The sequence below is a fragment of the Rutilus rutilus genome (genome assembly GCF_951802725.1).
Source record: "Rutilus rutilus genome assembly, chromosome: 18".
NCBI classification, from domain to species: Eukaryota; Metazoa; Chordata; class Actinopteri; order Cypriniformes; family Leuciscidae; genus Rutilus; species Rutilus rutilus.
This window is the reverse complement of record NC_140231.1, coordinates 14,833,570-15,083,162: the sequence shown is the minus strand read 5'-3', so window position 1 is coordinate 15,083,162 and position 249,593 is coordinate 14,833,570. Positions and strand designations below refer to the sequence as shown.

The following is a 249,593-nucleotide window of genomic DNA, read 5'->3' as shown; positions in this document are numbered from 1 at the left end:
TGATTTTTTTTCTTCCTGTATGTAACGCTGTGTCTGTCTTTATAGCGTAACCGGCCTATAAAACGTGTACTATCCAAAACGTAACACACAAGAAAGTAACTATCAATTATAATTGGTCGGTCTCATACAATATTGTTTTGAATAATTATGTTTACATCTTGGTAAGTGGTGTTACATATCTGCTGTGATCTGCATTTTCTTGATTATTGTTCCTTAGTCATGTGTATTTTTTACTTCACTCAAAATTAGACTTGTTGTTCTTCCTTCTTACCCCTTAGTACACAATCTGATTTCAATTGCTGACCATTGTGTGTTGGGTGCTCATTTTATACTTTTTTCATAGCATGTTTCATTAGAATCAATTGGTATAGTACTATTAAATATATCAGTAAAGATAGGCAGTATAACAAAATCTTGGGTTAAACGATTAAAGTTAATTCAAAATAATAAAAATGTAAATAGTTGTTTCCGCCCGGTTTCGAACCGGGGACCTTTCGCGTGTGAGGCGAACGTGATAACCACTACACTACGGAAACCATATGTGTAGAAAAAAATGCGTATTTGTTGATATTTTTATCTGAGCAGCCTAGCAGGTAAAAAATAATTTGCTAATTGTGTTTTTGATTTGGAGTAAACCATTTATTTAACTGCATTAGCATTTTCTGCATTGGTGTAAAGTCCATACTGGAAATTTGTAGGTTTAGGTTACTTAAAGTTAAGTTACTTAAACTTAAGTTAACTAACTTAAAGGTTTAGTTCACCCAAAAATTTCAATTATTACATAATTGACTCACCCTAAAGCCATCCTAGGTGTATATTATTGTAAGCTCACGCTCGATCGGCCCAAAGTCCGGCATCCGACCTGCGCGGAAGGTCTTTACGTGTTACTGTCTTTTTCTCGAGGCAAAGTATTTTTTGATTAAATGCAATACATTTTCTTATGTATTTTCTCTCATCTGACTCCGTAAATGAAAAGGTTTTAATGATATCTGTGCATCATTAAATGTGAGTGAATGTTTGACTATTATTTTTAACTCCTTAAAGGAACACTCCACCGTTTTTTGAAATAGGGCTTATTCACCTTCTTTCCTACATTTAGATAGGTGGGCAAATGCATTTTTGTCTCAGTGCATGCATTGTTTTAGTTTGACAGGGTCAGCGCTAGCTTAGCTTAGCATAATGAATGGAATCCTTTGTTGCCAGCTAGCATGTCCTGAGTAAAAGTGATATAAAAAAAATAAAACACCTAATTACTTCTTGTGGCCTGCGTATTCACAACAAGTACAAATAGTTAACACTAGGTGATTTCCTAGGCAGATATTGACTTCTATATTAAGGACTATATTAGGGGGAAGCACAGGCGAAGCACTGCTACTTGGGCGTGATATCTCTGAGCCCAAGTAGCAGTGCTTCGCCTGTGCTTCCCCCTAATATAGTCCCATGTCAATATCTGCATAGGAAATCGCCTAATCGTGTTAATCTGCATCACTATTTGTACTCGTTGTGAATACACAGGCCACAAGAAGTAATTAGGTGTTTTTTAAATTTGTTTTTTTTATATTACTTTTACTCAGGACATGCTAGCTGGCAACAAAGGATTCCATTCATTATGCTAAGCTAAGCTAGCGCCGACCCTGTCAAACTAAAACAATGCATGCACTGAGACAAAAATGCATTTGCCCACCTATCTAAATGTAGGAAAGAAGGTGAATAAGCCCTATTTCAAAAAACGGTGGAGTGTTCCTTTAATGAAAATAACGTCAAAGTCAGTTAGAATAATCAAATGTAACAATTTATTATGTCAGGTCATGCCAATTACATAATCATTTCAAAGATAATCAATACAAAACATCAAAAGCTCTGGGTTAAAGAGAAGAGATGCGAATCCGACATTTAAGAAATACATGAGGCTGAGATCTCGGCCGCTCTCAGCCTCACAGGCTAATCTGAGGTACAGAAAAGGCGCCGATCTTCTCGTTGCATTTCATTATATAGACAGAACCTTTTTCACATGGTTATCAATGGGAATTTGCATTCAGAGGTTACACCTTTTGGGGGTGTGAGACCATTTGTCTTGAGAGACCACCTTCCTTTGTGTGCCAGTTATCTCTAAACTCTTAAAAACCGTATTACCTTTTGTTTTACTTATTTGGAAATGAGACATTTGTACCAGTCGCACTGAGACATTTCAAATTATACTAAACGTGTAATACTGTATGATAATTGTTAACATTTAAACCATATAGATTTTGTGTAAATCTCAGGTGATCTCAGCATGTGAGAAAGACCCTTAGTAATTCTGAAAATATTACTATAAATGACAGCAACACCTCCCCCTTTGTCTTTCAGACGAGGATCATGTTTATAACCGTAATCTTGGGGGGTGGACTCATTTAAAGTCATGTAATCGTTTGGTTGACATAGCACATCTAGGTTATAGTCTGTAATCATATCATTAACTATAAGTGCTTTTGAAGTAAGGGATCGAATATTCAGCAACCCAAGCTTTATCATTTGCTCATTTGTATTATCTGTTTTTTATGTGTTGAACATCAATTCAATTTTTACCCTCAGATGGGTTTGGAAGTTTTTTGTATGGCAAAACCTTGTTATCTTCTTAGTACTTGGAAGCAGAGGTCTCACTATGACGACTCTCTTAATCGAGAGGAAACCTAACAACGCTTCCCTAATTGTGGTTCCACCAGGGAGGCTTACAGAGAGCCATAGAATCCAGCATAGCCGCCCAAACCAAGCTTAAAGAATGGAGCCCTCAGCAAGACAGACTCTCTGAAATGACAGGAGACCTAACTACATTCTACGCTAAGGACTGCTTACCAAGGAGGCTCAAGGAGACTGACAACTTAATACTGCTATCCAGGCGGAGCTCTGGGGCAGAAGCCTCAGCAGGACGACTCTCTGAAGCGAGAGGAGACCTAGCAATGCCCACCTTGAAGACAGTTAACCAGGGAGGCTCAAAAAGAGCCTACAGCCCTGGCTACTGGCACCGCGGAGCTCTCAGAGCAGAGGCTTCACCATAACGACCCTCTATAGTGAGAGGAAGCCTAGCTACGCTCTACGCTAAAAGACCACTTCGCCAAGGAGGCTCACAGAGGGCCATACAACTTGGACATGTTATCTTATGCATAGCTTTGGGGAGCGGAGGTGTCAGCATGACGACTCCAAGTGCCTCAGCTTCGAGGGGCTGATCCGGCTTTTTCTTTCTGTTAATATCTGCCCTGTTTTTGGAGAAGATTCTTTCTCAAGGTACTAATGCACAGTCTCCCTGACATCACCTTCACAAGTCATGGTTAAACTGAAGCCTTGGTCTCCCTGCAGCTCTTTGGACAAAGGGCTCCTCGATAGGATCTCACTTCCAGTATAGCATCTGCAGTGGGATTTCTTCATACAAGGGCTCCTGTTGTTGTTCAGTAAGCCTATTCTTTATAAGGAAAGGAATGTTTTTCACTAATGCATATGGACCAAGGATGTATACACTAAAGGACAGTTTTCTTTATATGGAAAGTGAATTGTGAGCTTGAAATATGCGTTCCATTTTAAACATATAACCAACATATTTTTCTACCTTCCAAGGAATTTGTATGTTCCTCAGTGGTGTATATAAACTCAAATCCTTAGTACCACCCCAGAGAAACACATAGCCTACAGCATGAGTGAAGGGAGAGCAAGGAGAGGGGAAGAGAGGAAAGAGAGGGGGAAAGAGGACATAGAGTGGAACAGAAATCTGGAATGAAGACCACCTCTCCTGTAACATTCCTCTTCTATGCCTGTTTCTCTCATATGCCTGACATGTAATAAAATAATAAATAAGAGATCTCTTGGCAAAATAACTGTTGTTGCCTCCATGATTCAACCATAATGGGGAAAAGCTTCATTTTCAAGTCTACAGTATCCGTTCAACCGCAAGTAAATGCGAAAGATGAATCAATTTGGTGTTCAAGCGCTGTCTGAAACGCATCTCTCTCTCTCTTTGTCTGTGTGCACGTGCTTCGGGTGTGCAAGGCTGTGCGCACAGATAACAGCACACGAGTCCCGATTTCCACCTCTTCTTCCGCGTTTAAAATCGTTTGAATGTGTAAATTAAGACAAAACATGTCCAAACACATCCTAAACTTTCACTCTATGATGGTTAAACTTAGCAGTTAATCCGCTAATCACATGTGTGCCGAACTGAGATCCGTTGCATCCCTAATAATTAATTAGTGGTTAACCAATATTTGTTTTTTGATGGCCGGTTGAGCAGGGTGGCTGAAAATTCCATACCGGTTGTGTCTGTTGCTGGAATGGCTGAGAAGTGTGTGCTGTCATTACACAGTATGAGAGCGCTGAGAAGAGACTGCTGGCATTATTCAGAGTGAGAGCGGCCTCTAGAGGCCAAATAAAAACCATCACTGGCAACTTGAATTGTTTACTGTAACAAGTGAGACTGCATGCAGCACAGAGAGAGCTGACACTTCAGATGTGCACTTAAAACACTGACAGCGAAATGGTATGAATACAGAACACTACAGTCCATGTTGCCATATCATTATAAAGTAATTGATTTGTTGACTAGATGCTGCATTAGCAGAGAAAGTACAGAAGTATGTTTGCCGTCGAGGCTGTGAGGACTCTTAACATTAGTACCTCAAGCGAGTTGTATGCATTCATTAGCCAGGGAAGTTGCATATTTAAAGCTAAGTGATGTGATTGCTTTCTCAACATTGATGGGCCAGTTCAAAGGTAAACTGATCGGATTTTGGTTATCGGATTGGATCAAATCTTCAAAACGGGTTGTTCAAAAGGGAAAGAAGGAATCTGAAATCAGATTAGATCACGGAATCCAATCCTAGTTTTAATCTGGATCAAACCTTCAGTTTGTGTTGTTCAAAACTTGTCAGTAGGATTTGGATAACTTTGATCCAAAAAAACAGGATCATCCTGATCCCAACTGTAGGATTTACGTTTACGTTTATTCATTTAGCTGACGCTTTTATCCAAAGCGACTTACAATTGCTATATATGTCAGAGGTCGCACGCCTCTGGAGCAACTAGGGCAGTAGCAGTTTTAACATTAAGTGACATGGCATCTGACGCACAGAAGCCAATGGCACATGTCACTATGCGCATTGGCACATCCGGTGGCACATCCGGTCTTCATTGGCATGTGCCAGTGGATAGTGGCATGTGTCACTGACATTATTGGCATGTGCCACTGACATCGCGACACTGACACTGACATGACACCTCACTGACACCGAGTCGCGGAACATGTCACCGTGTTGCGACACCTCCAGTAGTGACTGACAGTAGCCTACTGACGTAATTGTGCCACAAAATCCTAAATAAATAGCCTAATTTTGTGATATTTAAAATATCAATTAAACGAATTAAAGTGCATTAATATTTTAATAAACGTGTTATTTGTGTCACGTCTGTATTTGATTGGTATGTGTCACTGAATGTTTTGTACCAGTGCTACTTTATGTTGTTTATCTCGCAAAGTCACAAACTGCCCATTCTAGGAAAGACACGAAATAAATCTATCATGGGTCACTATGAATAACGTATGAACAGTCGCGCCCGTTACTGTAAACCTTTATATTTGCGTGATGCTGCACAGACGCACGCCAGTAGGTGTCAGAATAAGTGAGTGTAACACTGGCCAGCGCAAGATTCTCATCTGTGGCTTAAATATTTCAAAATAATTGTATCGAATTATGTATGTTGTAGGCTACACATTATGCATATGACGCAATCCATTGGCACATCTCACGTTTTAGTGACACATGCCAATATCCACTGGTATGCCAGTTGGCCTGTGTCACTAAAACTGACATGTCTTTTTATGTTGTGGCACCTCCAGTAGTGACACCTGCAGCTGTCTGCCGGAGTATAAGGTAGATTAGCCTATGTAACATATGCACATAGTTAATTTGTACAACAAAAATGTATTTTATTTATTGAATAATTCCATAAAATTATTTTTGAAATATTAAAGGTAGCCTACTGAGGAAGGTCCTGAGCACTTTTTTGCACTTGTATAAATAAAGAATATTGCTAGTAGCTCGGTATACTCCTTTTCAGATACATAGCCTAACAAACATATGATTTTTAATAATTAATTCTTTTTACACTTTTTGGAAGGACTTGAAATATTAAAGCCACAGATGAGAATCTTGCGCTGGCCAGTGTTACACCACACTCTTATTCTGACACCTACTGGCGTGCGTCTGTGCAGCATCACGCAAAAATAAAGGTTTACAGTAACGGGCGCGACTGTTCATACGTTATTCATAGTGACCCATGATAGATTTATTTCGTGTCTTTCCTAGAATGGGCAGTTTGTGACTTTGCGAGATAAACAACATAAAGTAGCACTGGTATTACAAAACATTCAGTGACACATACCAATCAAATACAGACGTGACACAAATACCACGTTTATTAAAATATTAATGCACTTTAATTTGTTTAATTGATATTTTAAATATCACAAAATTAGGCTATTTATTTAGGATTTTGTGGCACAATTACGTCAGTAGGCTACTGTCAGTCACTACTGGAGGTGTCGCAACACGGTGACATGTTCCGCGACTCGGTGTCAGTCAGGTGTCATGTCAGTGTCAGTGTCAGTGTCGCATGCCAATAATGTCAGTGACACTATGCCAATGAAGACCGGATGTGCCACCGGATGTGCCAATGCGCATAGTGACATGTGCCATTGGCTTCTGTGCGTCAGATGCCATGTCACTTAATGTTAATACCGCCTCTCAACTAGGGGTTAAGTGTCTTGCTCAGGGACACATTGGTATCTCACAGTGGATTCGAACCCGGGTCTCTCACACCAAAGGCATGTGTCTTATCCATTGTGCCACCACCACCCCTGAGGATTTCAATGTGGATTCCAGGAAGAAAATGTAGTAAAACTTTAAAATTGGTCAAATAATACATTTGTATCATTTAGTGTATATACTTTTATTTATATTTTGCACTTGACTTGTGTAACCGTTTTAACAGTGATAAAGTAGATAAAGTAGACATAGGCTACCAATTAATATATTCAGTATAGTATAGTATAGTATAGTATAGTATAGTATAGTATAGTATAGTATAGTATAGAAAAGTAAAAATAAAATAAAAATGATCTTGTCCCCATGAAATAATCCCCCAATCAGATTTCAATAACAAACAAAAATAATATATTCCATTTTTCTGTCATTCATCACCGTGTTTTGTCTCAAAATAAGAAACACTTACAGTGACACCCCATGTTTGCTCTTCTACCTGTTCTTTACATAGCTGGTAGCCCACATTGTGATATGTTGTCCCATTTAGAGCACTAGTAATCCGGATTTGGTAATCTTGAAAACTGTGTATCTGGATCAGGGTCATCCAGTCCAATGTTGCTTTGAAAAACCGGCATAAAAGTAAGACGGATTACCTGATCCTGAATAGGAAAAAATGGGATTTCCAAATCCGGATCATTTTTGATCCAGATTAAATGTTTTGAACAACTGGCCCGATATGTTCATGTAGCCGACAGAAACAAACGAATCAGAAACGCATTCAATTAAATAATTTTTTAGCACTGCAATACATATTATTATTTTGATTAGATAATCATCAAGTGTTCTAATATAGAAGCAAATAAAGTGAGAAACTATACATTTAATATACATTTATGCAATTTTAATGCTCTGGCCTTTGCAGATATTTAAAGATGGCCATCTTTAAGCATAGCCTCTTTAAGACTCTTTGGATTTATATGAAATGGTAACACTTTACAACGAGATTAAATTTGTAGCATTAACTAAGGTTAATAAATGTTGTAGTATTGTCCATTGTTAGTTTGTTAATGTCAACATTTACTAATACATTTTAAACTGACTTTTAATTGGATCTGTTAACCTTAGTTAATGTACTAGGAACTAACATGCATGATCAAGGTACAATTGTCTTGCTCAAATATTAATACATGCTGTAATAATAATAAAAAAAAAAAGTATAATGCTTATAGTTTATGAAAGCTAGCTAATACATCCTTGTTAACAAATGGGACTTGAAAAATGTTACCTATGAAATTTACCTATGTTTATAGGTTATAGCTAGAGAAACCTGTAATATTTGAAAGTCCCTGTGAACCGGAAGTTGCAAACGACTTTTCTCCAGTGTTGTGACGTATTTCCAAGCGAGCAGGGTTTTACTTTAGCGCTCCCCCTCTCCATCTCTGCTCATAGCCATAGACAGTAAAAGAAATGGACACAGCGACCCCATTGGATTCAACAGAGAAAAGTAAAGTCAATTAGAAGCACTCACTTCCTGATGGCTGAGCATACTGCGCACACTCAAACTGAGCTTGACGACGTAGATGTGACGTGAGCAACCTGTCTGTCTTCTAGTAGCTGTGCCAAGAGAAATCTGAATCATTCCCTTCCGAAACTTGCAGAGACGGAGAGCGTGAGTAGGAGGTGTCCATGAGCTAGGAGCAGGAGAAACTTTTGCTAAGTATTCTGATGAATTATTTTGTCATTTTGCCTCCACGTCCCCCCGATTGCCCGCGAGCTTCTCCTCCTGTCCATACGGTAATTTCTCTACTGTGCGACAGAGAGTCGCGTGGTTATGATGCAATCGTTAGCCTATTTTTACGAAACTGCTTCTACGGGGCCATAACGTAAGATTACAAGGTAATGGAGCCTTTTATACATTTTCGTGTTTCTTTAGAAATAAATAATGGGCGTTTTCAACCCAAGCCGTCAAACTGACATCAGAAAACGAACGCCATTCCAGACCGGAAGTAGCCTAACTTCAGGTTAAAAAAATTTTTTCTGTGTATTAACTTGCACGGATTAATTGTTCACCACAAGACTAGTAATATGCGATAACAAAGTAAATAGGGTCAATTTTGATTTCATGTCGACTTTAATGTTTGAATTATTTTCTGTAGAATTAGTTCTGTAGAATTCATTTTAAGATATTTATATATATTTCTTTCATCTAGCACATTACAGTTCAGCACTGTTTTACTTGGATTGGTATGTTTTTTTTTTTGTTTTTTGTTTATCCAGCATCCATTTAAAAAATATCGTTTGATTAATTGGTTATCGGCATGTACGGTCAAACCTAAATATCGGTATCGGTAAAATCCACTATCGGTCGGCCTCTAGTGTTATGCATATCTTCCATCTCATCTCACGTTACGCCAATCATCGTGGAGAATGACTCTTGTCTCTCACAAGCACAAGTTAAAGGAATAGTTAACTTAAAAATGAAAATTCTGTCAGCATTTACTCACTTAAACACCCTCAAATCTGTATGAATTTCTTTCTTCTGCTGAAAACAATATATTTTGAAGAATGTCAGTAACCATACAGTTGATGGACCCCATTGACTTCCATAGTATTTTTTTTTTACTACATCAACTGTCTGGTTACCCGTTAAATTGTTTGGCATTTGCCATGTAACCTTGTACAGATTCTGCAGAAAGAGTAAGATGTTAGAAGAGAACTTCTGAATGTAGGCTACCACAGTGAAAATAAGGTCTCCAATGATGAACAAGAGGAAAAACGTACAGAATATCTGATGAGGACAGCTGAGGCATTTTATGGACTGTGTCAACGTGAGGTAAGTAGGATAAACAGTATTAAAGATAAGTATCAATTTATGGTGCCAGTGTAAAACATATGAATAGAAATGTAAAAAAAAATTACAACCATCCCTGGTTTCGACCTTATTTCCTTTTAATTTCCCCCTCAAATAAGAAAAATTCTCCCTTAAAAGAGTCACCTAAGCCTAAGGGGTTGGCCTCCTAAAACAGGGAAAAACAAGGAAAAACGATAACAAAACGGTGCACAGTAAAAAGTTATTCACACAATAAGTCATACTAGCCTTTAAATGTAAAAATTATCCATTTTATTTACACAAACTTTATATAATGCTCATTGAGGATGCAAACATCCCCTCACAAAAACAATGAATAAAAGACTAATAGTTATATTCAGTGAGGCTTCTTATAAACAGACAAGACTTTTACATGATATCAGTTATTATACTTTTTTCCCCCACCAGTCCACTGATGTATTTTAGTGAGCAATGGAACAAAAGATAGTATGCAGTTTCCTATTGACCAAGTGAAAAGAGTTTCCTGAGTACAGATTTGTCCATAGGTACACCAGTACAAATCCAGTGCAATATCCACATCACGTTCCTCCCTGTAGTACAGACGAGCCCTTCAGTTGAACTTTGGCAAAGCATTCTCACTCCATTTAGCCCATTCAGTGTCCTTTAGGCCTTAGACGATTGTTTGTCCTTGCCAACCTGCCCTGATTCTGAAGCCTCTTCCTTTCAAGCAAATATTTAATGAAGAATGCATGGGGTTGGTTCAAATGGCACCCAGAAAAGTAAGACAGCCAGTGAAAAACATCATTTGAAGTCATGTAAGTAGATGCATTGGTCAGTCTGTTAGAAAGTTCAGGGTTATATTGGTTTAAGACCCATTCTCTCCTTAAGGACATCAGCAGCATTCTCTTGGCATCCACAAGCATTGAGTTCATGTCTCTTCTCAATATCAGTACAGTCTCAGCACCTATAATACTCTCTTCGTTGCTTTTCTACACTTGTTATTGTGGCAGTGGAGACCCCCTCTTTTGTTAATGCAGCGATACAGACATTATTTTTGCAGGGGCTCCTGTATGAAAACCCAATTTATTAAAAAAAGAGATTACTGAAAAAAAAAAAAAAAAAATTGGGAGAAAAAAAGCAAACGTTACTTGCAAAATATATATCAATATGTACAAATTCCATGCTCCAGGTTAGTCATTACTGCAAGAAAGCAATAGGAGAAAACGGTTAGGAGACACACACAAGAAGCAGTCATAATGCAATGTGCTTATTTTTATGACAAGGATGTTGGGAAAACTAGCAGGACTCATAGTTTCCCCGGATGACATATATAATTATACCTTATGCCAGCATCCTGGTATGGGCAGTCCATCTCGCCCCTGTCAATAAAGAAGAGAAGGAACTCAATGATTTGTTTCAAAGTTCTTACTGATGGGGCAGGAAGGAATGGCGAATCACATATGAAGCCTGCCACCAATGATTATGTGAGACTAAAGGAAGCACACTACCCCACAGAGGAACACCTTTGGCAGTAAATCTGAAAGTGGAACGAAGCACACATCATGCTCACATCATCACTACAGCTCAGATGGACAAAATCATAAACCCAGGTGGGTGCAATTATTTATCTCTTTTTACAAGGTTTGATATGAACACTTACAATGGAGTTAGAATTAGGGATCAGATAGGATGGTCAACTAGTTGTCCATGAACCAACTAGTCTGTAATTAGTGAGGTTGTTAAATCCAATTCATCTTTAATATATATATATATATATATATATATATTTTAGCTTCATTTTTCATATTTTGTGAAAATACATTGGTGAAAGTAAGGTAATTTGATTGTGTCCATTTTTTGAGAACAGAAGTTTTGCATGTCCCTAATTAGAATTGTATTCTGTATATGGGGCAAAACTTTGCTTTGCAAATTGAGAGACTATAAGATAACTTGTGCAAAAGTAGTTCAGAAGCTCTGGTCTATGCCAAGCCACCTGAATCAGATCTCATGGTTGTGGACAGGGGAACCCACAGCACCAGGATGAAACATCAAATGATGCGAGCACAAACACAAGATTAAAAATACTGTACCAAAGGGCAGGGGGCATCTGATGGAACCCTTGCCTCCCCACCATGTTCTCAAACCCCATTGGTCCTGTCAGTAAAACCCATTCATGTCAAATCCTAGCTGTTGTAAACTCATTCACACAGATCTGAATTTGCCATTCACATGAATAAAAGGGACAGAAAAGAGCATTGTATTTATTTTTTTCCAAAAAACATACACATGGTTTAATTACATACCACAGGACAAGGCTGATCAAGCCCTGGAGGTCCCTGCTCTCCCTTCTGTCCTTTCAGACCTTTCTTTCCCATTGAGCCTCTCTCACCCTGCATGGAGACATTAAGAATTGTTTGCTTTGTCGGATTGTACTTGAACAGCATAAACTAGACTTGAGATTTGATTTTATAACAATATACCATACATACAGTATTACCCACATACAAACAGTAATTATTGAAAATAAAATATTTGTTTCTCTAACCTTCTCTCCCCTGTCTCCTCTCTCCCCCTTTTCTCCTTGAAGCCCTGGGAAACCCTGTCACAAGAGAGCCATGTTCAGTAAGTAATTACTTGATATACTCAAGTGTGTAACCAATAGCACAATAATCACTTACATCTAATCCTGGTTCACCTTGTTTTCCCTTGAAAACAAACCACAATGAGAGAAGAATTAGCGTTACATGTAGGCCTAGTTCTGTCATGACAACTCTCAAAGTGTTTGTCATGGTAATGGGTATGACAATGTTGATGTGTTTGGTCTTGGCGGAATAGATCTGCTACGCTGCTGCTGCTGCTTCTGGTTTTATTGCTGCTGCTGTAGGTTATTGCTGCTACTGGAGAGCAAGTACAGGACATGTTTATGCTGTGAGCAAGTAAGACATGCTGCTGCTGCTGCTGTACAATATAGATTACATGAATTTAACCATAGCAGATTTATACAGGTGTACATGCTACCCAAGTATTTGAAGGTTGAGCACGCAAGCTCATTGGCTACTGATACAGCAGGAACCAATCAGCTGTGCCCTATAAATAATGATGTGATTACGAGCAATTTGAGTTAAGGACCTATTGGGCTGCACCATCTAGAGTTTCATGACAGAACTTTGTGTTGTTTTCAGACTTTTTGTCTTGTCTTTTTAAGGTGTACAAAACACTGACCTTTTCACCTTTTGCACCTGGCAGGCCTACTAAGCCATTAGACCCTGGAAAGCCTTGAGAACCCTGTGCACAACAAGCAGAATTGTATCTGTCCAGGCTTTTCACATCTATACAAGTCTTAGAATGGTTTCTGCATATTGGTTTTGTAACTAAATGTACCCGTTGCCCAGATGGACCTTTCTCTCCAGCATCTCCCTTTTCTCCTTTGACTGCCTCACCAGGCTCTCCCTGTGTTACATTTAAATTCATTTTAAACATTGTATTTGCCATGACCACAAAATGCACCAGAATGCACCTCATTACTTTAGAACAATACTTCTCAGTCTCACCTTGGTTCCAGGCAATCCATGATATCCCTGGAAGAAAAAATGGTTAGTCTTCTTAGCTTTCTTTAACAAAAAGCTTCTGAACTAGTAGTAAACTGTATTCCTTACGGCATGCCCAGGGGGTCCAGGAGGCCCTGGTGGGCCAGGCAAAGAGATAATCTGGGCCTACAAGAGAGTTATCAAGATCAGTAAGATACATCTGGATCAGGTTCTTCATATTTTAATATGTAGAGTATGCATTAAACTCACCAAATTGTCCTCAAGCCTAGAGTCTCCTTTATCTCCTTTTAGCCCTGCTGCTCCCTAAAACACCATGATACAATAACATAATCCTTGCAGTAAACCTCAGTAAACATCACATGCTATATGTTGTAAATACTCACTGAAGGCCCTGTTAGCCCAATATCCCCCTTTTCCCCTTTTGCTCCTGCTGCTCCAGGCTCTCCTGCATCACCTCTCTCTCCCTTATGGCCCTGGATGAGACATCACACTATATAATGCAGTATACTTGCACGACTAAAGCCAGGTTTGCACTGTACGATTTTGGCCAGGATTTGGCCATCTTTTGAACCCCAAAAGATTCTAGACCCCAAAAAATCTGAAGTCTTTGATCGTTAGTTTGACATGTTCGGCAACGGCTGATTAATGACCATTGCAATCAAATTTGACCTCAGGCGAAATTCTGGCAGTGTCAGAAGATTTGACATACAGTCCCGTAGTGTGACTTCTCCTACCACAACCGTCAAATCAACAACCAATAAGAGCGCAAAACCTGATGATGCAATTGACCTATCGGTAAGCAAATCCCCTCGAACGCAGATGAGCCAATGGCAGTTGAGTATCAGTTGCACGGGACTGGAACTCGGACATCTTTAGGTTTCAGCGCCGTAGAGAAACATTGGAAGATCCAAAGCTCTCATCGGTTTTATGGTGTTTATGCTACAAAAATGGTAAAATGATGTGCCTGGGGTACTTGTACCACTGATTCCAGGTATCATGAGAGAATGGGCATGGGTATTTATGTATTGAATCACCGTACTGTGTGCACATTAACTAGCACGTTTCAAAAGTGTGATAAGATTTGCGCGAACGGACCAATTATCTGCACAATACAACTGAAGCCCGGTTAATTTATTATATCAATGATGTGAGTGCAGTAACCTGGTTCCCTAAGGATTCAACGCCAATCCCAATGAAGGCGAAAACGTAAATTTTCTGGTTAGCATACTCTCATTAAGTTACAATTAAAGTTAGTGAGTCCATGCTAACGTACAAACCTAAATAGCTAACTGTTCTCACGTCATGTACAGTAGGTCAAAAACAGCCATCTGTCATCGTGACAACCTTAACATGAGGCTTCTCCCACTTGCATAGTGATCTGTAAATCCTCCAATAGGTTAATTAGTGAGGCAACAACAAACCACCTCTTGCTCCACACAAACGTCTTAGTTTTTCCCAGTTTTCTTTTCAAGATCAAATTTAAACGAAGAGATTGTTTTTGTTTGCTAGCCACCATTCCTATCCAGGGCCGGCGCCACGAGGCATTGCCCCCTCAGTTTCAATTTGTCCCCCCTCCACCATCGAACGTTATTGATTTTAATTAACGATACTTCAGCAAAAACGAATACTAGGTTCATTAAAGGGGTCATATGATGCGTTTTCATGTTTCCTTTTTCTTTAGTGTGTTATGTAGTCGTTTGCACATGTATAAGATCTGCAAAGTTACAAAGCTCAAAGTCTCCTACTAAAAGATTTATTCTATTTGAAAAGAGAAGGCTGATCCAGACCTAGGTAAAACGTCACTCAGTGGAAATATCACACATTTCTGCCCAAATGCATACGCAAAGAAAGAAGGCGTGGCAGTAGTGTTGTTGCCACCATGTCGTGGAGACGCTGTGGGTTTCTATGCGAAAGCAAATGCAGCACTTTATTTGCCCTTCCGAAAGTGGACACAATATAGGAATCAGTGGTTAAGATTTATTTAGAACACTGTTCCAGAACAGTACAACCCAAATGTCCGTGTCTGTGCAGCATATTTTACGAAGGACAGTTTCCTGATGTGAACCTTGGAGAGAACCAAGGCCAACTGTGCACAAAGTATATAAAAAAAAATGGGATAATTCCAACTTTGCTGTATTTGCAGTTCAATGCAGTTTTGTGCAGTAGGAGGCTGCCTAGGGCCGCCTAACAGCATCTCTTTTGCATCTTAATGGGCTTTTAATAACAATTTTGTTTAATATCAAGCATGTCTTGGCAACAATAGACTTACATCACTCACTTATTCGGCTGATTTGGATGTTAAGATTGGCTTAGGGAGGAACGAAAGTTTACTCTATTCTTCTCCCAGTTCACTTTTATATTTCAGGAGAAATTGATGAATTTACTTGATGTAAATCCGACAGATCTGATTCTCTGTTAAAGATCAACTAACATGATCATTATAAAGGCGACAAAACACATTCACTTCCACATATTTGACAATCGTAGTATATCATATAGTTCATGATATAATTAACAAATAAAAATAAAATAAAATTCACGGTGGGAACTCAGCTAGAATATAGAGACCCTAGAATATATAATATAGATCTCTCTTCCCACCAAAAAAATTACTTGGCCCATTCAAGAATTATGAATACCCCTCGAGTTCGTGTGTCTTGGGCTGGCGCCAGCTCTGTTTCTATCCCGCATGTAAATGCAGCACAGTCACCAAATGTCAAGGATTGATCGAGACGGCTTGAATATAATCAGATTATTTAGGAACCAACCTGCTTTCCTTCAGGTCCTTGCGCTCCATGTAATCCCATTTCTCCCTGTTACAAATACATATTTGAAATGAATGTAGTAATATTCCTGCAATGGAAACTGCTGAATGTCAATGCAATTCAGTGAAAATATATCACTCACTTTTGGCCCTTGCTCTCCAGGAGGGCCTGGAGGCCCCTATTGATACAAAGCAAATATTAATACAAAAAGGTAATAGGTAATTGAGGGATCTTCACACAGGATTTGACTTTTTTTTCTGACTAAAATGTACCTGCAGTGCTTTGAGTCTAGCAGCCAGATCAGCATTTTCTGTGAAGCCAGTAGCTCCTTTCTCTCCAGGCAAACCCTGAGGGAGAGACAGTTGGAAATGACTGTCAATAATCTGAGATGTTCAAAGAGAACAGATATGTAATGGGGGAAAAGACTTCAATAAACACTCACCTGGGGTCCTGGATCCCCAACATCTCCCTTTTCACCCAAAGGAAGAGGATCATGATTACTGTATTATCTTAGTATCTGCATTTACCCAGTAAACTGACCTGAATGCAACTATGGGCCCTATTTTAACGATCTGAAACGCAAGTATCAAGTGCGAAACGCAAGTAACTTTGTGGGTGGGTCTTGGGCGCTGTTGCTATTATACCGGCGGGATAAATGACTCTTACGCCCGACGCAAATCTAAAATGGGTTGGTCTGAAGTAGCTTCATTATTCATAGGTGTGGTTTGGGCGTAACGTGAAATAAACCAATCAGAGCGACATCTCACATTCCCTTTAAGAGCAGGCGTGCTTGTTCCATGGAGGATTGCTATTATAACGGCGGATTTGCCAGGCGCACGCCAGGAGTGGTTCACAGCCGAGGAGACCGACGTTCTCGTTAGGGCCGTAAAAAAAATAAATAAGTGACATTGTATAGGGATGGGAGAAACCCACCCAAATTTGCTTCGGTTAAACAGGCGTATAATAATTTGGGTAAATATGTAAGCTAGATTTATGCCTATTTTTTCACATCTTCATGGACACAACAATGATTTCCCTCGTGTGTTAATATTGTTCCTTGTAATAATGTATGGTTTTCTAAAAATGGCAACTGCTGCGTCTGTGTGTAGATGAGATAAGCAAAGTGCATGCGCGTTGTGCACACGCTACATTGATTATGGCCAAGCATGCGCCCTTAAAATAGCATATGAATAACATGGGCAACGCGCCACTGACTTTAAACTAGGTTTTTCCTGGTTAGTGGCGGAATTGTTTTCTAAACCTGCAAAATTGCACCAGGAAACGTTTGTGCCGGAACATGCCTCCTCTTTGCGCTGAACCGCCCGCGGGAGCGCAAATTCATTTCCTAATTTACCGACGTGCGTCTGTGGAGGGAAAAGTCCGCTGTGCACGGGTGCAAAATAGGTATGATACATGCGTCTGATAATTGCGCTGGGTGCAAGATAGGGCCCTATATCTCATAAACACAACACAACTGCATCTACTTTTACAATTACCATCTTCTCAACAGACATCTCACCTTCAAGCCAGGGGATCCATCAATCCCCTTTTTCCCCTCAGTACCTGGAGCACCCTGATCCCCCTATATGCAAAAACAATGCCTGCATGAAATGATGGTTGTCTTTGTGTTTATGAGAAAGAAAAAAAAATGTTGGAGAGGGTAAAACAATCTAACCTTCGGCCCTAAAGGGCCCTGTGGTCCAGGCATGCCGTTGACACCATTTGTACCCTTAATGAGAAAACAATTGATATTGTAACCAAATATTGTGTCAAATATTCTTATATTTGAATAGTATATTTATCAATTTACATTTAAGCAGTTAAGCATGTTCTGCTTTTAAGCGTGTAATTGTGCTGTATTTCTTCAAAATAAATGCCATTTGGTGCTTGCAACATAAATTTTTAATTGTGGCTGAAGTGTCCAAATACTTTAGGGACCACTGTATGTGATTAACATATGCAGACACACAGGCATATTACCTGCATGCCAGGTGGCCCTCTTGGTCCCTGTAGGAAAAAATATATAATTTATATTACAGAAGCCAGTATGTAAAGTCACCCTCATTTATGCATCATCACTTTGAATTCCATGAAGTTGTACATTAAAGATTCAAAATATGAGTATATTTAAGTAAACAAAAATACATATATAAAGTTATACCTCATTTCCATCTTTTCCAGGAGGACCCTGTTATTTAGAAAGCAAACACAAGGAATGAGTCATATTTAAAGAAACCGGCATAGGCTTGCTCTGTTGACTGTCCACTAGATGTAAGGCCTCTTTAGATCTATTATGTTTAACATAGTATAACTACTTCAATCTTTTATTTTCAAACATATCATGTGAACAAAAAAGTTAAGATGATCCAAAAGCATATAAATTATACAGACAGCAGCTCTGAAGTGTGGCAGGGCTATTCTGCCAATAGGTGTAATTTTGGAACACACCAAAACAACAGTCACAGCGGGAGACAACAGTCAGACATTTCTGGCAGACATCCAGTAAGCTTCCAAGGACATATTCAAGCCAGCTAGGGATTCAAAATTGAAGAAATATTGCACACCACCTGCTGAAAATCTGATTAATTTGTAAGACATGTATCCCTACAGGCACTCGATAAGTGCCGCAGCGCAATGTCTGTCATGCTCCACGGCACTTCTGAGAAGGACAAAGGCATGGCATCAGGACTAATGAGGTGGTTTCACTGAAGCATATATAAACACAATTTGAGACACAATAACAGGAAATGGCCTTTGAGCTTCTTGACCCAAGAACATCTGCTCCCAATATGAGGCAGAGTGCAGGGTGAGAATTTTTGCCCTTCACCACTGCACTATTCTTTGTTTGGTTTAGATTGTAGTCTGAAAAGGAAACAAAGTGCATAACATGTTGGGATAAACTGGCTGAGGAAAACAGGGCATTTACTACAAATGCAGAAACCATCAGAGTTACATACTCCAGAGCTGCACATCAATAGCCAAGTATCCTGCATCACAGAATGTTATATAATGCATTACTGAAAACAGCATGTTGAGGCTTCATACAGGGGCGCGGGAAGTGGTGGTACTGTGTTTTTACAGGATTGTAAATGCAATTGAAATGCAATTGAAATTGTTCTGCCTTTTATGTTTAAACTGAAGTCAGACAATGATGGAGAGACTCAACAAGAAGTGACAATATGTAGAATGCAACAGGACGTTTCTGAATGGTTGGATGATGAATTTATGTTGCTGATGTGGAGTTAACTATCTTCAATTAGCATATTCTGTCATGATAATCTATACATTTCTCGAGTGGGAACTGTTGTAAGATGCTTACAGAGTGACATGCTATTGCATTTGTGTTACGTACTGTATTGCATGTAAAAAGACGGATGCGACAGCTTGAGCAGACTCACAAATGTGCTGTACTACAACAACTCTTCTTCTTCTTAACATGGACCCATGGGCAGGGTTTATGTGAATGTTAGGGTTGGTGATGTCACTAACCCTGGAGGAATGTCGATTAGTCCCTACCAGCCTTTGTAGTCCTTAAAAAACAATTTCTTTAAAAGCAAATATCTTCCTTTGAACTTTGAGCATTGTAACTTTGAGATGTTGTTTATGCTCAAACAGCAACATTACACACTAACTAAAGTTAGAAAAGTGAAATCATAATCAAATACCCCATTAGGTTTTTTAAAGCATACGCGGAGAGTGTGATGTCATGTTGTGACCATAGCAGTGCGCGTAGAAAGAACTAATCCGCTCTTCTCCTGAGCGCAAGTCCACCTTTGGTGTTTTGTAAGCAGGCAGGCTTTTTGTTCATTTTTTATTCCCTGTTGCTGTGCAGGCTGTTTTATTGTATGTGACAGTGTAAACAGTTTAATAACCCTTTTACTTAAAGGCTTATGTCCCGTAGAACGGTCTTTTGCATTACGATTGCGAGTAGTATCAATATTGTCAAAAATGTGATATGCAGTCAAATGTCCCAGTGTGTATGCTGTTTAAATGAGTGTTCTAACGATACAATACAGCCCTGCCCCGCCCCACCCCGCCCCTGATGATTTATGAAGATGGAACGTAAAACAACTGAGATTCTGTATTCTAAAAACAAGCACCACTATTAATATTGCTCAAATTTATTGTAAAATATTTTAATAAACCCCTGGTCCTGTCCTATACAATTTGTGCATATTTTAAACCAAGTCACTTTGATTTGGGAGCATCTGCCAAGAACTCAAGTGTAGAAGGAAATGCAGTGTGTCTGAACCCAACACTGAGCACAGGGTTCAGCTCAGTGAGAAGCTGCACCTGGTCTGACTCATATATGAGACACAACAGCTGTAGAATGAGTGAGCTCAGTAAAGACACAGGCACAAGAGACCATGTGAGATAGAAAGCAAGTGTCTCACCGGCTCTCCTGGGTGGCCCTGTGGCCCATCTTTGCCTGTGTTTCCTGGAGGCCCTCTGGGACCAGGTGTTCCTGGAGGTCCGGGGGGACCAGCCTGACCTTGATCACCCTGCAGAAAGAGAGACAGAACAAGTATTTTTGAATATTATCTTTGAAAAGAATTTCATTGTTGCTTCTGATCTCCGTAGTCTTGAGGTTACTCAAATAGGTCATTTACTTTGCCTGCAGACTAATTATGCTTCATGTTTCATACCAAAAGATTGGATTCGGTATTCAGATGCAGCATGTAAAATGCTTCTGGGGCCAACGCTTCAAAGAGCTATCTATAAAGAAATGTCTTTTGTTCCTCACAAAAATTGTCTCGTTTAACATACTAAAATAATGCAAGACACTACTGCTAAAAAAAAAATCCAAAAAGCTATTTTGGCTTGATTATTTGCTGTGGTCTGGCAAACATGTTTTCGTCACTATTGTCAATAAACACAACAATTACCCTCTGTTTGAAATTCAAAGCAGGAATGCAACACAACATTGTAAACTGCCATATTTGCTAATTGAGGACAAGGACACAGAAGAAATGGAGAAAATGAGAAAAGCAGCAAGGCATGCACAAGTCTGGCTCTACCTTTAGAAGGTGCCTGTGAAAAGTGTGATGGTCAGCCGTAGCCAAGAGAAAGCCATGCTCATAGCGATGGAAGACCATCTGACAGCAGAGGACGGATAATGAGAAAGATGGACAGAGTGCATAAGAAACAAAGCAGGGATGCCAGTAATCACAGCTGGAGAAACAGACATTCAGCCTGCGCAGTCTTCTCTCAGCATAAGGGTTTGTGGGAACAAAGGAGAAGTGGAAAAAAAATTGTGAAATAGAGTAAGGTATGAAGGCACAGATGTTTGTGAACAAGGATGGCCACATGTGTCAGGAGATGCAGGGATGATAGGCTGAGAGGGACAAACCTTAACCGTGAGAATCTGATTACTGAGCAGGCCTGCAGATGCAGCGTAGGCCGGTGGTCCCTGGGAGGTCAGAGGTCATATAGAAGAAAACGGAGGCAGGAAATGACGTAAAGGGGAAAGAGGAGATGATTCGGAGAATGACACTGTTAGGATACATATAATGGAGGGTGATGACATCTCACATTGTAATTCTGAGCTTCAACTTGAAATTGAATCCTGTGAAAGTTATTCTGGCTATTCTTCTGTTTTAAGAAACCAAGCCCATACACCTTCTGGATATGATTAACTTTCAGTGGGTGCACATGGTGATGAGGTTTATGTTTAGAGTTGCGGTTAGATAGGTCTGCAATGCATTCATGAAGAAAGGCTACTTTTTCCCTGGAGAAACTTCTTTCGAAAAAACGATTTTCCTTTCTCACAGATTGTCAAGGTACGTACTCTGCAAGAACTGTACTGAAATAGTGTCGAGAACAACCACAGCATGCCTAGATTTCTGCACTGTAAGCAGAAAACAGGTACTTGCCCGTGCACAACTTGCCGCCATGATGCTAAGTTGATTTTCATGGTTTCTGAGATATTACTATGCAGTTTCTAAGTAGTTTATAGTTTGTTGCTTGGGTGTTCTGAGCTTTTTCTATGTTGTCTTTAGAGATTTTCTGGGTGGCAAGTCTATGCTATGATCTCAATATATCAGTAAGGCCTTGACTATAAGCTTTCAAACTTCAAGACTTCTCAGACTTTTCCCCAGAACTTTTAAATACGTCTTTGTCAAGTCAACATTCAAAGTTTCTCAGTTTCTTCTTTTCTAATTAAAATGTGTTATGTGAATTTCTTTAAATTTCAATTCATTGCAATTCTGAATCCTGCAATCTCAATTCAAATTCAGGAACTGAATTGGAATTTAAACAGTATTCACAGTTCACAACCCTACACAGGCGCAGGACATTCTTCTCAGCTACCTCCGATGACACAAAGACTACTTTGTGAGTCTGATCTACTTCTTCTGTGTCTGGGCATAGGGCAAAAGTCATAAGTCAAGAGTAAGCATAAGGTCAACTATCCACCTGCACTACAAACCCTAGTCCTGCCATCTGGAAGGAAACACGGCTTTAATCGACTTCCAGGTCAAGGGGCCATCGTCCCATGAGAGCTTTAATGGATTCCAAGGGGTAATACTCCTCCTGCTTAACTGGAGTTGAAAAAGCGCTAATTTGACTCTTATATCCACACAAAAAGAGGAACACAGCCCATGGGAGATGCTGTTTTCCTTTTCCTGACTGCTCACGTCGCCACTTCAAATGATTTGGTTCATTTTTTTACTGTCAGACTGTGATGGCGTAAAGCAAAAACAATGTAGTGCATACAACACATGTTCTTAACATAAAGAAAGAGAGCAGCCAAAGCACATGTTTCTAATTGTGCTGAATGGTCATGAGGTATGGTGGAAAAGAAGTACGGGGAGCCAAATGATTTAAATGATAGCTTGAGTAGATATAGATAGAGAAGTGGTACGATCTTCACTGACGGATTCCTGATTTGTCAAGGCTCACGTTTTCTCCCTGTGGATGAGGCGAAAACAGGCTTGGTGGAGGCATACAGACAGTGATTGGTACCATATTGAGGTTGTAATATGAATTAGTTCAACAGATTAAGATCTAACTTCTATCAACATCAGAATGTAAGACTGATAGCAACCAAGCCCTGCCATCTGAAAGGAAACGGCTTAAAGTGACTTCCAGGTCAAGAGGCATCCTTAGATCAGAGCAACCACTGTAAACTCAGACTTCTGAAGAACAGCAAAAAAATGAGACGTGACACTCACCCTGGGTCCCATGTCTCCCTGGTCACCCTGTGGAGAGAGCAACCCTTAGCACTTACTTATGAGTTTCTTTGTATCTCATTGGGTAGCAGGCTCAAAATGCTTCAGTTAGAGCAATATTATCATTGTTATGCTTTGATGGCTCCAATAAATTGTACATTTATCATGCTGGAATGTGTTGTGGGGTGAGAATACCTTATCTCCTTTTGGTCCCGGCATTCCCTGGCAAAAGAAGAGAAAGATTCAAAGTGACAGATTAGAAATTGTTCTCAACAACGCAGGATATTTCCATTGCAAACCACAAGTCACCACTTACACCTTCAAAAATGACTGGCAGATGTTTTAGAGGTTGAATCTGAGTGTTTGAATGAAAAACAATAATTTATCACAAAGTATGAAGAGAGGGATTTAGAAGAGTGAAGATAAAACAATGTGATGACATTCCATTCTTGATGACAGCAAATATTTCTGCATATCATTTTACATAAGAGCTTTTATTTCATGAGTGGGCGGCTGGTTTGAGGGAATGGATGATATTATTCTGGTTTTATTCTGCTCAGCGGTCCATGCAGGAAACCTTGCTTAAGACCACAAAAACAACAAGACACATTCTGATTAGCACATTTTCATCATCCTCTGTGGTGTCATGATCACTATGGCTTTTCAAGCGCTGTAATTTTGTGTGCTGTTTCATAAGAGCTTATTCTCAGAAGTCAGTGTAGTGTTGTCTTGGTATTGTTCAAAGTATGTTAAAAATGAGATTCTTGTCCTAAGTGCACTTAAAGTTAACTTGAGCTCAAAACATGAATTTGTGGACAGTTAAAAATGGTACAGCAGGAATCTTGGGAGAGTTTTTGCCACCTTTGATCTTTTTAAAGCGGACTGGAGTTTTATCATTATATGCCAGGATATGCTGTAAAATATGGACTGGATTGGAGGTTGTTAATGTTGGACCCAAAAATAATGGCACTTAATAATTCACTTGATTTCATCCTCTGATGCTATGATTGTGATGGAGAAGCTACATTAGATGATTCTGACTTCATACATGGAGAAAATTTAGATAAGGTTGAGATGTTGTACATTTCTCCTGTTACGTAAAGTGGTTTATGCAGAGACCCTCTTCTTCATGTGTGCCCAGTCAAAAACGCGCCCCTCTTTTCTTTAATCTTTAATGGTCTTTCAAGTAAACACTCGACTAAAGTGCCCTTCTGCTTTTAGCAAGAAAACATCCATCCTCTTGAGTGTGATTTTTAAACCAGTGACTCTAAACTTGGACGTAATAGGTGAAAGCTGTTGGTGTTTCACTGATGTGCTTCACCCAACTTGTGTGCAGTTCTGAGCAATTAATTGCTCCAATGTTTACCCGTCGAATGGGTTTTAAAAGAGGCCTTTGGCCATTTCATTTCTCCCACAAAAGTGACACTGAGGCCCTACCTGGCCTCCCCCATGTAAACACATATATGAGAATAAGAGGAGGACGAGAGAACTGGGTATGATTGCACTAGCCATTCAATTAAATTTTTTAAGTAAAGACCACCAGTGGGTTCTTTGTAACCACTAGTTAGTTTGTAACTAGCTTGTACCAAGCCAGAAAGACAGTAGGTAAGTCCTCTGTAATGTGTAGTCACAAAATATGACCTTTACTGTCCCTGATTAAAGCACCCACTAGCCTTCAAATTTGTAAAGAGAAGTAGTGTTAAAAAGCTATGCATTTCAGTTTATCTCGTTTTGGCTGGTGTTTTTAGTAATGGTAATAAATTGCATCTTTGAAATACAATATATAATCATGAAATGCAATAATTAGTGTGTTTAAATATGTAATTAAATTAATTTGTATTAGAAATTAGGCCTAATAAGAAACATTGACCTATATGTCAGCTAACTCTCATTAGAGTATTAGTTGATTAATAAAATTTTAGGGATAGGGTTACGGTTAGTAGAATAAGAGGTGAGGGTTTGTTAAATAAATTGACATGTACCTACAAAGTTACTTACAGTTAGGATGGGGGACCTTCACAATAAAGTGTTAGCAGATATTAAGCAGACTGTTTACTAATATAATACATGAGAGTTAGTTGACATGTAGGTGCAACGTTACTTATAGTCAACAGAATGTCTAAAGGGGACCATCAAAATGAAGTGTTAACTTAATTTTAAGAACTCTTTCCAAAAAAGAGTAATAAATACTAATACAACAAACCTGATAATGAAAATTGAAATCTTTCATTAGGCTTTCATAAATGATTTTATAAGTGGGTTTACATTTCTAAGTTTAATATTCAGTAGTGCATAAAATAAAGTTTTACCTTACCAGTTGGTGCAACTGGCCCCTGGAGTAACAGAGGAATGAGATCTGAATGATGCTTTCCAATATCACACTCTTATGAATGAGGTGATGGGCTGAAGTTTACTGTGATGTACAAACCAGGAAGTGTGACTGGTTTATACCAGATTCTGCTGTGTTAGGAATCTAATAGGGAATCGGTATTGGGCCCAATACTGAGTTCATGTACTCGTACTCGTAAAAATGCTCATATACCAACAACCGAGCACTTTTGTTGAATGCTCTTGATTGCTGATCGTTCACTCAGCACGTGTTATTTGGATTAAAACTAAATCATATATGTAAGTAAAACATGAACTGTTACCTGATTTATGTATAATGAGTGATTCCCTACATTATTACAGGAAGTGTGCAAGTCAAGAAGTTCCATGAACGCAAACATCCAAAGCGCACGCCCCGAAAACCAGCGTCTCAGCGCGCGAATACTGAATTGAATTGTCTTTCACGTCTCTTGCAGCAGTCTTATAAACCTGCTGCTGTGTTTTAAAGGGATAGTTCGGCCAAAAATGATATTTAACCCATGATTTACTCACCCTCAAGCCGTTCAAGATGCATATGTCAATCTTTTTTCAGACGAACACAGTTTCAGTTATTTTAGAAAATGTCTTAGATCTTTCAGTGGTTATAATGTGAAGCAATGGGGTCCACCTCCTTCAAGTCCCAAAATGTGCATGCATCCTTCACAAAAGGTAGCGGTCGACGCGCGTTCACGGAGATGGATGTACCTGTACGCTGTCACGTTCGTTCTACGTCACGACGCTTCCTACACTACGTCCTACGTCAGCATCCATCTCCGTGAACGCGACAAAACCGCACGGATTACCCTCAGAAGGCTTTCGTTTATCCCCCTGGAGCCGGATGGATTACTTTTGTGAAGGATGCATGCACATTTTGGGACTTGAAGGAGGTAGACCCCATAGCTTCACACTATAACCACTGAATGTGTTCGTCTGAAAAAAGATTGACATATACATCTCGAACGGCTTGAGGGTGAGTAAATCATGGGTTAAATATAATTTTTGGCCGAACTATCCCTTTAATGTTAATCAAACAAAGGACAAATAAATTACTCACTGCTCTTGACTAAATAGGCTACCTTTTGTAACCTAACTCTGAGGCTCATTCATTTCACATTTGGTGTGAAAGGGTATTTCCATTTGCCAAAAATAGATTTTTTTATTAAAAAAATAGAGGTCCCTATAAGGAGAGAGAAGTTAATTTTCTGCAGTATAATGAGCAGTGTATGCAATACAGCAAAAAAATATACACCCCTACAAACAGTATTAGTGGAATTAAACCAATGATGTTAAAAACTGATCTGATGCAATATGATCTGGTTTAAAAAACTGTACCCTGAGAGAAGATAGTACTTACAGGCTTGCCATCCATACCCAATGGACCCTTAAAAAGACAGAGAGAGAAAAGGACATTGAGTTATTACAGTTATTTCATGGCAATTAGATTGTGCATTAGATTTTAATTTTCTCTTTCGTTTATTTCTTCCATATTGTGATGTATATCCGAGTGAAATTAATGATCAAAAGGGGGCGGGGGGAGGTCTAGGGCAGGGACTTTGTTTACACAAATCTGTTGTTGATTGGATGGAGGCAGATCTTAATGTGAGCCTGCAGTTGACTGTAAAGAAAGGGGCGGAGTTTAAGCTGACTCAAAGTCCAGCATACATCACTGGAAGATTGAGTTTTGACATTTTTATTAAAAATTATTAAATAAGTATTAAAAACTTATGCATGGATGAATCGTTTAGAATACGTTCAGCGACATGCATTTAAAAAATAGCTCGGGTGAATTTTTATTTCATGCTAACTTTAATTAACATTTTAATGTGGAAAGGACAATGAAATAATTAGCAAAAATATGGCTTCTTAACTTTATCTTTGGTGGAGTCTTAACTAAATATTATATAATAATTATTTGACCCCTGTTATAATTGAGTAGAGCAAGGAAAAGTTTAGTCCATCATCACTGGCTTCAGTAAACTCAGACTAGAGGACGGGAGGTCGCTGTCCACGGCACTGAAGGTGCTGAAAGGGGTCTGTGCACAGAGCTCTTTGACCTGTGAAACATACTTAACTAAACGAATTATGAACACTTTCTGATTGAAGACCTTTAAAGCATAATGTCATGATAAATGTAAAACAAGCTTGGTAGCTCTAAATGCAATAGCTATTAAAAGAATGTGTCAACATAACGTTGTATACACAATGTAAAATTAGACCAAACAAACAAAAAAACTAAACAAAATATAATGATAAACAGATTTCTGACCATTCTCTCCCTGTGTGTCTTTATTCAGACCAACACAGCCAGAAACCACAGACAATAGAGCTGTCTGTCTTGGTCTAATAGTGTGTGCTTGTGCTTTCAGAACGGACAAGTGACAAGAGAGCATGCAGTCGGTCTATTCGGCATGAGCAAAAAGAAACAGATGACTTGTGTGCTGATGGTTCTGAGTGCAGTTGGAAATCCGGTAAGGGCCACATGTGGTGCAGTCCAGCACACGGTTCAGTTTGGAGCAGCTCTCTTGTTATGCTTGGAGAGACTTCACACAGGGCCATATTTCCCAGTTGATCTTTATGCGGAGCGGAGGCTGCCAACGCATGCAACTGATCGCATCTGGATTGCGATGGCCTGTCAGGGAGGCTTCACGCAACTAATGCCTCTTTTAAAAGCAAAACTATTGGAAAGAACAATAGTTCTCTGTACTGTAAGATTTGTGTAGGCGTAGAGGTTGATAACTGCATTTGAGAATAACCATTGTTATATAATAATAACTTCATTCAAATCAGATTTGATGTGATTAAATTAGCTTATTTGATATTACTAAGTAAAATTCAATTGAACTAATCTTTCTGAAGTTTGAGGTTCATGTTTAATAGGTAGGTTATGCATATAGATGAATAGTAATACATTGTATATGCATACAATTCTATAGGTCCCATTTTATATACCATATGAAAACCTTTGTGAAAAAAAAGATATCTTGATGTATTTTGCCCCATCTAACCCCAACAAACCTGTTTTACTCAAAATGTAAGCCAAGGACAAGCTTCTTGGCAATCAAAGAAATAAGAGATCTTATCAGAAATTTTAAACCCAACCCAAATGGCATCAACAGGTTTATGCATGCGATAAATCAGATGTTTAACTTCATTTGATGAATGTTATTGACCTTTAAACTAAAAAAACCTTGTTTGGATTTTTTTTGCAATTTCTAATATGTCCAGCAGGTGGTGCACTACGACACTTAACACTGCCTGTAAGCTGAGGTCTGAAGGAGTCCTCAAGTACTGTGTGTGCCTGTGGTTAGAGCAGATGTGATCAGTGTATAACCAGAGTGACAATTACCGGGTAGCCATCTCGTCCTGGAGTGCCCTGTTAGGATTTATTGAAGAAAAAACATTACAATTAAACCATTAAAAAAATCTGAATGAATAAAAAAATTCATTAAAAAAATTGTTCACATCCCAACCCCCCAAATATGCTACAAGTAAAAAGTGCTCCATACTGCATTGTTGTCTTTAACAGTGTGTTTGCAATACATAAACACTACTTATGTGACAAATAGCTCATAAAAAATGGAACGTGTTTGGGGCAACCATGCATGTTTACTCTCTCTTCTCCTTTATTACTGTGGCTTTCTGCTCATGTTGAGAAATATGATGCAACCAAAACAATAAAAGATTGTTGTGCTGCTACAGTGTTAGTATGACAGGGAGGATTGCACACATGCACACTTGAACATGTACTAGTGTTTACTATGCATTCTGTGCGAAGGCACGAATAGATTTGTATCAGCTGTTGGATTTTTAAAGGCACGTCTACTTATTAGGATACAGGCGGTCAGGATGGATGCCAGACAGTGAAAAATGGAGTGGGATCAATTCAGAAACTGTCTCCTGGAGCATATATCCTCCCTTCCCTCTTATCTCACCTCATTTTGCAGTCTATATCAAGGTTGCAAAGCCAACATGGATCATGCCATGCTGTGTCTGCCCAACTCCAGACCAACTCACATTTGTTCTGAATTAAAGCCTCAGTGATAACGGGGTACTTACTGGAGTTCCTGAAACAGAGAAAGACAAACAGTTGTATGTAAGTCACAACTATTTGTTGCGCTGAAGAGTAAGCGTCATGCAATACTGTGTGCAGGACATTAATCCTATAGTAAAAAATTATACAATGATTAATATGTTGTCTCATTTCTGTCGACATGAAGAAGTAAAACTAAGTCAATGTTAGTTGCATATCTCTTTAGATGCCAGAGTCAATGAGGTCAGTGCGTACAAACACATTTATACTGTATATCTGCACACACAGAAACCTGGTTCTGGCTCATAGCATTTAACAATCAAAGGATGGCAGCACAGATATAAATAGACCCTTGTTTCTTTTCCACTTTTGAGCAACTCCAGATTTGGCAAAAGTCTGTGTGTGATTAAAAAAAAAGTGAATGGGTGGACAGCTCTGAGCACTGCCTATAGGAAAGAAAAATTATTAGAAGTGCAGGGCTCAACATAAAATATTTGAATGGGCTAGCAGTTAAGATTTTTACTTGTCCTTTATTAGTGCATATTATTATTTTATTATTAACTTAAAAAAAAAACATTAAAAAAAATGTTTGAATGAATATACAGTACTGTGCAAAAGTCTTAGATACATTAGTATTTTCACAAAAAAAAATTGTTTTAATTAATATATTTAATGTGCTTTTTTTAATGATAGTTTTTACTATATATATATATATATATACACTCACCTAAAGGATTATTAGGAACACCATACTAATACTGTGTTTGACCCCCTTTCGCCTTCAGAACTGCCTTAATTCTACGTGGCATTGATTCAACAAGGTGCTGAAAGCATTCTTTAGAAATGTTGGCCCATATTGATAGGATAGCATCTTGCAGTTGATGGAGATTTGTGGGATGCACATCCAGGGCACGAAGCTCCCGTTCCACCACATCCCAAAGATGCTCTATTGGGTTGAGATCTGGTGACTGTGGGGGCCATTTTAGTACAGTGAACTCATTGTCATGTTCAAGAAACCAATTTGAAATGATTCGAGCTTTGTGACATGGTGCATTATCCTGCTGGAAGTAGCCATCAGAGGATGGGTACATGGTGGTCATAAAGGGATGGACATGGTCAGAAACAATGCTCAGGTAGGCCGTGGCATTTAAACGATGCCCAATTGGCACTAAGGGGCCTAAAGTGTGCCAAGAAAACATCCCCCACACCGTTACACCACCACCACCAGCCTGCACAGTGGTAACAAGGCATGATGGATCCATGTTGTCATTCTATTTACGCCAAATTCTGACTCTACAATCTGAATGTCTCAACAGAAATCGAGACTCATCAGACCAGGCAACATTTTTCCAGTCTTCAACTGTCCAATTTTGGTGAGCTCGTGCAAATTGTAGCCTCTTTTTCCTATTTGTAGTGGAGATTAGTGGTACCCGGTGGGGTCTTCTGCTGTTGTAGCCCATCCGCCTCAAGGTTGTGCGTGTTGTGGCTTCACAAATGCTTTGCTGCATACCTCAGTGTAACGAGTGGTTATTTCAGTCAAAGTTGCTCTTCTATCAGCTTGAATCAGTCGGCCCATTCTCCTCTGACCTCTAGCATCAACAAAGCATTTTCGCCCACAGGACTGCCGCATACTGGATGTTTTTCCCTTTTCACACCATTCTTTGTAAACCATTCTTTGAAATGGTTGTGCGTGAAAATCCCAGTAACTGAGCAGATTGTGAAATACTCAGACCGGCCCGTCTGGCACCAACAACCATGCCACGCTCAAAATTGCTTAAATCACCTTTCTTTCCCATTCTGACATTCAGTTTGGAGTTCAGGAGATTGTCTTGACCAGGACCACACCCCTAAATGCATTGAAGCAACTGCCATGTGATTGGTTGATTAGATAATTGCATTAATGAGAAATTAAACAGGTGTTCCTAATAATCCTTTAGGTGAGTGTATATATATATATATATATATATATATATATATATATTATAACTATGAAACAAACAGTATGAAAACATAGCTAAAAATGGTTTATAGTGAAAAACATATTGTTGATGCTTCTAAGACCTCCAAGTCATTCTCAAAATTTTGACAAAATGTCATCTATGTTAGCTTGGTAGAGAACTTTACCTCGGTGGCACATTTAAAGGGATAGTTCACCCAAATTTTTTAATTCTGTCATAATATACTCACCCTCAAGTTGTACCAACCTATATGAGTTTATTTTTTCTGCTTCAAACAAATATTTTGTATTCAGCAGAAGAATGAAAATCATACAGGTTTGGAACAACTTGAGGGTGAGTAAATGTAGACCGAATTTTCATATTTGGGGTGAACTATCCATTTAAATTAGTCAAATTCAAAACAATAACGTTCAATACTTCATCTCAGAGAGTCTTTAGTTTCATAAGAGGTATAAACAATGTCTTAAATCATGCCCAGGTTTGCAAAATACCAAAGTCTGCGATATAAAGACTTCGTTTTCAATATTAACTCAAGCTTTATTCAATAAATTCTTCTAAGATCCAATTTTCAGAGCAGCTCATTTTATAGCTCTGTACTCCTGCCGTATGTGAACAGTTGTCTCATTTGTGTCAAGCTTTATTTTTGCAAGGGAATTTTATGAGAAACATCTAAGACAAAGTTGACACTAAAATGAAACATAGCCGAGAAGTCCATTAAGTCTTCTGAGCTGTAAAAGAATAACTGCACATAGTGGGAGGCTCCGCGTTACCAGATATTTTGCACTTAGAAGGCCAAAATGTCTACAGAAATACATGTTTAATGGCGCTCATTCGGTGCAAGCTTTCAACAGTCTGTGAATCTGGAGAATCCTTAATGATTTCAGGCAAGAAAGAAATGTCCAAAACATTCCAGTAGTGTGGGAATGATCCTGGTGTCCAAAAAAACATTCTTGTGTAATAAGAAGTTCACATTTATGTTCACATCTATGATTTTGATTTAATGGCGAATTATTTCAGCAATGCAAAATCATGCGGTATACCAGTGAAAGCTGATTCATGCTCTCAATGGAAAATGTGCAGGGGTTCGTGAATAGGTCAAGCTCCTGCAGTAACCCTTTATGAAGTGTCAAAAGCATCATAAGTAGACATCTGGGTTGCTATTTCCTCCGCTGCACATCTTTCCTCACTTTTGGTCAGCACAATGAACATAATGCACAAGACAGTCATTGGCATGTCTCTGCTCTGATGCCTGAGGGATGTGATAGGGAGTGGAATGTGACACCGAATAGATCCGGAGACACAAACGGTGCTGGGAGGATCCAGATCTGCCCCGGATCAGAGAGCCAAGTAAACAAGCGATAACTCCTACAAATGGCTGTGGTGATAAGAGTGCTTTCAGTCACATGGCCATGTGGGAGATTTGACCCGTCTCTGTCATGGTGAACAGAGGAAAGGAGATTCCCACTGTGTCAAGTTTAGGTCACCCAGAGTCCTGCGGCAAGAAAAGAACCTTTTTATGGACACCAGGCTGTGTGTTTTGGAGGTTGTTAGTCCTCCCATCAGCCGCCAAAGTCATCACACTCAGAACAAAGACACAGTTAGCGCATCATCTCTGCTTTGAGATCACTTCCAGGGTCTGCATGCTGAGCATGATGTGAGGAATTTGGTCCATTAGCACTCATCTTGCATGATAATTTACTGTACAAGAACACGACAATAAAACTGAAGACGAACATATTGAGCCTGCCACCGAATGTACTGGACCACCAGAGCAGCAGCCCCACGGCAGAGAAAAACATCTCCCTTATTTACTGCCACCACCCACCCAAGAATTAATCCGAAATGGGCCGTTGCATTACGCATAAGGTTTCCAGATACAGAACAATTCACTTTATATCGCATACAAGGGACTATAAAAGCCATTTAATTGACCAGAGCTGTCAGTAAACAGAGCTGCACAATACATTTTGCAAGTGTAAAGGAGTGTTCAAGCCAGGTTTGCAAGACAATTACATGTCCTGAATTCGATTATATGTTCATAACTCCAGGTAGGAGCAGAAAAGGACCTCCCAGAAGGAAAGAACTTCAGGAAGCCGTTTTTTCTTGGATGGCAATTTATACTTGGCTACTTCATAAAACAAGGCTGATTATTTATCTGTCATAAATAAGCCCAACATAAATTCACCAAGCTAGTTGTTTAGCTTACCAAGCAGCATGATATAATAACAATAATAATAATGAAAATAATAGACCAAAAATAGATTTGATTAACATGATACCATGTTATTTTAACCGGCCACTTGATGAGGTACACCTGTTCAACTGCTTGTTAAATATCTAATCAGTCAATCACATGGCAACTTGGTCAAAACAATCTGCTGAAGTTCAAACTGAGCATCAGAATGGGCAAGAAAGGTGATTTAAGTGACTTTGAGGGCCCTATTTTAATGATCTGAAATGCAAGTATCAAGCGCAAAACGCAAGTAACTTTGTTGCTTTATATAAATAAGTAACTGTTGCTTTTATACCGGTGGGATAAATGACTCTTGCGCCCGACGCAAACCTAAAATGGGTTGATCTGAAGTAGCTTCATTATTCATAGGTGTGGTTTGGACGTAACATGAAATAAACCAATCAGAGCGACATCTCACATTCCCTTTAAGAGCAGGCGCGCTTGTTCCATGGCGGTTTGCTATTATAATGGCGGATTTGCCAGGCGCTCGCCAGGAGCGGTTCACAGCCGAGGAGACCGACGTTCTCGTCAGGGTCGTAAAACACTGAGAAGTGACATTGTATGGGGATGGGAGAAACCCACCCAAATTTGCTTCGTTTAAACAGGCGTATAAAAATTTGGGTAAATGTGTAAGCTAGATTTATGGCTATTTTTTCACATCTTCATGGACACAACAATGATTTCCCTCGTGTGTTAATATTTTTCCTTGTAATAATGTATAGAACCTAAAAATAAGAACTGCTGCATCTGTGTGTAGATGAGATAAGCAAAGTGCATGCGCGTTGTGCACACGCTACATTGATTATGGCCAAGCATGCGCCCTTAAAATAGCATATGAATAACATGCGCAACGCGCCACTGACTTTAGACTAGGTTTTTCCTGGTCAGTGGCGGAATTGTTTTCTAAACCTGCAAAATAGCACCAGGGAACGTTTGCGCCGGAACACGCCTCCTCTTTGCGCTGAACCACCCCCAGGAGCGCAAATTCATTTCCTAATTTACCGACGTGCATCTGTGGAGGGAAAAGTCTGCTGTGCGCGGGTGCAAAATTGGAATGATACATGTGTCGTGTACAAAGTCAATTGCGCTGGGTGCAAGATAGGGCCCTGAATGTGACATGGTTGTTGGTGCCAGATGAGCTGCTGGGATTTTCTCTAGGGTTTACAGAGAATGGTTAGAAAATGAGAAAATCTCCAGTGAGCGGCAGATCTGTGGGCAAAAATGCCTTGTTGATGCCAGAGGTCAGAGGAGAATGGCCAGACTGGTTCGAGCTGATAGAAATGCAACAGTAATTTAAATAACCACACGTTACAACCAAGGTCTGCAGAAGAGAATCTTTGAACACACAACATGTCGAACCTTGAAGTAGATGGGCTACAGCAGCAGAAGACACACCGGGAACCACTCCTGCCAGATAAGAACAGAAAACTGAGGCTACAATTCACACGGGCTCACCAAAATTGGACAATATAAGACTGAAAAAAAAGTTGCCTGTTCTGATGAGTCTTGACTTCTGCTGTGACATTCAGAAGGTAGGGTCAGAATTTGGCATAAACAACATGAAAGCGTGAATCTATCCTGTCTTGTATCAAGGCTGCTGCTGTAATGTGTGGGGTGTTTTTTTTTTGGCACTTTGGGCATCTTTGTAACAATTGAGCATCGTTTAAACACCACAGCCAACTTGAGTATTGTTGCTGACCATGTCCATCCCTTTATAACCACAGTTTACCCATCTTCTGATGGCTCCTTCAGCAGGATAACGTGCCATGTCACAAAGCTCAAATAATCTCAAACTGGTTTCTTGAACATGACAATGAGTTCAATTTACTCAAACGGCCTCCACAGTCACCAGATCTAAACCCAATAGAGTATAATTGGGATGTGGTGGAACGAGAGATTCACATCACTGATTTGCAGCCGACAAATCTGCCGCAACTGTATGATGCACTCATATCAATATGGACCAAAATCTTTGAAGTGTTTCAAGCACTTTGTTGAATCTATGCGGTGAAGAATTAGGGCAGTTCTGAAGGCAAAAGGAGGTCCAACCCGGTACTAGCAAGGTGTACCTAATAAAGTGGCCAGTGAGAGTATATGTGTCACTAGATGTATATTGAGTGCAGGGCTGCTCCTAAGTAGATTTACTTGATTAGTATTTTATGGCTCTATTATCATGGGAAGGATATTTATACTTCCACAGTACAGAAAGCTACACAAAGAGCTGCACTGAAAAATTTACTAGACCACAATTCATTTTCTATGGCAGGTCGAAAACCATATATTAAATGTCTATTAACAAAATACATCAGGGTCCATGGCCACTGCAAATGTGGGTAATCTCTGTACAAGTACAGGGATTATTTAAAATACTTTAGTGATTTTTTTTCTTCTTCTGGGGAGTCTGGTAGAGAGTACACGGCCTTGACTACTAATACCAAATTGGGCTGCAGGCTGACTGAAAGGCATTGATTTCTGTTGGGGTTAAGCACTACATATGCAGCTACATCATAATTATAATCATTTTTGCCTGCTGGAACATGGTGTTATCAACTTCAAAGCACTCTCAGGTTTCTGAGGTTAAGAGATCAGCAGTAAAACAAACAGCATGCTGGGAAAATGACTGATGATGAGGAGAACGTCTCTCTTCGACCCCCACTGATCAATATGATAGAAACGTCACCTAGACTACCAAAGAAAAAATATCTTTTTCAAACCGCATAATATTTACGGGCATTTACATCTGTTCAATGGTTCCTTAAAGAAACACAAATCAAACATGACATGAAGAAAGAAAGGTCTGGAACACATGAGAGGATCCTGATCCTTTCTCCTGGAGAACAGCTGAAAATCGCTTAACATTTGTTTTGCTGTAATTTTAGGTTAGGTTCAGGTCGTTTTTAAACCATGAGATGTGCGCAAATGTGTGTGTAATGTACAGGTACTCACCAGGGTTTCCTTTTCTTCCCCGTTTTCCTGGAGGACCTGTGAACAGAGGGTAACAAAGGGTGAAATGTGGCACTGACTGAAATGTGGCACCCAATCAAATGAAACACAAATCCTGCATACATGACAATAATCACTCAAATACATGAACATAAGAACTACTTGCATGTGTAAACGTAAAAAATAAGTAAGAAGTAATATGATCCTAGTGGATGAGCGCTGATCTTCCAGTTGTGCGCTACTATTCTTTGGTGAATGGTAAACACAAGAACTGTCAATCTGAGTGATCAATCCATATCAAGCGTGCCTCCGCTGTAAAACAGTCCCTGATTTGTTGACCCTTTCTGACGGTGTCAAATGACGTTACAAAACGCTGCATCATCAGATCCTGGATGTCGTACAACTTTAGCAAAGCAGCATGTAATGCCTCTTTATAGGATAATCTCAAGATCTATGCGTCGTGTTACGATATAGTACTAATTATTATTACACAGCTCTCTGGAATACTTTCTGATACTTATTGGTCAGAGACCTCTAACAAGTGTGTTTATATTACTGAAATTTCAGTGAATTTGTGCATGGAAAAAAATTCCATTGTCCAATGTCAATAGTGTGGCGATGTATGAAGTACAGCTCACACAGAAGTCTGACTGGATTTTGCCCGCAAAATTTACATTTACATTTACATTTAGTCATTCAGCAGACGCTTTTGTCCAAAGCGACTAACAATTTAGGACTAAATTAAGCGAGTCATCGTGAAGAGGCAAAACCAACGCAAGAAGTGCTCAAAATACGAAGTTCAGACATTGTTCAGAGTAGCATAAGCCCGATAAGGGAGGATTAAAGGTGCCATGTGTAAGAATTGAGGTAAAAATATCCAACAAATGAGCTACACGCATCAAAAGAATGAGAAGAAATAAGGGCGATGATGTCATTAAAAAAATGACAAGTTATAGTGCTGCAGAGATATCAACCTGAATTAGCATGCTAAATTACTAGCCATAGCCCGACAGGTGTCATAATACCAGTTTCGGCCATGGGAGGCGGTATGCGGGCAACATAACCACCAGCCAAACTGCAATACACGAATAACTCGCACGGCTTGTGGGCGTACTTGAAGGAAAAGGACGGAAATTCTTTTTTTTTTTTTTTTTTAAATGAGGTTAAGTGCTCATGGAAGAGATGAGTTTTCAGTTGTCTTTTGAATGTTGTCAGGGATTCTGCATTCCGGATGAGGGTGGGGAGAGCATTCCACCGGCATGGAACCGTGAATGAGAATGTTCAGGAAAGTGATTTTGTGGCTCTCTGTGATGGTACCACGAGACGTCGCTCATTGACCGATCGTAGGCTTCTGGTAGGGATGTAGACTCGTAGGAGCGAGTGAAAGTGGGAGGGAGCTGACCCTGTGATAGATCTGTAAGCAAGCGTCAATGCCTTGAACTTGATGCGAGCAGCGAGTGGTAGCCAGTGCAGAGAGATGAACAGAGGAGTGACGTGGGGCCTTTTGGGCTCGTTGAAGACAAGACGGGCTGCAGCATTCTGAATCATTTGTAGAGGTTTAGTTGCACATGATGGAAGTCCAGCCAGAAGAGCATTGCCGTAATCAAGCCTAGAAATGGCCAGGGCCTGGACGAGAAGTTGTGTTGCATGCTCAGTTAGGAAAGGCCTGATCTTCCTGATGTTGTGCAGTGCAAACCTGCATGATCGAACTGTCTTTGTAATTTGGTCTGTGAAGGTCAGCTGGTCATCCAATATTACTCCAAGATTTCTGACCGACCTTGATAGGGTGATTGATGCTGAATCTAGCTGGATGGTGAAGTCGTGTTGTAGAGACGGATTGGCATGGAGGACGAGAAGCTCAGTCTTTGCCAGGTTGAGCTGCAGGTGATGTTCCTTCATCCATGCTGAGATGTCCGCCAGACAGCTTGAGATCCGTGGAGAAATTTCACAGAGCAACGGAAAATGTGACTGCACCTTAAGCTGTATATGTGATGTAAACTCGTGTTCTTAACAACAGCCTGTGCAGATATCACTGATCCCCTCCCCAATGTGAGAGGAACACATCCGTTTCCACAAGCTGGGGTGATAATTTTGGTGGAAACTTCCCCAGGAGTGTCCACCCCCCAGATAAGAGAGGTGGGAAAAGTAGCTTTGCGACAGACAAGGAAAGAAAATCTTTGCAGTCCCCTTCTGCAGCACAATCGCTGCCAAAAATGACTTCACATGGATCCAGTCAAACAAACACAATGACTTCTCACAAAGTAGACTAACAGAAATATACAAGAGAAGAGGAGGAAGGTTGAAGTTGGCAGAAGAAGCTTGAAGTTTCTAAAGTACAACTAAACAAGCTCTAGACAATATAAATTCATAATTTAAGATACCACCACTAGAACACAATGATTAGATAATTTGCTTTGATTAATTTCGCTTTTGGAATTTGTTTTTGATTAATTTGAGATAATTTAATAATGATCTCATTGAAAAAGGTTTTTCAACGCTATTGAAAAAGTAAGTTTGTGCAGTACATATTGTATCACAGCTGTGAATCATGATCTCCTAAATTCAAAAACCAGCATAGAGTCCATATTTTTGGTCATTTTAGTTCTATTGCACAATTTTAGTTCAATTCCACATCTGCTGAAAAAACACATTTGCATTACCTAATTCTGGCATGAAACTCTAGATGGTGCAGGCTGATAGGTATTTAACTCATTTGGTAGCAATCGTATCATCATTTACATAGCTGATTGGTTGCTGTTGCATCAGCGGCCAATGAGCTGCGGCTCAACATTCAAACAATTACCGGTAGTTGATGTTAGCAACCTGCAACGCGCTTCCAGAAACCCTACTCCTTCCACAGCTCCACCTGTATAGATCTGCTAAGAGGAGTTATTTCATGCATGTTACGTGCAGAAGCAGTAACATGTCTTGCATGCTCACAACAATGTCTGTACTTGCTCTGCTGCAGCAGCAGCGTAGCAGATGTATTCTGCAAATACCAAATAGTTTAACATTTCCATATCCATTCCCATGCCAATCTGTCCGAGAGCTGTCATGACGGAACTAAAGTAAGTAAAAAAACTTAAATCATGCTGAAAATTAAAGAATCAGTAGACATCAAGATGAAACATAGTGGATCAAAATTCACCTGTGTCCATTATCCAGCTGTGTGTGTGTGTGTGTGTGTGTGTGTGTGTGTGTGTGTGTGTGTTATTTCTGGCCTTTTCATAGATGCGATGTGTCTCATTTACATGCGCAGGGCTCTTCTGGGACCTTCTGGTTTCATTTTCTCCACTGGCATGTTATGCATCAAATTGATCAAGTTAGTGTTCGGCATTTCTCGATTTGCCAAACAACTGGGTGCAATAAACATGTTGTCCCCTAGACGATACTGTACACATTGTTCCTTTACTAAAATTACATTATTCTAATGCACACAAGCTTTTATTTATAAGAAAAAGACATACTTCCACCCCAAACTCTGAGGAAACTTCTACAACAGGCCCTGTGTTAAAAGTTGAGGCATATGAGATTAATTTATAATTTATTACTTGCATAAAACTTGATTGTATTACTCTATTAAAGTCTGAAAGTTTGCAACCATGTTGCAACCATGCAAACTCGTGCTAGTTATTATTTGAGGGGCTCACACAAAAATGAAAATGGTGGTTCGTGTGAAAGTTTTCATGAGCTGAATGATTGACATAATGTCTGGTTTAGAATATGTGGATATCATATGGAAGACATTTTGCACACTCTGCTCTACGATCTGTAGTAATCTATACCAACACCCTTATAATGTCTTGCATAAACATCGGCTCCCCTCCACAGGGCATGAGACGGGTGTGGGAGATTTATCACAGGGAAAAGCTGGGTCGGCACTTTTAAGCTTATGAATCTTTAACTGTTGAAATTACCCTGGCCAGATATGTTTGGAGGTAGAGTTTACTTCCTGTTCTCCTAATTGAAACCACCATAATGCCTATCAACTGCATTAGCAAAACAAAGTAAAAATTTAAACATCTCAGAATAAACAATTATAGCTTACAAATTCCAATTCAATGCTGTTGAGGTAAATCATTTTCAGTATGCTCTTATCTAAAGAAGTGTGATAAAATACTCGAGAGTCAGTAAAAATCCCGAAAAGCCTCCTCACGCTTCTGTCACATATATAGGCAAGCTCGTGACAGGCCTGTGATCGCATGTTAATGCCAAGTGTAAACGCAGCCTATGCTGCCTCAAAAATATCGATGAGAGATCATCGATCATTGGATTCAGGCGGGCCTTGTTGCCTTCCTACCTCCGTATGCTGTTTTTCAGGTTTCGGATGCAGCCAAATTTGTTTAATTTCTAAATTAATCAATGTTTTTAAACATATCATCGACTGAACTTTTGGCCACCTACAGGTGTAATGATGTAAAACTGACCACCTAACACACAGTTGTTTCATTAAGTGAAATGATAACAATGAACCTGAATTGGATCTTTAGTGTTAATATTTGACTTTGGATCTCATCACACACACAAATCAATAGGGTCATTCACATATCCTTCAGCGACAACTAGTAATTTTAAAAGCAGCAAGTTAATGAAATCCGGAACGTTCATGGAAGACATTTCCTTTGAGAATGCTTTTAGACCAACATGAATGTACATAAAAAGGAATGAGCCCTTGATAACATTTACACCTAGCTTTCAAAAAGACCTAACGTTAATTAATTCCTTAACACTTAGATTGCAAAGTATTGTCAGGTGCTTGGATAAGGGCTCCGGTCCTCCATCAGTGTTGTATTAGGAGCGGCCTGAGAGTGTGTAATTATTGGGGTCTTTTATTCTGAATTCCTTTGGCATTAATTGAACAGGTGTTATATGTTAAAACTTTAATTTTTAACACCAGAGAACAGGCTAATTTGGCAGAAAGGGTGTGAAAAGAGGGAGGAAAAGCCGTTAATTGCCCCCTCGTTACTCACCCACCCACCTGAGATCAAATTCAGACCAGACTGAGATGAAGACGGCTGATCCACATCTTAGGATATCAAGGCTCTGCTTCAGACCCTGCCGCCAACACCAACCAAGAGTCTCAATCGCTACAGCATATGTTTGTTCTTTCCTTGAACTATAGATGTGCTTTTAACACTTAAATATTAAACTATTTTTGTAGTTACATTAGTAAAACAAACAAACAAACAAACAGAAAATGTACATACTTTGAACACTATCCAAGTCCTACTATATATTGAAACATTTGTGAGAATAGTACTGTACGCTTTTCCAAACATGCTATTCGTGGCCTACTAGGAATAAAGATCCCAGCAACTGATTCAAAAGCATATTTCTCAAAAAATAAAGTTAAACAAAGATCAAAGACTGGGATGAAAACCGTGACTAAATTAACCGTTAGGCCTATCTGCAAAGAATAGAAGACTTAAGATTTATACAACAGCAATGGCAGATGTTCAAAGCACCTACCTAGCAGAAATAATATACTGTATATCCCTTTCATAAGATCAGCCTATGGAATATCTAGGGTGTATCTCTCCATCTATAACTATTATGATGTCTTTAAAAGCTTTATAACATATGAAATAGTGAGCATGATTTGGCTGTCAATTGGAAATATTCAAGATGTGATGTTTTCTTCGGACAACCAACCAATGACTCAGGAATCTTTGTCATTTGTTTGCTAACTGTGTCCCCATGATTTATTACTGATATAGGATACTGAATTTAGTCAGATTATTTGACAATCAAAAATATTTAATTTTAAAATAAAAATTATATTTTTACATTTCATTTTATATTTATAATGATATTTTTTGTAATGTTTTGCATTATGTAATGAATATCACTCAATGTGCATGCCCCGTTCGTCACCACTATTTCATCTTAAAACATCCTGCTTTCAATGTAACTTTTAATAAGAGAAAATTTTGCATTTGTCAAACTCGACATTTCCCCTTTAAAAATAGTGTTCTATAAAAAAAATTATTTTATTTGACCAGATTATTCAATCATAAAGTCTTTATCAGTATGTCGTTATTTTGCACTTATAATGGCCTTATCTCAGTATGTTATGGGGAAAAAAATACGGACTGTGGTGTGGTGCATTGGTATTTGTTAGGTTTTTATGATGAATTTCTGAATTGATCTTCAAGCCTTTAACCCCATGTTGAACCCCCATAACCCAGAGATCTGCTGTATCTCTGCAGTATGGAAAAACTTTAGTGCAGATATCTGTCTCCACAGCCCTCTCTTCCTGCTACTGTCTACAGGGCAGCCATCTCTCAAGATGAAAGACAATAAATCAAGTCTCTGCCTAGACTCTTATTTATGGAGGTTATAAATGGATATCAAATGCTCAGACGTTTTGCATGGACCACGTCCTAGGGAAAAACCAGTATAACAAAACAGGCATGGTCCTGACTTTGATTTAATATGATCTATATAAGCTATTCAGCTGTAGTTACACATGGTTAAAGAGCTGAAACAATGAGTCAGTCAAGTGATTATAGTGTGCAGTCTTTCCTGAGCTCCTCTAAGAAATTATAAAAAAACAAACCACAGAACTGATGCTTTTAAACAACTCTGAGCAAATCTAATCAAGCACAATTAGGTTCACAATTAAGATTTTTGCATGTTATGAAGAAAATGTCAGTTGCATTCGCCTGTGAAAAACTCACGCCATTGCTTCAGGACAGTGTTATGCGGTCTTCTGAGTGTTTTTAGCACAATTGTGGTTGTTTTTTTTGTCAAAAAAGCCCAAAAATATTGCCTTGGTTTTGCCTGGTGAAAATTGCATGCTGAATTCTAGAACACAGTCTACAGTCTTGACCAACTCATGTAAAACACATGAAAACAATACTTCAAATCAATTTGCCTTCCAAAAATGGCATCATTCCTCTTGAAGCAGTGTATTATTGAAAAACTAGATGCAGATCAACTGAAATGGCCACCTTATCCTTCACAGCTGTCTCTAACAAGTATTTAAACCCAGAAACAAGAGAGATTGATGGGCAGAATATCCAACTACAGAAAAACACACTGCTGTTCTCTCTCTTTCCTGATTGGCTTTGAATAACAGCACGCTGTATTTTCTGCTCGTTTTTTCAAATAACCGACGTGGTTGGAAGGAGTCCGGGCTGTTATAATCTTATCATAATCGTTAGCGTATGGCCCCGAGAGGTGAGCGGCAAACGGCTTTACAACCTGATCTTTCGAGTCACGCTTGGCTAGTAAATTCTAATGACAGACTGGAACACACAACCCGACTTATTCTGTATGAGAAGATGTTTGCATGGCTAAACTTGCACGCAGAATATGAAGTTTAATATAAAGTAATGATCCACAGACATGATCATACCACAAAATCTGCTTCATTATTTACAAGTATGGTCTTACTTTACTAATAATAACGTAACCTGAGTGTCAAAATATGTAGTAATCCGAACGGCATGCGCTGAAATGTGTCGGTTTCTGGCACAAAGTCTATTTATAATATGTTGCCAAAATACCACAATGGTATCTGTATTACAGAATACATTATGTTTGGCTTAAATAACTGATTTGGACCGAGGTTGGATTCAAATTAAGCTTTATGGCATTGGATTGGAATAAACAGCTCATTTGAGCTGATGAGCAACAGGATTTGATTTTGACACCCCGGTGTTTCACTTCAAAGAGCCCCTACAAAGGTTGAGCAGGAAGTTATGAGCGTCTCTGGGTTTACAGTAAATGCTCTTGATTTAGTGATCATAAAGCTCTGATGGGGTGAAAACTTCATTATGAAACTCACACATAATAATTCAAGAGAGAACTACAACATAAGGCTGAGATCAACAGGTGAACTTCTGTACGAATGTAATCAAATACATTGCATTGGAAAGAGGTTTAATTTTGTTATTTAGATTCAAACCAAAGGAGGTAATAATAAAACTTCTGAGAAAAGCATGACCTAGTTCTTTCAGAAAATTATATTTAATATCCCTTTATTAAAACAATCCATGGCAGCATAGTTATCCTTTGAGATTATTTAAATCAAAGGCATATTTATTAGGACATTTAGGGCATGTGCGTGTTTTCAGACGTTTAGGGCTGGTCTAGGTGTACACACAGCTGTAGGGTTTACAATTAGGGAATAAGATAATTTTCTGTTTATTATGGTCACGTTTACTGGAATTTCCAATAAGTATGATAAGTCATTATGCATCAAATTATATTTCATAAGTTCATTAATGAAGCTCCAAATCTTTTTTGGCTGAAGCTGAAGGTAGCTGAAGGCATCAAAACAAGTTGTCAAATAAAATGAGAGAGATGGAGGTGGAGGAGGAATAGACTGATCTCTTTCTCCCCTATTTCTTTAGTGAGACAGAGGATCATAGCCTCAAATAAATTACGAATGGCACCTCTTTGGCAGAGGAGAACACAAACTTTTGTTGAGCTTGATATCATGAAAAGCACACCTATGATGAATGAGCTGAGCTTGGCCAAATGTTCTCATAAATTTATACAGACACACATACAGGAGGAAAATCCATTTATGTTATATATGGAGTGATAATATTTACCTCTGGCCTCTCCTGTCACTAATGAGTTCATTAATGAGGGAATCGATGAATGTCAACACACCTTAAAGGGTTAGTTCACCCAAAAATGAAGATTCTGTCAGTGATTACTCACCCTCATGTCGTTCCAAACCCATAAGACCTTCGTTCATCTTCAGAACACAAATTATGATATTTCTTTATGAAATTCGATGGCTCAGGAGGGGCTCCATTGACAGCTATTTAATTAACACTTTGAAGGCCCAGAAGGGTAGGAAAAACATCATTAAAATAGTCCATGTGACTACAGTGGTTAATTTTATGAAGCGACGATGTTAACATGCAACTTAAATTGAATTCAAATGGAATTTATTCTACAGGAATAAATCAAAAATACAGATATAACATGTCATACACTAAATGCCCCGATATTCTCAAATCAAAGATGTTTTTCATTCTTCACTTGGGGTAAAACGAAGTTAAAAATATGTGACTAGCGATATACTGTTAGCGAACATCTGACGCTGCCCACACTGCTGAGAGCAGCGTTTAGATGAATATATAAATATGTGCTGTGCGCTTTCCTCTCAATAAAAAAATAAACACAACAAAACTGAGAAAACAGCAAGCATTTTTAAGCTTAAGAAAAGCATCTGATCATAGCAAGTCGCGTCACGTTTATTTATATAGCACTTTATACAATAGATTGTTTAAAATCAAGCAGCTTCTTCTATTACGTAATCACCACGGATCAATGGTAGTACAAAGGTGTTTACCAGGCGGAGAGAACTTTTATGGGAAGTAAAACTTTTGTTTCGAACTCCCAAAATGAACACCAAACAAACTTAGTTTCGGCCTGATTTTGTTCGAAATGAAGGATACCAGGGTCTTAAAGAAAAGAAGAATGAAACTTTAAAGTTGTATTATGAGAGCAGCTTAAAACTTTCTACTTAGGAAAAATAATAGCATATGGGTTTGGAAAGAGGGTGAGTAAATGATGACATAATTTGATCCCTTTAAGAATGAGATGCAATTTTTCAAGAGGCCAACAGCAGTCGGCACATAAAGATGGCTATTCTCTGATATCAGTGGCAACAGCATGCTGGTACCTCAGACTCCCACCTGATTTATCTATTCATTATCATAAGGACCCCCTTTTCTTTGACTACCCTGTAAATCTCCCATAGCTCTCTGCTTTTTCTTAACAATTCAGCCCCCTGCAGCATGACACAGTAAAGACATTGAACATGATATCATATTGCTTATATCTTACCAATCTTTTCCGGTACTCTATAAAGGCTGCATTCTTTCTGAAAACCAACTTTAATGGCGGAGCCGAGGAAATGCAGGGACAGCGTTTGTATTTACTAATGTGGTTCGTGAGTTCCTTAGAGGCAGCTTGTTTTTCTGAAAATAATGCTGTTGTATATAAGAAAGCCTCTAGTGAGGGTAAATGCACACCAGTTGTGAAAACATTCCCTCTGTTCATTATGCTGGCCACTGGCCGACAGACTTTCCTGCAACCCTGCGCTCCAGGCATGAAGAGAAAGAGAGAAGGGATGACAGCAGGCCTCACCAGTCCCAACCAGGGGTTATAGCAGGTACTTGCTGATAATTAGAATTTGCTTTGTTAACCAATATTATATTGGTTATCAGCCCATACTGATTGTAACTATATTTACATTAAGCTAAATAATTATTATAAAAAAAATGCCCTTTTCTAATGCCCACTTTTAGTTAATCTTTCAAACTATAATTTAGCAGCACTTATCCCTTATTATGACTTAATTGTATTTCTGTCATGACAATTCTCTGATTTTTTGGCATGGTAACGGATATGACAATGTTGATATGTATGGTCTTGTCGAAATATATATGCTGCTGCTGTTATTGCTGCTGCAGAGAAAGTACGGGACTTGCTACTGCCAATACACAACACAGTGCTGTGAGCAAGTAAGACATGCTGCTGCTGCTGCTGTACAATATAATATACATGAATTACCTGTAGCAGATCTATACAGGTGGAGCTCACTGACTGCTGATGCAGCCGGAAACCAATCAGCTGTGCTCTATAGAGAATTATGTGATTTTAAGCAGATTGAGTTAAGAACCTATCAGCCAGCACCATCTAGAGTTTCATGAGGGCATTTTGTACTTTATTAATACATAGATTAGCTGTTAAGCCTTTCTTGAGAAACAGAGTGGTGCAGGAATGACATCACTTTGTAGACCAAAACGCGGAAACGATTTACCATTTTAGCACTTCCGGTTCCATCGTCCCGAAGTCAATGGGTTTTTTGAATGGTATTTTGGTTAAATGGCTGAAATAAGGTCTGTAGTGAACACAAGCTCAAGACACTTTCACGTTTTATTCTACGACATAAAATACCTCAGTATTACCCCACTCGTGATTTTTTTAAGCTGTTACGTGTCTTGAAAAAAATAGGTAAACTCAGTTCGCTTTTACAGCCTTGTTATGCTTATAATTGTGCTCTTATAAATTATTCTAAGAAAAAAGTCTTTAGGTAAAAACTGAAAGAGTTGTCGGAAGCTTAGTGATGGTGACGTTGAAGCCGTGGGACTGTGGTGTAGTTCATACCTTTAGCTTTTACTTCGGGTGACTGCATTTAGGCTTCAAAATTCATATATATTGTGTTCATCTGTGAAAATTATCTTGATGGACAAAACGGGCAAATATCTTAAACTTTTGTTGATCACAGAGCTTGTTTTCATTGTATGGACAAAAAACAAACAAACAAAAAAACACTGAATATCTTATTTTGTGAGAAACATGAAATGATGACAGAATTTAATTTGTGGATGAACTACTCCTTTAAGGCTAGCTGTGAGGGCTGTGTGGGGGTACATAAGACAAAAAAAAGGTTGGGGAACAACTGTAAGGTCTGCATGTATCCTCTTGACCTCTAGAGAAGACAGACGCTGTGCATATGTAGACAGACTGGGGGAGATCTCCAGGTTGGGAAGTTCCAGATGGCTCCAGATGTGGCGACCTGGTGTTTTCACAGGCTGTAAACAGCACTCCCATTGGACGGCCCCAGAGTCTGAGACATTTCTGTCACCCAGCTGAACAGACACAGCTAACGCTGATATGAAAGCTGCCCACAGGAGATCTCAGCAGGGAGGGTGTCATTGTTTAGAAGAGCAGAGACGGTGGAGAATGAGTCGGTGAAGACAGATCTCTGGCCCACAGAGGAAAATGAACGCTGCATATCCTGTTTCTGTGGTCTTCTGCTTTAGCACCCCTGGAGTTCTAGACAATATCGAGACTTCAGACAATACACGTAATGTAAATACTCCTTCTTTTGTGGACTGTTTCAAGTGGACACATGTAGATATCTAGCACAGAAGAAGGTTATAGTATACGGCTTGTTGTGTATTTGATGCATGCAGGGAAGTGAACGTGCACACATAAATATTGTATGTAATGTGTGCATATGTTTTGTGTTCTCATAGACTGTCCTTAAGAGGTCAAAAGAACCCAAGTGCTCATAACTTTGAGAATAATACCCGCTGACAGCTCAATAATTCTTCCCCGTCCATTAGGAATGAAAGATTGTTATTGTTATACCACTATAAAGACGGTTAATATATGACAACGTCATAAATCTTCAAATGAAGATGATATTAAGCAACACGAGGATGAAAGGCTATAAAGGAGACCTAAACATTTGAGCAACACATTAATAGAGAAGTCCGCAGAAGTAGATCATTATTAACTAACCCTGTATTACTCTTTTTTTCTTATTTATTATTACATTAAGCTAAATTATTATAATATTAATTATTTAAAAATATAATAATTATTTTAAATAAATAATTGAATGTGTTTTTGCAATTAGTTTAGCTTTGATGTCATCTAACACTCACCTAAATGTAATACTTAAAAACGAATTAATAATATATATAATAAGTTAAACATAATCTTAAGCAAAACTCAATATAAATATCCCTTTTAGAAACTGTACATTTTAATGTTTTTATGTCTAAATTCACTTGTAGCATTTAAAATAACTGATTTTGTTATTCTGATATATGATAATTATTCAGACGAAATTGTAATATATGCCATGTATTACGGCTTATTTTCGGCCTTATAATATTGTAGCACACCTAATTATGACAACTGTATTTAATTGTATTGTAGATGTTTATTTAGGAATATTGAAATATTTTTACTTGAAAAAGGACAAAATAAAATGCTGTCTTAAGCCTAAAACCAAGGCACATCATTAATGTTGCTCTGTTTTTAATAAGACCCTGTTTATGATTCATTTCTGTGAGTGGCTGTTTTAAGAACATTTTGTTCAAGCACTTCAGCCATGCGAGAGCAACTCAAACAGTAAGTGAGCGCACCCTTCTATTAGTCAACAGCAAAATAGCCACTTTCAGTAGAAGTGCTCTGATTCTCTTCTCCTGTGCTTGGTCATATACCACAACATGTTTACTTTGGCACCAAAGAGCACAGTTAAGTTTGGAAGTGCATCATTATAGTATTAGTGAAAAATTTGATCTGTATGAGTTACTCGGTTAAGAAAGGCATGGGGTGTTGGCATCTTTCCTGGCATTTCATATCTGTATACTTAAAAATAATTCTAAGATTGATATTGAACTCCAGATTCAATCTGGAAAGAAAAAGAGAATTATTTAAAGAGAAGTTCAGGCCAGAAAAAAGTTTTGGATCGACAAGATTGTTTTTGAAAGATGTCTCTCAGCAAGGGTGCATACATTTGATAAAAAATACAGTAAAAACAGTAATATAGTGAAATAGTATTGCAACATAAAATAATGCTGCCTGTCTAGAATGTGCAGAGATAAGCAGAGTGATACAAACGGTGAACAGTCGTCTCACCAGTGCTGCTGATACTGGTGAGACATCAGCACTCCAGCTTTGAGGACCTGAAGTAACTGGTGTATATATAATAAATAATATAATTTTTGTACTATAACCTTTTCCCGATGATCATCTATATTTCACACATCAGATCAATCTAAAAGAGTATTATGTGCCATTTATGCACATCTTGATTTAGCCGAGTTAGATTTGTTCCTAGGTCAACATATTTTGATGATCCTGAAACAACATTCCAGTCTGAAAATGTAGTCCTAACCCTATCCCTACCCATAAGCTATCCCTAAAATCAGAGGGAAATGATAAGTGAATAACACTGATGTTGAAGCACCTATCCCTGGTTGTAAGCTTAAACTTGACATAAACTGTAAACTTGTCCCTCAAATCGAATTGGTTAATTGGAATTTTGCTCCACATGAAACATGTTTTACTTTGGTGAAATCAGGTTCGGCTGCCAAAAGGGGGCAAATTATTGTGGGCAGTTATCTTCATCTTGCTGATGTCAGATTAAATAAATGTTTACATTTTTCACTCAGGAGTACTGAAAAGTATGGCTTTCATTGTACATTGAATTATTGTATCTAAAAGGAATCAAGGACAACTGTATGTATGACCTGTAGCTTTTGTGCTATCAAAAATACATGGAGGCAGGATTGCAGTGTCAGAACAACGACAGTTGTGTTTTTTATTGAACTAATGCGTCAGAAAGACGCGCATGAACCCCAACCCCCAAAATCTCATGAACGCCTTCTTAAAGGGGACATGTCCAATATGCATGCGTGACGGGGATGTGTGAATTATGTCAGTAGATCAGTGATGTGTGAGCTTGTATCTGCCCCTACAGACCCCTTCCCTTTATCTGAAGTCATTAGGATGGATGTAAAATCTACAAATCTACTGACATAACGTGGGAAACTGTGAAGAGGCCTTTGTCTTTTTTGAGACAGAGAGTTGAAATAAAAAGACGGAAACATATCAGGATTCACACAAGCAGCCAAGACACATCAAAATGCACCATCAAGTCTTGTGGAGAAAATGACGACATATAGTAAATAGTGTGATGTTTTCTGTAAAGCGGTAGTACTACACAGGAAATTTGCTCTATACCACAACAATGTTGTCTTTGGAATAGCTAGTACCTCTTTTCTTCTCCTGCTCAATCTCTTCCTTGTGTGTGCACAAACACTAATACAGCAGTGGAAAAATATGTCTGACCATATGCAAACTAGATAAGTGATCGCATCAAACTGTTGGTCTCTGGAGAAATGATGGGCTGTAAAGTCGACTCCTTCATCTGACTTAAGGGGGGGGAGATATTCACATGCATATCAAAAGAAGACGCTCCATGTGTATTGATGATGAGTGAGGCGGACGAATCCAGCCTGATTTTGTAACTTTTTACCACATAACAGGCTCTGAACTGACTGTCGATGGCTGTGGCATCAACATATTTTAGCAAACAGTGTTGCTATGAAGAGGCCCCTGTTAAAGGGAAGTTATTCTGGACTCCAGATGGACCAACAAAATGTGTAATTCACACACTGAAGCAGAAATTACACACATTTGAGTTATGTTAACAGGATCTTAATGCTCCAGTTTGTGCTATCAATCTTACCGTGTGGTTTATTTTTAATTGCATAATTGCAGAACCTAAAATATACACCCTGAGAGCTCAGTGTGGTAGTTGTGTGTGTGAAATGATTCATCAACCTGTATGGTATACGAGTATCTGCGGTAGGTATGACAGAGCCGTGCAAAGAGAACAAACATCGGAGGACCACGGCGATTGGTATTGTGTATACAGTATGGGTTTCAAGCAGTGCTAGCAACAAATGTTATCATTTCACATTTTGTATTTGCATTGCATGAGAAAAAAGGAAAGGTGTGGGGATGGCTGTGATTTTTAATCATTCAACCAATCTCATGTTACTCTATTCTTGCCACACAACAATAGTTCATAGTGACCAGAGACTATCGAGTTTCAAAACAGATGAAAAAGCACCATAAAAGTTTCATAAAAAAAGTCCATAAGTCGTTTAAAGCAATATGATAGCTTTGAGTAAGAAACAAACTGAAATGTATTACCCTCTCCTGTACCCCACAAAATAATTTTTGGCGTCAATAATGTCAATGCATCTTTTTTCAACAGACAGAATTGAATTTCGGTATATTCCTCACAGAAGAAGATGCGAGAGATGAGGGAGGGTTGCATCCAAATGCAGAAGGCTAAACAGAACTAAAAGAACTAAACAGAAGTGCACCAACATACAGCTATAGAAAGACCTGATAAACAACATGGAAAACACAAGGGCTATATAAACAGACAAGATAACAAGGGGTACATCTCAATCAACTCCTTAGCTTACTAGGTCATGAATCAGTGTATCATGTACTGTACACAAATTCGGGCACTGGTAAACACAGTAAGGAGCCTGGCTCACAACATATTGGGACACTGATGATTATTTCCAGTGGCATGATAACGTCCTCATTGTACAACATCACTTGTAGTATTTATGAATGTTTTGCGCTTTAGAACTTCAGTTTAAGGGAACAGTGAGCATAGATGCTCCCTGGTTTTCACAGTGCATTGTAGGAACTTTTAGGGAGCGAACGTTTCAGTGGACTGGAAGGATTTTGCGATTGAGACAGCCCTTAAAATGGCTGACTTCCTGATCAGTGCTCTGACTACTGAACTAGGGAGCTGATTGAGACGCACCCCGAGTAACAAGACATACTGTACTGTACCTGTGGATACAATCAAGCAGAACCAATTAAACAAAAGGACTACAAAGGGACTACAGGAAACAGCAAACTAGAAATACAAAATAAAAGTGAAAAATGGGCCTCGAGTCTTTTCACGTAGTGTTTAAGCGTAGCGCGTCTGTGTTGCACGTCACCACGCAGGCTCACTATTGGGCGACGCTGGTCATGTGTGTGATACGTGGTGACGTGCAACACAGACACGCTACGCTTAAACACTACGTGAAAAGAGTCGAGGCCCAGAGAGAAGGAAATGAAAAGTGGAATAAAGTCGTTATTTTTGTTTGTTTTTGTGCACAAAAAGTATTCTCGTCGCTTTATAACCTTAAGATTGAGCCTCTGGAGTCACTTGGACTATATTACCGATGTCTTTAATACATTTTCTGGGCCAGCAAGTTATAGTGTCTTAGAAGCCTATGGAGGAGTGATCCAGCTCTCAGATTTCATCAAAAATATCTTAATTTGTGTTCCGAAGATGAACGGTCTTACGGGGTTGGAACAACATGAGGGTGAGTAATTACTGACAGAATTTTCATTTTTGGGTGAACTAACCCTTTAACACAGCAGGAGGGCTAAGACAAAATTCTCATGAAGTGAAGATGCATGGCTAATAGCGACTTGACAAAGGGAGTTTTTTTTTTTTTGAGTCTGTCTTATTTATGTCAGTGCTCTAAGTGTAGTTTTCACACCCAAGAAGACATTATTTCAGAAATCCAGAGATGTAAGTGCTGAGATAAGAGCTGGAAATAAGATAGTGAGCATAAAAAGAAAAATAAATAGCCTGACTAATGATTTGATATATTACACAACTGTATCTGTAATTCAAGATATTCTGACAATCAAAACATTTGAAGAATTTAAATTTTCGATTTCAGGAAAAACAACATACTTCACTAGAATAAAGTACTCCTTTCTGGCAAAACTTAAAGAGAACCGAGACCAAAACAACAGAGGCAGGGCAGAGAATGTCTAATATGGCGAGAAGTTTCACTCTCACTACACTTCCGGCTTCTGAACTGGTTGCAGTTCCACTCCGATTCCATATGAGGGCGCTCACAGGACGAGTGCAGAATGAATGGAGGTCAATGGCGGTATACCCCTCAAAATCCACTTTTCTCAGGATATAATTTTTTATCTAGTAATTTGAATGTTGTATTCGAAAGGAGATGCAAAGAAATTACACATTGCTGGGTGTTAGATTTTTTAGAGTCACTTATTTGCACAGAATGCTGACATCATTAGCAGAATGCTAGCGTGTTATGGGCAACAACAACTCAACCTGTAAGAAATCAAAACGACATAAGTACTCGTTCATTCAACTTTCGACCTAAAACCCATGTTGAACTTGCAAAATCTACAATCACATCTGAGATTTCTCAACGGCAATCGGGTGTAAGAGACAAATTTAGCCGTCTAGCCCCATTGACTCCCATTGATTCTGCACTCATGGCGAGCGCCCCCAGTGGAACTCTGGTGGTACTACAACCAAAATTCGGTACAATAGGGCTTAATAGGGAGTGGACAGGCTCTCCGTAGACGGGCTCTGGGCAGGGTGAGGACAAACAACATCCAGAATAAAAGTGAAACAAGCTTCTTATTTTTCATAGAGTACAAACATTGATTAGTCACAGTTATGAAGTAAACTGTGTTTGTTGAAAGTGTAACGTGCTCATTGTTGAAAGGTGCCCCACATCGAGCTTGTCAGGCTGACATATAATCCTAACCACAAAACTACTCCTAACTTTAACCATATTGAGCCTGTAAGGCTGATCAGAGGGGAAACTTGCGTATATTATGGCACAATGAATTGCTTCCAACATTACTATATCAACATGATATATTCAGGAAGATATTACAAATGAAACATATAGCCATTGTAAATGATTACTCCATAGAAGAATGAAACTCATTCCTCCTTGTTACTCTAAAATTGACCTGACAAAAAACCTTCTGACAAACCCCCCCCCAACACTGTGATTTTCCTGTGCATTAATTTAGGTACAAGTCAAAAAATCAGTTCAGAAGTTCTACCCTCATCCGGGCGCAAAGGAAAGTGGCCCCTAAAGAAAGAAAATGTGAAAACAGAATAACACAAGACTACTAATTAGATTTCCCAGGAGTCAAATTATAATCAGACATGCTGTAGCACAAAAAAAAAACTTAATACAGTCCAGACATACACTAAAATGTGGGTGCTGGGTGATGGTATGTGCAGACATGTTTATTATAAAATATAAGTCTATTACTGTTTAAAGCAATATTGTGGGTTTAATACAAGTTAAGCTCAACAGATTGTCTTAGCATCAGTGGCATGCTATTGACTACCACAGAAAATAATTTTCAACTAATTTTGTAAAGGCAAAAAAGTGTTCACATAATGGTTGTCTGTTTTCCTTATAGACTTCCATTGTAAGTGCACAACACATTTTGCTTCTTTGTACAAACTAACATCTAGTTTGGGTGAAATGAAGGAGAATTACTCATCACAGTTTATGATACCTGCGACCCTAGAGAGGATAAGCAGTTTGGAGAATGGATGAATGGATATTGATGATAAATGTCTTTGTTAATGATAAATTAGAAGAAAAAAACAAGAAATATAATATATATATTTTTTTTTTTTTTTGGTCAAATTTAGGGATATACTGTATTCCAGGGATATTCAGCTCCAGTCCTCGAAGGCTGCTGTCCTGTTGAGTTTAGCTCCAGCCATAATCAAACACACCTATATCAACTAAAGACTTTAGGATTACTTGAAAATTGCAGTCAGGTGTGTAAAACAACAAAACTTTGCAGTTGAACAGCCCAGCTGTTTACTGTTACCCAGTATAAAAATCATGCATTCTCCAGATGAAGTTGGAGGTGGAAATTAGAGTCCCAGCTAACAGTGAACATTCTCAGAACTTCCCTAAAATACTGGCAAGGTTCTCTCAATTATGAACAAACAATCTTCCAATGACGTTAATAGAATATTCGTTCATTAGGTCACAAGGTATTTGGTCTTTAATAACGTACCAAAAATGTCGGAAAACATTTGGTAATTTTTTTTTTTTTTTACAATGTCCTTGTTACATGTATCATGTAGTTACTATAGTAATTACTATAAATTGTGCATAAATACATGCAACTAACCATAAACCACATTCTAACCCTAACCCTATAGAGTAAATACATGTAGTTAATTATTATTACTCAGTACTTAAATACTTAAATATAATTACACTGTAACACGGACAACTTACAATAAAGTGTACCCAAAAATGTAGCTGGATGTTTGTCTAGCATTTTTAAATGAATGTTACTACTTGTTTCTGAATATTCAGAGAAGAATGAAAAGTAATAATCACATAATGTTTGCAAAATGGAATGTTCCTTTAACATTCACATAACCAAGAAACCATTATTGAAAGTTTTGAGTTGTGAACATTACGTGATCTAGGACCTTTATACAGCACATGCCTTTGTAAAGGTTGTAAAGTCCATCCCTCACAGCCTCTTTTTTATCTAAGTTAAAATCAATATGGCATCTAACCTAACTAAGGTCTATGCTTGTTAATCGCCACCATCTTTGAATAGACGTCAAGGTGTGCTTCTCGCTGATGTCTGGGGTGAATGTTTTGATCATACCGCTTCCATAAAAGATACAAGTCAAATACTTTCTGTGGTAAAACAACCCACAACATTCCTTTAAAACAACCCCTATTAACAGTATGTCACAATAGTGTAAGTCCAACTCTGATCATCGAGTCGCCTGATTTTGACAATTCTCACGAGGGTGGCCCAGGTTGACTCCCTCAGTGAGAGAGGGCACAGATTTATAATAAGTGCCTATCTTCTCCTGGCCATTGGCTAACAGCCGTCATCACCCTGGTCCACTGGGCCCCAAAGCATGGAGGAACTCTGCAAGGGGTTTGAGCCATAGGTCACCGCTGGAGTAACGAGGAACAGCATTTTGTGCTTATGGGGTCGATAATGATGTGGTCAGTTAAGTAGTTTACCAACTCACTTTGGGATTTGTGTGAATTAAGACAATCATACTATTCAAATCCAGTTGAAATGACTGACTAAAAGATGAAAAACATGTGTCTGATTATCCATTTGATGGGCTACATCTGAGAGGCTCTTTAATATGGAAATATCACAATGAAAACAACATGCATCCATTCCTCCGCTCACAAAATAGCTGTGAAGTGCTGAGCCAGTTCAACCACACAGGTCATGTGGGAATTTTCTCTCTGTGGTAAAGCTCTCTAGAGCCATGGCTGTATCCCTATGAGCGAAGCTATGTGAATGCTGCTATGATCCATGTGAAACTGCTCAAATCTGTGGCTGATTATGGAAAGATACTCCAGAGGACCCTTTAAAGGCGTAATGCTAGGAGAAACTTGCATTCCAAGCCCGTTGGTCTCAGCGCTTCCAAGTCTGGTGGTCCCAAGTCAGTGGTCTCAGTGCTTCTGAGTCCGGCTGTCGCGAGTCCGTTGGTCTCAGAGGTCCTTCCACCTTCAGCGGAGCTTCCTGTGATGGCTACCGCCATCTTGTGTGTTTGGGCTGCACACACTGCCCGCAGCAGCTCTTCCCGTCACCACCAGTGAGGTCGTTACTAACACCCTCGCATTGGCCAATGCCTCATTTTAGTTCCATGCTCCGCCTGCTCCACTTTGAGAGTCTCTTGCTCTGCCTTGAGTGTCTTGAGTCTCATTTACTCTGCTGTGGTGGTCTTCTAATTCACCTGCTCCGCCTTGGTGGTCTCCTGCTCCGCTGTGGATGTCTTCTGTCCCATCTGCTCTGCTGTGGTGGTCTTCTGCTCCGTCGTGGAGGTCTTCGCATCCGCCTGCTCCGCCTTGGGGGTCTTCTGCTCCACCCTGGACACTTGCTCTGCCGGCTCCGCCTTGTTTTCCTGCCCTGCCGGCTCCATCTTGGCTACCTGAACTGCCGGCTCTGCCTTGGTCTCTAGGCCCACTTTCACCACATGGGTCAGTCCTCCATCCCTAGCCCTTGTTAGTGTCCATGGTTACTAATGTCCAACACCTGTTCCTCATTATCCCTTTTGTTACTCAGTGTATTTCTACCCTTGTGTTTCAGTCTGTAGTTTTCAGTCATTGTCTTTACATCTGTTGTAAAGCTGTTGCATCTCCTGTGTTCCATGTTTGGATTATTGCCATCGGCTCTTGGTTTGGATTATCTTTGTGTTTATGTGTTAATGGAATAAAGACTGTTTGCTAAAGATCCTCGCCTCTCCTCATCCCTGCTACACCTGTGACATATACTTTCACAGTAAATTATTGTTCAAATTATGTTTTTTAAGTAAAAGTAAAAATAAATTTAAACAGGACATTTTTCACAGTGTAGGAAACAGAATATAATGAAGATTTCGAGCTGGGCTAGTTTCACCTGGACCAGTAAGCAACCCCTTAGTAAGTAAGCATTTGCGCAAAAGCCTCTGTTTATCTTTCTTCTTTGCTCGCAGTGGTAAGGCCTTACAACTCCATGGGACCTCTGCGCAGATGTGCCGTAGCACCAATGAACTGTATACATTCCAATCTACACTGATATAACACTGCTAACAGCATCGCAACTGAGTAACCAGCACCAGCTTGTGTAAATAAATCACCCGAAAACAGCTCTAATATCCCATTTATCCATCTTTAATCCAGGAAGACTTTACAAGTAGGTCAACCACATGAACGCTACGCCTGCAGCCCTACCACCCAACTGTATGTCAACAACATGTGCATTCAGCCCACTGCAGTCTGACCAAGTAAGTCATGATAGCTGTCTGTCTGCATCACACTTTCTTTAGCAGATATGTCAGGTTTAGAAACCTGAAAATGTTTAAAAATATGATATACATTCCACTGTCTGGACTTCATGGGTCTCTAAACGCAAACACTTTCATCTTTGCACACCTGGAGAGACAAGATACGCTTCACCTTGACCAAAGAGAGAGGAAGAGAGAGTGAGAAATAAAACACGATAAACATACACACACTAGAGAAACAAATGTTTCACTGTATTTTAACCTCTCAAATCTTATTATAAAAATCTATAGACTGTGTCATAACTGTAAGACTTCCAGAACTATAAAAAACAATAACATATCTAAGACTCCCAGAGCTATATATATATAGAGAGAGAGAGAGTACATGACTGTATCTTACCACACTTAAGTACACTTTACACTAAAAGTGCATTTTGTCAAATTAAGTTTTACATCAATATTATTTGTACATTTTACATAATTTGTTACATAACTTATCTTTTGTCATGCTGTAAAGTACACTTATTTTTGATGTGTTGTTTAAAATACTAAAACACAAGTAAAGCATTTAATTATAATTTGAACTATAGAGTGTTAATCGAAATTAAGTGAATATATTGTTAATGTACTGAATTGCAGCTTCATCCATACAAATATCTAATTACAAATATTTAAAAACATGACACAGAAGTTTCAATAGAAATGTCTTTAAAGTAGTTTACCATAAATGCTTGTCGGTATATTGAGCAATACACTCTAATGTTCAACTAAAGGCATTTATATAAAACTATAAATTTCAGTTAACATGCAAATAAGTGTCTGAAGACATTACATTCAGTTTGCACATAAGCATATTCTTTTAATGTATATTATTTCAATAATAACTACTCTTTTTACAAGTATGCTGAAGTGTAACCAAGCGGTGAATGCAAAATGCAGTGCAGAAAAAAAAAATAGATTGAAAAAAACTTGATTAAAGCAAAAAGAGATGCAATAAAATATTAATAATCTGACATTGCGTAATAAAACTCAGAAAATGAACATCACATTTCTTTGTAAACCAAAGATGTTGTGGTAGATGTTAGCAAGCTGAGAGGGGAGAGTTTTTGAAGCGTCTATTAAACTCTGGGCAGAGTAATTGAGCGCAGATTGTGTCAAAAACAGGACTCAGTGTAGCTGAAATCACCAGAGATTCCTCTGAGAATTAAAAACAATTATATACAAGTATCTAATTTTCACTGCGAGCCTTAGTGCTCGATGCTGATTTATTGCTCAGATCTGATTTTTTAGTGTAGCTGTTGACATTGTTGTTTTAAATGTGGCCAATACCAGATTCCAGTGAGAACAGATCATGGTCCGGGACTGACCCGCATGCATAATGTAAACATGGAGAACATTAAAGCAAGCGTTAACGTGATTAACGTGATCTGCTGCGGAAGCCAGTGTATTTATGAGCAAGCAATATAAAAAACAAAGACAATGATGCAAAAAAAAAAGAGACATTTATGCAACATTTATGATACGAGCCCTCGTGGTTTGCTTGTATGAGCTGTCACTGTCATAGGCTACTTATGAGTATGAGTACAATGATCCCGAAGAACTAATCAGGGAGCAAATGTGGGCAGCCATGTCTTCGTTTTCAAAAGTGTCCATTTTGGTCCGTCTACACTGAAACGCAATCCCGGAGCACATTTTATTTTTCAAACTAAAACAGGGTCTGCAGCATTTGCAAAAGTCTCCGTTTTCGAGGGTTGAAAATTCCGGAGCTAAAGCTATGCATTTTAAAAAACGAAAACGCACTAGTGTAAGTAGCATTAGTCACAAAAAAATCTGATTAGGCTGAACATAAGCATACAATGTGATTGTGGCTGAATGACACAAAAATATTCAAAATGATTTGTAATGTACTCTTTTGGAATCTGAACAATTAAAGAATCAACAAAGCCTCTGAATAACAATAAAATGACAGATCATCACAGTATGATATTGTGGACAGTGTGTCCTATTGATCATTACTTCATTTGGACTCTTGATGATATTTAGCTATCATCTATTGTGGCCTTTTTTACATAGGTCATATATCGTGTGTTGAACTACTATCTGAAGTCCGCCTCTAATTAGTCAATTCATTTCAGTTAATACACATCATGCTCTTCCTGTTTGTGTTTGTATGTGTCAGAGCTGTAAGGCCCTGGATACGTCTGTCAGTCATCGGCCCTGATATTCTCTCACCTCTGCTGACACAAAGACCGTCTCCCAGCACCCATTCCAGGCAGGGTCATGACCTCTGTACCTCCTGACCTGAGATCTGAGAGGTTGAATGACAGAGATGCTCCTTGGGAGAGCAAAAAGATCACCGGTGCTCCACTAACAAGCCATAGTGAATCACTCAAAGTAGTACCCACATCTGTTGGGTCTTATATATGTGCATATGTATTATAACTATTTTCTATTTTAATAGATTTTAAATGTAATTTTTCCTGTGATGTCAAAGCTGAATTTTCAGCATCATTACTCTCGTCTTGAGTGTCACATGATCCTTCAGAAATCATTCTAATGTTCTGATTTGCTGCTCAACAAACTTTTCTTATTATTATCATGTTGAAAACAGTTGCTCTGCAGTTGTGCAGAATAACAATTGTGACTATTTCTTGTGGACACCGAAATGCATTTTATACATTCTTTGATTAATAGAAAGTTTAAAAGAACAGCATTTATTTGAAAATGATTTTTTTGCAACAATGTAAAAGTCTTTACTGACACTTTTGATCAATTTAATGCATCCTTGCTGAATAAAAGGCCCAAACTTTTGATTGATGGTGTACATTATAATATTATGATGCTTAAATTAACTTAGAATATTATATAATTTTACTATCTACCATTTATCATTATTGTCCATAATAATTATCAGCATCAGCCAGAATTTTAATATCTAATATCCCTGGTTTTGCTCATAATGCAGAAATTTGTGTTATAACAAGTCACAAATATCAATCTTCACAGAATCGGCAAGTTTCCTTCCTCATAACTTTCTTAACCAGCTTGTAAACGCTCAGGTCAGAGGTGAGACCCAGGTCTGCCATCTTCAGTGACATTAAGTGTCCAGCAAGTGCAGGTGATTTATACGGCCAGAATTTAGTAGCAAAACGTTCAGCTGCACTGGTCTTTGTCAGGGTCATTCATGGCTGACCTCTGCTCTCTAGTTGTACCTTCACCCAAAAAACCCCACCACTGGCTTCACTCAGCACCCCGCCGGCCGGCCGGCCGGCCACACATGAGGCTCTGCAGGCTCAACAATGAGCATTAGCAGAAAGTGCAGCTTCACACACATTCCCCAGTCAGCCAGTCAGTGCTGGGCTCCAGCGGGGTATCAAACACGGGGAGAAAAATCAGCACATTCTGAAGTGGGGAATTCAAGATTAAAAATAGATGTGTTTGGTTTCTCAGAGCCCGTTGAATTGGAGATCACAACTAAAATGGTCTGTTCCCCAGATTGCTTATCATAACAGAAAGCAGGGCCCGTTTTTCTTTACAGCATATCATTATTACATAAGCACACGGTTAGACTATTAGAAGCGATGACTCTTGTGGTGCCTGTGGTCCGTGATGAATCCTGACAAGGCGACTCACTGGCAGAAAAACGTTGAAAATAATAAGTCTTTGTGACTAACAGCATATATTTATCTTCGAGTGTTCATCATTTGGGGTTGACTGCAGTGAGGAAGGGAAGCTATGAAGAGTTTGGCCAGGCAATAATAGATGCATTCTTCACTGCTATTTCTCATGTTGCATTCTGAAAAGGTCAATGTTTCTAAAAAGCCTAAGGCGTAGTACAAGTCACTCTAAGTAAGAGAAAGAGACCATATAATGAGTCTGATTTCAAACAGACAGTGTGGTGTGTGGTTTAAACTCAGAGATGGTAATGGATACGAAGAAGTGAGTCATGAACAGACCCCACATGGAGTCCGCGACTGCCGAAAGCTCAGCAAATTTCTCTAGAACTGTAACTCCTGTTAGCCATTGATTGATGAATACTTCATTCATCCCTTTTGGGAAATTCAAGCATCCAGTAGCTCATACAACACATAACAACTGACCGTTCGCAAAGAACCGCCCCCTTTAGTTACTTTTGCTGCAATGTCCGACAAGTCATGCCGCTCTCAAGCCACACCATGTTCTCACGCAGTGAAAAATACATCGCGGAGCAAAGAGGACACTGACAACGTGCTGACAGACAGGACAGAGCAGGTTACTTTTTATATGAAACAAAGTCTCAACTTTCAAATTTGGTAATTTTTTTAGGAAATTAAAACAATAAATACCGTTTTGTGGCTCTTTAATGTGTTGTGACAGATCGCTGTAACGCAGTTAAAGCTGCTCGTGAACTGATCATCTCTTCCTTCTAGTTAATTTATGAATGAACATCAGAAGGAATGTTGTTTCAAATGTGGAAAGACGTCAGTACACACCGTTTTTCAAGTTCAAATACACCGACGTTAATCTATTAACTCTCCTGACTGCTTTGTCGGACAAAAAGCGGATTATGATGTTACATTCAAACTCCCTGCGAAGGGTGAATAACAAACAGGAAAATCACACAAACACCCAATTCTAATAATAAATAAATCAGCCACAACAACCAAATTAGAAAGCTATACAGTAAGGAACATACATGTTTAAAAGGCACATAGTCCTAAGAATAATTAACTCAAATTACTATATAGACTAAAATATTGTGCATGGTCCCTAAAAATCCAATAATAAAAATGAATAGCTCAAAAAAATAAATACCAAAACAGACCAGACCATATGATCATACCGATCCTTTACCCTTGTTTATTAAATATTTGGCCTAATTTGGTTATGCATTCAATGACCAATATCAAGCTAACGTGTACAGTTTTCATTTTAAGCAAAAACATACATAAAATGCAAACGTATGGTCCAGTTCATGCACAAATTACTCTTACGAGACTGTTATTTTTGAGTGAATCAAAAACAAACAAAGTGACCAATGTGGCATCAGTTCTGAACCAAATGACTCTTATGAGTCGGTTCTTTTAATGACTAGTTCTCAAAGATAAGTTACGGTGAGGTCACATTTATCGCTGTCCAGCAAATGTTTGTGTGTGAAAACCAGTCATTTCAATAAAAATCCACACAACCTGGAATTTCACTTAAGGAAGAAAGATTTTGCAATGGGTTCAAGTTGATGAATCGGATTTGTCACGATGAGAAACAGATAACTATCTCTGTGTGAGCTGTGCTAGACCTTATTTGACAATAGACCTTTTTTGCCTGCAATATTTATAAAGTGTCACCAAACTGGCATTATAACTGAATTGTACGTCAACAAATTGAATCGAATCAAATCAAAATGGAACACAATCAAATCTTACTGTACTGAGAGTCAAATTGGAAAATCTGTATTGATTCCCAGATTTAGTGAGTTGCTAGGCCAATTCAAAACCATCACTGTTTTCTTTCTGTATTATTTAGCAGAGGATGAAAGAGTCTCCTAAATACTCCTCACTTATTCAAATGATCAAGGCTTCTTTAAATAGGTGTGCCGTAATTCATGCTCGTGTTATGACCCATGTTTTGCAGTTCGGTTGAGAGACCACAGGAACTCTGTGTTTGCTCTCAACTGCACTGCACTGAGTCACAAAAGGCGAAGAGGAGTCAGAAGTCAGGAAAACAAAGTTCTCCCCTCTTGATGGATGGCGGTGGACCAATAACTGTAAGCATCACCTCCTCATTCAACGGCTGCACCTCAGGAGATCAATTCATCTAGAAAACAGCTTGCGTATTTTCCTACAGCAATAACACTTGAGCTGTTTTAAGTAATGGCCGTGTAAATCCCATCTTCACTGGAATGAGATCTAATGGGAAAAAGTAACCCTTATCACTCATTCGGTCAGGAGGCATGCCAAATAACATCTCTCATCCTCGACATGCCGGGGAGAAGGGAGAGCCTCGCTCACTGGGTTGGACATGTAATAAAGGATTGTCTTTTTTTATTTTGGATTTCTTGATTTCCCACTGGACCGAGTCAATGTTGACAGAGAAAACAGCCAGGACTGATGCCACGAGGTCCGTAGAGGAAATTGCAGAGAATCCCTGGGAGATTAACTCGTGCTCAGTCCCCGGGAGTCCTGGAGAGGAGCTGTGTCACAGCCTTCCAGACGGAAAAAACACACTATATGAAAAATGGACATGACAGTGTATAAATGAAGCTTTCCACATCACTCAGCTCGGCTGACACAGGCTCCCCAGGTAACCTGTTTTCTCACGTAATGTGTCTTATCACGTAAACCGTGAGGATTGTCGGCGCTGACGTCTGATAATGTTTATGCTGCCTTCTTTCCCATTAAAACAGACTTTTACACCAAATACAACAGGACATAGCTATAAATCTAAAGGATTACATAGTGCTTGGCCCTAGTTTGTGACCTCTGATGTGTTTTTGCACTGTTCTAATCTGTCTTTCTCTCTCTCCTTTCTCCATTTACATCACAGCAGAGAACTGTGCATTGGGAAACTGTGAAGAGATAGAGTACGTATGGAGTCAGTTTCACAAGACCAAAGTTTAATGTCTTTATATACAACATAAAGTCCAAAAGCACACCATCAGCATTTCCTATTATAAAGTCATGCGCAAAACAAGGCACAACATTATATTGTAGTCCAGGGGTGCAAAACATACAGCCTGCAGGCGTACATTACAGCCCGCCTGGTCATTCCATGTGGCCTACCGGCTAGTAGATGAAATCGAATGCAGTTGCAGAATTACCCAAAAATGAAAATGAAAAAATGAAAATGATCCCATAATTTGGTCACCCTCAAGCCATCCTAGGTGTATATAACTTTCTTCTTTCAGCCAAACACAATTGGAGTTACATAAAAAAATATCCTGGCTCTTCAAAGCTTTATAATGGCAGTGAACAGAGCCTAAGATTTTGAAGCTCCAAAAAGCGCATACATCCATCATAAAAGTAATCCATACGACTCCAGGGGGTTAATAAAGACTGTTAAAGGCGTTCTGTCACAATCACGTTAGTTTGGACTTGTTGTGTTTGGTCTTAGGCTACGTTTACACTTGGCATTAACATGCGATCACCGTGATCCGCAGATCTCGCTTTCTCGAAAAAAAAAAAAAAAAAAGGATGGCTCCGGTGCAAAGTCAACCTGAAGTGGTGGGTTTTCTTTTAAAAACAGTTTTCACATTTTACAAATCTCGCAAAATGCTGCAAGTACTAATAATGTGGATAGATGCCATATTGGAAACGGTACAGAGAAACGTATGCGTCCGAGAACGTTGCCAACTGTGGTTGGAAAAAATTATTTACAGAAAATCAATGGTTCTGCAACTTTCTGATGCGAAGGCAAACATTTCAGTATATTTGCAATGAACTTCGTGCTCGACTGTATTGCAAACCAGCACAGCTACGTGCAGAAATTCCTGGAGTGAGGAGAAGGAATAATGACAATGGGCGGGGTTTTGTGTGACGTCCACCTGTGAATGCAGACAAGATGCGTTTACATTACACTGAGATCCGATCACAATGCGTCCTCGACTACCTCCAAACCTGGACACGCTGATCGGATAACATTCCCATCAGAAGCGCGTTTACACTTGTCTTTTCAATGTGTATGTGGACAACATCCGGATACAGGTCGCATGTTAATGACAAACACAGCCATAGTCTGACTTAATCATTCATTTCTAGTCACGGACACTAATTCTGTTCAGCTGTGCATTCAATAATCACCATCATTATCACCCGTATGCTCAGTTCTGTTTCAGTTCAGTGTCCGGTGTCATCTATTGAGGGTGTGTTGTATGTTGCTCTGTTCGTTTGAATTACCCGTTAGATTTATTAAATATGACCTAATTGCCTTCATCTTCATCTTCGTGTATGTTTATACAACCAGCCCTGTTACACAATTATAAAAAATAAACAATAATAAATACACACAATAAATACATAAAATATACTTTAAAAATTTCCTTTAAGAGTTTTAACAATCTGACTGCACAAGGAACAAATTAATATTTTTATCAGTTATTCTTAATCTTTGGTAGTCTATAAGGAAAACCAGAGGGCAAAACTGAGAGATCCGGATTCAAGAAGTGGTCTAGAAGCACAGACTGAGCTCGATTTAAGACATTTCTGTTAAACAAGATGGACAGGGTTCTTTGTTAATTTCCAATAATCTTCCCACTATACATGACAATTCTGTTTAATGCATTTTTATATTACACGTTAAGATTACCAAACCAGCAACTTATGGAAAAGGACAACACTGACTCTATGTAAGACTTGTAGAACAGATTAATCAAAGTCTAGTCTATTTTAAATTATCTTAATTTTCTTAGACAGTATAGGCGCTGATGTCCCTTTTTACACAAGGCTTCTTACACATTGTCCCCAGATATTAATACTCCTCCTCGCCCTTAATGAGCGTACGCTGGGAAGAATGAGCTTCTGTTCTAAAACCCATTATCATGCCTTTTGTCTTTAGCACCACATGTAAGGATATTGCCGATACATCTCCCTTTCTAATAATATCCAATTGCGCTACTGCAGCATTTTTTCATACACACTGAACTTCAAACTCATCAATGCCGTTTTGTTCTTTCTTGAATTGAACTTTTGGACTGCCATCCTGAACTTGAGCACACAAGTACAGGATAATGTGCTCAGTGTGTGATACCTGTGAGTTGTCTTCGATGCATTACGCCACTTCTGGTTCAGTGTGTGACCTATGAGATTAAATGCATACCGGCCTATACTGTACCTTGACCAAGTAATGGTTATGCGTAATAACTGTGTACTGTGAAAAGAAAAAGTATCTTTCAAAGGAATGGAAGGTGGATTCAGAATGCATATATTTCAAGAAAAATAAAATGGAGAGCAGAATACTTATTCTGGGAAATAAAACAAATCAATTAATTAAAAATGTATCCAAAAAAAATGTTTTATGCTCCCAGCAAGTTTTCTCCTGTGTCAATTCTATCATAAAAAAAATATATATATATATATATATATATATATATATATATAAAGACTTATTTAGACAAAATAGTTGAATTTTAATATCAGACATTTTAATCAGACATAACATGAAAATAATGATCAACAAAATTTTAATATTGTAGTATCCCTAACATCTTTTGTTATTGATTCTGGTACTGGCTTTGCTCACCACTTAATATCCAATGTAAAATCTGGCTAAAGCACAGCCAGGTTAATCTAAACCAAACTGTTTTCAAATTGTGGTGGAGCATTTGTAAACTTTAGGGTCAAACCACTAAGCTTCTTCAGAGCCATCAAACACACCACGGTCGATGTAGTACATGCATAATCATCTGGCTGTTCAGTGTGAGATTCCTTTCCAGTGTGTCTCAGCAACACACAACACACTCTTCTTCACTCTGTTTGGTGTATCATTTGTCATTTCTTATGAGCCGTTAGATAACCTAAGCACTGTTTAGACGTAGATTATCAACAATGGTCAAGTGTCAAATGCTGTGTTAATATAGGCTTTATGGAGATTTTCTCAAATAAATGTTTCTAACTAGGATGACCTTCATGTGTTTGTATTAGTCAAAATTTGTGCATGTGTTTGTGTGTACGTGAAAAACTGTAGCATGTACACTACCGTTCAAAAGTTTTGAAAAACTTTTCTTCTGCTAACCAAGGCTGCATTTATTTAAACAAACATATAGTTAAAACAGTAATACTGCGAAATATTATTACAATTTAAAATAAATTTTTCCTATTTTAATATATGTTAAAATTAAAATTATTTTATGATGACAAAGCTGAATTTTTACCATCATTACTCCAGTCTTCAGTGTCACATGATCCTTCAGAAATCATTCTAATTTGCTGATTTGCTGCTCAAGAAACATTTCTTATTATTATCATGTTGAAAACAGTTGTGCTGCTTAATATTTTTTAGGAAAAAAATGGTAAATGCCATTTTTTTGTTTTGTTTTTACTTGTCACTTTTGATCAATTTAATGCATTTTTGCTGAATAAAACTATTAATTACTAAGATAAAAATCGTACTGACTCCGCAGTTGGATGAACACTATATATAGATGGTTGCTATGTCCATGAAAACGTTATGTATATATGCACATTTTTACACATTATTACTGCATTTCACTGCATTACTGCATGGGAAAAAAATCAGCTGTGGCAGTGTGAGTGCATCATTTAGCTAGACAGTGTCACTAGACAGCTAAAATCCACAGTGACTGATTTCTAATTCATAAAACAAAACACTGAACAGCAAAAACATATGTTCATCCTTAAAAAAACATGATGTGTCAATTTACAAAAAACATTATTATGCTAAAATGAGTTATGGAGGGGGGTGTACACATTTAGGACATCCCACAACAATGTGCAATGTCAAGTACCGATTAATGCCTGATAAAAATGATTTTATCATCTGCTGTCAATCGGCAGGACTAGCTGACGCTAATGGAAGATAGTAAAAGCCTCTGGTGTGTCACGATGTTGGAATAGACCTCTTCTCAGCAGATACTTTCCCACAGTGTGCAGTGGCATCATTTCAAGAGGAACTTTTACAGCTGGAGCACTGCTCATTTTAGGTATGCCCTTGTTTAGCAACGAGAGCCAAGAAGCCATCTCCTAAATAAAAGTGTTGACTGACTCACTGACGCTGTGTGACAGGATGTGTGATTAATTAGAATAAGATCAAGGCCATGTTGTAACATCCCTGCCAAATTGTTTTCTTAACAGCAAATGAAATATGATCAGAATGACATGTTTGTGCTGACTATGACAACATTCTCCACGGGACGTTTAGTGTGTTGTGAATGTAGAGACACAAACGTACCGACTGATTTTCCGATTATTAACGTTCTGTTGAAGGTACATTTTTATCACAACTAGGAAAGCTGTCCATGTTTCTGCCTATAAAAACAATTAAAGGTTCTGTGCCACAAATGCCACTAAACAATTTTCTTCCAGAAGTAACAATTTTGTTTTATCCACAGTCAATAGTTTGTTTTGTTTTTAAATAAATTATTCCTTTTATTCTTCAAGGATGCATTACATTAATCAAAAGTGACAGGTTTCACACAAATATTAAGCAGCACAACTGTTTTCAACATTGATAATAATAAGAAATGTTTCTTGAGCAGCAAATCAGCATATTAGGATGATTTCTGAAGGATCATGTGACACTGAAGACTGGAGTAATGATGCTGAAAATTCAGCTTTGCTTTTACAGGAATAAATAACATTTAAAAAAGATATATTAAAATAGAAAACAGATATTTTCAATTGTAATAATAGTTTTTTAACTGTATTTTTTATCAAATAAATTCAGCCTTTGTTAGCATAATATTCGCTCAAGAAAATCAACTATATTTACGAGTATTAAAAAAGGAACCAAAACCATTAGACACTGATGCTGAATTTCTGAATCTACTTTTTTGATCTGTGAGATGTTTAAATTGTTAAAAAATTGACCAGTATGAATTGTTTAGCATCTGAAAGATAAAAAAATCAATTCAAACTAAACTATAGGCTAAATTAAAATATATATGGGATGGTGTGAAGGAATTTACTGAGAAGCACGGTTTCATTTTAAACAGTTTTGTTTAGAAATGTTAATAATGTATAGGCTCTTGACGCCAGACCTGACTGGTTAAATCCTTATTGAAAGCGCAACACAGGCTAATTGGAAAAACGTACCTGTGGCAACATGTTTGCAATACGCAAAATACGTACCAGTACGTACATCACTTCCGTTTCCAACAGAAATGAACACCAGTGGCAGTAAAACACTTTTAATCGTTTTATTGAAAATATTTCATATTTCACCATTATGATTACAGGGGCAGATTATGGCTTAATAAAGACGTGTTTAATAAAGACATAATGTTATGTTATGACCTCAGAACACTTTTTACCATAGTGCATGATTTGTAAACGAATACATTTTGGAGTTTGGATCACTTAAACCGCTCCATATGTTCGGCTTTTCCGACGTACTAAGCTTGCTCGGTAGCTCAGCTGGTACAGCATTGTATACTTGTGATGTGGAAAGCTCGAGTATGAATCCCGTGAAAGACGAGTCACGATAAAAGAGCTAAAAAACAAGCTAAAATGACATGGTTACAATTTCATTTTTATGTCACACTTGGTTTTCTTAACACTATCGGGTAGGTTTAGGGTTTAGAGTAGATGTATGTTATTTTAAAGGGGTGGTATAATTCCCTTTTCACAAGATGTAAAATAAGTCTCTGTTGTCCCCAGAGTGTGTATGTGAAGTTTTAGCTCAAAATAGCCCCACAGATATTTTTATATAGCAAGTTAAAATCGCAACTTTTTGAGGGTGAGGAAAAACCCACCATTTTTTGTGTCTGTCCCTTCAAATGAGCTGCTGCTCCCAGCACAGGGGGCGGAGCTACAACAGCTTGTGTCCTGAAAATGTCAAAAACTTTTAGCCTTTTATGTTCAAACCGGAGTCAAACAAAGATAAAGAGACTCAAGAAGAAGTGACAACATGTAGACAACATTTCTGAATGGTTAGTTGATGAATTTATGTAGCTTAGTTATCTTCTAGTCATCGATTAGCATATTCTGTCATGATAATCTATAAATCACGTTCCTGGGGGCGGGGTTTATGTAAATTTTAGGGTTGGTGATGTCACTAACCCAGGAGGAAAGTCATGTAGTCCCTACCAGCTGTTTGTTGCAGTCCTTAAAAAGCAATTTCTTTAAAAGCAAATATCTCCCTTTGCTTTGAACTTTGAGCGTTGTAACTTTGCATATGTTGTTTATGCTCAAACAGCAACATTACACACTAACTAAAGTTAGAAAAGTGAAATCATAATCAACCACCCATTTAAAACGCATTAAGCTTTTAGCGCCACTCACCAGGCATTTCAATTCAGAACTGCGGTGGTACGTACCAACACCAACGTATTAAAACGTTGCCATATTCACGTTCATCTGTTCTGGAAAAAACTAAACGTGCTTTTAGCGCCACTCACTGGACATATCACTTTTGAAATTGTTGCAGAACGTGGACGACGCAACAAATTCATGCGTTTTGCAAAAATGTTGCCACAGATACGTTTTTCCAATGAGCCTGGGCTTAAACCTCTCTGCTGACAAATCTCTGCTCATCTGGTGAATATTTTCACAGTTAAAGTTGCGGTCAAAAATGACTTTTGTTTTTGAAGGGTAGAAAGCAATCCTCTTTATGCTTTGATATTTACCCTCAAGTCTAAAACTAAAAACAATTTGCTGAGCTTCAAAGAAGATCTAAACCATGCTAATGGACCCTCCCCCAGCCTTTCCCAAGCAATCAATGCCTTGCTCATGATCTTTTATAAGTTTTGAATTATTATAGACAAGGACCCCTGGTGCATCATACCGCTTTGTTTCCTCTCACACTGATTCGTACCACATGTCTTCCAGCGGAAAGACAGAGATGGAGGATAAGAGTTAGCATCCACAGGACCTCCTGCCCTCCAACTTCTCATCTCGGACATCTCTTTTTGCCACGTCAAACGCAGATAAAAGTCTGGCCTCCTAGTGGGTTTAAAGCTGAAAAGATGAGTTATGTAGCTTCGGACAATTTGTTCGCAAATGAAACCTCTTCAGTGTAGCTTTGAATGCAGAGCTAATTAAAAAAATACCAAGAGTGTAGAATTTAAAAATGGGCTAAAATTAAAAGCACACTACAAAAGGTGCAATCATTTTTCAAATTACTCCTCAGATGACAACACCTAATTTCACCCTTTCCCCCTTCTGTGACCCGTCAAGAAAAGCGAAAGGTCAGAAGTTTTACAGACGTCTAACTACATCCATCTGGACTGACGCTGCCATACCCAATGATATATGAATGGACACCATAGACTTCACCTGAAGAGTATGGACAATTCAGCATCGCAGACACAGCGAGGGGCATTCCTGCCTGTCTGTCTGCATTTCTCTCTTTAGATTGTCTTGTCACCCTTCACACTCTTTCAAACGGTTTCTTCATGTTTGTGAATGAGTGATGCACCACAATGATTCTGAGATGCAATGTGCAAAATGTTCTTTAATCCAATCATACAGTAGAGCTAAGATCACACAACACAAAACACACTCAAATCATACCTGATTCGCCCTGAGGACAGATACACTGCTGACCTGTAAGAGAATAAATTAAAAACACATGCTCCACTGAGCATCCATGCAGGAAACAGGAGGCAAGTCAAATCTAATTCACACTACACTTGTTATAGGGTCAATGATGTGATGCTCATTTTAATTGATTCAAAAATACATAAAAAAATACATGACTTGAATACACATTTTTATGAGCATGTTTTTAATTTCTGTATTAAAATGATTTTTTGCATAAAGTAAAACATAGAGTGATGACTTTTAAGTATCTTCTGTTAAACAAAATAAGAAAAGTAAAATCTTCATCCTGTTTAAAAGTTTTCACCCCCCAGATCTTAATGCATTGTGTTTCCTTCTGCAGCATCAGTGAATGTTTGAACCTTTTTTAATAGTTGTGTTCGAGTCCCTCGATTGTCCTCAGTGTGAAAAGATGGATCTCAAAATCATACAGTCATTGCTGTAAAGAGTTCAAATATGCAAAAGATGCTGGAAGACAGCACTCAATAAACTTATTTTGTTAAAATAATTAATATTTTGCAGATTCTACAAGGTGTAAACTCTTGAACAAGGACTGTGCTTATCTATATACATATATCTTTGAGATGTTACATATATTCTTATATAAAACGTTATGATTACATTTTTACAATTAGATTCCATTTGTTAACATTAGATAACTACATATAGTTAAAGGGGTCATATAATGGTACATGCACTTTTACAAGTTGATTATACTGAAATGTGTGTTGGCAGTGCCTGTACACAACCATCATAAAATGATAAAAATCCATCCAGTGTTTTTTTTTTTAATCTCCTTATATGTTTTCCCCTCTCTCAAATCAAGCCGTTCGACCTAGTGACGTCACACGGTCGGACGCCCCTCCCACGATTGTTGATTGACAGCAGCATTTCAACACAGACCCGCCCTCGCTCGTGAGCGAGCTGTCAATCATCATAGTCCGCACGTCATTGCTGATGAGCAGAATGGCGTCTAAGCGATTGTGGTGTTCTGTTCTTGGGTGTTATAACGAACACATCAGTCATGTTGATGTTCCTAAATCCGAACCGCTGAAGACGCAGTGGCTGAGTGTGTTTTCGAAGGGAATATTCCCCACGATCAACTTCAATGCTTTCATGTTTGTGCGAATCATTTCACACACCAGACTGCTTTACAAACGAGGGTCAGTATAAAGCTGATTTTGCTAGCTCCTGAAAAAAGGATCGGTACCAACTATTCGTGTTCCTGCTGCACCTCCAGAAGAAGAAGTGAGGGTAACGTTTTATTAACCTTTATATTAATCTTTATATTAATCTTTGCAAATCACTAGCACGCTTCACGATGAATGCGGCTATTTTTACACTCAGGGTACATTACGGCATGTTTTCTATGTACGACGTTCTCAATATAATTCATAATCCCACGTTTATAATGAACAACGCGTTATGGTTATTGTGTTATTGTGTTTCAAACAGTGTACGCACAGAACAGAGGGGCGGGGTGAGCAAAGCTCATTATCATTTAAAGACACATGCACTTAAACGGCGTGCTGAAAACAGCTGTTTTTGACCAGGTAAAATTAGAGTTTTCTTACAATACTAATGAGAATTTTTAATTAAAGTATATTACAAACTTTTAATTTAGACCCTAAAGATTCATATTAGCTTGTACAAAAATGGCATTATATGACCCCTTTAACATAACCTAACAATGAAAAACAATTCTAAATATTTTAAATAACAAACTGAAGAAAAAGCCTCATTTACAGAATAATAAAAAAAAAATTTGGCATAATATTTTTATTATTATTGATTTTCTTTTTTTTAACACAACTACTTCACCTTTATTACTTTTTATATAATATACTATATTACATTTTAGTTATTAAATGAAAACTTTTCTTGAAAATGGTATAAAAGTTTATCAAAACCATATGAAACAAACTAAATTTCAAAGTGGTTTAAATAAGGTTTTTCTTCTTTATCATGGACACTATCCAATCACTCCAGTTCAGTCAGAAAGAAATTTCCTGCTTTTTCATAAAGTATGTGTTTTGGTTGTTTATTTAAGGATTGTGCTTTGTTTACACTCACCATCAATATCTTAGGGGTATGTTGGCTTCCATTGCGCAGTTAAACGTTTAACCTTCTCAGTGAGGGTTTATGGTGGATATGTGCGGGAAGGGCGCATATGGCGATAGTTATTTGTTTTCTTTCTTTCTCTCAATCCTCTGATGGGCAGAAAGCCACTGTGTTAATGTTTATTCTGCCTGAGTTCTCTTAACTAAGAAAACATTTGGGCTGTGGCTGCTGCGGGTGTGGATGTCTATAATGAGGGACAGACGCATGTAGGATAGCGAAGACTGAGGCTGTCCGGCAGGATTTGTTGTGTCTGTTGCTTTCTAATGCGTCCTAAACACAGAGTGAAAATCCATTACAGTGAAGGTCAGTTGCATATGCATGCACCATAAATCCTGAGCTACTGCTTTCCAAATCCTAAGCCCATCCCGCCCTCTCAAGAAAGACCAATCATCTGCAGTAGACCGCCTCTTTGGTTTAGGCCGAGCCCTGAGTGCCCAGTCAGACGTCCCTTTGGGGGCTGTGTTCGAAAACCACTGCCGTTTCACCAGTTCCAAACCTACGGTAATCCACAGCTATTAGAGACCCATTAGACACGGAGGAAATGCTTCCCATAATTGTGCTGTACTTCCCAGCCCGACTCCACCAGCCTCATTCCCCTCTGTAATCATAATGAATGAGCGCTAATTAATGAGTGCTAGCAGAGCGCGCAGCTGCTGAAAAGCCCACTCAGTAATGAAATTGTGTTTATTCCCCACCACAACTGTCTTATTTAGATCGTTTGCAACCAAAGACGGAAACTGGACACGTGTTGTGTATAAACAAATGTAAACTCAGTGGACATGGACCTTAAAGTCTTTGTGGAGTAATCAGCAGAGGTAATGATTCAAAGAGAGTGCTGCTAAATGCTTTGGTTTAACTGGGCATGCTGGACTTCTCTCTGTTCCCCAGGCTGTAGGAAGGCTGGGGTGAGAGGGTTCAGTGCCCTGATTTGAGGCAGGACAGGAGCCAAACCTTGACACACAAAGTGCCACTGATGCCACTAAAAACAATTCAGCTAAACCTAACTTAGGCACTTTAAATCTAGGAATGCAGTAGAAAAGAAATTATAGTTTGTCTCAGTATTTTTCCATAATAATAAATACTATTTTTTAAAGTTTATAACTTTACAAGGTTGGAAGCATTACTATTACTATTTGTAATGTTTTTGAAAGAAGTCTCTTATGCATTATATGCTCAAAAAAAAAAGTGTAATATTGTAAAATATTATTACAATTTCAAATAATAGTTTTCTATTTTAATATACTTTAAAATATAATTTATTTCTGTAATGCAAAGCTGTTTTTTTTTTTTATAACCTAGGAAACTATTTTCAGGATTCTTTGATGAATAAAAAATAATTAAATAAAATAACAGCATTTATTTCAAATAGAACTATTTTGTAACAACACACACTACAGTTCAAAAGTTTGGGGTCAGTACATTTTTTCTTTCTTTTTTTTTTTTTAAGAAATTAATACTTTTACTCAGCAAGGATGTGTTAAATTGATACAAAGTGATAGTAAAGATTTATATTGTTAAAAAATATTTCTATTTTGAATAAATGCTGTTCTTTTTAACCTTTCATTCTTCAATGAATCCTGAAAAAAGTATCACAGGTTCCAAAAAAAAATTAAACAGCACAACTGTTTCCAACATTGATAATTAACTGAATGTCAAATCATTATATCGGAATGATTGCTGAAGGATCATGTGACACTGAAGACTGGAGTAATGATGCTGAAAATTCAGCTTTGCATCACAGAAATAAATCAAATTTAATAATATTTCATAATATTACTTTTACATTTTTTATCAAATAAATGGAGGCTTTATGAGCATAAAATACTTTTGTTTAAAAATATTTAAAAAAATATTAAAAATAGTAATGTTTCCAAACTTTTGACTGGTACTGTATGTATGTATATAGCTAACAAATATATAGCTAGCATGTAGGTATCATTAGTTAACATAACCTAACAATGAAGAAGAAAAAAAAAGTCAACTCTCATTCCAACTTTTACTAATACATTATTAAAATCAAGAGTTAACATTGTTAATATTATTTCATGGAGCTGAGCTAACATGAACAATGATCAGTTGTAATGCATTAATTATATAGGCCTATTTCATACAGACATTCGTAATATTTTTATATGATAATAAATGTAATTAAATATATGACATATTTGAGTTTGGCTTAAAACCATGAAACTGAAAATCACTGTTCAACCAGAAAAAAAAGGCATCAGTCTATGTCCCAGCTGTACAGAATCACTATTTATGTGTCAGTATTATCCAGGAAGCACTGTGGTTAAAAGAAAAAAGATTCACAAAGACTCAAAAGCTTAAAGACCAAAGTGCCACAAAGCCTCAAAGAGAGAATTACGCAAGATGCGAATTAAACGTGGCCCTAAGAACGTTATGTAAACTGACATTCTCGAAAGGTTACATCTTCCAAGGCCATTGGGGGAGCAGAGCACAACAGATGGGCAATAGATCTGGTCAGATTCATAAAATGATGATCTGATTTTCACTCTTAAATAGAACAAGCAAAATTAGCACTGAATTCATATTCAATGCTACCAACATGCATTCAAAAACAGTTCACTGATGCTGCCTAATGGATAACAGGTGTTTCTCATTTAAAACATGTGCACTTTGGGGGGGAAATATCATGAATTAAATTTACTATCGGGAAATGAGAAACAAATAGCTTCTTAAAATGACTTAATGACATCATCATGTTTGAAGGTATTTTGGGACATTTAGAGTGATTAAAACTCTCCAATTATTTTTATTTGTGCAGTTAGGGTCATTTGTTTTGCTTGGAGATTTAGAGTGAGAATGTGAGAGAGAGAGAGAGAGAGAGAGAGAGAGAGAGAGAGAGAGAGAGAGAGAGAGAGAGAGAGAGAGAGAGAGAGAGAGAGAGAGATACTTTAATGGGTCGCCCCTAGCAATGCAGTGATGGTGCAGCAGGTGCTGTGCTGCAACTCCTGCAGTGAATAAACATCACGCTGGGCAGGGCGTTGATCTATTGGCCATGCCAGGACTTTATACCAGAGCTGGCCAGTTGCAGCTGTCCAAAGCAGCAAATGGCCCACATTCCAGACATACTGCGGTTGGTAGGTTTGTCTTTCGTCATGCAGGTGGAGGGCCACATTCCTCCTCAGTCTTCACTTCTTCGGGAAAGGTCAGGGCCATTTACTCCCTTCCGACAATCACTCTTCTGTGCCAACACACTCTCATGACAATGCGTCACTATTTAAATTTTTTGTGAATTGTTAGCTATTTCATGTGATATCGTAATATCCCATGCATACGTTTTCATACAATCGGCTTACATTTTTATATTCCGAATCCATATGAAATAGCCACATTATAAGATCGGATTAACACATTAACTCAAACTAAGAAGCCTTAAAGTCAGCATGAAATGGCAGGTTCCGAGTCTTTTCTTCCCTATTGTGATTTTTTCTTCCCTATTGTATATTCCAGTGAAATGGCTTCTTGAACAAGAAAAATGACTTGATTTTGTCCATTGGGAATTGATTGGATGGTTGTGGTTTGCTATTGGTCGAGCTTATGTGAGTGACAGGTTGTCCTGCCCTTGTGCTAGAAAACACGTCATCAGAGACGCGACCAGATGCAAATGCTCTCCGAAATGCATTTGAGGCTGATTTAAATCACTCAAACCACTTCAGGAGGTGGTTTGAGACATATTCCAGATGAAACTAGCCAAGTGTAAATTAATCTGGTTGTTGAAGCCACATTATGTAAATGTTACTCCTCCCAAAATGGTAAAAAAATATATATATATATTAACGTGTTATAGGCTACCAGCTCCCGATAGCCACAAATGACAGTGCTACTGCAACATGCATCGCCACAGATATGACCTGCCGCAGATGAGCAGCTTCTCAGCAAGCCGATGCGCAAACTGCCACAAAATAATCTAAAAGTTCACCATCCCATCCTGGTTTAACACACAATCAATTAAAGAACAGATTTATATTCGTTTTACAGAGACACATTTATGTGGTCAAGTGTAAATGGAAGAGATTTAACATAAAGATAGCTATCTGATCAGTAAAAACGCATGAAGTGACCAGAAGTAAACAGGCCCATAGAAGCTAAATGCAGCTCCAGGATATCGGACATGCATTCACCAAATAAATATGCGCTAAATAACTGTTGATTGGCCTGAACCAGCATAGTCCTTACAAAAAATGGTGACCTATGGGTTATGCATAATAACAGGAACATTTGAAGGGCGATTTGAAGTCTGACAGTAATTGTCTTGAAATTGATTGTTGAAGGCAGTGAATTTGTTACAAAAGTGGTGCTTTGATGGCTGTAGCGGCGGTGCTTTAAAGTGGATGAAATTAGAGACAACTTTCTGTAGAGGGATTTTAGGGTGCTGACAGTCTCACTTAGGGGTTTTCAAACTTTATTACTCCAAGGACCCTTAAATAAGATGATCCTGTTGCAAAGGATTCCCTTCTTAAATATAAAGACATACATGTTCATGTACAAAAGAAAATAATAAGCAGTTGGACTGTCAGCACAAATATCAGACTGTCAGCATAGACTGTCCCTCTGTTTCTACACTCATTCGCTTTAAAACACATTCATTTGAGATATTAATGTTAAAAAAAAATCAATGGTCAACCTCACTAACTGAACAGTCAACGGCCCACCCCTAATTCCTATCAAACAAAAATAGCTCTATCCTTTGTAAAATATAGAAATAAAAAGAAAGTTGCTCAAGCCCCTAACTCTACTGTTAAAATATGATTAGTTGATAAAATGTTGATCTAGGAAGTTAGGAACATGTGGTACTTGAGTAAATCATGCTAGGCATGTGAAGTGTATGAGGAGATCATCCCAAGATCACTAGCTTCTATAAAAATCACCAAACCTTCTCATGATCACACTGTCGAGCTGGACTATAATGCTATTTTCTTCTAGAATCAAAATGTTTTCCTGTTATCACAGTAAAGCTGCTTTGAAACAATCAGTATTGTAAAAATCACTATATAAATAAAGGTGACTTGACCTGACTCTTTGTGTATCCGGTCTATCTGATCTAAATCTGATCTAAATAATATGTTGTGTATCACAACTGTTCAGATCCGATTTGTGTGTCCCGTGGCACTTTCGTTTTCCGGAATATCTGCATTGGTTTCTATGGCAATGACGTTTATGTTGGTAGGCATATGCCAAAAACAACAACAGCAGCAACGTGGAGGGGTTTGCAAGACAGATGTTGTCTTATTTACATCATGACAATATATTAGCCACAGCGTTGGACTAGCCTACGTCTTCTGAGGCAGCAGCAGAAACATAGGAAGCTGGTATGCGTGGCTTTATTCTGTGCTGTCATCTCCGCCATTCTCAAAACATTTCTCCATTGTATTGTAATTTTCGGCTCAACCGGCTCAACAACACAACTTTGTGTTAACAGCAACTTTCAGCATGTGTACTATAAAAACATCTGACATGTACATTTTTTACATGGTGTGAGAAAAAGACATAAACCATACGAAATCCGATCAGTCAGGCTGAAACGGATTTCCATAAATGCGATTTGAATAGGATTTCAAACCACATATGACTGTAGCTCAAAACAGATTTGAATTTTTGGCAGTTCCCACTTGCTAAACATGATCAGATTCCAATCGGAAATATACAAATATCAGATTTGGACTGACAGTCTGAATGAGGCTCTAGTGACCCTCCATTCACCCTTACAGTCTTGACAGAGGATCAGCTAAAGAGAAGTCAATCAAACTCCAACCAAACCAGCTGTCACTGCCTCTAACTGGCAGCATAATGATGTGAAAGTCTGCTAAACCTCAAAAACTGAGACTGAAACATGTGAGAGCTTTCACACAGCTGTCACTGCTTGGACTTAATCACATTCACCCAAATGACAGATTGCGTAGGTGTTACAAGGCCGTGTTTGACTACTACATATTCAAAGCTAATTTAAGTGTCCTGTCTGCAGCCATGTTCCATAAGCCTGGACTGTCCCTGCATCTATCACAAATACTAGGTCTTTTTCCACATCAGTTTGACATACTCCTCACATCAGGGGTGCTGACACCGGACCGGCCTCTATCAGCGGGGTGGCGTAACCAGACCATTCATCTAAGCCATCACTCACAGGGTGACAATTCTTCTCTTCTACACTGCGTCTTTAACCCATGCATTTCTGGGCTCAGCTTACAGCCGCTTTTGCTCTTAAACTGGAATCAAATTATTTACCATGAAACCTAAAGTAGACACGTGCAAAAACTCCAGCAAGTCTATGTTGCAATGACTAACGAAACACTGAGTTCCTGTTTAGATGCGTAATGCAGCAGTATTAGTCTTTCTAAAATTGAATTGTCTTCGTTGGCTGCATTCAATAACAAAGTGCCACCAGTGTAGTCTGATTCATAAACAAATGACTGCCTGGTATGCGTCGGTCCTCTTCATCAATCAGCACAAATTGTCAAACTTTCACTGAATGAACCCACTGAATCTGTCAGATCAGTAACTGAATCAACATATTCAAGTTATCATGACATTCAGTGACAGAATATTTTAATAAAACACTTAAATACATTTCATACACTACGATTCAAATACTGTGAATTATTAATAAAGTTTTTTTTTCTATTTGAATATTCAGTAGTGGCCAAAAGTAATGCCCGGCCTTGGAAAATTGACATGCTTACCTTTTTTTCAAATACTATAAAAAATGTGTTACACATTTTGTTAGCATACTCTGTAGTTGTGCTTGGAGTCAATTTTTTATTTGTGATAAAGCATTGAAACATGCCAAATGGAGAGGACAATTTTTGGCAAGGCTGCCATTTAAGAAATTCTGAAGACATGCAAAAACAAGAGATAACCAACAAAATATTAATAACTGATTATGTTGTAGTCAATTTATGCTTTTCCATGTGAGCTTCTTGTCTGTTTTTTTTTTTTTTTTTTTTGCATATAAAATAAAACCTGTAGCTGTAGTTTGCCCCTTTTTTGAGATGGTCCTCACTGCAGAACATGAAATCCAGGGGGAGGAGCTCCCACCTTAAATATACCTAAACCTACCAATCTCAACCCCCTTAGATGTGGATCCAACTCCGCTCCCTGGATCTTGTGGACTGCATTGAGGTGCTACTGCCTTTTTTGCCAAATCATTTTGTCAGATAAAAACCTTAACCAAGTTTAGTGTTTCGATGGTTTAACCGAAAACAAACATCCACTCCGGACATCACTTCTGCCTACAACTGTTTTTAAAATGTCATTTATTCCTGTGATATCAAAGCTGAATTTTCAGCATCATTGCTCCAGTCTTCAGTGTCACATGATCCTTCAGAAATCATTCTAATATGCTGATTTGCTGCTCAAGAAACATTTCTTATAATTTTCAATGTTGAAAACAGTTGTTCTGCTTAATTTTTTGTGGAAGACGATTTTAAAATTTTAGAATTTAAAAATCTTTTGTAACATAATAAAGGCCTTTACTGTCACTTTTGATAAATTGAATGCTCCCCTTGCTAAATAAAGTATTTGGTTAATGAAGATTTGACAGATTACCTCATGGCTTGATTGAACTCTTGTCGCATGAAAAGTGACAAGATTTTTCAGTTGCAGGGATGTCGCCATCTTTGATATACTTTGGTCACTGCTGATATGGATACTGGTAAGAGAATATGGGATTGACTCCCATTGCACGTTTATACAGACAGAATTCGAGACAGAATTCGAGAATTTCGAGACTCACACCTGTAGGCTAAGTAAATGCGGTTGTCAATCCCAAAAACTGGCAGTGTGAACGTAGCCAAACTAAATAAAAAAGTAACCAAATCAAATCAAGAGTTTGTGAGTAATTGAATTAAATTGGGAAATCTAACAATACCCAGTCCTTCTGTACTTTCTTAAAGTCAGAATTGACCCTATTTCTTTTCTTAATATGTGTTCCTGGTCGTTTTGTGGATGATACATCTGTACATTTTTCATAAAAAGAATTAAAATAACAATCTTTCATAAACATAGCCTAATAACTTGTTCTGCCTGAAATCAATTTCCTTTTTAGCTGATGTCAACTTCCTGTAATATGGAGACCACTCCGTTCTAGAATCTGGTATGAACTGGTTCTGGTGTACAATGCCCACTTTTTTGTGTACAACCTTTAAATATGGCATTTACTCTAAAGGCTATAAATAATTATGTCAAATAACTTAATGTGAATCAGACTCAAAAAGTTACGAATCTCAGATAATTTGAGCTGAATTACATATTAAAGACAGAAGCCTTTAAAACATTCAAGTGATGTCAGTCCATCTTGTATGGGGTTCAGAGCAGGTGTGTATTGTAAAAAGAAACACATTGACAACGGATCAATGAGTGTCAATAACCCTGACCTGATCTTCAAAGGTGGACCAGATCTGCGAACAGAGAGTGATACCTGATGTTAACTGTCCAACAATAAATGCACAGGAAGGATTCGGTTCTACTGGGTTTACTTTTACAACCTGTACTCCCAGTCTTTCCTCATTAACTGAACGGAGTAACGACAATAACATATGTAGGCCAGAAGCCCTGTCAGTCTCCTGAGTTTCCTCCTGTATCTCTGCTCTGCACAGATCTCACACTCTTTCCATTAGAAGCGAAGGAGGGAAGACGCCACTCCAGAAAGCTTAAATCTCGATGCGTGGTAATGAGAAACACAGGTCTGAAGTCTGGACCATATTTCATCAGAAGTGCTGTGCTACTGGTGTACACCTGCACTGCCCATGATCTCTGAGGCTCTGGGAAAGCCGGGTGCTAAGTATCTGTTTAGATTAATAGTTAATACAAGCCTTCAAACATTTCACAGAGGTCGGTCATCTTAACAGGCTCTTAAAAACAAGAAGTAATAATAAAAAGACAGCGGAGCAACACTTACGGGGCTTCGCTCGGTTCTCATGCACCAAGCAAACACTGAGGATATGTATACTCAAAATCTCTTACGTCTGAACCAGGGGTCTTTGACCTTTTTCAGACTGTTAAGCCTGAAAAAAGTACTTGCCATATAAATGTATTTACATACTTTGTTGTGATGCTTACATTGCAAAGGCACTAAAATAATCATTAATAAGTCATCCATTTTACAATGTCTATGGCCCGAGGCGCTGGGATAAATAGCATCCCCGCAACCATTAAACATTTGGCTGAACTTTAGCTTTGTAACTTTAGGTAATGATAAAATGACCAAAATATTAAAGGGCTAGTTCACCCAAAATTGAAAATTCTGTCATCAATTACTCACCCTCACCCATAAGAGTTTATCTTAGGAATTACAAATGAAGATCTTTTTGATGAAATATGAGTGATTTCTATCCCTCCATAAACAGCCACACTATTACCACTTTGATGCATCAAAAAGTTCGTAAAGAGATCGTAAAATTAATCCATATCGAGCAGTTTAGTCTAAATTTTCTGAAGAGACTCGATTGATTTATATGATGAACAAATTGAATTTAGGCTTTTATTCACATATAAACATTCATCAACTCACACATCAGTTGTGGTAAACAGAACCGCATGTTCGCTTGACGTGCGAGAAACAATGAGGTTCATTCTGGTGTTACGCAGCACATTTAAGCTTCAACAAGAACCAACAAAGTTCATTCTCGTGTTACGCAGCACGTTTGAGCTTCAGCAAGAACCAACAAAGTTCATTCTCGTGTTATGCAGCACGTTTGAGCTTCAGCAAGAACCAATGAGGTTTGTCCTCAGGCGTCAAGCAAGTTCGGTTGAGCTTCTGTTTATCTTTATATACTGTATATAATATCTTTTTTTATATAATCGAAACTGTAATAATGTCAAAATCTTTATACATCTCCATTTTCATAACCTCTCACAGCTTACTGCTGAATTACATTCCTGCTGATATTCAGTACAATTGAACTCTTTTTGTGTGACATTGTTTAATTTTACAACTTTTCAATGCCATGAACTTCAGAGTTCCATGATATAAGTGATGCAGATCAGATACGGTTAACTGAACTTTAGCGTCCACAGTAGTGATATAAAACAAGGCTCAGTAAACTCAATGAAGATTCACTGGAATTACTATAATCACATTAGCAGATGGCTAAATTAAATGCTCCCGGTCTTGGATGAACATTAATAGAAATCCAAGCCAAACTGAGACAGATGCGCTGTATTACTAAGTGGAGGAGACAGAATAATCAAAAGTGAAAGAAGGTTCAGTAGGAATCATTTCCTGGGCAGTGGATTAACTGTAAACAGACAGTTTGTGTGTATAGTTGCAGATGAGTCACTATCTAGATTGTCTGGAAGAGTAATGTGTGATTGTGTGCATGCTGACAGGAACAGATGTGCTACTGAGTGAATGGCAAGAATTGATGTCAAACTGTGCAAAGCAGAAACACCTGAAGGCTCAATGAAACCGGGGCACATAAAGATAAAAACAACACTGTATTTTCATAACCATTCCTCTATTGCCTGTCAATAAACAGCATGATACCTGAGCCTGCTGAGCAAAGAAAAGCAGTAGACCAAGACTATTTGTAATATTTTTTACAGAATGATACAATGTTTGCATGTTACGCACATTGTAGATAAAGCATAATTCTTTAACCAACATACAGTACATTCTTTTTGTCATTTTTTTTATCACATCTTTATCATCATTTTACATTTTTATCATCTGGTGTTTTTAGGTTGCAAAACTGTTAATATTGTTAACATTTTTAATTGTTAAGATCTGGATAATATACTGTAATAATGTACAAAATATTTTAACTTAATTTAATACATTTCTAATAAAAAAAAGTATCATCTAATAATAAAATAAAATAAAATGTCTATTCTGAGAGCAGAAAGAACGTAATCGCACCCCAATGATGCATGTTGTTTAGATGACATCACATTTTTTTAGTTGTGGTCTGACCTTTAGTTGACTTTGTGTGGTCTGTGTCCAAGCTGACAGGGGAGCCGTCGGTCTAGATAACAGTCGAAGGTCTCACTAACTCGAGCTATCCTGGTTTAACACGTAGTAAACATTACTCCCTTCACATTGTTATACTTAATCTGTTGATTTCCATCACTCACTTAAAGTACTCATTCCAAGCCAAAGCACAAAACCAGACTCACATTGTTTAGGCAAACCTCTAATTCAGCCCAACACTTCAATGACCTCAAAGACACGGGATGTTCCTCTGTAAACCAGACTCAACATTTTTAGCGTTTAACAAAAGACATGCAAGAAAGGGAAAAACAAATAGAGGGTATTTATTCCAGCTCATTTCATTTTCCGTAACCTGTCTTGTTGTTCCACTATAGAACAGCATAAACAAACAGACTAAAACAATGACCAGCACTTACATTTTCTAAATAGGTGGGGGAAACAGACCCACCTCTGTTCTCTAACACATACTAACATTCTCACCACGGCATGAACGCTAGGGGGACGTCCGGAAGTTTGTTTTTCTCTGTGAAGGGTGAGAGGGATATGAAGGTCTGTGATGCGAGTCACCAAAATGTCTACATAGACACAAAAACGCACATGCACAACACTACCTGAAGAGACACCCTTAACAAGCACATTCTGCATTTGAATCTCTAAACACAATCAATACCAAGAGATCAAACTGAAAGCACAATGTCGGATCCGAATTGTGTCTCCCATATGCGTGGGGGAAATAAATAAATAAATAAATAAGAATAATCAATGCCAAGTTTAACTGAGGTAATACAGACATTTTTTTTGGCCAGTCTTTCAAATTCCCCCTTGCCTAGGAAATATGCATTCTAAAACTATACATATAGGTCACTATTGTTTTTTTTTTTTTTTTTTTTTGTGTTGTTGGTTGTTTTTAAAGAAATACTTTTATTTAGCAGGGCTGCATTTAATTGATAAAAAATATATATTTCAAATTGATGCTGTTATTTTGAACTTTCTATTCAAAGAATCCTGATAAAAATGATGACAAATGAACAGTTTCCACAAAAATATTAAGCAGCACAACTGTTTTTAACATAAATAATAAAAAGAAATGTTTCTTGAGCTGCAAATCAGCATATTAGAATGATTTCTGAAGGATCATGTGACACTGAAGACTGGAGTAATGATGCTGAAAATTCAGCTTTGCCAACACAGGAATAAATTCGATTTTAAAAGATGTTAAAATAGAAAACAGTGATTTTAAATTGTAACAATCCACAATATTGCCGTTTTGACTATTTTTGATCCAATTAATACAGCCCTGGTGAGCATAATAAGAGACTTCTTCCATTTTCATTTAAAACAAATGTAAAACCTTAAATGTTTAAACAGTACTGCTTATTGGATTTTTGTTCACACTTTAGATTAGGGTCCCATGCTCACTATTAACTAACTATTAACCACGACTTTTGCCTCAATAAACTCCTTATTACTGCTTATTAATAGTTAGTAAGGTAGTTGTTAAGTTCAGGTATTGGGTAGGATTAGAGATGTTGAATATGGTTATATAGAATAAGGCATTAATATGTGCTTTATAAGTACTAATAAACAGCCAATATCATAGAAATATGCATGCTAATAAACAACTAGTTAATTGTGAGAATTGGACTCTAAACTAAAGTGTTACTGAATTTTTATTAATTTATCTTGAAATGCCACAATGCAGTTTAACACTTAAACATGTTATTTGTCTAATAGAATGTTTGAAATGTACTTTACAACTGTGTGTAATCAACAGTTGCGGTCCAAAACAGGATCATGTTTATTTGACACAGCTGAAGCTCACTAGCAGCAGACAAAGTCTGACTTAGACTATCAGAGGGATGCCAGACGTTCAGTATACAACCCCCACCACCAAGTGCTAGAGGCCTACACATTCACTCAGACTCAAAAAACACAAACACAAACCGGCCTGCCAGAGCCAACACACACATATAAACAAGCTGTATACGCTTAATAGAAAATACAGGAAAAACTTTCACAACAAGAGTCTGTTTATCCTGGGAGAATTTATCATAAATTTCAACAGGTCAGCCCAGTACACTTATAAAATATAGAGTGTGTTTTTCCTCCAGTGAAGAAAAGTAAAAATATAAATGACATCTGTTGAATTGCTCTTCAATAGAGTCTGGTTGAAGGAGGAAGGCAAAGCATCTTATCTCTCAGTCAATCAAAACAGGCTACAATAACACACCCAATTAGGAGATTACCATCATCCCAAATCCAACAACTGCACGCAACTCAGACTTAGTCTGTAAAATAGTCTTCACACGGATTTGAATTCTTTCTCTGCAGATAACTGAATGCAGCTGCACTAAGGCCATGTCTCGCTGATGCTTGTTTATCAGACGTCCCAGAATGAATCAGTACAGCAGTGCACAGAACTGAGAGAGCATGGAGAGTGACTGGAGGTCCACGTGTAGTGTTATGAAGCAGCCTATTTCATTCAAACTCTACTACAGCAGCTTTTTAACCTTTTTGACTCACCATGGTATTTCTGTTGTCAAGTCAAGTCAAGTCAAGTCAAGTCAAGTCAAGTCAAGTCAAGTATATTTGTATAGCGCTTTTCACAAAACAGATTGTATCAAAGCAGCTTCACAGTATTAGATTAAAATAATACAACAAGGTTTGTTTCTAATGGAATTTATTGATTGATAAAATCAAATTAAATATCCCCATAATATCCCCAATATGTTGGGGATATGTTGTAATAATGGCAAAGCTGCTTGTTTAAAAAAAAAATTATAAACAGAAACTGGAATTGTGAATATTCTAAATGATTTAACCTCAATTCTGTTTGTGATTACAGAAATGTCAAAAACTGTTTGTTTGTTAATAAATTGAGTTGTTAAGGGGGAAATAATAAAAGGAATATTCAGTTCACATCTTGATTTTGTACTTTTTTGCATTTAATCAAGTTTAAATATTTCCCCTAGCCTGGCTCCGCCCTCCTACGTACTTCCGCTCAATTTTCATTTTCCTTCAGTACTCCATCTGGGTTTACGGTATATTCTTGGATCTTCTCCGGCCAATTTTTTGGCGGTCCAATCAAGGAAAAGAGGGAGTGGCTGAGAACGATGACGTTGAGGTGCGCTAGTTTGAGTTGTAGACATACGTCTCGACCAAACGTTAGCGATTGGTTATGGCAGATCCAGAGTGGCTCTGGGCAGATCAAATAGTTTTAAACTTCAACAGAGTACCCGCCTTCAAGGAAGTTAACGCTTGTCAATGGAGAGTGGCCAGACTCTCTGTACAAATGAAATGTACAAGAGTCTGGTAGGACCAGGCTATGTTTCCCCGGCATTGACAAAAAAAGTCCGCCTCTCCGTGTTTTCACAGTTATATGGTAGGGGGCGCTATTACACATCTTCTGAAAGAGTACTGAATCTCCTGATCAAAACACTTGCGAACATGAAGTCGTTTTTAGTCGTGCTTGCGGGTCAATGTGAACGGGGACCGTTTTGACAACGTTGTCCTCTGTACGAGAAACTTTTCAAAATGACAAAGGAAAAACGTTCCTTTTTTTGCTACATCATTGTCGTGTAAATGTAGGCTACCCTTATTTTACATTTGTAGTCATTTTCCTGCGACCCTTAGATCTTTGCTGAGTTTCCCTGGTTGAAAACCGTAAGCTGTGTGCTTGCTAAGGCTAGTACTATAGCTCACACAGCGTAAACATGTTTGTAATTTTGATGGTAAAAAATGGTAAAGTTGCTTGATTGATAACTGGGAATGATAAGGAACCATTACTGTCTTTTCATGGTTTTACATTAAACTAAGCAACATCTAAACTAAATAGTCCGCTTATTTTTCCTTTTTTTAATCACTCAAGACCAGTTTCCAGAAAACCCCGAGGTGAAAACGATGTAAAACAAACCTCACAGCTTGACAGTAAAAAACGTTTCAGGAAAATGGCAAGATCTCCCCATGGCACTGAAAAAAGTGCAACCCTGTTCAAAATCCCAGTCTAGGAAACAAGGCTCCACAGCTCCAAGTTTCTGCCGTGGACCATGCAACCCAAAAGTACAGTTAGGGGAGAAGTTTAAAATGTGAAAAGACATGGCACGCTGCCACACAGATGGGGGATACAACAGAGGGAGAAAATAAATTCTCTGGCTCGCTGGAGGCATTTGGGAGATTTGCAATTAAGATTAGGCCTGACGATGCTAGGACAAGGACCAGGCTCCTTTAGTACACACAATTATGCAAACAGACAGCATGATGTGCGGCATGTGTGACTAAACCGGCGACGGGACCCCATTGAAAGATCAAGAATAACTGGGAGGAAATGGGATATGTGAATGAGATAATAAAGAATGGTTCAGTAGAGAGACTAGAGTAAATAAAGATAAATTCTCTCTTCTGTCTCTCTGTGTCCAAAAATTTAACCCTAACCATTTCTCTGATTTGATTCAGAATCATTAAGGTACATTTCATTGTCCAGTTTGCTTTTATAATGATCCATCTGAAAGAAATTCTCTCTCTGCTAATGCTGTAAAATATACATGGCAGAATAAAAAAATTAAAATGAATAATCTTTCTATTTATTTTTAAAGAACCAGCTCAAAAGGGTTATTTATTTTGTGAATAGGACTACTCTGCTTTTGATTCACTAAAATAACCGGATCATAAGAGTAATTTGTTTATGAATCTGACAACACTTTTTAATCATATTCAAACCAGACTTCACTCTCACAATCACAACTCTAATAAAAACGATTGTATATGATATGACATGAAGATAAATGAATGATGATAGAATCCAGTAAGCTGTTATGAGAACACTGAATTTACTGGCTTACTTATATTTCAGAGAGCCTGAGAATTGGCTCTGTTCTGCCAACTGCAAGTGCTTAACGAGCATTTTAACACTTGTTTAACAAATTAGGAGACGAATTAAAACAGCAACAGCCCTGCCAACTCTTCTGTGCATGCAGACCGAAACAAACAAACAGCTGAGCCAAGATCTGACGAGTAAAAACTCTTAACCACTGAAAAAAAAAAAAAGGTCTTGACAGGCATGAAATTCAGGACTGCACCACAGAGAGAACACAGCGCTCTTATCGTTTCTAAATTGACATCATCTTTGAGATTAAACAGAAAAGATAAGGTTGATTACTTTTGACAAAGAGGAAAACCATTGAATGTGCTTTCATTGCAGTTATCGAATAGTTACAAAAGCACCCTGGTTTTATTTTACTGTAATTGGAGATTTTTTAAATCATGGATTGAGCAAGGAGGTATAAATATTCTCCAAATGTATAAAATCTTGTGAGGTGTGAGATGACGGGGAGAAAAAGCGAGAGTCTTCCATATGATCAACAAATCACCTATTTTTTCTTATTATCAGACCTAACATGCCATAATTGCTTCCATATCTCCTCTCATTTCAGTGGGCACATGGCCTCACATTTCATTCAAATGAAACTGGGAAATATTGCAGCCAAACAGGGAGGGAGTTTTTACAGTGATGTTGAGAGTATGGCAAAATGCCCTCCCACAAACTACAGACAGATGCTTTTAATAAGCCGAGAGTACAGAACCCATACCGCTATTGCCTTTATTTTCTATTTATTTAGCTAGATCCTGATGGAGATACATTCTGACTACCTATTTCGCAAAACCAAGCAGCTTCAGACTCATGTAAATAAAAAGTAAAAAGAAAGGTTTGTGCCACACATGTGCTCGTAGGCTGCACTTAAAGAATAGTTCATCATTTACCCACCCTTGTGTCGCTTCAAACCTGTATGGCTTTCTTTTTTCTGTGAAACATTAAAGAATATATTTTGAAGAATGTGGTAACCAAACTATTTGGTTACTATTGATTTCCATTATATTTTAGTTTGGTTTAAGTTTGGGTAAATTATGACAGAATTTTCATTTTTGGGCGAACTGTCCTTTCAAAATAGTTTCTGCATTATTATTTTGGAGTCACCTTGACAAAGCAATGCGATATGTGTGCTGGAGATTCAATTGCTAAAGTTGGCCAGTCGGTTCTGGCGAGAAATATTTATTAATTTTCCAGAGCATCTCCTCGTTTTCTCAGCAAAGTAACCTTCTAACACGGTGTGAAGAAACACATAAGCACCCAGGGTGCATCGAAAGGGCTAGATTTTCACGTTACCTCGCTTCATGCTTACTTTAATCAACGTGAAGGTATAGCATATGACTACACTTATGCACAGAGGGGAAAGCTTAATGTAGATCAGACATGAAAAAGCAAAACCAACACAGAGGCCAACAGATAATCTGTACCCCTCCATCTCACCCACAGCGAAACCCTTACAGCCCTAGACAGCTTTTGGAGGAAGCATTAAAGCTTACAGCCGTCTCAATGGGTAGGCCAATAAAACAAGGGCGGATTACATTCTTAAGAGGCACGTTTATCCAAGCACGTCGCGCTGTTTCCAGAACAACCTCCCAACCTGGGAGAGGAGACTAGGTGTCCGGATCCGTGACGGGTTAGGATCTACATTGCCCTCAGGTTCAGAGTATACGGTCACGCAGTTATGTGAAACATTCAGATCTTTCCTTCTGTAGCTTTTCACAGTCATGCTCGGATTTTGGCTTTAAAATAATGTGTTTGTCTGTAGCGACAATAACAGTGGATTTCAGAGCACTGGCCATATAGCTTCAGGCTTAATTGTGAAAAGAAAAAAAAACGTAGATGTGTTATTGAACTCAGACAATGAGACAATGAATGCAAACATCTGTATTCTGGTGATGTGGCTGTGTCACAACATGTAGAGTAGGGCACTTTAAAAATGACGATTTTTCGTCCTTAAGACAAAAGGACAAAAAACAAAACAGTAATAATAATTATGACAAGGTCACAAACGTTCACAGGAAATATGAAGAAAATTAATGTTGAATACTTTGAATGAATGCTTTCAGCTGTTAACCACAGAAAGAGGAGGGTTAAACCAAAAAGAGGAGGGTTTTAAAACTCATAAAAACAAATCAAAATGGTATTTTATAAGATATAGCCTAGTAAATAAAGAAAACTTTAAACCAAAAGTATCTAGAAGACATTATAATTTATTGTTAAAATGTTATAACATTGCTAAAGACCATACTGATGTATTATCTTAGAGTTTGTGAATTACTGGTAGCAGCACTGTAAAAAGTGATCAGTTGACTTAACTTAAAAAATGTGGCCTTAAAATAATTAAGTAAATAAACTTCATGCATAACTGGAAAAAAATAAGTTGTGGATTTATCGAGTTCGCAAAACTTAATTTTTTCAATTACGCATGAAGTTTACTTACTTAATAATGTTAAGGCAATGGGTTTCCTTACTTTTTTAAGTTAAGTCAACTGATCACTTTTTACAGTAGCCAGAATGAATTCAACTGTCTTTGGGAAGTGTCTGAGCGGCCAGTTGTTTCAATATCTCATTCATCTTTGAGCTCTGAGTGACCAGTGTCGTCATTTCAGGTTGAGAGGAAAGTCTGAGTGGATTCAGCTTTGACAAGGCCTGAGTCAATTAATTGCTTTGTTAAGCTCATTATGGTCCACAGGTAGTCCTTTTGTGTCTATAGTTCAAGTGTTTTTTCTGATGTTTGCCATGAAAGGAAGCCCATTAAAGGCAAAGAAAGGAACAGCAAATTGCACAGATGGATGACTCAGGTTTACCATTCAGCTCAAGAAAACATTTCGATTCACCAAAAGCACCTTTAGTCTTTAATTGGAGATAGGAAGTGCAACATAAGTGAGAAAGACAAAAGGTCTATTCACTGTAGAAAACCTATAAGAAACAAGACTTATTTCCTGGCCACTTCAATTGTATTCTTCATGCATGTTTGGTCCCCAACCATGAATAATAACAACTAAAGGGAATAATATTATATCACAGTAAATAACATGATTAAATGTCAATGTTATACTAGCAGTGGGCCTGTAAATTATAGACATCCTTATAACATTAACGTTAAACAAATGCCATCAACTATAGTTTGTGAGCCAATAAAAGCTCCCATGAGCATCATAAAAACGGGCTGAATTTTTTTAAATAGAATTGACTTCACTATTTTGGTGTGAACTGGTAAAGATGTACATAATCAAATCAAAACTATTAAACATAAGTATTTTTATATTAATGTCATTACATAATGTGATTTAAAACGTCACTCTGAAGGACAAACTATATTTTTATAATATACACTAAATATGACACTAAAGAAAAAGTGAGTGGTGTTTGTCTGTACAAAGCTGAAGGACTGGCTAAGGTGATGGCTAAATCTGAGTGGGTAATGGCACGTTGATACACGGTTGATAGTGATGGCCCACATTAAAAAGAGCCCACTATGATTCTGGCTAGTTGCAGCTCCTTTAGTGTAAGTATATGGATTTGTTTTCTGTTACATCTTTCTCACAATGATTGCTTAGAAAAGTAATAGAACATATCTTAGGTTTAACACTAGTGATGGTTGCCTTACCAAGCATTGCTTAAAAGACCATCACAGAAATATCAAGTGTCTGATGAATAATGTTATTGGGATCTACATGTATCAGAGGCCAGCTAGTAAGAGCTGTGAGAGTAAACCTCACTCCTCTGGCCTCAAGCGGCGCACTAGCGACTGACACTAGATGCTGTGGGCCTCCCATGCCGGTTCGAATCCCGCTCAGGGGTGCGTTTCCCGTACAACTATAGCTCGCTGCTTAACTACCATAGTACGATGCATCGTCGGAGAAATCAACTAGCTAGTCACGACAAAGTATCGTTCAACCACGTTGGTTTATGACGTCTCGCACGTGGTGGACTAATAACTTATTTTAATTAATCTGTTTGAATTAACGCTAGATTTTGTCATATAAGCTACAGACATGGCATCTGAAGACCATTTCTAATTTTTCTCAGTTATTTTGCTTTATTACCAGACTCAATATTTGGCTCGTTCTTATATAGTAGAGCACGTTTGCACATGCGCAGTCTTCAAAAACGGTGCTTTAAATCTCTTGACACACTAAAAGACGTAAATTACATTTGTATGTATTCTAAATAAATAACACGGGTTGTACTGAATGTCAGCTTGCTTATTTGGCTAAAGATAAGGATTTATTCAGTCTACATCTCATGTAAACTAGAAACTATGCTGTCGTTCCAACCACACAAGTTTGCGATGCTGTTTGCGAACGTTCGTTGGAACGATGGTTTCGGGAAACACCAAATCGTTGAACTATGCTGATAACGACGGAACTTGCGACCATAGTTGGCTAACGACGCTTTTGGGAAACGCACCCAAGAGCAGCGCGAGTACAGCCGGAGGGGTTCCATACACAAAACTTAACATGGAGAGATGGTTCCTCCAAAGATATCTTAAAACATATGTCTGCCATAGGCAATGTTGGGGGTAATGCATTACAAGTAACGCGAGTTCTGTAATCGTGTACTTTTCAAGTAACTAGTGAAGTAATGCATCGCTTTTAAATTTACAACAAAATTTCAGAGCTACATTTTCAAAAATGAAACGCAAGTTACTATGTTTTTTCCATTTGTAGACTGACACCTCTCCTGTCCTCATGTTGAGTGAAATCAGAGGCGTTGTGTGTGCTGTGTGAACATGATGGTTACTGTAGTTTACTCATCACATGAGCAAAAACAGATTCAGTATTCCTCAATATGAATCAAAACACTGAAATGCAAACTAGTGATATTAAAAAAAAAACAAGCAAGCCCAGCCCAGGTTAGAAAAGATAATTAGTAACTAATTAGCATAATTAGTTACTTTTTTTAGGGAGTAACGCAATATAACACACTGCTTGTAAAAGTAACTTTCCCCAACACTGTACATAGAAACTAAAACAAATCTCTTACAGACAATTGAAGATATGAGATACTGTCCTTTTTAAAGTTATCAGAGTTCACTGATCTTACAAGACGACTTTTGATGCATTTCCTGTTCCTTCTTCTTTTCTTAAGGCTTTTGTGCTCTTTGATATTTCAATATCAGGGATAAACTGAATTTATAAGATGCTCTTTGCTCATGGCAAAGTTAAGCATGGAAAGAGAACAGAGTGCATGATAAGGTTGTATGAATAGATATGAAACCAGTCCTTGGGAAAAGAATTCAGAGAAAAAAAAAGATAAAAGAGCTTTAAAGTTGAGTTGAGCTTAAATAAAAATGTAGTGTCCAATGGGACTAAAAGTTAAATTACACCCACATTTTAGCAACAACATCAGAGGGTATATGGGAGGCCCTCTTTTGGTACAGGCACCACTACCATGAAATCTTCATAGGTTAGTACATTTCTCCATGCATAATTCCACAATGCCCTGGGAGAGTACGTCTCTTTAACAGTGCTGGTGTAAACCTGTCATCTTTCAGGCAACAGTCAAATTTCCAATGACTAAAACATGAAAACAGAGCAAGAAATTCATGCAAGGTTAAGTATCCTCTGTCTATCCCCTACTTTGCACCGATAGCTGGTAATGAATTTTAATGTCTCGTAGCTGAGCTTACAAAATAAATCTGTGGCATCCACTGGCCTCTGTGGAAAGAGGAGCGCCACTCATCTTTATAACTTCCACATGTGAGTTATTTAATTCAGCATGAAGTATATAAGCTGTGGTTCTGCCTGTGGTCACACCGAAAAGTCAGAACACTGTCACTTATCCACGCTGTAAAATGTTTTTTTCATCATTACAACATCTCTGCATCCATCTATTTAACCTGCCACAATAATGTCTGTTACTCCGTCTCAATTATATTGAGGTTTCAGAGTTTGAACTTGATGTTCTTTTTCAGTAATTCAATTCATACTGCAGGTTATAATGCTGGCACCATTTAACTTTACAGCAGCAATTAAACTTAAGTTTAGAAAGAAATTTTAACAGTGTAGATTGCAATGGTGAGATGAAACCGTTCCATCATTCCAAGAGCTTGATTGAAACAATTCTTTCAAAATACAGAAATATATACAAAATGTTTTGGTGGGATAAAGTACAACTGAAGACAGATGTATAAGACAAGTCCCTATTGAGCTGAACACTCTTATCATGCTAGCAGGAAGTCACCTGCTGCATCATTTATTGAACCAATTAAAGGTATTGTTTAGATTTTGAGATACAAATAGAGTGAAGATGGCTCAGTAGTTTTAGAGAAAGAAAGAGAAAACAAAACTTAAAAGTATCTCTGGCACATGCAGCAGAACAAACCTGGAGGACACGAGCACTCTTGCGCTGCTTCTCGAGCTGTGCGAATTTTCGACACCCCCTCTTTGAGTCTCTGAGAAAACAGATGTGTATATGACATACATACATTTACATTAGTCATTTAAAATAACACTGCATGGGGGGGAAATCCATAGAAAAACAGAAAAAGTACACTGTAAAAATTATTTTCATGATTTATCAACAAAAAAAAACATTTTTATCAAATCAACTTAAGATGAGATAAGATCATTTATGTGGTTCAGATAACATAATATTTTGAGTTTCTGTTGATTAAACCAATCTCCTTCATTGTATTAACTAAATGTATTTTTTCATTTCAATTAACTTAAAATAAAGGCAACCAGGTTACTTAATAAATTAAAGTACTTTTTTAAAGTTAAACCAACAATATTTTTTTTTACAGTGTACAGGCTATTGATAATTTTCAGCCAGGACATGTTTTGTTAAATTTACAGATTTTATTTAATCTTAGAACACAAAGCAACGCGTAATTCAAAATAGCCTATGGGGAAAACACATGAGACAAATCAAAACGTAAGTTTATAGTATGAACAGCTATTCTCTAATTAATTTCACTTTTAGTCGCATAATAAATGTGTTCTAAACACGTAATGCAATATAAAACCAAATTGAAAGCCAGATAAATTGCCTCATTTTCATTCAATGTTCAGAAAAGTAGGCAAGAAATGTAAAAAAAAAAGAGCCTCACTCACCTCTTGCACAAGTTTCTCTATGGCATCCCAGAGAGTCGCGTGCGCATCCAGTGTCGCGTGCACAGGTTGAATCACAGACAGTCTCTCCATCTCCAGAAGCTCAACTTTACGCTCAAGATGAGAAGTTTTGACGTTCATAAACAGACAAACTGCCACCGAAGACGCCGACAGCATAAAACATACGAGGGTTGTCAAGCAATGAAATATCTGTGATGTGTGATGTCCATTGTCTTTTGATGTCTTTGACACATCTTTTGAATCCCCAGTTGAAACCATTTTTGGCATTATGGTTATCTGACAAAATAGTATCCTTGTTCTTGAATCCTTTTTTTGAAACACGAGTAGCTCTTTATTTCAGTAAAGTGGAGATTGTGGCTTCTGCGTGACTGCGGCTGACAGGAGACGCGACGATGTGACGCACACTGGAAGAGAGCGTGTACTACTGAAAGTCTGCTGCGCGAGACGAGCTGATGGTCGCGCGCTTCTCTCCGTCTCGAGCGCAGGTTAAGTTGTTTCCCTCTGAAGTGTCTCTCTCTAGTCAGCCCCTTCCTCGCTGCTCAACTAAACAAATCAATGTAAACGACAGTTGTGCGAATTGCGTGTGCGCGCAAGTGTCTTCTCCCCTCCCCGACCCAAAGGTCAAAAGTCAAAACAAAAGATTGACGGCGTTTTTCCAATAGTTTCAGTAACCACAAGATTAGGCTACAAGTCAGGTTGCGCGTTGATGGAAGTATAAGAACTAGGCTATAAATATTTATCAGTTTATTATTACCACACATCACAAATATAAACAAAAAAACAAACTATACTGTTTAAAAACAAGTCACCATGGAATTGAAATCGACTATTCTTATTTTTTTATGAAATGTTGCAGATTTTTTTTTTATTATTATTAATGAGCAAGTAGCCTACATCAAAAACCTTTAGTCTTTACGTCATGTCCTTAAATAAAGGACAACAATTTTCTTTATATTTACATCGTCATCCTCCAACATTGGGAAAATGTATAACCAAATACATGACGTAGATTTTTCTTTTTCTTCATTTTTTCCTGTTATTTATTTGTTTGTGATGTCATGAAAGCTCAAGTAGGCACTAAACCATCGTTCTTCCTCAAGTAACTTGTACGTTTATGCTTCAACCACTAGAGGTCCAAAAGATGTTATCTCACTATGTACAAAACACAATTTGGCTTGTGCAAAACGTACTTCAAAAGGAAACAGCCGATAAAGATGAAATGTACTTATGATGCGTTGTCCAGGACTCGGTCTATGGAACGCAAGGGTCAAAGAAAGACATCAAGAACCTTTTTTTTTGTGCATACAATACATGACCCTGTAAATGTCCAATTAAGAGTGGTTTATTGCACAAAGTATTGTTTTTATCCGTCTGTAATAAAGAACACATATTAGAGTTCCAGCCAATATAATTTGCTTGACATATTGCGAAATCTCGAGATTTTCCCCACATGATGTCCATATGCTGTCCAACATTACAGCAAACATTAACAAAAAGACTGCAGAACTAGAAGAGCTTATGGTGCCATCTGCAGGAGAGACATTATATTACCGGTCCGTTTTCCTGTTGCCCAATGATGGATGAATTTAAAAATAAAAATGCCTAATGCACTCCAATACACTGTAATTGCTCACTATTATCAATAAGAATGACAAAATAAATAGACAACAATGGTGTGCATTCAAATCATTCAAGTTTAATTTGTCAAAAGTACAGAGGAATTTGGCCCCTATATTCAAACTGACAATAAATACGGATAGAGGTAATGAAGCAGGCAGTCTTAAAGCAGACTGATACAGTCAGCAGGAGTCTCCCTGGGAGCAGTAATGTTCATTCGATGTCGCCTTCGAGTCACATTCTCTCTTTTCTTAACGGATTGAAAAAGGGATGTCCGATGGCCTGCTCCAGGGTGATTCGTTTGGATGAATCGTACTCCATCATCTTCTGCAGCAGGTCAAAAAGCAGCTCGTGCTCCGTGGTTTTAGAGGACATGTATTGCTGCGTACGGAGCAAAGATTCAACAACATTATTTTCGTCTAGGCAACTCAAACAGTAGTATGTCTCAGTTACATACTGGCATCAATGCATCTTCAAAAGTAGTAATCCACAAGATTTTAAGTGTTAAACATGCAGAGCAATCAACAGAAAACAACCATCAATTCAGAGAAAAACATGCAGTATTTTCATTCCAAAAACCTCTAACATTTTGTACTTGTGCATATAAATATAACAATTCGATCAAAAACAACTCTGAGGCAATAGAAATTATACTAAATGGTTTACAGGAAGAAAAAAAATAAAATTATTAGCATAGCAGCATAATATAGGGCTGCCCCGACTAAAGATTTTTCTAGCCGACTAGTTGTCGTTCATTTCTGCCATTAGCCGACTAATACGCCCATGTGACGCGCTGCAGTTCAGGGAGACATCCTGTTCGTTTTCTTTATTTTACAAACGCACAACGTTTCGTTGTTATTGCGAGTTTACACAATGAACAAACACAACAGATTATTTTCAGTTCTTTCCGCTGTCAGGAAAAAACGCAAACGATCGCGCCGGCGCCTCCATGTCTATATTTTAGCTTCCACGCTCCACACAAACACTTGGATATGCACCTAATAATAGCACACATTTATCTAGGTTAACGTTAGAGTTATGTAAAGTTGCTACTACTTAAATGTTTCAAATGATGAGCCATATTTGAGGTCGATGGATGATAGGCGAACGTTTGGATTTCCTGCCCGACATCCTGTAATTTCCACAAGGACCCGCCGTTAATGATCTGTCCCTCACGGACTGCGTGATTTCACCACATCCTATTGATGTTTTTTTTTCTATGACTAACTAATAAAATTGATTAACTAAGCCTCATCTAGTCGACTATTATGGGGCAGCCCTAGCATAATATAATCAAGATTTTGGGATTTGAGAATTTAGTAGTGTTCAGTAGTCAATGATCTTTACCTTTAGAGGTTTACAGTGTTTCCTCACGTATCTCCCTGCTGAGCTGTGCTCGTCCCAGTCCAGTTTGTCGTGATGCACATAGCGCCGCTTCCTGACAATGAAGCGCAGTCAGAGTCAAAGAGAGATTGCATAAATCCCAAAACATCTCATATCTTCAAATCACATGATGAACTTGCAACTAGAAACAAGCAACGTAAGCTAGTCTCATGTTACAATACTGCACCTAGTTTTCTGGAGTAGGTGTGTAGGTATGGGGCCTAGAACCTTCTCCATCATGGCCAGATGCTCCTTACTGTCATGAGTCTGAAAAGAGCAAGTTTCTGTAAGTACGCTGCATTTAAAATCATGCTACGCGGCATTTGGTAACGCTTGTATGTAAAATGTCATACCTGAAATAATGTTAATCCCAGATAGAACTCAATCAGGATGCAGCCCAAACTCCACACGTCACATGCCTGGTTCCAGCCCAGTTCTGCCAGAAGAGATCAACATTTAGCAATTTACAAAATCATGCACACATTTTTTTTGTTTTGTGGATTAACCACCAACGTAAACGCCTGGTTTCACAGACAGGGTTTAGATTAAGCCAGGATTAGGCCTTAGTTCAATTAGGACATTTAAGTAGGTTTTTATAAACGTGCCTTTGAAAAAAACATTACTGGTGTGCAACTTGAGACAAAACAATGACACTGACATATTTTAAGGTATGTCAGAGCAAGTTGCTTTCAGTTAAAACAGCTCAAACATGTATTTTAGTCTGGGACTAGGCTTACGCCTTGTCTGTGAAACTGGTGGATGGAATAGTACAAATAGTTCACCCAAAATAACTTCCGGAGCTCTGTAGTGGCGGGTTGACACCAAAGAGGTGTGATGCTCATGGTCATAGGTGGCATTGCCAAAGTCCACCACTTTCACATCCAACCTCTTCAAGGTCCTCTCATCTCGCTTCTGTAACAATGAACATTACGGTCAGCATCCCCTTCTCACTATAAATCAACACTTATCTTCTAAACAGACATAACACTACTGTTCAAAAGTTCAGGGTTGGTAAGAATTTGTAATGTTTTTCAAGAAGTCTCTAAAACTGCATTTATTTGACCAAAAAATACAGGGGAATATGTAACATTTATATGTTATTACATTTCATACATACAAATTGTATTTTTAATTTATTCCTGTAATGGCAAAGCTCAAATTTTCAGCATCAATACTCACATGATCCTTCAGAAATCATTCTAATATGCTGATAGATAATCATTTCTTACTATTATCAATATTGAAAACAGTCGTGCTGCTTAATATTCTTGAGAAAACGTGATACATTTTTTCTTTCGTGATACAAGATTCTTTAATATATATATAACCTTCAAAAGACCAGCATTTAATTGAAATAGAAATCTTTAACATTATAAATGCATTTACTTCCACTGTTCATCAATTTAATACATCCTTGCTGAATCAGTGAAAGTATTAATTACTTTCAAAACCATATAAAAATCTTACTGACCCCAAACTTTTATCTGTACTGACATTTTATCATGTACTTTTACTCACCATCTTGAAGTTATATTTAATGTCATAGTTGGAGTCCACAAAGAGAATGTTTTCAGGCTTAAGGTCAGTGTGCGTCAACTTATTTCGATGCAGAACTGATGGAAACAAGGTGTATAATGAAGTGATGTATCACTATTATGAAATAGATTTTGTGATTTTCTATGAAATGGTGCTTAACAAGGATCTGTATCAGTGATGCTTTCATATATATATATACTCACAGTGCACGGCTCTAAAGATCTGATCTGCCATGAGTCTGATCTGGTTCAGTGAGAAAGGCATGAACCCATTCTCCTTCAGGAAGTCGTATGTGCTCAGTCCCAGCAGCTCAAACACTATGCAGATGTGGCCATGATGATCGAACCAGTCTAGCATCCGGACACAAGCACTGCAAAGACACAGAGGTAAGTTATTACACTGCTCCATCCGAAAACTTCTGTCTATTTCCAAAGTATTTCTACCTTGGAGTCAAATACTCACAATCTTTTTTCGCCATCAAGCGAATTTATCCGCTCAAGCACATCAACTTCTGACATGGCTGCCTCACGGTAGCGCTCAATATTTTTGATGATCTTCAACGCTACTCGTGCACTACCTCTGCAAACAAAAGAAACTAGGTATGCTTACATGCATTTTTGTTCATCCGAATCACTCCAAAGTTCTCTTTATATGAAGCCTATACTTTGCATTTACGTTTACATGTGCATTTAAGCATTTCGAACAAACTTCCGCACATGCACAGATCCCAAGCCACTACATTCAGAGCTGGGGAAAGCCACCGTGAGTATAACTAACATTTTTGTCTCGATGACATACCTAAAAGGAAAGCTGATTAATATATCAGACGTAGGGCTGTGCGATATGGACAGAAATCACTATCACAATTGTGTTATCAATATTGCAATTTTGATTTTAATCACGATTTTGAAACGATACTTCCTTGCACACATCTGTATAATTTTTTGGAAGCCGGCTTTATTGACGATATTTGCTGCAACCATATCTTTGCATAAATGAAACGGTTATTTCTTTATGCCTTTTTGAACTCTTTTCGTACGTTGTGCAGTTTGCAAATGCTTGTATTTTTGTTCACCTGGTTTGAAATGTGCCATTGCTTCTATGTAAAAGCACTAGATGATTGTCTAACCAATTGTGCTTTATCTCTAGGCCTGCGTCTCATGTTTTTAACCGCAAACACATGTCCTCTGTGAATGACTCCTACTCTGTTTTGCCGCAGCAATAGTTTGACAGGTCTTGCAAATTACCTGGCTCTGTGATAGATCATCTCTCCTGTATTCAAAATATTCCAAACCATGAATGTTGAAGTCCTTATCCTGTCCTCAATTCACCTTCCCTTTTTCTGTACTTTCTTCCATGTTTCTGTACTTTCTTCCATGTCGTAACAATAAACTTGCCCTGTTCTGTTCTCATGCTCGATTTAATTTGGGCTCACACCTTACGTTTTTAGGCGTTTTTTTTTCTGTTTTCGGCTGTCCGAGACCATTTTTGGGAATGCTAAAAGATTCAAAGAAAAAGCCATGATCAAAATTAATGCTAGAGATTGTTTTTGTTTGCTAGCCACCATTTCTATCCCACATGCATGCTCACGTCACTGACCATGACACGGATTTATGATGTAAAACTCTGGACGAGTCTTCTTGCGTGCATCTGTTTTTAATGCGTCTTGACTGCCATACAGTCTGTATGACTGAGCTCCTACAGTGCATGGCTTGACATTAACGCTGGTCAGGGACAAGTGGATTTTTTAAAAGATTTTTGAAGAGAAAGAATTTTACTTTCCCGACCGGACAAGTAGCCTGATCAAAATGTCAGTAAAAAAAAACAAAAAATACTAGGCAATCACAAAAAATGCAAGATTTATTCTGATTTTGACATTTAGTCTAAGTGGCGATTGATAGTAGATAATAATGTATAATTGTACTGGTAGTCAAAGTTAGTCTTATATTACATATGCGTGTCAGGTTGCGCTGTTGAGGCTCACGCAGCCTCGAGGAGAAATCGAAACAAATGAGTGCAGCACACACAAAGAAACTCATTTACCATACTGCCTTTTTTATATTAGGCTATAGCATATGATACAGTTAAGCAACATAACACGACCAAGAGTGCAGTCTTCCTGAATATCATCACGATTGAAAATGTGACAGATATCATATAACAGTTCAATTAAAAAGTAGTTAATAATGTCACAGCAGAACCATAGCAGAAACTGTGCATGCTCACATCATGATTTTATTATAATTTCGATTAATCGAACAGCCCTAGTCAGAAGAGCTTTTTTTAAGCAAATATTTAGTAAATGTTCAGTCTCCTCCACTGGCTAGTTTGTAAGACGTAAATAAACACGTTTTACTTTTTACAAATGTGCATATGTAAACAGATATTATTATAAAAAGACTCAGGTAAACATACGCGTTCAAGGAATTTTTCTTGAAGGAAGGAAGTAATTACATACCTTCCAAATTATTTTGGTGCATGTAAACATAGCAAATGTTAAAAGAAAAAAATATGTATGACAAAGAAGTCACAGAATCTGGCTTACTTTGAGTGATCGAGGCACTGCACCACTTTTCCAAAGGCTCCTTCGCCCAGAGTCCCTACAATCTCATCTATAAACAGGGTAAATAAGCAATCATAAGTAAGGCTTTGTGACTGGATGATGCAACATACAAAAGCATAGATTTTACATTACTAACAGGTACTTAAACGGATAGTTCACTCAAAAATGAAAATTCTATCATTAATTAGCCTGTTGTCATTCCAAACCCGTAAGACTTTCATTTATCTTCGGAACACATATTAAGTCTCTTCAGAAAATGTGGACTAAACCGCTCAATTCATAGGGATTCGTTCTGCGATCTCTTTATGACCTGAGGTGTCAAAGTTGTAGTTGCGTAGCTGTCAACAGAGGGACAAAAAGCTCTCAGATTTCATCAAAGATCTTCATTTGTGTTTCGAAGATGAACGGAAGTCTTACAAGTTTAGAACAACATGAGGGTGAGTAATTAATGACAGAATTTTCATTTTTGGGTGAACTATCCCTTAAACAAGCTCATTAAATCATAATCATTGAGTAGCCTATAAAATTCTGTGCCAAATTAAAGTTTCACACATGAAAGTTAAATTCTAAGTGGTTAATATTAGAAGTCTTCAAAGGTCCCCTTATAACCCCCAAGTGTAGGCTGAATTGTCCCACTAATAGACACAGAACAGACAGTTATATAGAGAAAGGTTTGTGTTCTATACATCTTGCTCTTAGCATGTCTCCATTGTGATAGACCAGGTGACCCTCCTCATCATCCTCAATACTCTTGGTTCTTTTCCTGCGATGACTTCTCTGGGGTACATCATCACCACCATCAAACACCAGTCAGAATCAGGCCCGTACGCATCATTCATTCATTCAGCGAGGGGGGGTTGGATGAAGGGGAGGGAGTGATTCGGACCCCCACGCCAGGCCACGGCGGCAGCAGCAAATTCAAATTCATCGCCAAGCAACGGCACAGGGCCACCATAGTGTGTGTTACAGAAGAAAGACATGGCAACACATTTTCAGACAAGAAACAACTTTCTTTGAAGTGCAGCTAATTCTGTTCATGACCCTCAACCAATCAACAAATAGCCATTTCTGCAACCAATGAGTGTAGATCAAGTGAAAATCAACTGATTCCTTGACCACCTTACTGCAAGTATACAGCGGATGGTTACTACGGTAAATCTGGATTTTAGAAACATTAACAAATGCATCAGCTAAGTAAAAATAATGACAAATGGTTTACCGAGTTTGAGGAGGGACTGGGGTGGCGTGAACGTTGGTGCTCTCTGCTGCTGCGTCGACTGCGCCCGCTGCGTGCGGACGACTGGCTGTAATGCTTGCCGTCTTTCTCCCTCTCCGTCTCGCTGACCGGGTCTACCTGACCCTTATAATCGCCATGCTCCGGACTGGCCTCTCTGGCCCTGCGCTCTCGGCACTCCAGCCTCTTGGAGCTAACGTGACACCTAACAAAAACAAACATCAGTGAGGAAGATGACACAGCTCTACATCTAATGACAATGAGCTTTTGACAGCTAAATTTATAAGTGGCTTTCACTTTGCTGCAATTTATCAACCCTTTCAGCAGGGAGTAAGGAATGCTGAATCGTGATCTGCTGGGTGCTGAAAGCATCAAGTGTCTTCTCGAAAGAGTTCAAGAACAAGCTATACTTAGAAAGAGCCACAGAAACTAACTCCGAGAGAGCAGTTATGAGTGAAAGCGATGCTTTAACCTGTCAATGTCGAAGCAGTAAATCTGATCGGATGCCTGAGTGTTGTGTTTGATTTAAACAACTTGTGATCCAAGTCACAGCTGTCAGCCTGCAGCATAGTAGAGTAGCAGAACGTTCTGTGACAACTTGAAGCCTTCCTGACCAGTGACATTTTTTATTTGGGTTAGTTCACCCAAAAATGAGACTTCTGTCATTAATTACTCACCCTCATGTTGTTCCAAACCCGTAAGACTTTCGTTCATCTTCGGAACACAAATTAAGATCTTTTTGATGAATATCCTATTGATGCTTTATATGATGAACAGATCGAATTTAGGCTTTTATTCACATCTAAACATTCATCGACTCACACATCAGTTGTGGTAAACGGAAGCTCATCTTGATTTTGTCGCTGTCGGGCGGAAAACCTCGTACGTCCAAATTTTGTCAATTTTGTATTTTTTCACAAATCGATGCAATTGGTCAGTCCCCACGTGGTTCTGTTATTTTTACAAATTATTAAATCAATCGAGTCTCTTCAGAAAATTTGGACTAAACCGCTCGATTAATATGGATTAGTGTTACGATCTCTTTATGAAGCATCAAATTGGTAGTTGCGTAGCTGTCTATGGAGGGACAGAACTCTCTCAGAGTTCATCAAAAAGATCTTTATTTGTGTTCTGAAGATGAATGAAAGTCTTACTGGTTTTGAAAGACATGTGGGTGAGTAATTAATGACAGAATTTTCATTTTTGGGTGAATATCCCTTTAACAGACCATAACATCCTTTTTTTTAAAGAATACCAGATGAAGTCTGCATATTTTGTGCATTAGAAAAACAAGTGCAGATTTAAGGCCCGTTCACAACAAGGACGAGGATTATAATGCTAACGATAACTATAAAGTTTTAGCAATTATTCTAATTCTTTGAGGATAAATGCATCCACACACCACAGCTAGAAAAATAACGACAGGAAAAATATGTCTGGAATAGCTTTCAGAACTATTTTTTCCCACCTGAAAACACTGACAGCCAAATTAGAATCTAGCTCGAGCTTTTAAAGTCAGGATGAAACGAAAGTAGCGACAAACACTTTCTTCCGTATTTTGATGTATATCTGAGTGAAAGGCTTACCAAAAAATATATAGATATATGTAACGCAGGCACTTGGTTCAATGCATTGGTTGTTGACTGGATTTTACCACAGATGAACGCAAACTTGCAGGGGCATGATTTAAGTGGACTAAATGATTAGAGAAGTCCAAGATACGTCACCAGAGGAGTCATTTTCACTAGAAGATCCAGGTATGACATTTTGACCCAATTAAACAAACACATTCGTTCACAGTAAGATAGCCTACATAACATGCATTTAACATTTAATGTATTTCATGCCAACTTTTAAGTGTTGGACGACATAACACAGAGAAATTTACAGAATGCGTCACTGGTGTGGTGCTAATATAGTTATTCTTGGAGTTAACAAGCCTTTACAAGCTCTCAGTTTGCACTTCAAATTGCCTGGGTGGGTCAAAAGAAAGCTAATGAAATGGCTTTTAACTTCCTACCGTATAAAAAAAATCCACAAAAAAACAAAAACATTTCTGGGTAGGGGTGGGCGATCGGACGATTTTATATCGTGAACGATCTTGAAGACATCCACGATCTACTTTAAGCGAATTGTAGAGATTGTGATCTTTTATTTCCTCGTAATAATGTTAAAATACAGCAATGACTGCCTACTAGATGGCTGTGCTGACTGGCCAAATTATCGTGTGTCTCTATCATGTGTCTTTAAGGCATGTTGACGCATTTGTGCAATGAATAACATTTTAGTTCAGGTTTCAATTTTGCCTTCCAACGATTATGAAAATGTGATAATCAAGATAAAATAATCATTCACATGCAGTTTCTTCTCTTTAAAGGGTTGTGCTTTCGCCTCTCCTTAAAAGCCTAAACTTAAAAGTCTAAATCAGTCAGTAGTAGACATGAAAGAGTTAATGTTTTTGATTGTCACGTGATCATGGTGGGAGGTCACGGGATTACGTAGGAATGTGAATATTAGTCACCTGTTCACTGATTGAGATAGGGAGAGGGGGTGAGCAGGGACGATGTATTCTTTGTTGGCCACTTTATCAGTCTGTGCAATAAAGAAAAGCTAGTAAAAGTTCTTTCTTCACCCGATGTTTTATTTGTGCATCACAAGTGCATAAAGTCCTTATCTTAGTCTCTCAGCGGTTTTATCATTGGATTGAGTAGCCGCTCAAATCATGTAACGTGACTGTCGTAAAACGCAGTCTACTGCAGGACATGCTTTATTTGAAAGAGTTATTAAAAGCGCATTAAACTGTGAAAGAGACTGATCCCCACGTGCTTTGTGCGCGCAGCGAGACGGAGCAGAACACGGTAGGGCAAAATATAATTGAGGTTTCAGGGGCGCGCAATGCTCAAATATATACAAAAATATATCAAAATACATTTACATTATTTACAGTATTTATATAAAGACAGTCAGTTATGTCTTCAGTGAATAAACAGTTGGAAGATAAATTGGATGCGTGTCATATTAGATCCATGCATTCGGTCTTAAAGCAAATACCTTCTGCTGTCGGTGTCAGTAATGTTAAAGGACAAAGACAATCAGTCAAGAAAACTGATTCTGACAATCATCAGAAAAGTTATTCACTCACTGCTCTTGACTGAATAACTTTAGTAGTTTTAATAAGAATCATGAAGTTTTAATTCATACAGTGAAGACTATGCAGTGTTTTAAAGTTCAAAAGAGGGTTTAATTACCATTTTGACAACTGACTGTTTAATGCAATACTGTGTTTTAAGTCCAGTCTGGATATTCTCGAAATTGGGAAGATCGCGATATAGATCGTGATGTGAAATTTTGGGAAGATCACCCTCCCATATTTCTGGGTTACTGTAGTTGTTTTGACTTGTTAAAAGTTGAGCTGAACCGAATATCACATCACTTTTTTAGTTACAAGCAATGAAACATCAATTAGCTTTAGTGGCAGCACTATGGACAGACATTGAAACCTTCATAATCTCACAACATAAATTTTGTAACAAGTCCCACTTACAGTCTTAATGACAGAAGGATTTTACATCATCAGGATTCTCTGAATTGCGAGCACAGATCAGGAGCCTCTGACAGGCCCGATTACAGCACTTGTCACCCTGACAGTTTGTCTTTGAATACAAGAACACTACACTACATCTTGTAAGGCACTGCAAACATGCAGGATAAGACAACAACAACAAATAATCTATCAAATAAAGGCCATTCTAACTGAAAGAAAATGAAATAGCACAGTGTCATTTTATTCATATCTCTACAGTGAATGAGTCAGTCTTACCTCTCGTATGTTTTATAGTGATGTGTTCGCCCGGGCTGCCGGTCTCGTTCCCCGCTGGGCGAGCTGCGCTTCGGTCTCTTGTGCACCTCCACTCTCTCCTCCCAGCTGTACTCCGCGATCCAGCCATCCGGAGACCGCATCCGCTTAGATCGCCGCATCTCAACACACCAGAATAGAAAAAAAAGGGCCAAGTCATAAAAATAATGACAGGGAAACACTATCCCAGGACATTCCCTACACCCCGCTAGGTTGTAAAATTCAAGACAGCCGAGGTGATGCCAGCAGCTCTCCGCTCCAGATCGAGTTATTGAATTTCATGTTGCCGCGTTGTTGCAGTTGTTTTGACTTGTTAAAAATTGAGCCGAGCAGTTTACCATGTAGTAAATCCAGATATTACTTAACTTATTTACAAGAGATTAAACATCGATTAGTTACTCTAAATTAAGGTTCAACACTTATCCCGGTACACTGAACGCCATGTCCCGCAGTAAATGCAGAAATATATTTGATCACGACGTCTATAAGATCAAACGGTTGTTTGTTTACAGTCGCAGTGTAACTTTCTTTTTTTTTTTTTTGGTTGCCTGGTCACAAAGAGCTAATGTCACTCGAGCTTTAGCCGCCACCGCCCTTCTGCCTCTAGTATAAACAAACCTACTCACGATACAATGCCAGGCGACTGTGCACTAACTGGATTATGTAATTATTAAAGTTAGTGACCAGAACGCAGAATTTTTTTATTATTCATCAAAAACAAGGCTTCAAGTCTGAGTGTTTTTCTTGGGTGGCTTAGCCAGTTAGCATCCATGCTGAGGCAAGACACTTAACGTTACACTAGTCACCACCGCAGCCTCGAGGTAATTAATTAACTTGTAAAAGACAGTTTTATATTACATATTTGAACTTAAAATGCACTCACCTTTCACCTGTTATTTTCAAATCGTGAAATAAGACACTTTGCTTTCCAGAATGAACTCCGTAGCCGTTATGGTATGACTTCCGCTTTACATTCAAGAACCGCTTCCGGTGGCGAGGATTTCTGGGTAAACACTCAACAAAGCACAAGTCTTCTTGAGTGAGTTTGACACTAGAATTTTACAGATTTCCCCCTGGTTTCACAGCCTTGTCACAGACTAAAATGCATGTTTGAGTTGTCTTAACTGAAAGCAACAATATCTTAAAATATGTCTCTGCCATTGTTTTGTCTCAAGATGCACAACAGTAGTGTTTTTTTTTTTTTTTCTAAGGCACGTTTAAGAAAGCTACTTAAATGCCTTAATTGATCTAAGGCCTAACCCTGGCTTAATCTAAGCCCTGTCTGTGAAACCAGGCCTTTCTTTATTCTTGTCGGAGAAGTTGTCTCAAATAAATAAATCAAAGTTTAAAGATGATTATGAAACTGTTAGCCTATATAAAACAATCCCAGAGCAGAGTAGCCTGTCGCCTCCTCTGCAAACTCTTCTACATCTTTAAATTTATACACAAAACAAGATTGATGGATACAACTTTTTATTCTAATTATTATTATTAAGACATCTTAATACTTATTCTGTATTCACCAGTGAAATTACATAATCATATGTATCAGTTAAATGTTTTATAATTATATTGTTACTCTTCACTAGTGACAGAAACACTAATGAACACAATATTGTAAATATTCATCGTATATGAATGACAAAGTCAAGGTTTTCCAATTTCAGGATTCTGGATTTCAGGATTCTGTAGACCTCTAGGGGTCAATAAAGGAACTGCAGTGTGTCTGATGAGAAGATATTCCAAGTAGGCAAAAAAACAAACAAAAAAAACCCACTGATTTTGCTTCAAAAATTGTAATGACATTTCCAAATCATCTTGTATTCGACACATAATGTTATTTAATGTATATAATTGAAGTGTTAAATTTACCTTTTTGTAGTGTGTCCCTGGGATGACTGAGAGTCTGGGTCTTTTATCCCTTTAATTGTGAAGTTCCACCTTTCCTGTTCACAGTCACCTTGACTGAACAATAAAAAAAGAACAAACACTTTCCACTATCATAAACAATTTTCCCCCTCAAATATCTAGTTGACATTTTACTGCAGTATTTACTTATTTACATTATTTACAGTAATACTTAACCGCCTGACTTTTAACCTCAAGCTGCTCCAGATGGATCGTCTCTGATTGTATGGCAGGGTAAGATGCCTAATTTTTTTCTCATGATTAAGTCACAAAATCTTATCTCAACACTTTAATGAATGGTTATGTACTTATTTAGTAATTTCATCTGAATATCAACATTTGGGTCTCTGGAAAATATTGATCTGTGACGTATTATGTTGAATTATGTATCAAAGGTTTTTGTGTCTATTTGCTAATCAGGGATTTATGGATCCAAATGATTGTTTTTAGGCTAAGTGAGTAAAATCATTCAAATCAAATTCATAGTGTTACTATTATGAAATATCCTCAATTAAGATGTTGGCAATTAAATATGTATTCATGTAAGTTACACTTACTGGATTTCTATTTTCTGGATATCTGTTTTCAGTTTTATTAACATGCCTAAGACTTTTGCACAGTACTGTATATACACTCACCTAAAGGATTATTAGGAACACCTGTTCAATTTCTCATTAATGCAATTATCTAATCAACCAATCACATGACAGTTGCTTCAATACATTTAGGGGTGTGGTCCTGGTCAAGACAATCTCCTGAACTCCAAACTGAATGTCAGAATGGGAAAGAAAGGTGATTTAAGCCATTTTGAACGTGGCATGGTTGTTGGTGCCAGACGGGCCGGTCTGAATATTTCACAATCTGCTCAGTTACTGGGATTTTCACGCACAACCATTTCTAGGGTTTACAAAGAATGGTGTGAAAAGGGAAAAACATCCAGTATGCGGCAGTCCTGTGGGCGAAAATGCCATGTTGATGCTAGAGGTCAGAGGAGAATGGGCCGACTGATTCAAGCTGATAGAAGAGCAACTTTGACTGAAATAACATACCTCGTTACAACCGAGGTATGCAGCAAAGCATTTGTGAAGCCACAACACGCACAACCTTGAGGCGGATGGGCCTCATTTCCACTACAAATAGGAAAAAGAGGCTACAATTTGCACGAGCTCACCAAAATTGGACAGTTGAAGACTGGAAAAATGTTGCCTGGTCTGATGAGTCTCGATTTCTGTTGAGACATTCAGATGGTAGAGTCAGAATTTGGCGTAAACAGAATGAGAACATGGATCCATCATGCCTTGTTACCACTGTGCAGGCTGGTGGTGGTGGTGTAATGCTGTGGGGGATGTTTTCTTGGCACACTTTAGGCCCCTTAGTGCCAATTGGGCATCGTTTAAATGCCACGGCCTACCTGAGCATTGTTTCTGACCATGTCCATCCCTTTATGACCACCATGTACCCATCCTCTGATGGCTACTTCCGGCAGGATAATGCACCATGTCACAAAGCTCGAATCATTTCAAATTGGTTTCTTGAACATGACAATGAGTTCACTGTACTAAAATGGTCTCCACAGTCACCAGATCTCAACCCAATAGAGCATCTTTGGGATGTGGTGGAACGGGAGCTTCGTGCCCTGGATGTGCATCCCACAAATCTCCATCAACTGCAAGATGCTATCCTATCAATATGGGCCAACATTTCTAAAGAATGCTTTCAGCACCTTGTTGAATCAATGCCACGTAGAATTAAGGCAGTTCTGAAGGCGAAAGGGGGTCAAACACAGTATTAGTATGGTGTTCCTAATAATCCTTTAGGTGAGTGTATATATATATATAAATGCGCATTGTTATGTCATTTCATTCTTAAGATTGTAGAAAGCAGTTTTGTTTTCTGAGAAATATAATAAACTGGGTTAAGAAATCTAGGATGTGTACATTACATGCAAAACATAAATAGATACATTTGTTATAATAACTTGATTTACCTGATTTAGCACAGTTTCAGGTTGCATTTTGTTCTCTTGTGTCAGATGAAGTGATTGACAGATTTACGTTTGTATCTTCAATCTATGATTATTTAAGTAAAGCAAAAGCTTCTATGTAGATTAAAAACGAGGGCTGTTCCATTCTCACAATTCAAGTTTCCTACTGCCTTCCATTTCAATTCCAGTAAAAAGATGAACCTGTCATGAGATGAATTGTATCATATGCACGCGAAGGAGTCCTAGTGTGTAACTTGTGTGTCTGACAAGTTTCATTTTCAGAAGAGCCTTTGCTCAGCACAAAACCGTGTATCGTGCATATTGACAAAAGAGGAGCGAAAAGCTCTTAGTGATAATTGGAACTGCCCTGCCACTGTGCAGCAGGGGTCAGAGCGGAGAAACCAGAGGGCCGAATTCAAAATGTGTGTGCCTTCACACATTCCAGTAGGTTTGCAGCAGGCAGAATGTCATTTCTAACAAGACTCATTCATGGTGAATAGAGTGCTGCAGGAATGAGTCCTAAAACCTGGAATGAAGTTAGCATTTTTGCACTTCTCATTCCATATTCCCAAAGTTAGTGGGGTTTTTGAATGAGGTTTTAGTTAAATGCCTAAAATAAACTCTGGTTAACAAAATCTCAAGATATTTTCATGTTTTATTCTACAGCACAAAATACATCAGTAATACCCCCTTGAGATTGAAAAAATATATATTTATATATACAGAGGTTGACATTAAACGCCATCACTGCAAACATCTACTCACTAGTCCGCTTTTACAGCCTTGTGTTCATAATCGCGCTCTTGCAAACTATTCTAACTCAAACTTTCCAACTTGTAGATTTTAAATAAAGACTGAAAGAGTTGTTGGAAGCCTGATGGTGGTGATGTTGAAGTCATACAACCATGGTGTAGTTCGTTTATCGCCTACGTTTAGCTTTTTACTCCTGGTGATTGTATTTATGGCTTCAAAATCCAGTTGTGTTCTTTTGTGAAGTTTTTCTTGATGAACAAAACATTTAAGAATCATGAACTTTTTTTGGTGACAGAGCTTATTTACCACAATAATCCAAAAGCCAATGGAAAAATCCAATTTTGTCAAGGGAACCGGGGTGATGCTATCTTCCGGGCTGGCCTACAAAAATACGCCATCACTCTATAGGGGACCAAAGGTTGTAACAACACCAAGAGCACTGGCATTAACAGTGGTCCATATTTCAAACAATGTCCACTGAATAGGATCTGCAGAACATGTACACTTGGCGAACTTACCAAATAGCCACATTTTGAAGAAATCATTTAGTGAAGGTACAAAGGTACATCACTGGATTGTGTATTCTCTGTGCCTGAGAATTCATGACAAGTCAGTGGCCACGTCAGTACAGCTCCGACTCCTACACTTGATGGGATGTGTAAAGTCTACTGAAAAGACCCATTCCTCTTGCCAAATGAAGTGAACCTCTTTCATCAGGATCAATATATGCCTGAGATTCTGCCAGGCCGGGAATCATAAATCTGGCTTGCAGTGAGAAGGAAAGCGAGCGAGAAGGAGAGAGAGAGGGTAGATGGGGAAGGGAGGATGAGAGAGACGACGGCTCCTCTTAGTCTAATGGAGGACGGTTCAAAAGTTTAACGTGCCGGCCACCCGCTCGCGTCTTTATAACCTCTTTGAGTCATTGTGTGCGGGTGAGGGCCGATCACATCGATGGCCATTAAACCAAATGCGGGGCTGGTCTGGGGGTGGGTGGGTGGGTGGGGGGTAGTGGATGCATTAGGGAAATTGGTCCTGGCTGCCTGAGACGGCATATACTGTACTGAAGTAATTACAGTTGCTGGAGGGATGCTGAGGCCAGATAGTGTGTGTGTGTATTTGTGTGTGTGTGTTTGTATGCATGCGTGTCCAGAATAGTCTGCCGCAGAGGGTCCATGCCCCGCCCTTCCGTCTCCCCCAGCAAAGCGGCTGCCAACGGGATAGGGCTGGGGCTTTATTGATGAGATGGATGAGAAGGGAGATAGGGGTAGAGAGACAGATGGGGCTTGTGTCCAGGCCATGGCAGTGCTGGGGAGCCTGCGCTCAGGGATGCCGCCAGCGTGGCCAGCCTCCACCGATCAGGAGCCGCAAGAGCCCCAGCGCTGATGATGATGATGATGATGCGCACCCATAGAGGATCTGAGCTCGGCTGAGGCATCTCAAGAGACACCCACCTGCAGGATGGGACTCACCTGCTTCAAGTCCTGGAAGTACAACAGTGCTGCACAGAAAGGTGAGCGAGTGCTTTTCTGCTTCCCACTGGTGTGTCAGTCTTTCTGGCTTGCCATATGTGATGACCTGAGTGTGTGAACTTGACGTAGATGTAGCATGCACTAATATAAGACATGACCTGCTGATCTGGATTCAACATTACATTAGTATGTAATCGGATAGAGAGATGTATTATTCACACTTCGCAGTATGTTTAAAACAAGCAGTTCAACCTCAAAGACATAGTTTATTGGAGTTTCTGGGTCAGGCGATTATTTCAAGTGTTGGAAGGGAAGCAGAACATGAAGGACGGACCCCATGCCGTGTTGACCGAGATTTCACTTACGAATACATTAAAAGCAAGAAGCGACAGGTATATAGCCAGTTTGGCTTTATGTGTGGGAGGGGCACTAAAATAATTTAAATAATGAGCTTGAAAAGACTCAGATGAGACAAGCAAGCAGAGTGACTGAGAATGTTTGGGACGGACTCTGAATCGATGTAATTTGCAGAGAAACTAAGGAGACAAAGGATAGAGAACCTCCCTTTAAATACTGGGTTTAAAACCTTTGGACGAGGAACAGCTCTGCTACTTTGTTTACCTGTTGCATGATATACTATAGGTACAAGTATTTACTGCCACTTAGAAGAATGCAAATTATTAGATTTGTTTGTCTATTAAGTTTTTATCGCCATGTTAGCATCAGGGCTATTTACATGGCAAACACAAGGTCAATATCACAATCCATAAAATTTGCATTATTATTTAAAACATTTCAACGACATAAGATCGAAAATTTAAAATACATTCGGTTTATGCATTCTAAAATATTTCACTTAAACGTTTCTGAATCAACAGAATGTTTAACAGTCAAAGGAACTTGACACACGAGACATAAAAGAGGAACTTTGTCAATCATTAGAAACCCATGTGTAAGTCTTGAGTGCAAACTATTAGGTAAGTCATGACCATGAGTGAAAAATGTCCGTCAAATTCATGAAAACACGGAGAAAGACTATGCTGTTGTTTTCTGCCGTATAACCACTTAAGGAGGCACTTACCATTCTTTCAATTACTGAGTTGTCAAAACAGAGTACCAAACCCCACTGCCGCTCTTACAACATTCCTGTAAGTAATGTCAGTGAACCAACTACTTCTTATACTTCTCTCCAAGTAAACACAAAAAGAAAATTCTTTAATATTTACTCTCACTCTCTACTTCTCTCCTTTCATGGAACACAAAAGGAGATGTCAATCAGAATGTTAATGCAGCTCTTTTCCATATGCTCACAGGGAATGGGATAGGACGCTGCTCAACTCAAAAAGCACAATATAATACAACTTTGCACTATATCCCAGGTCTTCTAAAGACGTATGGTTGCTTTGCATGAGAAACAGACAAAACATTAAGTTATTAATCACTGAAAATTGTCCCCACCATCTGAGATATAAGAGCTGTAAAATTACAGTCTTCAGATAAGGTTTAGAAGACGAGACATATAGCACACTGCTTTTATGGTACTTTTAAGGTGCTTTATTGTCATTTCTGGAGCTTGAAAAAGTTCTTCACTTTTGTCATACTGAAGAGAAAAATGGGAACATCTATCTCCCTTTGTGTTCCATGGAAAAAAAGAGAGTGTCATATAAGACATGATATGATTGAACCAACCCTTTAACTGTGGCGGTCACTGCTCTGAATCTGTGAAATGCTCTTTTATGGCATTTCAATGCTCTCCTTTTAATATCATTATTGCTCAGGCCAGATTCGACGAGCGCTCAGTATTGATAAACCACTTAGCTGGATTTTTACAGCTCTTTCTCGTTACAGAAAGTGTCCTCTTTGGAATTAATTACTGCACTCTACCGGCAAATGTGAGTGGGATCTAGGGCATACTTTAATTGTGACTGAGACCCATCCTGTGATTAATACGGTCTTTAAGAAATACATGAAGGAGAAAAAATGGCAAGAGTTTTTAATTAAATTATGAAAATCAATGCGCTCCTTTCCCCCGTTGAACTCTTGCAGTGCTTAAAGATAAGAAATGGTCATCTGATTCATCTTGGGCTGTCTTCCAGTTATAGCTCACAGATGGAAGCTTGAAGGACACAGTGACCATTAAGGACAGAGAGAGATTTTTCAGTAAAGAGCAATACGTACCACTTAACATTAGCCATACTGCATTCAGAAAACAAGTTTTTATTTATTTATTGTAATCATTAAAAGCACTTTAAAGGGTTAGTTCACCCAAAAATGAAAATTCTGTCATTAATTACTCACCCTCATATCGTTCCAAACCCGTAAGACCTTCTTTCATCTTTGGAAAGCAAATGAGCTTCAGCAAGAACCAATGAGGTTCATTCTTGTGTTACGCAGCACGTTTGAGCTTCAGTAAGAACCAATGAGGTTCGTTCTCAGGCGTCAATGCAGGTTCGGTTGAGCTTCTGTATAATATGTTCACTGATCAATGTTTATATGTGAATAAAATCCTACATTAAATTTGTTCATCATATAAAGTGATTGAGTCGCATCAGAAAATTTGGACTAAACCGCTCAATTCATATGGATTAGTTTTACAATTTTTTTGGGGCGGCAGTGGCTCAGTGGTTCATGTAGATTGTCTACAAACCGGAAGGTTGGTGGTTCAATCCCCGGTTCCACCTGACCAAGTGTCGAGGTGTCCTTGAGCAAGACACCTAACCCCAGTTGCTCCCGACGAGCTGGATCGCCTTGCATGGCTGACACCGCCGTCGGTGTATGAATGAGTGAGTGAATGGGTGAATGTGAGGCAATATTGTAAAGCGCTTTGGTGGCCATTGGGTCTTTGAAAGCGCTATATAAATGCAGTCCATTTACCATTTTACCATTTACAATCTCTTTATGAACTTTTTGAAGCATCAAAATGGTATCGTAGCTGTCAATGGAGGGACAGAAAGCTCTCAGATTTCCTTAAAAATATCTTCATTTGTTTTCCGAAGATGAATGAAAGTCTTATGGGTTTGGAACGACATGAGGGTGAGTAATTAATGACAGAATTTTTGGATCAACTATCCCTTTAACATAAAACATAAATTCACTTCTTAAAGGGACTATGTGTAGCTTTTTAGGTATTTTATTATCTAAAATCAATATTTTTATTAATAAATATGCCCTCAATGGTGTACAAATACCTATGCCAATGATCAGACTAATCCTCGTAAACGAAGAATTTATTATCTTTATATACATGGGACGGGTAGGTCCACGGAGGCTTCCATGTAGTTCCGCCATCTTGAAAAACTATAATAGCAGAGAGGGACAAAAAGTACTAGGCCAACGCGTTTCCACAACACGTTTTCGTTCAGAGCCAGCGTCACGTGACTGAAACCAGCAGAAGCAGAGGAGCAGAGCAGAGAGAGGCGCAAGTTTAAAAGGATGCACTGCACGGTTATTTATACACCGTTCATTCATACATATGCTGAGTCACAGGATGAGTCCTCGTCGTCGAAAAAGTCAAAAATAGACCGTAAAAAGAAACGTGACCGGAGATTACAAAAACAAGGGTTAATGTCGGGATAGCTAATGCAGGAGAAAGCTTTCAAAAGAGACGCTGAAGTTGCCTGCTTTCTTCTCGACAGGTAAGTCAATGTTACGGCCTTAATTACAAGCTTTTTTTTCATTGCTTGGTTGTGTACTTTATTATATAGACAGTAGAACATTTACAGTTAAAAGTTAAACAGGCTCTTTGATGAATAGCAGCTATTGAATAAAGTAACGTTAGAGAAGGCTCTGATGATGATGATGATATCTAACAATGCACGTACTTCAAAAAATATAACGAGTAAAGAAGGCATTACTACTAATTACCATAGTTAATGTTTTTCACAGTCAGTAATTCATACTGTAACATTCTTTTTTTCGTTGTTTCAAGTTTCAGTTTGTTTTAAATAACAAACCTGTTCACCCGAAGAAAAACTCGAAGTGCTATTATAAGACATCCTGTCATAGCTTTTTAGTACATAACGGCTACCGTAGATGCAACGCGCATTTGAAAAAGTGAGGCGCTGGAGAGCATTATTCGTTTGAATGCAAAATACAATTTCACCACTAGATGGGAGAAATTCCTACACACAGTCCCTTTAAAAACAAACCTCGTAAATTCAAATCCCAATTTCCCAGTACCCACAGAGCAGCCACAAGATTGGAAAAAACAGTGGCAGTTAATGAGTGTGTGAATTTGTCATGTCGTGCAGGTTGCTGGCAAAACCAAGAGGAACATTCCTAGATCTGGAGGCACATGTCCATTCACATGCAGTGGAACAATCAAAACCAACTCGTTTTGTATTTGCAAGAAGGAAACCAAATATATGTATAAGTCTTTGGTCATGTACACACTGTAAAGTTTCTGACACAGTGATAACCATAGTAACATTCTGGCGCCACTATTTTGAACAAATTAATATTACAGTGGCCAAAGACTTATTGTGTTCTGCAATTTTAACTAAACTATTGACAGAGCCATTATGTTTTGTCCTGTTTCTACAGAGTTGCCATGTCCACATATTATAAGCATTTTGGGTTTGGCACATAAAAAAAAGAGTCAATAATGTCTTTGTCATAACAACTTTGTTCATTAAAAATTAGGACTGATATTTTATGCATGCATGTGTGCATCAGGCTATAGGTCAAGATTATGTTGCTAAATTTGTTTGGATTTCTAAATTAAGTGACTTTTGAGTATTTGGATGATGTGGGATAAACAAATTAACTTTTTCCATGTATTTTCCCTCCGTCTCTCATTTAGGAGGAAACAGGGACGTATTGGTTAGTCCTGGCTCATATTTCTTCCTGTCAAACAGCTGTGGTCAGGGGGAGGAGTGGCTGAAGAGCCTAAATAAGGGCATTTGGATACCTTTTACAGGTACACACACACACACACACACACACACACACACACACACACACACACACACACACACACTAGTTTAGGACCTGAATATCTGACTAATTTTGTTTCTACACTTGGTGGTCTCTGGAAAACCCAGGACTGTGCGAGTCATTGTCATGATAAAAACATTCAGTGTGACTGCCTGAATACGATGAAACAGCAGATCCAATCAGTCTTCAGGGCTCCAGCCATAGACATAACAACCCACTCACACAACACACATATTCCAGTCATTTCCAAATCATGGGCCATGCATTACACACTCTAATGACTAGTCTCATCACAGACTGCACTTTGTCTACCGTCACAAAAACACATGCCGCTAGAGCTGATGTCATTCGAAACAGCAAATATTGAGAATTTTCCTCATGATTTTGCCTAATAAACATCACGAACAAGGTTAGCAAGTGTTTTTCAGCCAGTGTCATTAGTTCAAGCACCATCTCAAGAACTTGTCTCAGTGGTTCATCCATCAGTCTTTTCCTCCTCTATTACTTGCAGCATTACTTGGAGCGAGAGCGTGAAGGGTTGTGGGCGGCCGCTGTGTGTCCATCTTGGCAGTGTGCCTGGGAAAAATAATGTAACAATACACCTTGTTTTTCTCATGAGAGCCATCAACCCCCATCACACCCATACAATGAAGTAGTTTTGGGAGTGCAAGACACTAAAACAAATATACAAATATGTTACAAATATATTGTAACGATGCGGTAGGAATGAAGCGGAGAGAGAATCCACGTGCAAGCACTACTTTAATGATACAAACAGGTAATCCAGGGCAAACAACAGACCATGGAACTCAGGACAGGAAAAAGGAAAAGTAAACAGCTACAACGACCGACAAACAACAACTGAAGCACAGAGGTTTAAATACACAGGCAAACAAGCTAAACAAGATAACAAGGGGGGCGTGGTTAATCAGAAACACCTGGGGAGACTAATAAACAAGAAAAACTACAAAGGACTACAAACCATGGCACAGAACAGGAAATAACTCCACACAAGACAGGAATCATGACATAAATATTTTCATAAAGGACAAAATATGGATCAATCCCGATCTTCATTCAAATAATCGGAAAACTCAATCTTTTACTCTATTCCAGTATGGCGCACTTCTGCTGCTAAATCTACAGCCCTATGGCAAAGGAAGTCATGTTTTACAGTCCAAATTGAATGTGATAAGTTAAAAAAGGTTACAGGCAGCGTGCAATAACACAATGCAACCAGTACAATGAATGACTCATGAATTTAGTGAATCAAAAACAGATTTGATTCATGAACATATTAGGTACTTTTTAGTAAATCAGAAACCCATACCACAGTGTAATCCCATTTACGAACATATGACTCACAAACAAAAAGACTCGAACACTTTATAACTGAAGCATCAAATCAATTGTCAGTTTTAATTTTACTTCAGCTGTTATCCACAGACAAGTTTTTTGTGCTGATTATATCTGTTTAATAAATGATATTGAAATATACCCAAATTAATCAAAAATTAATACAATTTAATTGTAATTGACAGGCAATCTGACCAATCATAATGCCGATATTATGTTGCTGTCCGCCATTTTGTCTGACAAACAGACCAGACAGTAGAGTTGATTAACGTCGGTGGACTTGAACTTGAAAACTGGTGTGTACTGATGTCTTTCCGCGATTGAAATAACATACCTTCTGATGTTCATACGTGTTTATTTTGTGCTATAACTAGTAAAGAGGAAGAGATGCTCAGTTCACTTGCCACTTGAACTCAGGCACTACAGTGATTTGTCATGACACATTAAAGTGCTACAAAATGGTATTTATTGTTTGAATTTCTTAACGTCAAAATTTGAAAGCTGTGACAATTTCATGCCAAACGTAACCTGCTCTATCTTGTCTGTCGGCACGTCGTCAGTGTCCTCTTTGCTCTGTGATGTATTTTTCACTGCGTGAGAACATTTACTACGTTTACAGTAAAATGTTTACATGAAAGCAAACCATGCAATTTTCATTATTCTGATTATTTGCTATGATGAGGTTATTTTTATTGCCACTTTTCGCATACTACACCGCAACTTAGGTACGATATTAATAGGCGTGTTACTGGCCACTGTTTAAATGAAAATCACATTTCTATGGAAGTATTGGAAGGTTATTTTGCGCCGTGATGAACATTGCAATGCCGCTGTAATTGGGTTTGACTACACTACACCGCTTTCTTCGTGCCGTCTCTGCATGAAGATACAGAGCAGAGACTGCACAGCGAGTTGTGTTGACAGTTTACCGATTCGGAGTGAAGGGAAAACTGAACAATGTCACAGAGTTCATTCATGAAGTTGAAAAACAACACATGGCGTCTGTATATAGGCTCGAGCACATGGTCAGCAGTGTTGGGGAAAGTTACTTTTAAAAGTAATGCATTACAATATTGCGTTACTATATAGTTGAATTGGATCATCGAAGATCAGCAGCAAAGACATTGGTTAAATAAAGTTAAAATACATTAAATACATTAAGTATATTTGTGTAATGTAACATTTAATTATTGCAGGTTTGCGTAATATTCTGAGTTTGCATTTTACTGTTTTTATTCAATTGTGTGAGTGAGATAAGTAAATGCAGGCTCACATTTAATTTAGAACTACAATAACCATCATGTTCACACAGCGCACACAACGCCTCTGCACTTATGATTTCACGAGAGGTATCAGTCTATAAATGGAAAAAAAGTAACTTGTGCTACTTATTATGACCGCCGCTAGCGTAGCTAGCGAAAGCGGTCATATAGGGATTGTCAATAACTACCTGAACCGTGGCACCAAGGATGAAGACATTTTTATGGTATGTTGGTCTACTAGACCTTTTACGGAAAAATTTCGTTTGGTCCCCGGAGGCCACTTCCCCCCCCGCGCTGGGGCCCCCGTAAATTTTTCGTCAACGATACCAGGGACACCGAAACACCGGGGAACATGAAATTTGGTGGGCATGTAGCCCCACTAGACTTCTACGGAAAAATTTCGTTTGGTCCCCGGGGGCCACTCCCCCCCCCCGCGCTGGGCCCCCCTTAACCCAAAAAAATTCAGTTTTTCCTAAATAACTACCTGAACCGTGGCACCGAGGATGAAGAAATTTTTATGTTATGTTCGTCTACTAGACTTTTACGGAAAAATTTCGTTTGGTCCCCGGGGGCCACTCCCCCCCCCCCGCGCTGGGGCCCCCGTAAATTTTTCGTCAACCATACCAGGGACACCGAAACACCGGGGAACATGAAATTTGGTGGGCATGTAGCCCCACTAGACTTCTAAGGAAAAATTTCGTTTGGTCCCCGGGGGCCACTCCCCCCCCGCGCTGGGCCCCCCCAAACCCAAAAAAATGCAGTTTTTCCTAAATAACTACCTGAACCGTGGCACCGAGGATGAAGAAATTTTTATGGTATGTTGCTCTTAAGGGCCCACATCAACCTAGCCCATAATCACTCATTTGTGATTTGCGCCCCTCCCATAAAAAATGAAAATACAATATTATTCTGCTTTAATCGCCCCTATCTTCAGTGGAGATGTTCAGAACTGCACCATATTTCATGTGTATGATTAACTTGACATCCTCTGGGGGTATCCTCTGCTAAGTTTTGTAGAATTTCATCCATGGGGGGGGGGTATAAAATAAATTCATTTATGTGCACATTTAGTGACTGTACACTCATCGGCCTGTAGATGGTGCTGTTGAGCGAAGGGTTGCTGGTTTAGGATGATACTGTCACACACACACATGCAGGAATACAAACAAACGCAAGCATGCACACACACTGACATCCACACGCACAGACACACACCCATACACACACATACAAATCCACATGCACAGAGACACACACACAAACACACACGCGCACACATGTACGCACACATACATACACGCACAGACACACACACACACACACACACAGACACACACATACACAAACACACACACATACACACAGACAGACATGCACATACTATTACTTTTTTTAGGTATATACATAAACACGCAATACAGCCAAATTACTCCACGTCATTTATTTTTGTGGAAAGCCAGTGCAGGCCTGAGCGGCGGTCATATTTTGTACCGCGATGCGGTACATCTAGTTTGAGAAAATAACTGATATTTTGTTGTAAATTTAAAAGTAATGTGTTACTTTACAAGTTACTTGAAAAAAAGTAATCTGATTACGCAACTTGTGTTACTTGTAATGCGTTACCCCCAACACTGATGGTCAGAGTGGTAATAATGCGATTAAGGTGTTTACATGACTGTTATTGTGATTAAAATAGGCGTACGCCACAGTTTATTTGTGATAGTTTACTATGATCAGAAGCGTAATCACATAAGTTTCATCGAAAGTATTGTGTTTTGGGGTATTATGAGGGTGCATGTAAACGTATAATGATGTCTGGCATGAAAGCACCACGGCTGGTAGTACTGGCCTGGTCCCAGCCTGATCCCAAAAACTTGCCGGATGTAGCAACAGTAAGGGGGATGGGTCTTGTGAAGGGTCAATTGAATAGAGAGCTAGCCCTAACATGCATTAGGCAATATTATTTATAAAATGACATTGTTTTAATCAAATATAACCCAAACACTATCCTTGTTAAAACATGCAAATCTGAGCTGAAGGTGAAACTTGAACTGCAGAGTCCATGTTGATGCTTATTTCCCAGGAGAGATTAACATTCCCAATGAATTCCCAACATTACCTCTCCAACATAACTCAACACAGCTCTGGGGCTCCTAAAAGGTGAGAGATGTCCTTCCAGATAACACACAGCCACATTCACATGCACTGCACACTCACTGGGCCAATGTCTAAGGATCCATTTTAGACTGGGAATCTCATCGGGGGGGTGGGGGGCAAGTTACCGGGCACAAATGTATAAAAAGGGTTGGAGGGGTGTGTTCAGCTGTATCCAATGGAAATGTCTTGGAAGCAGGCCATGTGAGGTACACAGGGACAGAGAGAAAGAAGGGGAGATATAACTGAAAGTGACCATCAGAAAGTTCTAGCTCATTTATTTTTAGTCAATTTGTGTTTTGTGGTGTTAATGATTCATGGTGAGGGGGCAGAAAAAGGAAAAACAGACTCCAGCAACCCTCTAGTGGAGTAGCTTAATACAGACAAGACATTTGGAAACAAGCAGACAGAAAACTGGCAAAGAAAGAGTAAGGGAAAGATAGTATAAACAATCAACAGCAGTGAATGACACAGCAAGAGAGATAAAGTGAAACAATGTTTGTAATTCCTCCCTTGTAATTAAGAAGACAAACTTAATTTAACAGTAAACCAAGGAGGTGCTGACTCACGTCACTGGAAACTTTGGACAATTAAGTACAGACAAACATAACCTCCCCTTCAGAGGCGAACACAGACATGTCTCTGTTGATGTCACTGTCAACAGTGGCATATGACTGAGACGTCCACTTCCAGAGGCGGCGTCAAAGGGAACATCAACTTTATACCAGACTTCTACCCATTTTATTGAAAAGCACCAGGTGGTACATCGGTGAGCTCCCGCAGGAAGCAACCGTCACGGTAGAAGAGGTCGAGCGCTAAATGGACAACAGTGTGTTCTGTCAGGACGTATATAGAACTGGGACAAATTAAACCGGTTGTCTCTTTTTTTCCCTGGACTAAGGACACCAAATTGTTTTTGACAAATACCTTGTTGTGATAAAACCCTTTGCTAAGCTTCTGTCCTTCAACTTTGGAACTTTCAGAATTGAAACTGAAGGAACACTTTTTACTGAAATGTGCTGAAAATGAGAGGTGTGCACTTGAACAATGCCTCCTCTTTCAGAATGGGGACTGTCATCTGATTTGGAATGCTGATATATCCGATAAGCATGCATATCTGAGCTGGAGGGTCACTGTTGCACATCAGCGAGAGAGAGAGAGAGAGAGAGAGAGAGAGAGAGAGAGAGAGTCTCTCTTCGGTGCTAAGCCTTACCTGCTGACAGGAGAGCGAGAGAGAGGGAGGAGGAAGGAGAGAAAGGAACATCCAGTCCTAGACTAAACAAGTTTGTAAAACATGAGCAAAAGGGATTTAGGTTCATTGATGACAATCATTCGGTGCCAGTTTCAGGATTGCTACTGAGGTCAGGATAGTGGAAGTGTGTCCCAAAAAAAAGACCGACGGATAAAAGAAAAGATGCCTGAAAACAAGCAGACAATCCAGCGGACTGGAAGCTATCTGTCTCACTCTGCTTACAGGAAGATAAAAAGGGTGCTGAGCTTCAGAAGACGTGAGTATTAAATATTAGGCAGGGAGAGGGCACACCATCACACACAGAGGTAGATTTTGGTGCAGTGCAGCAGCAGCGTGCAGTAATCCTAAAGGCACCTTTTAGCCGAAAATTATTATTGTTTGATGCATTTTGTCCTTTCTCTGCGGACACTTTTGAGGTTAACTGCATTTATAGTGAGTCCTCTCACTATTTCAGCACATATCCTTTGACAAAATTAGGTGAAAAGCTAAAGGGGTCTGTCATTGATAACTCTATACCTGTATTTTATCATCATCACAGGTGTGTTTGGTCAAAGGTTGGAGGAGACAGTCCTGTATGAGAGGAGGTATGGGGATCACATGGCTCCTCTGGTGGTAGAGCAGTGTGTCGATTTTATCCGAGAGCATGGGCTCACAGAGGTGGGACTCTTCAGGCAGCCCGGCCAGGCTACGCTGGTTAAAGAGCTGCAGGAAGCTTTTGATGCTGGGGAGAAACCATCTTTTGACAGGTAAGAGATTGACATTAATCGGTACAGGTACAGCAGAGATAATGTTTAAATCAGCATAATGTACATCTTGAATAAGTAAGTCTTGAATTTTGAACGTTTTATAGGCCTTACAGATAGACATATCTGTATGAAATGTCATAAATAGACATTTGTACTCCAATTTATGGGCAATGGTGCCAAGTGCAAAAAACACTATTTCCCAAAATACAATTATCTGAATAATTTATTTTAATTGTAATTCAGTGAATTGCACTGCCTACAATTATAATTTAACTTCATGTTGGACATGGTCAATTTAATGCAACTTATGAATTAAAATGGCGCTGATTCAAGTCAAAATTTTGCCCACCGCTGCAACATAAAAAAAATGGAATGGAATGGAAAAATCATTATGTCTATGGAGAGTCCCCACAAAGATATCAAAACCTAACATGTGTGTGTGAACATTAGTAAGTAAATAAATTTGTACAAATACTTGTGTAAGTGAATTTACTCTTGTAGTGAATACATGTTTGCTCTCTCAGCAGCACAGATGTCCACACAGTGGCATCTTTGCTGAAGCTATACCTCAGGGAGCTGCCTGAACCTCTGGTGCCATTTTCCCGCTATGAGGAGTTTCTTATATGTGGCAAAATAATCCCCTCAGACAGAGAAAAGGTATAGTCAACTATCTCACTCACTTCAAAGAAGAGCACGATGCTATTCGTGCTAAGACAATATGATTACATTCTGGACATTTAAGGGCAGACAAGAATTTTGTTTCTTATAATCTCATCCTGAACTTCAGGGTTTGCAAGATTTGAAGAGTCTCCTTTATGAGCTGCCTGTAGCAAACTTCAACCTCCTGAAATACATCTGCCAGTAAGATAATTCTGTTTCATCCAAAGATCTAAGGATTTGGTTTTCATTATCTAGATATTGGCATTTGGAGCTTTAACCTAATTTGCCATGAACTGTCTAGTCTTTAGTCATGGCTCACATCAGATAACACTGCTACGACACATCTTTGTACCAGATTCTTAAATGATGTCCAATCATACTCCAATGTCAACAAGATGAGTATCCAGAACTTGGCAACTGTTTTCGGGCCAAATATTCTCCGGCCTAAAGCAGAGGACCCAGAAAGTATCATTGGAGGTGAGCAATATTTAGATGTCGATAAAAATGGTCTGAGGCAATGGGTTAATGACTTTTCTGAGATTTAGATACATCTTAAAGGTGCATTGTGTAATATTTAGGAGGATCTGTTGACAGAAATACAATATCATATACATAACTATGTTTTCAGTGGTGTATAAGGACCTTACATAATGAACTGTTATGTTTATATTACCTTAGAATAAGCCATTTCTATCTACATACACCGCAGGTCCCCTTACATTGAAATAGCCATTTTGCACCGACATGTTTCTACAGTAGCCCTAAATGGACAAACGTGTTTCGTCACTATGTTGTTCTTCGTGTAAGGAAGCAAGCTAAAGTCAGAGAATAAAACAATGACAATGATGAACAAGTAACAATAATAATCGCAATAACATAGTTTTACTGAATATTTAAGTAAATATAATTTCTAAATTTATATTTGTAAAGAAACCTCATTGCTTAACTGGCTACTCTCTGCTGTCTCAGATGACGACATATCTTCCTGTCGGCCACCATAACTTCTGTTGGTTGCAATTCGCAACCTCACCACTAGATGTTGCTAAAATCACACACTGCACCTTTAAGTTAGTGTATGTGCTCATTTGCTTGTGAGGTCAGATACTTGTGACGCTGTTTGCCACATGGCTGTGGACCACACACTTAAACGTACCTCTCTCCTACACTAGGGGCAGCAGTTGTGCAACATCTAATGTCTGAACTGATCCGTGAGCACAGCTTGCTCTTCTCCAGAGAGAACTGCAACCCTCCTGAAACATCTTTGCAAGCCGTCCACCAAAAACAAAGGCACAGTAACCTTGTGGAATGGGTGCATGAACCACCTTCCCATGAACCTCTGCTTGGCAAAGATCACGTGACCCTTCTAGATCAGACTGTAGCCTGTCCACGGGTAAACTCTCTACCACTAACCACAGAGAGGAGAGGGTCTTTTCAAAGCCCTTGTGAAAAAAACATTAACCATCATCTATCAGACACAGAGAGACAGCTTCAAGATGACTCTTCACCAACCAGTTCTACTCTGATTTATGACAACCTCAGTCAACACAGCTCAGCACAAGAATATCTCCATAAAAGACATGTACCTACACCCTCCACCCCACCACCTGCCTGCCGATCTATGACCAAAGTGCTGGAAGCTGGGGTTGAAATTTGTGTGCAGTCAAGGAGCTGGCCTGACATAGAAGAACCCAGCTGGAGTCCAGAGAGAGCGCTAGGGGAGAGTGGAGGCAGCAGTGAAGTCCAGGATAGTACCTTATCTGTCTATGACAACATAGTTACTGAGGAGCGATATACAGAAGACAAGGAGGCCAAAGGTACTGCCAGCATGGCTGAGAGCAGCAGCTCTTGGTCCTCCTGTGAGATTGCGCCTTTGGAAGGGGGCAGTGGAAGCGGTGGAGCTGCAAGCCCATGCCATGGTTCTCCAGTACAGTTCCCCTCATTCAGAATGGACTCTGGTGAAGAAGACCTTCGCCCTAACTCCCCTGCCTCATCATCTGCTCCCACAGATGCCCCTTTAAGCACCGGCAGCAGTGAAGTCTTTTTGCCAAGTGCTCCTCAAGAGCCCTTAGGTTTTCCAGTCTCCCATGCCATGCAGTGCCTCGTTGCAGGGCTTCGTCAACAGATGACCAGGCAAAAGGCAGAGTATGAAGCAAAAATGAACAGGTAAGATCACATCATCAATTGTCTTTGTACCACAATTGTTTTGTAAGGAAAAATTGCAAATCTCTGGCACTGTCATTACATTAACGCAGAGGCAGAAACCCTGCTCTACTCTACTATAAAGAACTACTGTCCTGAAGAGTTTAGCAGTAATCCTTATCAAACACACTGGAACCAGCAAAATGAAGGTGTTTGGGATGACTTAAAAAATTACATGCAGGTGCGTTGGAACAGGGTTGGGTCTGAACAGTGCAGGAAGGTAGCTCTCCAAGAGCAAGGTTGGATTTGAATGGTTCAGGAAAGTAGCTCTCCAGACCATTCCATTTTAGGTCTCCGAGTCTCTACTAACAAGCTGATGAGTTGAGTCAGGTGTATTTGATTAGGGAGATTTTGAAAATGTGCCATGTTGGTGTGCCTCCAGGAACACGGTTGAGAAACACTAGATGAATGAGTGTGCATGAACACAGTAAGTTTACCCCATTCTCTTCTCTGTTTTCAGGCTGGAGCAGAGGAACAAGGTACTTCAGGGGGAAGTTGCAGGACTCCGCTCAACTCTGGAGCAGCAGCGACGCTGGGTCAGTGTGGCCGAGATCAAGATGCGAAATGTAGAGCGAGCCCGTGCAGATGCTGACAGACGTAACGCCACTCTGCAACAGGAGATGGAGCAGTTCTTTGAAACATTTGGCGAGCTTAAAGCAGAGGCCCGGAAAACCAGTCGCATTGTTCAGAGTTTTTGAATTCACGTGCTGTTTGTGATTCACATGCTGTGCAACAAATCTAAGCTTAGCAGCATATGAAAGGTTTCAATGTTTTAGGGCAGTGTTTTCCAACTGTGGTCCTGGAGTACCCCCTAATAGTACAGATTTTGGATATCTTCCTCTGATACCCCCATTTCAGAAAGTCGTCAGGGAGTCATTCAGCTGCTGAGTTTAATTAGGGAGACATATGTAATGTTGGAAGTACTCCAAGATCAGGGCTGGGAAACACCAGTTTCAGAGTAATAACAGTGTTAAAAACAGGAGTCTGTTTCAGGGCTGTATAAATGAGGATGCATTCCTGAGGGAAACCATTGCCCCACTTTTAAGTACAGTTCTGTTGCCTGAACGACTGTATGGACCAGCATGTTCTAAATAATATTAAAGACCATTTTTTGCCATTTAAGTGTTCAAAGACAATGGAATGGACCCAAAAGTAGGATGGTCCGGTGTCATCATGGCCTGCGGATGGATGCCATATTTGAGAAAAGAGATTCTAATGAAAACTTGTCCCTAGGGATGCTCTACGATAAATGAGCTCAGACTTAAAAAGTCTCTGCCCTGGCTTTGGGGTCACTGTACATTATGTAATCGAGTACTGTGTAGGTAACACAAGACACTCATACCTTGTACAAAAACAAACTCTTCATACACTGAATGTATTTGTACCATATGATAAATAAAAAATAAAATAAAATAAAAAAAAATAAACACATCAAACATTACTTTAGTTTGAGATTTTTATTTGGACAGAGACGTAACATGTGGTTCTTTTTTCTTTTCATCGAGAAAAGAAGTCTCACTCTATTATTGTAGACAGAGAATCCCATTTAAGTTTTGCATATGCTTCAGACAGGTTCGTGATTTGGGTAACTCCCATCATAGCCCACTGAGAGGGCACCCATATGTAGCACAACAATACAAAACACATGAAAACTAAACAGACATTACTAGCACAGAGCAGTTAGATATTAATTCCTTTTACAGAATTTGATTGAGAAGATTGATGATGACAATCATGAGAACGGTTTTCTTAGGAAGATAGTCTGAGAAGTAAATATCCAAGAAGTCAATAATTATTCAAGTCATTACAGATTCCACCTCTAGTGATAGATTGTCAGTGACAAAACACCGTTTTTCAAGGACACACACCCTCTCCCACAAGGGAAACAGACACCTAAAAGAAGAGCCCTTGAGAATGTGTGAGCCAGCTTTGTTCATTGTCTTGGAGGTCTAAATGACACGGAGGTCCATCCCCAGTATTCATTAGAGGAATCAATGAGTCCACAACAGTGAAACTAATGTGCATGAGGCTCCGAAATGAAAATGGAACAATGCACTATTGCGTCGTTGTAATACATGATCACTTTAAGGTGAAGTAAGGTGAAGCACCAAATGAGATCTCACAAGCTCAATGAGGTTGTGGCATGGTAGCAAACATTCCAGACTGCTGAAAAAAAAAAAAAAACTTGATTGCAGGCACATTTCTGTCAATCATTTTGTGATTTCCAGGCCAAGCTGCAGTGATGGTGTTAGAGAGACGCTTAAGGCATGATTGTTATGGTGGAGCTAAGTTCATCCTCCAGGCCTGTCCATCAGTGAAAGTTCTACATTCATGTTTCAGTCCATCAGAAGAGCTTGGAGGACCAAAAATTCAATACACTCAAAATGTCCTTCTGAGGCTCTCAATTTAGTCTTCTACAACAAAAGGACAGGTTTCTGCAATGTCCTCAAGTTTTAGATGAAGAGGGCTCATGTTTTCATGCATAACAATGAACTTAGGGTACAGGACACATCATACAGTCTACAACATTTGAACACTGGATGAAAAAGGAAGCAGAAAGGTTGACAAATGAATTGAATGGCTGGGTCTCCATCATGAATACCAGTGTTAAAGAACACAGTCCAAAAAGGGTCTCTAAGTGCATGGTTAGCCACAGTGTCACTGAATTGCAAGTCTGCACACAGTAAACTAAGGCTGAATATACATATACAAAAAAAAAAAATGATACGGCCATACAAACATGAAAATTCTTCAGTGTTTCACTGAAAAATAAATCTTCAAGAGGAAAGTGAAGAAATAAAAACCTGCTGACAATCCTGTTTTTTAAAAAGGAAAGAAACCATAAATTTGCTTTGTACAACATTCTTATGGGCTTTTCAAGTCTGAGGAAATTAAAAAAGGCAATGGTTTGCATTAGCTCATGCAATTAAATGTACAATCTTATGAGATGTCACGAACTTGCCAGCAGTGATTAATTACCCTTGGAATGAGGAGGAACAGGGGCTTTGATTAGGATATTGCATCCACAGTTTGCCATCTCAGATCTAGATGCACGTTTTTGTTCATTTTAAACCGAATATGCGCTCACTTTGAAACCTCTATGTGCAATTTTCTTTTAAAATCAGTTTCAAGTTCCATACATAGTTTGTTTTAGAGTACACATGCAAAATCATATTCAGAAGCTGTAAAAATGTTTCCACAGTACAAAGAAAGAACATTTACACAAAATCTATGTACGTATATATACACATGACTACACCCTAACCAACAGAAATGCATCATTAGGTTCTCTTTTAAAATGGGTGTATGAATGGTGACTATGTACAGAGGCACGCACTATTGTTCCATTTCTTAGATGTGTTTAGGCATATTTCAGTGATCTGTAGTTAAATGGTCTGTCTAGTAAGTCTTCTTTGTTATCATGCAGCAATACTTGTAAGAGGAACTTGTTCCAGTTGGGCTCACTAGCTATAAATTTGTCAGAGAATTTATATCTGTGCTTCTTTTAGGTGATGAAATGAACAGTGATAAAAGCTACATCGCACAGAGAGAGGGGACATAAATGACAAGGATAGATCCAGATATCACACATGCTTCTCTAATAATAATAACTCCACTAGATGGATAAGATGGTAATTAATATTAGTTTATATGAAGTAAAATGTGAATGCATTAATGCATAAACCTATTACCTAGCTACCCATTTTTAAACCGTTATTTTTAAAATCTAAAAGTAAAAGTGTGAAGATGCAGTTAAACATACAAGAAATGGCTAAAGATTTGTTTGATCAATCACGACATAATTAAGAATATTACATGAATGTTTGTATACGTGAGATGGGACAGAGGAAAAAAGCAAGAGTAAACAATTACGAGTGTAAACCTGCAGCTGTATGAACGTGCAGCCACAGTTCTCTTCAGTCAAGATCACGGCGTGGGCCACACTGGCGAGGGAGAGGGACGTGACAAGCGAGAAGAGGTCACTTGATTCACTCCTCTAACGGCCCCGTGAGGGTGTCGATGCAGGAGCTGTCAGTGTCTGAGGCCAGTGTCTGCTCCGTTGACATGGACGAGATGTCATTAATAGAGGACGACTGGGAGGCAGTGGCACTGCTGTTCACCGTACCATCTACAACACACACAGAGCACTGCATCAAAATTAGGGCCCAAGATAATGCACTAAATATTTCTAACATTGTTATATTGAATGCAGATAACTTTGCAATTTTTTTCCCAGTAACTGACAGTAATTCAGCAGTTACTTAGCTAGCATTAGCATTGCTGTTCTTTGTGTATTTAAGTACTAAAACCTCAATGGTGTTAGATGCTACATTGCCATCTATCGACGTGGATCAGCATGATCGTCTCTGAGTTTTACATAAATTACAGTGAAACTAGTGAGTTTTAGACAGCGACAATTAATTATCTTAACTGTCCAACACAAAAGAAGAATCTAGGACATCACTACTTTATCATCAAATCTTTCCATCCTGCAGGGTTTGACGCTTACTCCTCCTGCTTCAAACTTTAATAAGTAAAATAATTAATTAATTGAACTGTAATAAACTGGTTATTGTGCCAATACCAGTCAAATCTATATTTTGAATATGTGTTAAATGTTTTTAGTCTTTCCTTCCTGTGATGGGGCAACCCAGACAGAAGCTACAAGAGTTTAAGGAGTGTTGAATTAAATGCCAGATGGTTTCGCACAACCAGGGCTTGACATTAACACCCGCCAACCCGACAAATGCGGGTGGATTTTGCTCGTGGCGGGTAAAGCAGTCACTCCAACTAGCCACTTTGGCGGGTTGAATAATTGTAGTCTTTTCAAAAGGCATCTGAAATAAGTGTGACATTACGACACTACAAATCCCATAGGGCTGTCAACGAATATTCTAAATTCGAATATATATTCAAATAGTTTTAAAAAACAGAATTTCGAAGGTGAAAATTAATATTCGAATGTGGAAAAACGCCCGCGGTAGCAGAGGCGCGGCTGTCTGCTTTGCGAGTGGGCGCGCTGCCTGAGGGATCATTTTATTTAACGTTAAACAGAAACATTTCTGAAGTGTACTGTACTGACTGAATAGATATTGCATGAATAAGGTAGATACAGCAGTTTCATGCACTGCAGGCTTCCACTGGTTTGATTATTTACCGTTTCATGTCAAGGAAAAGTTCCATGTTTACCACAGCACAGCTCGCTCGGAGCGTTCAATGTCGGTTCTATATACTGTAAAACTTAAATTAATGTTAATAATATTTGTTTCAATCACTGAATGAATCCTGCTATATAAGAGTCGCGACCTTAAATTGCTTGCACAAAACTCTTGATCAGCACTCAACATTTGCTTATTGTTGTTGTTCATTTAAACTGCACAGAGCGCGTGACGCCTCATTCATGCCGCAAGACCTCCAGACACGCGTAAACGCGTCTTTACACTCGCGCCAGACGCTCTATTCGCGTTTGGTGTGAACGCAGCATGAGGGAGGGCGAGAGAGAGAAAGAGTGCCTGCGAGTGAGCGAGCGAGAGTGAGTGAGGTCTGCGGTCTTGGCCATTAGTTGATTTACTTGTTTTCGTGTAGGTAATACGTTGTCAAATATGTTTAAACTTAAATAAACTACCTATACAAGTAGTTATGTCTCTTTGTATTAATTTGTCCTGTTATTGACGTAATGCGCGTCATTGACAAAATGTGCAACCAGATGTTCGAATAGTTCGAAGATAAGCTATGTGTGTTTTTTTTAGAGGGAATATTCGAAGGTCATTTTTGAGCAATTTTGACAGCCCTAATGAGTAATGTCGCTAGTGACCGACAACAAAGAATCGAAGAGACAGCTAGCTGCCCTGCTGGAGTTATGTCGTATGCCGGTGGAGCAATGTGGCAACATATAATACATAATACATGGTTTTATTTTAAAAAAGGAGCTTTACACACAACCTTATCAGAGCTAATGATAATGACCTGTATTGTTATATATTTATGTAGTCTTGATTTGGGTGGATGAACTAGATTTACAACCCTTTTAAATGTAAAACCATTGTTACAAGTAAATTTTAGCACGCCATAGTCCACTTTTATCAGGTAATTTCACAACAACAAAAATGTGGCTAGTAAAAATGCTGTGTGGCTAGTAACTTTGGAAAACCACTAGCCACATTGGCTAGTGAGGAAAAAAGTTAATGTCAAGCCCTGCGCACAACCAAAATGCCAATAATACCTAGGTGAAAAAAACTATGCATAATGAGACACTTTTAATTATGAACAAGCCTGAAATGCACCAGGACTCTTATTTTGGAATTTGTACACTTTACTATTGCTCACTCAAAAGGTGATGGAGATGAAACACACACTCTTACAACCATCTTAAAAAAAATATTACAATACGAACACCATCAACTACACATTGTCATAATTTATCAACAGTAATCATAAGCAATCAATTGGCATAAAAGCATGGTGTTCAACTGCTCTGAAACCACAAGCTGGTAAACGTGCAACAGTGCTGCATTTGTACTTTGAAATGTGCAGTGCTGATATACATTTAATAAAATCATAGCCTTTGGAAGTTTAATAATAATAACAACATTAGTCTGTAATCGCAATTTCAGTTTTTCCATCCTCTAATTTAACTCTTTAAATGATCTCATAAATGATCATTATGACGTTTGTTTACCATTTAAGATAATTAAGATTTTTTATGACTTTCAAGTCATTACAGACAAAATTTTTTTTTTTTTTTTTTTTTTTTTTTACAGACACATTTTACAGTTCTCACACATCTATTTTTAGTCACAAACGTGAGTGAAATGCTCAAAATGTCTGCCGTAATGTTTATGCTGATTTTTTGACATTGTCAGTCTTTCTGGCTTCAGATCTTTTCTGCTCGTCTTGTTTGAACGTACAGGTACTGATTCTCCCGTTGTCTCTGCTGGTACATTATGATAATTTGCCACATTTTCAATATTCACAAACTACAGTACACCACACGTGTATCTAGAGGCGGCAGCCACTGAGCATGAGGATTCTCTCAGGCGTTTAGTTAAACAGTGGTTACGTCATATTATCATACTGAATGCACCTTAAATCACTAATTTTATTTGAAATAAATGGGATTTATAAGTGACATAGGTGAAATATCTATATATATCACCTCTGCTCAGTATGGCAAAATTCATCAAATTTATCTAGAATTATTATTTTCATCTGTTTACAGTCCAAAGTCAAAATTCAACCCAATTTCTATAAGTTTCAGCATTAATCTTTTTCAACTAGACAGAGACAGCTGGATGAATACACAGATTTCACATTTGTACAAGTGACTCACCTAAACACTCCTCTTTCAGGACTCCATTCTTGTTCCTCTCCTCCCAGTCCATTACTTCTTTATAAATTAGCTCTGTAGGAAGAGAAAACCCCCAAGAAAACATAAGCAGAGTTTGTCCATTCCCATCTTTTTACAAGTCACTAATAAACTCAACCCTTCAGCAGACATTAGCTTATAAGGTCAAGACTGAAAAACTATCCATTATTGTAGAATAAATGAGAATGCAAAAGATCTTCAGTGATCATTTCTGCTGCAGGCACTAATTTTCCACAAGAAGCGTATAGCTCAAAAGGAGTTAGTGATAGCAGAGGGCATTTGTACCTTTCCACTGCTCAATGCTGTGTTCCCGCTCCTCCAACTGCTTGTCTGATATCTGTGGAGGCGGCTGAACACACAAAACAATCATTACAAGTCCTTCTCTCAAGGGGGAACCTCCTTGGCATTGTACAAGTGTCCCCTGTAAAACAGTTTCAACTTGACTGGACAGGACAAAGTGACATGAAAGGGTGCACTGACCGCATCGGCCTCGGCTGGGTCGTACCACACGTGGATGTAAGGGTGACTGAGGGCCTCCTGCACAGAGATGCGGCTTTCAGGGTCGATAACCAGCATCTTGGACAGCAGGTCTCGTGCTTGACTAGCTACATAAGGAATGATGTAAAAAGTAATTGTTTAGTACACCATTAAGACTGCACTCAGAGAGACAGCAAAGTTACAGAAATGGAAGATTTGGGATGTCTTACTTTTGATCTTGTCATGCTCGGTCTCTGATGGGAAGGCCCAATCGGGAAAAAGCTCATTTAAACTGACTCCGGGAAACTGAGGTTTGTTCATCACGTAGTTCCTTACAGTCTCCATCAAACGGTTCATGAACTCCAGCGACGGGGTTCCCAGTATCTCAATTACCTTATTCCACTGGTCAATATCTGAGATTGACTCAATTAAGGAGGTCAAGGTGAAAGATTCACATGGAATTGAAACCGAGAACAGCTTATTTTTCAACGACTAGGACAGACACAGATGAAAAAAAAAGAAAAAAAAAAAGAATATTTAGTGAGACATGAAGTATGAATGAACTTTGCTAAACCAAAACCAGACCGGTAACATCAAACGTGTAACAATCACGAGTGAATGATACTTTGCAGAACTAGGTTACACTTTATTTTAATGTGTCCTTGTTACAGTGTATTATAAACATTTAAGTACAGAGTAGTATAAATAAACTACATGTTCTTTCTACAGGGTTGGGGACGTATTATGGTTTGTTTTAGTGTTAGTTGCATGTAATTATGTATAATTTATAGTCATTACTATAGTAACTACATGTGTACCAAGGACACTGTAAAATAAAGTGTTAACCAGAACTATTCAGAGACAAGCAGTAGTGGTGTCAACAATAATCGATTCGGCGATGCATCGCAATGCGGGGCATGCACGATTCAGCATCGATGCGGCAAAGTGCCATAATCGATTATGTCACTGTTTTAGGGGTGTAACGGTACGCGGATTCGTACTAAACCGTTCGGTACAAGACACGCATTTTCAAACCGAACGGTTATTTCAAATGTGAGCGCGCTCATAATGTAGACGCTGGCGCGACCACAACATCAAATGGCAAACGCAATGTAAGCGGAACGAAACTGAGCTACTCGTGACGGACTGTTTATCAGTTTGGACCAACGCAGCGCGAGCCAATCTTATACTACACAACGCTAAGAGATCCAGTAAAGAAAGCATTTGAACTCGCCACTAAAGTAATAACATCGCTGCGAGATCTAGTGAGAAACATTCACATTTCTCCGTTATAACGGATCAAACAGCGCTGACGTGGAAACCAGGAAGCAACATTGTGACATGAATGAACTATCCAGTGTCCACAGATCTGCAATATTCACCATGGATTTACTGTAGTAACACTAACTGCAACTGTGGAAGTTTGGCAGGAATAGTAGGCTATAATGCTTTCAAGTAACATTACGTCGGATTTATTTCGACATTATGAATAACATTGCTGCCCTCAAATGTTAATGAACTAAAATAAACATTTGTTTATAAGCACAAAATATTACATTTAATTTTTTCCAAGGAGCTGTTTTGTTTTATATGCTCCTAAGAAGAGTCAATTATAGCTCCATCATTGCTCAAAAAAAAAAAAAAAAAGTCATACTTTATGATGTTAGTTCTAATAAAAAAAGAATAAAAAAAAAAATCAAGGAAATTTCTCTGGCATTTCTTTCTTTTTGCTGTATCGAAAACGTACCGAACCGTGACACAAGTGTATCGTATTGAACCGAACCATGAATTTTGTGAACCGTTACACCCTACACTGTTTATTTTCTGGCCTTGAGTTGGACAATAAAGTTGAAATTTAATTTCAAATGGTTCTCAAGCAGAGAGAAGAAAAACATTTCTCATTCAAAGCACTGAAAGCAGTGATTTATGCTTTCTTTTTCAGGTTTGAAAATGTCATATCCAATATGTACCATTCAATTTTATTTTATTTAATGACATTTATGTCAAAGATACAGGAGAGTGATAATACACAGCAGCCAATTAAAATCTGTTGTTCAATATCTGACTGCTTGTATTGCCTCATGACTGATGAAAATTTTGCCTTGTTGTGTGCAGTAGAATTTTGATGCATCGCAATGCATCGTAGAATCGAATTGAATCGAATCGTTACCTGGTGAATCGTAATCGAATCGAATCGTGAGGGCAGTGCCAATGCACACCCCTAACAAGCAGTATGATGTCTAATCCATCACACCAGGGTTTCACACACCCATAGTTGTATGATAGAACTGCAGGCGGTTTGTGAAAAAAATACATATATTTATATATATACACATACACACACACACACACACACACTATACACTGCCGTTCAAAAGTTTTGTATCAGTACGATTTTTTTAAAATGTTTTTAAAAGAAGTCTCTTATGCTCACCAAGGTTTCATTTATTCAGCATGTTAGCGCTATGCTCAGCAGCGCCCCCTTTGTACCCTTGAAGCAATCTTCCGCGAAGCCCGCATAGATGCAGGCTCCACACACTTTAACTACCCAGGAATCCTTGCGAAAGGCCAATCAGACAACGGATGGGAGGAGGTTTCGCTCACGGACAATTGTTAACATGGCTGAGAAGAAAATATTAAGTTTTTTTATGACCTAGATGTACATTTTACCAGTTGTAACCTACAGTTTATAAAAACATTATGGTCACTGAGCAGTGGTTGATGACTCAAACATAATAATAGCGCGTTGAATAATACGATCGCATTATGATTTATTAAATAAATAGAACCGAATGTCAAGGCTTTACTGAGTCATATATAAACAGTATGAATATTAAAACCTGTAAATTCATCTGAAACTCAAGAACATTTTCATTATGTGTTAAAATTGTAATCTTAGTTCAAATGGAACATTATGTATTATTATGTACACCTGTATACATCATTTAAATAAGCATGACGTATCTATTGTCTAATGCCCAGGTGGCATGCATAATATCAAAATATAGAACTGTAAAATTAGGCTGTGTAGTTGACATGGAGATAAGACGTCGGAGCGCAAAAATGTGATTTCTCCTGTCCAACAACAACCAGACCGTTATTTCCGGCGTGACGATCGAGTCTGTCCCAAAAATACCTCTCAATGCACCCTCGTGGACTCATGCCAAGGGCCCTATAGGTCTGCACTACATGACGTCACCAAAGTGTGGACTCTGAGGAAGTCCACAAGTCCGGAGTGTACCATTTGGGACAGGGCCTAATATGCTGATTTAGTGCTCAAGAAGCATTTAAAATTGTCATCAAATGTTGAAAACTGTTGTAACAATTTTGATGAATATAAAGTTCAAAAGAACAGCATTCAGCATTTATTTTAATTATTTATTATAAATCTCTTTACTGTCACCTGTCACTTTTGATCAATTTAATGCACCCTTGCTGAATAAAACTACCAATTTCTTTCCAAAAAACTGAACTGACCCCAAACTTTTGAACGGCAGCTTGTTACAAAAGCTTTCTACTTTCTACTTTCTATGCTTTAATTTGCATTTAAAAGTTACATCTATATAAATGCATAGTTTAAATGCATATTTTCACAGGTGATTATGGACAAGCTACTGAACAAGGATCAAGAGGATACGATCAGTGCCCTGGAATATGACGCTCCCTTTGACCATCTCACCCATGATGCAGCCCACCGACCAGATATCCACTGGCAAAACACAATCAAATATTAATAACAATTTTATTTTTATCACTCCAATGGCTTTCAAGAATATTACTGACAAAAAAATACAATAAAAATAGCATTACCATTCTCCTTGTATTTCATGCCGAGGATGACCTCTGGCGCTCTGTAATATCTGGTCACTACGTAGGGTGTCATCATGAAGTTAGTGCAGGCGGTTCTGGCCAGCCCAAAGTCTAAAATCTTTAAAGTGCAGTCGGACTTCACTACTATGTTACTGGGCTTCAGATCCTGCGGGGCAGAGATGATACAGTCATGCTGAAAGACAATCTCACACGTTGGTATACTGTAATGTCAAATGGCTCAGAGAACACAGCTGGTGATGTGTCATGTTGGATTCAGTCTTTACTTATTGAAAGAAAAAGTTTGCCATTATTTAAACCTGAGCTTGAAGCCTTTAGTAGGGTACAAATTATACAAATTATCTGAATTTGTAAAACTTCCATCTGAAAGAAAGTCCTCAAACACTCTTTTATACCAGTGGCAGTGAGAATATTGAATGAAATTAAAGCTGCATTCCGTAACTTTTTTGGGTTAAAAATTATCCAAAATAAATTGAGCAGGTACATAACCAGCCAGTGTTCAAAACTATCTGCTTGCCTCATCTCGATTCAAAACGGTAAGCTTGTAATAATGTTTTTAATTCCAGTGGTACTGGTGGATTTCCGTGGGAAATTCGAACAGGTCTTTGCGTCATTACGTCACATCTGTACACAAAGGTTTCTCGTCTAGTTGGCTATATTGCGTGTGAGGATGTTTGTGGTGGAGATTTATAGCCTTTTCTCACAGCACTTGATATAATTAAACTTATCAATTTGATGGCAGATCCAGAAAGGTTCAAACGACAATCACCAGTGACAACTGGAGATTCACCCGTTGTAAAATGCAAAAGACTTCAGACTTCGGAGTGGCTACAGAAAAAAAAAAAGAGACTGCAACCGGCCCATGGGAAAACAAAGATAAATATCGGAAGGGCATTAAATGTAGTCACGCAATGCTGATGTTGTTAACATTAACAATTTGAGAAAAAAAGTATAATTTTTACGGTTTGACGTGATATGATAAGCGATCATTAGATTTAATCAGCGCGATTTACTGCAATGCTTTTCCCCCCTTAGTTGGTCGGAACAACAGTGGATGTTACTAGTGGATGTTCAGACGACATTTTCCGGTGAAAATTCTTATGTTGGTCATACTTCCAAAAAGTAGAATCTGTGATTCCGGATGACAGTTTCCACACCGGCGCGGTGACTGACAGCCGCACATTCTCCTCAAAAATTTGGATTCATCCACGCTGTGCCGTGCCGAGTCACAACGCACGTACAGTTGATAATTCCGCGAATAACTGCAATTGCAGATTTCGAACAGAGATGGCGACAAAGAGGGAAAACTACGGACTGCAGCTTTAAGTAAGGGTAAGAAGCATCGTTCGTGAGAAAGAATACTTTTATTGGGTGGTTGTTTTGAATTTGTTGAATGATTATGATTATTGTTTTTTGTTTTTATGAGAAGGAACATTTTCATATTTGATGGAAAATTAAGTTCAATCAATCCATCCATCCATACAAGGTTATTATAGTTTAGAATTTTTCATTTAGTTTCATTTAAATTTTCAGTTTAGTTTAACAATCATCAACTCCCACATCAGCTTTTGCTTAGTATTTGATGAAGTTATATTTTAGCTGTAGTTTTAGAAATGTTTAGAGTCAAAGAAAACACAATCACTGTGTATACTCTCTGAAATACTTAAATATGATTGCTCAATGGCAGCATTCTGTGGTCACATATTTTAGCATAATGACTGCTGAACTGTACAAATGTTTTAAGTGTACTGGTGCTAGTCTTTCATATCACTTTGTAGCCTGTTTCTTAGAAAATAAAGAGATTTCACTCAAATCCATTTTTCATTTAAATGTATTTATTAAGAAGCCATGTTAATAAGTGGGATCATTTTTAATCAAGGTGCAAAATGTTATAATGTACAGCAGACCAAAAAACTATAAAACAAATATGTTTAGTTAATATGGTCATTTTTGTTTCATTAAGTTAAGTTTAAGGCATTACATGTTTTTTTCAGTTTTTCTAATTATTTTAGTTTTATTCTTACTTAACTGCCACATGAGTTGTAGTTACATCTCACCCTGTGAATGATGCCAGCTGAGTGTAGATGTCTGATGCCACACAGGATCTGGTAGAGCAGGTAAGACATCCTCTCATGGTCCAGGTCCATGTGGATCACCTGGCAAAGGCTAGCATCCATCAGCTCCATCACCAAGTACCTGAGGAGAGAAACCAGATTCTTCAGGGTTTTCTGTTCTCATGTACAGCTCATGCATAGTACTGACTAGCATAAAACAAGCCAAGATCCCAAGCTTAATACATTGAGTCAGCAACATTTTTATAAAACGGCAATAGAAGTGCTGTTGTCAGGAGTTGTAATTAATCTTGATTTAATAACATATAATTTCGATCCTAAAGCTGTAATTATCACATGCAGGAGTAGGACAGTGCAATTCATCAGTTCCTCTTGAGATTGCATTGTGGTCTCAGCAAAACTATGAATGTTAATAATCACACCGAGGGCCAAAGCACTAAAAGACCGGCTACACAAACTCTGCTTACACTAAATTACAAGGTCAGCATAAACGCATGAATTTATAAACTCAAAACTTACAAATCCTGGAACTCTTCTAATGACTTCTGAGGCGTGAAGACGTTAAGCAAACGGATGATCTGAAAAAAAGAAAAAAAAAGAAAAAGTGAAACATGATAAAACAAATCTGGAATAATCTACACATAAGAATCAGCCTGACAACAAAGGCCAGGGTCTCACTATCTGATTTTCAATGATAAGCATCGTAGTCCCTGGAGAATTGTCCGCTATCAAATGAATAATTTAATCAAATATGCTTACTGGTTGCAGATTAATCAATATGAGTATATTATGTACTAGATTCAATATATTTATCAATCCAAAGTTGAAAGAAATGTTTAAATAATTGTATTATTATTATTATTATTAATAATATTAACAGTAATTACAGCTAAATTAAATTTAAGTTCATATTGAACAGTCTAAATGTTTTAAAATACAGATGACTGAACAATTATTTAGAGGATACCAATTGAAGGCCACCAGTTACATGGCATTCAAAGCCCTCCACAAAGTCATTAATGTAAAAAAATGTCTGTCGTGTCTCAGGTAACATTCACGCTTTTGTTTTTATGAAACCCATTCAATTCCCATTCTGATTATACAACAACAACAATAATAATTATTACCATTAACTAAAAATTAAATGAAGTGACTTGATGAATGGGTCACTGAATCATTCCTTCAACATTTTTGTTCAAAAACGCAATTTATTCAGCAACAAAACAGTAGTGCATTTCTCTGAGATGTGCAGCCAAAAATATTTACATTTAATAATAATCATTTAAAAAAAAAAAAATAGACTTTATGTAGCAATAGTAAAATTGCAATACCAATATAGTCGTAATTTTGTAAAATTGACATCCTTAAAAAAATTAAAAAATAAAATAAAAAAGACATTCTAACTGGGTAATGTTAGTCCAAGAATTACATCTTAATTTAGGTTATGCCAACAGTCTGTGTTTATGTGGTACTCCTGTTCTTATTTCTTAACTTCCCATTGTTTTCTCAGCCAAAATAGGCTGTTCAGTGACAGGCAATTGGAGAGAAATATCAGAGGTAGTTGTTTAGACCATTACTCCTCTGACATTCTTAACCGGTGAGTGAGACAGAAGTCTGACATTCCAGCAAAAACAGTCCGTAGGTGCGACAGCCCTGACCAAAATAGAGTTGCTTGAGTCAGTTCAAATTGTACTTCTGAGTGGAAGAGTGCACTGTTAAGGGGACGTACGTTCTTGTGATTAACACACTTGAGCAGAACCAGCTCTCTGTAGGCCCTCTTCGCATGGGTCTGGTTCTGAAAGGGCCGGCTCAGTTTCTTTACAGCAACTGGGGAGTCAAGTACGGTGTCCAGAGCGGAGCTTAATGGGGCAGAAAAACAGGCACACTCAAATAATCACATTCATCATTGTAGTTTGTTTGTTTTTTAACACCATGTCAGCTTCTGTGGCTATTTTAATGGCGAGAAATATCTATGGTAAGACTATATCAGGTTTTTTGCTACTACAAAAAAAAAAAAAAAAAAAAAAACTCTAAAAGTATATTTGGTTTATAATAAGAAGAATAAAAGTTATTTTCTACATCTCAAAGCGCTTTACAAAAATAATAATAATAAAAGAGAAATACAATTATATAAAATAAATGCATTCATAAAAGAGAAGTACATTCAGATATGCAATACAAAAATAAAAACTTATAAAAACTATTTAATAAGTAAATGGGATAGAAAAAAATAGTTAGAAGTAATCAAATAAGTCAAATAAAAGGTACCCTAAAATTGCAATTTTGATGGAAGACTTAAAAACACTGGTAAATTTCTTCAAAAGAGTTAACTGAGGTATCTCCCAGGGTTAGCTAGCACAATCTAATAAAACATGCTCCTATAATAAAGTTTTGGCAGAAAGAACATGATTCATCATTGTAGTAACCATCATCAGAGTTTCAAACATGATTCATATCCATATTTGTGCATGGGCAACGTCCAATTGTACCCCGATCCCCTTCTAAATGTCATTACTGTATCGTACGGTTTAGTGTGCATCTCCTGCACTTTCAATAAACAATTTAGACATGCAGCTGGCAATAAAATCCCCCTTATTATTACTGCAGATAAATCCAAATCTCTAATGAGACATTCAGGTCAATGACAAAATCACATCTGCTGCGTTCATGACAAACGGAGACAGGCGATGCCTAATGGGATGTGTGATGATGACATCATTAGTATGGAGGTAGATAACCCTCTGCTAATTCCAGCCGCCCACTCACCAGACGATACCCTGGGCACCGGATCCGATGGGGCGGAGCTGCTGGTACCTCCTGAGCACCGTAAAGGTGGAGTCCCCCACCTGCACGCTGTAAAACTGTCCCTCCCCCTCAGTCATGGCTCCTCCCACTGAGTGCCGTGAGACAAATCAAACCTGAGAGAGAAGGAGCGCAGTAGATGAGAGAGATGAAGAGGTGATGTGAGACGTGGCAGCGATGATTGCATACTGAGCTCACTCCCCCGTGTTTACTGCACCGTGTGGGGGGATGACATTGCCGATGACTCACCCAAGGAGAATCAGATATAATGCATAGCCATACTGAATGACACAGGATACCTATAGGATGCCATTAGAGAGTCAAGCCAGAGATAGAGCACAGAGATAAAAGCACTGGTCCACTGAAAGGCCATTCTTGATGCATTTAAACAAACATAAAAACTACAAACAAGTGATATCTATCCTTCATAATCATACACTTCCCTGACCTTACTAAGCAAAGCTTACATCCTTCTCTAATTAGCTACAGTAAGGGATTTGAACAAAGTCAAACCACTAGGTAACAATGTGTAACAATACACAATAACGGTTCGGTACATACATTGAAGTCTCGGTTCGGTATGTTTTCAGTACAAAAGGGGGGAAAAAAACAATTGCTTATTTTTTCTTTTTCATTTAACACTGGTTACTAAACTTTAAAGTGTTGAAATGCAATAAGCAGCGAAAGAGAACTCATTTCGCTATATGCGCGTGCTTTCAGCACTGCCTGAGAGATGAAGCCACTGTTCATAAAGCGTGTGAGAACTAATTGGGCTTGAACGGTTAAATACACATACTTGAGTCTTCTAGTGCTTGAAGTTTTCAGGTAGGTCTATTTCATTTGTGTCTTTGTTCTATTGTACTTTGTTTTCCTATATGCTTGTATTAGTTTCTTTGTTCTTTCTTTATCACTGTTTAATATAAATTACCAGTAAGATTGAGTTTTGTTTTGTTTACTTAAGGCTAGTAGTCAATTAGTTTTGCTTTGTGATATTGAAAATGGTGATAAGAATTATGAAATTCATCATTGAAATCATAACTCATCATCATGAAATCATCAAAAATAACTGTATTGTGATATATATAGTTTTCGTGAAATAAAATTACTCATATCGTGATATAAGATTTTGGTCACATCGCCCACTCTACCAGCATGTGGCAGTAGTCTGTATTCACCATTCAAAAAAAGGGAAGCCTAAAGAGCAAACAAGGCAAAACAAAGCCGTGCTTGCTTACCATTTTGCCCTCTTTGTCGTTTGCATGCTTTGCATCGCTTTCTTTTTTCTCCTCCTGGACTGGCTCACTAAGCTGAACAGTCAATCAGAGTGATCTCTCACAGACGTTTTTGCCAAAAAGCAGCTGGACAGAAACACGCCGGAAAAACTAGGCCGACAGAAACTCGCTGAGACACTCAATGAGGGCCTTTTATGAAAAGGTGTGGTATTACTTTTCTACGTGAAGTCGTTACGGTGAATCGCGTCAATGGACGACGTGCCCATGGTAGACATTGTGTAACAATGTTTTGAGAAACGATGAATCTAGTTACTTCTACTCTTTATATCCTGTCAAATGCACTGACGCAAACAACATTTTATTCTTCTGTTTGTGTCATCTGACAAACTCGCTGTGGAAGTCTGAATCTTAAGCTTTTCTTTCATGTCCTCTCTTTCTCTTCTGAGAGCAAGAGCACAAACTACATCACAGCAAACACTAAACCTTTTGTCTTTTTAGAGGAAATGCCTTCAAATATCAGAAATATCATGCTACCTGGTAAACAGGTTCTCCTGTGGGATTCAGTCTTTCTGAGGGATCCTCTTTCTGCTTTTCCTGTCATTTTTTATGCAACAAAGAAAATCCCAAAGTGATTTGAAACTTCCATTTTACATGTTCAACATCCCTCAGTGACTCATCAGTAAACCAAACCAAGACGAAGTGCTATAGTTAGATAACTTTCATGCCAATATTAGACAAAGCTGGCACTGATATACAAAAAAAAAAAAAAAAAAAAAGGTTTCAACAGTGAGCTGGGACTTAGAAATGTTAAGCTGATTCCTTAAAGCCATTAGATCCTATTACACCATGGCTAAACACTATCCCATTTAAAGCAAGCCCAATAATCCAATATTGTAATGGAGCAGAGATGAAGCATCACAGTGTTTGATATGAAATTCCAGACTACAGGAACTGATACAGGAATCAGTCACATCACAGTTTGAAGCACGTTTACAATCCTAACCCATATGTTCCTCATTATCAGATACAACTCTTCATAAGTGAAAATTAAAAATCCGACCGATATCTGGTTTAAATTGATTTACATTTATAATTATTTTAATCAATATTTTTAATCTATAATATTTATATAACAATGTCAAATCAGTTGTGATGCTTAAGTGAATTTAGCATCACAACAGTGTATAGCATGAAAATATACACATACGAATGAAAGTAATAATTGAGATAAATAGTTAAATAAATAAATAATTTTAAACAACACTTTAATAAATAGTGCTGTTAAAAAGTTAAATATTTGCCATAATCTAGTGCTATCTCCAAGTTAGTGCTAGATGACATCAAAATGAATATAAAAAAAACAGGCAGCAACAAGGATCCACTGATAAATACCTTTACGATATATCACTGTCAATCAGCAATTTCAGGAGCGACTCGCGAAAATGTAGCAACAATTTCGTGTACAGTGGCAATTTGCCGTGCAGTTTTTGCAAACGTTTTTTGTAACGCGATTGACGCGTACAAAAATGATTCATTTTGCAAGAAAAGACGGAGTTGGTGATAAAGAAAAATCTCGCGTCTCAATATTGGAAATATTTCAGTTTTAAACCAAGGCAAGCCAATGGACATCACACAAGCAATGCGCAAACTTTGCACAAGAGTTATGGCAGTGAACGAGTGAAGAAGTTTCAAACCACAGTCAACTATTCACTACAGTAAGTGAAAGTAGAGACTGACCAAGCTTTTGACATCTGATGCTGCAATAACGGCACATATTCTCTCAGAGGCGACGAGAGATGAATCTACTTCAACACATCCCAAGGCCCATCCGCAGCAAAAAAAAATTAGAAGAGAAGTATTTTGTTTTAAACAAGTTCTTTTTGAAATTCGTGTTTAAAATAAAGCTGCTCTTAATTTTCATTGAAGACGAATTATTGCAGTGTTCGGACCTATTATAGACTGTCACTGCAATAATATCATTTAAATTACATAATCAGGGCTTGATATTAACTTTTTTGCGCACCAGCCTTAACAAAGTTACTGAACATTTTCGCTGGCCACAATTCTGACATTGATATCATGGGAAAAAAATGGCCATATAGATATTTTAATATCATCTCATAATTTGACAGCAGGAATATTAGGCTGCTGTTACACTGATCCATTATACTGTTAACCTACACGTGTGTTTACGTTCACTTAAAACAAAACTGACTGTGTTTACGTGAATACTCGCCAAGACCGGTATTTGGTAATTATTTTGCGTGCAACACCAACCATATTCATCAGGAGCAAATAAAACGAGTGAGGGGAGGAGGGTTTGTGTGTCAACTCGCTGACGGAGAGCGCAGCTGGAATTGTGTATCTATTCTGCGGAAAATTAGCATTGGAAGTGTTTAAGATATTACAGTATCGATATGTATTGAAAAGTCAATCTTTTTTTAATATTAATTTAATAATATTAATAATATTTAATACATTAATTGGAAATGCCAAATCTTCTCGATAATCGCAGATAGCTGATGCTTTTGACATTATATCTGACTATCGTCGATACACAATATCATTATCTATTCTATCGGCACAACCCTAATCTCTGCTCCAGCTAAAGTATTCGGCTGATCTTGTGGTGTATGACAAGACAAGCTTGAGCAACAATGACGCTAGAACCCTCTCCCTCCGCATAGACTCCACGGCCGTACGGCTCTCAGTGGTACATGAGTCAGCTAATGCCCAGCAGCCTGAATAACAGTCATGCTGCTAGGCCATGCTGCGCTAAATCACAGTCAAAACGGCCTGCCCTGTTTTAGCATGCTGCAGCCAACAGGACCACCAGCCTGAATTTTATTTCTGTCCGAAAGCTGTTTCAGGGCCATGTTTCCACATATGGGAGAAAAGAGCATTTTGTCAATGCATCCCTGACCATTACAACTGAACTATATCCTGACAAACATGGCAAATGGGAGGACAGCTGTGGAGAGATATGATCCAGACAAAATGAGTTGGATGTTGATAAGATGAGACTAAGTATTAGTGTCTCGTAAGCAATACATGTAGCCTAACTAATTCTCTAACTAGGTTGCTGTTAAAATGCATGAACATTGGGGCAGTCTGAGGATCTCTGAGATGACTTCATTGTATTGTTAGTCAAATTAGATCCAATAAGATGAATATTCTTTCTAACAGTAGTGACTGGTGGGCCGTGACCTGAAAATGGGTCACAGCAGGTCTATTATCACAGGGCCACTTACAGTACAAATAATAAAATGCTCTATATTTGCACATTATTAAGATAAAAAAGGCATATCAACATTTAAGCAGATATTTCCTATGTTGTATATCAAACTCAACAGTATTTAGGCACAAATGCATCTGTCAGTTGGTTGAAGCAAGTCAAATTAGGTAGATACCAACATTGACAGGTTGTGACTTGCACACTTATCTTCAACAACAATGAACAAATCTACAGGTATAAAAAAGTTAAAAGAAAATTCAAACAAGGAAATACAGGTTCACTTGCAGAATAAACATTGTGCCGACCACAATTTGTTGAAACTGCGATGAAATGTTAAAACTGCGATGAAAAAGTAGTTGCGACAGATCTTTTCTTCTTTATTGTGACAACCGAGTGTTACGGATTATCGAAAAAAAAAAAGTAGCGTAGGGACTTGGTTATATTCATCTGTGATTGGATTTTGAGATAAAGCTGTAAAGCGTACTAAATGAATGGAGAAGTCTGGCATACACCACCAAAATGAAGACTGACGTTTTCACCAGAAGATTGAGGTAGGATATTTCAATTAAAAATTAAAATCAATTTTAAAATAAATAAATATACATTCACAATAAAATCAATAACATGCATTTACCTATATTAACATTATAGCCTATGTTAGATTGTAAAGACCTAGAACCTGAAACAAAACCAGAGCTTAATAACTAGGCCTACTTGTTGTCAACAATGAGCAGTAGTAGTTGTTATCTAAGTAGCTATCCTCAGGCCTGTCACTATAACAAGTATACTGGAAAATACTATGAATAAAAAGTATACTGGAAAATACTATGAAGTAAATAAAAAAATACTATGCGGCTCATTGACAAATAAAGCTCCAAAAATTGTTTATAAATTATACAATTTGTTTATATGAAAGGTTTCAAACCTAAAATTATGCCATATAATAGTATTTAGTTTTACATTTTTTGAACAGACACCATTTTAAATAGTTTTCTTGGTCTGTTCATGTTCGAACAGTTGCACCACCTGACATTTTTGGAGAATGAAGTGTTATAGGTCATGAATTTATCAAATTACTTTAAAATGAAATTATGCACTTGGACACAAAAAAATATGCAAATCATGTCATTGACCCATGTGCTGAATGAAAGCTTGCTATTTCACTAAACCTAATATTTAACATGTCATCATATACAAGCCCTAAATGGAAAAAAAGGGAAATCTGCAGACACATGTGAACTAGGGGGATTCATACAAAACTATTTATTTTTAATTTTATTATTTAAAAAGTTACTCAATCCTCCTGACATGTCAGTTACACTGGACATAACGGACGCCACATATATGAATTGCGAGGTTAAATTGACTGGTAGTATGTCAACACATTCCATCTTTTCATGCATCACAACACTTCTACTGACCTCATTCAGATCCCTGACCTCTTCTTAGATGATATATACGGAGTTCTATGACAATTTATGAATACTAAATACAAACCCAGAGATTATTAAGTGTAGTTTCCATGTAGCACACAGTGCAATTGACCACCACGTTATCAAGTCTGGTCAGGCTCCTGCCAGGTTGCACTCGCTCCATCACAGCAAGCTAGTTAACGTTAGTCCTCCAATAGCAGCTAGCAACATCCAAGCAAAAGATGCACCACACACACCAGTTAATCACTCACGCATAAAACAAATGTATTTACAGTAACAAACGCTCGTCCTAGGCTCTTTTGCGTGTCTGCGAGTCAGACTTGATTCGGCCTGATCCAGCGCGAGGCCAGAGCTCTGCTGCAGATGTGTCGATGCCAAACTCCCGGCGAACTGCCACTTCGAGACAACACTATCGCACAAACACGCGCGTTCAAGTCGCTCGTTTGTAAAAACATGAAAGCACGTGTTCATGGTCGCTAACAGAAATAGACGACTGTCTGAGGTGGATGAATTCTCGCTAGCTCGCTGCGTGCTTACCTCCTCTTCTTCTTCTCCTCGCTTTCTCCAGTTCACTCCCATGCATACATACACACGCAGGCACGCCAGCAAAGATCCTCTGGACCGCGGAAGTGTCGGCGTTTATCGCTACCACATTAAACACCGTCAGCCAGGTTGATGGTTAAATCAGATTTTCCTCTTTTAAGAGGCTTGACAGTGAAGTCCAGAGCGTGGCATGACAGCAGGGGCGGAGGTTGGTGGTGGGACAGTTATTTTTCGACGCCTCTCTCGAGTCTCGAGCGCGCGCGCTGGGGAGGGATGACGTAATGGCGCACTCGTCAGGTCAAGTTGTAACTTTTGATGCAGCCTGAAAGTTGCAGGAAGACATTCATTATTGATATCATGTAAGGTGTAACTATAACTTTTAAAGACAATATTTTAGGATACTACGAATCTGACTATTTAACGTATCGTCTCTGCGGATTTTATATTTAAGTTCACCAACAACAAACCATTATTCTTGTTTTTAAAAGAAATTAAACAGTATTTCAACACCATTTAATCCTCAGTAAATAAGAAAGCAAGAAGAATTGCTTTCATTTGCAATGCATTTAATTAGTATTGATGCAGGTGCAAGCTATAAATATTTTTTATTATTCACTGTAGCTTTGTGCAGGGCCTATACTCAGAGCCTTGGAGAACATTTATGCTCTATACGCCTGGTTCAGAGTAAAACATCTCTGTAAAACGAATTAAAAGCCTAGAGGGCTTTTCTTTGGAAAAAGAAAAAGAAAATTAGCTGAAAAACATTCTGTAGCTATGGCTTTCATGGTGTATTCTGTAAATAGAGTTCACTTTAGTTGAGTAAAGTTGGCAGTAAATTCACAGATTCGAACTTCCCGGGTCAATAACTCGTGAGCTAAACGTTGTTACTGCACAAATAACACCTCTTTTTAATCGTAGTAATGTAGACAAGCAGCTACAACCTAATTTTCCTCCAAACGAGCTTTTTCTCGCAGGGGACAAAATACATTGATCTCTATGCGCAGGCGGCAGAGAGACAGATCCGAAGGGACCGTCTGAAAAGTGCAAAACCCGAAAAGCGTTACTACGAAAACAGTAAATAACTTCACTGCCACACACTATAGTGTCATCAAATTCAGTTTACACATCACTGCTGTTCTGATGATTATACTACAACACTTATTTTAAATATCTTTTTGCAAATTTTTTATGATTATTATTTATGAAAAATATTCAATAACTGCACTGTAATTCACTGTATTGTTGCCAAAATCAGTTCACACATCACTGCTGTCCTGAAGGTTATACTACAACACTTATTTTGGTAAAAAATATATTTTAAATTGTATATACAATTGTAAATGTATAATTTTTATGATTTTCTATGAAAAATATTCAATAACTTTACTGTAATTCACTTTATTGTTGCCAAATTCAGTTCACACATCACTGCTGTCCTGAAGGTTATACTACAACACTTACTTTGGGAACATTTTTTTTTTTTAAATTGTATATACAATTGTAAATCTATGATTTTTTTTATATATTTTATGAAAAATATTCAATAACTTCACTGTAATTCACTGTATTGTTGCCAAATTCAGTTCATACATCACTGCTGTCCTGAAGGTTATACTACAACACTTATTTTGGGGAAAAAAATATTTTAAATTGTATATACAATAGTAAATCTATGAATTTTTTTTATATATTTTATGAAAAATATTCAATAACTTCACTGTAATTCACTGTATTGTTGCCAAATTCAGTTCATACATCACTGATGTCCTGATGGTTATACTACAACACTTATCTGGGGAAAAAAATATTTTAAGTTGTATATACAATTGTAAATGTATAATATTTCTATGATTTTCTATGAAAAATATTCAATAACTTTACTGTAATTCACTTTATTGTTGCCAAATTCAGTTCACACATCCCTGCTGTCCTGATGGTTATACTACAACACTTATTTTGGTAAATTATATATTTTAAATTGTATATACAATTGTAAATGTATAATTTTTATGAAAAATATTCAATAACTTCACTGTAATTCACTGTATTGTTGCCAAATTCAGTTCATACATCACTGATGTCCTGATGGTTATACTACAACACTTATTTTGGTAAAATATATATTTTAAATTGTATATACAATTGTAAATGTATAATTTTTATGAAAAATATTCAATAACTTCACTGTAATTCACTGTATTGTTGCCAAATTCAGTTCATACATCACTGATGTCCTGATGGTTATACTACAACACTTATTCTGGGGAAAAAATATATTTTAAGTTGTATATACAATTGTAATGTATAATTTTTCTATGATTTTTATGAAACTATTCAATAACTTAACTGTAATTCACTGTATTGTTGCCAAATTCAGTTCACACATCACTGCTGTCCTGAAGGTTATACTACAACACTTACTTTGGGACATTTTTTTTTTTAAATTGTATATACAATTGTAAATTTCAGATTTGTTAAGATTTTTATGAAAAATATTCAATAACTTCACTGTAATTTACTGTATTGTTGCCAAATTTAGTTCACACATCACTGCTGTCCTGAAGGTTATACTACAACACTTACTTTGGGACCATTTTTTTTTTTTTTTATTGTATATACAATTGTAAATCTATCATTTTTTTAAAATCATTTTTATGAAAAAAATTCAATAACTTTACTGTAATTCACTGTATTGTTACCAAATTCAGTTCATACATCACTGATGTCCTGATGGTTATACTACAACACTTATTCTGTGGAAAAAAATATATTTTAAGTTGCATATACAATTGTAAATGTATAATTTTTCTATGATTTTTATGAAAATATTCAATAACTTAACTGTAATTCACTGTATTGTTGCCAAATTCAGTTCACACATCACTGCTGTCCTGAAGGTTATACTACAACACTTATTTTGGAGAAAAAATATTTTAAATTGTATATACAATTGTAAATTTCAGATTTTTTATGATTTTTATGAAAAATATTCAATAACTTCACTGTAATTTACTGTATTGTTGCCAAATTTAGTTCACACATCACTGCTGTCCTGAAGGTTATACTACAACACTTATTTTGGGAAAAAAAATATTTTAAATTGTATATACAATTGTAAATATATAATTTTTATGATTTTTATGAAAAATATTCAATAACTTAACCGTAATCCACTGTATTGTTGCCAATTTCAGTTCACACATCACTGCTGTACTGAAGGTTATACTACAACACTTATTCTGGGGAAAAAAAATATTTTAAGTTGTATATACAATTGTAAATTTTAGATTTTTTTTATGATTTTTATGAAAAATATTCAATAACTTCACTGTAATTCACTGTATTGTTGCAAAATTTTGTTCACACATCACTGCTGTCCTGAAGGTTATACTACAACACTTATTTTAGGAAAAAATATATTTTAAATTTTATATACAATTGTAAATCTATGATTTTTTTATAATTGTTATGAAAAATATTCAATAACTTCACTGTAATTCACTGTATTGTTGCCAAATTCAGTTCATACATCACTGATGTCCTGATGGTTATACTACAACACCTATTTTGGGGATAAAATATTTTAAATTGTAAATGTAAATGTATAATTTTAATGATTTTTATGAAAAATATTCAATAACTTAACCGTAATTCACTTTATTGTTGCCAAATTCAGTTCTCACATCACTGATGTCCTGATGGTTATACTACAACACTTATTTTGGGAAAAATATATATTTTAAGTTGTATACAATTGAAAATGTATGAATTTTTATGATTTTTATGAAAAATATTCAATAACTTTACTGTAATTCACTGTATTGTTGCCAAATTCAGTTCACACATCACTGATGTCCTGATGGTTATACTACAACACTTATTTTGGGGATAAAATATTTTAAATTGTATATACAATTGTAAATGTATCATTTTAATGATTTTTATGAAAAATATTCAATAACTTAACCGTAATTCACTGTATTGTTGCCAAATTCAGTTCACACATCACTGCTGTACTGAAGGTTATACTACAACACTTATTCTGGGGAAAAAAATATTTTAAGTTGTATATACAATTGTAAATTTCTGATTTTTTTTATGATTTTTATGAAAAATATTCAATAACTTTACTGTAATTTACTGTATTGTTGCCAAATTCAGTTCACACATCCCTGCTGTCCTGATAGTTATACTACAACACTTATTTTGGTAAAATATATATTTTAAATTGTATATACAATTGTAAATGTATAATTTTTATGATTTTTATGAACAATATTCAATAACTTTACTGTAATTCACTTTATATTTGCCAAATTCAGTTCTCACATCACTGATGTCCTGATGGTTATACTACAACACTTATTTTGGGAAAAATATATATTTTAAGTTGTATACAATTGAAAATGTATGAATTTTTATGAAACATATTCAATAACTTTACTGTAATTCACTGTATTGTTGCCAAATTCAGTTCACACATCACTGATGTCCTGATGGTTATACTACAACACTTATTCTGTGGAAAAAAATATATTTTAAGTTGTATATACAATTGTAAATGTATAATTTTTCTATGATTTTTATGAAAATATTCAATAACTTAACTGTAAATCACTGTATTGTTGCCAAATTCAGTTCACACATCACTGCTGTCCTGAAGGTTATACTACAACACTTATTTTGGAAAAAAATATTTTAAATTGTATATACAATTGTAAATTTCAGATTTTTTTATGATTTTTATGAAAAATATTCAATAACTTCACTGTAATTCACTGTATTGTTGCAAAATTTTGTTCAACCATCACTGCTGTCCTGAAGGTTATACTACACCACTTATTTTGGGAAAAAAAATATTTTAAATTGTATATACAATTGTAAATATATAATTTTTATGATTTTTATGAAAAATATTCAATAACTTAACCGTAATCCACTGTATTGTTGCCAATTTCAGTTCACACATCACTGCTGTACTGAAGGTTATACTACAACACTTATTCTGGGAAAAAAAATATTTTAAGTTGTATATACAATTGTAAATTTTAGATTTTTTTTATGATTTTTATGAAAAATATTCAATAACTTCACTGTAATTCACTGTATTGTTGCAAAATTTTGTTCACACATCACTGCTGTCCTGAAGGTTATACTACAACACTTATTCTGGGGAAAAAAATATTTTAAGTTGTATATACAATTGTAAATTTCTGATTTTTTTTATGATTTTTATGAAAAATATTCAATAACTTTACTGTATTGTTGCCAAATTCAGTTCACACATCCCTGCTGTCCTGATAGTTATACTACAACACTTATTTTGGTAAAATATATATTTTAAATTGTATATACAATTGTAAATGTATAATTTTTATGATTTTTATGAACAATATTCAATAACTTTACTGTAATTCACTTTATATTTGCCAAATTCAGTTCTCACATCACTGATGTCCTGATGGTTATACTACAACACTTATTTTGGGAAAAATATATATTTTAAGTTGTATACAATTGAAAATGTATGAATTTTTATGATTTTTATGAAAAATATTCAATAACTTTACTGTAATTCACTGTATTGTTGCCAAATTCAGTTCACACATCACTGATGTCCTGATGGTTATACTACAACACTTATTTTGGTAAAATATATATTTTAAATTGTATATACAATTGTAAATGTAAAATTTGTATGATTTTTATGAAAACTATTCAATAACTTTACTGTAATTCACTGTATTGTTGCCAAATTCAGTTCACACATCACTGATGTCCTGATGGTTATACTACAACACTTATTCTGGGGAAAAAATATATTTTAAGTTGTATATACAATTGTAAATGTATATTTTTTTCTATGATTTTTATGAAAATATTCAATAACTTCACTGTAATTCACTGTATTGTTGCCAAATTTAGTTCACACATCACTGCTGTCCTGAAGGTTATACTACAACACTTATTTTGGGAAAAATATATTTTAAATTGTATATACAATTGTAAATTTAAGATTTTTTTCTATGATTTTTATGAAAATATTCAATAACTTCACTGTAATTCACTGTATTGTTGCCAAATTTAGTTCACACATCACTGCTGTCCTGAAGGTTATACTACAACACTTATTTTGGGAAAAAAATATTTTAAATTGTATATACAATTGTAAATCTATGATTTTTTTATAATTTTTATGAAAAATATTCAATAACTTCACTGTCATTTACTGTATTGTTGCCAAATTTTTAATTACAGTGAAGTTATTGAATATTTTCACTGTATTGTTGCCAAATTCAGTTCACATATCACTGGTGTCCTGAAGGTTATACTACAACACATATTTTTGGAAAAAAATATTTTATATTTATATTTTATATATGCCAAATTGTGAATTACAGTAAAGTTATTGAATATTTTTCATAAAAATCATAAAAAAAACATACATTTACAGTACAATTGTATATACAATTTAAAATATTTTTTTTTTCCAAAATAAGTATTGTAGTATAACCTTCAGGACAGCAGTGATGTGTGAACTGAGTTTGGCAACCATACAGTAAATTACAGTGAAGTTATTGAATATTTTTCATAAAAATCATAAAAATTCATACATTTTCAATTGTATAAAACTTAAAATATATATTTTTCCCAAAATAAGTGTTGTAGTATAACCATCAGGACATCAGTGATGTGTGAACTGAATTTGGCAACAATAAAGTGAATTACAATAAAGTTATTGAATATTTTTCATAAACATCATAAAAATTATACATTTACAATTGTATATACAATTTAAAATTTGTATTTTACCAAAATAAGTGTTGTAGTATAACCTTCAGGACAGCAGTGATGTGTGAACTGAATTTGGCAACAATACAGTGATTTACAGTTAAGTTATTGAATATTTTCATAAAAATCATAGAAAAATTATACATTTACAATTGTATATACAACTTAAAATATATTTTTTTCCACAGAATAAGTGTTGTAGTATAACCATCAGGACATCAGTGATGTATGAACTGAATTTGGTAACAATACAGTGAATTACAGTGAAGTTTTTGAATTTTTTTCATAAAAATGATTACAAAAAATGATAGATTTACAATTGTATATACAATTAAAAAAAAAAAATGTTCCCAAAGTAAGTGTTGTAGTATAACCTTCAGGACAGCAGTGATGTGTGAACTAAATTTGGCAACAATACAGTAAATTACAATGAAGTTATTGAATATTTTTCATAAAAATCATAAAAAATCTGAAATTTACAATTGTATATACAATTTAAAATATTTTTTTCCCCAAAATAAGTGTTGTAGTATAACCTTCAGGACAGCAGTGATGTGTGAACTGAATTTGGCAACAATACAGTGAATTACAGTTAAGTTATTGAATATTTTCATAAAAATCATAGAAAAATGATACATTACAATTGTATATACAACTTAAAATATATTTTTTTCCCCAGAATAAGTGTTGTAGTATAACCATCAGGACATCAGTGATGTATGAACTGAATTTGGCAACAATACAGTGAATTACAGTGAAGTTATTGAATATTTTTCATAAAAATTATACATTTACAATTGTATATACAATTTAAAATATATATTTTACCAAAATAAGTGCTGTAGTATAACCATCAGGACAGCAGTGATGTGTGAACTGAATTTGGCAACAATAAAGTGAATTACAGTAAAGTTATTGAATATTTTTCATAGAAAATCATAGAAATTATACATTTACAATTATATATACAATTTAAAATATATTTTTTACCAAAATAAGTGTTGTAGTATAACCTTCAGGACAGCAGTGATGTGTGAACTAAATTTTGCAACAATACAGTAAATTACAGTGAAGTTATTGAATATTTTTCATAAAAATCATAAAAAATCTGAAATTTACAATTGTATATACAATTTAAAATATTTTTTTCCCCAAAATAAGTGTTGTAGTATAACCTTCAGGACAGCAGTGATGTGTGAACTAAATTTGGCAACAATACAGTAAATTACAGTGAAGTTATTTAATATTTTTCATAAAAATTATAAAAAAATCATAGATTTACAATTGTATATACAATTTAAAATATTTTTTTCCCAAAATAAGTGTTGTAGTATAACCTTCAGGACAGCAGTGATGTGTGAACTAAATTTGCCAACAATACAGTGAATTACAGTGAAGTTATTGAATATTTTTCATAAAAATCATAAAAAAATCTTAAATTTACAATTGTATATACAATTTAAAATATTTTTTTTCCACAGAATAAGTGTTGTAGTATAACCATCAGGACATCAGTGATGTATGAACTGAATTTGGCAACAATACAGTGAATTACAGTGAAGTTATTGAATATTTTTCATAAAATATATAAAAAAATCATAGATTTACAATTGTATATACAATTAAAAAAAAAATTTTTCCCAAAATAAGTGTTGTAGTATAACCTTCAGGACAGCAGTGATGTGTGAACAAAATTTGGCAACAATACAGTAAATTACAGTGAAGTTATTTAATATTTTTCATAAAAATTATAAAAAATCATAGATTTACAATTGTATATACAATTTAAAATATTTTTTTCCCAAAATAAGTGTTGTAGTATAACCTTCAGGACAGCAGTGATGTGTGAACTAAATTTGCCAACAATACAGTGAATTACAGTGAAGTTATTGAATATTTTTCATAAAAATCATAAAAAAATCTTAAATTTACAATTGTATATACAATTTAAAATATTTTTTTTCCACAGAATAAGTGTTGTAGTATAACCATCAGGACATCAGTGATGTATGAACTGAATTTGGCAACAATACAGTGAATTACAGTGAAGTTATTGAATATTTTTCATAAAATATATAAAAAAATCATAGATTTACAATTGTATATACAATTAAAAAAAAAAATTTTCCCAAAATAAGTGTTGTAGTATAACCTTCAGGACAGCAGTGATGTGTGAACTAAATTTTGCAACAATACAGTAAATTACAGTGAAGTTATTGAATATTTTTCATAAAAATCATAAAAAATCTGAAATTTACAATTGTATATACAATTTAAAATATTTTTTTCCCCAAAATAAGTGTTGTAGTATAACCTTCAGGACAGCAGTGATGTGTGAACTAAATTTGGCAACAATACAGTAAATTACAGTGAAGTTATTTAATATTTTTCATAAAAATTATAAAAAATCATAGATTTACAATTGTATATACAATTTAAAATATTTTTTTCCCAAAATAAGTGTTGTAGTATAACCTTCAGGACAGCAGTGATGTGTGAACTAAATTTGCCAACAATACAGTGAATTACAGTGAAGTTATTGAAATATTTTTCATAAAAATCATAAAAAAATCTTAAATTTACAATTGTATATACAATTTAAAATATTTTTTTTCCACAGAATAAGTGTTGTAGTATAACCATCAGGACATCAGTGATGTATGAACTGAATTTGGCAACAATACAGTGAATTACAGTGAAGTTATTGAATATTTTTCATAAAATATATATAAAAAATCATAGATTTACAATTGTATATACAATTAAAAAAAAATTTTTTCCCAAAATAAGTGTTGTAGTATAACCTTCAGGACAGCAGTGATGTGTGAACTAAATTTGGCAACAATACAGTAAATTACAGTGAAGTTATTTAATATTTTTCATAAAAATTATAAAAAATCATAGATTTACAATTGTATATACAATTTAAAATATTTTTTTCCCCAAATAAGTGTTGTAGTATAACCTTCAGGACAGCAGTGATGTGTGAACTAAATTTGCCAACAATACAGTGAATTACAGTGAAGTTATTGAATATTTTTCATAAAAATCATAAAAAAATCTTAAATTTACAATTGTATATACAATTTAAAATATTTTTTTTCCACAGAATAAGTGTTGTAGTATAACCATCAGGACATCAGTGATGTATGAACTGAATTTGGCAACAATACAGTGAATTACAGTGAAGTTATTGAATATTTTTCATAAAATATATAAAAAAATCATAGATTTACAATTGTATATACAATTAAAAAAAAAAATTTTCCCAAAATAAGTGTTGTAGTATAACCTTCAGGACAGCAGTGATGTGTGAACTAAATTTTGCAACAATACAGTAAATTACAGTGAAGTTATTGAATATTTTTCATAAAAATCATAAAAAATCTGACATTTACAATTGTATATACAATTTAAAATATTTTTTTCCCCAAAATAAGTGTTGTAGTATAACCTTCAGGACAGCAGTGATGTGTGAACTAAATTTGGCAACAATACAGTAAATTACAGTGAAGTTATTTAATATTTTTCATAAAAATTATAAAAAATCATAGATTTACAATTGTATATACAATTTAAAATATTTTTTTCCCAAAATAAGTGTTGTAGTATAACCTTCAGGACAGCAGTGATGTGTGAACTAAATTTGCCAACAATACAGTGAATTACAGTGAAGTTATTGAATATTTTTCATAAAAATCATAAAAAAATCTTAAATTTACAATTGTATATACAATTTAAAATATTTTTTTTCCACAGAATAAGTGTTGTAGTATAACCATCAGGACATCAGTGATGTATGAACTGAATTTGGCAACAATACAGTGAATTACAGTGAAGTTATTGAATATTTTTCATAAAATATATAAAAAAATCATAGATTTACAATTGTATATACAATTAAAAAAAAATTTTTTCCCAAAATAAGTGTTGTAGTATAACCTTCAGGACAGCAGTGATGTGTGAACTAAATTTGGCAACAATACAGTAAATTACAGTGAAGTTATTTAATATTTTTCATAAAAATTATAAAAAATCATAGATTTACAATTGTATATACAATTTAAAATATTTTTTTCCCAAAATAAGTGTTGTAGTATAACCTTCAGGACAGCAGTGATGTGTGAACTAAATTTGCCAACAATACAGTGAATTACAGTGAAGTTATTGAATATTTTTCATAAAAATCATAAAAAAATCTTAAATTTACAATTGTATATACAATTTAAAATATTTTTTTTCCACAGAATAAGTGTTGTAGTATAACCATCAGGACATCAGTGATGTATGAACTGAATTTGGCAACAATACAGTGAATTACAGTGAAGTTATTGAATATTTTTCATAAAATATATAAAAAAATCATAGATTTACAATTGTATATACAATTAAAAAAAAATTTTTTCCCAAAATAAGTGTTGTAGTATAACCTTCAGGACAGCAGTGATGTGTGAACTGAATTTGGCAACAATACAGTGAATTACAGTGAAGTTATTGAATATTTTTCATAAAAATCATAAACAATCTGAAATTTACAATTATATATACAATTTAAAATATTTTTTTTCAAAATAAGTGTTGTAGTATAACCTTTAGGACAGCAGTGATGTATGAACTGAATTTGGCAACAATACAGTGAATTACAGTTAAGTTATTGAATATTTTCATAAAAATCATAGAAAAAATATACATTTACAATTGTATATACAACTTAAAATATATTTTTTCCCCAGAATAAGTGTTGTAGTATAACCATCAGGACATCAGTGATGTGTGAACTGAATTTGGCAACAATACAGTGAATTACAGTAACGTTATTGAATAGTTTTCATAAAAATCATACAAATTTTACATTTACAATTGTATATACAATTTAAAATATATATTTTACCAAAATAAGTGTTGTAGTATAACTATCAGGACAGCAGGGATGTGTGAACTGAATTTGGCAACAATACAGTAAATTACAGTAAAGTTATTGAATATTTTTCATAAAAATCATTAAAAAAATCTGAAATTTACAATTGTATATACAACTTAAAATATTTTTTTCCCCAGAATAAGTGTTGTAGTATAACCTTCAGTACAGGAGTGATGTGTGAACTGAATTTGGCAACAATACAGTGAATTACGGTTAAGTTATTGAATATTTTTCATAAAAATCATTAAAATGATACATTTACAATTGTATATACAATTTAAAATATTTTATCCCCAAAATAAGTGTTGTAGTATAACCATCAGGACATCAGTGATGTATGAACTGAATTTGGCAACAATACAGTGAATTACAGTGAAGTTATTGAATATTTTTCATAAAAATCATCTCAAATTTACAATTGTATACAACTTAAAATATTTTTTTCCCCAGAATAAGTGTTGTAGTATAACCATCAGGACATCAGTGATGTGTGAACTGAATTTGGCAACAATACAGTGAATTACAGTAAAGTTATTGAATATTTTTCATAAAAATTCATACATTTTCAATTGTATACAACTTAAAATATATATTTTACTAAAATAAGTGTTGTAGTATAACTATCAGGACAGCAGGGATGTGTGATCTGAATTTGGCAACAATACAGTAAATTACAGTAAAGTTATTGAATATTTTTCATAAAAATCATAAAAAAATCAGAAATGTACAATTTTATATACAACTTAAAATATTCTTTTCCCCAGAATAAGTGTTGTAGTATAACCTTCAGGACAGCAGTGATGTGTGAACTGAATTTGGCAACAATACAGTGAATTACAGTGAAGTTATTGAATTTTTTTCATAAAAATGATTACAAAAAATGATAGATTTACAATTGTATATACAATTTAAAAAAAAAAATGTTCCCAAAGTAAGTGTTGTAGTATAACCTTCAGGACAGCAGTGATGTGTGAACTAAATTTGGCAACAATACAGTAAATTACAATGAAGTTATTGAATATTTTTCATAAAAATCATAAAAAATCTGAAATTTACAATTGTATATACAATTTAAAATATTTTTTTCCCCAAAATAAGTGTTGTAGTATAACCTTCAGGACAGCAGTGATGTATGAACTGAATTTGGTAACAATACAGTGAATTACAGTGAAGTTTTTGAAATTTTTTCATAAAAATGATTACAAAAAATGATAGATTTACAATTGTATATACAATTTTAAAAAAAAAATGTTCCCAAAGTAAGTGTTGTAGTATAACCTTCAGGACAGCAGTGATGTGTGAACTAAATTTGGCAACAATACAGTAAATTACAATGAAGTTATTGAATATTTTTCATAAAAATCATAAAAAATCTGAAATTTACAATTGTATATACAATTTAAAATATTTTTTTCCCCAAAATAAGTGTTGTAGTATAACCTTCAGGACAGCAGTGATGTGTGAACTGAATTTGGCAACAATAGAGTGAATTACAGTTAAGTTATTGAATATTTTCATAAAAATCATAGAAAAATGATACATTACAATTGTATATACAACTTAAAATATATTTTTTTCCCCAGAATAAGTGTTGTAGTATAACCATCAGGACATCAGTGATGTATGAACTGAATTTGGCAACAATACAGTGAATTACAGTGAAGTTATTGAATATTTTTCATAAAATATATAAAAAAATCATAGATTTACAATTGTATATACAATTAAAAAAAATTTTTTTTCCAAAATAAGTGTTGTAGTATAACCTTCAGGACAGCAGTGATGTGTGAACTGAATTTGGCAACAATACAGTGAATTACAGTGAAGTTATTGAATATTTTTCATAAAAATCATAAACAATCTGAAATTTACAATTATATATACAATTTAAAATATTTTTTTTCAAAATAAGTGTTGTAGTATAACCTTTAGGACAGCAGTGATGTATGAACTGAATTTGGCAACAATACAGTGAATTACAGTTAAGTTATTGAATATTTTCATAAAAATCATAGAAAAAATATACATTTACAATTGTATATACAACTTAAAATATATTTTTTCCCCAGAATAAGTGTTGTAGTATAACCATCAGGACATCAGTGATGTGTGAACTGAATTTGGCAACAATACAGTGAATTACAGTAAAGTTATTGAATAGTTTTCATAAAAATCATACAAATTTTACATTTACAATTGTATATACAATTTAAAATATATATTTTACCAAAATAAGTGTTGTAGTATAACTATCAGGACAGCAGGGATGTGTGAACTGAATTTGGCAACAATACAGTAAATTACAGTAAAGTTATTGAATATTTTTCATAAAAATCATTAAAAAAATCAGAAATTTACAATTGTATATACAACTTAAAATATTTTTTTCCCCAGAATAAGTGTTGTAGTATAACCTTCAGTACAGGAGTGATGTGTGAACTGAATTTGGCAACAATACAGTGAATTACGGTTAAGTTATTGAATATTTTTCATAAAAATCATTAAAATGATACATTTACAATTGTATATACAATTTAAAATATTTTATCCCCAAAATAAGTGTTGTAGTATAACCATCAGGACATCAGTGATGTATGAACTGAATTTGGCAACAATACAGTGAATTACAGTGAAGTTATTGAATATTTTTCATAAAAATCATCTCAAATTTACAATTGTATACAACTTAAAATATTTTTTTTCCCAGAATAAGTGTTGTAGTATAACCATCAGGACATCAGTGATGTGTGAACTGAATTTGGCAACAATACAGTGAATTACAGTAAAGTTATTGAATATTCTTCATAAAAATTCATACATTTTCAATTGTATACAACTTAAAATATATATTTTACTAAAATAAGTGTTGTAGTATAACTATCAGGACAGCAGGGATGTGTGATCTGAATTTGGCAACAATACAGTAAATTACAGTAAAGTTATTGAATATTTTTCATAAAAATCATAAAAAAATCAGAAATGTACAATTTTATATACAACTTAAAATATTCTTTTCCCCAGAATAAGTGTTGTAGTATAACCTTCAGGACAGCAGTGATGTGTGAACTGAATTTGGCAACAATACAGTGAATTACGGTTAAGTTATTGAATATTTTTCATAAAAATCATTAAAATTATACATTTACAATTGTATATACAATTTAAAATATTTTATCCCCAAAATAAGTGTTGTAGTATAACCATCAGGACATCAGTGATGTATGAACTGAATTTGGCAACAATACAGTGAATTACAGTGAAGTTATTGAATATTTTTCATAACAATTATAAAAAATCATAGATTTACAATTGTATATACAATTTAAAATATATTTTTTCCTAAAATAAGTGTTGTAGTATAACCTTCAGGACAGCAGTGATGTGTGAACTAAATTTGGCAACAATACAGTAAATTACAGTGAAGTTATTGAATATTTTTCATAAAAATCATAAAAAATCTGAAATTTACAATTGTATATACAATTTAAAATATTTTTTCCCCAAAATAAGTGTTGTAGTATAACCTTCAGGACAGCAGTGATGTGTGAACTGAATTTGGCAACAATACAGTGAATTACAGTTAAGTTATTGAATATTTTCATAAAAATCATAGAAAAATGATACATTACAATTGTATATACAACTTAAAATATTTTTTTTCCCCAGAATAAGTGTTGTAGTATAACCATCAGGACATCAGTGATGTATGAACTGAATTTGGCAACAATACAGTGAATTACAGTGAAGTTATTGAATATTTTTCATAAAAATTATACATTTACAATTGTATATACAATTTAAAATATATATTTTACCAAAATAAGTGTTGTAGTATAACCATCAGGACAGCAGTGATGTGTGAACTGAATTTGGCAACAATAAAGTGAATTACAGTAAAGTTATTGAATATTTTTCATAGAAAATCATAAAAATTATACATTTACAATTGTATATACAATTTAAAATATATTTTTTACCAAAATAAGTGTTGTAGTATAACCTTCAGGACAGCAGTGATGTGTGAACTGATTTTGGCAACAATACAGTGAATTACAGTGCAGTTATTGAATATTTTTCATAAATAATAATCATAAAAAATTTGCAAAAAGATATTTATACAAAATAAGTGTTGTAGTATAATCATCAGAACAGCAGTGATGTGTAAACTGAATTTGATGACACTATAGTGTGTGGCAGTGAAGTTATTGACTGTTTTCGTAGTAACGCTTTTCGGGTTTTGCACTTTTCAGACGGTCCCTTCGGATCTGTCTCTCTGCCGCCTGCGCATAGAGATCAATGTATTTTGTCCCCTGCGAGAAAAAGCTCGTTTGGAGGAAAATTAGGTTGTAGCTGCTTGTCTACATTACTACGATTAAAAAGAGGTGTTATTTGTGCAGTAACAACGTTTAGCTCACGAGTTATTGACCCGGGAAGTTCGAATCTGTGAATTTACTGCCAACTTTACTCAACTGTTCAAGTTGGTCTCCCATGATTTGTTTTAAGCATCAGACACACAAATCCATTGCCGCTTTTCCACTGGCTCGGTACGGCACACTTTTTGGGGGTTTTCCACTGTGTACAATACCTAGTACCTGGTACTTTTTTTAGTACCACCTCGGTTGAGGTTCCAAGTGTGACGTACTAAAATGTGACGTGTAAACACTGCAGATTACTGATTGGTCAGAGAAAATCGTCACTACCAGCGTCATTGGGTTTGCGACACGAGACACCAAACCCGCTAGATTTAAATAGTCAGCAACAGCCACCGCAGTATAATTTGTTCCCATGACTTTTTAAACTACTTGCTTTAAACAACTGTCGCACGCAGTGGACGAGGTGCAGACGTTCCTCTTGTTGGTAGCCGAGGAGCGGCAGTAGAGGCAGCGCAACTATAACGATCAGTCTATAATCCCACCCACTTTTGAAGAGGTACTAAACTGCAGTGGAAAAGCAAAACGAGCCAAAGTAAAGCGAGTTGAGCCGAATCGTACCACGCACTGGAAAAGTGCCTCATGATGTGTTGCTGTGAGATCTATCAGTTCCCTTTCAAAAGGGAACTCGCGGTGCGTCCCCTAGAGAGTGCTATGGGGAATGCCTCCGGTGTGATCGTGTCTGAGTCATGAGTCTCAAACAAGACAATGAACTTGACATTGGCAGGCGGCAGCCTAAGACACCACCACTGATGCATTCGTAAGTATAAAAGGGCACCTGTGAAATACGTCATCCTCTTTCTTGACTTCAGGATACCTGTTTGTTTGATCGTGTGTCTAAAACAGGACGATTATGGCTATCACTAGTGCTAAGTCCTTTTAGAAGTGTGTGCATCCGTGTCAGCATTTTCTGACACCTGATGACACACGATATGTGCATAATTTGCATGGGCGAGAAGCATGCATGCTCAGTCTGTGACGGGGCTGTTTTTGTGCATTGTGAGCGCTTCTCTATGCAGAAACTTCGCTCTCGTCTGTCCCTTTTCTTTAGGGAATTGGGACAGCCATCTGTGCCTCACGGTTCAGGACCTGCTGAGGCTGAGGCGAGTAGGTGGAGCTTGCGGATGAGTTTGAGAAAGGTATTCATATATTTCTCATTCATCTGCGGCTGACGAGAGCGAGCTGCCAGGTTATGATGATGTGTTGTCTCTTACGTCATCTGATCTGGCAGCGAGCATGCTCCTGGCTTAGAGCCAAAAATGAGCAGGACGAGGCTCATGAGATCGACGATGCTTCTGAGCGCTCTCAGTCCGCCTGCTCCGCATATGACGAGTTACTGGAAGTTTAGCCTCCGCTCTTTTGAGCTTCACCAGCATACGGTCGAGTTCCAGAGGAGGCTTGATGGAGCTGTTTTGGGATCTCTGAGCCCCCTAAGCTATTGCTTAGGTCTGGAGCATTGTTAGGCTTCTTCTCATTTTTAGTGGGCAGTGTTGTCAAGTCGTTAGGATCCCTTTGAGCCTCCTTGGCTACTCCTTTTATAGAAACTGCTCCTCAGTGCTCTGCTTGGGGCTGCATCGAGTTGTTAGGCGCACTACGTGGTTCCTTGATGGGAGCTTGGTGGGGTAACAATGCTGAGTTGCTAGGCTCACTTGATCCTCCTTGGCTGCTCTTTTGATAAAGAGTTGCTAGGCCTTCTCTTTTCTAAGGGAATTGTACAATCCTTTATGCAATTCCTAGGTGGGAGTACTTTTTACAATTGTTTGTTCACTCCCCTGAGCAGCCTGGGTCTAAGTTGTTCTCTGTGAGCCTCCTTGGTCACTGCTCTTGAACTAGAGTTTCACGAGTTCACACTTACAAATGATCAGAGAATAAATAGTTATGCGTATTTGGCATGCTGTCCGGGGGGAGGGCACCGAGCTCGGAAATTGGGCCCGAACCCAGAGTACTCCCCCCGTATCTCTTGGTTAGGAAGATAACCAGGCAAGTGTGAGGAGATGGGGTGGTGGAGGGATGCTGAAAACTGTCGATGAATATGGGTGAGTTGACTGTGTGTATTTATAGGCCTTTAATCATGTTGATTGTTGATTACTGATTGCTGACAGCTGGTTGGAATGATTTGATTGTTTGATCATTAGAACGTGTTCCTCCCGAACCTTGTTAATAAAACATCATGTTGTTAGACAACAATCATGTTGACTCTCACTATAGAGAGTTGTTCTGTTAGAGGCCTCTGCTCCTCTGAGCTCTGCCCATTATTGTGTCAAGCGGCTAGCACTGTTATGGAGCTTCCTTCACAGGCGTAGGACACAGTGTATTCATCCTATGAGTTCAGCCATAGGCTAAGTGGTAAGGCTCTCTGTGAGCCTCCTTGGCTACTGCAAGTGTTGCTAGGCCTGCTCTTGCTACAGAGATTTATCTTACTGAGGCCTCCGCTCCCCAGAGCTCTGCTATGATAGCAATTGCAAGTTGTAGGCTCTCTGTGAGTCTCTTTGCAAGATGTCCTGAGCATGGGGCATTGTTAGGTGTCTTCTCGATTTAGAAAGTCGTTGTATTAGTCTAGCAGGAGAAATAGGTTCCCATGCACCCATTTAGCATTTTTTGTAACCTGTTTTTTTGGCACCCTAATGGTGTCTAGTTAAGAGTTTTTGAAGTTGCCGAGGTCAACTAATGTCCCATGGGGTTCGTTTGGAGGCCATCTTGAAGTGATGTCAGCGCTAGGGGTGAAAAGGCACATATTCATATCTCCTGAAACACAACATACAAAGACACATGAACCCACTTTTTCATATAATTCTGACACCAGGACTCAAATGGAAAAGTTATTGACATGGTGCATCTACTCTTTATTAATGAAAAATAGGCAAATAACACATTTTAGGCTCATAACGATGTAACTTTTGTTATTTTGTTAGTCCTGTTTGTCATATTCCTATGAATGAGGCGTCAAATCGTGTGGATTATTGAGGAGAGGTGTGCTATATCTTATATAAGCCATTGGGCGTACAATGTTCACCCAGCGGGCAAAAACTTGGGCAAAAAATCCAATAGACTTAATATTGCAACGGATTTTGGCGAGTCATAGCTCTAAGCAAGGATTTTGTATAAACATATGTGTTTCCACCAAGTTGTACCCCTAGGGGGCAGGAGCTGTCCAAAGTTGCCCCATAGACATACTATGGCGAAGGGACGGCCCATGAAACAGGGATTGTGCATACGTGTTTATCCTACTATGTAACTTACATAGGAATTTTGTATTAAACATAACTCTGGATCACAGTGTCATAGAGACAGGGGGTGGTCTATCAGGATCACCATGAAGCCATCAAGCCATGCCCTAGCAACCATTTAGAGCACCCTAGCAACTAGTTTCATAGACTTCCACTGAAAGAGGTCAAAGGGATATCTTTAGATGGAAGTGTCATAGAAACATGAGGGTTGGCTGATTCGACTCGGGGCAGTAAACAGCCAATCACGAATCACCTTCAACACTTCCTAGCCATGCCCTAGCAGCCATTGTCGAACACCCCAACAGCCCAAACCCAAAGACCGATATCTTCAAATCCAAATGTCATAGAGGGATTGCAGTTGGTTTATGTCATTCATACTGACAAACGGCCTTTGGAGTATCATCATTGGCAGCTTTCAAGCCACTCCCTGTCATATAATGTGCACATGTAAATGTGACTTTATAGCTTTAAGGGCATTCTGTTACGTACGCACGCGGGGGCGTTGCCCTAGGAGACTCGGGCGGTTGCGGGGAGTTTTGAGTTTGAACACTTGCCTGTATGTTAGCTGCTGCACGATTGTAACAATACAAAGTATTCATTGAACCCTGAGACTCGTGTGGACATTTGAATTATTTACATGGTGTCAGAAGCGTTTGACGGACACATTGCTTCACTGAAAAGATGGCCAAGTTTCATCCTCCGGAAAGTTTCGCTTTTGATCGTCCAAATGAATGGGCAGACTGGAAGCAACGTTTCCTGCGATTTCGGCTGGCCACTAAACTGAGTAAAGAGGATGGCGAAGTGCAGGTCAGTTCGCTGATTTATGCCATGGGGCCTGAGGCTGAAAACATTTTCAAGTCTTTCACATTTGAGACGGAGGGGGATGAGAAGAAGATTGACGTTGTGTTGGGAAAATACGACGCATACTTCTATCCTAAACGCAACGTGATTCACGAGCGCGCCTGTTTTCACCAGAGATCGCAGCGGCCCGGTGAGAAAGCTGAAATGTTTATCAGAGCCCTTTATGAGCTATCAGAACACTGCGACTTTGGTGTAAATAGAGACAAACACATTCGCGACCGCATTGTTGTGGGCATTTTGGACAAGGATTTGTCACGTAAATTGCAGCTAATGGCTGATCTTACACTTGCCCAAACGATTACAACTGTTCGCCAGTCTGAGGAGGTTGCACTCCAAGTTCACCTGCAGGGGGAGTCACATGCAGCAGTACAGGAAATCCGCGGGAGAGGATTAGACAGAGGAAAGCCCAAGTGGAAACCTAAAAAGAGAGAAAATGATCAAGGAGACTCAAACTGTGGAAAATGTGGAAAATTGAAACATAGAGATCCGGAAAGGTGCCCAGCCAAGAACTCCACATGTAACAAGTGTAAGAAGGTGGGTCACTGGGAAAAGAAATGTTATAGTAAATCAGTCAGAGAAGTGACAGAGACTGTTTCACAGACACCATACTTCCTGGGTGCAGTCACAAATGAAAACAGAAGTGATGAACGATGGACAATACAGTTTACAATTGGAACAACACCGGTCAAATTCAAAATTGACACGGGTGCAGATGTAAACATTATGGGAGCAGAGGCGTTCAACAAACTAGTTCCCGATAAGAAATTGGAGCCATCTAATATCACACTGTGCAGTCCAGGTGGTCAGTTGGACTGTTTAGGAAAGTTCCAAGCCAGCACAGAATATAAGGGAAAGCCATACTGTTTTCCAGTATACGTCGTCGGTGGCCGCAACGCGAACAATCTGCTAGGCAGAGCCACTGCAATGACCATGGGGCTTGTGAAACGTGTCGAGGAAGTCCACACAGCATTCGGTGAGCACGGAACACTCAAAACCGAACCTGTTAAAATCCTGTTAAGAGATAATGCTGAGCCATACACAGTGCACACTGCTCGTCGTGTCCCGTTGCCTCTACTGCAAAAAGTAAAAGAGGAATTAAAACGCATGGAGGAAAATGAGGTGATTGAGCCTGTGACTGAGCCCACTGACTGGTGTGCGCCTATGGTGCCAGTTCCAAGGAAAAATGGGAAGGTGCGCATCTGTGTTGATTTGAAGAGGTTAAACGAGGCTGTAAGGAGAGAGAGGTACGTCCTTCCAACTGCTGAGGAAATTACTGCTAAACTCAGTGGCGCAACCATGTTCACGTCACTGGATGCCGCCTCCGGGTTTTGGCAGATACCTCTGCACCCTGAAAGCACCAAATTAACCACCTTCATAACACCCTTTGGGAGATATGCGTTTAAAAGAAACCCATTCGGAATCACAAGTGCTCCGGAAATCTTCCAACGCAAAATGACAGAGACCCTCAATGGCCTGGTAGGCGTGGCTATCTTCATGGATGATGTCCCACCACCACAGAACGTGCAAGACCTAAAGCGTATTTTGGGCATGTTCAATTACTTGGGGAGATACATTCCAAATTTGTCTACTGTGTGTCAGCCACTTTATGACCTGTTAAAGTCCAAGTCAGTATTGACATGGGACCATTCTCAGCAGGAGGCATTCCAGCGGTTTAAAGACATCCTGTCCACTTCTCCAGTCCTGAAGTTCTATGATGTGAACCGGCCTACTGCTGTCTCAGCTGACGCCAGCAGTTATGGCATAGGCGGAGTACTGTTGCAGCTACATGAAGGGGAATGGAAACTTGTGGCATACTGCTCACGTCGCCTGTCTGATGCCGAGACCAGATATGCACAGATTGAGAAGGAGTGTTTGGCGAGCGTCTGGGCCTGTGAGAAATTTGGAAAGTATCTGTGTGGCCTTGAGAGCTTCAAATTGGTCACCGACCACAAACCTCTGGTGCCCCTCATGAATCAGAAAGACCTGGACAACGTGCCAATACGGTGCCAAAGACTACTCATGAGACTTATGAGATTTAAACCGATGGCTGAATATGCACCAGGGAAGACCTTAACAGTGGCCGACACACTCTCACGGAGTCCACTACAGTGCCTGGAAACGGAGACTGACACTCACTCAGACGTAGCGTGCTATATAGCAGCCGTTGTAGACGCCCTGCCTGCAACCCCACGTAAGCTTGAGGCCATAAAGAAAGCTACGGCAGCCGACTGTAACCTTCAACTGGTGTTGCAGTACATAAAGTCAGGGTGGCCAGATTACATAGGCCACGTCCCAGCAGCAATCAGAGAGTATTTTCCCATGAAAGCTGAATTATCTGAATGCAATGGGATCGTCATCAGAGGTAGCCGTATGGTGATTCCTGATGTGCTGAGAAATGACATCCTGAACCGAATACATGACGGACACCAAGGTTTGACAAAGTGTAGAGAGCGAGCCCATGCGCCTGTATGGTGGCCCAGCATCTCATCAGCAATCCAACAAAAGATCCAGTCCTGTCAGGTATGCCGTGAGATGAAACCCAGCCAGCGGAAAGAACCTCTCATCTCTACCCCCCTTCCTGACCGGCCTTGGAAGAGACTTGCTATGGACCTGTGTGATCATAACAAACACACTTACCTTGTCGTGTCTGACTATTTTTCACGGTTCCTGGAAATACTTCACCTGCCGACAACCACTGCCTCGCAGGTAATCTTGAAGTTGAAGACAGTGTTTGCAAGATTTGGCTGTCCAGATGAGGTCGTGTCTGACAATGGGCCTCAGTTTTCATGCCAGGAATTTAAAGACTTTGCAAGAGAGTTTGACTTTATACACATCACTTCTAGTCCACACAACCCTCAAGGGAACGGACATGCAGAGAGAGGGGTTCAGACCGCTAAAAAAATCTTGAGGCAGAAAGACCCTCTGCTTGCCCTTATGTGCTTTCGGTCAACGCCTTGCACCACCACAGGCGTGAGCCCGGCAGAGCTACTCATGGGCCGGAAGATAAAGACAACCCTTCCAACACTGGAGGCAAATCTACAGCCCCGATGGCCTGATCTGGAAACGGTCAGGACTAAGGATGCATGGGAAAAGGGGAAACAAGCATTCTACTTTAATCAGCGCCATGGAGCTAGGCCCTTGCCTTCTTTAAAGCCAGGTGATCCCATCCTCATGAAGCTGGATCATCAGAAAGCCTGGAGAACACCTGCCGTTGTCACGGGAGACAGCATCACACCATGCTCCTTTGTTATTGAAACACCTCAGGGAGCAACTTTGAGACGCAACCGGCGTCACTTGCAGCATGTTCCTCCGGCAGCTGGAGACACTCACCCTTTAGCTCCAGATGGACTACAGCAAGGTGCTGCCACACAGCAGCCTGACCCCGCAGTCTTCGCTGACACCGCATCACCAACCCCGTCTCAAAGAGACTCAGACTGGACTGGTCCATACCCGGTCTGGTAGACTGAGTAAACCCGTTGAAAGGTTGAATCTGTGAAGGTGTGGCTATTTTGTTCACCTTTGGAGCCATGCACTGTGGGGAGGGGAAAAGATGACAAAGGAAATGTTTGTTGATTTTGTGGACTGAAAAGTTGACACTCCGAAGAGAGCTTATGTTCTAATGCTCGTTTATATATGGCACAGAGTTATGTTTGATGAGTTAAGCCTACTGATACTAGTGCCTTACTGTTTAATCAAGTGCAGTACTGTTCAAATGTTCAGTTATAGGAACAGTCAGGATATCTTCGGTATCTTGTGTATCCTCAGAGAAAGAAACAAAACTTAAAAGGGGAGATGTCATATAATGTGCACATGTAAATGTGACTTTATAGCTTTAAGGGCATTCTGTTACGTACGCACGCGGGGGCGTTGCCCTAGGAGACTCGGGCGGTTGCGGGGAGTTTTGAGTTTGAACACTTGCCTGTATGTTAGCTGCTGCACGATTGTAACAATACAAAGTATTTATTGAACCCTGAGACTCGTGTGGACATTTGAATTATTTACACTCCCTAGCAACCAAACAGTACCCTAGCAACCATTTAGCAAGACCTGTATCTCTGCATCAGAACATCCTAGAGACATGATGGTTGGTTCCTTTGACTACTGCTAGCAAACAGGACTTTTGAGGACTACAGGACATTAGGACAGTCTTAGGAGGCTACAGCTGAGGTCGGTCAGAAGTACACCATCAACACCTTCGATGTGGGCATGTGCATGGAGGTTCTGCCACTTGTCTGGAAGTTCAGGGAGAAGTACAAATACAACCTAGTCCTCCCAGGGCAGTTCCATACTGCCATGAACTACCTCAGCATGATCACTAACCATAAGTGCCATGGTTCAGGCTATGTTGAGATCGTTCTTGAGGCTCAGCTGGTCACAAGTGGCCGCCTTAAGATTGTGCTCCAAGGCCCTCTTCTGCCTCAAGACTGTCTGAGAAGCACTGGAGTTGCTGCTGCTGGAGCTTTTTATTGAGGAGGAGAGTGTCCAGCTCAGTACTGAGGCTCTGCTCAACCTCACCAAGTTGTGTGACCGTGAACCTCGACCTTGCTCTTCAAGATGACTCAACCCTCAACATCATCAGGTATCTGAAGTATCAAGACAAGGTCTGCAACGGCTTGGAACCTGTTTCAAGGTTTAAAAGCCAAAACAATCTTTGTTACTTTAATTTCCTATTATCACTGTTAAGCTGCTTTGAAACAATCTATATTGTTAAAAGCGCTATATAAATGAAAGTGACTTGACTTGATGTATATGACAAACAGGGGCTCGTTCTTCGTACGTTGCTTATTACATCCGAGATCAAATGACACATCCAAGATGATTTCATCGTGCTAATCATAATCCGGCTAATTGAGTTCTTCGAACACACTTGCCGGATAGGATTAGTATCGCTGGATTGAGTTATCTGAGATAACTGCGCGTTCACGCGCTGGCTTAAAAGGGGATATGTATCGATAGTGGAAACATTGATCAGCAACGCTGCCATTGGCTGCTCAGCGTGGCCAAAGAGCGCGCACAGTTTTTCTCATATTATATCTATGTTTTTTTCTCCTCAGCAGAGCAAGAACTAATAGTCGAAGTTTATTCGGAATTTTAATGTTTTAATCAAAACGCCAGGGAACACCTCAAAGTCTGCAAAAGCCAGGAGAGAGGGCTGGCAAAAAGTAGCAGACAATTTAAATCCGTTAGAAGTGGCCATGTTAGATGTTTTTATCACTTATTAGCCTATATTTTTGTATTTTAATAATTGCATAATTACTTTGTTCATTGTAATGTCAGAGTCACCACACTAGAATATGGGAACAAATAAAAGTGAAGTACAAAAATATTCTAATGGTAATTTTTAGTTATATTATAGTCTCTTTTATGAAAGGCACTGTTAAATAAATGGTTGTCTGTTTATAAAAGCAATCAAGAAAAAAAAAAGATCTTAGTAGCCTACACTGTATTTTTGCTGCATTAAATTAAGGCCATATAGTCATTTCAGCTGTTAAATCTTGAGCAATGATGAATTGCTTTGACTTGTGGAAGTAAAAACTGATAAACTTATGTTAATGTAAAAATATGTATTGAAGAAGAGTTCAAAAAGAGTTATTGATCACATTTTTCCCAAGTGTAGTTCATTGTAATGACATTGTGTTTTCCTCTTTTGTGCACTTTTACATAATACACCAACACTTGTTAACTTAAGTGGACATTTCCTAACTTTCCAAAGGAAAGAAAGTATAAGACTTTGTAATGTCCATTTGTTTCCATTGCACTGGACAGTGAATAAACCCTCTCAGATAACTGTCATATGGAGGAACTAGCCTACCTGCAAGTGCATAAATAACTTAACTTAATTTATACTTGTATGCTTTATGGCTGCAATATAAGTTTAAGGATTCCACATCTACAGAAAGGCCTACAGAAGAGTCTGCACAGACAGAGGAGACATAGGCCTACAGGTGGGCAGTGGATAGCCAACTTTTCCTTTTATTTGTTGCATGAGGCATGTGTCTAATATCTCTTGTTGCAGGCACTTGACCACTGGCTTTTCTTTACAAAGAACAATTGAAATAAAACTCAAGGAACTAAGCATATTTGTCTTTTATTAAACATTTAATGAAAAGTGTATTTTTTTTTTTTTGGCAGTGTTGTGTAATATGGCACATGCAAAAGCAACAATGTCACAGGCCCTGTCAGGTGTGCAACCCTCAGACTTTTCAGACACTGAAATCTTCCCTTTAGTTAGCCAAAGTTCATTTCATTGTGTGCCCTTGTCCTGGCTAGAGCTGCATTGTAACTGGTTTGGGTCAGGGAATGGGGTCTTAAAACACCTGTCTGCAGGCAGGAACATGTCATAATCACCTATGAAGAAATGCAGTTCTGTTAGGATCAGCATAAGTGTATGTAATACAGTGAGCTTGATATTTAATTGTGGAACTTTCCTTACCACTTTCAAATAATGTGCATACATGTGAATCTCTGAAAATTCTTAAGTCATACACAGATCCTGACCATTTTGCTTTCACATTTGTGATATGGAAGATTTGTCAACGGCCTTTTTTTTATTTGATATAATATTATTAATCTGGAATATTAAGAATCACAATAGTAACTGGGCTGCACATTTACATTGTGAACCCCCTTTCTGTTCACATAATCCCCTTCATTGAGGCCTTGATGGCAGTCTAGCCTATAAGCCTGAGTGACATACTGTAATCAGCATGGTCATGATCGCATGATCTTCATAAAAAAATATTTAAATAGTCTAATAAATAGTAGGCTATCTAATAAATAAAATAAAATAAAATAAAAAGCTGCTTAAAAAAACTGATTTACATTGGGTCTTCAGTGGCTTGGAAATGCCACACAAAAAAACTAAAAAAAAAAACTAAAACTGTTTTTTAAACCTAAAAGCGCCAGGTAAACTCCGAATGACACGACAAACAGCACTTTCCATCAAGTTCTCTGCATCTCCAATAGTGTAAAGGAAAGAGCCTCTCGCAATTAATCTTAGGGTACAGTTTGTGCTGTAGTTAAAGCCCGACTCCGACAAGTCGAAAATAAATGTGCGTTTCCAACAAATTAATAATGTAAACGACAATCTCATGAGTCACGAGGAAAAAAAATATATATATCAGAAAGTGCACTATCGCACTGCGCTGGACTTCCCGTATCATCTCCGTTTATGAGCCGCAGTCTAATCCTGTTTACATGAAATAAGCCTGCTCCCGAGCAGGTTTAAGCTTACGGACCTGTTGCTATGACAGCAAGTCCAGGATGAGCGTCGAAGAACCAAACAATCCAAGATCATGCCAAATCGTCAACAATCAAATCCAGCTAACTGAGTTAGCGACGTACGAAGAACGGGCCCCAGGACTAATGCAGGAAACTATTGCAAAAACAAAATAGCAAAAGTTACATCGTTATGAGCCTATTTGTCTATTTTTCACCAATAAAGAGTGGCTGTAACATGTCAATGGCATTTCTATTTGAGTCCTGGTGTCAGAATTATATGAAAAAGTGGGTTCATCTGTCTTTGTATGTTGTGTGGTTCAAGATGGCCGCCAAATGAACCCCATGGGACATTAGTTGACCTCGGCAACATCAAAAATTCGAATAAAAAAACTAGACACCATTAGGGTCCCAAAAAATATGTTACAAAAAAATGCCAAACAGGTGCATGGGAACCTATTTCTCCTGCTAGACTATATTGAGGCCAACACTCTGCGGAGCTTCATGGGCCGCTTAGACTTAGTTTTAGAATGCAGCATCTCGTTCCCCTTCTCAGGGAACCATGGTTACATGCGTAAACTGAGACGGTTTGATGATTCACTAATTTTACATTTAAAAAAAATTACTTTAGAGTTTTTTGTGTGTGTGTGTGAGTATGTGTGTGTGACTGTGTTAAAAATGTGCTTTTAATGGTGTTTTTTTGTGATTTTGATGTGATTTTATCTTTAGAATTGTGTGAACAGGGAAAACCCCAATATATAATATATATAACCGGACAGGCTTCCATACAAAGAAAGTATGAACACATGCAAAAACAAAAGAGAACCATCTAAATATTGATTAGGATTATGCTGTAGGATTATAGTTGATGTATGCTTTTTTTTTTTTCTGAGAGCTTTTTTTTTGTTTGTTTGTTTTTTCATCTTTGTAAAATAAAACCTGTAGCTGTAGTTTTTACCTTTTTTGCCAAAAAAAGAAAGAAAAGTCAGATAAACTTAACCAAGCTTAGTGTTTTGTTCTTCCCTCATATATATATATATATATATATATATATATATATATATATATATATATATATATATATATATATGAGGGAAGAACAAAACACACACATATACTTATACACTCATATTTTGATGGTTTAATCAGACTTGTTGGGATCATATGTTAAATAATATAAAATCTAATTTGACCTCCTGAGGTTGACAATCATCATTTGCTAAAAGGTCTATTCATTGACAGGCCTTGTTTGTGGAAAGTGCTTTATAACATTTATGCAATTATTTATTTGCAGTATTTTATACCTGTTTTTGAACATAATAAGGCAAAGGCAAGAAAATTAAGTTGAAATGTTGAAAGGTGTTACTCAACTTAGGAGGCCGATATGTATAATATGAATTTCAATTTCTGCTGGACCATATTAAAATACATTCAATTATATTTTTTTGTGTAATCCAATCACATACTGATATTAAGATATTTGAATTTCATGTTATATTTATCTAGTCATATGAATTTACTTGCGGAGATGAAGTCTGTCAACCAACTGGCACAATGAAACAAAGATGTTAACATAAACATTAACAACTACAAAAAAATGTTGCAACACTTTACTAAATAGGATTGCACTGATACACCAGGAAAGGTTGACAATCAAATTTGTTTTACTGCTGGATTGATAAGAACGTTAGATGTCATCTAAAGAAGATGGATGAAAATGAACTGTTTGCTACACCCTTACAGTATGTTTATATCTCTTGTAATGGATTGTGCAACACTGGGATATGTCTGTTATTTGTTTCAGCCTGATGTAAAGTCATAAGATCAGTAAGAATATGTAAGAATCAGTTTTGAGATAAGGAAGCCACCCACTGAGGTTGAGATTGAGTCAAGTGAACCCACAGGTCTTGATATTTCATCATGGAAGAAGAGGTACAACTTCATGAATGAGCTAATAGGTGGGGGTCCATCCATCCGTCCCCCACCCTAATTGTCTCATCAGAGGAACAGTTATGACTCAATCCCAGTGGAAACTGAAAAAGACATGACAGAATGCAATGGGAACGGAGAAATCCTTTGTCAGGCCTCCGTCAGAAAAGATTACAGAAAAAAAAAAGAGTCTAAAAATGCCTTATTTAGAATGAACAATTGACTTACATTTAAATGAATTATTTTCAAATAACAATGAAACTTCATTTTAAATTGATTGAATGCATTTAGTTGCTAAAAATACTATTTTAAATTAAGAATATTAATCAGTAAATTTACAGTACATACCTTTTATTTTGTAAACATTTTTATATTGATGGTGTCAGAGATACACCATCCCAGGTCATTATTGTCGTCTGGGTTTTGCTGTGTTTCTTTTGAGTCCATAACATCCCGGTTTGTGATGCAGATATTGACTTCAACAAGAAATGACCTCGACTGAGAAGCATGGATTTACGCTTTAAAAGCGGGATCGCTGCTATACTGCCAAATGACCTTTCTATGCTCGTTGACCTTCTGAGTGATGATAATGAACACACTGTTGAATTGGATTTGTAAGTAGCTCTCTGTGCTGCGTGATAAGGGAGACTGAGGAGCTTAACCACCATCCCCAATGATGTGGTTTTCCTGTGGTGGTTACAATCCTTTTAAATAGACTGAGCTCTTCAAAGTACTCTTGAATCATAACTGAAACCATGATTACTATGAGAAATGTATCCAGAATGTATCCACTGTATGTAAATGTATCCACGGGCCAAATTAATTGTACTTTGTAAATATAAACAAAGTTTGATTTTGATGGCTGCAACACACTCCAAAAAAGTTGGGACAGACGCAAAATAAATGTGAAAAGACTATAGAATATCGTAGTTAAACTGTTGAAAGAGTCCACAATTGGCAGGTGGACTGGTAATAGGTGAGGGGATCGTGTTTGGGTATAAAAGGAGCATCCGCCAAAAAGGGCGTGGCTCACCACTTTGTGCCAAGATTCATTAGAGAATTGTCAAAATATAAAATAAACAAAAATCACATTTCTCAATGCAAGATTGCAAAGTATTTAGGTCTTTCACCAACTACCATACATGATATTGTGAAAAGATTCAGGGAATCCAGAGAAATCTCAGTCTGTGTAGGGCAAGGCAGGAGACCTCTGTCGAATGTGCGTGACCTTTGAGCCCTGAGATGGCGCTGCATGAGAAACCATCATGCTACTCTGTTAAATACAGCCTCATGTGCTCTGGAACACCAATGCCACTTAACACAGTCTGACTCTGCATTAAGAAATGCAACTTGAATCTCTAGCAGAAAGCTATACATCTGTTCATTGCAGAGATGCTGACGAGTTCTCAGGCCCGAGCTCATCTCAGATGGTCTAAAAGACAGTGGAAATGTGGTCTGTGGTCAGAGGAATCCATGTTTCAGCAAAGGTACAGTATGTCTCACAAAAGAAGATGAGAGATGAGAGCTGACTGATTTACAGAGAAGTTAAAAATCCCACAATTCCCACCACAACTGGTAAGACGTTTGATAAGTTAGACTGGAATGTTTTAAAGGGCAATTATTCTGTATGATTACTGTTACCATTTTCATCAGGACATTGTTATTTTTATTATAAATACAAGACTGTTTATATGATTATATGAATAAATGCATACAAAATGAATATACTATAGAAACTAGCTATATTTATTCTGGGACTATACAAATTCATTTCAGTTAATTAACTAATTGAATAATTTACTAAATGCTCCAAACTGCCACATTTAACACATTGCCAAATAGCAGTCCTTTAACTAGTAAAACCCGAGAAAGAAACAGCTGAGCTCATTTTAACAAGCAGATGGCAGTATGACGTTGAGCTGGTGTGGAAGGTAGATAAAGCACTTCACTCTTAGAGACGGGCTTATAACAGTCCCAGCTTCTTTTCAAAAGGGGGTCACCTTGTGTGCAATGCTCAATTGGTCTCAGTTGAAAAAGATCTAAAATAAACTCTTATACAAACAAGTGTAGTGTTTATTTCTTCATATATTCAAAGCTTTACCTCATTCATTATCCAAAAACCCACTATATCACAAAACATTCACCTGTATACAGAGATACAATTCATTCATGAGCTAGTATATACATGTGGATATATCGAAATGTCCAACACAGTCCTCTGAGGTTCACGAACCCCAACAGTTCAGAAAATGAAAGAAACCAGTCTTATCTGTAGTTTGAACATAGGTTCAAAGGTGGATAGTGATGAATTAGAAGGTTGTTTGGTGAGTCGTAAGGTCGACTCACGTAAGTTGTGAGTCGTTCCCAGCAAACGAATCAGAAGAGTGCTTCAGTAGTATAAGCAGGGTGTTTGGTCATAAACACTTAGCAGTATCCACAGCTGATGAGCAATAGTTACATCCCAAACAAATCCTCTACAAGAAAACATCAATTAAACTATATAGATTCCACATCAGTTCACCCAAACAATTCAACTTACGTTTGAGCAGGAAACAAACAGTTTCTCAAACAGGATTGGGAATAGGGTTGCAAAATTCTGGGAATTTTCAAAGATGGAAACTTTCCATGGGAATTAACAGGAATTTATGGGAATAAACGGGAATAAACTGGGAATTTTCAAAGTTGAAGGTTGGCTCTTATAGGGAACTTAAATATAGTTGAGGAAAGTATATTTTAGCATAATCTTGACTAAAACAAACAGATGCCATTCAAATACACTTGAATATCCATGCCATTCCTCAATCACATGCACATAGCACACTGCTTACTGCATGGCTATTGAGACCACACCCCCTACTGGCACTTTGCATGCCTCCATCACATGTACAGAAGCCCAAAGCACAAGACTATTGAAGGCACACATTTGAGCCTGTGGACTAAACAAAGTGAAGTAAGTTTTGATGATATTATGGGGAAATATATTTATTAAATGTTTAAATTTCAAATATCACATACAAATGTATTCATTTAGTAGATAGCAAGCTGATAAGTTAGATGCTAAATAAGCTAGCATAACTTTATTTACCACATAAGTAGGGCTGGGCAGTATGACGGTATATATCGTTACCGCAGAAGAAAATGTCAACCGTAACAGATTTTTTTTTATTCCGTGTATACCGCAACATGTAAATAAGTAGGCGTGGTTAACTCACGTGCAGCGTGCGTGAGACTGAGACACTGATATTTGTCAAAGAAACATGAAGAAAGACCAAGAGGATCCACAAAAGGAATTACGTTTTCAAAATTAACGTGATATTTTCAGGGGGAAGGCGCAGAAGTCAACTAGAGCAGTGCAGCACACTGAAAGTTTAGAGAGACGCTCGCAACGGGGCTTACTTGACAACAAGTTCATATATCAATATTCTAACGAATAGAAATAACCTTAAATAATGTATCTATCCGTCTCTTATGTGTACAGTTACTTTCAGAGTGGACGCGCAAGCGGTTGCCGTGGTAATGAATATTTCCAAAATTCCCCAGCTTAACTTCCCATGGAAATTTACCGGAAACTTTCCGGAAATTTTCCGCCCCTTTGCAACCCTAATTCGCCTTTGGCTAAGCCACACCCTAGAATGTAGATTGACCAATCACAGCGCAGCCAAGAACGAGCTCCCACAGAGGTCCGACACTTTTTCACAGCGCTCCATTGACTTTAACACAGGCGTCTCATATTTTTGGTCTCGGCAGGCTATTACCGTCGTAGTTTTATCAAAAATATGGTTAAACGTTGTGCCTGGGGCATTTGTAACACAGATATGCGTTTCCCAGAGAGGTTGGAGGGGGGTGTCCGTTTTTTTCCCTTCCCAAAACCGAAGTCAAATCCTGACAAGTGCCGTCTTTGGATTAAACTGTGTGGACGTCCTCACAGTCAGCTAAACCCCTCAAGGATCAACAAGTACACTTTTGTGGTAAATTTTGCTTTTAACCTTACTGTGAAGTTATACTAGTTAGACAGTTTTATGCTGTTTTAGGTTATGATTTCGGTTCTCTACCCTAATTAATGAAGAATCAAGGTGCTAGCAAGCAAGCTTAGCGATAGTTTAGTTATCACGTAAGTCAGGATTGTATGTTTTGACTAGCGGCTGGATGTTAGCTAACTTTGTTATTCAAGATACAAACACCTAACGTTAATGTTAGACACGCTGTTGTGGTAGTTTTGAAGGTGACTAACGTTACCGCCACTGTGTTGCCCAGATGAAGTTGTCGGACGTAGCAACAGTAACTAAGGGGGGCGGGGCTTAGCCAAAGGTGAATTGGGAACCAGTAATCAAGCAACCATGAGGCAGCATCAAACAGACCTTAGCACTTACTCTACTGCTTCCTGTTTTATCTCATACAATGTGCCCTCTTGTATCCCCCTAGTGGCTAGGAAAAAAATAGCACCCACAATTGGAATAAAAGAAACCCGGTGGCAGACTGTGACTGTACAGGCTCAAGCAGACTGGAGAAACATGATCACAGAAAAGCCAAGCGTTGATACAAGCCAATTTAAAATGGACAAACAGCCGATTATGTTTCTGTAACTTCAAGTGACTGTACAACCTTTTGTATAAAATTATAGAACTGTTAGACAATTATTCCATTTTTTTTAATCTTTCAGGCATCCTGCAGATCTATAAGCCCAAGATCAGAAAATTACTACACTCTAAGAAGAAAAGGTTCTATATAAAACCTTAAAGGGTTCTTTCAGGTACCTCATACCATTCCATAGAACCTTTTATGGGTTCCCATCATGGGATCATTTTATAGATTTGGTTTAATTTAATTAGTTTAATTGTAATTAAATTGTATTAATTAAATAGTTCGTAAACATACTTTATCACTAGAAAAAACTTTTTAAATAACCTGGTAAACAAGTATTATGCAACCATTTAAGACATTCGTCCTTTTTGGCATCAAGGGTTCTTGAGTCAAGAACCCTAGGGTTTTATATAGACCTCCACTGAACCTTTACTTCCAGAAGTGTATCTGTAGGAAAATTAATGAGTAAATAAATGAACAAAAGACAATAAAATCACACGGAATGATTGAAGTAACTGACACTGTTGCTGGTTGCACTTCATTTGATTTATTAGCGATCACTGTAATATAAAGCCGTTTTTGTCACAGCTGCTCTTCATGTTACAACCCTCAACCCATAACTTTAAAAATATAAAACGGATTTAAAATAGACGTATATGACAACTATGTATACCAGGGAAAATGATGTTTAAACCATAAATGTTTGAAACTTGACAGGGACAATCACGAAGGATTTTGTCCCAGCAAGGCTGTAAAAGAAAACAAAGTTACACTGAGGGTTTGAAATCTCATTTCGGCACAACATATATAGATCATATAAAAATCACTGAAATCATTCATAATATAAAGAAAAAAAACAAAAACAAAAACATAAAATTTCAAATAACACAATGATTGTTCCCACAATGAGTGCTTCACAGTCAAAGTAAACTCAAACAGTACAGTAAATCTTCCAGTGGAACCCAGTTATTAATATGATTTTTTTTCTCTAAAGCGATTGAATGCTGTATGTCAGTTCATGTGATTAACACTTGTTTGCTCCATCTGAATATTTGACATAATTTGAACAGAGTACAGACAAATGTGTGCAATGTAATAACAATAATGACAAATAGTGTTTCCTACTATTGAAAATGATACTTAATTTAAAAACAATTCACACTTGGCTTGCACATTCAGGCACTTCCACGTCTAGGCATCACTTCCTTACCCAATCAACATAGCTAAGATCTTTGGTTCCTGCGATTGGTGGCACATTTCTTAAACACACAGATTAATTGTGCAGATTAAGGTATTGCACTTTGGTTTGTCAGAGCCAGGGGCGGTTCTAGGCCCTTTTTAGGGAGGCTTCAGCCAACCTATCTGTCGTCTCAGCCCCCATAAATCTACAATCACCAATCTGAATGATCGGGCCAGTGGTGCTTCCTCTAGAAAGTTGACTATTTCCACATGTTATGTCTTGTCAGTTTAAACATTCAAGTCATTTTAAGCCATTCTAGTGCAAGATGCTGCAAAACAGAAATTGGTGCGGTACTGACGTGCCGTACTGACGTGCCGTGATCGTTTCTGTACCAAATTGAGTTATCTTTTTGAGCAAATACACACAAAATTAAGTCAAAATGCCCGTTTTGACGAGTATCCACATAAACATAGTCTTAAGTAAACGTAAACAGTTATGAAATAACTTAAACTGAACATCATATGCAATGCTGAATATGAGTCGCGCAACTGTCTGCTGAATGTGAGATTAACCGTTTCTATGCCAAAGCCATATCTGTTATAAATACTGCAATAACTTAAACTGAACATTATGTGCAACGTTGAATATGAATATGCGGGATGTCTTGTGTATGGTGTGGTGTGTTATTTATTATTTATTCAATACATTTTTTATTTAATTTAGATTTATTTTTATCAGATTATGCACCCAAAGGATTGCATTTCAATTTCGTTGTACTTGTACAATGACAATAAAGACATTTGTTAATTCAAAATACAGGATGTGTCAATATAAGGTGACATCATTAGGTGTTAAAGTGAAAGCAGAATCATTGATAATCTGTTTTTCTTTTGTTGTTCGATTAACAAGTAGGCCTATTGTAAAGTGTTTAATTTGTATGTTTGTTCTCTTGTTTATTTGTTAATTGTTTATTCTTTCTTATTTTATTATTCACTGTTTACTTGTCTTTAATGTTTGAACTTTATGGCCTGGTTTCACAGACAGGGCTTAGATTAAGCCAGGATTAGGTCATAGTTCAATTAGGCGTTTAAGTAATTTTTATAAACATGCCTTAGAAAAAGGCATTACTGGTGTGCATCTTAAGACAAAACAAATGCACTGACATGTTTTAAGATCAGTCAGTGCAAGTTTCTTTCAGTTGAAATAGCTCAGATTTACATTTTAGTCTAGGACTAGACTTAAGCCTTGTCTGTGAAACCAGGGGCATATTAGTTAGGCTAGTATTTTTTGCTGCGATCGTAAATTGAAATTTCACTGGTATCTAAAATTAGTATCATAAGTTTAAGTCAAAATCAATGAAAGCGATAACTTTACTTATTTATTTAGAAAAGTGAATGCTTCGGCAGGGCAAATAAATATCTAAATTACTGTTTGACTAACCATTTTCTGTCAGTCAAACAGTGTACTGATTTGAACTGTACAGCAAAAAGACTGGTATCATTACATCATTGAAAACATTTTGTAGTGACTTAGTACCAATTTAAGTACCGGTAGACTACTTCTGACTTACTATATAGTAATATAGTGGTGTCGATTTAAAGATGCACCACTTAGGCAATGGTCTCTTGCTACATATTCTCACCGAGGGCTTAAACCCCCCTGAAGATGAAATCCTAGAACCGCCCCTGGTCAGAGGTAAACATTAGACAGTTGTGATCCTTCAGGCTCAGCTAAGAGCTGAGAGAAAAGGGTGCAAGGCACAGTTTAGGGGTTCCCTTCATTTGCACTTGGATGCTGAGGCACTTGTGTAGCAAAAGTTACTACGTCTCACTATCTCACTAAAATAAAAATATCCCCACTTCCCCCCATCCCCCTCACCGGATCCATTCAGGTCTTGTGGCCTTTAGGGATTTGATCATAATTCATAAATACCCACACTTCCACATTCACACAGTTGCAAACACACATAAACACACACAATGGTAATTGCACTTCGGTGGTCAGTTTTCTTCTCTTCTACATTGATTAGTTCACATTTCCTGTGAGGAGCTACTCCACTGTCACAGATTTGGCCAGGTTCCTTGGGCAGTCCACCTGATGGGAACCAAACAAATAATATGTAATAAAAATACACAAAAATGATTCATCCATTTGCCTTCAATAGTTAAGTATAAATAGTACTGCGAAGTGACAAATTATTATTATAATTTTTTTATTATTATTCAAATTATATATATACAGTATTTTGTATAGTTAATCGTTATATTTAAAAGGTATGTTAGCTCTGTATAGACTCTTTTCACATTTCCGGGGTTCTCAGAAGCGGAAGTCGTCATAGTTGGGTAAACGTCTATATTTTTGTAGCCCTTTTTCTCAGTTTTCTCTAGTCATGTAGCACCAAAAAAAAAAAAAAAGGAATAATGTAAATGTAAACATACGTCATATCCTCTGAGAACTGCCAGATGGAAAGACATGAGCTGCAGTGGAATGACACTGAGGATGCCCTGCAGACAGTCCACCGTTTGAGGAAGTTCAATAGTCTTATATGCCATTTTACTGATCTCTGAGTCGTCCTGGCAGCATATGATGATGGGGCGGCCCTATAAGATATTCACAAGATATTAGTCATCACTAAGTGTTGGATTATTGGTGATTTTTCTGAATCTGTAGATGTACACTACCGGTCAAAAACCGGGGTCAGTAAGATTTTTTTTTTAATTAATACTTTTATTCCGCAAGGATTTGATCAAAAGTGACAGTAAAGAAGTTTATAATGTTACTAAAGTTTGCAAATAAATGCTGTTATTTTGAACTTTCTGTTCATCAAATAATGTTGAAAAAAAAAGTATCAGGTTTTCTACAAAAATATAAAGCAGAATATTAAAGATATTAACTGTTCATAACATTGATAATAAAAAAATAAAAAAATTCAAGCACCACATCAGAACATTAGAATGATTTCTGAAGGATCATGTAACACTCAAGACTGGAGTAATGATGCTGAAAATTCAGCTTTGCCATCACAGCAATAAATTACATTTGAAAACATATTAAAATAGAAAAAGGTTATTTTAAATTGTAATAATATTTAACAATATTACTGTTTTTATTGTATTTTTGATCAAATAAATGCAGACTTGGTGAGCATAAGACATCTTAAAAAATAAAATAAAAATCCTATCGACCCCAAACTTTTAAACAGTAGCATATAGGCTATTACTGGTGAACTGTTTAATCACATTATCTCTATATCTATATCATTATCTCTTAAGATTTCACATGATCTAGAGTCTGATGATTGTTACCTGTCTAGCCGTGACCTGCTGCAAGGCATTGTGGCACTTTTGGTAGCAGGCATCTTTCATAATGATCATGATGACTGGCATATGCTTGTCGATCAAAGCCAAAGGGCCGTGCTTCAACTCTCCAGCCATAATGCCCTCTGAGTGCATGTACGTGATCTCTTTGATTTTCTAAAGTGCACAAAGATAAAAAAAAGTGTGCTTTACTTCACCACTCTTCTGATTATATGCTTGGTTATAATGCTTTTCTGTCTATATATTGCATGGTACTCACCAGCGCCCCCTCTAGGCAGGTGGCATAGTTGTAGCCTCGACCCATGACCAAAAGAGACTTCTGATGGTGGAGCTCATCTGCAAGGCTTTTGATGATGTCATCAAGAGCCAGAACTTCCTTGATCAACTCTAAATGGATGACAATGTCAAAGTTAATATTATCTCACACTAATGAACTACTGCAATATACCGGCCATTACGAAAATTATGTAACACACACACGTCTAGTTTACTATCTTTGTGGGGACTCTCCATTTACGTAATGGTTTTTAACTGTACAAACTGCATATTCTATCCCCTTACACTAACTCTACCCATCACAGAAGTCCCCACCAGGATAGAAAAACGTCTTTGTTACACTTTGAAGTGTGCGTACCGCCGACTCCGCTGTTTCGGGAGCCAGCGGCGGAACAGACACACACACAAACAAAGACTCCGCCCGGCCCTCACCGGGGGGAGGGAGTGTATCGGTGACCAACTCCAAGAGCATCCTTCTCCTTCCCTGAGTGACCTGCTCAGGAACGCTTTCGCTGTCGCTTGCCACCTGGCTTGGCAGTACCTGGCGCAGGCTGGGCCCTCTGCGACTGCTCTTGGGCGGCAGAGAACTGTTGGGCGCAGCTCTCCACCGCATCGCCGACCAGCCCAACCTGGGAAACTGGGGAGACCAGGAACCGAACCTTGTCCACATCCGCCATATCAACCAGGCTGAGCCAACGAAGGCGCTCCTTGACCACTAAGGTGGACATCGCCAGAACGATCGTGCACGCCATGACACTCGTGCCCCGGAGGGTGAGGTCGGATGCGGTGCAGAGCTCACCTATGAGTGCACTGTCTGGGCTACCCTCGTGCATGTCCATGAGTGCCCTGGCCTGATAGACCTGTAGCAGCGCCATGGCAAGCAAGAGGAGGCGGCTTGCCCACAGGCTTTGTAAGCTCTGCCTGTCAGAATGGACGAGAACTCACAGGGTGGAGACGAGAATCCCCCGTCCAAAGGTGCAAAGGTGCACCTGTGTCACGTCAGACCGCTCCACTGGAGGGATAGCCTCGCAACCCTTCACCGCTCCTCCGTCAAGGGTAGTGAGGGGGGAAAGCTATTCAAGCAGTTTCTGGCAGAGAAAGGTGCCGTCCACGACCTGGTAAGCTCTCCATGCACTTCGGGAAAGAAAGGCACTGGGGCGGTGAGCTGAGAACCAGCGCAGCCCGTCCCAAGATACCAATCAACCAACCGAGACTCTTCGGGACACGGTGGAGGATTCCACTCGAGCCCGACAGCCTCGGCGGCCCGTTTCAGCATAGCTGAGGTTTCTGGATCTGGCTCGGGCAACGTTACACTCCCAGAGGGAGATATCGCAGCCGAGTCATCATTTCCAGAGGTAAGCTCACCCTCCGATGCTGCAATCGGCATCTTGTCCTCTGGAGGGGCCCCGAATGAAACGGCTGGTCGGTCCATTACAGAGGGACCAGCGTGTTCAACGGGGGGCTCCACCGGCTGCGATGTAATAGAGGAGTGAGGGGCCCACAGGGATTGGTTACCGGGCAGGGAAGCCTCACTATGATCCTCTGATCACCCATCCCACACAGCGCCGTAGCAGGGCGTGGGACTCCACTTTCACGCCTGAAGGTGAGTGTCGATCTCGACACCGCGCGATAGTCATATTCTCGCAATGAGAACATGAACTATTCACAAAACCATCCATTTGGGGGGACAGGGAACGATCGCATCCAGAAACGCACGGGTGGAATGGCATCTTTTTTTCTTCTTTTTTTTTAAAGACGCAAACGCACCCGTGTTGCTCTTTCAGGAAATGGGACCCATCACCAGTGCCGGAGCACACAGGGGAATGACCACGGCAACACTGAACAGTGAACTGAAACAGTTAAGCACTCACTTTTCCGCCCTCTAACCAGCCGTCAGCAAACACAGAAATTTGATGCTGTTAAAACAACAGTTAAGAGCTCAAAGCTCGTGATCACCGCTGCACTCGCGCTGTAGAACCACCAGCACTGGGAGAGTCTTCCTAGAAGAACACCGACACACTCGCTCGTTGTAAACAACAGCACTCTTCAGAGACATCGACACCGATCGGCTCCGAAGCGAAAGACAAGTGGTGCGTGCATCTGCTTCCGTGTTTATACCCGTGCTGCGGGGCGGAGCGCGAGATGCAATTCACGCACGCCAATGTGCATTGGCTCATTTTAACAATACTCAAAGATGACAGGCTCCCTAAGCGTGATCCCAATCAGTCGTAACGTACGACTACGTCAAACGTGAGCGACTGAAAGGGAACATGAACACACACACCTGGCAGTTTTTTGAGGCCGTTGATGATCTCCAGTCTTCTCGGCTGCATTGAGAGCCTGTCTTCACTCATCATCAGACCAAACATGATCAGAGAAACAAACTGACTGGTGTAAGCCTGCAGATGATTAAAACACAAACTCGATTCATAAGCAAATTGTTGTACCAAAAAACAAAAAATACACAAGGCACGGGGGGGGAGAAAAACAACGACATAATATAATATAATATTGAACCAGCATTCAAAATTTTGGGGTAAGTACAATTGTTTTGAAAGAAATTAATACTTTTATTCAGAAAGACTGCATTAAATTGATGCGTTTAAGACTTTGTAAGCCTGTCTAGATCGGTCCAAAGGCGGCATCCGATAGAACGGGTGAAGGTCTCTGCGCGTTACTGTCTTTCCGCGTGGCAAAGTAACTTAGTTCCATTTAAGCTTTTATCTGACTCGATTTTAGGTTAGATTGCCATTTGGTTATTGGTCAATTATATAATAGTTTAGCAATACATTTGATTGTTCTATTTAACTCTTTACTTATATTTTACCCGTTCATTTTAGGAAGCTATGTCGCTCAGAGGTCCTCACGCCTTGTTTAACGTGGGTCTCACGATCACAAGTTTGCCAGCTTCGGTCACCAAACAGAGGTGGTTGCTATATACCTGAGATCGATCGCATTCACGCTTACACAATCAAAGATACTTTGGTATAGCCCCTGTGATTGCATACACTTGAAATTAAAGTAACGTTTACTTCAGTAGAGGTATGGCCACTACTACAGATATAAGTCAACCAACTTTACTTCTCTTACAATAGCTTTGGATTGGCCATGCCGTGGTTTCCCACGTACACTTATCTAAAGTAACATTAAATTAAAACAGAGGTAAGACACACCCAGATTTAGGTTGGTCAAGCAGCACTTTTGCTGCCCTAAACGGAAATTCACTTCTTGTCTTTGTAAAAACACGTACACTTGAATTAGTGCCAAATATTAGTCGCCACTAATCTGACGCAAAACTTGCGGTAACATACAAATCCGTTTAATCTACTTGGGAAAACAATTTCAGAGTCAGTCGGAATAAAATCAAATGTAACAATTTATTATGTCAGGTAATGTATGATGCTAATTTCATAATCAGTTCAAAGATAATAAATACAAAACATCAAATGCTCTGGAATAAAGAGAGAAGATGCGAACCTGACATCATAAAATACATTTGTAACTAAAATTAGCCCGTGATGCGGAGTGTATGCAGCCACTCCGCATCACGGGCTAATTTGAGTTACAAATCGCCACAAGCCTTCTTCAGCATCTCCCTTAAATACTCAGACAAAAGTCCTCTTTTCAAATGTAAACATGAGTGGGAATTTGCATTAAGCACCGTCAGGGGACAGAAGTTGATTTACATGGGGGCAAACCCACAGCAGTTAACAAGATATCTCTAAACTGTCCACACCTTATTACCTTTTTGGTTTACTTCACAAATTTTAAATTGTAAAAGTTTTACTGTATTATTGATCAAATAAATGCAGCCTTGGTGAGTATGAAAATCTTACCAACCCTAAACTTTGGACTATAATATAATATATTATAATATTTGTATGTTATATTCTATATATAGTTTTTTTTATTATTAGTCTAAGATGTTAATTCAGTACCTTAGTGCTGGCAACTCCGACCTCAGGCCCAGCATTGATGTGAACTCCACAGTCGGTCTCTCTGCAGATGGAGCTGCCCACAGTGTTGGTGATGCCCACAGTCAGTGCCCCGCGCTTCTTACAGTAGCGTAGCGCCATCAGAGTGTCCGCTGTTTCACCTAACCAAAAGCATATCATCAATATCATCATAAACTAATATCTTTATCAGCAGCAATGACATGCATGTGTTAAGTGTATATACTCAATGAGTTTTAGTAAAGTGCCACAGCTAGAAGAATATTTTATTGCTCCAAGGGTGCTCTTTTAGAAGAGAATCGAGTTCTCAGAAATGTTTGCACTCATATTCAAATATCTGACTTTTAATCGCAGACTTTGACATCCTGACAAATAAGAGCAAAGTTTGAGACATCCTGAGACCTCTTATGAAATTCATGGTGTCTTTTTTCTTGGGAGAAAAGGAGGTAGGAGACTTTCCATTTAATCTCATTAGCATCTGGGAGAAACTGTTTTTTTTTTGTGCTGTGGGCATCTGGGTTTCTGGAGATTATATCACCTCATGCACTTACTGTTGTGTAATTCAGTGCCATATCAGTTCAAAGGTCATTATTATCAACCCTTCCTGGAATATAAATCATGAGATTGACGGTAAAGAGCTGCACTTTACCTGACTGACTGATGAAAAAACAGACATCGTCTCTGAAAACTGGTGTGATGCGGTCTAGGAAATCGCTGGCCAATTCGACCATAACAGGAAGCTCAGTCAACTCCTCAAGGATCTGACGTGTCTGCAAAGAGAATCAGAGATAATACTGTCATGTGCTCAAGTAAGGGAAATAGACAGCCAGCTGGTCATTGAAATAAAGCTCTTAAAGAAGTCCTTCAATTTGAAATCGGACAGCAGTCAAATATACAGTTTAACGATTAATGTACCGTACAAAAAAAAAAACCCGTTTTATGGCTGTCAATTGATTAAAACAATGAATCATGTTCTCTGCGTTAACATGGATTATACTGAAAATGTTCCTATAAATATATTTTCTTTCCAACTGTGCATTCTGACAGCATTTTGAACTGAAACTCATTTAAAATAAAAATAAAAAATTGTGTTCATCAGAGAGGTTCAAGAACCTAGGACTTTTTTCGCACTTGAACAACAAATACAGTAAAGTAAAAATGTTTTACTGGATTCGAGGAGTTTTTTGGTTGAAAGTAACAAATCCTTCCCTCGCAAGTCAATTTGACCCCCTTAGGAATGAATGGAATGCTTTAGTACACAAAAAACCCTAAAAATTTTAACTAAAAATGCTAAAACTTCACCAAAAAATTATTTTAGAATGTCTACATGTGTATCTGAATGCATACTGAAGAAAAACAGAATTTAGGACCCAGCAGAACAGCTCATTTGCTACATATAGAGCTAAAAGGCCATCTAGTGGCAAAAGACATGAAATATCATATTATTTCTGTTCCAAAAAACAGACCAAGACCAAATGTAAGATATTTTGAGCTGAATCAAAAGGGTTATGCATGAAATTGTGAGTTATTTTGAATTCAATTTGAAAGAATGTGCTTAAACTATTATTTATTGATCAAATCTAGTAATAATAATAATAATAAAAAAGTATAATTTTAGGGCTTCGGGTCATTTTGAGGTGGCATAAACATGTAAATTACATACAGTGAAATGATTGACAATGAAAAAAATGACACAGAATAGTGATTAATATATTTAATACAAATAAATAAAGTTTCATACTGATCTTTTTCATCGCGGTCACTAGTTTAGACGAGCACTGACGTCCTGCGGTGAAATAATCGCGTATGTTTAACAGCCGCAGCTTTATCAGATCGGCTTGGGTTGGATTAAAACCTCATGTTCTGTTGAGTTTGGAAAATTCCTTACACAGTAATCATCAGAATATCTCTTCGCCTGTCTCTGAAAATGTTCAGATTTTTAAAGGGGTCATGAACTGGCTTTAAAAAAAATGTATAATGTTGTCTGAGGTCAACTTATGACGTTCGCTTGGTTTTTACTTTCAAAAACATCAAAATGAATAAGTAATAGGCTATTTTCTACCCTGGTTTTGAGCCTAGCTCCTGAAACGTTCGGTTTTTATGGGCGTGCCGCATTGAAGACTTGGAAGTAAACGGCCACTGCTATGATTGGATAACTGTTTTGCATATTATAATGAGTTTCTTGCAAAGCGTGAATCGGTGGGCGGGGCTAAACAGGCAGTGTTGAAGTAGGCATTGATCTTCTTCTGCGGAGGCGGTGTTTGATACCCTTTGACATCATAGATCCCCACTTTGAAAAACGTTCGCTGTGCCTGGTGTCAATAAAAGCTTTTATTGGACTAACAAGGAAGTTTTTAGTTCTGAAACTTACAGGATATTCTTATAGTATGATGACCTCTTATATGTCAAAAGCTCAAGGAAAATTTGATTTCTTAGTTCATCACCCCTTTAATCTTCTTGGGGACACTTATTTTAAGTGGCGTTTAGTCAACTAAGTGACTACAGCACATTGAAAATATACATACTATTCAAGTGCGTCACAAAGCTCTGTGCAAGTAGTCCATTGTGCCCATTGATATTTATGGTTATACCAGCATTGTTGTGTCTTCTATTTATTTTCATAGTGTTGTTAAAAAATAAATCTATATTAAAATAAATGTTTTCTTGTGGCAAAACATGAGGGCAACATTGTTTTAGACCATACATGGAATAGCGATTTGTAAGAGTTAGAGGGGGGATATTTTGCTAATTAAATGATCGTGCAAGAAGAATAGCATAATAACTTTATTACTGTATGTTTGGTCTCTCGGTATCATCACAGTGATTTTTTATTATATTTTATGTGCAGTAAGATGATTTATAAGGTTTACAACATTTCAGTGTGGATGATCAACTTTTGGAAAAAGATAGTGTGGACAGAGAGCATTTTCAAATGAAAGCAAAGAGCCTTGTAATGAAAATGGATAACTATGGTTATGGTTATACTATATTTATATGGTTATGAAAAAAAACTCACTGCTACTCCCGCATGGTAACTGGTTCCACAACCAATAACGATCAAGCGTCTGCATCTCTTGATCTCCTTTAGATGGTCGGACAGTCCACCAAGAAGAACTGTGCACAAAAATAGACATGTTAACTAACTGATCTGAAATAATTCTACGGTATCAAATAAGGCAGCACCTTCATGGATGTGCTACAAGAGGTAGCCTAATTTAATTTGACATGGATATTCTGGCAAAGTGGAAGGTCATGTCGTACCTATGTTGCTGTCAAAGCAGATTCTGCCTCTCATGGTGTTAAAGACAGATTCTGGCTGCTCAAAGATCTCCTTCTGCATGAAAGCCTCGAAGTTACCTAAAAGTATGAAACGGTGTTAGCTCAAAACCAAAACCAAAGAGCAGCGTGGCATTCAAGTCACTGTTATCAAACCAAAGACCTTGCAGACAAAGCTGAGCTGATACTGATACTTCTCCAAACCTGTTCCTGTTCCTTTGCAAAACTAACAGCAAATGCATTTGCTATGTTATTTGGTACATAATGACCAAATTAACTTTTAAATGAACAAAAAACAATCTGCCAAAAATGTTCTGAAATGTAGAGCATGCCAGCAACAGCAAAGTCGTGGGTTCGATAAGAAGGTAATGCAAGGACTGATAGAAATGTGTGAAACACAAGTCACTTTGGATAAAAGCGAATGCCAAATGCAAAAATATAAATGCAGATATCTGTTGCATCATGAGTAATGGTCATATTTTCACCTGTTAGTTATTGTATTTGATGTGTTATCTCTTCATTAAATTTTAATTCACTAAAAGTTCTCTGAATTATTCGGTGGTAGGGTGTTTTAACCATTGTTTCGATAGTGTTAGTGTGATCTGGGACCTTTCATGATCTGCTGGAGCTCCACCTGTAGGGTCTGAATGACACGGACATGGTCTTCCCCAACTTTACGCTTAACACGGTGCACAGACAACTTCCCCTCCACCACCACGGCGACGTCATCGTCTTCCAGATAAACCACCTTGTTGGTGTGCTCAATGATGGCACTGACAGAGAAAAATAAAAGTAAATCACCCTTTACTTTACTTTTACTACCACAATCACATTTGTAATGAGGTTTTGTGTTTAGCAGGGTGCATTGCTGAACTGCCATCATCATTGTTATCACCATATAACTTAGCAACTGGTATGACCTGTTTAACCAGGAAGTCTGCAGTCTTTAAGGCTTCGTAATGTCAATATTTTGTTAATGCTCTAGATTCAACAGTGTAATATGTGCGTGTATGTTACCTAGCATCAGAGGCAAAGTAAAACTCCACCGCCAATCTGTCATGGACTGAGTGCAAGGCATTGGTGCTGCCCACTTGGTTCAGTAAATTTTTCTCCTGTTCATCTTTCCTGGAATCACCTAAAGGAAAAAGGAAATAACAATCACACTTATTAACATCTAAAAGTACATTCGGTAAAATATAAACAGAGAATTAATTAAAGTCAGGTGATTTAATATACAATTAATTGATTTTTTTATGATTTTTTTATATTAATAGTATTGTAGCTTTGTTCTCACACGAAGCTACAATACCATTCAAAAGTATACAGTTAAAATATTAATAAAAATATCTTAAAATGAAATGGAAAAATAGATGTTTTTTTAAATGTTTAAAACCATTTTAAATATTCACTATACAACAGTTTGTTTTATACTTCCACTATGTAATCATATCACATGCTCACATAAAAAGATAATCTCGGAGCACTATGGTTATCACAAATAGATGATGACGACTGTCATCATAAAAGACCGTATTTCGAAACCAGGCTTGGGCAGGATGCCACACGTATTTCCAATAACTCAGCCCAAAATGTGCCAGAGGACAAAATGACGGCAATGCTGCCTTTTGTCTTTTTCTAAAGCACATACTTTGTTTTTGTGGCCAAAAGTATGTGAGAACCCCCTCCGTTTAGTTTAGTTAGTCTCCTCAATTCCAGTTAAAGAGATAGTTAAACCTAAAATGAAAAATCTGTCATCACCCTCATATTGTTCCAAACTCGTAAGACTTTCGTTTATATTCGGAAAACAAACTAAGCTTTCAGTCCCTCTGTTGACATCTACACAACTACCATTTTGACGCTTCAAAAAGTTAATGAAGAGACTGTAAAACTAATCCATGTGAATTGAGCGGTTTAGTCCAAATTTTCTGAAGAGACTCGATCGCTTTATATGATGAACAGATTTAATTTAGGCTTGTAGTCACATATAAACATTGATCATAACATAAACAGAAGATCAACCGAACCTGCAAGATCAAACCTAATGCAGAAGCTCAAACGTGCTGCATAAACAGCACACTCTTCCAAATGAAATTATTTCATGCACAAACTATAGTACTTTTACACGCCTGACCAAACAGTGGTTATTATCAAAGCAAACCTGTACGCACTGAATGACCGTGATATGATGTAAACTGTGAGTGAGTGAGTGATAGATTCCTGAAGTGGAGAGTGTTTTTATGATGTGAGTGAAGTAATGCTTCCATGTATTATTCTGTATATATTTTATGAACTTTTGTAAGTATAATATCAACCTGTCCAGGGGCTGCGGGTGGAAATTAGCATTTTTTGCTATAACCTGGCACATGACATCTCTTCTTTTTTAGACTAATGTTTTTTATGCATTGTCCCTGATCAAATAAAATAAATTCAAATTCAAAACAAGACTGAACTTCATTGGTTCTTGCAGAAGCTCAAACGTGCTGCGTAACACGAGAATGAACCTCATTGGTTCTTGTCGAAGCTCAAAAGTCCTGCGTAACACACAAGACTGAACTTCACTGGCTCTTGTTGAAGCTCAAATGTGCTGCGTAACACGAGAATGAACCTCATTGGTTCTCACACGAAGCTACAATACCATTCAAAAGTATGGGGTCGGCAAGAATTTTGTGTTTTTGAAAGAAGTCTCTTATTCTCACCAAGGCTGCATTTATTTGAACAAAAATACAGTAATAGAATATTGTGAAATTGTAATGGGTGAAGTGGCTGCAACACAGCGCATGGATCTCTGGAGTGATAGTATAACAACCACATAAAGACGTAAAAGAGACCGAACCAAGAACTGAAGGGTTAAATATACAGATGGAAAACAGAACAGGTGCGTAAATTAGGAACTACGGAAACTAATTAGCACAGGAAACTCAGGCAAACCAGAACAGAGAAAACAGAACCAAAACACAATGAAACAAAACAGACATAGAACTACACATCACAGAAATATCATTACAATTTAAAATATCTGTTTTCTATTTTATTGTATTTAAAATATTATTTATTCCTGTGATGTCAAAGCTGAATTTTTTTCAGCATTATTACTCATTGTCACATGATCCTTCAGAAATCATTCTAATATGCTGATTTGTCTCTCAAGAAACATTTCTTCTTATTATTATTATCAATGTTGAAAACTGTTGTGCTGCTTAATATTTTTGTGGAAACCAATTTGTTTTCAGGATTATTTGATGAATACAAATTTGAAACAAACAGCATTTATTTGATATAGAAATATTTTGTAACAGTATGAATGTCTTTACTGTCAGTTTTGTTCGATTTTATGCACCCTTGCTGAATGTAAGTATTACTTCCTTAAAAAAGAAACGTACAGTCCCCAAACATTTGAATAGCAATGCATGTTCAAAAACATACAGTACAAAACCATCTTAGAAGAGTGCCAAGATGTTAGGGAGGACCAACTCACTATTGATGCAAATTAGTTTTGGAATGAAACGTTTAACAAGCACATAAAAGACGTATGGGTGTGGTGTCTGTCTTGGTGTTCACAAATGTATTTTAATGAACAGAACTGGTTTGAGCAGATGAGAAAAAGGTTTATGTGGGCTGGTCTTACCACAGTTGTACTGGACGAGGATCTCATCGGTAGAAAGCTCATACTGACTGCGCACACCAATAAGCAGCGGGCTGCCCCTCCTGTTTGAAACAAGATGAGACAGAGGGATAAATTTGCTATCGACTGCTTATGGAAAGCATACTTTGTGTGTGTAAGAAAGGGCAAAAACATTTCATCTCCTTTTCCCCTCACATCAAAAAAAGATTCTTTCGTTTCTATGGCACAACAGCACACCTGCAGGACTTTGCCCTAGTTTCAATGGACAATCAATGGACGGTGTTAGCGTAGCCCTGCTGTAAACAAGATCCCTGTGTTCACTCTCTCCCTATTTCATCATATCCTTGTTTAGGTCCACCCCCTCACCACTGTTTGAGGAAATATTTCAGACCTGTCCTTTACATGCACCACCTATCTTGCTTGGCGCAGCCCACAGTCTCTTATGCTGACGTGCCAAAAGGGTCCACGCTGGAGCAGTTTCTCAGTGCTTGCTTTGTTTGAACTGGTTGGGCAGATGCATTTCAGTGTGCATAGCAAGCCAAATGTTCACTATCCCATAAAGTTTGTTTTGGATTCTAATTCCACACCGGATGGAAGTTTCCTGAATGAACCATGAACAACAAAATGCTGAAACTCAGCAGCGCACTTTTGAGATTACTTAGCTTTGGTGACACGTGTAATCAAACGATAATCAAATGAAGGTGAGACAGGAAGTATGAGAATTTGGAAGCGATGTGCTGAGGATGGACAGAGCAATAAACTTGGCATTTAGAACGTTTTATTATTTTATAAAGCATTATTACAATTAAAATGAGCTATTATTTTGTATATTTTCAGTATTCATTTTAATTTGTATTAAAAAGTCATTTTGTCAGGTTTCTTTTTAACTCTTTCCCTGCCAGCATTTTTGATAATTTTCACAAAAATGTCATGACCCCCAGAATATTTAGTTGTATGAATATCTGAACAGGCAATATATCAAAAGAAAGAACAGAGCCTCTGATTTAAACAAACAAACAAACAAACAAACAAAAAAGTTTTATTCTAGCTTAATGCATTCTGTTTTATCAACACAATTTCATAAAAAAGCAATCATTTTTGAGCAAAAAGATGAGAAAATCTAAAATATTTTCAAAGACTACATCCAGATTGGATTCAGAACGATGATCAAAACATAGATGGAGTAGATCACATCCATCAACATCCCCAAAGCTTCACAGTCCTATAGCTCGTCCTGGGTCGACATTTCATTCAGTAACATGAGGTAGTTTTGATTTTTATGCTGTTTAATTTTGATGATCGCATTATTTTACATATGCTTCTGCTTACATAATATACTATCGCTTGTTTCTGCTTCATCTTCGCATGTGTATAAAATCTATATGGATGTATGGACGTTCAAATCAAAGTTTGTAGTGTTTTGATTCACCTTTTAGCTGCTGAACTTGTTGCATGGCTTATAACTCTTTAACAAAGACTATTTTAAAATACCTATGGGAAAAACTAATGAAAAAAACTTCACAAATGTTTTTTTAGGGCTATCAAAGTTAAAAATGTGGTGTTGTTTTTTAGTCCACACAATAAAAGTCAATGGGGTCCTTGGCATCAAAGAGTTTGAGGAAACACCACTCACAAATATTCCAAGCAAAATCTCCCCTAAAAGGTTCCATGAATAACCTTTCCAAAAAGTCTCTTACTTGTAGATTGTGCAAAAACAACAACATAATTTTTTGTCTATGCAGAAACCCGCACTGATGGGTCTTGCAACATGGCCTGTCTTAAAATGTTCCCTTCACAGCAGGACAGAATTGACCAAAACCAACAACACATTCGTCACAATCAGCGATGGGCAGATGGGAATAATTAACTTTGGTCTTGGCCTCAGTCGACTCCCAATTATATATACAGGGTCAGAGTACCAACCAAGCATGGTTAAATAACCCTTAATAAACACCTTTGTTATATCCCTGATTCCTGGACAGGCACAGCTTTTTAAGGACCCTAGTTCCTTGTCTTTAAATGCGCAAGTTAACATCATAAATCTTTTCTGACGACAGCGAATTGTAACCTTCTGGCTCCTGTTCACTGGCACGTAGGAAAATAATGGGAAGGAGTTCATCTCAGAAGATGGAAAGGGCAAGAAAGGAATGAGGAAACCTGAGTGTGTTACAGTTCAGAGAAATCATAGCTCTTGCTGACCTGGTGGCAACAGCCTCTCCTGGGAAATGAATGCTTTTGAAAACCAGAGCAAATGCCCCTTCCTGAGGGAAGACAGAGAAAAAAAAAAAACAGTGAATGAGACAAATGTTCATTGGCGAGGCAGAGGAATAGCTATGATACAGATCTAAATGGAAACATCGTCATTCTGTTGAACAGGCAAAGGTAGGGTCTCGCGTTTCTTCGCCAGCCCACCTCTGTAGCCCAGCTGAGGATCAGGCCTGAAGCGGAGGCCCAGTGAGGTGGAGGGGCATCGGGAGCTGGGAGGAACAGAGCCACACAGTGAGGGTTGACCTAAGGGGAATAGGGGCCCTCTCTGTGTGATGAGGGAACTTATTTTTGCCCCTACCTCCTCAATGAGCCTCTCCTGACTCGCTGCCCTAAGGAAAGCGCACACACTCCAGTACACACAAATTTAACACAGACACAGATACACAACTCACTTTGCAGACATTTTACATCTACGTGCTTCAACACATGCAGCCTTTAATAAATTGCTCTATACACAGTTTGTTCCCACAAGACACATCTGTCTATCTATCTATCTATCTATGTAATTACACACAGAATATCTACACCATTCAACAGTTTGAAGTCAGTATGATTTTTTTAAATGTTTTTGAAAGTCTCTCAACTTCTTTCAAAACAAAATTGCTCACTACATTTATTTAATCAAAATTAAAGTAAAAATAGTAATATTGTGACATCAGTAATACAGAAAAATACAGAATAAAGGCAATAAAAGTATAGGCTGTGTGTGTGTGTGTGTATATATATATATATATATATACTACGTGGCAGTTAAATGCTTAAATATTCAAGACTCAGGTAATTCACATACGCTTTAATCTCTCTCTCTCTCTCTCTCTCTCTAATAACTGCATTAATAACTGCATTAGTCTGCCATCAATGGCTCAAAAGCCTCCGTTACTAGCTCTCAAATGATGTTTTGGAATTAGCAACAGGGGATTGGAATTAGAGGCGTAAGAAATTAGTCCTACACACAAGACAAGAGCGTTTTAATGACAAAAACTTGACAAATCTGAACAATGTTTTGAGGTGTGGTAACCGTAGTATAAGCTGAATAAAGACCCTGGCCCGCTGAATTATTAAAAAACATTGCACACCCAAGGCATTACCACCTCGGGTGTGCATACATTTTCTAACAATTCAACGACCTGTCGTCAATTATTCCTTATTTAAACAACAGCTCAACTTTATCATTATTTTATCTCTCAGCCTTCCATCACTAAGATGGCTGCTGTTTAGATAGAGAGCAATCAAAATTTAGTGTAGTCAATTTACAGAAGATGCCATAAAACAGGCAGGGTACTATAGAGATGGTAAAAACGGGGAATGTCATGCTGATAGGAAAAGTGGGTTGTTTTATAAACCAATGATAAAGACTAGATCCCTGTCAAGAATATCTCAAAGGGCACCTCCCTCGCTCATACAACGTCACGGAACAATGTTTCGATAGAGCTGAACTTCCCAGCAGAGAATATTATGGTTATGAAAGTCGTCCAAAGGTACTGACAAGGACTCATAAAACAAGGTCCAGGCGTCCACATTTGAAAATCTAGGTAATATCAGTCACCTAGAGACGAGGAAGAGTTGTATGATTATGTGCTGATAAATGTTACTATAGGTTATATAACTGACAGTGAAGAAGACCAAACTTTGACTGCGTAATCAATTTGTTGAAAATGAATATGCTTACAAAATGCTTCCTTATTCATGCCTTACTTGATTTATCAGTGCGAATTTGACTACAAATATTATGGTGGTGAAAAATCATGTAACCCTTCAAACAGAGCAGAACTTCTGAACTTCTTTTCCTTGTTTTTAAGAGGGCTGAAAATGAGCAAGAACTGGCTTTTCACTTTCACAATCCGAGCAAGGGGTTCCCAGAGGCATGAGTAAGACCACCCCCTCACCCCAAACACACACACACACAAACACACACGTACACACTCGTGATGCTTACCAGCTGCTGAATGACGCGCTCCACCAGGGTGGAGAAGGACACATATTCGTTCTCGCGGTTGTCATAGAGATACTTGATCAACTTAGGGATGACCTCTGTGTCTGTGTCCGACTCAAACTCATAGCCTTTGGAAACCTGTCAATGGGTTGGGATGGAAAAGCCATGGTTACAGACACAAGCAGCGGCAAAAACAAAACATGTTTTTCTTTTGTGGAATAGGGGCAGAAAGAAGGAATCAAAGATAAATGAAAGTGAAAGAAACAGAGAGAGAGAGAGAGAGAGAGAGAGAGAGAGAAGAGAAAGAGAGATAGATAGAGAGAGAGAGAGAGAGAGAGAGAGAGAGAGAGAGAGAGAGAGAGAGAGAGAGAGAGAGAGAGAGAGAGAGAGAGAGAGAGAAAGAGAAATACAAAACTTATATTGGTTTTGAACGCTTCCTCATTGCTTATGAATGTTGTGGGATACCGTGCAACTTACTACTAGACATTAAATGACGTGATGTGAAGTGTACCACTAAAACGATAAAGACACAATTTGTGATATGTCATGAGTATTTTATAGTGTATTTTCTACACTATGTCCTAATAAGCATCTTAACTTAAGGTCCACGTCTAACAAATGATTATTAAGTTATGATAAGAAAACCAGGCTTGCGACATGTCTTGAACAATCAATCGCATTTCAGGTGCGGTCACATTTATCGCAGTTATGCGTATGCGAAATCCAGTCACTCCGATAGGAATCTGCGCGATTGGGAATTTGGCTTGAGAGCGAACGACTTCCCAACACAGATTTTGTAACAGGTTCAAGTTGGTCACGCAGATTCGCTGCGTTGACCAAAGGAAAGCTGCTTGGTTTGAGAGTGAGCGGAACACTATTGACAATAAAGGAAATTCCATGAAATTACACAGAAATGTGACTGCACCTTCAAAATCTTTATGAAATCAAAACATTTTCCAGGTCTTAATTTTAACGCTTCTTCTGCGCATGTTATTTCAAAAGAAAAAATAATTGTTCAAAATCATCCATTAAAATGTATCAGCGTCCTCCTTCTCTGAAACGACTTCCCTTTTCCGCTGATGTCAAGTAGGCTGCGTGGGTTTCTATCTTTTGGCATTGTTTCAGCAAACTGGTTCTAATCTGGATCTTTTCTGGTATGTAGCGCCTCCTTTTTCTATTCAAAATGATCACCGCCCTGCATTATTTTCTGAATGGATGGCACAACAATGGCTCCAGTAAAGAGGTATTTAAAAAATACTGCTCACCAGGTACTTTTTCAGCTCCTTGTAATTTGTGATGATGCCATTGTGGATGACAACAAACTCTAGAGAGAAATGTAAAGAGAAGGATGAATAAATACACTGCCAAGTTATTTGAATTACTTTTGTTAAAATACATGTACAAATTATACAGGGGTGTCCAATCCTGTTCCTAGAGTGCTACCTTCCAACATGATTAATTGTTTAATTGTAATGTGTTTAATTGTAAAATAGTGTAATTTGAGCAAAACTCTTGCTTGAAGAAGCACATAAATGGCCAAATTAGAAAGGCATCTGAAATAAAGCATGTTATGCGTTTTGTAAACGTAATGTAACACAAGTAGGGCCACGTTTCTCTTTATGACATCCTCACCTACAAAACATGCCTTCTGTCAGATCCAACATGTAGCATATAATAGCTGATACACAACAATGGCTGTCATTTATCAAGTCAAGTCATTCATGAATGTAAGCCTACATGCCTTCTATTTCAAAGTGAAATATACTTGAAGAATGGCTGTTTTACAAACTGTTGATGTTCTACGTGTGGTGTAGTAATTTTATATAGGTAGGTACTATTGTTCATTACAATTAGTCCTTACTGAAAGCACAATACTAGTCAAAAGTTCAGATACACCCTCATTTTCCTCATGATCTTAATGCTGCACAACAGTGTAATCGTTTACCAGTTTACTTTTTTTAATTGATGAATTGGACCAAAGAGTAAAGAAAAAGCATCCAGCGTGCTTAGCGTACATGTGAACTCATTCAATAATATTGGAAAAGCATCCCAGGATGCACCTAATGAAGTTGGTTGAGTGTAAAAGGTATAAAATAAAATAGTTTTGATCTGAGAGAGAGGTTTGACGACTTTGACAAAATATTAATAAATAGGTACAGGTGCCGGATTCATGAAAATATTCTAAAGAAAAAAGAAGTTAAGATAAATTCTAAGAATGTTCCTAAGTGCAATTCTTGAAAAGTTCTCAAAAACTTCAATTTCTTAAGAATTTTTTTTTTTTTTTTAAGAAGATAATTATAGGCTTTTTTGTCACTTGATTGAAAGGCGGATATTTCTGTTAAATCGTTGAATGAAAAACACCTCAAGCAAAGCCAGTCTTTTTCCACTGCCTGTAGATTATCGTAGTTATCATAATAGGCGCGCAGACTATTTTCGTCGCGACAGGCTTGCCGGGAGTTAATTACTCAGCATTGTGTTTTTAATGTCAAGTTAAAAAAGCTTTTTTAAAAGATTACTTGTGCTCTCTCTAGAGTGAATGCTTCCTTTATCTGTGCGTGCTGCCTCGATCTGTGTCACTTCAGAATACCTGTCCACATTCCTGGTAGTAATTTGTATTATATGTAACTAGTGTTATATTGCAGTGCTTAATATTGAAATTCAATAAATTAATTGAACATCTTACCTTCGGGGATTTAAGACAGGTTAGAGGTTATACTAACTTTAAAGGTGAACTAAGTAACTTTTTTACCTTAACTGAACAGCTTCGGAGTCATTGGAATGGTTATATTACTTATTTCGGGTTGAATGGTGGTCGTTTCGCACCCCCCTGGTGCCCGTGAGCGGAAAATCCGCACTTGCAACTTTGAGCCGGCGAAATATCGCGTGATATCAGGTCTCGAGAAGTAAACAATTGCTTTACGGCCAAAAGAAATCTGCTAAAATGCTGTCATTATTGCGCTCCCTCACGCTGTTCGAACCCGAATGAAGAAGACGTTTTAAAGAATGTCCCATCTGCTTTGATGTCGTTGATCTACTAGCCTCTGGTGTCTGAGAATCGCCAACGAGTTTTTACAACAGTGTTGTCAAATATCTATTCCGAAGCTGTGGGGGGAGCTCTAGAGAGAAACCTGCGAGCAAAAAGCGAGAATACAGCGAAGAAATCCCGAAACTACTGAGCCCCGCTTTAAGAAGTTATTATTAAACTATCCCATTATTTACTCACCCTCAAGGCATCCTAGGTGTATATGACTTTCTTCTTTCAGCCAAACACAATGGGAGTTATATAAAAAATTGTCCTGGCTCTTCCAAACTTCATAATGGCAGTACACTAGATTTTGATGCCCAAAAGAGGTCAGAGGTCACTCTTCTGCCGGAGCTTGACTTGCGTACGGCCGTAACCGAAAGCCAGTGATTATAAATATGGATATTTTTCTTACAAAAATTAATCAGATGGCCTTTATTAACCCCCTGGAGTTGTATGGATTACTTTTATGATGGATGGATGCGCTTTTTTGGGCCTCAAAATCTAGGGTACCATTCACTACCATTATAAAGCTTGGAAGCAATTCTTTTTTAAATATAACTCCCATTGTGTTTAGCTGAAAGAAGAAAGTCATATACACCTTGGATGGCTTGAGGGTGAGTAATTCATGAGATCATTTTTGGGTGAACTAATCCTTTAAATTGTACCTTAAGACCAATCTTAAGAAAAAAGATAAGAACATTCTTAAGAAAGGTGTTTAGGAATGCAAAATATTCTTAACTGTATTCTTAAGTTAGAAAATAAGAGTTATAACATAAAATATTAAGAATATAACATCAAAATATTTTGGAATTCGCTACTTCTATGTCACAAATTGAACGCAAGTAACTTTCTGACAATGATCATCTGCACTGCTTTGTACAGATGCTCTTGTGTCCATCGAACCTAAGATGCCCACTGGATCATTCTCAAATCAAATTGGATAATATACTCATCAGGTAAAATATAACAGAAAAAAATATATACAACTTTTGAATCTCACACATACCTGTATGAATTACAGGAGAAAGCAGATCCAGAATCAGTAGCACAGCAAACTGTGTGGCGAGAGGAACCTCCTGCTGTCTGTTTCTACCCCCTACTTAGGTGTTTATTTTCTGAGGTGAACTTTCACATCTGAACCATTATTGACAGTATTACAGCTTTCACTAGCCTTTCATTAACAAACAAAACCTAATGGCTTTAAAGCCTGTTTCAGCTTCCAAGTCCTGTCTTTCCTGGATAAAGAGCACATAAACTGACAGCAACCACAGCTGGTTTACTAATGACCGGACATAAACCAGGTGACCATCACAAGGTCAGTTAATTTGCATTGTCTCTAATCTCGCTCGACATCTTACCATTGTTTTTGTCGGATCGTTGAGGGTGGCTGTTGAGCGAACTGGGCTCTCCATGCGTGGCCCAGCGAGTGTGTGCAATGCCAAAGTGTGTGTCCAGTTCTGCCTCAAGATCGATGGAGTTGTTCTCTGATGATACAAATGAATTTTTTTTTTTGAAAATGAATCATTATGGAAGCACTTTAAAGATAAAAGATAAGATTGACAATAAAGTGGTTTAACATACTGTAGATTTCTTCATCAAGAGCTTTCACTTTCCCTGTCTTCTTATAGAGGCTGATATTAGCTGTGTGATCTTTTCCTGGGCCATCTACTGCAACACCTGACCAGAAAAATGTATACAAGAAACCTGATAAATCATCACTTATGGTCACAATCTCTCTTTGTCTCTATTTTAAAGTCTGGATAAAAACAAAATGAGTGCATAAGATGAGAAAAAAGGGCCTGAGAATGCAAAAAACAAAAAACAAAACAAGATTAACTGCACAATAATCCCCTTCACATAAATATCAACTGACTGCTTCAGCTGGAAGAACTGACACTCCAGGCCCTCTGCGCTGCCAAAATACAAGAAACGAGGCCACTGTTCAGTTCTTGTGCCGTATCGGTTACCTGCGGAACACACTGACATTACCTTCACAGAGGTGGGAGTGGCAGTCTTACCTGCAGAGTCATAACCCCTGTACTCCAGCCTTAGAAGTCCCTTTATGAGGGTCTGAATGATATCCCCCCTCGTCCGTGGCACTCCGTAATTCAGGTAGGCGAAAATTCCTGCCAGATACAAGATAGCAAGGCTTAGAGAGGGAGCAAAAATACTAGTGGCGAATGAAAAAAGTTCATATCAATTCACATTAAGATGATAAATATGACATTAACAGAGTGAAGGATTCAGAGAAACCAATTTACTAAAAGATGCTTGTTGTTGGCAAATAGACAAATGGAAAAGATAGACAGACATATATATATATAGATTTATACATATACATATATATATATATATAGATAGATCATTTTTTTAACTAACAGTTAAATTAGAAATGGCCTACTTTACATGTGATTTAGTATGTTGACGTCAGCACATCAAAATAAGTACAGCACAGCAACAAAATTATTAAAACAGGCTAATGAATCAAAATGTAGGCCTACTTTAGTAAAGTAAAACTTAATTTGACATTGTTACAAAGTGCATCAGTGTAATTTACTTTAAGAAACATAGTCATGAAAAAAACATTAAAAAGTGTAACTTACTCTCTTTCATTGCCTAACTTGCCTCTCATTTAATTAATTTTATATCAACTGCAAGTGCAGGTAAAAAAATATATACAGGCCTATAATTTACTTGTTATTTTTAATAATAGTAGACAAAGTTATAAATTTCATTTAACGCATTTGGGATCAGCCACGTCGAGTTTAAGTGTCTTAAAACGCAGTTTGAGCTGCTACGACGTTGACAGGATTCTTCTGCGTCATATGAATATCACTCACAAACCGAAATACCAGGCAACATATTTGTCTATTGTAGGTGTGTTTGAGTCCAGAAATGATACCTAGGTAACTTAGGTCGTTCAATAGGTTTTGAGTCACAACCGCTGTCGCACTGCAAACCGGATCTGTCACTTCAACTGTCACAGCTCCAGTGAATGATGACCAAGCCAACCAAATATTTACATTTATATGATGACGTTGCCATTCGACTCTTCACGTTCACACACTGGGACTAATAATTTAATAGAGACAATAACAACCTGAAAACTAACAGTATGAGAAGACATTTATCTTATCATACGCAGCCTTTCTTTTCCTGTACAGTAACAAGCTGAACTTACCGCACATCGTTCAAGTGTATTCTTTCAAGCTGAAGGTAGTTTGGAGGATCTGGTGGTGAAGCGGAGCAGAGCAAGTCGCAATATGATCCAAAGACTTCGAGGAGGAAATACTAACAGCCGCCTGGAGTCCTGGACTTACAACTTATAACCTGCTCCACCTCTCTGGTTCCCAAGGAAACGTCAGCCCCGCCCACCACTGGCTGACTGAAAGGACTGAGTGCTTGATACTAAGGATTCCTGATTTTGTTTGTAACGCGAGATTTCCTTATTTTTATTACAGACTATTGACTGTGAATACGCTCGACACAGTCTATGTGTTGTGCACCACGTAGGCCTATACATTTGTTTATCCAAATTATGCCTTCAAAATGGAGGAACGAAGCAAAGATGTAAAGGGGTCATGAACTGCATTTTTTTTTATAATGTTCTCTGAGGTCCACTTATAATGCAATATTTTATAATCAATATTTTTACAGAAAAAAACATCCTAGTTTTAGAATAAAATTGACCCTCTCTTTCGAACACTGCGTTTTGATGGGCGTGTCGACACGCATTCAAGACGTGGAAGTGAACAGCCACTGCTATGATTGGGTAAAACTAAAGTTATTGCTTATTAAAATAATTTTCAATATCCCCGCCTCCATTACAACACGGAAACTTCTGATGTTGAAAACTATCTGGTTACATAGTTGAAACATTTGTCAACAATGTGAAACATGTATCCATGCTCTATAAGCTGGTTGTGGCAAATTAAGTTGAAGTATTTGGAGTTACCACAATTATTAATTACTAACAATTAACTGACAAAGGATGACTTACGTGGTTAAAAGGAATTATGAATAAATGTAGGCCTACCATTTGTCACAGGCTATTCATAGTTCATACTTTTCAATAAAGTGAAAAGCTTATGCATTGTCATTTGCAGTGGGCGGGGCTAAAGAGACAATGAGGTATGCTGATCGGCCTTTCGCTGCACTATGGCCCTGTCCCAAATGGCACGCTTCACATGCACTTTCGGTCTTGTAGACTTACAATGGCTGCCGCGTGCGCGTGTCCGTAAAGTCTGTGAGACCGCAGGGTGTCCCGTTTGTCATTTTAGGCCTCAGAAGGGTGCTCGCGAGTCGATATGCGCCCTCGATGCGCACTTTTGCCGAGCCCGCATTGATGTGGACTCCGCAGCAGACTTCTTCCCGACAGTCAAAGCGGCATTACGTCACGAAAATGCAGACTCGTAGGAAGACCGCGAGTGCTTAGGGTGCCATTTGGGACAGAGCCTATGATGTAATAATATGACAAAATCTGAAACAAGTCGTTTTCTGAGCTTGGTTTTTGCTGTTTTTGGACTAACAAGATAGTTTTGAGTTCTGAAACTTACAGGATATTTTTATAGGACAATAACCTCTTCTCTGTCAAAAGATCAAGGTAAATTCGATTTCTCACTTCATGACCCCTTAAAAATTGTATATTATACTATAGAATGGTAATTCTATAGTAACAACCTTAAGTAACTTAGTATAATGAATGAAAAATAGATTAGCCTATACATAAATTTACACTCCTGTGTAAATGATGACTAACCACATGCTTCTAGTGTTTTTGAATATAGCAAACAAACTTCCCACAACCCTAAGAAACATCTAAATGTGACAACTAGCCATATATGCTATATAGCCAAAAGTTTGTGGACACCACACCCATATGTGAGTTTGTTAAGCACATCATTTCAAAACCACTGGTATCAATGGGGAGTTGCTTCTGTGAAGAATTTACACTAACATGGAACACGGATACAGGGATTTGATCCCATTTAAACACAAAAGCGTCATTGAGTTTCAGGTACCTTGTGAAAAAAAACTGTGCTTATTGATTGCGAACTTGTGTAATTGTAAAAACTGTACATACAGATAATATCATACTGATGAAATTAAAGTCCACCTCAGTGTAACTTAAAGAGAGTACAATTTTATGACTATGTATCTTAACACACTTAAGTAGTACACTTATTCTGATGTGTTGCCAAACATTTTACAGCACATGTAAAGTACTTGATTTTAATTTAAACTGTAGTGTTTTATCAATATTACATTTAAAGTAATTATAATTTAAATGTACTACATTTTAAGTTAATCAAAACAAATGTAAAATTACAAATATATATTTAAACGAAATAGTTTCAATAGAAAGGACATTACATTTTAGTTTACCATAAATTGTCAATAAATTCGTTAGTACATTTTTATATTTCAAGTCAAGTCACCTTAATTTATATAGTGCTTTATACAAAACTGATTGTTTCAAAGCAGCTTTACAGTGATAACAGGAATTGGCTATTGTTCAGAAGATAATAGAAGTAATTATGAAATTACTTTAAAAGATGTAGCCTACTTAAGTCCTACTAATTGCATTTACCGTAATATAAATTATACATATAATACATTTTCCGTAAAATACATTTTTATTTAATTGCAATTAAAAAGCATTACATTCAATTCAAACTTAATGGGATAGTTGCCCTTAAATTCTGTCATCATTTACTCACCCTCATGTCGTTCCAAACCTGTTTGACTTTCTTCCTTCAGTGGAACATAAAAGAAAAGGGACATTGTCCCGCTGCGATAGAAAACGAGCCTCGCCAAACTTTTTTTATTCCCTATGTAATAAAGTTAAGGCTTCACTGGAAGTGAGCATTATTTAGGAACTGAATTGTGTTTATTAGAAATGGTTGTAATTGCCATGATTGTATAACAAAAAAAGCTGCAGCCGCACTGGAAAACAAAGTCAATATTTTGTGACGGAAGTAAATGTCATTCATTTTGGCATTAAAGTTGCTGGCTTCTAGTGCTAAAATGCATTTGAAACACTGTCTTTTTTCCCCATTCTTTTTTGAGCATATGAAGTTTATTTCAGGACATTAGGAACCTATTATAGAGAACTAAAATATCAGTGTTAATGTTTCCACTTTTCAACAATTGGTCCTGCTGCAGCTATAACACTGTAAAGTCTCTCTTGTCTAGGCATCTGTTTAATGTTAAGCTGAATAAGACATGGGCCCTGTGTGGTCACCCTGCGGGGGGCTATTGTAAAGATTTGTGGATCCGTCCCACCACAGTGACTCCCAAGGGACCATAAGAATTTCCTCAAGCCAGACAAGGTGAGCAGAACTGAGGTGAGATAGACAGAAGCTGGAAGACTTTTGGTTTCAGGCCAAATATGGCTCAGGGATTTCGAAATTTCGAATTAGGCAATTTCAGGTAAAAAGATGTTGGTGGACACCCCTTCTAAATAATGGGTTTGAATTTTTCACTAAATTCCAGTGAAAACAATCTGCTACGTCATCCAATGACGTTCTAATTATGTGCTTCTGACTTTGTTGCAAAAGTTTTCTGTTCCAGCACGTTCTGTCTCATATATAATCCCAGTTTTTGGGGGAATTGAAACCAGATCTCCTTGATTCTCAGATCCATTATTTAACATTTAGAGGAAGAGTGGAAGCTGTAAAGGAGGACCAAGTCGCCATTTGTGCTTACTGATATCCACTTATACTATATGCTGTATCTTTCAAGATGATGTAAAGTGATTCATACACTGAACCAGCTTGCTAAGTTGTAAATTACAAACAGATCTATTTACTATAAGTAACAATAGATATTTCTCTCTCACGTAAAAAAATGAGGTCCACTATTTCATAGTTGTAGTTTTAAGCTGCGTCAGAATCCTATAATTTATCAAATTAAAACATAAAAAATATTTGAATATGTGGTGTGAATGACAGTAAATGCTTTAATTGTGTACATGATGTCAGAGAGACATGAGTGTCATGAGTGGGCAGTCAGTGACCACTAAAAGGGTGGTATAGACGGCCAACAGTCACACCCTCAAATACCTCTCTAACTGAGACAAAGTGCATTTCCAGTGGCGGATGTGTTGCAATTGGTATTCCTTTTTAGCACCCAACTCACTGTAATCAGTTTATTCTTATCTCACTATCTTGTTTTACTTTTTATTATCTTCTACTGTATATCAAGCTGGCTTCACTTCAGAAGATACACAATAATACATTAAATGGGAAATAGGTTATGAAAAGTCTTTATATAATGTTTAACAGATCAGTAGTTCATGGACATTCATATGTGAAATGAAAAAAGTGATCTGTTAAGCTTTATATCATATTTGTTAATTACTTAATAAAGAACATTATGAATGTTATTATGCAGCACTACCATCAAATACACAAAAAGTCTTAAAAACCCAAAGCAATTTTTTTTAAAAATATGGTCATTAATGTTCCATGGCACACTGAAACCCTGTGGGTGAGATAGATTTTTCCATCACTTCAAACCTTTGAGGTAAATGATGTCGTGCAAAGCAGCACAGCGGTTGAGATCATTTAGACTTTCTAGTCCAGCCAAATAGACTTTGACTTGATGCCATCACTAATACCAATGTTTAGAAAGATTGCCAGATTTATTTTTCTACTTTGAGTTGTATAATGTAATATAATATGATATAATATAATATAATATAATATAATATAATTCCCTGACAGCAACATAGTGTCGGCCCAGATCTGGCCCATATCTGGTACACATGGATTCCACTATGTTGCTGTCTGGGAATTATTAACGGTTATTCTCGTCAGTTACGGCTCTTTAGATCTAGCATTCTGCCTGCTTTGAATCAGACACAGAGATAAAGTGCGGTAAAATTACATTTATTTGAATGAATGAATTATAACATTAAAGATTTCCCGCTTGATATACCCCAAATGTAAGAGCCAGAGGCAAATTCCCGAAGGACTGGCCGAGATGACGCTGTTCTCTGCGGGTAAGTTACATGAGCGCTGAACGGCTGGTGACGGCCTGGAGCTCAATCTATCTCCAAAAACTTCAAAACAAATTGTAAAATAGGAACTATATTCATATATGAGTCACATATTTGAGGTCTAAATAACTACATTCGTGACACAATAACAGTAGTATTTGTAAAAAAAATAAAATGATATATAAATAAAAAATAAAAAAAGATGGTGGATTTGCTCAACCGCCATGACAGTAGTGATTAAAACAGTAAAATGGCTCCTGATACTGATGGAATATCGCACGGCTGGAAAAGGCTCTCAGCCAATCAGATTCGAGAACCAGAAATAACTGTTTTATATAATGTAATATATCACTATGTTCATTCATTCATAAACAAATGTTTACAGTTAGCAAAAGCCAAATATTTGGTGGCATTAAGTTTTCCAAAAATATGAGTAACCTGATTCTGTGTCTGATTAATTATTATTAAACATGTTGAATAAATATTTAACGCGCTTACTTTTTCTGTACTTTAATGCCTAGAAAAATGCAAATTCAAAAAGAGAATTCTGCATTATATAGCACAGAGACATCCTCTTTGATCATTCATTTATAGCAAGATTTTTATGTCATTCTATGGAGGTTTCCCCCTCCTCTATGTATTTCCTGAATACAGAACCATGGATTTAATAGTTCACTGCTCACAAACTTGGATTGGCATCATTGCATTTGGCCGCTGCGGTGTTCACGATTAAATCAAGAGCTGTGGTAGCGGACCACTGAGTTCAGATTTGACTCTTCTTGCTCAGTGCCAATCAAACTGAAAGGCTCAATGCTCAGAGCATCTGCATGTGACATTGGAATGTATGTCAAATGATTTAACTTCACAAGATCCTCTCATTAATGCATATTATGATCTCGCCCTTCTGCCGCAAGTCACCTCCAATTATAGCACACACTGAGCGCTCATTAATGGAAATTACTATTAGTCCCATTTCCCACAAGTCGATCAGGTTGACGATCAAAGGTGCTCACGGATGTGAATTCATGCAAACAGTAGGCAAAACCTGAACTAGTACAAACAGTAACATACACTGCCCGGCCACAAAAAAAAAGTTGCTGTTTTGAATTTCCATCCATCCATCCATCCATACATCCATTATTGCTGTGATTATTAGCATGTTATATGTTTAGCAACATTTCTTCTAACCTTAATTGACGGAGTATGTAGGTTTTCATTTCTTAAACAACCATTCCTACATGGACATCATGGCCATATTCCAGGACGACAAAGCCAAGATTCATCAGGCTTAAATTGTGAAAATGGAAAGAAGAAATGAAGAATCATGTTCACACATGAATTGGCACATTGGGGTGTGCTGGAGGAGACTTTACAAAGTGCTGGACTTTTGCATTGTCAATACAAGATCTTGACCAAAAATGTATGCACCTCTTGATGGAAATAATTGTGAGGTTATCTCCATCAAGAGGTCATCAAGGAATGCAAGAGTCGAAATAAAGAGGTAATCTTCCAACATAAGTGATCAATACTCTGTAATGTCAGTATCCTTCACGCAATACCACATCACAAAAAAAAACAAAAAACACTACACTACACTACTAACATCCAATATTAGCTTCATCCTTCAGTGTTTCTCTGCTGCTTCATTGGCAGTCTCCTCACAACTGATGCTGCCATGGTAAACACAGGCTTTCCTGGAAGTCCAGCCCCCATTAGCCTCCACCCAATAACGCTCTTTCTCTCCCTCACACACACACATACAGATGCTCACCTCCTCCCAGAGCCCTTGTAATCCCTCTGTGACGTTGTACTTTTACACGCTGACACATCGTAGGTCATTTCCTACGTTTTCAGTCCCACTGGGATGTCTGGATTTAATATGAAGGCTGGTGGTCCACCCAGCTCAGAGTGTGAGGGCCTCTATTGCATGTGAGTCACTGTGATAGAGCTATGAGATCACAGTCTGACCACAACATGTGGACCTGGCTTCAGAGCTCACGGATAGTGCTCTGTGGTGTCGTCCACGTATAAAGTTTGACTGCATTCCTGTTGTTACTCATAAAACAGCCAAAGTCTACCATGCTGTGATTCAAGAGCACAATCATGATTATGATTACATACCCTTATGATGAGATCAGAATGGCTTTTTGAACTGGGTTCAGTGAGTATTTGGAAAACAAAAGTTACATTTATTTTAAAGTTATTAAACTAGAAAGCATAATACTGGTCCAAAGATTACCACAATTAATGCCAATCCATCCTGTTTTGTTAGTATTTTGATCATTAATCCCACTGGTAACATTTGTGGCCAGATTTAATTTTTGAAATATACTTAATTTGTTCATTTACTTCGTAAGATGATGTCTGTGTCCAAACTCCAATAAGGAAAACATGTCATAATACAGATTCTCTCTCTCTCTCTCGCTCTATATTTATATATAGATAGATAGATATAGATAGATAAGGATAGCTAGATATATATCTATAGATATCCATCTATAGATATCTATATATATAAAGACGTGTCTTTACCATGTACTTACATTAAATTATTGTTAGTTTCAATGTACTTATTTGTGTTCATGTTGTATTGCAAAACACTTTAGCTTCTAGGGTAGGGGTAAGATTAGGGACAGGTTTGGTGCTATGGGTAAAGGTCTAAGGGTAGGTTAAGGTGTAAGGGAAGGGTAAACCATTGTTATGACCCAGACCTGTTTTCCCGTCTTGTGTTGGACTCTTATTTTGAAGTGTTTTTGTGTTCAGTTCCTGTTTCCCTTGTTGTCTTGCCTGCCTTGTTTGTTACCATATTTATTCTGATCATGGGCGGCGCTAGGGAGGGGCTAGCAGGTGCTTCAGCACCCCCAAGAAACATAAAGCCAAAGCACCCCCGATAGCACCCCCCAAAAAAAATTCTGGAAGCAATTATATTCAGGCTGTATTCTATGGAAGCCCTGAACCGCATGGTGAAAAAAAAAAAAAAACGTTTCTCGTTATTTCTACATAATATCTGTTATTTCGACACAAGTCGTTATTTTGACAAATTAAAAGGGGACATTCTAATCTGCATTAAGCCACATTAAGCATTCTTATAATGGTTTTCTATGGGAGGAAAATGCTTAACGTGTAATTAAACGCGTTGCGTTCATCTTCTGGGCTCATCTGATTTTTTGTACACAGTATAGCCTACTTTATTATGATTTTAGTAATGATTTCAGTTTGTCATCAACCAATTGCCTGGATTTAATAAATAAGAAGCAAAAATAGCAGACAATATAATAATGGCATGGAGGCGCCGGTGCGGTCACTTGCATTGCTCGTGAACAGGTTAATCATAAATTAACCGAAACTCAGCGTATGCCTCACAGACATGAGAAATATATCTATAGAAAGCTTGAAATGTCTTTAAACGAAACAATTCAAAACGAAAAGAAATAGGCTACTCTCTGATTATGTAATCCATTATGTGCATTTCTCTCTATAGGAGCAACTACGGAGATGGCGATCGTCAACTTCATCTTTGCAGCCGACACTGACACAGAAAACACTAGTTTATTAATAAAAATCAATGCATGCGTGTCACCAGATTTACAAATGCACATCTTGCTTACACATACACAAATTATGTTGAAATAACATTATTAATAATAATAAATCTTTAAGAATATTTGATTGAATGCTGAATGTTGTGCTTGTTAATTATAATAAAATTAAAACTTTAATTGTGATAACTGTATATTAAATCTTGAGCAGCCAAGTTTTGATATATTGATATATATATATATATATATATATTGCGCAGCTCCCCGTCAATCATCTAGCACCCCCTCAGCACCTGCGTTAAAAATGATCTGGCGTCGCCCCTGACCCTGATTGTTCCCAGGTCTTGTTTGCCAGACACCCCTTGTGAATAAATACCCCAGGGTTTCTCATGTTCTTTGTCTGGTGTTGTCCTTCTATGTTTGTGCTTGCTGTCAGTTTCGTTTGCTTTCCTTGCCCATGTCTGGATTTATCAGTTTTGCCTGTATTTACTTTATGTATGTTTGAATAAAATGTTTGCTGCATCTGAATTTTACTCTCCCTTGTTCCTCTGAAACAGCCATCGTTACAACCATCTACTTATAGATTAAATTAATTACAGACAAATGCAGGTGTTTTTTTAATGCAAGTACAATGTAAAATACCTGTAAACAATAAGTGCATTGTATTATTAATTGCAATGTCAGTACAAAGTAGTTAAAGACACTTAATATAGAGTGGGATCAAAAAGGCATGCAGATGGTTTTATTGGACTATCCAAAAAGTAAAATACAAGTGCTCATATATCTGAGAATGATTTGAGAAAGAAATCTCAGTTTACCCACTGAACGTTTATTTCTATGATAATAGAGTTGCTACACTAAAAGACAACACTTTTGGGAGGATACTGCCACTTAGTGGCAGATCGAGAATATTACAAGAGGGAGGGAACATTTCACATGACTAGTAGAACAAAAATTATTCTGGGGTCTCTAGTTTCTTTCACTATAGTGAGGACATTGCATAGACTTCCACTGATTTTATATCAGTTTAAGGATATTTTCTACCACGTTACCCAACCCCTACCCATCACAGAGACTTACAAAACACTAGATTTTAAAAAATAAATATTTTTAACTAGTGAGGACTGCCACAAGTCAGTTGCCACAATATTTCACTAAATCAGCGAGGACACTTAGCTCTCATAAGTGCTGCCAAACCCCACATACACACACTCGGTTTCACTATCTTTGTGGGGTATATTCTAAGCCGGTATATTCTATCCCCTTACACTAACCCTAACTGTCACAGAAAACATTCTGCATTTTTACATAAAAAAAAAAACAAAAACATAATTTAGTATGTTTATTAATCCATTTCCCTCATGGGGAACGCTGACTGGTCCTCACAATGTAGGTGATCTCAGGTTTTACTAGCCTTGTGTCCCCACAATGTAATATAAACCTGTACACACACACACGTACACACACACACGTCTGGTTCACTATCTTTGTGGGGACTCTCCATAGACGTAATGGTTTTTATACCGTACAAACTGTACATTCTATCCCCTTACACTGCCCCTGCCCCTAAACCTACCCATCACAGGAAACATTCTGCATTTTTACTTTCTCAAAACAACTCATCCTGTGTGATTTATAAGCCTTTTGAAAAGTGGGGACCGCTGGCTGGTCCCCGATTTATAAGCCTTTTGAAAAGTGGGGACCGCTGGCTGGTCCCCACAATGTAGGTGATCTCAGGTTTTACTATTCTTATGGGGACATTTGGTCCCCACAATGTAATATAAACAAGGGCACACACACACACACGGAGAGAGAATACCATTCTAAAGTTGGTAAAAAGTTTGCATCATTTTAAACAAAGAATTAAATAACTTACATGTGACCATATAAGATTTGTTTGAACTCATTGTCATATCATTAGCAAAAAAAAAAGAAAGAAAGGTAAACAGGGAATTGCAGGAAAGAAATTTGAAAAAGCAAAACTAATTTATGTCCATTTATTTATTCATGTGTTAACATGTATAATAAAATGAAACGATTTTAAACTTGTAACAAAAATATAAGAAATTCTCCGTCCAGAGCTGTTACATTAAATACAATTTTAGCCAAAGTTCTTTTATTCTTCAGTCAATTTAGTGCTCTCGTCATTTGACACACCGTCCTCGACACAACCGTATCACAATGCTTTTAACGTCATAATACACACAGCAAAGACTTAAAGAATTAAGTTATCACTGAACCTATTGTGTGTATTGATGTTACACAGGAAATCACAACATCATTACTGAATATATAACAATTGCTCTAGGCAGACAAAAAAAAGTTTTACATGTTGCTACTGTATGCGATGGAACGAAAAATCCAACACATAAAACACTGCTTTTGTTCATCATAGTCAGTGTTAGTAATTACACCACAGTACATCCAAAACATTAAGGCACGCACACTCTCACACATACTAACTTAAAGTAACACTTTAAAAGGCAAAGAGGAGGCTAACAAAAGACAATTGCACCAACAAAAGTGCTCATACACACTCGCACGACATCTGAGGATGACCACTTACTTTAGACACTAGCAAAAAGATGCGCCTGTGAAGGGAAAAGCAATTACTACTGCAGTGACCCAACAGCAAGACAGCACAAGGGAAAGAGAGAGAGGGTAGACCAGCTACAGGTTCACTATGTGTACAGCTGAGGTGAATGTCAATGTAGGGAGTTCTCTCAGAATCCAGAGGGTGTAAGGACGTTCATGTCCCGGTGTTTGAGTTTGTGAGGTCGGGTCACCTGTCTCTTCCCCTCCATGGTGGGGATCTCCATCTTGGGGGGAGCTTTAAAGTTGGGGTCCTCGGCCAAGCGGGTGGCCTGAGCCTTCATCACTTCCATAGGGGTGGGTTTCTGAGCTCCCTTATAGGACTGCAGGGCAAAGCCCCCTGTGAACACACAGGAATAACGTTGGGTGTGTTGACACGGATTAGAGGGTGAAGTCCGATGAACTTCCAACAACTGAAGCACTGCATGTGTAAAAAGCTGCCTGCAGAGCTTTAAACCGTTTTATACAGTGGCTAGTTCTGGTCCTTGAATTGGATTGGTCGAGCAGTGTTTGCGTAGTAGAACAGAGTTGGTTAATACATATAGATGAAAGGATTTGGATAAAGCTGGCTGGTCTGAATGATGTAAAAAGGCACAGAAATGATGTGAATGATATACACTACTGTTCAAAACTTAGGGGTCGATAAGATTTTTCTGTTTTTGAAAGAAGTCTCTAATGCTTATTTAATCAGAAATAATAATAATAATAATAATAATAATAATATTACAATTTAAAATAACTTTTTCTATTTAAAGATGTTAGAAAATGTAATGTAAAGCTGAATTTTCAGCATCATTACTCATGATTTGATGACTAGATTTGCTGCTCAAGAAACTTTTTTTCTTATCAGTCTTTTGTAACACCATAAACGTCTTTACCGTCAGTTTTGATTCATTTAATGCAACTTCGCTAAATAAAATAAAATAAAAAAGTTTGAACGGTAGTGTTATACCTCACATCTCACCTGAATAGATAGCTGGTTCCTCTTAATGAAAAATGCAAACAAAGTCCAGCAATGTTCAATAAATAGTTAAATCATTAATAGTAATCAACATACACATAAATAATTCTTCTGCCAAGTATGTATGCATGTATGTATGTATGTATAATGCATGTGTGCGTGTGTGTGCGCGTGTACATATTTCATAAACTTAACTGTCAGCTATTTTCAGCTAACAAACAATCTGTCAAATTAATACTGATTTGAGATTATGTGTGTATATCAACTATATTACAAAGGTTTCAAAGATGACTTATTCAATCTGTTTTTTAAATGAGCTTGATTTTTTTTTTTTTTCAGCACATGGTTGTTTTCAATCAGTCTTTGAGGAGAGTGAAAACTCAAATGAGTAAACTGGAAGGTAATGTGAATAACAGATTTATTCCCATTCTTAGTAAGAGCCTGCCTGATGATAAAATTAAGATTTTACTGTAAATACTTCAAATTATGAGTAGATTGTAGATACATTAACAAGGTTGGGAGCAATGTGCTGGATTGACAAAAATCACCAAAATCTAGCCTACTGTTATTATATTATTACCGTTATGATGATAACATGAGCATATCTGATCGACTCATGCTGTTAGAATGGATTATTTGAATGCAAGTGGGTCATAGGGTGATTTTGATATTTAAAGAGAGTATGCAGAAAGGTTTCTCTACATGTAAAGTGCGCCGTGTGGTTTACCTGTCATAGCTGAATCTGTACCTGGGTCAGTGGTGGACTTGCTGACTTGAGGCCGAGGTCCAAAAACACCCCAGCGCTCTACATGTCCATCACCTGAAGCCAGATCTATACTGGAGCTAGAGCTGGTGCTCATCTCAGAGCCTGTGAGAGATGCTGTGGAGCCCTGACTAGTGAACCAGCCCCTGCCAAACACACACTCAAAATTACAACCCACAAAATGATGAATGCAAAACAAAGGAGGTGAAGCTGCTGACTCATTCAGGCACCTGCGTTTCTGCTTGGGTGAGGATTGAGGGGTCCCAGAAGGCGTTGACTGATTAGATGAAGGCTGTTTCTCTTCTTTGGCATCCACACTTTGCATTTGAAGCTTCTACAACATCCAATACACACAATTTATGCTTTTTAAAAAAAGACCTGTATTGGAAAATGTCAGACCAAAATCGATCCTATAACATTTGGAGCTGATGTAAAGAGGATCTCTGCCTACATGCATTGACTCTGCCAGACGATGGTATCGGGTCTCCTCTGCATTCAGGCCTTTGTGTGGAGTGTAGCCTGTATCGGTCAGTCCTGCCTGCTTCTCAAACTTGTGCATGCTCTCCTGGGTCTGCTCTATAACGTAACACAACAGGTCCAATTAGGACTAAACTAAACTTTCCACTAAAGAGCAGTTAACACTGTGAAATATGATGCATGAGGCAGTCATCGTAACATTCTTACTGATGATGAGGGAGTTCATGACAGACGAAGCTTTGGCTTTCACCACAGGTCCTGCAGGTTTAGTGGATTCAAAAGTAGCAGTTTGTTTTACCCCTCCTTCTGACTCATCCTCCTAAACGTATACAGGAAATACCAGAAGAATTGTTAGCATTAGTCTTAAACTGTGGTATGGAAAATATATACAGTCATGTGAAAAAGAAAGTACACCCTTTTGAATTATATGGTTTATGAATCAAGGCTGTGCGATTAATTGATTTTTGATCAATTAATTGAAAAAAAATGATTATTGTGCCGCTGCCATATTCAGCATTTCAATTTCATTCCTTCCTAAGCCACTAAACTTAACATCTAAATCAGCGAGTGTTGTAAAACAGTCTACCGTTGCTAAACTGTGTGACATGCCTAATTAAACAGTGTCATTAGTGCATTAAGCTGTGATAGAGACACTGTTAGTGTTACCCCAGCAGCTTTCTGTGCCCGTGCTGCGAGATGGAGTAGAACACGCATAAGCGAAGTATACTGTGGGCTTCGGATACGCGCCTAAATGGTCAAATAACTTACACACAAAAATGGCAAAATGCCGCTTTGGTAAGTATCCTCGTAAACACACTCGTTTATGTCTTAAGTAAACAGTTGAGAAAGAAAACGCATGTGTAACAGTATAATAGATCCATTCCGTGCAGCTATTAAAAGTGACAGCAGCCCTATATTACTGCTTCGGTCTGTGTCAGTGTTAACAAAATACAAAGATAAAAATCCCTCACTGCTTTAGAATAAATACATTTTGTGGCTTAAATAAGGATTCATCTATATTTAATGTATACAGTGAAGACAATGCAGTGTTATTTTATATTTGAATGCTTTATTCAATTTCTGTTGTAGGCTATTACTTGACTGATTACCAATGTTAGTACATCTTCCTGAAAAACTTAAAGCACTGTTTATTTAATTTGTATTTTAGTTCTGTTGTATTTATTTGTCCATTTTCTTTGTAATCTTAAAAAATAAATCACAAAATTAAAAAATAAATAACAAAAGCAGACTAAATTTTAACTGATAAGATGAATCTGAGCTTAGTAATTGCCCTATAGTATCAGCCTACATTTGATTTACCCCATTAGAATAGTCCCTTTACAGTTATTGCTATCATTAAAAATACACTTACTTGTGCCTTGTTTAGAATTTTAAACCTACAGTACATTTAATGTCCAAAAACAAATATTTTAGCCAAATGTATACATTTAATATACTTTATTATGTCTTTCAATTCAAACACATTTAACACAATTATACAAATGGACATTTCCTTTAAAGACAATATTTTCCCCCCAATAATTATTCCTTATTTTTCATTCGTTTTTTCTTTCCCTTTCTTTTTTTCCCCCTTTTTGTGATCATTTCTTAGCGTCTTTTATGAAACAGGCCTCAGGTCTTTAAATTAGGTAAATACAATCTCAGACAGATTACACAGTGTCATTATTTATTTAACAAAAATAAAGCCAAAATGGAGAAGCCATATGTGACAAACTAAGTATTGTTTATACTTATATCATTATCACAAAGTAAACATTTTCTATGACTTTATCATCTGTGTCGTATAAATTTTATACGACTTTATCAGTTTCTCACATCTTTGTGGAAGAATTTTGGCCCACTGTTCTTTACAATGTTGCTTCAGTTCATAGAGGTTTGTGTTTATGCACAGCTATCTTAAAGTGTCATGAAAACCCCCTGTTTTAGCCTGGTCGTTCACACCTTCGAGTTGGAAAAAGTCTCAAGAAATGGGTGTGTAAAGCTGTGGAAAAGTGGGAGTGTACTGTAGAGGGTGGGAAGAGGGGAGAAAACAACCAAAAAAAAAACACAGACCTGCAACACTCATTATACAGACACATTAATATTAAAATATGATCTAAAAAAACAAACAAAAAAAAAAAAACCTGTTTACGGGTTAAAAACTTGACCTTGAACTTGAAAAATTAAATAGAAAATGTTGAACTCATCACAGCGTTCCGCACAGAAATCGCACATGGCACGCTGATGATGATTTTTTCCTCAGAATTTGACTTTGTAACTCACAATTGCAAGTTTATACATCACAATTCTGAGAAAAGAAGTCAGATTTTATCATTTATTTCTCACAATTGTGAATTTATATCTCGCAATTCTAACTATAACACGAAATTGCGACTTTATACCATGCAATTCTGACTTTATAACACGCAATTGTGAGATAAAAAGTCGCAATTGTCTTATAAAATGTTTTATTCTGTGGCAGAAACAAGCTTCCATACTGTAGAGTCTGAGAAGTAGGCCTAGTTTTTTTGCATTTTCTCTGAGCAGTGCACGGTCTGTCTTTGGGGTGAATTTGCTGGGACGTCCACTCCTGGGAAGATTGGCAACTGTCTTGAATGTTTTCCACTTGTGAATAATCTTCGTCACTGTAGAATGAAGGACTTCAAATTGTTTAGAAAACAGCCTTGTAACCCTTCCTAGATTGACGGGCAGCAACAATTGCAATATTGCTGATGTCTTTCCTCCTTGGCATTGTGTTAACACACACCTGAATGCTCCAGACCAGCAAACTGACAAAACTCCTGCTTTTATAGAGTCAGTCACGCTTGCTGATGATCAATTAATCCAAGGCATTTGATTAGCAGTGCCTGACTCCAACTTACTCTCTTTAATTCCTATGGAAGCAGTACGGGTGTACTTAGTTTGTCACAAATGGTTTCTCCACTTTGGCTTAGTTTTTGTTAAATAAACCATGACATGGTGTAATATGCGTCCCGGTGTCATGTGTTTATCTGAGGATGTATTTACCTAATTTTAAGACCTTCCAAGGGCCACAGGATTTTTTTTATTATGTCTGATACATAATTAGGCTTGGGTATCGAGTATCGAGTATCGATTGGAACCGGGACTAGCTTTGCGATTTTCCCGGAATCGTTCAAAAGTTTAAATTTCGATTCCTAGTTTCGATTCCCAGTCTGCCGACCGGAAGAAGACACCGCTGTTAGGGGCTGTTTACACCTGGTCACTTCATGCGTTTTCTCAGATTGGATAGCTATCTGATTTATCAAAACGATTCCATTTACACCTGGTCACATAAATGTGTTTTTGCGAAACGGATTTAAATCCGATCTTCAATTCCCGCGCTATATGCAGATTTAACGGAGTGCACGTCACTGAAAGCAACAGATATGAGCTGCATTTTATTGATCATCAGCTAATTTCAAAATCAAAGACCGCAATAAGAGAGAGTGGCAACAGCCCTGGTAAGACCATTTCTTTCTTTACTTTTAATGATGATGATTGTGTGTTAGCGTCTGCGACTTACTTTCACTTTACTTTGCGATAGTTTGCACGTTGGCTTAATGAACAGATGCTCAGCTTCTCATCTGCGGTGACGCGCGTGTTCCAATATCGTCCTATCTGGCTATTACATTACATAGCCTATAACACGCTCTCACACGTTTATTTATTTATTTTTTTGCATTTTTGGGAGGAGGACAATTTACATATGTGGTTTCAACAACCAGATGCATTTACACTTGTCCAGTTTCGTCTGGAATGCGGCCCAGGCCACCTCCTGAAGTGGTTTGAGCGATTGGATTCATTTTACTCACGTTCCCCTATTAACTCACAGTGCCTCATAAAATGTATTCAGAGCAAACAACCCTGACGTTAAACCTTAAAAACGTACTTATATGATGTTTTCTTATTCTTCGGTATCTTGCAAGTTACAACCATATTATTCTCTCGTCCTCTTCGTTCGTTTGAAAACTGCGCGCGATGCCGGCGAACGTAAAATAAATAAATAAATAAATGATGAAAACACATTTAAACATGAGTGTAAACAACCTTATTTAGTCTATTTTACCTGATAGCCCATTTAGGTCAGACTATTTCCTTCAGAAAGACCGTTGGTTAGCTAGCTCATTTAAAATATCCTAAAAAAATTGTTTAAAATAGATTTGATATTTATATTGTACTGTAGTTGAAAACAGCCCTGTGAGAAATTCATAGTAAAGTTCATAAAAAGTAAAAAATTCATAGAATTAAAATTGATCTAAACTTTTTTGACCCTACCTCTTAAAAGAATCGGAATCGAGAATCGTTAAGAACCGGAATCGAAACATGGAATTGGAATCGGAATCGGAATCGTTCAAATTCAAACGATACCCAACCCTATACATAATACCATAGAATTCAAAAGGGTGTACTTTCTTTTTCATATGACTCTATAATGTGTGTTTGTGTATTGTATTTGCATGTTCATGCGGGCAAATCGGTCAAAGAATAAGCAATGCACACGAACCTCAGCAAGTCGTGCAAACTTCCTCTCCGGTATAACAGGTCGCCTCCACAGGTTGTTAATATTAATGTCAGTTGGAGGTGGAGACATAGGCCGCTCAAGATTATCATCATAGCTGAAAGCTCGACGGGTCATCCCAACTGGGATGGACATCCCTCCGAGGAGTCCCTCTGAGGAACCTGGACCTGCTTCCAGGGCTGAGGTAAAAGAGACACATTATTTGATGCATTTAAAAGTAGAAACTGGTGTGATATAACCATCTACAATCTATTAAACGTATTGAAAATGTAGGTTAATGTTTAATACCCTTGACCCCTTTCACTTTATGCACTACAACGTGTAACATAAACAGGTCTAAATCTCTCCTTTACCTGGAAGGTCTCCAGGTCTGGACATGGCTACTGAATGAAGTGTTTCTGTTAGACCAAAAAGTGAAGACAGCCTGGACAAACCCAATCAAAGCAGACTGGATCAAAACTACAGATGAAATAAAGAGAAAGGAACAAGTTACACATTAACCAAGCAATATTTGATTTTAAGGCCAAAGAACCATCCAGCAACCTCAGATTAATCATTAAAGAGACACAGTTCTTAAATCCTTTGGTAGTGTTCAATTGACCCTCTGCATCATTGTGCAAGTGACTGACCACACAACAACAACATCATTACCAATGAATGAGTGGCTGAAATTCCCAAATCCCAGATATTATACAATTTATTACAACATTACATTTATTATTGTATGTAAGGAATATCATACAACCATGACATTTTTCATCCATGGTTTAATTTATATAGCAAGTACACAAATTATATCGTGCGGCACCTGATTTAACAAAAATAAAAATGCAATGTTTTGTTGTAAATGACTTTGGATTTGAAAGGATTTATGGTTTTATGAATTCATGTCATACAAACAAACAAGTAACGTTAATGTGGTTACATTCATTCATGACATCTGAAAAACACATGAAATGCATTAACTTTACCTTTAATAGCATGAACTGAATTTTGTTATAAATACTGATATCGAATGACATGGAAAAAATACTGTCATAATATTTTCGCCCAAACCTATTCACACAATTTCCAAAACATGTGTTGTCCACTATTTAAACGTATGTTAACACTTACCGTGTCCAAGATAATTATACTTTATTTAAGACCCTATTTAACTCTTCTTTATCATGCCTTTTTCAATAACAAATATGATTGCCTTTGAATAAATGAATAAATGTCGGTCATGTGGAAGTTCTCTAAAGTAACTATGTATATCCAAGACCATATGCCTTTTAATTTAGCATTATAAACATGACATTATTTCCTAGCTGAGTGTAAAGTTGTCTACGCATATATGTTCAGATATCAAAAGCATATTTGTTCGTCTCTTACCTGTTAAGGGCGGCTGGATCACCACTGCTAGAGCACAGGTTGATCTTGCTGACAAGCTGAAGTTTGCTCAGTCAGCATTGTGGGACGCCAGGACTAGCACAGCCAGTATAAGACAGAAAAAGCTGGAGAAACAGGAACTTATTGACTTGACTGCAAGACAAACCTTTTGTCTGAGAAGATACCACGTGTGATAAGAAATGCATCTGAACACGGTCTATAATACGACTAAACACCGTTGTTGAAGTGATAACGCAATGCTGGGAAAGGGATCACACCAGCTGTCTGTCCTGATGTTATGTAATCCTGTTCTCTTTCACAGTAACGTTACTGATTTCCGCTACGTCAAAAGCCAACGCACTAGCGTTAAACACAACAACACGCTTCTTTTAACAAAACATTATTTCGGCTAAGTTTAACAATAATTGAAATACTGAATAATACCCCACATTTTAACAAATTCGACAACATTTGTTGAATCGTATGTAGATGAGCCTACTAACGTTAGCTGTTCAATCCAGTTTCGGCGACCTGAAACCGGTTTGAGGGATGCGCTGGCGAGCTCAAGTCTTCCCGCACCTCCTCTACATCAGCTAACAGTCCAGCCGAGGTACTGAGGACACGTTTAATCGAATGGTTAAATTACACATCACATATGTTTGACAAGAGTTGGCCTTTATATCTGCCATAACTTCAACTTCCTTAAGGTCTCTGACAATAAGCCAACCACGACAACACAACTGGGGCTGCAGTCCCCCAATCTCGCGATACTTTGATTTGTTATCATCATCATAGCAACTGCTGCAGTACTTCAACTAGCCGCACGAGGCAGTAAAAGACCTAAAATAAATACACAGCAGCTATGAGAATCAGAAAGAGATTTATTGCCAAGTATGTTTAATCACACATTGCATAGCTAATGATTACTATGTGATTATTTCATAGCTATGCAAGTTAATTCACCCAAACATAAAAATGAGTTATTTACTCACCTTCATAGTAGTAAACCTGTGTACTGTTCTTTTTCAGCATTACATGACTTTTTATTTAATACATCCCTTCTACAGTATAATCCAAAGAAGAGAACTGCAAGTCCTCAATGGACAAACCAGCTGTCTTGTGGTTAATATTTATTCTACCTATTCCATGAATACCTATAGTTCTCATTTCAGCAACATTATTGCATTTTTACAATCTTTCTGGTAGGCTATTGTATTATTGTATTATTATATGCATTGTAATGTTTCTACTGTTTTCTTTTTTACTTTTTCTTTCCTCTCTTTTTGCTTTTAAGGAACTAGAAGATTGTTACTGTATGGGCATACATTTGACACCACCAAAATTCAGTAATGGCACCAAACTAACAAACTGCGTGTGATTCTTCAGTGATTAGTAAGAAGCTTTTGTTTCCATTGGCACCCTCTGGAAATGTAGGGCCTCATGTACTCACATAAGGACTCCCAAGGAACCACATGAAGCCACAAGTAAGTAGGCTATAGTTCCCCCTGCTAGGGCTGTGGTGGGTGGTGCAAGGGACCCTATAGCGCCTTAAAGGAGGGTGTTGTGTAGTGTGTTGGTGTTTGGTGGGGGATGTGGCACAGGGATTAACACAAGGGGGCTGTGGTGGTTATTCTCACTAATCAAATGAGCTTGAATGGTTTATAGCATCCCACCAAATCCTAAACACACATACAAAATAGCAAAGAACATAAATTTCGGAAAATTAAAGCTACAGTATGTAAGATTTTGTCATAAAATATCCCCAAATCACTTGTACAGTGTGATATATTTCCTGCTGTGTACTTACAATATCCCAAAAGTTCCCAAAGATTTTTAATTTCAGAGAAATTCCAATTTTAAATAATGGCTCGTCCCTGTGCCCTGTCCCACTTGTCGCCTGTCAATGTCGCCTTTTCCGCTCGTACTGCCATAGTAACCAAGGCAACAGAAGTAGACAACTGCGTTACATCTAGCGGCACGCTCACGCTGTTGTTTCGTTCAAACATCATAGATCATGGCAAGCATACTTTGGGACAAAAGGAGAAATAAAACAAGGATCAATATCAGCATGGCGTTTTTGAGATGCCAAGAGCTCCACGTCCGTGACAAACTGACAGAGATCATGTAAGCAAATGTAGAGGTGAGCAAATGTACATAAAACTAATCAATGTTATATAGCGCAACATGATGAAATGTTAGAATATGATCAGTATGTTATTCTAATGTTGATCTAGCTTACTGCTAGTCTCATACAGATAAACTAACACAGATAAACTAACACATAGCATTATAACTTTCAATACTCTCAAATGTAGTTTAGTGTGATAGTGTAGACCAAGTGAAACAGCGCTGCGTTACCTCACAAGTTTCATTCGTCTAATAAACTGACCTGTGTGAGTATTATTCAGCACTTGCGGGTACGTTAGTTCGGTAGAATGAAATGTCCTCATTCCTTTAAAGGTGCATTGCGCAAGTCTCTGAGTTTTTGCAGAACTATGCCCCCTTCTGGCGACACGCGAAACTGCAACCAGAGTTGTGCACGCGGTTACGTGGAGTTTGCGTTGGGGTTTGGGATGAACTAGAAGCCAGACTTGAATCCATCTTCTACTTTTGCAAAAGTCGCTTGAGTTGTCTTCGCTGATGCGGATAATGGCGGCGAATACACAAACCTGCCAGACATAGCCAGGTGAGCGTGAACGCGCATGACGTCATGCCCAGTCGATTCCGACCCGAATCCCTCTTATTTATTTTACTGTACAGGATTATAGAGGCAATCGCAGTGATCATAGAAGGGCTCATTCAGCCCATCAGGCAATTGTTTAAGCATGTATGGGTTAGAAAAATGGGTATTTTTAACATGAAATGTTGCACAATGCACCTTTAACGTTATATCCGCGGGACTCGCGTGTGGCGCTGATATCTGTCTCTCATTAGCAATCATGACCTGCTTCATACCACAGTCATGTTAAAAACATCAATGTATTCACTCATCCATAAACATTATTAGATCCTTCGGCATGACGGCAAGTTCCATAATTCCGCTTATGCATCATCAACATACGCCTTTGTTATTGTAAGAGTTTAGCGACCCCTAGCGGCGAAAAAAAGTATAAATGAGTTAACAGTTAACCAAACAGTTAACTGGAACCATTGACTTCCATAGTAGGAAAAAAATATATACTATGAAAGTCAATGGTTCCAGTTAACTGTTTGGTTACTGACATTCTTCAAAATATCTTCCTTTGTGTTCAGCAGAAGAAAGAAATTTATACAGGTTTGAAACAACTTGAGGGTGAGTAAATGATGACAGAATTTTCATTTTAAAGTGAACTATCCCTTTAAGCATACCATAGCAAAACAGTTCAGTAATTTACAAAGCACATTAAAAACTCCAAATATATTTAATTGTGTAATAAGCTAACAGAACTGATATGGTATGATCCTTGTGTTGTTGCCTTTCCTCTTATCTGAGTGAGCTTTACAGTACATTTAGGGGATTTTTCATCTTTTTCAGCTCCTCTACACTATGGGGTTCCTCAGGGGTCTGTTCTATCACCATTGCTGTTCCCATATGCTTCCTCTGAACTATTTTTTTCAGAAATGTAATATCTCCTGTCATTGCTAAGCTGATGATCCCCAATTTTATTTACCTATAAACTCAAACTGGTATGTTGGAGTGCTTTGAGGTAATTAAAACCTGGATGGCTAGTAACTTTACGCAGCTTAATAAATCCCAAACCGAAATGCTGATCCTAGGCTCTCATATAGCTCTGCCTCAGCTTTCTAAAGATCCCTCTCAACTAATGCTCAGTCCCATGTAAAAAAAAAAACCTTAGTGTCGTTCAACACATCCTAATAGACCTTATTCACAGCAGCGCCATCTTTGATTTTTAACCGAATGAAAGTGAGGCTATGAGGGATAGACATAGGCTACATCTCTTCAGTGGGTCGTACTATTATTTAATGTGTTTCTGGATCGTTCTGCAGACGAAACACTGCAAAAATATCTTTCCATGAAATTTCAGGAGACAAAAAACTCCAGACAACATGAGTTATGGAAAATTATAAGTGATCTAGCAGTTTTATACAACGGATGCCACTAAAAACAAGTCCCTCAAATCCCTCAAAGCGTCGTTTTCATGGCGCTGCTCTGAATAAGGTCTATTATTTTAATAAGCAAATCAGTGTAGTGCTTAGGGGGAGCTTTTTCCATCTTAGGGCTATCACTTTCTTATTCCAGGAAGGACTTGGAAATAATGATTCAATCTGTCATGTATGACGTGTACTTGTTGTATTGTAATAATGGAGTGAACGCTGTGGGGCGCTATTTATTACATCAAGGCTTGACTACTGCAACACACTTTTTGTCGGTCTACCACAAAAAAGAGGGAGCACATTACCCCAGTTCTTGCCTCTCTTCACTGGTTGCCAGTGAAGTTTTGTATTGATTTTAAGATTCTGTTGTTTGTGTAAGGCTTTGTCTGGGCTAGGCTGGGCTCATCTTCTGTTAGTTGTCCCCCGTTCTAAATGCAAATCTAAGGGAGATTGAGCTTTTGCGGTTATAGCCCCAAGTCTCCTGTAACACATTAGGTGTGTTCCTTCTCTGCCTAGTTTTAAATCAGCTTTTAAAATGCACTTTTTTTCTTGAATGTTATAATTGATTGAAATTGTGTGGATTTGTTGGTTTATTGAATCTGTGCTGCTGTAATTAATTCCTAAATTCTGGTTTGTTTTGTCACACGTTATCTTGCCTGTGTTCCTTTTGTATTGGTTTTGCTCGTCCTCTAATTCTGTTTCCTGTTTTTTTTTTCTTTCTTTTGCTGTTTTTAGATTGTTTGAGCTGGCTGATAGTTTGCCAGCTCAGCCCTGGAGTTTTGACCCTATTGCTCTTCCCAGACCCTACAAGCTTGTCACTCCACCTTGGCTCGTTGACTAGTCAGCTCCACCTTGGCTCCTCGCCCCCTACGGCTTCACCGGGCTTCTTCGTCCCTCCAGCTACACTTTGGTCAGTCGTCACTCTGCCATCACCATGGACTTACGGGCCTCCGTCTGTGACTCGTCCCTCCACCCATTTTGGCTCTGCCTTAGTCTTCGAGCACACCAGCTCTGCCTCAGTCCTCTGGCAGTTCTGGTTTGTTTTGTCAAGCGTAATCTTGCCTGTGTTCCTTTTGTATTGGTTTTGCTCGTGCTCTAATTCTGTTTCCTGGGTTTGTATTTATTTTTGGCCGTTTTTAGATTGTTTGTGTGTCCAGTATAAGCCAGGAAGGCCATTTTGTAACCCTGCCCACACTGCCCAGTCCTCTAGCCCTCTCTTCACTGACTGACATCAGCCCTTCGTCTCCACCTACCCTCCCTGTTCAGTACATCGTGGATCCGCCTTGGGCTGATAGTTTACCATCTTCTTGTCCCTCCGTCTCTGACTTGTCAGTCGTCACTCTGCTGTAACCATGGACTTACGGGCCTTCGTCTTTGACTCGTCCCTCCACCACTTTGGCTCTGCCTTCCCTTCGGCTCCACCTCAGTCCTCCGGCAACCTGTCTTCGCCTCAACTGCTCGTCCCAGTGTCTCCACCTTACTCTTCAGACCCTTCTGTGTCCCCTGGTCTCTTCAGCTCTGCCTGGGTTTACACCTCTGCCAGCTCCGTCTCAGACAGTCTTTCCTCTCGTTCCGCCTACCAAGTCTCCACCATGTCTCCACCCTCCCTCAACCCTGTGTCCTGGTCGTCCTGCTGAGGGTTCTGCCCTGCACCTCCACCTAGAGGTCCAATCCAGTCCCAGTGTCTTCTGCCTAAGCCCCCTCCCACCCTCTGTGGAAATGTAAGGGATTCCTGAGTTCTGGTTTGTTTTGTCAAGTGTTATCTTGCCTGTGTTTGTTTTGTATTGGTTTTGCACGTTTTAGTTGTACTGGGTTTGTATTTGTTTCTATGGGTTTTCTTTGATTTGATCATCATGTGCACCTGTTGTTCATTTCATTGATTAGTTTGCCTGGCTATTTAAGCCCTGCTTTTTCATTCACTGTCTGTTCTCATCTGATTTACCAGTTGTTCTGTTCCAGTTGAGTCTAATCTTAGTATCGTGAGTGTTTTGTTTGGAGTTTCTGGTTAATAAAATAAACACTGCTGCATTTAGATCCGTTTTATCTCCTTTATTGCAACCAAAGCTGACAGCAGCACTTACACAACATGTGTTGTATTTAAATTTGCTTTAAAAAATAAATGTATTGTTCCAGTGAGGACAATTTTGCCACAGCATTGTCATACTATCTAGTATTTAAAGAAACAACTCACGGCTGTGTTTTAGCAATTTACAATAAGTTACTTAAAAATACTAATCAAATTAATTAGTATTAAAGGGATAGTTCACCCAAAACTCCGGCGGCTCTGGGGGTTTAATTAAGGCCTTCTGAAGTGAAGCGATGTGTTCGTGTCAGACAAATATCCATATTTAAAACTTTATAGACTAAAATAACTAGCAGACGGCTGTACGCAAGTTGACTTGCGCCAAAAGAGTAACCCTTGAACTTGACGCACAATGTAATGACGAACGCGGTTGTCCATTTGGTCTGAACCGTGAGAGGCGTCAAAGCTTATCCTATGTCATACACAGGGTTTCTCAAACTCGGTCCTGGAGGGCCACTGTCCTGCACAGTTTAGCTCCAACCCTGATCAAACACACCTGAGCAAGCTAATCAATGTCTTCAGGATCACTAGAAACTCACAGCTAGGTGTGTTTGATCAGGGTTGGAGCTAAACTGTGCAGGACAGTGGCCCTCCAGGACCGAGTTTGAGAAATCCTGGTTATACACATACATCGTCAAGTGTTACTCTTTTGGCGTATGTCGACTTGCATACGGCCGTCTGGCGGAAGCTAGTTATTTTAGTCGATAAAGTTTTAAATATGGATATTTTTCTTACACGAACGCATTGCTTCGTTCACTTCAGAAGACCTTTATTAACCCGCCAGAGCCGTTTCAAGCACTTTTATCATGGATGGATGCGCTTTGATGGACCTCCAAAAAAATATACCCATTGACTCCCATTATAAAGCTTGGAGCCAGGAATTTTTTTAATATAAGACTGATTGTATTCGTCTGAAAGAAGAATGTCATACATCTAGGATGGCTTCAGGGTGAGTAAATCATGGGCTAATTTTCATTTTTGGATTAACTATGGATTAATTATTTGGATTAACTATCCCTTTAAACACAATAGTAATGTGTAGTACACATTATGGTATTGCTGTTAGGTTGCTAAACCATAATGCTCATTAGCTTTTTTGTTGATCAACAAAATTGATTTAAATGTATTGATCATCATGTTAACTATTTTTTTCCGATCAATATTATTACTAATGAAATAGACTACTTATTGTCTCAGAAGACTCTGAGAAGAACTTTTTTTTAGATCTAGTTGACGGAACAGAACCCCCCACCCATAAAACACATCCATACATAAAACACAGATTTTATTAATTTAAAAAAAGTGGGGAAGAAAAGTACAAGGTTGCTGAAAATGTACAACAGGTTCTCCTTTTCATATTTTGTAATATACAGTTTCTCTCAAATCATTACATCCATAATAATAATTCAAAGAAATTTATTATGCATGAATACAAAATAATTTACAAATTCACATGCAACTGTACTAATTAATCTTTTAACAGTAAGACAATCTCAAAATACTGAAACACCAAATCAATGCAGAGAAAAACAAGTTTTCTGGGTGTGTACAAACAGTCTTACAGATAACAGTGCAGTTCTACATTGGCCTTTTGCCATACATGTGAATATCAAAATGATGTAGGTCAGATTTTTCATTTTATTTTCTGTTGCTGAACAAAGGTGATTCCTAACCAGGACATTTAATCATTTATCCTCTTACCAGATTACTCAGTTCATTCTACAGCTGTCACACCATGTTCCACTTTTAAACTGCAAAACAAGGGCCTGAAAACAAACATAATAGCTGTTTCAACATGATCTCATGTCATTTGTCCTTTGTTGTCAGAAGATGGAATTATCATAGCTTCTTGTGTAAATACCAATATGTTAAAGTGAACTAAGAAGGGTTTGAGACTATATAGAAATAAGAGTTGGACATATTTATTTATTATACAGAAAGGCGCCCTAATCCAAGTCAGATCTTTTGCTGAACCTGTTTCCCCAAAATCTTGGAAATGCCATCAAATGTTCAATAATATTTCAAGTAAGCATGGCATATTCATTCTGTATCACAGTAGCTGCCTAATTTGCAAATTTGCTAAAACCCGGGTGTTCAAAAAAGTGAGATTCTTATCTGTGAATATTATGCATTTCTGTACCACTACATTGTGTTGCGTATGTTAGAACTGCAATTGCAATTATATATTAGACCTACAAAATCTCACTAAACAATGTTAAAGGCATCCAAAAATCAATGTGTTTATTGATCACAACTGGACATTACTAGACTGACTCAGTCTTATTGACATTCATAGTAACTCTACACTATGGTGTGGTATCGACATGGCACCATCTATAGGGTTACGGTTTTAGAAATACACCAAAAATGAATATGCATATAAACCTGAAGTGCAAAGTCATAATTCCAAAATAATCCACGTTACTCTACGTGATGTTTAGCCTCACCGGAAAGAGATTTTAGCAAAAGCAGATTACTTCTCGGCGATGGCGGGCAGCATGCAAGCGCGAATGCGGGCTTCCTTCCACGCGCTGCGGCATTCTGCGATCCAGTGGGACACTATGGTCTGTTTGTCCATGCAGCGACTGCTCTTTCCCCTCCAGCCAGCAGGGGTGCCGTCGAGCTTGTTGGGAATGCCGTTGCGCGCAGCCAGGCCACCGTCGTCCAGCTTCTTCCTGCTGAGAGGTGACCGCTGCAGGACCGTCGCTGCAGTGACTGTCTCAGCCAGGCAAATCTCTGGGCAGCTGCTCTTGCGCGGGGCGTCAGCTGGCGAGGAACAGCACGGGTAGGTGTCGCTGCGTGGCCGACGAGGAGGAATGCTCCCCCTTCTGGTGGGGAGCGCTATCTCACCTCTGTGGCTGTACAGGTACTCCAGCGGATCTGCAGGGCTGGGGACGTCATCTCTGCATCCGTTGTCCTCCTCTGGGGCGGCTTGGGCCTGCAGTGGTTCTGATGGAGCAGATCTGGTGGTCTCTTTCTCTTTATGAGCTTGTTCAACTGTCTGGTCATTGCCCGTGGAGGTGTGGGGCAGTGGGGACTGTAGGTGCTGGCGCAGGCGTTGCAGTCGTAGGCAGGGCTTTGGGGAATCCAAAGGGCCGATGGAGAGGATGTCACAGTCGGGCTCATGCAGAGGGAAGGTAGGCCGGGCCAGATGGCAGATGGAGAGGAAGTAGTCCTGTGTGGTGGTGTGCTGGCTGTTGGTCTGGTTCAGGTCCTGTACCAGCTCCTCATAGCCCTCCCTGATGGTGGGGAGGCCCCGTTTAGCCAGTAATCTGGACCTGGGACGCATGACTGTAAAAGCGGAAATAGTACTTCATTAAATAGATGTACATGATAGGAAAAAAGGTTAGGGTCCAATTCTCACTATTAACTAGTAGATTATTAGCATGCATATTACTAGGATATCAGCTGTTTATTAGTACTTATAAAGCACATATTAATGCCTTATTCTGCACAACCATATTCTACATCCTTAATCCCCTTCCCAATACCCAAACTTAACAACTACCTTACTAACTATTAATAAGCAGTAATTAGGAGTTTACTGAGGCAAAAGTCATAGTTGGACCCTAATCTAAAGTGTGACCGAAAATTAGATAACATGCTTTACCTAACATTAACTAACAAAGCAAGACATTTGCTACAGTATCTATTAATCCTTTCTAATTAAAATTCAACTGTTCATTGTTATCTTAGGTCCATTAAATAATATTAGATAAATGTTAAAATGAACAAACTAAGATTAATACTTTTTTTGTAATTTTGTTATTATTAGTTCATGTTAACTAATGTAGTTAACTCATATTAACTACTCATTGTAAGGTGTTACAGATTACTTTAATATCTCAGTTGTTTCGACATAAGCAATGAGATTAAAATGGAGAGCAAATGGAGACTTCGCACTTGAAGGTGTGGGCAAATTTGTGGGCAAAAACAGTCTTTCGTCAATAGTGTAGTGATGTATGATGCACAGTTCACACAGAAGTCAAACCAAGCAGCTTTCTGTTGGTCAGCGTGACGAATCTGCACGACAAGCTTGAACCTGTTGCAAAATCTGCTCTCAGATCACACTGATTCCTATTGAAATGACTATTGTGTCTGTGAAATTCACTAAACAATATATGTGACCTCTAAATCTCTTGGTTAAAAACATTAAGGTTTGTTACATGAAGTATTATTCTTCTCTCAAATCAGCTGTGGAGGCAGCATAGGGTGGCAATGTTCGACACGGAGCGCTGCCCCCACACAACATGCCATTCCTCATCTCTGACTGTTCAAGCGAAATCACAAAATAAACTGCAACCAAATACACCACTGTTACTGATATATATCTGCTGACAAACAAACGAGATGGAAATGTTTATAAAAATATATATAAAAATATATATTTTTTTTAAATAAGTATTATATAATTTTAGATACAAAATTATTATAAAAAATATATAATTCACTATAAACCCATTTGTATATGATATGCTCAAGACCGGAATCACTCTTTAAATATTCAAGTTCAAATTATCTGGTCTATGATATCCACATTATTAGTATCCTCTTACTAGTCTGTTTCTCTTAAGGCATTTTAGACAATTTGAGACAAAGTCGATTCAAGAGAATTCCTGATCTAGGAAAGAAAAACCTCTGAATAATACAACTTTCTCTAGGGAACCATAACATGTATTCGCAATTCGCAGCCATATCATTTGGTTTAAAATAAGGTTCCTTTAGTAAACATTAGTTAAGACATTAACTAATAATAAGCAATTCATGCAGTATTTATTAATCATTCTTACGTACATCAAATTCATCAGCATACACACATACTCTCACTCACAGACCTCTAATGCTTCTCTTATTGGCTTTGACCCACATTATTTCTGTATTCATAATTAATAACAGCATCATTTCAGAAGTTGTTATTACCTGCTCAATCCTTCCTTAATGATGCTCTGTACAGTAAATGCCAGAAATCAATGTATATAATGGGAGGGATTGGTTACAGGAATATGTGCAAGCCCAGTCTCCATGACAACACCTCTTCCCATCACATCCCAGACTGTGCTCAGATTTCACAGCAATCGGAGAGCACATACATAGACACACACATAAACACACACACACACACACCGTGAAACAGCTCCTACACCACCCCCTGCCGCCCCATGCCCAAATCATCTGAACACCCCTCTTTATAGTGGCGGACCAATGTAAACAACCCAGCACCAATTCCCACCCATCCCTATTTTCAAAAAATGTGAAATTTTCCCAGATTTCCTACAACAATCTATGAAGGAAAAAAGAACTGCAAAATACTTCCAAAATCAAAGCAGATCTGTCTTACACATCCCATTACGACGGACATCTGGCGTGGGTCGCTGTTTCTGACAACAACAGACGAAATTTAAAGTATCTCTGGCCCTAATCCTAAAATAAATTTGGAATTGTCGGATTGTGTTATATGTGAAAACCTGAAGTATAATGTAACCATACCCTTTCCCTGGTTTGAATTAAGGCCAGTGGTGTGAGTGGCGTCCCACCTGAGATGGGTCTCTCCGGCTGCCTGGTTTTGCTGTGGATCTCTTATTCTTCCTCCACTCCTCTCGTCTCGTCTCCTCTTCCCTGCCTTAGCTTAGAGCCTCCAACTGCTGCTACACACAAAAATAATGATTTTCCTCCCGTCTCTCCCTCCCTCTTTCTCTCTTGCCTGTTTGCTTGCTCGCCCTCTCCCGTGCGCCTCACTCTCTCTCCTCCCTTGGTCAGTGCTAAAAATAGCACCTTCGTTCCCATCCCTGTGGCTGCGAAGAATCATTTGCAAAACGGATTTTTACCGGTGTGGTGGGGAGAAAGAAACAGGAGAGGGGGAGAAGTTTGTATGACAGTATGGAAAAATAGTCGGAGAAAAAAAAAAAACCCTCCTAAATCATACCCCTAAACGATAGATAGATAATAAACAGATTGTGATGACATTTATTAAAAGAACCCTAAAGTTAAAAAGGGACATGATGCATATCAGTATTAAAAATACACTAATTCTGTGGGAGACCCAGTTGGTCACACTTTACATTATCAACCTTATGAACTAACTTTAAATGCAAGACTATGGATTCACTGTGTAACCACATGTTGTTCTGGAAAATTCCCACATTTATATTTACAGGTTTAGGAGTGAAGGCAGTGTTAGGGTTAGGATTATAAATGTTAGAGTTAGGTTTTAGGTTAATGGTTGGGTTATGGTTAGGGGTAAAGTTAACAGTGTAACTACAAATGTTAATTAAATGCAAGTAGTTTAAATGTAACTAACATGGTTAATAGTAGTTCTGCCATGACAACTCTCTGAGAGATTGTTATGGTAATGGATATGGCAATGTTAACGTATTTGGCCTTGGCGGAATAGATCTGCTACGCTGCTGCAGATATAACATACATGAAATAACCCCCTGTAGTAGATCTATATAGGTGGAGCTGGGGAAGAAGAAGGGTTTCTGGAAGCGCTTTAGGCTCAAGCGGTTGAGGCGCAGCTCATTGGCTGCTGATGCCACAGCAACCAATCAGCTGTGCTATGTAGATAACAATGCAGATTGTTAAACTGAGCCATCAGCCTGCGCCATCTAGTGTTTCATGACAGAACTTTGTATTTAAGGCTACCTAAAACAAAGTGTGACCACACTGGTCCATTCCTGATACCAAGTCAACAGTCATAATTTAGTTTTCCAATCTCATGCATTGCTCTCTCATGGTTGCTTTTTTACAAGGAGGAAATGAGCAAGTAATTTTAGAGATATGCCTCTATTTTTTAACCTTGGTTTGCTGAGTGGTGCTCTTATCTTGAGTGAAGAGAGTGTTTATTCAGCTATATATAGCTCCGTCTGCAGGTATATTGAGCCCTCAATGACCTTTCATCATGTTCATGTTGCTGTCAAACAGTGGAAGGGCAGTAAACTTGTGAGCATCAAGATAACAAACAGCACGACTGTATAGGTGTCGATTCCCCACACGAGTATAGACTGTACGTGCAATGGAAAACTCAAGAAAAATACTCAGAGTAATCTTTTGTATACTATAGTAGTCCTTCTCAAGCCAAACTGAAATACACTCTCAGAAAAAAAAAAAAGAAGGTATAAGCTATTACTGGGACGGCACCCCATAAAAAGGTTCTATGTAGGTATTTGGTACTAATATGTACCTTTGAGATACTAATATGCACTCTTTAAGTACAAATGTGTACCTTCTGAAAGGGTACCACCCCAGTGACAGCTTTTGTAAATAAACATGTTTTTGTTGTGCAAAGTCCATTACCTGTGATGGTGGATAGCTGTCCCGTATATTCCACGTTTGTTGGATGAACTGTTGTAGTTATCAGATGATATCGTCAACATAAGCTTCATAAAAGGTAGACTGCCCTGTTTAAGCTACAAACATCATGTTCAGTCTTAAGTGTTTGTCTGACAAGGAAGGGTGTGAGAAAAAGAGAGAGGGAGTGGAAGGGAGGGACATGTTGAGAGGGAGGTGGTTGTTTTGAAGGTGGAGCAGTTTGGAAATAAGCACGTTTACAGACCAGCCCTGTTAAATTCAATATAATCCCATTCCATTTATCTCACTTCTGGTCAGAGGTCAAATGAGAAGATTTTCAGTCTGCTCTGACTGAATTCACTCCACTTAAAGCAGAGTTATTTTAGTATCAAGCGTGCAGCATAACACACACGACTCAGAATGACTGCAGAAAGGGCAACTACACTTTAACATAAACAATTCCAGACAAGAAACAGAATGAAACACAGGTTTTAAATACAAGGGCAAACAAAGGCAAACAAAGGGAACTAATCAAGACCAGCTGAACAGAATGATTAATTAATGGGTAACCTAGGTGACAAACTAGGAAATCAGATCAAATAATGATAGGGAGACAGAACAGAACTGAATCAAAACACACTAAACAAAACTATGAACCTGACAGATATTATATTATAGTTTTTTATTAATATTTTGAATACGTTTTATTTTTATGTTTTCCATTTTCATTTTAGCTTTAGTAAATTTGTTGTGCTGACTATCTATCTATAGTTTTTATATATTTGATTTCACTTTTATTTTATTATTTTAGTAAATGAAGTTAATAAATACATAAATAAATAATGTCTTGGCAACTAGCGGAAATAAAGTAAGTTTAAGTTTTTTTAAACTTAAAAATATTTTAAATTTAGTAACCCTGCTGCCTTAGGGATGGACTGGCCAAAGGAAGCACTGGGCCAGATGCACCTTTACGTAATTTATTGAAAATGTCCTTTTAATTTGATTTAATAATTTGATTAATTATCAAACTTGAACATAGATCTCTAAGAACACATGCCAAAAAATGAAAGATTCTCTCAGAATTTCCTCACCCTCATGCTGTCCCAGATGTATCTTTCTTCAGATGAACACAAATAGAAATTTTAAGAAAAATAAAGGTAATAATAGTCTATAATGGAAGTGTATTGGATCCTCCAAAGTTGACACCTAAAAAACAACACAACGTGTACATCAGGGGTGTTTAATACTGTTCCTGGAGATCTACCTACCTTCACAATTCAGCTGCAACCCTGATCAAACACTACTGAACCAGCTAAATAAGGGCTGTGTCCAAAAACTTAGGCTGCCTTGCTGCCTTATCAGGCAATGACGTAGTTGGCAGCATTTAGACTCAAACTGAATTCAGACAGACTTCTGAGGCAGCGTAACGTTCTAGACTAATGTGAGCATGCATTTACTCATCTCACTTGCACAAAAACAGCTTCAGTATTCATCAAAAGGAAGAAAAATTGTGAAATGCGAACAAATAGAATATTATGCAAACCTGCAATAATTAAATACAGATACACTTTATGTATTTAATCCACTTTAACTTTTGTGTTTACTGCTGATATTCGATAATCCAGTTCAACCAAACCAATAAGCAAAAATAACTTTAGATCAACATCACATTTGCTAAAGCAACATATTACATTACTGTCCATAAAAAGTAACTAAGTAATGTAATTAGTTACTTTTTTAGGGAGTAACACAATATTGTAAAGCATTACTTTTGAAAGTAACTTTTCCTAACACTGCTTTTATCATTAATATGTAATGTTCTAACCGGCTGCTTTTGCAATAAAAACGGTGAATAAAAATTTCAGACATCAAAATGCAGAGAAAATCAATGGATCTGGAAATTCAGCAGTAAAAATGCAAAAATAAAACAAATATTTAGAATTTTAGATGAAAGAGAGTTTTACAATTATTATTTTTTAAGTACCTCTGTCCAACAGCGACACCAATGAACAAATTTATGGCAAATGGCAAAATTAAATATAGATAACAACTCAAATGAGTGGAGGCAATGCTTCCACTTCACTGTAATTGGATGATCAATGCAATAATGCACCTATCATGTCAGCAACTGCTCACAGCCTAAATTGGTCAAACTGGAGCAAATTGATGGATTAATTCAAGCTAAAAAAATTTTTTTTTTTGTGAGTGCTCAGGTCAATTAAATAAAACTGCGTCTTTGTGCCTGTGACCATTTGTCCAAGTGTTCATGTATGAGTACTTCCAAATACTGTTTTGGGGGATATGGAATGAAAGATAAAAATTATTAAGAGGAAGATGAGAGAATGAGGATAAGGAAAAGATAATTAGTAGATAAAAGAATAATATTCAGAAAGACAGGGGGACAGAGTCTTCTGTGCTAACTAGGTCAGCCTGAGTCAGATGAAGGAAGAACAAAATGAGTGACAAGTGGGAATACAGAAGATCTATGGAGCTTTATAACAAGGACTGTAATAGCACGGGCATGAGTGCTGAAAGACAGAAAACCATGGCAACACATGCGGATCATGCTACAAACTGAACTCTGTTGCTCTCAGTGAACTACAGTCACACCGAGCTGATATATTCTCATACATACTCATAACCATCTTGTACTGGCAGCGACTCTCAGCAATGAAGAGATTCACACGTTCCTTTCATTTCCAGCACAGAACTGAATCATGACTGCTCCATCTGCTCCAGGAGAACCAAGCACATTTAAAGTCACTGTGAAATCAAAATGGACAATTCCTTTTTTCTTTCTCTCTCTGAACATTGCTGTCACGCCCTGCGTCTCAATGTCCATACTATCCATCCTAAACAGTATGGTATGTGAGATTAAAATAAGTGTGTCCCAAAGCATAGTGTGTTGAAAAGAGTATGCCAGAAGTCCCAGGATGGTCTACTATTTCCGATTGATTTTCGAAGTGTTGATCTGTGCACACTATAAATGCTAATATTGCCCACAACCCATTGCGCTTTGGAAGAGGATTCAGTTCAGAACTACAAACACAAGTTAAAAGTGTTCAGAAAACTACAAAACATGGCGGATTTGCGACTGTGAGAGGATTAGATAAAGGTTTTTCACTTTGTTACAGTTGATGTTACAAATCAAAGTTTAACCTGGTAAAAAAAAATAATAATTTTTTAATGTTATCCAATAATGTAGACTTTTATAAAGATCCATTTGGCCATTAAATCATTTTAGGAGAGTTCTCTGCATGAAAGACCCGTGACTGCAGATCAACGTGCTACTGCATTTCTCTCTGATATGGTAGGAAATAAAATGAAATAAAATGTGGAGGATTTTAACTATGACAAGATGATTGACAGGCGAGTTTACGGTGACAGTATGCGACAGAGAGCAACCGTTAAAGACGCAATTGTATGACGTGATAGTATAGCCCAAAGCTTGTGTAC

At 37.8% G+C, this 249,593-nt stretch overlaps 7 protein-coding genes across 18 annotated transcripts; 1 reads left to right on the top strand and 6 right to left on the bottom strand.

Moving 5' to 3' along the window:
- Positions 1–9,886: 9,886 nt before the first annotated feature.
- On the bottom strand, positions 9,887–98,156 carry col23a1b (collagen type XXIII alpha 1 chain b). The gene is given in 29 exon segments (XM_084388214.1): positions 9,887–10,818; positions 10,959–10,997; positions 11,922–12,008; positions 12,164–12,217; positions 12,297–12,323; positions 12,841–12,903; positions 13,000–13,068; positions 13,170–13,196; positions 13,275–13,331; positions 13,416–13,469; positions 13,550–13,639; positions 15,935–15,979; positions 16,074–16,109; positions 16,204–16,278; positions 16,374–16,400; positions 17,451–17,513; positions 17,607–17,660; positions 17,912–17,938; positions 18,093–18,119; positions 20,326–20,433; positions 21,282–21,341; positions 23,104–23,130; positions 23,296–23,322; positions 26,822–26,848; positions 28,814–28,840; positions 36,625–36,630; positions 36,633–36,670; positions 97,015–97,084; positions 97,746–98,156. Coding segments are annotated over 29 exon segments (1,599 nt in total). The 5' UTR covers positions 98,031–98,156; the 3' UTR covers positions 9,887–10,815.
- A 1,283-nt stretch (positions 98,157–99,439) lies between these two features.
- clk4b (CDC-like kinase 4b) lies at positions 99,440–110,958 on the bottom strand. 3 transcript variants are annotated; one of them, XM_084388215.1, is made up of 13 exons: positions 110,836–110,958; positions 109,917–110,074; positions 106,082–106,301; positions 105,549–105,639; positions 104,845–104,911; positions 102,762–102,878; positions 102,503–102,669; positions 102,282–102,376; positions 101,546–101,675; positions 101,117–101,199; positions 100,951–101,030; positions 100,728–100,818; positions 99,440–99,761 (listed from the first exon to the last, which is right to left on the bottom strand). In XM_084388215.1, the coding sequence occupies exons 2-13, from the start codon at positions 110,072–110,074 to the stop codon at positions 99,615–99,617; spliced, it is 1,446 nt and encodes a 481-aa protein (XP_084244341.1). In that variant the 5' UTR covers positions 110,836–110,958; the 3' UTR covers positions 99,440–99,614. The 3 variants fall into 3 exon arrangements, with proteins under 3 accessions (XP_084244341.1, XP_084244342.1, XP_084244343.1); XM_084388216.1 differs by having other exon boundaries at positions 109,917–110,085; positions 110,837–110,925; XM_084388217.1 differs by lacking the exon at positions 105,549–105,639 and having other exon boundaries at positions 110,836–110,941.
- Positions 110,959–116,000: 5,042 nt separating this feature from the next.
- Positions 116,001–132,023, top strand: LOC311276921 (rho GTPase-activating protein 24). Of its 2 annotated transcripts, XM_084386940.1 has the most exons (8): positions 116,001–116,107; positions 120,868–120,984; positions 127,564–127,771; positions 128,296–128,428; positions 128,559–128,632; positions 128,787–128,908; positions 129,601–130,594; positions 131,091–132,023. In XM_084386940.1, exons 1-8 carry the CDS (start codon positions 116,056–116,058, stop codon positions 131,326–131,328), a joined length of 1,938 nt encoding a protein of 645 aa, XP_084243066.1. In that variant the 5' UTR covers positions 116,001–116,055; the 3' UTR covers positions 131,329–132,023. The 2 variants fall into 2 exon arrangements, with proteins under 2 accessions (XP_084243066.1, XP_084243067.1); XM_084386941.1 differs by lacking the exons at positions 116,001–116,107; positions 120,868–120,984 and adding an exon at positions 126,427–127,281.
- A 49-nt stretch (positions 132,024–132,072) lies between these two features.
- On the bottom strand, positions 132,073–153,938 carry mapk9 (mitogen-activated protein kinase 9). Of its 4 annotated transcripts, none has more exons than XM_084386944.1 (12): positions 153,613–153,938; positions 147,140–147,291; positions 146,103–146,232; positions 144,893–144,951; positions 144,359–144,497; positions 142,284–142,449; positions 142,111–142,182; positions 138,704–138,886; positions 138,477–138,601; positions 138,282–138,345; positions 137,961–138,032; positions 132,073–134,759 (listed from the first exon to the last, which is right to left on the bottom strand). In XM_084386944.1, the coding sequence occupies exons 2-12, from the start codon at positions 147,253–147,255 to the stop codon at positions 134,620–134,622; spliced, it is 1,266 nt and encodes a 421-aa protein (XP_084243070.1). In that variant the 5' UTR covers positions 147,256–147,291; positions 153,613–153,938; the 3' UTR covers positions 132,073–134,619. The 4 variants fall into 4 exon arrangements, with proteins under 4 accessions (XP_084243070.1, XP_084243071.1, XP_084243068.1 ...); XM_084386945.1 differs by having other exon boundaries at positions 138,282–138,333; positions 153,613–153,870; XM_084386942.1 differs by having other exon boundaries at positions 138,704–138,965; positions 142,094–142,182; positions 153,613–153,751.
- Positions 153,939–189,738: 35,800 nt separating this feature from the next.
- On the bottom strand, positions 189,739–213,741 carry gfpt2 (glutamine-fructose-6-phosphate transaminase 2). The gene is made up of 19 exons (XM_084387780.1): positions 213,609–213,741; positions 212,446–212,553; positions 212,009–212,104; positions 211,786–211,911; positions 208,668–208,726; positions 207,406–207,540; positions 205,401–205,462; positions 203,205–203,284; positions 200,597–200,714; positions 200,189–200,352; positions 199,565–199,660; positions 199,320–199,417; positions 196,953–197,073; positions 196,289–196,446; positions 194,635–194,749; positions 192,334–192,461; positions 192,063–192,230; positions 191,196–191,357; positions 189,739–190,851 (listed from the first exon to the last, which is right to left on the bottom strand). Exons 1-19 carry the CDS (start codon positions 213,613–213,615, stop codon positions 190,807–190,809), a joined length of 2,046 nt encoding a protein of 681 aa, XP_084243906.1. The 5' UTR covers positions 213,616–213,741; the 3' UTR covers positions 189,739–190,806.
- A 10,210-nt stretch (positions 213,742–223,951) lies between these two features.
- On the bottom strand, positions 223,952–233,436 carry kiaa1191 (KIAA1191 ortholog). Of its 2 annotated transcripts, none has more exons than XM_084387781.1 (9): positions 233,176–233,436; positions 232,676–232,797; positions 231,655–231,760; positions 231,287–231,480; positions 226,969–227,080; positions 226,736–226,860; positions 226,515–226,618; positions 226,249–226,430; positions 223,952–224,900 (listed from the first exon to the last, which is right to left on the bottom strand). In XM_084387781.1, exons 3-9 carry the CDS (start codon positions 231,677–231,679, stop codon positions 224,692–224,694), a joined length of 951 nt encoding a protein of 316 aa, XP_084243907.1. In that variant the 5' UTR covers positions 231,680–231,760; positions 232,676–232,797; positions 233,176–233,436; the 3' UTR covers positions 223,952–224,691. The 2 variants fall into 2 exon arrangements, with proteins under 2 accessions (XP_084243907.1, XP_084243908.1); XM_084387782.1 differs by having other exon boundaries at positions 226,270–226,430.
- Positions 233,437–240,101: 6,665 nt separating this feature from the next.
- Positions 240,102–246,606, bottom strand: LOC311276920 (uncharacterized protein). 5 transcript variants are annotated; one of them, XM_084386938.1, is made up of 4 exons: positions 246,144–246,605; positions 244,385–244,495; positions 241,298–242,141; positions 240,121–240,616 (listed from the first exon to the last, which is right to left on the bottom strand). In XM_084386938.1, exon 3 carries the CDS (start codon positions 242,137–242,139, stop codon positions 241,324–241,326), a length of 816 nt encoding a protein of 271 aa, XP_084243064.1. In that variant the 5' UTR covers positions 242,140–242,141; positions 244,385–244,495; positions 246,144–246,605; the 3' UTR covers positions 240,121–240,616; positions 241,298–241,323. The 5 variants fall into 5 exon arrangements, with proteins under 5 accessions (XP_084243062.1, XP_084243065.1, XP_084243061.1 ...); XM_084386939.1 differs by lacking the exon at positions 244,385–244,495 and having other exon boundaries at positions 240,120–240,616; positions 246,144–246,606; XM_084386935.1 differs by having other exon boundaries at positions 240,120–242,141; positions 244,385–244,492; positions 246,144–246,604.
- Positions 246,607–249,593: the final 2,987 nt, after the last annotated feature.

Coding starts and splice junctions, on each gene's coding strand:
- clk4b (XM_084388215.1), bottom strand. CDS start 110,074: ATGCGGCGATCTAAGCGGATGCGGTCTCCGGATGGCTGGATCGCGGAG. Junction 102,670..102,761: donor CTTGATGGCGAAAAAAGATT/GTGAGTATTTGA, acceptor GTGTCTTTGCAG/TGCTTGTGTCCGGATGCTAG. Junction 99,762..100,727: donor AACACTGTAAACCTCTAAAG/GTAAAGATCATT, acceptor CTCCGTACGCAG/CAATACATGTCCTCTAAAAC.
- LOC311276921 (XM_084386940.1), top strand. CDS start 116,056: ATGGGACTCACCTGCTTCAAGTCCTGGAAGTACAACAGTGCTGCACAG. Junction 120,985..127,563: donor CATTTGGATACCTTTTACAG/GTACACACACAC, acceptor TCATCATCACAG/GTGTGTTTGGTCAAAGGTTG. Junction 127,772..128,295: donor GAGAAACCATCTTTTGACAG/GTAAGAGATTGA, acceptor TTGCTCTCTCAG/CAGCACAGATGTCCACACAG.
- mapk9 (XM_084386942.1), bottom strand. CDS start 147,255: ATGACTGAGGGGGAGGGACAGTTTTACAGCGTGCAGGTGGGGGACTCC. Junction 138,966..142,093: donor ATCGTATCCTCTTGATCCTT/GTTCAGTAGCTT, acceptor TGTCTGTCCTAG/TCGTTGAAAAATAAGCTGTT. Junction 134,760..137,960: donor CCTGAAAGAGGAGTGTTTAG/GTGAGTCACTTG, acceptor TGTGTGTTGTAG/ATGGTACGGTGAACAGCAGT.
- gfpt2 (XM_084387780.1), bottom strand. Junction 196,447..196,952: donor TTTTTTCATCAGTCAGTCAG/GTAAAGTGCAGC, acceptor GCTTTTGGTTAG/GTGAAACAGCGGACACTCTG. Junction 192,462..194,634: donor CGGCCTCAAAAAACTGCCAG/GTGTGTGTGTTC, acceptor TCATCCATTTAG/AGTTGATCAAGGAAGTTCTG.
- kiaa1191 (XM_084387781.1), bottom strand. CDS start 231,679: ATGTCCAGACCTGGAGACCTTCCAG. Junction 231,481..231,654: donor CAGACCTGGAGACCTTCCAG/GTAAAGGAGAGA, acceptor CTTTTACCTCAG/CCCTGGAAGCAGGTCCAGGT. Junction 227,081..231,286: donor AGTTTGCACGACTTGCTGAG/GTTCGTGTGCAT, acceptor GTATACGTTTAG/GAGGATGAGTCAGAAGGAGG.
- LOC311276920 (XM_084386936.1), bottom strand. CDS start 242,139: ATGCGTCCCAGGTCCAGATTACTGGCTAAACGGGGCCTCCCCACCATC.